Consider the following 288358-nt stretch of genomic DNA (forward strand, 5'->3'; position numbering starts at 1 on the left):
TCTTTTTTGTCTGGATTTTCTGTTGGTGACATAAGCTCTGTATAAATCTGTGGATGAAGTTGTCTGGTCATTGTCTGGTTTTAAGCATCTTCAAGTGTAGAACACTTTTCTAACTGATGGAGACTTATGACACCTTATACTTATATATATCCCTTATGTACCTTTGCAAGTTTTCTTTTTCCAGCTTTCCCATTCACCTGCACAACTTTGCTATCTACATTTACATGCCAACAGAGCATTCCACAAGCATTCTTTAACTGCTCATGCGGGCACTTATCCAGTCAGATCCACGAGTCATTCTTTCTTCTTCTAGAGGTGTTCATCTTGCTCCACAGCTGGTGCTCTGTACAGTCTTTCTTGTATTCCCGCAGGCCAGACTCTCACAGATGACTGCAGGTACAACAGCTAAACTGAGGGTTTGAAAAATATTGGTGTTCACAGATATTTTTCAGAGATAATGGGGAAGTATCCTTTCTAGTAAGGAGAAATATTGTTAGCATTTTGAGATATTTACTTACAGTCATACTCTAACACAGTGAGTGGTGATCATCTCATGCAGAGCTGTGGGGCAGCAGATTTAAGGAGTGCATAGCAGTCCAAAAGTTCAGCTGCATTTCTTATAAAATCAAGACCCAATTGCACAGCCATGATGTAGTGAGATGTCTGTTTGAGTACACATGACTACAAGGGTGCGTGCAGGGACCTGCAGATAACATCTTGCCTGAGTGTCCATCATTCCTTCCACAGTCCCTCCTTCTAAGGAAAGGATTGTTACATAAACATACCCTTGATTAGAAACATAAGTACAGCATGTTACAGGAAAGAAATGGTCAGAATTCCTAAATATGAGAAAAGGTTCACCTGGGGCTCTGCTTACGAGCAGCAAAACGCATGCAAGACCAAGTGTGCTTCTTGTTGCCTTTACTCTCTGTAGTGAATGTGGAGTTACTACTTTACTTCATTCCTTCCTCCATAAACGATGGAAATCTGTGCATGAATTATCTGAGAAAGCAGCAGTTTCACAGAAGCTTTAAAAGTGTGTCTAATCCTCATCAGAATATGAAACATTCAAAATGAGACCTTCAAAATAAAACTTTCATTAATTAACTAGTAATTGATTAATTGAGTTAATTTACAAATAATATCCCAGTGAATGTGATAAAAGAACATGAACCAGACTGGTATACTGGAGGTGAAAGTAGTGAAGGGTGTAGCAGCCATGTTCATCCAATATTTCAGCACGGAATCTTGAATCTGACTCAAAAAGCATTGAGAAATGCTTCATTTACATTCAGCAGTAGTATTTTGTTTCTTAGAACTGTAACTATTAAATGAAACAGTGATTTGCCAAACTGCAGCAGACTTTCAAGAAAACAATTAGTATTCTACATAGTACTTCAAAAATATGTATGTTGCTATCCACATTTAAACTAGAATGATGTTCAAGAAAATACACTCAGTAAATTCATGGTGTTTGCAAGTAATATAGTACCTAAGAATCATATGCTGTGCTGGAATTCAACACTGCAAGGTTGACGTTTGCATTCTGTATTAAATTAGGTCTGATAGACAGTAAACCTTAAGCTTCCCCTGCACTGGAAAAGTGTGAAATTACATCCACAGATCTCAAGAAAAAGTTAACCATCTGCATTTGTTTTATACACTGGACAGATTATGGGTTGTACTACCCAGGCATTTTGGGTATTATGACATTCTTCATCTTATGACGAGAAGTTGGAATTGTCTTTTGAACCCTGCTCTTCCCATGGTCTTTATAAATGTCTAATATTAAAGTCTGTTCCTCCAAGATCACCATGCCATTTGCCCTTTCCCTGAGAGGACCCTCAGGTTCATCTACACTTCCAGATAACTGAGTGCGTTAGGAGTGGAACTGAACTAAGGCAGAAATACGTGTTTGGTATGATAATCCTACTATAGTTTTTACAGACAAAGAGGCATGTGTAACAAATGACTCTCTTGCAGTTTTAAGTTTCATTCACTGAATTTGAACTTACAGTTCAACATGTGCCCTCCTGCAAGTTGTAATAATGAGTTGTGTTGTGCCTGCAAAACATACAGGTCAGGGAATGATCAGCAGTTGGGAACTCTTACTAATATAAATTCAAAATAGCTGCAGCTAGGCCAGATCCTGAGAGATGCACTGTAACCAACTCCAGCCAAATCCAGTGCTCATAAAATATGTGATCAATCTTCTCAAGCTTTTTTAAAAAATACAGTCTGTGCCTCCCTCCCACACTCAGTCTTTTTTTAAGTCTGTGTATGTTGCTGTAAACTTTTCTTTTCTGGCAGGACAAGTAGAAGTGAACCTTTAATTCTCACATTATAATCTAGAACTTAAAGAAATATGTATGTAACGTAATATGTAACAAATTATTAAATATACAGATCACTGTGATGACTTTACTGTCATCAGAGATAAATTCCATGAGTTCTGTGATCAAAGCATGATGCAGGATTGTCATCATGTGCATTTGGCAGGTAATTGTGGCTCAAGAATGTTCTTTAAAGAAAGAAATGTCATTTTTCATTCTGAAATAACGTTAGAGCACTGGGATAATATATATATTAATTTCATTACATCTGTTAAAGAAAAATAACATTCATTATGTTCTTTTTGGAATTCTAAATGTTTTTGTTAAGTATGGAAAATAGGATCTTGGTTAATGATTGTCCAAAGACACTGCTTTACTATCAAAACAAACAAACAAACAAACAAACAAACAAAACCAACTCTTGTCACCCTCTTAAAGTTGTATTTTCAAGCTAGGTTTTCATTTTTTAAATTGTTAATGGATAATAGTGTTCTAAAATCTAGTATTCTTCTATGATAGTTTTCAAGCTTTTCATCTCATCCAAGTTTTTGATCTATCATGCTCTTTTGAGCTTATATCTTCAAAGACTTGGAAGCCATGCCCTAAATTATCACATCTGTCTTAGACCAAATTGGTACTTAAAATATCTGGACATGTTCTCCATAACTTGTGTTCTGGGGTAGCTTTATCTGCAGGGCTACAGAAGATTCCAATTCAAAACACAGACATGACAATTCACTGAAGAACTGACATTGGCTTAAATTAGCTTTGGATAAGTACCAAACAGAAATTAGAGTTGTTCTGTGAGAACTGCATATTCTGTTCCCTTGGGAGCTGAGCAGTAAGTGGAAACAAGATAACTATAATTTTTATTTCTTTCACAATATGAACACAAATCAACAAGTTGGCATTCATATCACTGCTTTTCTAGGACTGTCTAGCCATGTAGGGACATCATTCGTGCTTCCTTACCTTGTCCAGAAATATTTCGGGAGACTGACTTCAATTATCGCATGATTTCAAAGCACCTGCTTCAGTGGTACAGGGTATCTAGCTTGTAACTCTGCCTTTATAAAAATTCAAGTTTAAACCAAGCAATAGAGTCACCCCAAGTCACCTAAAAAGTCCTAAGACCCCCAGAGAATCCCAGAAAAATTAGTCATCTTTTGTCTATGACTAACATTATGACTAATTTGGTATAATACTGGCAGTGATTCCAGCCCCATATATTGAATAGTATTCTAACAAGTGAAGCATCCATTATACAGGATGGAAAAAATCAAGTTTGCAGTTTTGTTCTCTTCCAGAGGCTGAGCCCACAGATCTCAAGACAGCATCCTAGTCCTGAGGTAACGGGGTGCTGTCAGTGAAAGCAGTCAGCGTGTCAGGCCAGTCACTGAAGCTGAAACATTGTTCATCTAGGCGCATGATGTGTTGGGGTGGATGCAGAGAAAGTAAGAGAGAAATTCATTTTTGCATAGGAGTTAGAGAACTTTATGTACAAAGTAAAATTTGAAGCCCTGAAATGTATATATATTTCATTTATGACTAGCATTGGCATTTTATTTTATTTTATTTTATTTTATTTTATTTTATTTTATTTTATTTTATTTTATTTTATTTTATTTTATTTTATTTTAATTAATTTTGGACCAGACTGGGCTTTGAATTAGTCTCCAACGAAGCTGTATGTGTACAAGTGCCAATGCTCAGGCAGAACATAAAGACGAGGACAGTCTCTTTAGCAGCAGGGTGCTTTTAAGCCACGTGAAAGACTGCAACCACAGTCTACATTTCCTTTGTTTATTCACTCGTATTTGGATTTTATGCAGTTATTATTTCCCTCTGCACTCTCACATCATCCATCCCTTTAGGGACATCTCCTAATTTTGGCCACACATCTTCTAAACTAGCTGGACTGCAATCACCAATTACCTTTCTGAGCTTAAATACAATGACAGCTGCAATGAGTTTTTGCTGTGGCACAGACCTCTGAAGCCCACTGTCTCTGAACAACCTTTTTTTCTGAAAGTGTAGTGTTATGTGGCTCAAATTTTCTGACTTAAAATGTTCTAAGGTGTGGCATAACATATAAGGCATGTACATCATGGCTTTCTATGAATCTTATGTTTATTTTTATATGTCTTGTGTAATCCTTTAGCTCTCTGTGTCCTCTAGTGTCTACCAATCAGCACTGCATATTAAACAAATAATACTTATCTCCATTTTCTTATCTCAAAAAGTAAGTTTAAAAACCCTGGTTATACAGTAGATTTTATACTCTGTTCTTTCCAAGACTTCTTAGTAAATTCTGTACTAATAATGATGTTTCTACAATTACTCCTGTTATTACCAGCAGCATGTATGGCAGTACAGCCAATCTTAGATATTAATTTCATACATATGTCTATTTATTTACCTATCTGCTTGATTCAGCAACATTTTATGGTGAATGTTCATGAGAGGTCTTGATATGTATTGTTCAAGAAAACACACACACTAAAGTACATTATCCTCTGACTTGTGTGTGCCAAGTTGTCACTGAGAACAACAGAAGCTGCTTCTATTCATACTTCAATAATCTTTGCATTAGGACAACAGTTACAGAATTTGGATTGTAGCTTATGGTGGACAGACAGTATGAGATCACATTATTAACAACTATTCTGTTACAAAGATACATTAGGAAGAATTTTAGATTCCACAGCTGACATTGCTCTCTGAATTCTTGACTATATAGTATTAAAGTGAGACCAATTAATCAAGTTTAAATCATTTCAAGTTGTAGAAAATATAAACAAGTGAAACCAGGCCTACACTCAAACCAGAAAAATACAATTAAATGAAATCCTTCTAGAGGATGGTCATAATAAAATATCTGCCTAGAAAAGGCAGGATGAATAAACTCTATGAGAACACCTTACTTTCCACATATTCGTCCAGTCTTTACTGGCTGCACTTACCCAGATAATCCTGTTCCTTACATCTTTTTAAAAGGAGAGGTTGAAGGGAAGTTTGCACCAGTAAATTTTTTAAGTATAATCAACCAGAGAAGCAAGAATAGGTGTTTATTTGATTTGGATATAATTTACTGCACTAGTGAAGGAACATCCAACGTTAACAGAATATGAGTACTTGTATGTCTGCAGAAGCCACTTCACACTTGCCAAAGTATTCTTTATTTCTGAAAATGTAGTTCTTGGAGGGAAGGCTGTATCCCCCTGCCAACTTGACTTGATATCTTGGGAAGAATGCACAGAAATTTACCAATCAAAATGTTACAATTAAGGAGTAGAGGGCATACTAACAAATCTTAAGTTTTATTAACCATATAGTAAAAGGTATAGTACTTAACACTTTAAAACACAGAGTTTTGAAGCATATCTGTAACTGTGATCAAAAATCAAACACATTGAAGTCCAAACGCTAATATACTGATGATTATAACACATACAGTGCAACTACTGTTACAGGAAAGGAATAGATCTTCTTGTGCAATAGCAACATCCAGAGGAATTCATCATTCATTTCGCTAAATACTGTTCCTTCTGAAGTTCAAAAACAGCTTCACAGTTAATATGATTACAGATACCTGAGAAAGGATGAATAAAATAACACAGAAAGCATTGATACTTGCTCATGACTGAATCGATCTGACTGCTGATATATGAGTGACAGTGCAAAAGGATATACAGGAGAATGACTGGGAAATGTTCCTGAAGACACAAGCTTCTCAGGCTTAGACTCACTACCTCGAACAAGTCACTTAGGTTTACACTACAGAAGAATCTTGAAACCTATTTTAAGTGATGATAACTTAGTTAAGAGTTTCAATGTCCTGTGAATCTTGGTGGTGTCCTTTTGGAATAGTTCTTCTCTACCTGACAAGAAAGTGCTGTAGGCTATATTACACTGAAGATCATGACATACTCATATCCTGTGGTAACGAGAGTACTGTAGTCCATAGAGTGTTTTTAGTATCTACTTTTGGGAGATGGTATTACATATAGAAGAGACAAATTAGGTATAATTTTAATTCTTTTGATAAAAATAAACTAATCAAATTATCAGCTCCATGATTTAGATACTATCAAAATTTCCTTCTACCTGCTTGATAGTATCAGGCCTTCAGGGTGTCAGTGGAACGAATGAATTCTTGTTGACATTATTTTCTTTTACCCAATAAAATTTTCTCATACACACATGGGAAGAGGATTTTTATGATTATGTGGTGTTTGTTTTAGCACATTTATAGACTAGGTTCTGTATAAATACAGAAAAAGGAGGTCATCTGCTCCACAGAATGTACATTTTCATAACAGTTTCCTGGCCTTGTAAAGCAGTTTGTTTTCACAAATCAGGTCAAACATTTCCTTTGACAAATTTTGAACATCAGCATCCGTGAGGATGCTTGACTATATGGAGGGCAGTTAACAAACAGGCTAGATTTTATTTCTAATGAAAATTGATGGCTGTCAGCGGTTGACTTTATAACATTTCTGAGAGCATGCCAAAGCCAAAAGGCACTGAATTGATTTTTACACCCAGCAGAATGTCAAAATTTCTGTAATTTTTTAAACTTAAAAGTCTTACCTGTGTAATTAGCAGGCTTATACTAATTCCATTTAAGATCAAAACATTACTTTCAAACCACATATCTATATATTCTTCAGAACCCTAAAAAAGTACAGATGAATATATTTCAAGAAAAATCATTTTGACTACTCAATTCACATTGCATATTTATAACATGCTGTTAGAATATGTAGAATACAATTTTCTGCATTTTAAGATGGGATACTCACACACCAGAAATCAAATAGTGATGTGTACTGCACATCTAATGATCTAAACCAAGCATACTGTAATTCTGATAATTTGGAATGGAAATATATGTCTGTAACCTAGTCAAGATGATACTGACTTTTGTATAACTGAGAGATCACTTTACCAGTAAATGAAATATTTTTAAGATTTCAGTGATTCTCACACATTATGCATCCTGGTGTATATTTTTCAGATTACAGTCTACGCTTATTATATTGCTGATTTAAAGAATTTGTTAATTACAGCTTAAAGCTTAATTTAAGCTTTAAGTAAAGCTTAAAATAGCTATAAAAATAATAAAACATACAAATAAATGCTTTCTATACTTTGAAGTGATCATTAAATGACAACAGATAAAAATTCCAAACTAAAAAAAGGAAGAGAATACCAGATATCATTTGACAACTTCTTTTCTATTTACAGTCTTGAATTGCCTACTGAGTTATTATTAGTAGTAATAGTATTTGCATTAGACAGTGCTCTTAATACTGGATAGTTGTCAGAAGAAAATATTACGTATCTTTTTGCTTCAGATATCTTTTATCAGGTGATGAGTTGGTCCCCTTATATTAAGATATGGAGATGTTAAAATGAACTGCCCTTGAGCAACAAATCTCATATTCCAATACCTTACTCTATGCTAAAGATGCTTTGGAAATGAGTAACTTAAACAGGTGAAGTAATTGCTGTCATTCTATAAATAAGGAATACTAATTACAAGCAGAAGAGGTACACATACTTTTCATATACTGACACTACCCATTATCATTATTGATATGCACTGCGTAGATTACTGAATGCCAAGATGCTTAATGCATCATAAATCATTATTAAATATCCCTGTGATGTTGATTCTCTGAGATAAATACTTTTGTTTTCAAGTATTTGCCTGTATGACTGACACCTAAAGAGTAAAAAACAAGGCTGCAGGGTGACAAGTGACAAACTAATAATAATTATTAATATTTTCATATTTGCAAGGCAAGTCTTAATGGAAAACATGCTTTGAATATTTTCTCCAAAGTCCATTTAGTAGCAAAATTTATATCCTGCAAGGTATTTTTTAATTTCTTACTATACTGTATGTTAAATTCTCTGGGATATCACAAAAACATTTCTTCAGATTAGATTTTGTGCATGACCATGGGATCTGACTGTGTGACATTGTATCTTCCACAGCATTCCATCTAAAATAAAAGTGCTATAAATTGCAACTCCAATAATTAGAAAAGTCTGTCTTGCAGCTGAATTTTACCTTAACTAGTGCCTATGATTTGATTTAGACAATTAAATTAGACAGTTTCCCTCTATATTCATAAAAGAGGAGTTCTGCGGAGCATAATTCAACCTTTTGTACTTATAACTTACAAGGACATGCACTGGATATTTGGAGGCTTAAAAAATATAGTTTTGGAAGGAACATTCTTTTAAGTTTGAAATGATTTTAGAGTAAAAACAAATAGAAAAAAAATATTGCGAATATTAAAATTTAACAATTACCGTTAACCTTTGTAAGCACAGCAATTTGTGATGCTAATGACTTATTCAGCATAGAAATTGTGTGCAAGCAGTTAGTTAGGATGTGCACAACATGAATTTCAACAAAGGAAAACACTGTGAATGCTTGTCCCTAATGAATGCAGTAAATGCAGACATATTTTATAAAACACTTAAAAAAATATATACAAACACTGCTTTCCTCCAACTGAGGAACTAAAAAAAAAAAAAAAAAAAAAAAAGATTTTGAAAAGATTTTTTTTTTTCATTTGCCAATTCTAGAGTCATACCTGCAAAACTTCTTTTTCTTAGCAAGAGATCTTTAGAACATCTCCCTGTTTCAACCTGTATTTTTACAGAACTCATCTTGTCATTTAGGAAATTCCAGAAATTTTTCTTTCTGAATTATGCTGAAATATCAACCATGTCTATGCTTTCACTTTGATTTTGTTTGTTTGTTGTGGAACTGCCATATTTTTTTCTAGAGACTGCTAAACACAAATATCTAATTTTAGCATTTTGAACAGTTAGTCCAGAATATGTTGCTCATGGCTCAGCCAGAAACTTTGGTAACAACTTCCAAAATAACTGATCTCATATAAAGTCTCTAAAAGACTTCTCCAAAAAGGAAACAAATTACATATTTGTAGACAACAAAAGTGATTAACAATTAAATTTGAGATTTTAAGCTTATTTCTGAGAAAGGCTTGTTGCAGTATTTATTCAGATGCCTTCACAGTAGGAGCTCTGATTTGACCTGATAACCTTGCTACTTGCCAATTGTTCATGTTAGCATTCAGACATATGCTGACCAAGTGTCCTATGATATCACACACTGTTGAATACATTAGGGAACTCATATTTTCTTTAGCTACAATAAACTTCAGTAACAGGAACAACATTCATTCCTAAATACATCGACAAGTGTGCCAAATAGCTAATCTAAACCATGCTCCTGTAAATTAAGGAATCTTCACATACACACACCCTCACACCATTAAGTATGAGTAGCTGACCCTGAAAAGGTAATCATTTATTAAATGAGACATTTTGTTTTTAATTAAGCTCTGATTCGTGTTTTCCTTACATTCTGCTGCACAGCATCCAGAATATTCCACACAGGTTCCTTCTCAGCTGGATTCTTATTCTATATTCAGAAACAACTTCATTAATTCTGTTGTTCCACTAATGGTAGGCCTGTCAATGAATGTTTGTAGCACTTGGTACATGCATATATAGATAATAGTGTGGATGGATTGTATAATCCTCAACCTTTTATTGATATTCATATTTTGACAAGGGTCACTTGCAAGCAATCAGTTTGCTAAATATGATCCAAACCATGTCACAGCTATCAGTCTCATAATAAAGTTGAAAGCAGAAGGAGAAGATAAATGGGGAGACCAAAATACAAATGTAGCATAGGCAGGCAGAAGTTGCTTATCCCAGGTGATGTCAGATGAGCCATAGAACATAGTTTAGATTCACCTTAGCTGTCCTGAAATAGAAAATCCTACCTGTTATTCTTGTTAGTAAGCACAGTGCCTTACAATAATAACACTAAACAAACAAACAAACAAACAAACAAAAACAACAAATGGGATGCAAACATGCATAAACACCACACACTTTGGCTAGGGAATGCATTGCTTTGGGCTAGAGTTGTTAGCATCTTCTGCTGAACCTAGATCAGGGGTCTTTGCACAACTTGTTAAAATATACCTTCAGCAGTAATTGAAGCAGACAAGCTGATCACAGAGTATAGCAGGGTATACTTGCACATGAGAACTCCTAGCCCACTGAAAGTTTTGATTAAAAAACAAAGCAAAAGAAAACAACAACAAAAGGCTTCTCCCACTTAATTCAGTTGCTACTGCTGTTCGAACAACAAAGTTCAAAAGCTTGCACAGTGAATGATGAAGTACTATAATTGACTATACTCCAGTGGTATTTTAATTAAGGTTGAGATCAAGTGAAATTACAAGTGAAATTTAACTGCAGTCTTTCAACCAACTTTTTCAGAACAAATAATCAACTCCAGAATGCATCATTCCTGACAGTTCAAATCTTGCAGTATATAGAACCACAATATAAAACAGGGAGTATTCTAGCATTTTAAATTAACATTTATTGAATAAATCTTGGTGATACAAATTAACTTTGGTGGAGTAAAATTAATTTATTTGTGTTATGCTAGTAGGTTTTGAAGAACCTTTCAATGTTTATAAGACAAGCATTGTGGGAGTTTTCTCAAATAGATTTTGGAATTGCAAAATAGGGAAGAAGCAGAATCTTTATGAATTTGGTACATATTGCCTTCCACACAGTACTCTGAGGAATGTTCAAGCTATTGGAATTGATATTAGTAGAGAAATAAATGACTTAATAAAGTTTCAAGGCAGAACAGTAACTAGTGGTAACAACTGTTTGTATTTGTTATTGCTTCTTCTTTTTAAAAGCAAGGACATTCCATGCAGTCGATCTCTACTTGGATCTAAACTACAGGTTCAAATAGCAAAGCTGTTAATTCATTAGAAAATTTAAATGCCACGATACAAATGACTCCTTCTATCAATGGCACAGTAGACTGCAATTATTACCCCAAATCAAAGACTGTCATCTAATGTTTTCTTTTGTGTCTGCTGAAGTCCCTGAAAAATGAGACTTTCAAAATAATTAAAAGAATATAATAAAAATAAGCTGTCCCTGTGTCACTGTTGATTCTACATGTCTGAACAGGAGGAGTATGTTTTGCTGAAATGCAGAAGATAAACTGAAATTTCTCTTAATAATCATTTAACCATGCTAAGTCTTCAAATTCATATCTTCTGTTGTGCCTGGTCAATCTGTAGAATACTCAAGTCCAAATAAATAGTGATACATCTGCGGTGATAACTATTAGGGGTTTTTTGGTTTTTTTTGTTTTAATTAATTGCAAAAAAGTATTTTGCAATTAACAGCAGTCCTATGTAATTATTTACTTTCAACTTCTTTCTTCAGAAATATCAGTGCTGATAGGGCAATCTGAGTGAAAAGCATCAGGACATGAAAACACACATGCTGAAAAAAATATTACAGATTATGAATAAGCATAATACTGAATAAGCAAGTGTCAGTTTCAGCTGGGATGGAACTGTTTTCTTCAGTATCTGGTATGATGATGTGTTTTGGTTCTATGAGAAAAACAATGCTGATAATACATTTGTATGTTTATAGTTATGTTTACAGTTGATGCTAAGCAGAGTTGTACAAGACAAGGCTATTCTCAGTTAAAGGCACAAAGAGCTGAGAGGGAAGAGAATTAGGACAGCTGACTTGAACTAGCCAAAGGCATATTCTGCACCGTATGACACAGTGCGTAAGGAGTTTTGAAGGGAGTGGGAGCTCATCTCTCAACGCTGTTCGGAGGCTAGCAGGGCATTAGTTACAGAGTGGTGAACAATCGTTTGTGTATGACTTATTATATATATTTTTATATATTCATAATTATTATCCTTCTCTCTACCTTAGTAAATATTTTTATCTCAAGCTACAAATTCTACTTTTATTTTTTTTTTATTCTCTCCCTCATCCCACTGGGAAGGGGGGAGTGAGCAAACAACTGTGTGGTGCTTATTCACCTGCCACATTAAACCACAACACCAAGAAATATAATAAATTATTCTAGAAGCTCCTACATGGACCTTCATGATTATTATTTATTTTTCTTTGTAATAAAAATTATTCTTTTCCCGGAGGCACTAAGAAAATGACATTATAGTCACTTTTAACATTAGATAGCATTTGTAACTAAGAACTGGGCTTCAAGCAGAGCACAAAGCACAATTCACTGTTCAGAGCTAGTGATAAAGCCACAAACTCCAGGGAAGTGTAAAATAAAAGCTGACCACAAACAGCTGTGCTCCACTGAAGTAAACTCATTTCATTATTCCCACATTCAGTTCTTACTGTGAGACCTGGAAGTCTCACACTTAGGAAACAACTCTTTTGACTAGAAGATGCAGAAAGAAGATAACAAAGATAGTTCATGAATTTTGTTCATTTGTACTGAGACAAAATTTTCATCCACATTGCCTAATTTTCATACAACTTCCTGAAAGCTAGAAATGAGACAATTCTTTATTATAATCTAATAAGCTGTCAAGCAAACACCAAATAAGTAGGGTAATAGCCAGAAACTAGTAGAAAGAAGATTCCTGGACTCCTCAAATCTCTCTGCCTATTGATAAATTCATACAGAAGTTTCGAGTTTGGCTCGCATTTCATTGGAGCTCGGACTTCATCTAACAAGACTTTTCTATTGGCATGCTATTTAAATACAACATCAAGTCAGGATCATTCTGGTTTCACCCACATTTTCAAATAGTCTAGTAAAAGTTGGAGACTGATTTACACGTACTTTAACTAGTAGGCACCTGATTTCCTGAACAATTCCAAGGAATCCCACAACCAATGTAAAAAATAAAAAGAAATCAAACTCCAAGTAATGTAAAAGAAACACATGCCACCAGTTGGTTCTCACCTGAAGAAACTGTAATACAATGCGTTACTTCTTTTTATTCAAGACTTCCACTAACAAAATTATCAAGGAAAAAAATATTAAAAACAAATCAAACCAACAAAAAAGATGGAAACAGTAGAATGAAAAAAGGACATCCTTACTGCAATCAGTCATGGAAGCCAAAAGATGTATTTCATAAATTCAGTTCATGGCAATATATGAGACATGAGCAGAACAGACTCAGCTAAACAGTGTGAACAACAATCTTTGTGATTAGCAACTGTACTCTTTCCCTTTTAATCACTTTTGCATAGGCATAAAACCTAGCAGGGGGTTGTCATTTCTGTCGCAAATGCTCTAAGGAGTTCCTTACCGGATGGGTGAACTGGTGCTCCTCAGCAGAGATGAGAAAAACTATTCCTTAAGAGCATTGCTCTTGTCATGTGACTCAAAGAAAGCACAAGTGCCAACAGGAATTTATTCCATCGGTGCAATATACCCATTTAAATGATCTATAATCTTGCCAAATGTGGGCCAAATGTGTTCTGATAAATTATAGAGTATCAATAGATCTGGATTATATTTCAATAATTCTTCTACAGGCCATACACCAAGTTAAATAAATAAACTGTATAAATTGTAATAACAAATTAGTTTTACATGGACTGATATGTGCTGTATTTTATTCTCTTTTGAAAATCATATTGATGGAAAACATACCCAAAAGAAAAATAACCTACGCATTTCAATTCAATACTGCCACCTTGTGAAAAAGTAGCTGTTTTTGTTCATTTATCTTACAAAAATTTCAATCAAACAAGTGAAAATCTATTTATATTCACATAACACACCAAATAAATTGTTTCTGTCAAATAAAAGCCACAAACCAAATGTCAAAACCGTAACACCCAGAGCCTGGAAAGAAAACAAGGATTATTGTTCTCACTTAAACTATTTTTAATAATTAATTTTAAGTTGATAAATAAGAAAGAAAGAAAAACAAAACATTTATTTTATTTTATTTTTTAGTCAAGAACATTCCATTGAAGACAGTTATGGTTATTTTCCATGTTATTAATTTATCATCAATATTATCATTCTAACAGTGATCCAATTTCTTTTTAATCACTTATCAGGAAAATACTGTCTTTATGAAACAATATTCACTTTAAATTTAATGTTTGCAAGAAAATCTTTAGTAACTCTGAATATTTCTGCCTAACCTGAGAGAATATAATCTTACAATGATTTATTTTTTCCTTATGTGCATCTTAACCACATGTTTACACTTCTGTTGACCACCCCTTACTTCCTGGTTACAGAAGGCATGACAGACACCTCTTTTTTACTGGCAACGCTGTTTGCCGAATAAAGGACATGTGTCTTGTGATTCCGTCACCATGACGACAGTTTATTTCACAATAAAAAATGAGCACCAAGCCTGCATTCAACTCAGTGCTTGAACATATTTTCTTAACACAACCATGCTGAGATGTTTACTGATTGCACGACCCTGCGAAAAGTTAGACTGGATTTCAAATGGGCATGTGTTCATAGTATTAAGATTTGAGTATCTTATCGATTGGTAACATCTGCAAGAAAACGTTAAGCAGCTGCTCTTGAGTACGGTATCTTAAGTTTAACCAGTATATGTCTTACAGTCTATTTTAAAGATACTGGAAAGCAAGTAAACAAACAACAACAGAAAAATAAGTAAATCAATAAAACCACCCTTCTGTGCCTCCTGTGAATGGCAGATCCTCCCCAATACCCACAACGGGACCCACTTTGCACAAAAACCCTGCCTGTCTCCACTTGCCAGCTCCTGCTGGAGGTATTCCTGCACTCCTAGGCAGGCCTTCAGAGACAAAGTTGCTGCCGGCAAACAGCACCTCACGCTAAACCTAAACCGTCTGCATTCACCCTGCCCCCTTAATTACTTCTGCATGACTCCATAGTAGGACGGGCCATTTTCCAGCCCTTCCCATTACCCTTCCAATGGGCACCACCCCACAACCCCGAGAGCAAATCGCCAACTCCCGCCCGCCGCCTGAGCGTCCCGTTGCCGTGGTGACGAGCTCAGCGCTTGGAAGCTCACCCTTCGTTCCCGGCGACTGCCCGACAGCGGTTAGTGGCTGAGGGGGTTTCAAGGCGGAGGGGTTGTCCGTCTTCCTCCGTGGTCAGTAGGAGAGGTGGGTAGGTGCTCGGAGATAGGTAACCAGGTAGGGTACACTTCCTTGGTGCCCGCTGGAAGGAGTGTTTTATATCAACATGTCCCGTGCCCTGCTCCGAAAGGAGAGCCGGGAGGGAACGAGGGTGCTCTCTCCCTGCGAGGGAGTGGCTGTTGGCTGCTTCCCCTGTTCCCAGATTGGGTGAGGAGAAGGAAAATATGCTTTTCCTTATCTTTTGCTTGTTTCTTCTGTGGTCTGAAGTGTTTAGAGCAAAATTCTGCTGTTCCTTCTGAAATTTAAAGGCAGTTGTTCGGTATTTACATCTGTATAAGCTCACAGGTCATACATGCTCTGTATTTTGGCTGATGTGGCAGTGATAGTTAATATTTTCTTTGTGTGGTTTTGAAAGCAGATACAACGCTATGGAAAGTAGAGTGACAGAAGATACTGAAGGAATTGAAAAAGAAATAGAAAGTGAATTAAGTAGAATCAGTGTTTCTTCCTTTGAAGCAGATGATCCTGACACAGATGTATCAGAGGAATCTGTGAGTGACACCGAGTCAGTAAGTGTTCAGACAGCTTACACTGCTTTTACTTGTGCTTAAAAGTTGTACAAGATCTATAGGATATTCAAGGAGATGATCTAATATCTAAAGGATAGTAGCGTAGTCATATGAGACCACTAATCATATAAATTTGATACAAATAATGGTTGACCAAGGCATCAGTGATGATTGTTTATGAGCTCATGTGTTAAAATGCCAGCAGTATTTACAACAACTTACTCATCTAGAGAAGGTAGTTCATTTTCCCTAAGCTTTGAGAAGATGATATTTTGAGTAGGAAATGTCTACGTCTTTATCTGTGACAGTTACAAAGGAAATGTTAATTGGAACTTATTTCTGAAGTTTTCAAAAAGATAAGCTACTAGAATGTGTTCTAATTAGAATTTAATTAAAGTACAAGAATGAGAATTATTAATTGTTCAGTAGATTATATGACAGTGGGAACAGTGAGAATTTCCAGCACTGAAACTGTGAATAATTTTGGTAGCTACTAAATTTCCATTGGTGTTTTATAGATGAATCCTAATTGAATCAGTATTCTTGCATATTAAGTATTTACCTTTAGCTGGAGCAGTGAGATTAAAATGAATAATTTACATTAACTGTCTAATTTTTCTAGATTTCAGATGATCTGCCAGATTCAGTTCTGTCCTATTTAAATTTTATAAAGAGCAGGAATCAAGATGCTGAAAAGGTTATACTGCAAGACTCTGAAGATGAAGAAACTACAAGTAAGCAGGGATCACAGCATATTTATGCAACACATATTGTGACTAACAATCATGAATATAATAGTGCAAACTTTTAAGTACAGTAAGCAGTAAAACCTATTGCATCAGCTTCTGAAAGCATACTGAATATCTGAGAATAAAATTATATAATGCTTTTCCTAAAAGTTCATCTTGTGCTAAACTATAGAACAACGCAAGTTGCAGAATCGTTTTCTGAAACAGAACCTAGTCCAGTTTCTTCATGAGAGTATGAGATGAGATGAGGTCACTACTAGCTAAAGTTAAGAGTGCAGATACAATTGAGACCCATAGGGTGTTTAAAGTCTGCAGAGTTATCCAAGCTAGCATTCAGTGAAATGGCCTTGTCATTGGGAGCAGCTGTTCTGTGCAAGTGGTCTGAAGCCAGGCTTATAGTTTTTATATTAGACATCTGGAATTCTCTGTTCCATTTTTTGATAGTTGGACTGGGATGATCTTGTAGGTCTTTTCCAACCTTAGTGATTCTGTGATTCTAGTTATTCACAGAATCATGGTCTTCACATACGTTTGATGTAGTGTTTTGGGAACAAAAGTTAGATATTGTCTTTACATTCTGATATATTTGGGAAGGTTACTTTACATCTTCCTATTTGTAATAAGCAGTCATTCATTTTTGTTATTTTTTATAGTTCTTTGTCAGGTTTTGGCCTACTTGTCACAAGTTCTACTAAATGTTTCTATGCCACGCATGTGTGACTATTTTATACTGTGGAATTCTTTCACAAATGCAGTTTGATCTCACTGGGCTCTTATAGCATCATTGTGTGTGTTCCAGTTACAAATATTTGCTGTTTTTAATTTAGAAGAATGACTCCCATATACGTTTGACTATAGTTTGGTTTTTTGGTTGTTGTTGTTGTTTGTTTTTTGTTTGTGTTTTGAATTATTTTTTGAGGAAAAAGAAAAGAGAAATGCTTGGTTTTTGTTTGTTTTTGGTTTTTGGTTTTTGGTTTTTTTTTGTTATGTAAAAAAGTATAGTAGTTAGGTAGCATAGAACAGAACTGGGTACTGCTAGTAGATTTTCTTTCTGTGTACTAAATTATATATTTCTTTCTTCTTCAGGTAATATTCATGAAGTAATTCCGTGCTATGCTTCAGATAAATTGGCAGAATTGGCTTCTGAGTGTAATGAAGATTCAGAACAATTTAAAAAAAGGGTATTCACTATTTAAAACATATATATAGCGAACACAATTCTACTCAATATACTAAATAATTTATGCTTGTTTTGATAGCTTCCTAATGAGACACATAGATATATTCAGTTTTATTTCTGTTAGACTATCCGTTTGGCATTAAGTTTATTTGTTGATGCTGTTCTTTGGAAATGGGATTCAAATGCAGTATACCATGCCTATAAGTTAAAATTTGGATTTAGTTCTCTTAATCAGGCCTTGAAATGATGAGCACAGCAATTAACAAAAACAAAATTGAATAATCATTTCTTATTTATTCCCAGAATAATATCTCAGTAGTATTGTAACACTTCTGTCACTTTAATCTTACTCTTTTTATGGTGATTAGAAGGATGTTAATGCCTGTAGCTCTCAAGGACAAATGAAGAGTTAGGAACCTCAGTTCTTTTCTATTTTAATGAGATTTGAGAGAGTAGTTTGCTGAAAATTTTATAAAAACACAAACCTGTACTGAATTTTATAATGTTTGTCACCTTTTTTTTTTATTAGTGAGCACTTTTGCAAACATTAAGTATTATTATCTGAAGACCATTGATTAGAAAAGCAAAATTACTTTCTGTGAGTTTAGATGTATTACCTAACTTAATCTGTATCCCAAGCATGTGATGAGCAGGTAGTAAATAAGCAGTGATAGATTACTTCTTGACACTGAAAAAAATGATTGAAATACAGCAAATCTTGCTGTCCATAGCATTGTTTCCAAATAGACTGCTTAAAAATGTACAAGTAGCTAGTTCTTTGACCATCTCCATAACAGTTTGGTTGCATAAATACAGTGTTTGCATAGAAAGTAGAACAAAAGCAACCCCCAAGTATAAACAGTTTATTTTTCCAAGTTAAAAATGCAAAATACTCTTAAGTAAATAAATAGCACAGAAATACTGTGGTTTTTAAGGGGAATTATGATAATATTTCTTATTCTAGTAAACATCTTTTGACTGGCCCATTTGCATTATTCAGTGTTCTAACGATAGCAGTCAGCAGTGAGTTTCATACGCTATTAAGATAAAAAATATTATGCTTATTCTGGGAGATTTTTGTTTCTTAATGACAATTTAAACTATATTAGGTACTATTTGAAATTGAAACTGAGGACTTGAAAGTTCCTACAACTCCTAGTTATAATAATCAGTCCTGCAGTGAAGTAGTCACCGATGACTTCTTTCTTACAGGTAAGCAAATATGTTATTCATTTGCTTGTCTTGATCTTTAGCATCATGTTACTACTTCCTCCTTTTCTGTCTTCATAAGAATCATAATCCTCTTTGTAAAAAATACACATTACAATATGCAATAGCATGGACTCCTTGTGGTTTATCTGATTTTGGAATCACAGAATTATCAGTGCCTTCAGTGTCTTAATAGAAATTTATTTCAGAAAATATTACCCTAGAATGACTTAAGTAATTATAAAAAGGAAAGAAAAAACAAAAACAAACAACAACAAAACAAAAACAAAAACAAAAAAAACCCCACAAAACAACAACCCACAAGTGGCAGCCAGATTTGAGTCATTAAAATGATGCTTGTTCTTTAGCTACAACTTGCATTATCACATTGGTTTGGATTGAGTTCATTTGCCCCAACCTTTGCATGTTTTTGAGTGGAATACATCAGATACTAAAAAGCCCTGCTAACAGCCAGAAAAGGCAGTTATCTTAAACACAAAATGTAGTCCTGGCACACACAGTGGTAGGATAGATATGGCTGTGGCAGTGTCAGAGGTTGCAATAGTAAGTGTTCATAGTAGTTTATATGGTACAGTATAAATCACTCAAAGAAAGTGCTCATTGTAGGTCTGATTTCCTTGAGGATATGTATTTCTGGCTAAATCAGGGCAAGATCCTTTAGGTTGCATTTGCTTGTCAATGCATTAAGACCATTTAATGTTTTCCAAAGCTTATTATTAAATCAAATAAAAGGTTTGCTTGCTTGATTACAAATTTGTAGCTGATGTTGAAATGAACATAAGCCTTACTTATCATGAAGTAGAAGAAAAATGTAGACAAAAATTTGAGCAGTGGGAAAAAACACAAAGTGAGATTGAAGATGACAAGAGGAAAAAGTGGAAAGCTGAGAGAGAAGCACAGGAAAAACAGAATGAAGAAGAACATGCCAGAAGGGTGCAACATCTGGAGAAATTTGAGGCTGAAAGAATGGAGTTGGAGCTTCTTCACAAGGTGATTAATGACACTTACATAATGGTTTTGCCACCTAGATTTATTGAATTCAAGATCTAATGTGAAAAAGAGTGCTGTCTGAGGTTGCGTGGTTGTCTTGAACTCTACCTACTCTTTCTGATACTAAATGGACATGTAAGACATATTTAAGTACTGTCTGTTGAGATATCTTTTTAGCTGCGCTGATTGACAGTGAATCTATGTTAAATAGTAAGTTATTCTTTTGACTTTGCCTGTACAGAATTTTAACAATTCTTTACCAGCCAAAGCACTGGGGACCAGGGTTGTGCTAAATTATTCACAAAAACTGGCCACTGTGTGCTAATAGAAGGTACTTTGGATCTCCCACTCCAAATAAATATTTAGATGAAAAATTATTCTGTTCATAAATGCTTATGTTTGGCTTCGTATGGGTGGAAGCTACAATACTTCCTTTTCTTATCTGGAGGAGTTGAAGGAGAGGTTATTTTGAACAATGGGTTTTGTACAGTAATATTTAAGTTGATTTATTCTGCAGGAACAACAAACTCTGATGGAAGACGAGTTACAGAAGAAAAAGAAAGCTTGGAGGGACAAAATGATACAACATGAGGTAAAGCTGTACAATGAGCTTTTATCAAAAGACTATGAGGTTGCTGTTATATTAGAGAATAATGTTATTCTGTAATAGTTAATACACCAATTGCTTTCTATTAATAGTAAACTTGTGCTAACACCTACCCTTTTTACAAGTGGTTGAAATCTATCATAATTATTATTTTGGTCTAGGAAATAATCACGAAGCTACAGCTGCAAATGGAACAGGAGAAAAGGGCATTTGAAGAACAGAAAGCAAATGAAAGTAAACACCTGATGGAACAACGGAATACAGCAGCTGTGAAAATCCAATCTAGATTTAGAGCCTACTTAGTCCATAAGGAGTATGCTCCCATCTTAAAACAGTGGAAAGATGAAATAAAAAAGAAAAAGAAAATACAAGAAGAAATTGAGAGAGAAATGAAAGTAAAAGAGGAAAAAATGAGGAGGCGAATGGAAGAAAGGATGCAAAATAAAAAAGAAGAGAAAAAGAGACAAGAAGAGCTAGAAAGACAAAAGTATTTGGAACAGGCAGGGAGACGTAAGGAATATGAGGAAAAGAAAGCAATCCTGAGACTTGAAAGAGAAAAACAGCTGCAAATAAGGGAAGAACAGAAAAAATTAAGAGTAAAAATGGCTAAAGCTATAATAACTGAAAATGGAGAAAATAACAGAGAAAACATAGAAGAAAAGAAATTGGCAGAAAATGTGAATGTAATAAGAGATGAGAAAAAGGAACTGAATGAGCATTTTGAGGAACTAAAAGAAGAGCAGGCTGAAATGATGGGTGAAACAAACAGTGGTATGATTTCAATGGAAAGAAAATTGACACCGACACCAGCACTGACTTTGCTAACCTCTGAGAAGGAAGACTCTTCTCAAGTGAATAATGAAAACATATGTATTAATGTGGTAAAATATGTAGAAGAAAATTACTTACAAACAAAAGAAGACAATAAAGAAGCTTCAGGTATCCACACTTTGAAGGATGAATCTGTTGATTTTGGAGGAAATTACGTGGTAGAAAATACGTCAAATGATACATGCAGCAGTCAATCAAATGTCCAGTCAAATGCTACTAACACAGATGACCAAGATCAATTTTCTCAGTCTGAAACAGTAAAGAAAACTGAATTTCTAATGGAAGATGCTAATGAGAAAGACATAAAGAGCTGGGACACAGTTCAAGAGGTATCTAAGTGTTCCAGTAGATTAGTTCTTCCCAGTGATATTGAAAAAAAGAGAACAAATTGGATAAGCAAGTGTAAATCTTGGTCTAAAATATATGAAGAAAACCAAAGAAAGATACCAAACAGCAAGAAACGATCAAGAAAGACTTCATTTAGCAAGATGCCTCCATTAAGTAGACAGAAGATAATTGATAGTGGTTCCTGGAGTACTCTGCAGCAGGTAACTATAGAGAGTTCGAATAGGAAATTCTAAAATTGGAAGCTAAACCATCACTGTTTTTTTGCTTTGTGTGGTGTGGTTTTTTTGTTTGTTTGTTTTGTTGGTTTGATATTTTTTTGTTGTTGTTTGCTTTTTTACATCACTGGTTGTGTTTTTTTCTTTTGTTTCTTTGTTTTTCTTTTTTTTTTTAAAGCAGAATGCTATTTTGTAAAAGTGCTATTTTGCAGGAGGAAATTATCATTGGGAAGATAAAGATTTCAATGGAAATTGTTCCTCTGAATAAATGATAAATAAGGCCAATGAGAATGATGTTCGAATTCTTGTTGATCACTTTGGAGCAGAGTGATGTGTCTTCAGATATAGTATCTTAAGATCATTATAGTGTGCCCCGGTGGCGCAAGTGGTAGGAATGCCGCATTGCAACACCGGGGCCCGGGTGTTCAAATCCTCCTGTGGCGCAAGTGGTAGAAGTGCCGCTCTGCAGCACAGAGGCTCAAATCCCGGAGGTTGGACTCGATGATCTCTAAGGTCCCTTCCAACCCGCTATCACGGAAGGCAGGAGGTGTTAGCTTCTATTTTCATCTAAATTAAAATGGCTTTGCTTTTGTATATAGCTCTGCGTTTAAGCTCCTTCCACATCTGTATTCTTCAGAATTTTGAGAAAAACTAGTCTATTCCAGAATCAAGACATAATTGATGGTCAACTTATAGATAGTGTTTTGCCATGAAGAACACCTTGTTTCTCAACAGTTATGGAGTATCGGTGCATGCTTTCTCTGTGCTTTCATCTTCATATCCACTCTGAGGTGACATACTGGACTACATACTCCTACAATATGAGTTATTTCCATCTGTTCACATGCACTCATGATAGAAAGATGGGAAATAAACAATACTATTAATATATTTTCTTAGTTTTAATCTTCCATTCAGATTCAGTATCATTAGTACATCAGGTTTCTTTATTTTAAAGTGCATATTAAAATCAAACCGTCTTTTTATATTTTTTCCCATTTAATAGATTAGGCCTATCAATGTGAGTGGATTAACATATTTGTTGTTTACATTCTCTAATGTGTCAATAAAATGTAGTTTTGTCTCTATTTCAGAAAATAACCAGGATGTGACATTCTATAATAAATGTTCAATATAGTAACAGTTAATCTTGTTTATCATGTTAATTATCTTGTAGATCACAACACTTACACTTGAAGATTTGCCAGCTTGTAGCCTCTCAACACTGTCAGAGTGTTTGAATCTACAGGTTTTGACTCTGAGACGCTGTGGATTAGTTGCACTGGAAGGGCTAAGTAGCTGCAAAGACCTGAAGTACATCAATGTGGAGGTATAAAGCATATTTGATTCTTTATTATAACTGGGTGAAAACTGGCAGTGTTGTTGTCCAGGTGGTTGTGCAGTTGCATCCAAATGAATAGAATCATAGACTCATAATCATCTAGATTGGAAAAGATCTTTGAGAGGGTCAGAGTTTGTAGTTTGTTCTGACTGCCACCCTGAACAGCATGTAGATTTTAGTGCTTTGAAAAAAAGCATATCAATAAAGTACTCCCCAGAATAAACTGAGTTACAGAAGCAGATTTGCATTGAACATAGCAATTTGCATTGCACTAAAACAGCATCCCACAAATGATACCTATGCTAAGAAAAGTGATAATATCAGCCTAGTATTATATACTAGTATTTATAGTAATTAATATTGCTATGACTTGATTGATAACATATTAATTGCCTCACTATAACTGAGGTCATGAATGCATAGGTAGGTAATGTTCACCACAGCTGGTGTTCAGCTTAGGCAGGAGTAGGTCCTTTGAAATGCAAACCCTGGATATTAGTGAAAATTACTCACATAAATGCTCTAGGAATTACATGGCATGTTACACTAGCGACATGATCTCTGGGTACTTGTTACTGCACATTATCCAACAAGATCTTCTAAAATTAACTTTTAATGATGATACAAACCATTTTTTCTGTATGGTGCATCTTAGTTCTGGAATTTAATTTACATGAAAGAGCTCTTCATTTTTTATTTTTATTTTTTTTCATGTTTAACATCACTCATTCAAAAGAAAGTTAGTGTGCCCTCATTATTCATGGTAGACTTGTGAGTAAGCAACATCTGTTCTTTCCAATGTACTTTTTTCTTTACTTTTCTCAGTTGACTTATCTATTGAGAATGTAATTTCTGTGATTCATTCATTTTTGGTATGTTGATCTACGAAAGCACAATAGTAATATGAGAGCTTAAAATGCATGTCTAAGCTGGCAGTCTTTCTAAGGCTGGTATTTACATGCAAAAACATCTAGATCAAATAACATCATGTATAGAACTGTTTAATTCTTTTTGTTGTTGCTTTTGTTTTGTTTCATTTCTTGTTTCATTTCAAATTTTATACTCTAAATAATATGCAGGATTGTCTCACTGGAATACAGCAGAATACTTTGATGAAGGAGGAAACTGTGTCCTCAGATTCTCCTTACACTTTTTGTTTCAGCTTCTGGGTGTTTTCATAGCCAGAATGCAGTGTGAGATACATCTTTGTTCTATACCAGCTGAACACAAAAATGCAGGTTCTGATTCATTAAATTATTTTCTTAATGGAGAAAGAGATGCCCTTACTCCTAGCTAGAAGTTTAACATAAAAAATAAGTGATGGTGATAATATACTATATTTTTACATTTAATTCTGCAGATTCACTGCAGATGCTACTTAATATTCTTGTTTTTCTTTACTACAGGAAAACAACATTCAGGTAATTGACTGTGAAAATCTGGAAAATCTCTGTATACTGATTCTGAATAACAACCACCTTTCTTCAGTTTGTGGCTTGGATGGTTGCATAAATCTCCAGAGTCTTAAACTTTCTTACAATAGAATCACTCGAATTGGTAAGAAAATTAATGAAAAGTCATTTCAATTTGAATAACTGAATATTTGTGGTGTTTATATGCAAGGTTATATTTTCCTTAGATTCAGAACCAGCCAACAGCTAAGCCCAAAGAGAATGAAGAAATGGATTTAGGACATATCTGTATTTTAAATTGTACTCAACTTCACATTTAGTTGTAGCATGGCTTAGCTGCAGCATGTGTAAATAATTGTCTGAGTGCGCTAACCATACTAACACTAGACCACAACCTTTCTTTCTGTTAACATGCTGCCCATTCTGGTTCTAAACTATTGTTCCATACTTAATTCCCTTTCTTGCTCTTCATTGTTGCTGGAAAGCTGGAATAAAAAATGATTTTAACATGCAGTCATGCAACCCATTTAGGCATATCTAGTATGCCTAACTACAACACCTGTTAGAACAAACTGCATTTGTAAATAATATTTGTTAGGTCTGGCAGATTGTGGATCATTTAGCATGCAGTCAAACAGGTAGTATTCACATACCCACCGACAACAGATGCATCAGCACATAAAAAACTTGGGACCAAGAGATACCAGTTGGCCAGCTGGGAATTTTTCATGTGGTGAACAAGGACTTGCTTTAACCCCTGTTGCACTGTCTCTCTGCCTGTGTAGTGCCTCAGGGGCAGGTATTGTGTCTCAGCTCCTGGCAAGCCATAAAGAATTGAAATGTGAGCCTTGTGCTGTGCAGATTTTGTATAGTGTATTAGTAATGAGGATCCAGAGCTTTTTCAACTGACAAAAGATCAGACAGTAGCACTGTCATCCCTGCTATACTTAAGCGGAGAAGCTGATTTTTGTTGTTTTGTTTTGTTTTGTTTTAAATTCAAATACAGAGGGAAGACCATTAGTGGTCCCTCATAAGCAGCATTAACAGTTGAGAAAAGTTAGTTGAAAACTGCCAGATTGTTACATGAAAAGAAGCTCTCCAGGAAGAAAGGAACAAATTTTACCCAGCTAAGTACTGAAGCAGGTTGAACAGACCTAGATTTAACAGCTTCCCTATGGCTCTATTGGCTTGGGTTTTGGTAGATTGTATACTGTGGTATTTGTAAATGCCACTAAAATAGAAATCACTCTTTCACTTGAGGTTTGCAATATTAACATATCAATTAATCTTTGGAAATTTGTCCATTACAATAATGCCTTCTTATTATCAAGAAGAAATTCCGTGTGCCAAAGTATTAAGTTTTGTGTATAACTTGCGAAATGTTTGAAGGAAGACTTAAAAAGGCAAATTTCTAGCTGTATTCTTGCTCTGTGCTGAATCTGAAAGTAGTATTTGAAAAGACGTCTGAATAGGGAGTAGAAAAACATTAAGGAGATTCTGATTATTTTTATTTCATTTGCCCCGATTCATACTATTAATACTTTTTAAAGTATGTGTAGTGGATAGTTTGTTGTACAGCTGAAAAGCAATTCAAAATGATTTTTAAGCTGTTGAATGAAACAATCAGTTGAGAGATTTTTATTAAAAATGGTTTCTGTTGTATAAGAAACAGCCATAAAACACAAAATTGCAACAGTGTGAAGACGGATAGTGAAATTCTGTAATAGCAAGTGTATTGCAAATAGAAATTGGAAATCTAAGAAAAAAAAAATGTTGACACATAGAAACAAAGTCTATAAATTTAGGGTTCAAACTGATATTTTGTGGTTTTGTTGTGTTTTTGGGTTTTTTTTCCTACCATATGCAATATTGACATAGTCATATTTATGAACAGTTTATATTATCTACAAATAATGATACTGGGGTATCAGTGTTTACTATAAAACCATATCAGTATCCTAATGGGAAATTATGAAAGAAAAGGTTATAAAATGCTTTGCCTTGTGATCGTTGTGATGTCTGCAAAATTACTTTAAGAAAGAACCTTAGGATTGAAGCAACTGTGTAGAACTTTCTATGGAACATGTAGAGTAAAATACTGTTGTACTTTCTGTTTTGTTCAATGTGGTGTTACATTTACTAAGTTTCTCATGAATTTGACTGGGTAAATATTCACTAAAATTGGCTTGGAACCAGTATTTCACAGCTGCAACACAATGCATTGTGCTCTGTTCATGCATCTTTAACAAAGGGCATATGGTGTTGGTTGCTACACTTATTTATATTTATAACACTTGTGCTTTAATAACATATGGTTGGATACATCAGGCATGCTCATTTTTTCTCATTTTCTTTCCTCTTGTTAAAATATATCATCAGTTGGATGAAAAATGAGAGTTAACAGAAGACCCTTAAAATAACAATAAAAATATGAGAAATACATCTGTTACGCTTTTTCACTTAAGGATGTATTCTCACAAACCAGGAGATTGAATCAGTAGTATATTGAACTTCAGTGTTTATGTATTTGGAAGGTGATTTACACAAGAAGTTAGAGAAAAAGTAATATTTTTACTTGATTCACAAAAATATGCTTTCTTAATTTGCCTTGCATGAGTAGGTTGGCTAAAATCCCCACAATGCAAAGAATAAAATGCATAACTAGCTACTCTAAAATTTTTCCTCGGACCTAATATTTTTGAGAAAGCACATTAAGGATTTTTATCAAACACATTTCAATTTTATTTTTGTTTGTGTGTATGTTTTTCATCTTCACGTTCACAGTCACGTTTTAGTCCTCCTGCATCATTCACCTTTGTCATGCTTAGAAGTTACTTCAGAACTGCATTGATATTGAAGACAGTTAACAGTTTGAAGTTAACAGGTTGAAGCTCTACTTAGCCAACTGCTGTGTTACTTAAGTAAGAGTTCTCTACAATTTTTTTCTGATACCATATGCTTTTTTTTGTTTTGTTTTTGTTTTTTTGTTTTTTTTTAACAGAATGGCTTTTTCCATTGTTGTATCATGTGAAAAACAGACAGTATCTTCTGAAAATGTGCACAAGGCTTTCATGCTTATTTTTTATTTTGTGTGTGCACAGAAATACTAAAATACCAGGCATTTTTATTATATTATTCTCTCTTTTGTATTTTATTCTTGGACTGTACTAGATAGTTCAGAATAGATGGTGGTTCCATTTGTATTATAATGTTGATGTGTCTGTTCTGGGTGATGTTCATTCTAAGACAGGTGATGAGAAGGAAATGTAAGAAAAAAAAAATAAAAAAATCCAGATCCTGTATTAACTCTTTGATTTTTCTTACTCTGTCTAGTCTGTCCTCTTTGTTCTATTTATGTTAATTCGGTGCTTTTAAATATACCAATACTGCTATGCTATAAAAGTTTCACTACTGCTCTTGTAAGGAAATCTTGGAAGACTTTAATTTTTATGCTCTCTGAAATGAAATTGTTTTGAGGCCACTAGATGGTGCTGATTCCCTTTTTATTCTTAACTGAACATGGGAAAAAAAAAAAATCAGAGCTGGATCTTGCAGTCAGGATAGAATGTGATAAGAATGCATTGGTTTCTTTTGGAGTAATTAAAAATGAGTATATTTATTACCTGAAACACTGTTTTTAAGTTATAACACATCGCATTAGTTTTACATACAGGATGTTGTCTGTTTAATATTCAGCGTGTTATGTAATTGTGTTATTTCAACTGAATGCTTGCCATTTTTAAAATTACTGTGACTTAAAGGCCCATATTTCTTGTTTTCAACTGCACTATTAGCCTTGTTATTTACTTCTTTTTTGTCCTTATTTTTTTCTTTTACTTATTTTAAATCACTGATAGTTCAAGATGGTCTTCAATCTCATAATCTAGTTTATTCCCAGAAGTTTATTGAGTTTTGCAAAGCTTGCCCTGCTTTCTTATAGAGACTTTTTGTAGGGTAAAATGAGACAAAGTATTACATTAAACCAGTGAAGATTATTTGAAAGAAAAGTACATTCAGAACATAGTTCAGAACATACTTCTGAATGACAGTTATTAATTGCTCAAATATAGTAAGTGAAGTTTGTCAGTTACAAAAAATGTTCTGTTCCAAAGGGATTGTGAACTGGGCTATTACTTAGTTTATAGGATCCGAAATTTATGATCTCTACACATAGTTCATAGTTTGATAGAGTCAAATGCAGTTAATTTTTTAAAACTTGTATGCAACTGAAACTAATTGTTACAATACATAATATGAGTATATTGAAACCTCTTTCCTTGGTAAGCAGAAACTAGCTTTTTTTAAAAAAAAAATTATTTTAGGATGGCTTAATTCAGGTCATATCTTTTAATTTTCAGGTGGTTTGGAATCACTGAAAAACCTTCAGCAATTAACTGTGGATCATAATCAGTTAATTAGCACAAAAGGTCTTTGTGAAGTACCTACTCTCATACATCTGGACTGTTCTTTCAATCATCTCACACAAGTTGAAGGCATTGAAAACTGTGGACTGCTTCAAATTCTGAAGTTACAAGGCAATAACCTCCAGGAGGTAAAATCCTTGAGTTAAGTGGTTCTTTTCGGTACCTTCATTTTTCTTAACAGTAATATGGTTCAGACTGTTGATCATGCCTGAGATACTAGTTGTTTGCTGATTGTTTTTTGTTTACCTTTTGGAGATTTTTTCTAACAGAAGAATTGCCATCAGTGGTAGCTAAGTATTTTCTTGCTCCTAAGTCCTTGGAAAACTGGATGCTCAATAATTAAATTTCATATCCCTCAAGAATTATACTCCCTTTCTTGGTTTATCACAACTAGTCTTCAATGCAATGCTGATTGTTTAAAATGTCATAAAATACTATTGTCATTCCAGATGTCATACCAGTGTAGAATACTTTCAGGAATGGCTAAATAGAAAGGTAGCTTTCTAAATGGACAATTATCTTTACTGCTAATGATTCCCTTACACATCTGGGAGCAGAAAACTATTGTTGATAACCAGCAGAAATAAGAGTATGGCTCTTGACTCCGTTTTTTGGATTTTTTTTTTTTTACTCTTCAAACTATGTGGAGAACATTGAGAAGTATTTACCACCTGATTTGTAGCAATTGTTTGACAATTAGTGAGTACATAATAAGAAACTGATATATATATATATTCAAAGTGTGTTTTTTGCTTCTATTTAACAACGATTGGTGAAAAGCATGTGGTAAAAATACTACTGTTTCTCTAACTTACATAAATTTTAAATAATATTCTCTTCTCTACTTAGCTTCCAAAGCTGGAAAATCATGTTCTCCTAAGAGAGCTATATTTGGATGACAATAGCATTTCTTCTGTGAGAATGCTTTCTTTGTACTGGATGCCCCTGCTGCAGATTCTTCTGCTGTCTCAGAATAGGTAAAAAAGAAAGATTCTTCCATTTACGTAGTTGAAACAGAACAATTTACTAACATAACACTTAGTAGATAATTGTAATTCTCAGTACGCTTAGAATATCGCCATCTTTTTCAGATATTCTTGGAAAGTGTGTTGTTGACTAGTAAAGGCACTTGGTTACCTTTAGTTATGACAATTCGAAACAGCAGTAACTATGAAAAGTATTTTCCTGTGTTAAATGTTATATTGCAATAATTTTTTAGCATCACAACTTTGTAAAAGCCATAGTGTTTCTTTTTTTTTCTTTTCTTTAACAATTGTTTCTAGAGTATGTCTGTCAACCCTTACATTTCTCAGCTAGTTTACTCAAAACAGACTTTAAATGTTATTTTGAATATAACTACTAGAGCTAAAATGTCCAAGTTTGAATGTTCATTGGGCTGTTTCATATACATGATGTATGAATACACCCCAAACCAAGTTTTAATACTGCATACCTTCTCTCATTTATCAGCATAAGGGTTTGGTTTGAAGGCATAGATTAGTAAGAGGGACCAAAACAAGCATCGTAAAACCAGAGGATGCTCTGAAGTATGAGAAAGAACTGTCTTTCTATTCCATTTCACAGGCTCATTTGTGGAAGTAGAATGACCAGATTTTCAAATAGATTTTGCAAGCAAGTAAATTTGTAAAAAATGTATTTTCTTCTTGTGATATGTTTACTCTGAATGGAATTTGTGTCACCTAAAAACATAGAACATACTGTTACACACAATAAACAGAATGTGTTCTCTGAACTAATGGGGGTTTTTTGGGTTGATTTTTTTTTTTTTTTTTTTTTTTGACATTTAGTGATGGCTATGTCTGCAATGAAAAATTTTCAAAACTTCATGAAGACAAAATCTTAAGAGTGAGCCCATGTAGATCTACTTTATGTCACATGATATTATAATTTTTATTTACTATCCAAACACTGCTTTGTTTGTCCAGTGGCCAGTATTTCTAATCTACCAAAGTTCTGCTAAACTGAGATAAAGCACGTGTTTACAGATGAGCAAACTGCAAATTAGCAAAACAGAGGAAAAAAAAAAAAAACCCACACAATTACCTTTCTTTTCTTAAAGTATCTGTACTTTATATCAAATCTTTGAGACAAACAAGACAAGATAAATGCACATTAAGGGCCTCCAGATTCCTGGCATTTCAGTAGCCTGATCTTTACACTCACTTTTCGTGTGCTTATAAGCAGCTCCATATGTATGTGGTACAGCATAAGTAGCTAGATGTTCTGTATAGCAGCAGTGAATGGAATGGAGTAATCTGTTGAAAGAAAATGTTTCTTCTACTTTCATCCTGTAGCTAAATAAATAAATAGTACTATTTATTAAATAGTAATTTAATTAATAGTAAATAGCTAAATAAATAAAATAGTACTATTTTATGATTTTTTACTGGTTGCAGGAAGCCCATATAGTTGTAATGCTGCAAATCTGTATATATTTTTTAAAATGAATAAAATAAAATAAAATTAAATTAAAAAATTACACTAATTCACAAGTCTTTTTTTTTTTTTTTTTTAATTTTTGTTATTGATTTCTGAGGTGTTTTGTATCATGAACCAAAAACTGCTAAAGCTAAAACTCCAAAACTATGTCTTTTTTTTTTAAACCTACAGTGTAGCAATAGGGAATTACAGGATGTAGTGATGAACGACATGTGCATCAAATATAAAAGTGCCAACAATTTTTCCACCTCTGCTTTTATTGAGTACTTTGCTGTGGCTTTTGCTCGTGAAGCATGTGCTTAGTTGATGCATAGCTGACCAAAGTCAGTAGGGAATGCCTACTTGTCCTAGTTACTGTACCACTATGTTTATGAAGATCTGCACTTTCTTTTACAGCAGCTGGAAATCTACACATTGTTAGTTTTAAAAAGGAACGTTTTCTTTTTTCTTACATTGTAGACAAAGATTTAAATATGCATGAGAAAAAAAAACAACATAATTAAAACACAATACGATTTCATGTGATATTTCTATTTACATGTAATGTCACTTAATTCCATCGCTTACTGGTTAGTGTATTTTTTTATCAAAAAAACAAGTTCTACAAAGAGACACTGAATCTGTTCCTCAGTTGGTCTCTACATTTTTTTTCTTCAACATCACAATAGACAAATATATCCCTCTGAATTTCTGTTTTTACATGCCTAAATTCCTTTTGCTCTGTTGTTTTCATTATGATAACTTGTGTGGTAGATAAATAATTAATATTAAAATAATGCAGTCAGCTGCAAAAGTACCATGACATCTGGGAAACTGATTTGACAGGGATCAAATTCTGTCTGAACTTTTTGCTCATGTGCTATTGGAACTAAATACATACTAATTAATATTTATTTATTTATTTTAATAAAAATGGTTAAAAACAAAAACAAAAAAACAGATTAATTCTTTCTTCATGCATGTTGTTTACCCTTCATAAATGTACGTGGTATGTGTTTTTTCACCTATTTTCTCACTGTCATTGTAAGGCATTCTGTTTTGGGAATTTAACAAATTAGCCAGAGTCAGTATAATATGTTTAAGTGTCATGGGATATTGAATCCAGTCAATCCTGAAAAAATTATAGTGTTGTGTCCTGTACATCCCCAGTCTCTTCCTCTTCTTAATCTGCACTATGATTTTAATTTTCAGTAATTTTTTGCTGATCATGCGTCTATTTCTAACAATGTAGCACCACATGCAGTACTGATGAAGGATGCTTCTTACTAGGCTCTTCATGAAAAATGTAAATAACTGATAGATTGCCTACATTGCATTTAATTATTAATTAAAATATGATGAATACTGCTAATTAAAGTTTTCTTACTCTAAAACTATGGAAAAGAAGTAAACATTACATAAATATCTGGATTAACATAAGGCTGTTTGTTTGTTTGTTTGTTTGTTTTTTATTATTATCTTTCCCTTTCTATTAATATTGGTGATTTTTTTTTTTTTTTTCCTGTGGAAAAGCTGATTGACGGTGTGATTTGCACCATCATAGAGTTACTGCCATCTGCATTAAGAAAGAAGTTTTCATTTTCTATTGCATACTTGCTACTATTTTTTTCTATTTTTTTTCTGATTTTGTGTGTGTTTGTGTGTGATTGTCTATGTCCTGTCCTGCTACAACCCTAAATGGGAGCGGAAAGAGGAAGCTATTGCTTGCTTTTTTTTCAAATATATTTTACTTTTGTGTCTTCTTTGTAATTTATATCTCTCATATGCCCTGGGCTAATGTGACAAGGTCAAGTAGTATTAAGTTTTCGGTAATGTCCTTTGTCTTTCTGGTTTGAATTTTCTTGGGGAAAAAAATTAACAAAGAACGTCAGTAAATGGAAAGCTAGAGGATGGCAGGAAAATGTTTTAACTCTCATTATGCTAACAGGCATTATGGCAAGGATAGTCCAGAAGGCAAATAGAATTCCTCATTCACCACGGTATATACTTAGAGAGATCCATGAGTCCAACTCACCGTAAATAAAATTTTGAAGTATTATTTGTAGAAAGAAGAGTATTGTAAAAGTAGTGTTTCAGTTGCTCATAGCAAGTATGACATTTATTTTCTTAGATATTCTTGAATGCATGAATCTACAAGTACAATCTGTATCATGGATTTTTAGTTTTTTAGCCATACTAAAATTATATTTGATACATGTATTCAATATTGTGTACATATTGTGTAATTGACTGGTCATGAGAACCTAAAATGCAGTTATTTCCTGTACTGAGTGCATGACTTCGTATGAGGCTTCATGATTTTTTTAAATTAATGCTTCTTCATATTTTATTTGATTCCGTGGAAAACCAGTAAGGAGGTGATAGAACTGAATAGAATTAGAGCCAGGCCAACTGTAAAATATGATTTGAGAAAAGAATTGATGTGTAATGACACATACTCAATTGATTTTCTCTCTGTTTCTGAATTTACTATTAATGTATTGTCATATAAAAATACATTTTTGCCAATGAGGAAGTTTAGTTTTGCTTTGTTTGCATCTATAGCAACTGTCAACAAGAATAAAGAATTTGGAACCTGTGCTTTGTCAAGAATTTAACCAGAATCAAGTCCAGCACTGTATTTCAGTTCTAATGCCCATACAGGAGAGCAAGATATAGTCACACATTTAAGCAACAAACAAGCATTTTTGGCTCTGAACAATTGTAAATTTTAATTAGGTTATAGCTTTTGAATGGTCGTGTTTCTGACCATAGGAATTATGAATTAGAGCTTTCAAAATATTGCTATGAAAAACTGCTGCTTTCCATAACGATTAACTATTAGAAGTGACCACACCCAGTGCCATTTGTCATGCCATTCTCCTACTGTTCTTAAACATTGTCTTTGCAGGAATAAGTTACCTAAAAGTATGTTTTTTAAAAATATAGATGATTTTATGTGTATTTATATGTAAACATTCTAGTTTTATTTGAAGTTTTTTTACATATTGATTTTTATTTTTTCCTTCCCTATCTGTATTTAACATAAACCAGAAGTAACTTTTTAAATCTGAAAGATAATATTTGGAAACAGCCTTGCAAGCTGACTGAATGGTTTAACATTAATTCTTATTCACAAACTTCATTGGTGTAATTAAACAAACCTTTAATAATATTTGTTAATAACAATATCAATAGTTATAATATGCTAATACCCAGTCCTTGATTCTTTGTACAGATGAAAGTCAGCTCAGTTTCCTTGAATTTGTTCTTCATCACTATAAATGGGAATTTTTATCATGGTCTTGGTGCTGCTTTGTTGTGCAAGAAAGGCTCCAACTGCAAGAAGAACAGTAGTTTTGTAGCCGTCCTTAGAACTGGCACTTCAATAGACACTGCCTCAGTACTCAAAGAGAGGGAGTGCTAAAAAACTGTTACAAGAGAGTGCAAACTTGACCATTTAGGAAATACAACTTTGAAAAAAAAAAAAAATAGGATCTAAGAAGCGATGAGTGAAAAAGGGAAACAAATTGGTGATAAATGAAGGAAATGGTCTGGGGAAAAGTAGATTTTATTTCCTCTCCCAAGTCCAAGTCTTCCATGTTATTCTAGCCATCATGCTTAAAGAAAAGTGAATTGAACTTTTTAAATTTTACAAGACTTCAGATCCTCAGAACTAAAGAAAAGAAATAGAATGAATTATGTACTAGAAAGGAAAAAAAAAAAAAAAAAAAAAAAAAAAAAAAAAAAAAGGAAAGGAAAAGAAAAGAAAAGAAAAGAAAAGAAAAGAAAAGAAAAGAAAAGAAAAGAAAAGAAAAGAAAAGAAAAGAAAAAAAAAAAACAAAAAACACAAAAAACAAAACCAATAGCAATTAAGTAGCAAAACATGACCTGCTGTGAAGGCTAAGAAGTGCTTTTAAGGTAAAGGAGTTTGGGTAATTAATTCTAGCGCCTAGCATAGCTGAATGAGTTAGTTTTAATAAATATAAAATGTGCCTGTGTATTTATGAAATGCTATTTTATTGAAAAAAATATATATTTCTTTTTTGTTCTTAGCTTAAGTGAGCTTGTACCTTTAAATTCATTTGTATCTTTGGAAAAGCTGGATATCAAAAATAACTGCTTATCAGGTGAGTTTATGGAATCATAGAGTAGTTTGGGTTGGAAGGGACCTTTAAGATCATCTAGTTCCAGCCCCTGCTATAGACACTTCCCTGCAGACCAGCTTACTTAGAGCTCCAGCCAGCCAGGTCTTGACTCCAGGGAGTGGACATCCACAGTCTCTCTTGCAACCTGTTCCTGTGTCTCACAGTAGAAAATTTCCTTCTAATATCTTCTCTAAATCTACCGTCTTTCAGTTTAAAGCCATTTTCCCTCATCCTGTTGCTACCTGCTTTTATAAAGTCCCTCCCCAGCTTTCTTGTAGCTCACCTTCAGGTACCAGAGGGTCGCTATGAGGTCCTCCTGAGCTTTCTCCAGGCTGAAAAGCCGCAACTCTCTCAACCTGTCCCTGTATGGGGGTTTTCCAGCATTCTGATCATAATCCTAGCCCTCCTCTTGACCTACTCCAACACTGTTGTATAGGAAACATTAAGAGACACATAAAAAAAGCATTTTTAAAAGCCATTCAAACAAGAAGTTCTAAACTATATTATAAAATTATTTGAATATTAATTGTACAAAATATATATAGTTCCAATATTATTTATGAAACATACAGAAAATATATATTTTTTCAAACAGATGTTCTAGATAATGCTAGTAATTGTACTGTATTCATAACAAAATTGTTTGCAGTGCTTCTTGGTTTTGGTGTTGTTTGTGATTTTCCATAGAAAGTCCTGTTACACATTCAAACTGATATATTATTTTCTTTCCTACTTGATCACAGACCTTAAAAGTGTCATTTCATGCTTAAATGGATGCAGTAATCTAAGGGAGTTGTCACTCAGTGGAAATCCTCTTCTTCAAGAAAGGAACTGGAGGTAAAAAAAGAAAAAAAAAAAAAAAGGATTTACTAAATTTATAATAATAATAATAAAACAGCAAAAAAATGTTAACAAATGTTTTTGGTCAAAATACATTAAATTTGACTCTCCAAATAGATTAGATTACTCTTCACCCAGTTTCATGCAGCATGCATTTACTTCTAGAAAACACTTTTATATATATGCACTTATATATATATATGCACTAACACTTTTATGTTAGGAAAAACATAATTTTGATCAAAAGGTTTAAAAGTTTTAATGATTTTTCATGTGGAAAAAAAAATGTCAGGGCAATGTTAGCCATTTAGAGATTTTTGTTTGGGCTGGAGTTCTTTAAATGTAAATATGCATCATTTCATCAGTCTCCTTAAAAACAGAAACGCCCATATAAATATGTGGCCAAGAGAATACTGAGATGTCATGTGGCATAACATCTTGGAGAAATACATATTATTTCAACTATTAATCATTCTACACTGGTAATTAATTTTAGAGGTGGCTGGTAGTTAGTCAACCTTTTTCTGATTAGTGACCAGAGATTCTTCTGAAATTGTGGAAAAATATGCCCACTATGGGACTAATAATGGTAATTCCCATTCTGTAGTAGGAAAGAGATAATAGAAGACAGTGTAAGTAGCAAAGGAATTCAGTCTGTATCTTCAGTTGCAAACTGATATTCTCCTAAAACTGTTCTCTGTCATCTACTTGCTTATTTTCTCCTGAGTTCAAATAGCTTTTAAGACAATATCATTTTTTATAGATTTATAATATATATATATATATATATATATATATATATATATATATTTAGTAGAAGTCTCCTGGTTTGTTGATAATTTTGTTATCTGAAATCCAAAATACAAGCCAATCCATGAACACTTAAAAGTTGCTGAGAGAATTGTTCAATGAAAGTACAGTAGCACTCAATGTACAGTGTGCTCAAATTACTGCTTTGTTGGTTACAGGCCATTGAAAGCAGAAAGTCAAGTTGGAAATGCAATTTTAGACTTGTGGGGGATGTTTCAGGTGTATGTTGTAGAAGTAGAGTATCTGTAAACTCAGTGTGATTCCATTAAATGTACAATGACATTTTTTAACTTCTCCACTTAGTATATAAGATCACTTCCACAAACATTTACTACACTGTTTATGGAATTTTTTATAATTAAAACTAGTCCTGTAATTGCAGGGCAGTTAAATATGAGATTTTACACTGCAGTATTACATAAGAATTTGTTTAAATTATGTATGTATTTGATACTTCAGATTACCTACGTATAATATTAGTGTTCAGGGTATTTGTTTGTTGGCTGTACAAATAAATTCCTATGAGTTTTTGGTTGTTGAGTTTTTGTTTTTTTTTTCCCCTTTAATGAACAGACTTATTTACATTTCCATGATTCATGCAGGTAATTTTGTGAATAAAGTTCAGTGACTGTGACAGTATGTTACGTTCTCATTTACATTGCTTTAATGTCTATTTTTTGAGAGAACTAGCTGTTATTTCCTCTGTAATCTTGAGGGGAAAAGCTTTCTGAATTCCCATTTAACTATATGAACAGACACTTCGGCTTACTTTACCCAATGCACTTTTTATAATTAAACAAGAGTTTAATTTGTCTCGAGGATTTAAAATATGAGATATGGTAAAATATGGATTTGCCAAATACAGCATTGACTATAACTTCAGGCAGCGTGTTCCCTTGAACTTTACATAACCTCCTGATACCAACAAAGGAATTAATTGTAAATTTTCCCAAGTGGTTTAGTACTTTCATGTCCAGCCAGTGATAACACCAACAGAAGTGAAGTAGTAAGAAGTTGCTTTTTAAAAATTAAACCTTTGGATCAGTATGAGCACTCCTATGGGAATGTGTTTCAATGCTGTGATGATTAATAGAGACTCTTAAGTGACAGAATATTCACCAGGAAGTTTTCACTAGGTGAAATATTGGCTCAGCCCTTCACCAAGAAAGGCCCAGCTGGAAAAACTAGCATGGAGATCCCATAGCTCTAAGAGACAATAATTCCAGCATCAATCAACTTTGATATGGCATTTTTTTAAAGTTCCACTATTCAGTATCTGCTTTGGTAATTGCCCCTATGTGTGCAAGGATTGTCTGTCGAAAGTTATAATTTTATTTCAAATCTTTTTCTGGCAGTATTGTTCTTATGTTAAGAAACACTGTTAAGAAAGTTAACTCTTTTGTCATTTCTTTCATTGACCCAAGTTCAAGGGTGGATTTTTTCCTATTGGTCCTACTGAATATCATATTGCTTTATGTAAATTAGTATGCAAATCATTGTGGTATTAAAATTGGCAATGTTTTGTATTCAGGGCAGTTTTTAAATCTAGGTCTATACATGTCAGCAAAATCAGTACCGTACAAACCTATGACACAGTTTGCTGTGTTGCCTACTAATCAAATAGTGTGCAGGTGCTTACGCTCAGGAGTGTTAGATTTTCCTGTTGTTCAGGCAGGTGAAGTACTAGACATAATGAATTAAACATATGTTTGACCTTCCTATGTTTAGTATTTCAGCAGTGTATGCCAACAATGCATTGCTAAGAAACTGATTCTTCATATCATCTCCAAGGTTTATTAATGATTTTTTTTTGTTAGTATATTTACATGTGAAATAACACATATGAATACTTTGATAACTGTCATCATGTTCTGCCTTGTTATATGTTTTTATCACTAAGGTGTAATTTTTAACTTCTTCTAAATTGAAACTAATAATGACTTTTTCTTTTTCAAGGCCTTCACTATGTAAGGTCCTTCCAAGGTTACAGTTTCTTGATGGTGAAAACTTGCATTATAATACTTTACCCACAGCTGAAGGAATCAAAGCATCAGAATCAACAGCTTTTCTGGAATTTTGTAAAGTTCAAATTGAAGAAAATGTTTTACTGAAAAAAAAGGTTGTTGAAGAGGGGTATGTATTTATATGAATATAAATTGCTAGAAGAAATATATCTCAATGTACTCTTAGTATAATTCTCTATGTTCTTGTTATGAATTTTATTTAACTTTTTGCCTGGAACTATGTATTTGTATTAAAAAAGAGATTAAGATTGTTGGCTTCAATGCAAGGAATATTTCAGACATTTATATATCTGTTGGTCTTGATTTTTGTTGTTTTAAGTATGAGAGAACAGGTTACTCAACTCAAAGGATTCTTGAGGTGATAGCAGTTGGATGAGTTCTTACACAACATAGTACAGTGAATAACTAATACAGTATCTTGGAAGTGATATAATTATATTAGCATGACTTCCAGTTTCAGCCTAACCAAACCTAGTTTGGATAAAAGTGCTCTGATTATTTTTTTCCTGCTTTTTAGAATATTACTCATTTTCTAAAAGACTGGAAACCTGAAAAAGTTGCTTTCTGCTTGCTCTTAAGGAGATGGGTCATATATGTTTGCTCATAGGTCCTTGATTTTATCAAATTTGCTACTTCATTATTACCACAATTAGTTGTCCTGCAGTAACTTGTAATTTATACCTCTTATCTTTTCATTCCTTTGCAATATATAGATACTGCAAACTGCATATTTTCACTTTTGGGTATATTGCCCATTTTCCTCTTTCTTAGTTCTTTTACATTTTCTACCGGATTTTACAATAGCCTTGTAGTTCTTTTAATATCATAGTATCATAGTCTCGTGCGGGTTGGAAGGGACCTTAGAGATCATCGAGTCCAGCCCCCGGGATTCGAGCCTCTGTGTAGCAGAGCGGCACTTCTACCACTTGCGCCACAGGGGGATTCGAACTCCGGGCCCCAGTGTTGCAAGGCGGTGTCCTTAACCACTGCGCCACTGGGGCACATATCTGACTTCTCTGATGATGTTTGGAAATATAATTTCCTGTATCATGCCAGGTACTGAATATTCAACCAGAGGAGGTGGAGCTTGTGACACCAGGCAATACTTTCATCTAAATTTCTGCTTGTGTAATTTCTTAGGCCAGGAAAATTACCCCCACTTTTTCAGCATCTAGCTATTACCTAGTGTGTCTTGTTAATATTTAAAGGGACATTATCTTGAGTTATCTTGAAAAGATAGTCGTATTAAGAATTAGATTCAAATTATTTTCGGAGAAATTACGAAGTCTTCATTGATGGATAAAGTGTTTAGATGGCTCTTGGAACTCATATATTTCTCCTTGGAACCCCTCAAGAACACTTCTCAACTGTAATTTTTTGTTTCTGGTTTATAAATAGGTAACTGACACTTACTAATCCATTTATCATTTGAAATGGTACTCCTTGAAAGGAAAATGATGGGGGGGGGGGGGGGGGGGAATTGTTTCTCTTCCTTTACTGTAGAGAAAAATTTCTTACACTCAGCATTCATACCTGTTTCACTGATAACCTTTGCAGAAAAAAAGCCTGTCGTACTGTAGAATATGAATGTGATTTATCTGGAGTAGAATCTCATACTGCTACATATGTTTTTGCAAGATTATAAAATGCATGAAGGAAAGGTAATATTCACAAAATAGAATTGTTTATTTAACCTAGGTCTGCAAGAATGGACAGCTTAACAGGTAAAAAATTGTTGGATACTAGAATGAGACTATCTATTATTGTGGTTAATGGTTCATGCTATTCTCTTGAGACTGAGATTCATCCTTCAAACACTGTTATTAATAAACTGGAGCAGAAGATGGAGTGCACAGTTACAGTGCTCCCAGATGACCCCAATTCGGGGGGAAATTGTTTATATGCTTGAGTACAGAGCTGCCATACAGATGGACCTAGCCACATTGGAGATGCAGACAAGCAGGAATCTTGTGAATTCAGTAAGAACAAGTATAAAGTTCTTTACCTAAGGGATGACTCCTGCCATCAATAAAGGTTCAGAATGGCTTACTGGAAGCATCTCTGCTGAAAAAGAACTTTTGAGTGTGGAATTCAGTCCATACTGGCATGCTATCAGCAGTTTTAGTCACAAATGTAAACCACTGTACTATATAAGATGCTATAAATAGAATTAATTCTATCCTAGCCAGTTCCCATATAACTGAACATAAGGAAAAGCCTTTTCATCATTAGGATAGTGATGCATTGCAACATGCTGCCCAGAGAGGCTGTGCAGTATCCATTCTTGAAGTCTTTTTACTAAAAATATATTTTCTGCATCACCTGAAAAACAGTGAAAACTGGAGTTTGTGAAAGAAACTTTAAACAACTTGCTTATGTATAAGCCTTAATAGCATAGCTGCTATATGTGCATACTGGAATACTTTCCCTAAAATAACTGAATGAATATGACATTGCTAAAGAACAAGCCAAAAATTGAGCAAACTTCTCTCTGTTTCACATCTTGCTAAGTTATGAGCCCCTGTAGGTGCGACCTTTAGTATGTAATCTGCCAAATCTAATCACTGCTAACTTCCCTAATCCATGTTTCACAAACTGCTGCTGCCCGGTTCAATTGTCTGTGCTGTTTCTGCCTGCAAGTTCACTACTCTTACCATGCTTAAAATTGCATTTATTTTTAAACTAAATTTTTCTAATAAATGTTTTATATCCCTTAACTTTTATATGTTTTGTAGTGAGTAATGGTATCAAAAACTAATATGAAGACTGCATTTTATTTTATCACGTTGTCCCACAACATCAGAGGCAGATGTTGTTGGTATGGCAGAGATTGAACCTTCCCACCAATATTCCTTAAGTTTTGTTGCTGTGTGACAGATGGCAGCAAAAGGGCAGTCTGACAAAATGGCATTTTGATAAGGAAGTGCATGTGAAGCAAAGGTGTGACACTGAATTCCTTCATGTGGAAAAAATGGCTGATTCAATGATGCTTGCTGAGAGTTTGTGGAGACCAGACAGCGTATGTGAACACAGTGAGGTGCTGAGTGGTACATTTTAAATTATGGCAACAGTGGTGAGAAAGACAAACCACATTCTGGACAGCTATTCACAGCAGTCACACCACAAAATGAAGAGCGTCTTGATCAGCTCACTCATGAATCAGCTAAAGGTGGTGATTTGTTGAAAAAAATAGTGTTTTGTAGTTAAGAATCCCCTCTATCAAATAGTGTTATTGTGTTCTTTGTATCTGTTGCAGTTTCTATGGAAATAAGAAGACAGCATTACTTTCAGAGCAACTTACACAAATCACGGTGGCTGCATTTGCTTTCAGTAATGAGATATGCAGATGTCTGGCTAAAAAAACTTAAAGTACTGTTTGTATAATATAGTGAAAATTACTAGAATTTCTTAAGCTGGATCACAGAACAGAACATATAAATCACAGGCTCTTTCATGTGTTTGTTAGATTTGTTAGATAACTTTGTAACCTGCAGCTGAGCATCTGAAATAATGCTAGACAATATTACAAAAAAAAAAAAAGCTCAGTTAAAATTGGAGTGTACTATTTGAACGTGCCGTATATCAAAATGTGCATGTTCCTCTTAAAAACAGGAAAGAATAACAATTTGTATATAAAACTTCTGAATAACTTCTCAACTAATTAACTTATGAAAATTACAGTAGAGTTGCAATATTAAAAATATGACATTAAGCTAGCACACAGTTAGGAGTAGAATTATATCTGTGTTTTAGTTGCAGTGGCCAGGAGAAAACTGCTATTAGTAGGCACATCTGGCTTTTTTGTTATCTGTCTTTTTTGCCTCTGTGAGATTTTTTATGCCAAATTTTAAGTCAATGCATGGTTCCCCATGATTAATAATCTGTTTCTAGTGCTTTTATCTTTTCTTGAAGTCCCAGGAAGAACCCTTATATACATCTTTTGTTAAGAAATCTTTCGGTTACTAGAATTTGTTTGTGAAAGTAACATCTTGGTATACTAGTACTAGCAAGGCTGCTATACCAGCACAGTCAAACTCTGTGACTGAAGATTGATATTTTCCTCTTCTGGTTTGTTCTCTCATTCTCCTTCCACAAAAAGCAGTGCATCCTTTGTGACTGTGCTAAAATTTATGTGGAGCATAACATACTTTCAGTTGTTAAGGTCAAGTCAAGGTGGTGGGTGGCAATTAAACATAAGATAATGTGCTCATCAAAGCTGAGAGCCATAAAACTTGCTGTAGCAAGGCTGCTACATTATATGACATATTAAGGAACCAGATAGTATGAATTCTGGTGTGTCCATCAGGATAATCACATTTCTTGTTTTGTCTAGATGCTAACGTAGAACCTTGCTTATCATAGAATCATAGAATGTTCTATCTTAACAAAGTTATGTAAGTTATATCTTAACAAAGAACCATTTCCAAACAAGTTAGTATAAACAGATCCCTTTACCTATAACACCAAAAAAGGTCTTAAAGGCAAACAACGAATTTACACTAATTGAAAAGGAGAAAAGGAGATCTTTTGGTGTCAGAAGTCTTAATGCTTACATTTCTTACTTTTTTTTTGGTTGTTGTTCCCAATAAGAAGGTAAATCAGTTGTGCATGTTTTTTTGTTTTTTTTTGTGATTGCTGCTTCCTTTTTGTGGTTCAAGTAAATGATCTTTCGGATCAAATCTCTCATATCAGGAATGCAGTCACTGAGGCTCTGAGAAAGCAGCAGCTTTGACAGGGTGGACATACTCCAAGCCTCTTATTTCCCTCTCAACAGCTGAATAAAATCCCTGTTGGCCTGAGACACTGACCTAACTGCCACCTAATGCACAAACCCCATTTTAATAGCTTTTGTCCTTTTGACCTTCACTTCTGCAAGAGAATCCCAAATACAGTTATAATAAGCTAGCAACTCCCCAAAAAGCTGCTTCTGTTAAAAAAAAAAATAAAAAAATAAAAAATAAAAAAGACCTTTGGTGACCATATAATTATTTTCCACCTACATTTTCATTTGCTTTCAGTTTTCTCTACTGTTTCTAGCTCTCACATGCATAGCCACTGAAAACAAGTGAAACAGCTGTTCAAGATGCCACTGGAATTGACAAAGGAAAGGATACAGAAGCATCCTACTCCATTCAGTTTTTTGTTTGTTTTTTTTCCTTTGCTTGTTTCTGTTTGTTAAGAATGAAGAGTACTCAGAATAATAGTTTTAAGAGATGTTTTTCATTTAAAAACTTATTTTGCCCAGTATGTAAAAGTCTGTTCTTTTCCCCAAAGTTTTAATCCTAAGCCTCAGCAAAGATAAACAAGCAATCAAACAAACAGAAGAATGTAAAGCCAAAGTTAGAAAAAACAAAAGAATGGGAAATAACTTTGGGAAGGTTTTCTACTAAATTTGTCTTCCTAAATACTGTATCAGTATTTCTTGATGAAGAAATTACTTTTCTTACTGTGTAGTGTCCTAGACAGTTAGAACTTGTTAGATCCTCAAGCAAATACATATGTTGATTTAAATCTTTTTAGGAATTACTACCATATTTGTTAAATTAACAGTAAAAATGTAATGTGTAGTAGGCAGTCAAATGTAGAGCTAATGCATAATGAGTTGTATAATTGGACTGTGTGAATTTGGCTTCATATTTAGCCACTCATATTTTGGATGATGGCATTGAATATATACTAGCAGAGAAAGTGTGTCTTTCTTCCTCTAATTTAAGATCTGATCCTAAGTGTTCTTAACAATTGAAGAATTTCTTAGACTTTGCTAGAGTAAGTGGTTATTAAGGCAACAGTTCTTTTCAAAAGAAAGTGTTATAAAAGCTTTGCCTTTCAAGAGTGGTAAACAGGAAATTCTGTTACTCAGACTGTTATCTTAGAACTTACTTTTTCAAGACCCCTGAGAGAACTGATTTTATTTCAACTTTTTATCTTGCATTGCTGACCTAGAATTGACTTTTTGCTCTTCTGAAAATAGCTCCACATTACAAATCTCTGCATCTATCTCTGCTATCAAAGGAAAATGTTTTTCTGGTTCCAAAAGTACCTGCTACATATTATAATAGATAAACACTGTCTAAATACAGACAGCCTTCTGTATCTGCAACAATTAGTTCATATTTGCTCTTACTTGCCCTGGTCCTAGATGGTGTGGCACAACTAATCAGAGCCAGATTTCATAGGTTAATATTCCTGGACTCTTTCTAACAATCAGATGGGAAATCAGATGCCTTGAATGATTCTTTTACTCAGTTTTATTGGTATACTAGGCTAATACTCACAGCTTAGTATAAAACTCCAAGTCAAAACTAAGCAAAGATAAGCAGGAACTAAGCAGGAAGTCCACTAGTATTCAACCAGGGGAAAAAAAAAAAAAAAGAAAAAAAAGAAAAAAAAAAAAAGCAGAGAAATGTAATTTTTCATGAACTTCATGAACTTTAGTCTAGCACCATCCCATACATTATAAAAGTATTTACATTTAAAAGTTTCTGTTTTCCTATATTCTCTCTACTGTTGTGGTTTGTTGGTTGGAATTTAAGTTTGACTTTTCCTGCTGTAGTTCTAATCAAATTTTTAAAATACTGTTGTTTTTATATTATGTTTCATAGGTCATAAATGAAAAATGGATGATGAAGACTGTTATAGATTTTGTAATAAGTTTACATCAAGTCTTCTAATATTTTTGGCTTTGTATGACCCTAATCATACAGAAAAAGAACAGTGACATATATATCATAGTGCCTATTTCAGACTGAAACCATTAAAAAAGTTACAAAAGCATGAAGTAAAATAAGCAGTCTAATATATATTAGTGTATTTTAGATACTACTAAAAAAATGAAAATATATTTAAGGTTTGTAAATATTGTAGCTGATTTTCAAACTAGTTAATGTTCACTGTAAGTGTATGGAAATGTAGGGGTATTTCAGAATATAGAGTGGTTTGTAAAGATAACATATTTTTTAGATCGTTCACAGTTCGAAATATATGGAATAACATTTTTATCTTTCTTTTCAGAATTGTTTCTTCCATTGATGCTGTGCAGAGGCAATGCTGGTATTTTAATCAGTTGATGAAACTTAGCATTGACCATCGATGTGCACATGAGTATGGTGAACTAAGCACTACTGACAGAGGTAGACCAGAAGCACTGCAAAATCATTTAAAGCAAGCATCCACTGGCTGCGTACAGGAAAATAACCTCTTTATCATGGGTGTGACAGAAAATAAACAGGTCTTGTTGGATCCTTCTGAAAGATGGATTACTGATGGCCATTTTCAGGCCACATTCATTAACTCCTCCATATCTGTGCACCAAAAGGAAAATAAAGAAGATCACAGAATGAAGCAGAAGAGCACTGAATCTTGTATTAATTACAATGGGGAGAGCAATGGCAACAAGAACATATCTGCTCAGCTCACATTGCAACATTCAGTTATAGAAAGTAATATGGGAAGAGGTTTTGAGAATAATACAGAAAGGTAAGACAGACATTGGTTTGCTTTCAAATAGGTCAAATGGATAGGCAATAAGAGTGAGGATTTCCTGTTTAAAACGTACACATTGAGCAGATAGTATGTAAGTAATATTTTGAGGTTGATTAGAAAATAATTATTTTAGGGTGATACATATGATATCTCCATATGATTCCATATGATATTTTATCAGATAATATATTAGTGTATAGAGAAGTATACGCTTTAATTTTAAAATACTGTCTAATGAGAAATTTTTAAAACTTCCTCTTTATCTCCTTTTCCTTTTTTGCAATGCATTTATGACACCAACCCATAAAAACACAAATAACATTTGAGGTGAAAATGGTTGTTTGTTGGAATTTTGACAGAACTTAAACTACAAACTAGTGAAACATTTTTTACTGTATTGTTCACAATACATTCAAGGTTCATCTATGTAAAGTTTACAGTCAGTATCATTTAAAAGGCAAGATGTAAAAGTTACTTAAATCTACCATCATATTCCCTTGACCTTAGGCCAGTCTCCTGCTGTTGTGATGACTGAGGAGCTAACAGTCTGCCCTGCCCTTGATACTCCTCCAACATGCCTCAACCCACTTCTTACAAGTAGAGGCAGAGGTGAAGGGGCAGTTCAACTTGTTCTGTGCCCCCAAATATTCTCTTGCATAAAACAAATTGGTTTATTACCTCTTGGGAATGTATTTGGTGTTGGTGTATGGTTCTTGTTGTACAGTCATTGAAAACAAAAGCTGAAGTTTTTTCCATAAGGACCCCAAAATTCAGTTATGAATTCATAACAATTTGTTCAAAAATACACACTCATGGGTAAACTTAATAAACATATTGTAAGGAGAAATACTTTAATACTTTTTGCACTGCTTTCTTCAGGTTTAAACTCTGAAGTATGCTGTGACTTGTACTGCAACATCTTTCTGCTCAAAGTCTTTCATTATTTAAATAAATGCACTATACAAAGAAAGAAGATATGTAAATAGTGGGAGAAATTTACATATATTTTCTTATACACACTGGTGAACTGTAATGTGAATTTTGTGGAGGATTCCAAGATAGTAATGTGCTAATGCAGAACTGCATTAAACTATTTCTCTTTCAAAAAAATTGACTGCATATTTAGAAAGCTTAGGCACTGAACAAGCTTTTGAAGAAGCTGGAGGCAAAAAGTAGGCACAAGATTGAATGGTGCTTTGTCAGGTTTTTGTTTCTGCTCCATTGGGGATATTTGCATAATGCAGTTTTCAGTATTCAACTTAGCCACCTCTAATATTTTTAAATACGGAAGATAAATGCCTCCATTCCCATCCCCTCCCCCCCCCCCCCCCCCTTTGACAGATTACTTAGTTACTATTAAACTATTTCTGCTACTAATCTTTGATGTGAGGAGACTCTTCCTCTCAGTAAATGTAGAGTCTAATTAATGTTGTGAATGAAAGTCCTTCCAAAGCTATGGATTGAATATGCTCCTATGTTTCTGAACATTTATACTGCATCTAGGTTGTAATTTATAGTTTGATGTCATAGCCTTGTAATACATAGTGCTGTTCTTTCAGTGGTTTTATGGTCGAATGGCTGTGATAACCCATGTTTGCTGGTGAGGTTATGGCAATCATGAAGGTACTTATTTTCATTATATTAGGTCACATTTGGCAGCATCAGTGATCCAGTCTCATTGGAGGAAGTACCGTACCAGGAGGAAGACTGACTGTGCCAAAACAAGAAATTGTCATTTTGGAGAGGCTTCAAGACAGAAACATGAAGCTGCCACAGTAATCCAGGTTTGTTTGCAGCATTCTCTTTGCCAATTTTCAGATTTAATAAGGAAAATAACTTACTAATTTTGTGTACTTTATATCTCATTTCTATTTTTACTTATGATCTTATCGATAGATCTGTTGTTAATGTTTTTTTATTCAAACATTTTAAACTTAATATTTCTAATAGAGAGTCTTCTTTACAAGATGTTTTGTAAAAGCATAAAAATATTTTCGCTTTATTCACTGTTTCCCTGAACTAACTATTTTTTTTTAGTTTTAGTATTATGTTTATGACACATTGTGCCCATGCTCTTGCTGGGGTGTATATCGATGCTATTAAACTGGCAAATGCTGCATAAGTGATAGAATATGTTTCATATCTATACAACTAAGCATTCATCATTCCCATTCTACTTACCTGCCTTACACTGTTTCCTCATCTTCCAAAATAAAGGTTTCCCTCATTTATACTGCCATTGGCAGCTCACCATGGCTTAAGATGTTCTATGCTAGGTATTGGGCTAGAAGTTTTGTGTGTGTGTGAATTCAAGTCCATGCCTGTCTCTGTTTAGTTTTCTAAAGAGATATTGAATCTATGTGCCATGTTGCCAGGGTCTTCGGTTTTTTCACATTTTTAGGCAAATTTTTCCAGTATTGCTCAATTTGTTTCTTGAGTATAATGTGTAGATAGTATGCTAAGTATTACCTGCATAAATTTATCTAATCCATTTTAATTTGTTCCAAACCTGATGATTTTCAAAGTTAATGTGGATAAAAATAGACTTATCTCTGCATTTTATATATTTGTAGGTCTTTCATATCCAGTCTTATATTCACTCTTTCCTTAATGAGTTCAGTCCACTTAGTTTCTTCACACTACACTGTACTTATCTTTTTCTCTCTCCGAACCTTTATTCTATTCTATCCTTTTTTGAAGGAGTAACTAGAACTGCATTCCAGAGGTAGGTTTATCAGGAATTTATATCGTAAGGCAGTTTACTGTCCCATTTCTTTAAGACTGCTATAATTTGTATTTTTTTATCTCAATTGAGTGCTGATCTGCATTCACAGATCTGTGTTAACAGATGTCTTCAAGTTTATCCTTCTGTACATACTATTAAGAATGTTTTGTTGTTTTTTTTTTTCTCCATTGCATTTGTTAAAACTAATGTATTTGTTCAATTAAATATATTTTTCACTTGATCCCTCAGTAATGCGCTATCTGGGTGTTTATGAAGATCTGTAGGAAAAAAAATACACTAATGAAAAGATAAGAAAGCAGATCTAATATATTTAATCGTTTTTATAACAGTGAAGAACTGTGTGTCTTAAACCAGCAATATTTTTAGTGATTTATGCAGTTAGACAATTATTTAAGAAAAATGAACAAGCTAAATGCTAAACTAGAGTATAAGATTTATCCTTCATGTTTTTGTGCCTTCATTGCAAAGCTGTTAAATGCTGACAACACTTCATTTTTCAAGAGAGGTAGTTTTTTGGTTTTTTTGTTTTGTTTTGGTTTGGTTTGTTTTTGTTTTTTTTTTTGCATAGTATTTTAAAAGTTTATGGCATCTTCGATTCTAATTATATCAAACAGTGATTTGGGAATGAGTTGCTGTCTTGAAATTAGTTTTGCTGTTTCCATCTAATCCACTATGATCTCTGAAGTGTTTTCCTGGATCTGATTCTGTAGGTTGGCATGTGTTCATAATTCCTTGCTTTTTCTAGCATCTAATTTCTAAAGTGCCTCTTTATTGTAATATTCTTACTGGTATTTTTTGTTTTTAAATAAAGATCTTAGACAGTTAAGAGAGAGTAACTGACCTAGGTCAATTGTATGAGAAGTCTCCAAGAATTGCTACTTGTAAACTAAAAGACATTTAGTACAAGTGTATTTTTATTCTCAGTGATTTGGAAGTTAACACACAGCATTTTCTTATGTAGTCTTTCCCTTCAATTTATAATAGTCCCTCAAGGAATTGTCAAATAATTAATTAGTTGACCCAGGTTTGTAGTTGAGGGAGTTGCAGGATTCCTTTCTGCTTACTTGTGGAGAGCCTCTTGAGTACTCTAAGCTTTAGACATATGCTGGCATTTAATTTGTCTTGTAGTTTTAAATGTCACATAAAGTTCAAAAAACAGATCATTGAGCTATTAAACCGGGACCCAAGATGTTTTATCTTCCTAATGGGATAACATAGAGAATCTGGATTTGGGTTTGATCTATGACTTTGTATAACATGCTTTAAATTTTTTGTTTAGGCATCTTGGAAGGGCTTTCTTTTGCGAAGGAAACTGGCCAGTGTGCTTGCAGCTGTTAAAAGTGATGAAGTGGATGATAACTATGAAGAAATAAATGTGGATGATTTCATATCTCATGAAGTAAGCATATCCATTAGCATATAAAAATTTCATGTTAAGTATAAAGTATACTTATTCTAAAACAATAATGTAAGTGTTGAAAATAAAAGAAATTGAAAGGAATATCAGGGCTAGAATTAACGTGTTCAGTGTCCAGAAATAAAGAAGTGTTTGGTATATATAATTCATTTAAATGTATGTGTCATGGATTAATTGCTTCCTGCTCTTTGAGATGTTCTGGTAGTTATTCTGCTATTAATGTCACATCCACCATAGAACTCCATATATTTCTGTAGTCAAAGAGGAAATAAATGAGAATAAGGAAACAACTATTTTTCTTTTAATTTTTTCTTTTTCAGTATTCTACTAACTGATTACAATGTGTATATAAATGTTCATTTTCATGAGGAATTGTTCATATGTAGAAAATAAGGAGAATGCCCTGTTTTGAGTTATTCAGCCTGTAGTCCAGAATCTCATACACTTTAAGTTGGTTGAGCCAGGCTTTCTTCGCTCCCTTGCCCAAGTAATCTTGTTTGGTTTGTTTGTTTTTTGCTTAACTGCAAATTACGTGGACAATTTTGTTCCATTTGACTGTCAGCAAGATAATCACATATGGACAGGTACTCCTGAGCCCAAGGAGAAAAGGAAGGAGTGGAGGAGGCAGGAAAATAAAGGCCAGATCATTTCAGTGAGTCTTGCATTGTATCACTTTCTGGTGTTGCCATCCATCTTTTTCATTTTTTCAGAATCACCAGACTAACATTTTAAATTTATGCATCAGACTCAAAGGCTGAACTGGAGATCAATGGAGATCAAATAAATTACACAATCCCTTAGCTTGTTGTGATGAAAAAAAATAATACCTGTTTTATTCCAGGTTGTATATGTGGTAAAATTTAAATGTTTAAGCCTAGAGAGGATATCAGAGATTAAACATTACAGAGTTGAAGATTGATTGTAAATGGAATTCAAAAATTTCTCATACCCTGTGATGTCTGTCATATTTTTTCCTCCATTTGTTTCAAGCATATCATGTTCACTAGATTGTACAAAATATGTAGCAGTTTTAAGACAGACCTACTGAAAAGTTTGTGTGAAATAGTGATGAATGATACAGTTGTAACATGTTACTATCTGTGTGCAAAATGAAGAAATCACATGGACTTTTTACTTTAGATGAAACAAAAAGCCTGGAGAAATCTTTGCTTCTATGTCCCTTCTTTCTGGACTCAGTGTTTTTATAGCAAAGTGCTGAAGCAGAGCCAAATAATGACATTTTATATTAGTGGCTATCTGATGGGCCTCAAAATGTGTGTAGAGAGGAGTACATATTGCTGGGCTAAGAGATCCCATCTGCTGGAGTGTGAAGGAAGAGCAAAAAAAAAAATCTGGATGCCATTTTGTACTGCAGATTTTACTGTTGGTTAGAGTGAACGTAGTGAGAGAATAACCTTTCCTTATTATGATCTAATACAAAAATACTAAATGATATCTACTAAATCATCGTTCATTGTTTTGTCGTATGATCATTATTTTTATATCCATATTATGTAAGATTTCAGTTACAGTGATTTCATTCTATATTATCTTGCAGTTCACGAAGTCACTAGTGTGCAAGCTTCTATTTAAATAAGTTGCAAACATCATGGTGCAGTAAGTCACCCATTAGGTACCAGTTCATTAAATAACTTTTTAAAATCTTAATTGTAAATTCAGTGCATGTAGTGCTTTGTGGAAGTTGAAGTTTTAAAACATTGTGGGGAAAACTGTAGTCTTTTCCAAAGATCTATTTTATTCACTTAAGCATATTGACTGGTGATATATTATTAGTACAAATCTATGGCTCCGTATCACATGAAAAATTGATTGCATGTTATTGAATTGTAGGAAAAATCTTTATCTTGCTCACAATAACATGAATAGTAATGATTTCACCTTTACAACTACTGCTAACTTCTTGTATTCATCTCTGCTCTAATAAATTGCCACAGGCATTCAGAGGCAATTGATGGCATTACTGTTTTATATATGTTTTTTGTGCAATGTCACACAGGCTATCCCAGATGATATGAAAGATCTGGCCAGCAGATGTCTCTGAGAGTATGAGGCTGGTATTTGGTGATATTTTTATGTCTTTCATGTGGACTTTGGAGAATTCCAGCCTATATGCTCCAGAAGGTTGATCTTAAGACAACCTTTCATCAGCAGTCTATCCATGTAGCAAATGTTGAGATCTACAAGGCAGAGCTCTTTATCTCTGATGGATAATATCTGACAATACATTTGCTCAACACAGCTCTTACTTTCTGTACAATGCAACTATAAGCACTGTTATTTTTGTTATGAAAATATGTTGTGAGTCAATTACAAAATGTCATTGTCAGTAAGTTGAACTAATTGACTATAATCACTTTTAAAGACAATTATCTTCTGAGAACCGTGGTCATTGAGCAAACTACTGTTGTCCTGTACTAGGTCAACAAACAGACAAATATCTTTTCATCAAGTACCAATATTGATGGTTATATGGAACAGAGAGTACTGGTTTTTTTTTGCAAAACTAGGTTTGAGTTTTGTTTAAATTAGGGACATCTAGTAGTATTTTTTAGAAAGAAAATAATGTTTATAAGTTTCAACCAAATTTAAAAAAAAAATAAAAAAATCCATCACAACTTACTTCCTCAAAAGGAATAAATCCACTGCTCTGTGGCAAAGCATTCTGCTTCTGATCTTGCTTGAATAGAATTTTTAAGCAGCACTCTGTTTTGATAGCCTTTAAACTTCTTGATTAGTTTTCTTCACATTTTTACATAACCACAGTCAGCCACACAAACTCTTTCTTTTTTTCTTTTTTTTTTTTTTTTTTTAGCAAATAGATACCTTTATAAGGTATTTGTATAAGGCAATGACTTGTGAGTATATTGCAATTTCTCATTCAGGCTGTCTGACTGATTGGAAATCTTCTAAACAACTTAATCACCTGAGTTTGAAGTGAGTTCAGGTGAATTTCTATAAATTCCCATTATTATAAATAACAAATTAGGGTCCATGAAATCAACCTCTAAAGTACACTGTGATATCCATGAGTTATATTTCTGATTTAGAACTTTGACTAGCTCTGGTTTGTCCTAGGGAGATCATTCTTCTTTTTTATTGTTGTTGGCTTTTTGTTTTTTGTATTGCTTTATTTCCTTTTAATTTTTAAAGTGTAGAAGTAATAAAAGCTAGAGTATATTTGAATTCTTGAAAAGTAAACAGCATGTAGAATAATTTTTTTCTTAGTTTCTACCATCTTTTGCAGACTTACAACTTGTCCACATGCTTGTAATTGTCAGATCAGAATCAAACTTTCATATGTTTTATGCAGCAAAGAACAAAATTCCTTTTTTAAATGAAATTTGTTATGAAGTTATAGTGTAAATGGAAAAGCAAAAGAGTCTATGATGCAAATTTCCTGATTCATCCTTTTCTTTGACAAAAGAGAAAGGTTTGGGAAACATATTGGGAGCTCAGTCTTTTAAATGAATGTATATGAATAATATCTTCATATGATTAATAAATGGCATGTTAGTCTGTGATCAGATACATAGATTTTCTTTTCTACCTTATTTAGCAACTATTCTTATCTAAAATGCTGAAATCTCGTTTTCTTGTTATCTAGTAGATAGATATCCTAGCCCTAGAGGTAGGTCTTTGTGAAATCAATATCTGATAAACACAGGAACTAGAAGTTGTAATCTTCACTGCTTATGTAGAATGTGCTCTGATTGCTTTCTGTCTTTGCATCATGTGATGCAAAGGAATACTTAGGCTTTGACAGGAATGACGTCCAGTGAAAATTAAGTGAAATATTTTGTGCTGGAATAGCATTAGGTTTGAGTGAAATGTACCACAAAATATGTTTGCCAGGAATCAAAAGAGAAAGTTAACAGCTTTTTGCCAGATGAAAGGCAGTTCAGTGTGGCTTGCTCTCGTATGCCCTTTTCTACTGTGAATATCTACAGAGTTAACATTCAGCATATGATGCCTTCTTTCTCACTTTTGTTGCCCCAAATCCCAGAGCATTAATTTAACTTACTTACAGGATGTCTAGGAAAAGTATTTCTTCATGTGGTGTGTGTTGCTCAAAAATGAATTTTGTGATCTTTTTTGAAATAGTCATAGAATGCTATTTAAACTTAGACTTTGGATTAAAGTAGCATTCCATTTGTCATTTTTGTTTCAACTGTTTGATTTATTAGCAATATTCAAATATATTCATCAGAGGATAACAAAGTAGAAAGCAAATACATCTCCACTACAAAGAACTTTATGCTTGTATTCTGTAAAGAAGACTTCATTCTTAGTTTTTCGTGTATCTACTAAATCTTGTTGAGTATTGTCTTGGTCTTCAAAACTATTTGGAACGTAGAGAAGGCAGATCCTTTGCAAAATCTGGTTGGAATAAGGCCATTCTTTACAGATGATGTTAAAGACCAAAAAGAAAATGAATGGCCTGCCTCACCAAGGGAAGCAAAATCCAGAGAAACAGATTAGGCAAAACCAGGCAGGCGATGTGCGGGGTGAATTTTTTATTTTATTTTTTTAATGCAAAGGATTCTGTATTCTATCTACATAAAATAGTAATGTGGAAACATTTTTTAAAATAAAACTATGTTTTTGTTATCCCTCTCATTATTTATTGTCATTTCCATGGAATAGTTGTGATTCAGTTCTGAGTGAGTTTTGTGTATTAATCTCTTCTTTTTGCAAAAATATTCCATTGACTGCATTTTTAATTTTATCTTAAAATGCCATATGAATAAAAACCCAGCTAAATAACAGTGAGACAGTTACACTAGCTAAACTATTACTGTTCTGAAAGCAGTGATTGAGACAATGAGGAAATGAAAGTAAAGAGGTATAAAGAGTAAATTCTCCCTACTTTTGAAAAAAATAGTTTCACAGTTTTGTCAGATCCTTATTAAATTTGTGATTGTTCTGAGGCTTACTACTATTGGAAACATGGGTAGTATCAGCCTCCATATTGACCTTTCAGAGTTAAACTACTTCTTTGACTTCAGAAATAAACATGAATGTTGTAGTAAATACCTGCATACATTGAACATGTAATCAGACAATATCATTTTATTTGTTTTGTAATTCATCTCAAGCCGCATTTTTTTTTTCTGTTAGTCTCACTCGGTAGAAATTGATCTAATTTTAGCCTTAGTTTTTGGCAAATGTGTTATAAACTTTGCATTAGTGATAATTTAGGACAGTGTTTATGGGAAAGATATGGACAGAAGTTTCTTGAACTTAGTGCTATCTCTCTGAGCTTGAACACAGTGAAAGATAACACATCTAAAAATCAATTGTGTGTTTATTTTTGTTGGCCAAAGCAAATGACAGTGTGGTATATTTTTATAATATGCTACATACTTACACTAGTGCCAAAGATGCTTTGTATCAGTGAATGTAATCTTAGTGATAAATCAGTTTGCTTTGTTTTGTTTTTTTATTTTGCTTTGGTCTATTTTTGCATATTTCTACTCTTGCATCTTCTTTTTCTATTTTCATTGATATTTTTTTTCAGTGCTTAGAACACTGAAGGGCATTTTATAGCCTATGTAAGAAACAGAAACACGATGGAGAATATTAAATTATTAACTGTCAAGCACTGGGCTAAGAAAGTATTTGTGAGAAAAGTTTCAACCTGAATTTTAAAAGAATTTTAACTGAATTATTATGCAAGCACATAAAACAAAAATATTTTTTCTGTGTGCTACTTGATTCCTTTTCCCTGAAACTGACTAGAACTGCAGAATATTACTTCTCACGTTACATGACTTTATTGATTTCTAACAGAAACAAATTCATTGCAGAGACAGAAATTCAGATAGCTAGGATATGAGGTCGACCTGAAATCTGGCAGTCAGGCTTGAGTCATATTCACTATTAATGTAAGATATATAAATACCTAAATCATTCTTGGACACATCGTTGTACAGCACAAATTAATTTGATTGATATTTACATGAAATAGGACTCTACCTCTTCTCCATCTTTATCAGTTCTTGGGCAAAGAGAGGAAGATAAAAAATATTTAAGAAAATTGCCATTTCATACACCTTAATGTTCTTAAATGGCATTTAAGAAAATGCCATTTCATACCAGCAAAGATAAGTCCCATTTTCACTGACTGCAGATGCCCAGAGCTGCAGGACAATGACTGTGGTAACAATCAACTCCCAGCCAACCCCAAACTTGTGTGGGATTTGCTGCTTCACCTGAGTACACAGAAGTCCATGGGGCTTAATGGGATCTATCCCAGGGTGCTCAGAGAGCTGGTTGATGTCATTGAGAGACCTCTGTCAATTATTTTTCAACAGTCTTTGTTATCTGGAGAGGTCCCAGTTGATTGGAAGCTGGCAAACATTTTTCCAATTTTCAAGCAGGAAAAGAGAGAAGACCCTGGTAATTACAGGCCTGTCAGTCTCACTTCAGTGCCTGGTAAATTTATGGAAAATATTATACTGTGAGTTTCTGAAAAACACCTGAAGGGCAATGTGGTCATTGGTCACAGTCAACATGGGTTCATCCTTCTGGACAAAATGTTCAGTGTAGTCCTAGACATAAACATAATCTGATGGACATATAAATGAACAGATAAACAATTATATGAAAAGATAGAAGTATGACTTAATGCAATTGAAGAGTACATTCAAAGAGGGCAAAGTGGAAAGAAGGTCTGATTTCACTGAAACATTTTGGCCAGATTTTCTCCCTTTTTCATAGTTATTAATTCTGATTGGTCTGTTCACAGACTGCAGACACCTGTGTAACTCCAATATGTAATAGTTTTGTCTCTGCAGTGATATGAACAGAGATATGATACAGTTTTCTGTACTTTTTATGAGAACATAGAATTATTCTGGATTTTGTAAATAAAATGATAAAAATCCAAATGTACTGTAATCATAGAATAGAGAATTCCAGAACCAAGGAAACAAACACACAGGAATGAATCATCTTTAAAGGTAGAATATAAAAATTAAATTTAAAAACTTTAAATTAAAATCTAAATTGACAAATTGAAAATATATCTAACGAACCAGGGTCGGAATGGAAGAGGAATACTGGTTCACCAGTATTCACTTACATTCTAAATAAGAACTTTGCTTATAGGATGCTTAAATTGTATGACCACTGCCTGAATTTTTTCAAAATAACTGAAATATTATCCTTTTTTTCTCTTAGAATTTCAGGGTAAGCAATAGGCCTTATTATTCACCAGACTTTACATTTTTAACCTCAGATTTCAGTGAACACTATTCATGAATTCCATTCAACTCAGGAAAAATAAGTTTGGCAGGATCAGGCACCTGCATCTAAGTATAAAATACCGAGTTGCTCAAGAATGAGCAATTGACTCCTTGTAGTATTTAGGCCTTTAAGTATCTTATGTCTGTATTTGTTCAGAGTTTGGCAGTCATTTTTAACCAATTATGTTTACCTACAATGTTGAGCTTAAATTACAAGAACTTGAGATATAGGATATGCATTTTAACAACAACAGCAACAATAGCAAAAAAAAAAAAATCTGATTTATTTTAGATCAAGGTGTAAAACATAGAATCTTAAAGGGTGTTTTGAGTGTGATTGCTCTGCAGGTGGCAGTTCTGATATATGACTTGAAAACGCTTGAAATAGTACAGAAGACAGTTGAAAAGAGACTTTGTAAAAGTTATCAAAACTAAACTGATTTTATCAGTGCACTATTTGACTTTACTCATTTGTACAGGCTGCAATAGGGAATGAATGGCTAACTCCAGATTCCACCCATTTCCTTTCAAAAACACTCCTAATCTCGAACCAGCTGCACTGGACAAAGGTAATGTCACGAAACTTCTTACTCTTCAGTCTTTCTTTATTCATTTCTGAGGGACGTGGTCTTCAGTCTTTATTCATTCTTAAGGATATGCTGTTTTGGGGTGATTAACATGACAGTCTATTGACATGAAAAAGTCACATTTACTTTTAGAAGTCTCAGACTTCTTCCTCATCCCCAGATGTGATTTTCTTTCAAATTTTCTTTTGTTTGTTTATTTTTTTCTTTATTTTGGATTTATTTCAATACTTTTCTTTACAGTAGCAGGGGGGAAAAAAAAAAAGTTGATGTTCTTCATCTGTACATTTGGCAGTAGATTAAAAATTGCTAGTTGACACAGTACTTTAGAAATACTAAGATCTACATTATATGTCAACAGCTGAACATTTTCAGAACAGCTGAAGGTCATTGAGCTGCAATGTCTGCTAGTTACTTGATAAACTTTGAAGTTGTGACTTTTTGTTTTCCTATGGCTTTTTTTTTCCTCATTCAAGCATAGTATTATTACTAATGTTTTATTTCCTACAATTAAAATTAAGTCTTACAAATGTATAATTCATTGTATTTCAAGACTTTAAGTATAACTGAAGTCACCTTTTTGCTCTGTTTATTTACTTGAAGGTAAAGTTTCTAATGGTCATTGCACTACTAAGAATCCTTTCTGTTGCAGTAATAGATTGCAAACTCTTTCAGGTTTACCTTCACATTTTGGAGTCCTAGATGTGTATAGTCACAGTCATGCTCAGAAGTCTGTTCACATGGATATTATTTTGTTTCTGTGAATTGTGACAAGTTTGCAGCAATTGCCAACTGCATTTTTTTTAATTTTTCTTACTGAGAAGTATGCTAGGCCTTCAGATTCCAGTGAACATTCAGGTGATTTGCAGTTGTCACCACAAGCACCTTGGCAGTGTATTGATAGACCAAATTCATACTCAACAGAAAATACCCACTATCATAGAAGGTAAGTAAAATAGTTGAAGGTGGGGGAAGGGTCAAGGAAAGGGGAGTATGCTGTTTGGGTTTTTGTTTTACCCTATTCTGTTTAGTTGATTTTGATTTTACAGACGTCATAAGGAAGAGAAATTGAGACTGTTTTCTGATGCTTTTATAAAAAATGATGTTACCTTAAAAACTAGGTATCTAAGGTGTAGTTATAATTTTTCATCAATTAAGAATATGTGGATATACACATACATTTTATGTATATGATGTTTGAATGTAATTCATAAAAATAAATTCACATAATCACATGTAGATGTTGAAATAGATATTTCTAAGACTAGTGAAAGATTAAAAGAGATTTCTTATGCAGCTGTATTCTTTTGGAGAGAATGGACTGAAAAATACTTTGATTAATTGAAATGTAAACATTTCAAATTAATGGCAGACTTTTATTAGTCTCTGAGATAATGCTTTCCTGGAGTATTAAAATAGATTTGTTTTGTATTATTTCCAAGCTTCCAAAGGCACAAACTGCATACAGAATAACAAAAACTGCAAAACAGTCACACAAGACCCTTTCTTATGTTTCAACCTTTAAATATTGCTCCTATTATTTGTTTTCAGTTCAGAGAAGGGAACAATGTCACAGAACTCCGACATAAAAGAAAAAAAGAAATTTTCAATCAGGTCTGATAAAGAAGAGAAAATTTCAGAAGAATGGTATGTTAAAATCCTGTATCTTGTATTTTTTTGTTTTTCTTCCTATTTCCTACTGGTAAGAGGTCTAGTAGGAAATTTGTGCGGTATATACGGTGTATTTGGCTGTTGTACCTTGCTTATTTTATATTCCGCCTTTCAAGAATCTGCTTTCTACCAAAGTAAAAGTTATTGAAGTTTCTTTTAAAAGTGTCTGAGACCAGTTTAATACATTATAATTTTAAGATAAACATTGCAGGAGTCTGTATAATTCTTAATATTTCTTACTATGCATAGGTACTAAAAACTTTTTGAAAAGTGCATTTTAAAATGCTGTGCAGGTGACCTAACACAATACATGTGAAGTGTTCAGTATGCTATTTCCTTCCCATAGGGGTTTTAAAGACATTTCTACTGCACAGCTAATGCTGAAGAGGGCCCATAAAATGAAGCCCAGAAAATACAGTAATAAAAATGTAGGTAAGTCAACACATAAATAATGATTTTAGTAATTAGATGTTTCTATACTTAAATCTCAGAATAGAGCATCTCTTTTAAAAAAATTTTTTGCACAACATTATACATTAATTTGAATTAAGGTGAATGTGGTTTAGTGAAGACAGGTCACATTTTAAATGTCCACAAAGACATCATATTCCTTCAGGGAAAAATGACTCAGTTTTTTTTTTCAAACAAATTGTGGTAAAAATGAGTATTTTACAGCTGTATTAAACAGATTTTATGTCTTTGTTCTCATGTATCTCTTTTCTAGTTCTGAAATTTGTAGTTCTTGTATTTATCTTTTGATAGAATCAAGTTAAAATTACTTACTCAGGTTGATATTGGATTTATTTCCTATGATTAAAATATTGTCCTTAGAATAAAATTTGTGTAGCATTATTCATATCTCCATAACAAGCTTGTTTGATTGTACAAGAACTTTTGCCCAAAAAGCTTGGGCAAAACAGCAGAAATGTTAGAGCCAGATATAACAGATATCATGTTGGAAATATTTCTGCCTATCACGGGTACATAAAATTCTTTAGAAATTCAAATTAAAAATCTAAACAACGCAGGCATTACTGCACCTTTCTGTGTTTCAAAACTGTCAGTGATTTGTAACAGTTCTAGTTTCCTGAAGATGCATTAGTGCAGCAGTACAGAATTTCTTGCTTAACTTTGAATTCCTTTGGTTATGTGGATTTTATATTAGTCTCTGTAAGTGAACTTTTTGTTTGTTTGTTTGTTTTCTTTTGGGATATATGGAAACCTTGTATGGCTTTCAGCTTGTCTGAACTATACTACTGTATTACTTCTTGTTTATCCTTTTCCACTCCAAAGGAAAACTCTCTTACCAGTGACTGACAGCATGAGATAGTAATTCTTGCTACCATAAAGGTATTAAAAAAGGCAAAATCCTAATGGAGAGAACCTTGACTCCTAGAACTAAAGGAATATGATTAAGATATTTCATAGGAGTCAGCAAATAATTTTTACTTTGCGTTTAGAATTTAAGACAACAGAGCAATACAAAACAAGCAAAAAACGCCCAACTAAGACCAGCAACCACAAAAACATAAAATCCAGAACCCCCAAACACATGATCTCACTATACAATATAATGTGTTGAATTAACAGCAGTCAAAATAAAAATGTGGGGGAATATATTATTTCTTATTAAACATTTAGTGAATGGCCATTAAACTATATTTTTCTAGTATCAAAAATGAAAAGTTCCCAGTGTTGTTGCTATGTATTCCATGTAGCAGTACAATCTGGGAATTCAAACCATAGATGAGAATCCCATGGCTCTAATCAGTGTTCAATTATGGAACAAAATGCAGACTTTCTTACAAATGAATTTACAAATTGAATTTTCTCATAGATGCTCATCTGTCACAATGCTATTTTGAATTATCAGCTCTTTAAAGTTGGTAAAGATGCATTATAATATTTTTCTATGTTTTATGGCAAGCTTTGAATTCATTCAGTTTCACATATTCTCATGACATTTAGTAATGATCAGGCAGTAACTATTCTTTCCTTATTGTTTCTATAACATTTCTTGGATTTGTCTAACTAATCTTCTATATTTGGAATCTGCCAGGCAATATGCATTAAATTATGTCTTTGGTTTCTAGATTGCCAGCAGACTGTTGTCTAATAAGCCACATTTAAATGAGCATGTGAGAATCCAGGAAGATGTTCATATGATTTTGAACTATTGGACTCTTCAACAGTTCTCTGTGTGAAATCTAAAATCAAAGCATACATGTCATCAAAGCATACATACAGTTCATTCCCCCATCTCTCTAAGAGACTGAAAAGCACTGGTATTATAAACTAATCTTTGTAATATTGCCTACTTTTGGGACTAGATAAAGAAAAAAGTTCATTTTTAATAACAAAAGAGCTGTAGGCGATGGATGAGGTGATCCAGGTAGGGACAAATTCAGTAGTCTGGCACAGAGTTAAATCCCTAAAGATTCTTTCACAAAGACTCAGAGATAAATCTTCTGATAGAAATTCCCTCATAAAACAATTTCCATCATTTCCCTCTGTTCTCAGTTCATGTATTGCTGATGTCTCTGTACAAGAGTAAATATTTTAAAAAACTAGAATAATTCTAACAACTTCATGTGACTTCAATTGAAATTCCTTGGAACAGATCAATTTTGTACTGGTTGGATTTTTCAGAATTGAATAGTAGGCTAGATTAAGGGAAAGTGACATTTAAAATATGTTTTGGATCAACCTCAGTAAACCCTCATAGGAAAACAGTATGCTGTTGTAGAAACTGCATTGTTATTTGAAAATAGTTTGGGAATGCTCAATTACATTCTGTCTTAAGATATTTTAGTTAATTTTGACACTTGTATTTGGTTGTGTGTTGAAAAGAAGACATTGTCTTTCATTTTATTCCAAGTAGCTTAGTAATTTAGAAGTCATTTTGTCAACTCTGTATAATATCAGCGTCTCCAAACATTTTATACTCTTTAATCCATATGTAGTACTCATGTGGCCATCTATATTACAAGCATGGAAATACTGATTTATACTTCAGTTACAATATTTTTAGAACTTTTGTCATTTAAAGATTAAAAGTTCAAACAGAACTTACAAAATATAGCATATTATTATTTTAATACTTCTTTTTCAAAATCTTACTTTGATCTATAGTCCCAAACATTCACTACTCTGAAGAGCACAAACTTACTATAAATTTATTTTTCATTTAGAGATGACTGCCAAAACAGATGTAATTAGTCATTATATGCAAAATTAATGTATCTACAAAGCTAGTAATCCTATTATAAGTGATTTTAATATTCTCGCCTTCAATTTAATCAAGCTTAACCTTATTTACTGTACTTCTTCATTAATTTAATTGAGTCTACCTTATGCGGTTAGTAAAAGTGTGGTAAAATGACTTCAAATCCAGCATCCTCTGAATTAATTTGAGATCTATAAGCATCACACAACAAGATGAAAAACTTTCTCCTAGACAACTGAGTACAACAAAAAAAGTCTAAGGTGTCACTGATTCTGCCTTAGGAATTAGATAGGGGCTAAATTAATTTCATTGATATTTTCCATGATGCTCTAGTTAGTCTCCTTTGCTGCTTTGTGAGAAGTTAGCATCATCAGAACATGCAGTTAAACAAAAATTGTTTCACTATGGTCAATTTATTTATTTATTTATTTATTTGGACATGGTTTGTCAGTGCATTATTTCCTACAATGCCCATAATCCATTAGAAGTCTTAGGCAGAGTTATAAGGTAAAGTTGCCGTGAGTCTTCATTTTTGTTATCTGTCCAGGGAACAGTTCTCTTAGGAAGAAAGGAGTACTCTTAGGATCTCTTTATGTTACATTGATTTTTAACTGCAATGTCTACTGCAGATACAAAGATCTGTTCAAAACCAACTTTCTGTGTTGCTGCCAAATTCTGTAATAAGTTGCTTTAGTTGCTCTGACTTAACGGAGCATCGTGATACTTTTCTTTTGTCATAAATAGGAAAATAGGAAAAACAACAACAGGCTATTTACTTGACTACAATGTTACGGTTTGTGCCATATATACCTATATATATCCATAGCTCTTATAACCTTTCTTAATAAATATTGATGATCTGCTGCAAGGTCATCCAAGTAATAGGCTCAAAAGGAAGCATCAGAGATAATTACTTTTGTAAATTTATTCTTTCTGAATGCTTTTTCAGTCTTCCCATCTTCTTTGTTATCCTCCCCTCTGTCTTCTGGCAGGCACATATTCACATTTGCTGTGCTTGCATTGGTTATGAACATTTAAATTCCTTCCATTCCATGTATAATTTTTTGCTTAATTCTATTGCCAAACTGTTCCCTCTTTGTTACTAATTCTTTGCCATCACTTCTCTAGACGAACCTCTTCTGCCAAATCGTTTCTCAGTTATTACAGAGTGTATTTGACTGCTTATGATATGATGTTTTAACTGCTTGAAACATTTTATTTGGTTTTTCCTTTGTCTTCCTGTCTCTCATGTCTTCATGCTTACAGAAGCTTACATGCGTTTTCTCCTTTTTTTTTTTTTTTTTCTTTTTTTGGTTAACGTTCCTACTAGCACATGGTTTCATTGAAACTTCTACTTTCTTCTGATGTTGAGCAAACAATTCTTCTAATAAGAAATCCATGAAAATTGCCTTCCCTGATATGTGTGATTTTGCATTAGTTCAGCTTCTGTTAATTAAACATAAAAGTTTTTACATTTTAGGAATGTGTTTATATAGATTTATGCACAGAAATATACGCATCTTTGCTTCTTTGCAAAGTTTTATAACTGAAATGTTTGCAACCAATCAAGATTTTATACTGTAGTATTTGGAAATGCCTATAGACTTTTGATGTCTTCTTTAATTCTGTAAGGACTGGTCGTGCAAGATGGATAGCTTATTGTCTGCATGTTTAGCCTCAAAAAATAAACTAATAAACTACCCCTTGTTAACATTGTTTAGGTGTAAATAACTTAACTTAGACCACTGAATACTTACGAACCAAAGCTTTTAGAAATAGTACTTGTCATATATTTTGTTAATATCTATGAATTTCAATTGAATTTCAAGCTTTAAAAACAGACTTTTGAAATATTTTGTGCAAATTTATACTTCAGAATTTATCTTTAATTTTGAGATAAGCTAGCTAATAAGTCATCAGTAGTGTTAAAATCTGGAAGAATAGTGAGTTGGATTCTCAGTTATGCATGTATTTATGTAACTTTTTTTAGAAAATGTAACCTTCTGTGAATATAAAACCGACGCTTAAAGGTCTTTTCAATTATTAAGTGTCTAAAAGGTGAAAAACTGCTTGAAGGAATGAATGAGCCAAGACTGACCTTTGATTTTAACTTGTTCTCGTCGTCTAGACCCAGCTGTGCGCCTGGCGTTGTTCAAAAAAAATGAAAATAAACATCTCCGTGTGAAACCAGCAAAGATACAGTCTGTAAATGCTGGTTACTTTGAAGGTATGAGCAAGAATTTCACTTTGTCCGTATGCATATAAGCATATATGTCCCCTAATGTCTTTTAAACAAGCCTGCTTGGAATATACAACAATATGAAGAAATTGAAGAAGGCAGGAGTTTAAGGTCCTTATCTGTTCCTCAATGTTTCAAGTTACAGAAGTGAAGAATTTCAATTTCAGTTCATTTGAGGGAGTGTGCTCCTAGACATTAATTCATAATGAACTGGCACACTTTTTATTTATTATTATTACTAATTTACTTTCAAGGACATAAAAGCATGCCACAGAGATAGAAAATAGCTAATTTTGTAAGTGATATACTACTTCACATTTCTCATTTCATAGTCATCTTTTCTCTAGCTATCCATTAATTCCTGACTATTGATAACATTTTTTAAAAGTAGCTACTTTCGCAAATATTTTCTAAAAATCCAACATTTGACAGGAGACAGAAAAAAAAAAAAAAGAAAAAAAAAAAAAAAGAATAACTTGAACATTCAAATGTGTTTGCTCCAACAAGAAAAAATGATTTGCTTTTCAAAATTCCATAAATACTAATTTAGTTCATTAACTGTTGAGATTACCTCTCCTTGGTTTCAATGCAGGTGAAAGTATTAAAACTTAAAATATTCTTCTGTTGAGAATATGAGCATCTTTAGAGCCTTTTTTTTTGTTTGTTTGTTTGTTTTGCTATTTTCATTCCCTGTGCAACTCATTTCTCTATTCAAAAAAGTATCATCTTTGCCATTTTATCATTTTTTTACAACATAACCATACAATAACTTACTTATTCCCAATTCCATAAGGGCAAAGAAAAAGAAGATAATTCACATTTACTGACTAGTAAAAGAAGTTAAACCTGAGACAGGTGTGCAGCTGAGCTGAGTATGTCTTAAACGAACTTCATATGACGGGCCAAATTTGCCTCACATTCATGAGGCCACGCTCAGATTTAGCTGGAAACAGATCTTGTGAAATTCTGAGGAGGAAAAATGTGTTTTCATCACTATTTTCCTTGCATTCAAGCATTAATTTGCATAAAATATGGAGTCTCTATATGTGAGGCCTGATTTACCATTTAATAGAATAAGTCAGAGTCACAGGAGGGCTAGGGTTGGAAGGATGCTTAGAGATTATCTACTTCAGCTCCTCTGCCATGAGCAGGGTTGCCACCTACTAGATCCAGCTGACTAATTTCCACTGTATTTCATGTGCCCCAGTGGCATATGTCTATATGCCACCATTTGTTGAAGTCATCATATGGTGACTATGAACATGCAAACTGTCTCCATGTCCTTTAAACCAGTAGCATGACTGTTCAAAGCCATACCAAAGAGAGAAACCTGATCCCAGATGTGGAAATCCTAAATAGATAGATAGATAGATAGATAGATAGATAGATACTAAATATTGTAGAAATTACTTTTTAAATACTTGGAGAAAAGGCATTGTGGCAGATTAGATATCAAAAGGTAAGTGCTGTGCTGGCAATCTTGAGCTTTGTCTTTCATTTCAAGGATGATTATGCTCCTTTGGATAGTTAATAAGCATGGCTTTTTTCACCAACTTTACATGAGATGCTTACATGCTATCTGGTGAGCTTCAAGAAGACAAGTGGTTCTGTCTGACCAGATTCTGAAATTGTCTTTTTACTTGAGGCACTACTACTACAGATAGCATGGTCAGAAAACACTAGGTTGTTAATCTGAATCTAAAGTGCAGTACAGAGCATTAACTGGCATACCTCTCAGTCAGTATTCAGATCTTCTAAAGTTAGAATTTGGGTAATTTCTGTCCTCTCTCACGGAAAAGTTTGATTCCTATTTCACCTCTCAGTTTTTAACCATTTCTTCCTCTTTTCCCTGGAATAAATTTATTTGGGTCTGTTCTGCAGTGTAAGTTATTTCTGTAACAAGAAGTTGGAATTATTTCTTTCTTCATCCATAAAACTTGTGGATACCATGTTCTGAATCAAGAGAGAATACAGTCCAATTAATTTTGCAGTGGAGATAAACTTCCTGGATGTAACTGTTTAGTCCCTTTTACCTTCACAGAATAGTAGTCAGTGCTCTGGCAGAGAATGTAAACTCCAGTCATAAATTAGTAAATATATCTCAAAAAAAAAAAAAAAAAAAAAGGAAAAAAAAAAAGGAAAAAATTGTGTTTTATACATTCCCCCTTTATTTCTTTAAAGTGGGAAATGAGGGACGAAACTTTAGCATCAATAGTAAGTACACATATGTTATCTGTTAAATAACAGAATCACTACTTTTGAAAGGAGATGCCCTCGGAAGTGAAACAATTAGACCAGTTTTAGATTTTCAAACTGGAACACATCATGGTAATGAATATTTAGGAGGTAATCTAGTTAAAGTGTAGAATGACATTCTTTTGTCTCCACTGTGTCTTGTGTTTGTGTTTAACAATACAAATAGAGAAAAAAGAATGAAAAATAATAGCTATAAAATAAAGTGTGGAAAGGAATGAGCTTAATATCTCTCGCATAAAACATCTTTATGGCTTAATTAAACAGTAGATATCATATTTATTTTTACATATAGTTTGTCTATAGTTTTTATAGTATAGTTTGTTAGAAGGTAAAATGGCAGCTGTAAATAAAAACATTGTTTTATTTGTACAGATATGATTTTCCACTGTTTATTTTTCTGGGGATTATTAAATGGTATACAGTTACTAGACAGTGGATATAATAGCCAGGCTCTACAAGACTTATTTGTTTAAAGTATTATAAAAAGAATGATTTTTATGAAGATCATCTTGTTTCCAAACAAGAGGAAGCGATAGGGAAAATAAATGTTGATATCTGATTTTTAAAACTTGTGGAAGTCTTTGATCCTATAAGACAGTTAATGCATTCCTAATAATATATACACGTTGTAGGAAAATAATGAGATTGAGAAGATATATATGAAATATATCCTAAAATCTGAGGTACATCTTACATTTTTGTTAATATGAGTCGTCATCATTTGTTCAGCAATGTTCTAATAATCTCCAAATAAACTTTTTTCCCCACATCTGTACCATGATAGCACACAAGGTAGTCATAAACAAATTCCTTTGTATTACGTGCATCATTAACACATAATAAAGTATTACTCCTACAAACAGGAGCATACCATTTAAAAATACAAGCAATATATGAAGGCATGGGAGTGCAATTAAATGTGTGTTTGTACTGTATATGCATAGGTGCATACACACCTTCATTTACTCTGACTATAAATTGATAGGAGTCTTTCTATGCTTTCCCATTTGTTTTGTTAAAAAAAAAAAAAAAAAAAAAAAAGTAAATTATGAACAATTACTCCTTAATTTTCTACTATCATTGTACATTTTATAATATGAATGCTGTCTGTTGATCTATTTTAGTTCCTTTAAAATTAGTTTAATGCTTGCAGGTTTGTTAAAAATTAAATTTAAATACGTAGTATTTTTGGGCTGTGGTCGTATATTGTGCCATTAGTTTTTAGGCCACAGAGCTTGCTACTGTGCTCTACTGCTTCTCTTAAGAGGCTGGTTTGGTCAAAAACTGATCTGGAAAGCCTCACTTCTTTTGTTTGGGCAGACATTTCTTGGAATTATACGTATTACACTGCTTCTTCTGGTTTCATTGGGTTTTGGACAAAGTAGATCAGAAATCAAAGGAAAAATCTGTCTTTGACTCCTCTTTTCTTGGGCAGTTCCAAATATTCTTGACTGAATCTGTAAGAGAGCATCTCTACCAGCCGTGGGTCGATATTTACAGCGAGTGTAATTCCATTGGTAACAAGGATGGATGTCTATTTTTGCCAGCCAACAGTGGGACTGCTTTGTCACAGTACAGTAGCACAAAACTACAGGAGGCGCCTTGCTCAGCACATTGTGTTGCCACAGCCTTTGGAACAGTATACAACTTTTAGAGTTCTCTTTAATCTGAGTACCTCAACAGTTTTGTTGGATTATCCAAATAGTTTATGTTCAATTCAGTTGAATGAGAACCTGGATTCCAGTCTGTACAGCTATTTGGAAGAATGCAAATCACATGGAAGTCCAGTCAAGTTATCTAACTGTTTATTCTTTAGATATGATTCACCTAAATGTTTGCTGTGTTTCTTATATATACTAAATTCTTATTAATTTAGTAGATTAAGTAATTTATTAACATGTATGATATATATATTTTTAGTCATATACAAATCCACCAGCAATACATGTACCATACAGTTCAAATAAGTGGAAAGAATATAACTTGATTTTACCCTGGAATGCATATGACAACTTTTGCCAGGATGTTTAGTTATATTAAAAAGGCTTTGGAATGTGTTGTCAGGATACTGCAACTTGGGAAATTGTACTTCCAACTGGTAGTACTATACTTCCTTTCATTTTATGCTCCTCGGTGACTAATCAGTGAAAAGGAAAAAAAAGAGTTATAATATTAAAACGTATTTCACTGATATGATATTGATAATTACCTTTGACATTGTTTTTTTAATTACAGAAACATTTATCCATTTCCCTTCAAATTGCGAGTAGAAATAACACTTCCTACTTGAACAAGAATAAGACATAAAATGGGCTTGTGGATGTGCCATATTACTGAAAGCTAATTAAAAGCTTATTAGAATATTTCAATATAATGATAAAATTTCTTAGATATTCTGTATTAACAGCGCTGGGAAAAAAAAAAAAGTACTGAAATAGAATTTATACTGATTCAGATCAATGGTGCTTTTAAATATCTGTGTGAGAGCTAAGAGAAAGTACTAAGTGATTTTAAACTTTAAATATACTTAAGTAACAAGTTAAGTGAAGTAAGTTTAAACTGCTAGTTATTTAAGGGCAATTAAAAGTATACTGAACTGTAGCTAATAGCTTTTTATTAGCTATTTTCATCTTTCGTAAATTAGCTATTTTCATTGGAAAATAAAAGAACAAAATAGCATCAGCTCCCAGGAAGCTATTTGTAAATTTTACATTATTTGTAACATCCATTTCTAAATTAAATCATCATTAATTTATCTGTGGTCTGAAAGGGATACATAACCACACTCTAAATCTGATGTTCCTGCAGTCCTACTGTCTGAATTATTATGTTTACAGAAAGATGTGCATATTACATATCTCCTGGGCTTCAAATTTGTATGCCAGATTAGGGAAGCAGTTTCCTAAACCATGTGGCACTGACAAAATTGACAGAATTATACATTTTTAAAGAATCGAAGGTCTCTGTGATGAAATGTGATGAAAATGTGTTACAGAAACAAGTAGTGTGGAGAGAATCTATCTTTTAAAATCAGAATTCTCTGGTTTTGTTTCTTATTATTTAGTGTGAGCTCACACAACAGAACTCTCACATTGAAATATTTTCTCATTTTAAGGAATTAATGGCTCTCCACCAGCCCTTTAACATGTAAAATGAGTAGGTTACTTGTGTCCAGTACATCCAAAAAGAGCCAGGATAAAATAAACATAAGGAGTTGGATATCTTGGAAAAAATCTGTCATGGGTTTGGGTTAATCATCTCCAGAAGAAATTCAACTTGATGCCTGAAATGTAAGACTTTTTGGAGAAAGCAGTAAAGCCTGAGGCAGTGTTGATCTGAAGGAGTGCTCTCCATGGGTCAGAGCTGCTCTGCTGGCAGAGTGCAAACCTAGTTCACAACAGCGGTACGCTGAAAAGTTGTAAAGGACTGCAGGGGCCTTACAGTGCACGCACTCAAGCTTCAGTTACATAGTTTCAGTGGTCCAGTTTCTTATTATAAAACAAAACTAAAAAATAAAATCTGGGCCTAATTTTCCAGCCTCCTGTCTATCAATAATAATGTAGGTTTTTTCACTATTTGTGGAATGAAGCAATCCTGAAATTATAGTGCAGGTTTAAAAGTAAGTGCATACAATGTCATTTACATACATTCATGCAATAAATTTCAGCATCTGAATAGTAATAAATTACATAAACATATGATATTTTTATTAATATTTTTACTTTAAGCATTCATTAAAAAGGAGAGAGAGAGATCTCTGCCTGAAGTTCTTCAATAGAATGTTTTGGCCATAAATACTTAATATTATAAACTCTCACTGTGTTTTTAATCTTCAGGGTTCCACTGTTGTAATGTTATGGGTTTCCGATTTCGACCACATATTTCACCTGTTTGTGTGTTATCTCTTTGTTCCTGTTTCTACTGTTTTTCAGAGTTATGATTTATGGTGTTATATATTCTCTGACCTAGAGAAATTATTTGTTCCAACAAACTTATATTTTTATACAATGTATAAGCTCTGTCACCTTTGTTTTCCCACCATACTAGTTTACCAACCTTTAACTAAAAGGGACTTCACATTAAGAGGGAAGAAAAAGTTCTACTGCTATTTTGCTAATGATTACCCAATGATGAGTTCAGAAGAAATAATATTTTGTCATCAGAGGTTGATAAGTAGTTTATGTCATTGTTGAATAAGGTAGCTCAATAGTTTGGATAGTTTTATTTTTATCTTCTGAGGTTTTTGCACTCCTTTTTCTATCTTCCTTCAACTGCGTGTACAAAAGCTAGGTAGTATAGCTATCTGGTCATCCAGTATGCACATAAATAAGTTGACTTCATATTCAGATCCACAGCATTTTATTCTACATAAGGCAATCATTTTGGATGAAAAGACCCCTGAGTACTGAAGCATTTCAAATCCTTTTCCATTTGACCATTCAGTGACCTGATAACTATTTCCTGTCCCTAAGTAAGGTTGCGACCCAGGTCTTAGAGTGCAAAAGACAGATAATTTTAGAAACAAGTTAAATCCAAGTGGATTTGGGTGAAGGGGGTAAGAGAGAGAAAAATTGGCTAAATTCCTCTAAAATAAAGTGTTAAACACTTGGATTTAGTAAGCCTAGTTGAAAACAATTATTGAATTTACTGCCATTTGTTTGCATGTCTGGAGACAGTGATCAATACTGATATCGTTTGTTTGTTTTGCTTTTACTAAAAAATATCCAAATGCAAGTTATTTTTTTACACTGAAAAAAAAAAAATTATTAATGAAGATGTCATTAAAAGAGCATTTTCAGGTATGTCCTAAGCATTTTCTGCAGTAAATTTTACAAGCATTTAATTTATCTTTGTAAATGAATTATATTTTAATGTAGGCCACAAAATGTGTATGGTCTGTGTCTGTAGAAATACCACAACTGTTGCATCACACAAAAGTTCATCTTGCAAAAATACTTCCATTTTGTGTGTAGCTATGAATAAAGAATATAATGTATACTTAGAATTAGTTACAGGTACAAATTTTGTTTCAGTTACACAGCATGATGCTATGTTTAATAGGAAGGTCTCTGTAAACTTTTTAGAAGTGTACTTAGGAATGACTTTGTTCCATAATACTTCATCAATATGTGAATGCATTTTTTCAGTTTTCTTATTTATAATTTCTTATTCTGTAGGAATGCTAAAGTGAACTTGTAATATTTGTAAGGTCAGAGATCTGCTGTATTCCAATAAGGCTACTTAAGGCTACTTCCAATAATGCATTTAATGTTGACTCACATCTTAATATTTTCCTTTTTTCATAAGTAATGATGTTGTGAATCAGACAAACAATTTATTCTGGTAATATGCAACATTTTTCAAGAAAAACATTAAAATTATTTTAAACTTGAAATCCAATTATTAAAAAAATTATGCCATTCAAGGCTAACTCTAAGAGCAAATTCCTATTCCTATAGATAGTATGTATGTTAGATGATTTTTCAAGGAATCATAGGAGTGCTTATAAGTAATTCGAATATTGTTTTTCACAACTATCATTAAAGAAGGAGAATATGATTTACCTTAAGTTTTATAAATGGTTACAAAGAGAAAATTGAGAATCAAGATTACTAAAATTGACTATGGAAAGTCATTACCCTGAAGCACTTTCATGCTTTTTCTTTTTTCATATGAAGTAAGCTCAGTAATTTTTCAAATTTTGAAAATAACAGATATCTTTTTGTTAAAGATAGAGTTTAATTTTTAAAAATTTGAAAGTTAAATTTGCTGAGAATTTGCTTTGGTATCTGATGGTGTATATTTTGTAATTGAGAAATTAGTAAGGAATATAAAAAGAAAAGAATCTATGTGTTACTAAGGCATAAATTTCTAATTTAACCTACCAATGACCTAGCTTTGTTTGTTCAGATGACAGTTCTAAAAGTGTGCAGAGAATATTCCCTTTTAATACAGTTATTTGCCGCAAGCCCTGACCTCACTGCCTGTCAGGGAGCAGGTCTGAATTGGCCCTTTCTCTGATATCGTGACATTGCTTCTGTTGCCTCGATTGTGACCTCTGATTGCATGATACCCCTGAGAGTTCAATTTAATAAGCGTGACTCCTGACTCTTAGCCAGGTCTGCCTTCTTAGGTTTTGTCAGACCCTGTAGACCAGAGTACAAGCATATGCTAAAACATTGCATAGACTGTCATCATAATGTGCAAGTTGTGTGCACTGTATTCAGCATTCTCTTTCAAAGATATTTCATTGATTGCAAATGGAAATATTACTTGGAATAAATTTTAATAATTTATTTATGTATCATTATAACTGCTCTGTATTTATATATTAGTTATAATATGTATAATATATAATATAGTATATATTTATAATATTTATATATATTATTTATATATTTCTTTGCAAATAGCTACTACTATTTCTCTGTTTTACTAAGCGTGCACGTTATGTATGTGTCATGCTAATTCCTTTCTCTGAAATTTATTTCCCCTATCAGAGCGTTGTATGATTCTATGATTTCCAGTCAGTAATGCATTTGTTTATAGAAATGTTTGAGGCGAATTCCCTTTTTTTGTTGCATAATCAATACAGTTGCACAATGAGACAGTACTGACAAGCACTCTGAGCATAATGAGATGTAATTATTCGGGACAAGTCAGGTGAAAACTGGAGAATCAGACTGGAATTTGGGAGAAGGTAAGTAAAATCAAAACTTTCGAAGTATCATTGAAAATTACTAGATTTTTTTTTATTTTTTTTTTTAATATTTTAGTACCTCACTGTATTCTTCTGTTTTCCTCCTCTTCTAACCAGAATCATGAAGGAGACTGTTCAGAGACTCAGCTGCCTTGAGGATGATGATGCTGTTCAGACACAGCTTCAGTTTTAGTATACCTTGATGCGTTCATTGAAGCAGACTGAAGAAGTTCAAAGATTTGCAAGAAAGTTTCAAGAACTGTGTTACAAGTGGTGGAAGTTTATCTGTTTACTTACGTACATTTTTTGTATTCTCATTCCTATTTCATGTACCTTTTTCTAAAGCCTCTATATCAGTATCTCTATGTACTGTTTCTAATGTACTGTATTTAGGTTTCCAGACAAGAGAAGCACAATTATCTTGATGCAGCAAAAGAATATTTGCTCACTTTTGTGGTTACATTAATGGAATTTCTGTAAATCCATTTTTATATTTCTCCATTTCAATTGTTTTAAAGAATTCTATTTACCTTTCTCCTCAGATACTTTTGCTTTACAATTGGTATCATGTATGAAGAATGAAACCTATGTTAGAATCTTTCTTACAAATTATGTTCCCCAGTACGAGGCATTGTCTTTTTACATTCAGACTTCCTAATGAAATGCTTTTCATTCTTCGTAACAGTGAGCATTACAAATCCTACCTACTTTGGTCAGGTAAATCCTTTTTAATTATTTCACTTTGTCTTGCATTTTGTTTTGCTTTGATTTATGTATCTTTTGTAAGAATTGTTGTGTAAGTTAATATAATTGTAATTATTAAAATTAGTTTGCAAAATTGTGAAACCTTTGATCATCTGTTCCATTATTCTGTAGTAAATTTTACAAGGTTAACTACTGAAGTTCTTTAATATCAAGTATAAGCTCACTCACCTAATTGGCTTTCACTCTTCTTTGGACCCTGTGCTAATTTCAGGTGCTTAGGTAAGTGGATGGCAAGCAAGCAAAATTGAATAACTGACAAAACAATTGATACTTTCACATTTATTAGTTATGGTTGTGTTAACAGTTTTATTAAGTATAAACATGAGGGAAATTTAGCCATTCAGAATCATCATGCTGTTTAACTTATTTATAAGTCATTGAGGTGGAGTTTGGTGAGCAATTTATCACTTTGAAATTTAGAAAGAGACTAATTTGAACACCTACTTTATGTGTGAAATATTACCAATCAAGCTTAGGGACAATGAAGTAGTATTGGATTGGTTGCTTGGGTTGCTTGTTTGTTTCCTCATTAAAAATAATTCAAATAAAGGTCAAAACAAAAGTCACTAATGGAACAGAAAGGAATTTTATTCCTTTTTTTTTTTTTTTTTTTTTTTTTAATTCAGTGAGGTGAATCATTCAAACCTCCTTGTAAAATAGAAAATGATGCCATTGTAACAATAACTGATTCAAAATCAATATAATCAAGTTAAATTCCCATAGGGCCAAATATCTGCAGTGTTTTTTATTTAACTGAAATTATATATACTGTGTTTAAGTTATTGCACTTTTCATGTGTTTACAAGCTGAAAATTTCAATCATGTTAGCAGAGAACTCTGTAAAACGGGTAAACAATTTGAGCCACAACAATTAAGAATTAACCTGGGGCAAGTTTCCAGCAAATTAAGTAGGTTTTTTGTTTTTTTGTTTGTTTTACTTTTCTTTTACCCCTCTACCTGTCCTTTTTTTACAAATGAAATTCTCTTTTATGAATAATCCATGAAACAGAGGAATTTCAGATTGTTTATTTTCTTCCATGATGTATCAACCAATGAAATATAACTTATTAAGAACTGGTATTTGATATCTGTATTTATTTTTTTTCCTTTTAAGTTCCTTGTATTTATAGTTATTTTTAAGGTGAAGATAAATATATAAGAATTTTACCCACTTGGGATTTGCCTCACTTTAGATGTAGAGTCTATCTGAGACTTTTTTTTCCATTCAGTTCAATAAGCATTAAATCAAGCCTTGTTTATACAGTGTTTGACATAATGGCAGACCTGATCTTCAGTGGTACCTCTGGGTTTTGCTAGAAAGTAAATTAAACAGCAGTCTTGGACTTAATCTGTGTAGATTTTCTGTATGTATTTGAGAATGTAAAGTTGTTCTACTGTTATGCATTACTGCTCTGACAAAACTATGAATTGTTGTCATGGTACCTTCATCAAATGCCAAGAGGTATTTTCATTCAGCATCAGAATGTAAGACAGAAGTAGTTTCACCCACATGGAATAAAATAGCTTTAAACTGAAAATGATATGTGTACATAGTAAATAGAGTAGATGACCAATTTATAAGTATTCAGAATTGAACTACATATTCATAGTAGTAAAAGAATTTCGTTCAGTTTTATTTTCAATATTAGTCTGCATTGGTAAGTGCCAGTCATGTATGATACTTGTGAATATCACAAGTGTCAAGGAAAATAAGTTCTTAAAAATAATATTCAGATCACTGTCTGGAGAATATATTTATTATCAAGGATAAACATTATTAAGACATTTTAAAATGTACGTTCCCAAGCTGTGACACGACACTACATATTTTAATTTCCTGCTCATAAAAGTTTTGAGATAATACGGAATAAGTCAGCTTTATTAACTTCATATAGCTCCTGATTGATGCTTTATTTATTTATTTATTAATTCTCAGCAGAGATGCCTTCTTGAGACATAGCAGTCTCCATTTTTTAATTTATTTATTTACTTATTTTTGTGTGTGCATGTGTTTGGACTTTTCTGTCCTTCTCTTCTACTTTTATGTTCTTCAATACAAACAAAGCCTACCTTAATGGTTATCACACTCAATAAAGCTTACTCTTTCTTTGTATTTTTTGCATAATTCATAGCGAGCAATACAGTAGTTACAACCTCCTGCAGAATATGTTAAGGAATTTCTTTTATTTTTAAAGAATTTCTGTGGAAGATCTGATGTCTTAATTCATTTTGGTTGGTTTACTGAATGTAAAGAAAAATATTTATCTTACTTGGGCTCACTACAAAGTGATAATCTTTTGTCACTTGGAAATGCTGTCCCATTAATGAGTAACTGATCAAGTTCTTGTCTACTTCTTGATTGCATGTGCTTAAGAACTGGGAATGTATTAAATGATGTCTATCAAAAGATCTGCTAAAAAAAGTTATAGAATTATTCATTTTCTCTTGTACTATTGCTCCATTTCCATTTTTCAAAGGGAGCATCCATGCTTAGGGAGTTAACAATTACCATAGAATATGAGAAGAACTAGACAGATTTTGGTAATGATAAAGAATGTGAGTTTAGATAGTAACGATAAACGTAATAGGCTCAATCTGATTTCACCTACTTTACTCCTTTTCTCCTAGATAACTAAGCATGGGAATGCTGGACATACCATTTTGTAGTAAAGTTTTACTTTTTAATTTCTTTAATTCTTTAAGGGCCTTGACTATCCAAAGATTTTTTAGTATCTCTTAGCTGTACTCTCAGTTTACTCTTCTGGCAGCCGTGTTGATGAAATTTGCTTATGCTGAAGCTGCTGAAGTGGTTAATACATAGACTACAGAACACTCTGTTCTATACACAGGAATAATGTGAAAGGACAATGTAGAGCTGTAAGGCTTAATAAATACTTCCTGTGAAAGACTTGTAGAAACCTGAGTGGATCTTGAAGAGTGCTGCTTGCAGGAGGCAGAATTTTGCATCAGGAATTTGCCTCCTTATGTGTAGATGGTTAGGATATCACCCCAGTAGTTTTCTTTAGAGCTGCTTTATATTCCTAAGCAGGAATGAACCTAGTTTGGCAAACATGAAACTTAATATATCTGTCCACAAGTGGCGGATTGCCACCGGTAAACTACTGCACTACTTCACTATTTTAAATTTCTTCTTCTATAACTTTTAATTGACCCAGATAAGCTATTCTTACATTATTACAGTTATTATTACAGTCTTAAACTATCTAATCTCAATCTTCTTCCCAATTGGATCTTCAAGTTTTTTCACAAGACTCACTGCCTGAATCAGTTCAGAACAGTTATAAATTAGAAAAAAAAAAGATTAAAATTAGTACTTGCATATGAGAAAGCTTCTGGTATATGCCTCAGATTAAATATTTCTTTAGGCCCATAGATAAGACCAGAAAGATGGTGTAGCTCTTAAGGAATGGCATGAAATGAAACTGATGTTGTTAACAGTGAAATTATAGAAGAAACGAGAGTTGTGTTTAACATAAATGAGGGATTGGGCAAAGTACTGACTGCCCATAAAGTCATGAAAGTTGGATAGATTGGAAGAAACAGTTTAAAGCTATCTTGAAGTCAGTGCCAGGTATGTGAAGCTTATGAAAATATATATATATATATATATATATATATATATATATATATATATATATATCGAAGTGAAATATCCTATGTCCACAAAATGAGTAAAAGATCAAAGCAATTTTATGTAGAACAACATTTTGTAGTTTGTGATATATTTGTATTATCAGACAGCTGTGGTGAAAGATATTAAATAACCAGAAAATACCGAATGAAGAATTGGCATTATTGCAATATAAATAGATTTATCTTTCAGTGAAGTGTCTTAAAAGTGTATCATTGAATGTAAAGTAAGACCTGAATTTGTCGGGGAACAGAAAAAATCAGGAATAACCAGTTAACTATGTATCAATACCGATTGCTGTTAACCTACAGTAGTGGTGCTAGAGAGACAGGAACAAGCAGTGAAGTAGAAAAGAATATTTGTGAAGTCCCAAGTATAAAATTTTGTTTTCCTTGAATTAAGAAGCTGAAATTTGTACATTTTCAGTGGCTTAGAAAACTCAGTGAAATGATTCAGTTTTTGCATGATATAATAAGAGTTCAGAAAGATAACACAGATGGGAGTGGCTGAAATATATTAACTATTGACACAGAAAAAACTAAGCAGGTGAAGTTTTATTAGTGATGTGAATCACCCTGAGATAGATCATAATATTGAAGATAAAAAGTAGGGAAGAAAACAGAGAGAATAAGGGCAGCCAGAAAAAAGAGTAAAACAAACTATAGTCTTAAGGCATTTTACTCATGACTAAGAGTGGCAAATACCTGAATTCCAGGAAGGAAGAATGAATTTGAGGTTGAGGTCAGGAACAGTTGCACAGTGAAAAGGAGATAATTGCAATAGCAGACAAAGAATTTAGAGAGAAGAATATTCACAGAAGGCAGAATGATATAGTAGACCTTATTTTTTATTATAAAGAATCTGAAATACCTGATAAAAAGAGAAAGGTTGCAGAAGTTTTAAGAATAAAAACATTGAGAAATAATTGCTTTTGTTTTTTTTTTTTCCTTTCCTTGTTTTTATAATTTTTGAAGCACATATTCCTATGGGTTGATCCGCATTCCTATATTCAAAACTTCTTGTGTTGTAATTGATAATACATTTGAAAGCATAAAAAAATTTTGCAGACCATCACTTGATTTGGCATTCTTTTAAAAAATATCTGTGTCATCATTTATTCATCTGTGCATTCAAATGCTCCTATAAAAATTCCTCTATATTTCATTCATTCTGGCCCCAGATAGGCAAACTGCTTTATTCAAAGTTATTCAAACGAAAAAGTAAAACTAACCAGTCTTTCTGTGTCACAAATAAGTTTATATGTTTTTAAGGTAGAAATGTGTTTCACTATCTGAAAATTCTGAGTTGTAGATGAAGAAAGATGATCTGGGGATATTATAATTTTAAGTGAAGAGAATTTTGCATCAGTTACTGACGCGTGGTACTACAAACTGTCTGGAAATCTTAGGAATATTGTTAACATATACACTGAATACCTGTGAATAGGCTAAAGACCACTCCAAATATAATTCATTTTTTAAAAAAAACAATATTATAGGCTTTATTATACAACATGTCAAACTTGTTCCAACAAACATGTCAAACTTTCTATGGTAGAAGAAATTCTCATTTCTCCCATGCTGCAGCATATGTTTTGTTATTTGGTCTTTTATTTTTATTTTTTTTTTCTGGTTTGTTAACAATTTTTTCAGGGTTTTCTTTTCCTTGATATCAATATTATCACTTATGTTGTTCTTGCTTTGTGTTCTGAAGCTGTTATACAGACTGTAACAAAAATAATGTTATTTTTGGTTGATCTTAAGTATCAAAACAATGAAATGTTAGATTTTAGGTTCAGTATTTTTAGATTTTTTTAGTAGTGTTTATTAAAAAATAACTTCATGGAAGGCGTGGATTATAAAAATCCTTGGGAAGTGGATGTACAATTTTAATTTTTATTCAGATTAATCTTTTTATAGATTTGGTACACTTTCACACAAATTCATACACATAAGCTCTCAGGATATATATTGCTGAATGGTAATCTGTACCAGAATACTGACTGATAAGAAAAATGTCAATTTCTTAATAGCGCTGACATGAATTTTATACCTAGCTAAGCTACTTAATTCCCTTATTAAGAGAACTATTTCCAGATTGCATATTGAGAAAATTAACTTTGGTCACAGGCTTTTTATATTAAGGGAGGAAAACTTAGAATGCTGAATAAATTCTGAGCCCTTCTTTCACATTGTAGATCTTAGTTTTCTTAGTCTGTAACTTTATTTGCATTGTACTCTGTATGAAACAAGTAAACCCTCTAAACTAAAAGTTTAACCATATATGTTTGAACACAGAGCAGACTTCACACAGTTCTGTTTCAATAAATGTTTATTAATTAAGGCTAGATACTGCATAATCATCTATCTTCTTTTGTATACTGGCTTTCTCTTAACACATTCCTGCAGCAGGGAACATGAGTATGCGTATTCTAAGGCTGTGGAAAACATGCATTTGGAGTACTCGTTAGCTTGATTTGAGTCTCAGACTTCTACTTCCTAACTCATAATTTTGGGGTATGTTTCAGCCTCCTTTTTAAAGCTGATTGCTGCAGCACAAGGTGTCTCAATCTTGAAGACTTGGAAGAAAAAAGTATTAGCTTGAACTTAGGACACTTCACTGGAAATAGTTCATAGATTCTTAGGCCTTCTCCTATAACTAACAAGAGGTTATCCAGATACAGTCTAATTTTAAATATATAAAAAACACACATATTTTAAACTGGACAAGAGTTATGCTGTCTCAGAGTACACTTGGAAAACAAAAAGCATGTCAGACTGAAAGTTACATTTTTCTGGATCCTAAACTTACAGGGTTTTTTTGAGTTAGCATGCTGATTTGGAGACCTAGAAAGCAATCTGTTCTTTTCCCATATGGTTCAGTTCCATGGACATTGTATTTGCCCAGATTATCCTGAGTAAATGCTCTCTACTCAGATGCTCAAATACTTCAGAAAAATGGCAGAAAGTGCCTCTGATTAAGACCTGAGCGTGTAGAATGTGTATAGATTATTAATTGGTAACACCTAAAAATCATTACTGTACTAATGCCAACTGTAAGTCTATTCCAGTGGTAAATTATTACCGTGTGTGTTGTAAAAAAAATCCAAAAGATTGAAAGCTTAGAAATGATAATCTAATGAGTGTACAATACTTTAAATACTTCTGAGATGAATTTGTTTTTTGACAGAGTTTTGCCTTCTTTGATGTGTTCCTTTTTTCTTTGATATTCTAAGAGTTGTCTGGCTTTAACAATTAAAGATTATAGATCTGATCCATTTCAAAGTTGCAGAGTGCTTACAGCTCTTATGAACTTCTGTGGAATTTGTGAGTGTTAGTACTTCTACAAAATCAGGTCCAGGTTTTAAAAAACCCAGAGCCCTAATTTAAGAAAGCTATCAGGCAAATGCATGTTAATGATAATGATACATGAGATTCTCAAACACATGGTGTTCATAAGTGGAATAGGAAAGTGATAATGCTGTGTTTTAGTTCATAGCATAGTATTTTCATAAGAATTATATATAGAGAGGCTGATATTTGACTATGACTGGATACGTTCCAAATTAAAATATATAACAATGTTGTCTGCACTTATTGGGTACTTTTATTTTGATCGCTCTCCCATTTCAACAATATTTCCATAATTCTAGTATGACTGTAAATGTGACCCAATTTTAGTAAGTAAAACTGTGTTTCAAACAGAAGTCAGAAATTCAAACTGAAACTGAGGTGTATTATTAACAATCATTTTTTGGGGGAAAAAAAATGCTAACTCAAAAATACACTTCTTATAAGTTTTGTCACAGCTTATTGTAAGTGCACTGTCTTAACTATCGCTAACTCTCAAACTCAGGCATGAATTTGTAATACCGGTTTTAAATCCCTACATAGATTTCCCTTGTAAAGGAGGAGAAGGATACAAAGGCTTTAGCAAATGCATAATTTATATGCATTAATTATACTAGGAAGACGTAACTCTCCTGAGAAAGGCAGGTAATACTGAACCAAACATTTCTGTAAATTTAGATAAGGAACCTAGACTTAATTACTGTTTAAGCTTATTATTCCTCACTGGAGAATGTGTGCCAGTTTAACAGGAGACTATCTCCAAGACTGCCCTTATGAAGTCACATAAAATGTTTCTTAGTCCTGTTAGAAATCATATTTTTTTTATTATTATTATTTTTGTCTGAAAAGATATAAGCGTACCAGTGTAGGTGCAAACCTGGAATTTACAAGTATTCAAAATGTAAAGGTCAGAAAGCTGTACTCCAGAACTAGGAACACAGAAAATGGATATTGTGAACTTCGGAAAGAAGAAGTGGCTTCTGCTTTATTCAAGGAAGATGACAAAGTCTGTTATTAGAACTATTTTGTATTTTAATACTTGGACACTGTTTGATCTTTTTAGAAAGATGTCATATATTCATTTTTGTAGATTCCGTGACACTCCATCCAAGATTTTAATTTTGTCTTCCTGAGAGAGTATGCAATATCAAGGACATACATTCTTTGTAACAACTAAAGTTTTTTTGTGTTGTTTTTTTTTTCCACCTAATTACGAGGCGATCAATCATTATCAAGACATGACTTCATATTATGAGTAAGGCAGTTCAACAGGTTCAGCCTCAGGAATGGATTGGTTTGAATAAACATTTCCTATACTGATATAAATGGAGAACGCAACCAAATGACAATTTTATTTCAAACTGTGATATAAGAAGTTACAATACTTTGACAATATTTCCTTAAAACTAAAAGATGAAAGCAGTGGCCCCACTGCAGCACCAGATAAAATGGAATTGAGAAACTACAATTTTGTACTCATGCAAAGAAAATTATAATTTTTATTGCTGGAAAAGGATAAAAAATGCTACACATAATGTAGCAACTCTCTCACAAAGGTGTACTTGTGAACAGCCTGTAATTGCAGTTTATATTGTCAAAACATGAATGCCATTTAAGGCTTAAAATAAAGAGTATGAGAAAACCATTCACCTCAGAGGCCGTACTGATCTCCCTCTGCAGGTTCTTCGAACTCTGTCATCTTCTCCCTTTTCATTATGCTTCAAAACATATCTAGTATCTACCAGAATGTTCCCCAGAATGAAAGGGTCATACAGTTTTTTGTTGTAATGTTGCTATATTATTCTCTTTCTCGCATCAAACTATATATATTAATAATGTATGCAGTTTGCTTTGAAATCCAATATCAGAAGATTACATTGAAGTATCACTGAAAGATCAGACATAAAGGGTTGTCATGTCTCAACTCTTAAATTTAACTGTGATATTTAATCTTATGAATTGGTAAAATAGAATTGTAAATAAAAATGAATGTGTATTTTTGAACATAGAGATAGCACATTAAGCAGTGTTCACAGACACTTTGACAAGCAATTTATCTGTAATGTGTTTTTCTATATACCTTTTAGAGTAAAGGAGAATTTTATTTCCCAGTGAAAACAAATTAATTCAGAAGGTGTCTGTTTAATTCTAAAGGAGAACATCAACCAGTTAAATCAAGACTAATTAAAAAAAAATAAATTATTACATATATCTAAACAAATATCTAGTTGAATTCTGCAGTAAAATGTAACATGCCTTTTTTTCTTCGTTAAAGTGCAATATGCTCGTGGTTTTTCTGGAGAATCCTTTACAAGCTCATATTTAAAAATAATAGTGAGAGACAAGAGTGTCTTTTTTTCCTCCCTAGGCAAAAAAGAAGAATTTTATCATCTGGGTACTAGTTTAGATGAGAAACTTCAGAGGAGAAAAGACTTCACATACCAATGGCTTCATACACAGCATTCGGATTATGAAACAGCAAGTTCAGAAAATATGAGGGGGTGAGATCATTGCCTTTAAATTAAATTTTTTATAATTGTAAAATTATTTTATTAAGTGGAACCTAAGTTAACAGTAATGAAACTAACGTGACTATGTAGTTAGCAGAACCCTATTTTTGGGTTCCAACCATGGTACTTTTTAGAAATATTTTAGTCATGGAGTCGATACTTCTTCCACAGTGATGATAAAATGATACACAGAGCCTCATGATAAACTATAAATGTAGGTTTCCTTCTGCAGTGCAGTCAGTCTTGTATTGTAAGTATTATAGGAAGGAGAACGTCATATACCTTGCAACTTTAATGGTATCTATTATGTTTTTACATAATTAGATCAACTGTAACATTACCTATATTGACTGATTCAATTAAGGAAGTAAAACATCCACTTTTTAACCAGATACTGTCTATTAATATTTTGTCATCAAACATAAAACCTTCCTTTACATATTCATGCTGTATATTAATAAACATACTCTGTACTTAGTTTTTGTTATTAAAAAGGTATAATATCGATACAGTTAAAGAAAAGGTTATTTTTTTTCCTATCATTAAGACATAGTAAGTATATGCTGGTCCTAAATATGATATAAGCCACTGATATCTCAGTGAAGTCATTAGTGGACACACTGCATCTCTAATAGAACTAAACAAGATTGTCAGTAGGTAAGCATTTTAACTTTATTTTCATTAAAAAAGGTATTTGATGCTTAATGAAACTGACTATATATTATTATGTTTTATATGGAAAAATATTCCCCTTTTCTAAACTATTGAAGAGTCAAGGAAATGACTCAAGGAATGGAGTAGATATTCTTCAGAAAATATGTCTGTCGTGTTCCATAGTAGTGAGAGTCCAAGCACTTGTCCAAAATATCTGTCATGAAAACACTGGAGCAGAACATATAATGATGTTTGAAATAAGATGTAGAAAGTTATAAAGGATTTTTGTTTGGTTGGTTGGTTCTTAATGTTATTGTGTTACTTCTGCAAATGTGTGCTATACAGTAATCTTTGTGGCATCATTTTTAATATTATGGTTTTCTGCATGTAGCAGAACACTTTAGTGGAACTTCACTGTTAGACTGTTTATAACAGGTGATATATTTGTGCAAGTGAAAACTATTTTATTCTTATAGAAGATGAAAACTGATATAGTTACCATTTATGTCAGTGATGTCAGTGCATGTACATACAGTCATATGTTCTATGTATTGACATCCACATTTTTAAAATTAGTATTTTATGATTGAATAAATAGCAAATTCTTAATTTTAAGACTTGGCATTATTAATTATAATGTTAATTTCTCTGATATTTTAATATGTATTTTAACCATGAAATTACTTTACATGCCATCTTTGCTAATTTGCTAGATCTGATCAGGAATGCTTTTGTGAAAAGATTCTACATAGGTATTTTAATGAACCCATTACAGTGACATTTATTAAAATCTCCATTCTACATTTTTCCTAGCTGTTGTTTTTTCCCTGAGTTGAATCATGGGATCTACAACAATGGACAAATACAACTTGTGGTAAGAACTTGTTTCCATGTGGAATTTTGCTGAATTCAGTTTGGCTTTTGATGGCATTTTCAAATGCATATTTGGTATAAAAACAAACAAGAGCTTTTTTTTTGGTTGAGTATAATTTAATGTTGTCTCAGTTTCACAATCAAGTTAACCATTGATGGAGACCAGAGGAAAAGCTTCAGGCATGGAAACATGTGTGTGTACATAGAATTCTGGTTTCTGGTGAGGTACTGGAACAGTCTGTCTAGAGAATTAATGGATGCCCCATCCCCCGAGGCACTAGAGACCAGGTTGGATGAGACCCCAGAGCAGCCTGACCTAGTGGGTGGCACCTCTACATTCTGCGATTCTTTGATTCTATGATTTAAAGTTTCTAAATCAACACTTAGAATGCTGAATGAAAAATAACGCTGAAAAAAAAATATGGTTCAGCACCAATTATTGACAGAAAACATGTATTTTTGTCAATCAGACAAGCTTAAGTGTTCTTAAATTTTTTTAAGTCTCATATCTTAATCAGTCTAGAGTTACTGCACTGTATGATTTACTGATAGAAAGTTAGAGTTGTATATTAATATAATATAATTAATTAATTAATATATAATTAATGTAATATTAAAAACAGTGTAAAAAGATATTTATTTCTACCATTTCTTTAATTTTATTTTATTTTTTTTTCCCCATACAATGGCCTCTGTCTTTTTGTGATCAACTCTTTTCTTTGCAGCACTTTAAAAACTTCTGTATTTCTGAAATGGGTAATTTTGTAGGCTGGCATGAAAGGAAATACAAATGATTTAACAATCTGCAGATCTACTAGATAAAAAAATGTAGTGTCAGAAATATCTAGAATTTGTTTTGGTAGTAAGCAGAGCAATTTATTCTGTATGACTCATTCCCAAATTGGCAGTATTCTTTTTAATATAATTATGGGGAGATTAGAAGGAAAAAAAAAAAAAAAAGAGAGAGCGAGAGAGAGAGAAAATTTTTGAACAATGTAGAATTTTGCTTTATAAAGAATATTGGTAATAATTTTAATTTTGATTTGGCTGTACTTTCATTTGAATATGTTGATTCCAAGTGTCTATTGATACATTTCTTCTGCCTATTTCTATCTGAGGAACGGTGAAAATCTGGATTTTGTAGTATTTAGACAGTGCTTACAACTTTGATTTCAATTGATGCTGAGTATGAGAACACATTTCTTGTGTATAAAGTGTGACAACATGTTTATAAATTATGATTGTTTATAAAGAATATGTTTTAAAAGTATGACATGTTTTTGTTTATGTATTTCTTTATACTGCTTGTATTGAGCTGCTGTTCATGTAGAACTGTACTTTGCCATTTCCAAATTAATTCAGTGTTAATTTTTCAAGAACTGTGTTATATCCACATACGTAGGTCACTCCAAAAGTAATGCCTCCTATATTTCTATTTTTTAATGGAAAATACAGTAGCTACAAAGATCACAAAAACACCATTTGAAAGAGCAAGTTCTCAGCCACAAAACATTATTTTTCAACTTAATCACCAACATCATTGTTTATGCATTTTCGCCAGCAGTAAGCAAGAGTCTGCATGCCATACTTTTAAAAATCTGCAGCAGCAGAAGTGACCCACTGCTTCACAGCTCCTGTGATGGTAATGTTGCTGAAATGCACCACCCACCACCTCACTGTTTGTTCTCCATGAACATTCAGTAAGAATCAGTGAATGTCAATGAGTGCAATGTTTTCCACATACTTCATACGTACCTCCATGTCAGACACCATTTTTCCAGACTGCCTCTCTGCTGCCATCTATAACATGGGAACAAAATAGAACATTTGCAGGAAGAGTCAGCCTCCACTGCCAAACCACCACCATCTGCCTCTGACATTGTGGGCCAAAGTAATAAAATGGAAGGCATTACTTTCAGAGCAGACCTCATGTAAAATGGAAGATGTTACATAAAAGTTTTCACAAGTCACACTGTGCATGGTATGCTGCTAAGATTATGTACCTCATTCTGTATTTTGGACAATCTTGACCTTTTCCAACATCTGTGATCCAGTTTCAGCACCTTTGCAATGCTGTGTTTTAGACATGCTTCTATAAATTCTTCTAAAATTCATGGTTGAAAAAATGCATTTCTTAGGTTCTTGTGAAAGCTCAGTGGCTTAAGTCATGATCTGGATGACTTGTGATGGATTTTAGGTGCAGGACCACTAATAGTTGTTTTCTAGGCAAAGTCTAAAGCAGTAAGTACTATAATTTGAAGAAACCTTAATCTAATAATGTTATCTAAATTACACATTAGATAATTATCAGTAAGCATATGTGCATATAGGTAGACTGTTTCCTGTTTGCAGTAAACATTTCTGTCCACGAAAGTCTACAGCAATCCCACAACAATATTATGTGGTATACCCACATAACAAGAAATGTTATGGGATTGTCACATCCTGAGCCATATTACACAGCTGTTATACATGAATGAAATGTCGAGAAGAATGTAATAGGTCAAAAAACAGAAAAAGGACTAAAATGTATATCTAATATAGAAAGCAGCATTATATAGGCATTGAAGTAATCATATGTTTTGTTCGCTTCGAATTTTGCTGTAATATATATGTATACATTTTGTTAACCTTTAAAAGTTCATCTTGATAATTTTGCATAATAAAACCATGGAATGTGCATAGGAAGGTATACTTACTTATACTTTATACTAGGCACTTTAACACAGTTTTCCCAGATTACAGTAGAATAGTCTTTTCTACTAATTTATGTTACATATTTAAGCTACCTACATGATTAAACTATTCAACATCTCAAAATGATTGATATAGCTTGAATTTAAACAGTACTTTTTTATATCAGAAGATTAAAGAACATTTAAATGATTTAACATAGGAGTAGGGAAATATTCAGAACTGCTATAAAAGCAAATATTCCTCCTGACAAAAATTAATTTCCATCTAATTGAGAAAATATCTAAAGAGTTAAATATGGTGACCAATACAGACTGAAGTCCAATACAGTACTTTGTGGAAAAGTGTACCAGTATCTTAAATTTCTTCTAAATTTTGGCTTTAAGCTATAGAAGTAAATGGCAAGGTTTTAATTATCTTCAGAGGATTTTTAATGAGATTCTTTACAAACCTGAAATTAAGTTTGCTTCAGAGATTAATGCAGCTTTAAAAATTACTTTGATTGTACTTGCATAAAAACACTTGACTTTATTTGAAAGAATGTAGCATATATTTTTCATGAGAGACAACCCTATTGAAATCTTGCATATGACCCTGAATAACATTGTCTACAAGCTGATGACGCCTCAGCTTCTATGGTAGTATAAACTGGATAATAATTCCATGGAAAGATTACTTGCCTACAGTTCTGCAGACTTCGGGGTCTTTGGAAACAGGGACATGAGAATTTCTGCTATGGGTTGAAACAGGCTAGATGGAAATAAGAATGATCAGTTGCATTGTTTTGAATCTGAGAATCACATTAATTGCGTTATTTCAATTTAAGAGGAAGTAAAAGCTTTCTAAAGAATTTGAACATACGGAGGTTACAAACTTGTGAGGACTGTAAATAGGAAAGCCAAAACTGCAGAGTTGCCAGGATTCTTTTGAAAGATTCTTAGTACTGTTCTTGAAAATAAAATAGTGATGTTAACAACAACAATTCAGCCTGCTACCTGCACAAAACAAAACTTTTTAAAGTCATGATCATTAAACATATAACAGGCGGACATCAGGAAGCAAGGGATAAACTTTCTGTGGCATCAAGTGTATGCAGTCACAAAGGAAGAGCAAAATATATCTGTATCTTTAGAGTTGCTGGTTTGAAAATTGCATGAATTGCAATGAATTTTACATTAAACAGTGCCTGGATAAAGACAAAGAAATAAAACAGGTCTCTATTTCATCTGAGTTCTCTAAGTTAGACTGGACTACAAAGCTTGTCTACGTTGGAGAAATGCTTCTTTTGGTACAGTGGGCTGGTTTGAACAGGAAGTCTGGAGATTGTCTCCTCCAGAATAACCTAAGTTTACAGTTGTGGCATTTTTCCTCAGAGCAAGGAACTGCAGGACTCAGCCGCCTGAGGAAGGAACTGAGACGCAGTCTCTCAAGGCCTGATCCAGCAGTCTGGAAGATAGTAGTATATTGTGCAAAAGTTTGGTAACAATACCACCAGCAGTTTCTTTCTGAAAGGATTCTAAAGGCATTTGGGTCTTTTCAGCCTAGACAGGGAGAGGACTTAATTTGAATCCTGGGCTCCACTTCTGAAGTGCCAGAAACTAGAAAATTTAAATGTACCCCTATGGTCAGTAATTTCATCCAACTAGGTCTGTGCTGGGGATTCTGTAGCTCAATCTTCTCCAATGTCTGATTTTTCCAAGTCAGTGTTACTGGACCTCAAAATCTAGTTACTAGTATTGTTAGCTAACTGCTTTTGACATTGAATAGCTTTACATTTCAATGATAGCTATTATTGAATAAATATGAATTAATTTCTAGGACAAAAAAAAAAAAACAAAAAAACAACTATCTACCAGTTTCAGAGTGTGGTATCTTCCATGTCAGTATTTTTAACCTTTATCCTGCATGTTGCCATAACAAGGATCTCTGACTAAGTGGATAGATTATTTTCATTTCTATTTTGCCATACTGAGGTGCAGGTAGCATGCCTCATTTCAAAAAGTAGAAGTTTATAATTAATAAAACACTCTTACCTAAAGTATAATTTAAATGCTATCTGGTGGATATGATTAAGTATCAAAAAACTACAAGATTAGATTACTTACTGGGTCTTTGGTTGACTGAAGTGATACATGCCCTGGATAAAACATAAATATTGCAGAAAATAATCCAATATGACATCCCTGACATTCAGCTATAACTTAAATTATAGACTGGTCAGTAAATGATCTTAAGCTGTTTAAGGTTTCATCAGCCATCTGCAAGATTGATTTTCTTCAAAATTACTGTACTAAAATGTTTTCTTTTGTTGCCGCACTGACTCAGATCACAAACCACAATTTTAAAATCGGCTCCTATTTACAAAAATGCTTTGACATAGTGCATTTGTTCAGCCTGGGCAACAATAAAGGATTGTGGTATCATTTTGAAGAAGGTTGTTTGACAGACCCTGTTTGTTTATTTGGGGTAATGTGAGCTGCATTCAGAAAATGTTACATTTTATTTCATGATTGTGTACATTCTCTCCCACTGCTTCCAGGCAAGCCCTGTAAGCAGAGAAGACACAGAGTTAGACCTTGTTTCCCTGGCCAGTGGAAGTGCTTTGACTGTGAACAGAGAAAAAAATAAGCAGCCACACAGGCAGTCAGCAAGATCTTCAAGTAAGTTATAGATTTTTTCATTAACAGTTTTAAATATCACTTTAACACGCTCTGGGGGAGCTGAGTGTGCTGATTGTCTTTCTGTTACTTTCATACTGAAATCTCATATATTTTCTACAGTTTTGTTTAAAAACTGTATCATTAATATCAATGGACTTTCTTCTTGTAATTTTAACCCACAGTCACCTGTGACGTATGCTAGGTCTATTCCTGACCAAGTTGTTATTATTTTTGCTTTATATTACACAGCAGAAAAATATTTTATCCTAAAAGTAATAAGTAATAATTTTCTATATTCTCCTTTTCTTTCTCCTTTCTCTCTCTCTCTCTCTCTCTCTTTTTTTTTTCTTTTTTTTTTTTTAATTTTTATTTTTTTATTTTCCACAGGATGGAAAATACAGCTTCTGTTAATTAGACAAAACACCTATCCTAGTCAAGCCGTAGATTTCTTTCATGTTGATTACCAACTGTGCTGTAATATATGAATACTATAGAACTTACTGTAGGTCAATGACAGAGAATCCCCTTATTTTTTAATTACTCTTAAATATGGTACAAATTACCAGAAGAATCAGAACTTGAAAGAAAGAGAAAACAATGTAAAATGCTAGCATTTTCAGATTTGTGTTTTATTTTGTATAAAGCAACAGAAGAAAATTTCTAATGTGAAATACTGTTTTGTCATTTGTGCATAATGTGACATTTCAAATTAAGTAAAACTTCAAAGCCCAAAAATATTATGTTATAGAAAATATAAGCAGAATTAAGTAACTGTAGCAAAATTATTGACATTTCTAAAACTGTCTAAGTAATGAGGTTCCTTGATATCTTTTATCATAATATAAATCAGATTGCTTCATAAATTATATATAATAACCAATTATTATTATTATTATTAATTTAAGCTGACATTTTCACTTTAAAAGGAAAATAAAATAAAATTCAAGAAAAAATGTGTAAAATTAGATTTTATATAAGTTAGCGTCCTAGGCTTGATTAAGTGCAGCCATTGAGAAAGAATAAAATTCTTCGTCTGCCTACCATCTTAGAAAAGCTCTAATTGCATCCTAAATTTTCCTGTTTCTCTACACTGGCTGCTGGTGAAGCACCACCTTTTAAATTAGAAACAATTCCTCACTACTCTAACTCTGAATTTAATGGCTGAGCTGCAAATGTTAGTGGTAAAATTATCATAATATTCATATGTTCAGAATATAATGTTTGCTTATCTGGAATAATTGAGTTAAATATTATGCGCTATATTCATCTTAATGTATAACTGCTGTCTAGATTGTAACCTACACTATATTGCCATCTAGAAAAGAAAGTAAGAAAGAATCAACACAGAACTGCCATGTAGCACTTGTCTTCAGAGCTTTGGTAGAGTGAAGACAAAGATGCCGTTCCCTTTGAAAAGAAGAGACTTAGAGGAGCAGGGAAAAACAATCCAACTGACAGAATCATAAGCATGAGAGGGACAGTTCACTCTGACTAGGAATATATGTGTATTTTCACCAAAAACACAGATACTATGGCGTGTTCATTCTCTTTTCCATATTCATTCTCCTTTCCATAGTCAAGGAACTAAGGAAAAAGGAGCCCAGATCTTAATACTTTCTATGTGTGTTTCTTCATGTGTATCTATATATTTTTTTCATCACAGATTTGAGAAAACTAAACAGTGATGATACATTACACTGAAATGCATATTATTTATTAAACCAGACAATACTTTTATCTTTATATGATTCATCTGCTGTGAGTAAACATTTATTATATTAGTTCATTTTGTGAAAGATTATTGCTCTTTAATTTAAATCTAAAATCTAATTAATTTACAATTAATTATTAGTTCTGTAGTAACCTTCATCTGCAAACAGTAGATATTTGCCTATCTTTTTATATGAGAAACATATTCATTATAACATATTTTCTTGTGTACTCTCCTTTGTCGTAATTTGACATTCTGAAATATTTAATTAAGAAGCTTGGAAAGTATTCTAGTGATTTATGAAATGTATTCCTTTCAATTAGCACTGAATTAACCAAAGTGATTTTAAAAAATCCTGTGACCATGAAGGTACTTCCATTTGAATTAATAGTCAAATCAAGTCCTCACACAGTTTTCTTTTTCAGGAGAATTTGGCCTCAGTAATCTGGGAAGTCTTAATCAATAAAATGGCCCTAAATTTGTCTTACAACTCCCATAATATTTGTTGGTGCTCAGAGTTATTTTTAATTATTGATAGGAAGTCTTGAGATGTAGATGTTGTATGGCAGAGAGATGTTCATATACATCAGAGATATTAGGGATATTATGTATGTTTCACATATAGAATTTGTAATTCAGTAACTGCATCAATAAACTGTTCAGATCTTTCAGATTCTAAAGGGAGGTCTAAAAATGCAGAAGTTATTTTTACTTGCTTTTACTCAAATAAAAAATAAAAACTCAAATATGTGTAGTACTGGAAAAAAAAAAATAAAAAATTGCATTTTATATAACACGGCAACATGACCGGTCATGTTTTTATAAAGATACAACATGCAGTACTTGCATGTTTTAATTTGGAAGTTTTTTTTTTTTTTGGAAACTACTCCCCTTCAATGTACTTTTTGTAGACTTTTGGGGGTGGATTCACATCGTTTCTGAAGATAGACATGGCAAAGAATTTTAACATTGCTCCATCCAAAATTAATAGGTGTTTCTGAAAGTCTTTGATGGAATTAATTAATTCTAAACTATCTTTATTCTGTTCCTTAACACAAAAATAATTTAAGAAATAAATAATTCTGTGGACATAGTGAATATCGGTTTAAGAAAGGCATCTATGTATAGCATATATTTCTGTGCAGTATCTTCAAAGGAAAAATTTTCTTTTATATGTTAAATATATATTATTAAAAAGAATGGGAAAAAATGGTTTTAGGGGAGGTTGTTTTGTTCTGTTTAGGTTTGGTTATTTGTTTTTTGTATTTTGGGGTTTTTTGGGGGGTTTTTTAGGGGGTCCATTCTTGTCTCTCCACTGATCTTGATCTTCATGATACCTTGTGCCAACGAGTAACAAAAGGCAGTATGTTAAAATAACCCTTTGATGTATTTTCTACATTTTCTGTATTTTCTACCTTTCAATTTTACATAAACTCACCTTGCTTTTGTAAAAGCAAGAAGAATAGCAGGAAAGACTTTCCTGATGTGTACCTTGTCAATATTTTCAATATTGTCATGAATTTCTGGTTGTAAAATTTGTTAGTGAATACTTTCCTAAACACTGGTAATATAGTTATCACTAACTTATAAGATAGACACAGAAATTAAGTAATTAATTTTTATAACTACCTAGATAGGAGTTTTTATTCTAATAAACAGTTTTTGAGTGGGTTATGACAATCATCAGTTCTATTCTGTCAGTCCCTCCTGCATCTATACAAACAATGTTGCACATATAGCCTCCTGCATATCTGCACTGTCCTGAAAGAAAATCATCACTATTTTCTTTGCTCTAAAACAATATTAATTTTCTTTTCCATCTTGTCCTGTAAGATTCAATCATAATTTGGAAGCAGTATGCAATTGGAGATTCTAATTGTTATTTAAAATATTACCTGGTATTCTTAATTCTTCTCCCTCCTGGATTTTAGTCTTTCTGACTTCAGTGAAACAAAGTTTTTCAGGAAACAAAACAAAACCACAAAAAGAAGAAGAAACAAAATTTGGGGCCCAATTCTGTCAGTCCTTAAATGATTAAATTCTTAATCACCCCTATCTCTAAAACCGGCCTTTAAATACATTGTCCACTGCAAAACATTTATCATTTCTCAGATAAATTCTAACTCTATCACTTTGTTTGTCTGTGAAATTAAATTAATGAAATTTATTAATAATGTTCTTACAGTGGAAAGACCAACTCAGTGAAAAACAAAAACAGACAAGCTCCCTTGGTATCTTTTATTTGACATCCCTTTTTACATATTCCACTTCTTATTCTTCCTTTTCAAAGAACCCTCAACCTGATTTTTTTATTGCCTTCTTTTCTTTTGATGAACCAGAATCCCTGAGAAAGTGTGTAGCTTTGTCTTACGCTTTTTCAGAAGCTTTACTTCTTAAAAAAAAAGACTGCTTTCCTACTCCTTTCCTATTAGTCTTGTCTGTATATCCCAGTTCTATAAATACTGTCTGTCATTTAGGATTTGTAAACTCCTTGTCTACAGTAAACATATCATTTTTAAGTTTCTCTTCATTCCTTTGTTCCTGTTTTACTGAATGTCGCCAGATGGCTTTTTTGTTGTTGTTGTTGTTCTTAGTCTCCTTTGGTTGTTAGAAGTTTGTCATAGAAGTTATAGAAACTAAGAAACATTTTAGAATCACGGGATCAAATATAGAGATACTTATTTAGCAGTCCTTTCAATTTTTTTGCCGTTAACCTACTTAGTAGAATTCCTTGAAGACAACAATAGAAATACATAGAAATGCTGTAAACATATGAAGATACTTATAGTGCTAATTACTTTTCCACAGTAAAATTCTGCACCCAATTTACCAAAAACCACAGCTGCTATCACTATATTAGGAATAAAGCCATCTCTTCTGTAAGCCACATCTGGTATTATGATCACATAAATGTTAGGATATGCATTTTGTCTAGTACAATATTCAATATTCTGAATATTTTTCTGCTCAGAAAAGGAATAAATAAAATGGATGAAAAAGGGTCACACAGTTCTGTAGTAGTTAAAATTTACAAGGTTTTGTTGTTTATTGTTTTGAACATAGTTTCAATGTAATAGAAATTTAAAAAGAGAAAATTCATACAGTGACACTGATATCCATGTAGTTTAGATATTCACTTGAAACCTTGGATCTGTTAGACCTACCAGTAGGATTTCTGCCATGTCATATTCTTATAAATAATAATATAAAAATAATAGCAGTTTTAGGTTCTCTTTGATGTTGAAGATTTGTTATATAACTTCAAAAATATTTCTCAAATCGGTGCCTGGGAAGACATGCTATTCTATAAGGCTGTTGCAGTAGATGGCAGCTTTTTTTTTTTTTTTCTGTAGTTTTTTCCCCATTAGAATCATTATTTTCTCCCCTTATTCTCCTTTTCATTGCTAACTGTACCTTCACTTTCTAACCCTTCCTTCAAATATGAGCAGTTCTTATTTCTGCCTTGTTCTAGCATAAGCATTCTCTCTGATTCGTTCTTAAGATTTCTTTTCCATCAGTGAGTTTGGTCTGTTTCCACAGATACTTGTCTGATTACTTTTTTTCTCCTTCTCTAATCCCTGTAGTACCTTACTTGCCAATATTCCTAAAATTCAGTATCACTGAGTTTAAATCTTCTCCAAGTTTATTTAGTCTTAGCATACTCTTTAGGCACACCAGACTCTTAATCTACCTATTCTCTACATCTTTTATTATCACTGCCTATACATTTCCACTAATTTTGATAAATTGTGTTAGGGCCAATCTAGTGCCTCTAGTCCCTTCTTTATTATTTCTTAATCTCCCCTTGCCAGTTCACAGCACCCTTCTTCCCAATAATTCATCTCTTTTCTCAGTGTTGGTCTATTCCTTCTGCCAGCTATGTCAAGGTATTGTTTCAATGCACTTCCAAACTAGCCTTGATCTCGTTTCAAGTTTTAACCTCAACTCTCATTCTTTCAGTTTTCTTCCTAGAAGAGCTTCTTATCCTCATCTTCACAGTTACTGTAGCTTCAATCTGAGAGCATATAATAAAGAGGGTATAACAAGCAGGCTGTTTAGTTCCCTGACCTAGCATGACTTTCAACATTATTTTTAAGAATAGCCTTGATTAGCTCCATGTAGCATCACAGTAAAGCATGTTTCCTTGTTGACTGATGTTTTAGGGAAGATAGCCAAAAAATCAAGAACATTGCCTCCAGTCACACAGAAAGTTTAATTTGTATATACTTGATCAAATTTGGACAGATTCTAAAAGCAGTGCTCTGCTAGTTGGCAGATTTCAAGTCATTTCTACAAAGGACAATATAAATATCTCACATATTTTTGCCTTAGAAGTGACCAGTCTTTCAGAAAACTTCAGACAAAGGCAGTTACTCAGTCTGCAATTTTTGTCCTAAATTATCAAAATTTGGAAACAGTTAAGGAGCTGGAGTGCAAAGGATATATTGAGCTTTAATAGCCAGTGGTGCTAAAAGTCCTGTTTATGTCAAGGCCACTCTGAAAGTAATGCCTCCTATTTTATTATCTTGGCCCGTGACGTCAGAGGCAGATATTGGTAGATGGCAGTAAAGGTTGAACCTTCACCAAAATTCCATTAAATTTTGTTGCTTTACAGATAACAGCAGCAAGGCAGTCTGTCAAAATGGAATCTGACACAGAAATGCTTATGGATCAAAGGTGTGTCATTGAAATCAAAGGTGTGTCATTGAAATGATCCTGGTGGAAGAAATGGGGCCCATAGATGTTCACTGACACTTGCTGAATGTTTATGGAGACCAAACAGTGGATCTAAGTGCAGTGAGGTGTTGCTTTTGGTTTCAGCAGTGCTAGCAGCAGCAATGGGTCACCTCCAGTAGTTCAGATTGTTGCAAGTGCAACATGTAGGCTCTTGTTCATTGCTGGCAAAGATGCTTAGTTGGTGGTGATGACTATGTTGAAAAATAACATTTTGTAGTTATGAATTTGCTCTATCAAGTAGTGTTATTGAACTCTTTGTATCTGTTGTGATTTTAATGGAAATAAACAGGAGGTGTTACTTCTGGAGTAACCAGTGTAGTTAGGAGTACGTTGTATTTTGCAGGAACACGTTTGGATTATTATAATTTTTGTGTTATGTTGTTTCTATATGTAGAAAATGATTAAATGTTTGTAGCTTATGCCAGTATTTTTGTAAATTCTTTCTTGTAGGAATTCCTTTATGTGTCTGAGTTTCATGTTAAGAGTTGAAATTATTCAAGTACATAATTTCCAGTATGATCTGGTTAGAACAATATCAATGTATGAGTGAACAAAAAATCATTATTACTATAAAATATTAAGATTTGTCTCAAGTCTACAAACTTGAAGTCAGAGACACCTAGAAACAAAATTAATATATTTCTCTTCACCTCCTTCTCCCCCCATGCCCTCCTTCAAAAGAGGTTATGTTTTATATTAGAATCTCCACAGGGAAGGGCAATGCATCTTTACATATTATGTGGGATTTCATGTAAGATGCTCTTAAATCTTCTTGATTCTATTTAAATATGTGTGAAATATAAAAATATTATGTAAATTTAAAATGCAATAAATCCATGCTTTTTGTTTTAAGGTCAACAAGGCAACTAAAGAAAATAAATAAAAGGGGGAACAAATATTTTGTGATCTGACTTCAACACAGCCATAAATAACAATGTTAAAAAAGTAACTCTTCAAAGATTTTAACATTCACTGTTTTCACAGACCTGCTGAACCTAACTTCTTTCCAGAGCTCAAATTGATGTAAATGCTTTGCTGCTGAAGATTCGTTCTGGTCACTTTCATTATGATGTTGAATTTTTCTTCCATGCATTCTTATGCTATATTTGCTGTTAAGTAATACAATATGGTAAGGACTTTGAAATTATCTCTCCAGACACACAATGTTAGGTGGATCGATAAATACCCTATGACGTATACTATGCATCATAAATTTCTATCATAACCTGTTTAACCAAGCTTTTCTTCTTGGACACCAAGAATTTTATTCAAAGCATTTTACATATTGCATTACTTATCAAAACAGAGGATATGTAAACCTTGACATTTGTTAAAAGACCCAGGCTTTAACCAAAAAAGACCAGAACAAATCAATAGCAGAAAACAGATTAAACAACAGAAAAGTGACTGCTTCGAAATAGAAGCATGTTAACCAAGCCCATGACAAGCTTTCAGCACGTAGTCAAAGGAAATGGTTATTTGATATATACAGGCATCTGAATGTATCTCAGAATATACTAGAGACTCCTACAATTGAAAGTTACAATTAATTGAAAGTATAGTAAATTACTGTTTCAGCATCAATCTTCTGAAGCCTATTTTGGCATAGGAAAATTTAAATTGCTTTTTTTGGCTATGATTTTGTTCCCACATGAGGGGTTATTAGAATAACTATATATCAAGTTCAATTACACTTAATAAATTTATCTGGTCCTATTTAACTCCAGTAAACCTAAATGGTAAGTATTGTTGCCATTGTTGTTGTTATATCAGTATAATAATAATAATTATTATTATGGATGTCAAAAGTACTGATATTTTACAGTCTAAAACCAATGTATTACCTCTAGTTTCTATTTAGTAAAGATATTTATGGGCTTCAAAGTATGTGAAACTTTCTGTTGCCTTTTATCAGTCCTGTTACAAATGCACTCATGAAAGATAACATGGAAAAAATATTATTGTCATGATTAAAATTATTAATAAATCAGAAACATGGATGTGCATACTTGTGCACAATTGAAAGCTGTGCCTTATAGATTGCTATACAGAAAAAATAAATCTGTACATTTTATTTTTTCAATAAAAAAATTCTGATAATATTAATTTCATTTATTCATTCATGCTAATACCTGGAGCACTTATTTGCAAGACACACACTGTAGTCTAGGGAAAAACTGAGGTACTGTAAATATACATTTTCTGTAAAAGCTGTCCATCTGTATTGCTATTAGTGACACTGCAAGACAGAGTTAAAAGCTCTCTGGGGAAAAAAAAATAGTACTGAGATGTAAAGTAAAATTTTCAAATAGAGCACATTCTGAAAAAACATGTGAGGTATCTCACTATTTTTAGATATTTTAATAATGCCTGAATATCTGACCTTAGAGTATTTTAGATATATGGTATAATAAAATGTTTTCATTTGCAATTGTTTTTCAGTGAATCCTTTCTTTATTCTTCCATACACTGAACCAAGCATCCTCCCCACTTTTTGCTATTTTCTCACCTTTTCTTAAAATTAATTAAATAAATAAATAAATAAAATCTCCTAAATCAATAAAATTGAAAAACTTCCCCTGAGGAGGTATAAGTAAAAATACTTATCTCCAAGGAGATAAATAAAAAAGTACAAATAAACACAATAAATATAAATACATTTAAAAATATAATAAGATTTCTGTTATTTATTAATTTTTATATGATTTTTTAAAAGTATGTTAAAAAAAGAAAAGAAAAGAAAAAAAAAGAAAAGGAAAAGGAAAAGGAAAGAAAAACAAGGCTATATTTGTGAGAATCATTTATACAGGCAATCTCTTAATTCAAAATAGTATCATTGTCTCTTACCTTCTTTCTGTCAGTCTAGACAAAGTTATAACCATCTGATGTGGACCGGTCTTTATCAAATATTTCTGAAGGAAAAAAGTTGCCTTTTTTAATAATGTAGAATTAGAAGACCTTTTGTCAACACTGAATATAACTGAGCTAAGTTAATTTTAATTTATACAAGATGTTTTATTTCTCACAAGACTCTTCCTATATGCTTGCGTTAAACTTGCATACAGATGTTGCTCTTCGGTTTACCACAGAAGTGTCCCTGCCTGGATTCTTGATGAAACTGCAAAGGACATGAATTAAAAATAAGCACCTTAGAGACACACATATGATAAATCAGTTAAGTCCTATATTTGCAGTGAATTCCATTTGAATATTTTCAATGTTCTTTTTTCCATTAAACTCTAGTAGAAGGAAATGCAAGAAAATCCTTTCTCATAGTTGGCTAATACCTTCAACATAAATGAACTGTTTCTTTGCCTTACAACTTTCAGTCATAACTAATATCTAATCCACCAGAAGTTCTGTGAATATAATGTCTGAGAATTGATTATAACATGAACATGATTAAGCAAACTTTGTAATGCTTCTACATCAATTCTACATGCATATCTCTGAGGATTCTTCTGTGGGGTACTGTCTCTTGGTTCTCCGTGACAGTTCTGTTTTTCCTCACTCTAGCTAGACCAATATCTAGAACAGCGGTGCTGATAATAATACCCATCTATTAATATTATTGAGTTCATATCATAAATATGTTCTCAGAAGAGAAGCATGGTTTATATTCGCTTCAAAGTCAGGAAGGCGGAACATAGAAAGGAGGTGGATGAGAGAACTGGGGCTGTTTAGTCTATAGAAAAGGATGCTGAGGGGAGAGACCTCATTGCTTTCTATAACTACCTGAAAAGAGCTTGCAATGAGGAAGGCGTTAGTCTCTTTTCTCAAATGACAAGTGGTAGAATGCAAAGCAGTGATGTCCTCACATTGCACCACGGGAGGCTTAAATTGAATCTCGGGAAGAATGTCTTCTCAGGAGGGGTGGTTAGGTACTGAAACAAGCTTCCTGTGGTTGAATCCCAGTCTCTACATAGATGTGGTGTCTATGGAAATAATTTAACAGTAGACTTGTACTGTTAGGTGAATGGATGAACTTGATGATCCAAAAGGTCTTCTACAACCTAAATGATTCCATAGTTCTGTAATTTGCAGGGTGTGTATTTTTCCATCCTATTTTCAAGGAATATTTTCATTCTAAATTATTTGATCATTCCATATGATTATTTTGTTTTATTTGGCTGAAAGTGCTAAGCATGTGAAGGGTGAAAAGGATACAGAGTAGTCTGTGCTTTGATAAACATTGTCTAGATCACTACTGTAGGTAACGTGTAAAGCAGACCTTAGGAAGTCTAACCAGCGCTTCAGGCTGCATAAAGGAAAAGAGAGCCATGACAACCAGACTTTGAGATATCCTGTGGCTTGTTAAACCTGGATTCAGGGAAGCGTAGAGTATTTGAGATTTTGAAAAAATACCTTCAGGCTGAGAAGTTATCCTGCCCTATTACTGAGACCACAAGGTCGACAAATTCTGAGCTATGATTCTCACATAGAAAGTTATTTTGTCAGATTATATGCACTCAAAATTAATAAGATGTTACATTATACTTACAAAATATTTTACAACAATACCCTCTAAGCAATGTATCAATCAGTTACAATTAAAAATTTAAAAAAATAAATAAATTGTAAACTATTGACCCTGTAGTTTAGACAAGCATATTTCATGCTATGACAGACACAGCTGTATTTATGCCAAAATAAAAGCATATATTACTAACTTGTAAAGACTTTTCACAAATATCTTGTAGCAAACTACAGCAAGTCCTTAGGGATTTTTTAATGGAGTAATAATATTCCTTTCATAGTAATGGTAAGACTATATATCACTTCCAAAGAATTGAGTACCATATTAAGTGGAAAGCCAAGAGATCTACATTTACAGATTTCTGAAGTCCATCATGAAAATAATACTTAGAAGTATAGATAGGTTCATAAAAAAGTGAGATTGTTAGTGCAGAAATAATCCAGGTTAGACAAGTAGAATGTGGTCAACTTCCTGTTTTCTTATGTTGGATTTTATCACTTTTAAACTAATTTACTAATTTATCACTTTTAAACTAATTATTATTGTTGGGCTTGTTCTGACATTTCTGTTTACTCAACTTTCAGAATTAAATAACAAAAATATTTGTTTCATCAAAATACATAGGTAAATGGTATGTCTAATTTATCTTCATCACTGATGTAATCTTAAAGATGAGTGCATAGTAAAGAGTAGATCTTGATCATATACTTGCCCAAAGCATTTTTCCAGTCTAAACATGTAATAGATGCTTCCTTTTATTTCCCTTTTATTTTTTTTTATTTTTTTTATTTTTTTGGGGGGGGGCGGAGGGGAGGAGGGGAAGAGGGCATTGAACAAAGGTTATATCATACCAACTTTTTGTTGTTTGAAAACTTTTCCAACTTCAGGAAAAAAAAAAAATCTTTAAGCAGAAGACACAATATTTTAATAGTATTTTTTAATTATTATTATTTTCAAGTTTCTTTAAGCAGTTTATTTACTAATTTGAAGATCTCGGCTTTAAATTAATATGTTATGTCTTCCAGTCAAAAGGATTTATAGAATGTATACTGTTTGATTAAACAGATAGATACTTTTTTGTTTTTTGTTTGTTTTTTTTAATAAAAGCCTTTCTGTACAAGAGATATCTGCTACTGTTTGAGGTGTTAAATGAAAGATCTAAAAATAAGGAAATTAAGAATACTGCAAAGGCATGACTCTAGCATTTTCATCCTTTTGCAAATAGACTTAGGGACTACTTGAGTATATCTGAAAAAAAATATATATATTACATTTATAGAGAGAGAAAAAAAAATGCACATATGGTAATTAGTGTAGTAATTTTACTGTTTGCTTTCATATGGTGTTTCAGTTTGCTTGTTTGTTTTTCAAAAACTATTGCCTTATGAAAAGTACCTGTATGACTTTTAAATCAGGAAGGAATATGTAATTATAAAAAGTGTGCTATCAGATTGGACATATTGATATGTTTTATTATATTGAAAGCAATGTGGTACAGTGAAATTTATGCTTATTTGTTTGTTAGTTTTAATGTCATTTATCTGTTTGTTTCTTAGAAAAGAATATATCTACTCCAGAAAGATCACATTTGGGTCCATCCCGTAGAGAACGGATATCATTTCGAGACCATCCATTGCAGTTCAGTGGAGGATGGGGTACAGGCAAGAAGAGGCAAAAGGTTAAAAATATTAGCTGAATATTGGAGATTATTTAACTAAGTCATTCAATCAAAGTTTGGTTCCCAAAACATATGGAAAACTGTTTTATTTTAAGACTGTGAATATATATATGTATATATTTTTGTTTATAAGCAGTTTCAGTTAACTACATATGACTTATTTTATTATACATGGTTACAGTGGTTTGGGTGTTTTTCTGGTCAGATTGTTTTGTAGCTGTCAGTAGATTATCTTAGTTTGTCTTTTCAATTGCTTGTATGTTTATGTGGTGTAGGGTGCAGAATCAATTAGCTCTAGAAGAATGGTTGTTCAATGAATAAGTTTAGGTTTGCTTATAAAAACTGTTTTAGGATGTGGAGATGCATCAATATTTCATGCTCATATGATGTATGCCATATATGTAAACTGTAATTTTTCATCTTCTCACAAATAAAGTACATACTTGTAAACCGTGTTTTAGATGTAACATCTGATGCCATTCTTTAAAAAGTCTGTTTAAAATGTTTTTTCTGAGTCAGCAAAAATTCACAGCATATTAGAAATGTGCAAGTAGTGGGAATGTGTTTACATTTTTTTCTTTTTTTTTTTTTCTTTTTTCACAGCACTATGAGAAATCCTCTTGAATTTCACCCTAGAATACTGTAATAATATGATAAAGCAACATTAAAATTCCATAATTTCAAATATTTCTAACGTTTTCCTAGATTATTAAATAAGTATGTAAATAAATAAATACATTTACTAACCTCTTGTTTTGTGCTGGACTAGCATAAAAATTCATCTACAAGATAGGGTTAACCCTGCTCTGCTTTTTCATGCGACCAGACTCCTTCAGACCCATGTAAAAAAAAATGGTATCTATAGAAAGAGACAAGACATATTATACTTAAACTATTCGTACTACTGCAAGGTAGAAACTCTGAAGTGGATATGTAACTCATTTCTTCTAATGAATTCTTTTCTCATTGACAAACTAGGCAGAAGAGGTTCTTTGGTTTCAAAGCCTAACATTATTTTAATGTTTTCCACTCTGGCAGTTGAAAATGCTAATTGGATCTAGAGGAGTCTGCTTTTGGATTTTCTCATCTGTTTTTGTCCAAGGCCTCAATCCCTTACAGAGTGAGAGAGGTGGAGAGGGTAATGGGGCTTGAAAATTCAGTCAGTAAAGAAGAGAAATTCATATATTGTGTCTGTTTTTAAAATGTACTTAAATTTCATATGGCATTCTTTTAGGAGGAGCTTTTATATGCTAACATGGGTATGTGACTGTGGACTGAAAGTAGTTACCTCCATTTTTGTGAATGCTCATACACTTGGCAGGAAGTATCTGTCTGTCTGGAGGTAAGAAGCAATGCTACAGGCTTGAGGAAAAGTGGCTGGAAGACTGTGTAAAGGAAATGGACCCAGGGTATTTGTTGATGCTTGGCTGAACATGAGCCAACAGTGTGCCCAGGTGGCAAAAAAGGCCAATGGCATCCTGGCTTGTATCAAAAACAGTGTTGCCAGCAGGAGCAGGGAAGTGATCATCCCTCTATACTCAGCACTGGTGATGCCACACCTCAAGTACTGAACTGTGGTCTGTTTTGGGCCCCTCACTGCAGTAAAGACACTGAGGCCCCAGAGCATGTTCAGAGAAGGACAACAAAGCTGTTGAGGGATCTGGAGCACAGGCCTTATGAGGAGCAGCTGAGGAAGCTGAAATTGTTTAGTCTAGAGAAGAGGAGTCTTGGGAGAGACCTTATCAATCTCTACAGATATCTGAAGGGATGTTGTGGTGAGGTGGGGATTGGCCTCTCCTTGCATGTAACTAGCAGTAGTACTAAAGGGAATGGCCTCAAGCTGTGACAGGGGAGATTCAGGCTGTGTGTGTGAGGAAAAATGAATTCGCCTGAGGAGCAATCAGGTGCTGTAATGTGCTGCCCAGGGAGGTGACTGAGTCACTGACCTTGTTGATATTCAAGAAACATTTAGATGTTGTACTGAGGGACATGGTTTAGTGGGAAATATTGGTGATACATGGTCAGCTTGACTGGATGACCTTAGAAGTCTTTTTCAATCTGAGTGATTCTATGATTCTATGATTTTCACATTGGCTAATAGCTAATACAGTGGAGAACCTCCAGTTTGAAGTTAATGTCTTTCAGTAGACTTGCTCATTTGAATCAGTGTAAGTCATAGACTCATAGAACGTTTTGAGCAGGAAGGGGCCTATCAAGACCATTGAGTCCAACTCCTAATTCTACATGTGGCAATATAAGGATTAAACCTTATTTCTGAGAGCGTTGTCCAAATGCTTCTTGAACTCTTGCAGTCTTGGTGCTCTGACAATTTCCCTGTTCCAGGAGCAAGTTTCTTGTTTACATTAACAAAGTTTTTCTTGATATCCAATCTAAACCTCCCATAATGTATCTTTCAGCCATTTCCTTGCATCCTACTGCTGGTCATCTGAGACAAGAGATTGTCACTTTCCATTCCCCTTTACGATCAGGTCAACTCCCACATCTCCACGAAGCTGAAGAAATCATGAATCAGTGGCTCCTCATCAGTCATACGCTCTAGTCTTATGTTGCCCTCCATCTTAAAATTCTATCAACATGCTGTTACTAATACCACTTTACTACTGAAAGGTCAATGGGATAACAGTTTTGAAGGAAAGACTTCATTACTTTGAAATGTTTGTCATTTTATGTGCCAGTGTGGTAAGTAAATTGACCACTATAAGACATGTTAACTGGAGATCAAAATGCAAAATCAAACAATTCATAGTTCAGCATTCTTGTGGACTGTTCCCATTTATTTATCTAGTCTGTGTGTAATATACTGCATATTACTGCAATTGTAAATAAAAGTTGTTTTAAATTCACATTTCATGAATGGGTGGGAGGGGGGGAGGTGGCGATGATGAAGGCTTTATGTCAAAAGCACTTTAAGAAAATATCTTCCTGGATTTTATGAAGCTCAAACTTTGGAAATGTAGAAAATAATTCATTCAAATCAAGAACTGAGAGAACCAAAGTGTGCTTAACCATTTAACCTCTAATGGGCATCATTCACCACATCAAATTGGAAAGGTTTTTGTAAGCTTTCCTCAGTACTGATCACTGAAGTGGATTACCCTACGTGATTTACGTGAACTTCTGTACATGAGTTCTGACCAAGAGTCTATCTTCTTTAAGTACTTAGGCATTTGAAGCGTGCAAAACAAAAAATAAAAACAAAAAGTAAAAACTAAAAGTTCCCAAAAGCCTGAATCAGAATGAGGTGTTAATGGCTCTCAGGGGTGGCCCACATCTGAATGAGAAAACAGCATGATGAAATGTTTCTCAATGAATAACAGGATGGTTTCCTCACTCACATCTTCAGAGACTTTTTTAAAACAGCTGTCCTTACTCAAATAACTATTGATCAAATTGATTTCTGGTTTTAAGAGATCTGTAAAAAGTGGGGACCCAATATGCCTATAGGATATACATTGCTTTGGTGCAGGATGAGTTGGCGTTAAATTTTGACTTAGCAAATCATCATAATTAAGTGCTAATAATCTATGCATTTGATCATGCATTCATCAAATGGGGATCTGCTTCTAGAATGTTTACATCATTCCAAAAACATGCCACAGTTGCCATCCAGTTGTTATCTCAGACACATGGTGCAAAACAACGACTTTATTTCTCACCACAACAATTATACCCACAATAAGGAATTCATAAGAATAACATCCACATTATTTTAGTGTCAGAAAGATAACAGAAATTTATTTTTCTGTAGACACAGCCTATCCCTAATATACAGTGAAGTTAATCCAGTTAGCATTGATGAAAGCTGGGCTAACAGTCTGGGACACTGTGATATCTTAATATGCTATTCTGTATGAGAAAAACACACTTGAAAAACAGTTATTACTGAATGGCTCCAAAAAGTCATGTAAAAGACTTCAGGATATGAAATCAGTTTCATATCCGAGATTGTAGCTTTTTATACTTAACTGTAGAAGCTGAGGGGATGGGACGGGATGGGTGGGGGTGAAAGGAAAAAAAAAAAAAAAAAAAAAAGTATAATTTTATTTTTTAGGATTTGTAGAAAATATTACCCCATCATAGAAGCTTTGAAGATTTCACTGTTCGTTTGTACAAAGAAGACAAATTACCATCATTCCTGATTTCATTGCTGTATGAGAAAGGTATTAGGAAAAGCAAATCTTGATCCATGTTTTTATCTGTATCCCTTCTAAGAGCTTATATGAGATGTGTGAAAGTGAGGTGCCTGTGGTTCAGAAGGAACAGGGTACCACTTTTTCTTAAAGAGAGGCAGAAAAATGTGCAAAGGAAAGAAATATAGGTATGGCCTTCAAGTAACAATATAGTCTAAATGAATTGCTTAAAAGTAGCTACTGGGTGTTATGGTCAGGTAGTGGTTGGACTTGATTATCTGTAAGGTCTTTTCCAACCTGAGCAATTCTATCATTCTAGTGTCTCCACAGAGTAACTTGTTCTCAAGATAGATGATGGATGGAAAAGTGCTAGCAACATCTTGAATCCATCCTCAAGATGCTTTCAGAGTGCCAAGCTGAGCTGAAAGTTGATTGGTTTATACAGTTCCATCATGGCCTTTGGGCAAAGATCAGATTTGGGTAAAGATTTTAGAAGAAATATTGTGTAATTGCCTCAAACTGATCATCCTTTTGAGGACTGGAAGTTGAAATGAATGACATTGTGAACTATATTGCTATTTGGAGAGTAGATGGACAAATTAATTGCTCTTGAGCACTGATGAACTCAGTCGATTATTTTGATGACGTCAATGATGATGCAGTGGGTTAGCATGCACCTACCTCCAAAGGACTAGGATTTGTTCCTTTCCTAATCTTCACTTGAATGGCTGATAGACTTGAGTAGGAAGCTTTTCTTCATTTCTTAATTGATTCATTGTTGTTTATGTAGCTTGTTATTTTTATAATCCAAATACTAAAGAAGCCCAAATACTCAGGTAGATATGAAACAAACTCTGGCTGAAATGCAATTGCTATCTCTTTAATAAAAGATACAGACAAAAGTATTTATATAGATTACTACCAATGATGATTTAACAAATTTAAGATATGATCAGAAATGTTTGTTAATGGCTGAAGATCAGATTTTCTTTATTCCTAATTCATTCATTTGATAAATTACTCTTAGCAAAGAAATCAGAGGTTGGGGGGGGAGGGAGTGGGGGAGTTTGGTTGATTGTTATTATTTAGTTATTTATCTGTGACACTTCTTCAGACTTGAACACATACAAGTACTTCCAATTAGCCAAGCCATAGGCAATATGCCCGACCTTCTTGTCCTGAGGTGTCTGTGCAAAACCAGGAGAGACTGCTATAGCTATTTAAGTAAATTTCTAATAAAGAATAAATTCTTCCATTTCAAATCAGCGCAAAATTGCTGCTCTTGTGAGACACGTTCTGAAAAGCACAATGTTTAAAATAATGATAATAGTAATCTTTCCTGTCCTGCTAAGTTCCTGTCATTAAGTGAGTGCTGTCCATTCAAAATCGTACGTTTGCTGCCACCATTACCACGTGCAAGGGATTCCAGAGGTTATTCTTTGCAAGAACCCAAGTAAGCTGTGAATCTGACTCTGATTTGGCCAATACGTTGTCATCCACGAGATTTAATTCAGTTCTCCAGCTGTTCTCCTTTGAACAGCCATCTTCTTCATGTGAGAAAAGAAGGCTTGCCACAGAAAGCATGAGGGTTTTTTTTTCGGGCGACGGGAAATGCAAATACTTAGACCGTGAAGTCTCAGCTAAGCGGTATTTGCTGGTGACTTTTTCCTTCTACTGCGGCTTATTCTTAATTTGCAGATCCTCTGACAATCACCTTTCTGCTAGCGCCTGTTGCTACTGATTGCAGTGTTGGTCCCCCGAAGCCTTAGAGCTGTGCACCAGCCCCAGAGAGAGCACAGAGGAATCTGTGTTTGTGCACTGACTTCCTTCAATAAATCCTTTTTCCATTTTACTAGCAGCGGGTTCATTCTTCGTTGCGAGCTCGGTCCCGTTGATTTCTGCTCAGCTTTTGCTTGAATAAAAGCCAATAGCGGAGAGCTGCCTTTTCAGCAGCCTCTGCACGCTCGTGTCCTTTTCGTTCTCCTTTAACTGCAGGTAGCACCTCGGGGGCCGCTGAGTGCTTGAGGCGAGCGCCGGGGCGAGTGGCCGTGCCGGTGCGGGAGGATGCGCTGCCCGCTGGGCTCTCCGAGGCGCTGGGCTTCATCCTGGCGGGCAACCTAGGCTCTGCTAGCAGAGGAAGTGAGGCACCACGCCGCCTCATCACTTGATGAGCACCCCCCTACGCCCGTTGCTCTTTGGTACCCCCTGGAAACAAGCACCGCACAGACGTGGAAAAGGTTTCTGGCGGTGACATATCCCAGGTACAGGTTTTGTCAGGAAAAGTGAAATACACCGCAGCAATTTGTAATACAGTGGATTAATTTTGATTGCTCGGGTGGAAACAAAAAGAAGACTGTCTCTAAGCATAGACTGGGGGCCGACCTTATTTGCCAATACCAATATTTATGTGGAAAGCTTAAAATATGTTGTTTTTCCAAGAGCTGGAGCTATAAGAGGGGAGGAGGGGGAGGCCCGTGGATGAAATATTAGCAGCATATCGGTTAACCACTAAGTCCTTTTTTGTATTCATCTGGACGTTTCTGGTGAGAAGGGCGGAGGGTTGAAGGCTCGGGGATAGATGTTCCTTAATGCAAACGAACGTTCCCAAAGATACAGGCGGCTCTCAGCAAAGGACAAAATAAGGCAGAGACTGTACAGAGCCCACTGCTGAAAGACGGGAACAAAATTGCTCTGCGGCTTTCAGCATCGCTGAATTACACGTTCTTTAATCGGATCTAGCACACATCGCATTGAAAAAAAATAAAAAAAATAAAATAGCAACTGTTCTTTCAAGCGAACTAGTCTTAAAAACTAGCAGTCCCTGTCAAAGCAGCTCAATGCATCCGTTTGTTGGTGCCTCTGACCTGAACAGGGTTCTATTTCTTAACCCCTGTCCCTTCTGTCTCACACCTTCCTTCAACTTCGTGCTTGGAAACCAGAATGTCGATCCATATTTCATGCCCTAAAAGAAATCAATTCATCCGGGATGACAGGGAGCCCCCACGCACTCTTCAGGCCCCTCTATACAGTCGGAGCCTCGGGGTCTCTGCGGCAATCCTGCCCGTATATTTTCGGAACTGTCTCAATATTAATCAAGCTGCCAGCGGGGATCCAACAGGGAACACCGCGCTGCTCGCAGGGGAGCACTCTGCTTCTGCTTTGCTCGTTTGCAAAGGTGCGGCAGTGCTCGGTGCTTGGCTGTCGGAGCTGAGCGGGTGCGCTGTGGGAGATCGAATGAAATAGAAAGAAAAAAAATCAGCTGTAGTTCTTTAAATGTCTCCTACACTTAAAAATTACAATGAGTTCATTTGGGTGAAGCAAGTAAACGTGCAAAAGAAATAAATCACATAAGAACTCATTTCCCAGGAGGGGGAGGATGCTAAGATCAGTAATTTTCTGCTTTAACGTACTGTTGAGTTTCTTTTCCACGTATGAATTTTGTTGCTAAACCTCCTGCGTCTTTGATGCGATGCATTTCACACCGCGCGTATCTCTTATGATGTGCAAGAGATGGAGGGGGCGGGCGGAGGGACGGGCTCTGGGTCTTGTGGGGCACCTCCAGTGCTACAGAACGGGCTGCAGCCGGCAGCGGTGCCCCGCGAAGGCAGTGTGACAGCCGCCTCCCCCGGCCCCGTCTGGGCTGAGGGCAGGGAGAGACTGCGTCTTTTTTCTGTGAGAAGCGGGGTGCTCCCTTTACTTAAGAGTGTTGAGCAAGAGTTAGATCCGAGGTCTCTTCCTCCCGCTTAGTGCCAGGTTGCCGAGAGTCCCACGGCCAACGTTCAAATCCTTCCCCTTGATAAAGAGCTGTAACGGCAGCCACACAAACAGAGATAAAACTCCTGTCGGATTTGTTTTCATAGCACATATGTAAGTAGGCTTCATTATAATTTGAACTAGATCAAGATAAGAGGTTGATCTGCTTTTAAAGAGCATCTCTGCTGAGATTTCCTGTGGCGCTGACATTAAACCCACACACACAGCATTATCTCGTTCAATTTTTTTATTGAAAGAAACGTCAGATGGCTTAAGGAGTGTCGCTACGTATTGAAAGAAGCGTCGAAGTTGCACCAACTTCGACACTTCGAAGCTTCCCTCATCCGTCGGGACCGGGACTGGGGAAGTTTCCTGTGCACCAGTTGCATCTGTTTCCCCTGAAATCTTCCTTTTTATCTGTGCAAGTGTGTTATGGGGAACACCCCTAGCAGCTGAGAGATTGTCAAAGCGCCAAGCTACAAGAACTGTGAAAGGTCTGCTGTCACTGCGTTTGGGCTGGGTTGTGGGCAATAACTGGGAGAGTCTAAACCTCCAGGCTGGGAAATGCACCAGGCTCCGGCCCGGCGGAACGAGGAGCGGCCTTTCTCTGTCTCTGCACTGTCCCTGAGCACTGCCGGGAGTGAGCGGTACCCCTCTGCTCAATCAGCACCGGCATCGACTTGCCCGACGAACGAGAAACCCATTTGCTCCTGCGCTCTCAGTGATGTGTGAAGCTCCAGGTCGCAGGCTTTAGGTAAAGCCTCTCTAAACGAAGTCAATGAAACACTTCCCCTCTGTGCAGAAAAACTGTAAAACAGCCCTCCTGAACTAGAACGGAGTTTTGTTTTCTTCGGTGTACAGAAAGAGCCCTTAAGAAAGAAAGTTCGTTAAACGGGAACTGGATTTGGACCTTTTTGTAACTTGGCTGCCGAGGTACGAAGGACAAACTTTGCTTTTAAACATTGGAACGACGATGTTCGCATTCAAAAATAAAATAAAATAAATAAATAATAAATAAATAAATAAAAAACCTAACAGCTCTCCAAACCCAACTTGTATCAGTGTGCACTGAAATATATTGCCCCTTTTTTATTCTCTGTAATAAGTAATACTTCACGTGGTTCCTTCACACAAGCAGGATGTCTGGAGTATTCGGACTCAGCCGAGGTTATGAATCTGCTACTTGGGGTTGCCGCAAGTATATCCGCAAGGGATATTCGGGAGGTTCGGGAGGAGCCCCGAGGGGACCTTTTGAGCCTTCTCTCTGCCCTGGTGGGGAGGAGGGGTGGACACTGCCGGGACTGAACGATGGGCATGGGGATTCACGGGGATTCGCATTTCTCGATGGATTTTGCTTTAGCCTTGACCCGAGCTGGTCTAACGCGAAAAAAAAAAAAGGGGGGGGGGGGAGGGGGGGGTTGGAGGGAGAGGGAAAGAGATGAAAATAAATAAATAAATAAATAAAAGGACTCCCTGCGTGACTTTGCCTTGGCATAGGTGTGGCTGCTGCTGGAAACTCCGCACCACACGGGCACCTGTCTTCATTTCACTTCCTATTTCACGGACCCTATTCCCCCTGCAGCTGTTGGCATTTTCGGTCCCGTTCGACGAAATCATCTCTCTCCTTTTCCCAGAATAGCTCCCATGAAGCACCTTCACAGCCTCTCTTTCCCAATTTTCTGCATAACCGAAGAGTGTGTGTGCGTAGGGAAGAGAATGATAACCCCAGATTCGTTTAGTTCACTCTCAGGCAATGTTGATTTCTTCCAATTTCCCCATGAACACTACGTGTTTTAACTCTCTTGGGCGGAAGAGAACAGAATAGATTCAAAACTAAAATGTATATTTTCTATGTCCAGACATCCATAGCTAAATAAAGGTGCTAGAAATGGGGGGCGGGGGGGATTTGGGGATGAGAGCTCCTGGGCCGTTTGGAAAGGGAACCCCCTGCCGTGTTCGTGCTGTCACTTATTCACTTTATTTAAACGAATGAAGAACTGGAAGGGAACCGTGGCGGAGATCCCCGCAACGAGTGGTAATGCTGTCCCGGCTGGGAGCGGCAAGCGCTGAGCCGGAGCTGAGCGTCCTATGAGGGGAGATGGATCCCGTCCCGTCCCCGCGCTCACATTTCTTTCCCGAACTCGTTCTTTCCTTCCAGCAGCGAGACGCCTGCAGTCGGTGCGATTTATGCGGGATCCTAATTCTTCCGTTAGGGTCAATAAGTGCTGAGCTCAGGAAGGGCAGAGGAATGCGAGGGCGGAGGAGGCGGCAGCCGCGCTCCCCGCAGGGAGCCCCGGGGTGCTGAGCGGTAACACCCCCGCCGTGCTCTGCCCCCCACTCCCCGGCTCACCCCAGGGGACGGAGTGCCTCCAGGAGCCCAGAGCACGGCGGGGGCGCGCTCCTTCACACCACCTCTGGCCACGAAACGTCTCTCCATCACACCTCACACCCTTTCACAGAAGGTTTAGGAGATACTTCATCTCTGGAAACACAGCGGCACATCTGCGCGCAGCCCTTAATAACCGGGCTGCCTGCCGGAGGGGAGCGCTCCCTGAAGAAAGATGCTTTTCAAAGCTGTCTCTCCTCAGCGCAAAATTTAAAAAAAAAAAAAAAAAAAAAAAAAAAAAAAAAAAAAGAAAAGAAAAAAAAAAATTCTTTGCCGCCTTCTCCCCCAGGACCCGTCCAAACTCTTTTAAAATGGTTTTGGTTTGCTGAAGTCAGCTTTCTGCTCGCAAGCTTTTAAGGAGAACGAATGCCACGCTCGGAGCCAGTTCTCCCTTCGGCTTGCATCCCTTTTACCCTTTGAAGCCAGCTGGGGTGCGCAGAGGTAAACGAGAGCAGAATTTGGGTGCCGGAGGTAACCACGCTGAGAAGCGGCTCCGTGGTTTGTTTATTTGTATGTTTGTTTATTTGCTTGTTTGTGCCAAGAGTGGTTGTGTGAGGGCGGCTGTACCTCGCGTAGCTCCCTGTCTTCAGCCCTTGGTGCGACACCTTTGTGTGAACTACGACTCTGAGAGCGCAGACGGGGCGAGGAGGGAGCGGAGCCGTCCCCGGGGTGAAGACGCTGCGGGAGGGTTTTGCTCTCAGTCCAGCGCGGAAGACGCTGCAGTGGCTCCGAGTCAGGGGTTGCCCCCGCCGCTGCGAGCTCTGCCGTCGGTGCGCGGCCGCTCCGGGCCACCGGGAGGGAGCGAACGGCGCCGCCGTCGAGGCTGTTCTCGGGACTCGCGTGTCACCCGGGCGGGCATCCGCGCTCCTACGGTCTCACTGCATAAAGCCCCGCTGCTGTGCTGCTGCCGCTGGGAGCTGGGGTTTACGGTTTTACGGGCACATGAGATGCTCCTTGTCCTCAGCACCCCTAGGGTTTACTAGCAGCCTTTAAAGAGGGACGTTTATTGGGATAAAAGTGGATTGCAAGCTGCAAGAGCGTTGCATGTGTCTTTCATTTAAAAGACACCGAGAGCTCAGTTTTGTTTTTTTTTTTACTTTTTTTTTTTTACTTTTTTTTTCTTTCTTTTTCCCTCCCCCAAGGCATTTAGTGCTTTTAAGGCACAGTTATAAACAAGCTGCCGGAACGCCGGCACACGGAGATGCGGGCGGTGGGACCGAGGAGGGGGGATGGGGAAGGGGAGAGCATCTGCTTCTTCGGATCTGCAGCAGGCTTTGCTCCTAAAAGTGCAAGGCGGAAAATGCCGCTTCTTCAAGAAAATCCAGAGAGCAGGGAGGGGACCCAGGCACCGGGCCGGCTCCTCGCTGGGACCCCTTTGCACGAATCCGCTCCCCATCCATTTGTCCGCGAGAGCTCATTTACAGAGGGCCAAAGCAGACTCCAACCCCAAACATACGCGTCATCCCCGATTCCCCCCCGCCACCTCCGCGCTCACCCGGTTGCGGTGTCCGAGGCAGCGCCGGGAACGGGGCGGGCGGGGTGAGGGGTGCTGCAGCCTGCGGTACAGCTCTGCGGCTGTCGGGGAGGGCACGGTGCGCCCGTTTGGGTGCTGGTGGGGCAAGTGGGGTGATGAAGGCAGCTGTATACTGCGTCGACGAGGGGAAAGCTCGTTCAGTTATCCCCATTTATTTATTCTTTTATATATATATATATGGGTATATATATATATATATATATACATATATATATATATATATATATATGGAAAATATCTACCTAGAGATCAGCAGAAGGAGGAGTGGAGCTGCTTGCTGAGAAGTGTACCGGACCCGAAGTGGCCTTCTTATCACCTCTGGCTGGGTTCACAGGAAAGGTCTCAGTAGCCCTGGCTGACCATCACCGCACCTACATCTCTGTTGCTCATTAAGGCTGCTCATCTCCCCCCACCATGGGGGAAGGGTTCTCCTAACTCATTTCTAAAAGAGCCTCAGTGAGACAGATGCACTCGGGTCCACAGTCTTGCAGCACTGCTCTGTACAGATTGCAGACCTGATTTGTGTTACTCTTATGAGTAACTTCCTTTCTCTGGGAGCAGGGAGCAATGTGTGTCTTGCCTAACAGTTTTGTGCAATGTGGGTCTTGTCAAACAGTTCCCTAGCTCTGCCTAATCTGTGCCTTAAATCCTGCCTATGTGCCAGTGAACCAAGGAACGAGACACTTTGCTCATACTTTGGGTGAAATCTCTGCATATTCAGTATTCACAGGAATGCATGCATGCAAAATCGTGTCTTCTTTTTACTACTTTAGGTTCTGCTTCGCCATTCTCTGTTTAACCAGCTCACACTAACACACAGAAGTGGACTGCAAGTCTGCTGCATGGAAGTCAATTTCCCTTTCAGGACAGCTTCTCAGCAACTTTTGCTTTTCTATTTCTCTGCTTCCCATCCCCACTGCACGGACATTTTTTTCTCTCTTCAGCTTTAGGACCAAACTGACGAGCTATTAAGGGAAGAAAGAGCACCGGTTCTTCGCTGCCGCTTCAGAGAGCAGGACTACAGCTACTGAGCGTCAGTCGGATTGATTACAGGAGATCCTTTACTCGAGGGTATGTGCTCCTGCAGTCCCCGAGCTGCGCCTCTCGGGGAGTTGAGAAAGAGGGAGGGAAGCGAGAGATTCCTCTCATTTCGGGATCCCCAGAGGAATGAGATTGGGTCGTAGAAGGGAAATGTCCTTCTCACGTTCCTCCCTCTCTCCCTCCCTCCCGTCTCCCCTCACCCTCCCTGCACGCTCGTGTGTGTATGTGTGTGTGTGTGTCTGAAACACATCTGTCTGTCTAAAACGGGCCTGGAACTCCCTCCTGTGTTGGGATTAGGTCTTGGGGGACCCGGGGTGGAGTTACGGCACTCGCCGATTTTCATATTCATTAGAAATGGGAGGTTGCGTAAGGAGTCCCGCTGAGCTTCAAGATATAAAGCAACTTCAGGTTCCCCCTCTCAAGACAAGACAAATCAAAGGCTCGGAGGGAAAGCAGCTCCCTGAGCTCCGAACGCCTCTCCCTCCCTTCTTCCCTCCCATCCACTCCCCCTTTCCCTTCTCACAGTCCGGCCTCTGTCTAGGGAAGAGGCTCTACGGCAGCCTTAGATGATTATGGATTTTCTGAGCGAGAAGTTTGCCCTGAAGAGCCAGCCGAGCAAGAACAGTGACTTTTATATGGGAGCAGGAGGCACTTTGGAGCACGTTATGGAAACTTTGGACAATGAGTCCTTTTACAGCAAAACGTCAGGCAACAAATGCGTGCAGGCCTTCAACCCTCTGCAAAGGGCTGAGCATCATGTGAGGCTGGACAGGACTTCGCCCTGCCAGGACAACAACGGTAAGACAGCAGTCCAGCTGTGTTCTGCTTCCCTGCTGTGTCTCTGCTCCTGCCCTGGAGAGTGGGGGCAGCTCCACAACCTTTGGGTGCTGGCATACGAGGTGCAGCTTGCTAAATAATAATTATAACAACACTATCAGTAACGTCAGTTAGAATAATGGTGATAACAGAGACGCAAAAAAAAAAAACGAGAAAAGGCGACTTCTGGGTTGGAAGTGCTATTATCTGCTGCCCTCTCCGCTGGCACCGAGCAAAGCCACTGGGCTTGCTGGGCTTCACCCCCTCCGCTGGACGGGCAGCCCGGCCAGTGGAACTGACGGCACGGAGGGTGGAAGGACCCGGGCAACTCTGCCGGGGAAGGGCCGCGGCGGAGCAGCGGGGCCTGGCGGAGCGGAAGAGCTCGGCCGTAGCCCCGGCGGAGGTTGCAGGGAGCCCGCGGGCGCTGCCTCCAGTTCGCCCCGCGCCTCTCCGCTCCGCGCTTGACTAAGCTCGGGGTTTCCATTCCACCGCTTTAGGAGGAGCGGCCAGAGGCTGCGGGCTCGAAACCCGCCGGATCAAAGAGGCACCGCCGCGGGTTGGAAACGGAAGGTCACTTGGTCGTGTTCTGCTCTTTAAATAACTCTCAGAGATTATAGTATTTATCTTTATTATTATTCGTTATTATTTTTACTAAGCCACTGAATAACGTGCAGTCGACATGGTGTGTGATTCTTTGTACGGACTGAAAACGATTTAGGTCACTCACACGACGCTGTTAAATATTAGTTCTTTGGGTATTTATTTGTGCTTTCTTTATTATTATCATTATTTTTATATTATTTTTCCTAGCTGTTCGGCAGCTGTGTTTTATTTATAAACAACCCAGAATTTTTGCCCTGTATTTCCCCCAGGTAGAATTCACTTTTAGGGAAAAAAAATAAAATTAAATTAAAAGCCTGTTCTAAAGCAGTATCGGAAATGGTTAAAATCAGCTGCCTTAATGAGACTTACCATATCCCACATTTTTGGCTTCATATGGATATTGAGGTTTTATTGTTGTTGTTTATTTTTTTTTCTTTTTTTTTTTCTTTTTCTTTGAGATCATCCCTTTTGTACCAAACAGTCCGTAAGAAATAATGACAGAGTTCTGCAAGTGCAACTTAGAAAACCTGTGGAAAATTGATTTACACATTGAAAACTTTCTAAATTAGCTCGTTTAATGTGTGCCCTAAGGGCGTTGGGGGTATTTCCTATCTATGTACGTATTGATGGTAAGTATCTCAAAATTCTGTTTGGTTCAAATCACTCCTGACTGAAAGAAAACAAATTACTGAGAAGGCAAGAAAACTCCAAAGCAGGCTCCTTATTCTATGTGACGTGACAGCCGTCTAAATTCTAATTTCAACAATTTCAAACTTATTTTTTTTTTCTTTCTTCTTTGCCTGTTTCTGAGAGTAAAGAGAAGTCCTTTTGAATCCTGTAACACATTGCAAGTCTTTGTTTTCATGTGAGGTGTGCAAAAGCAGAAATATAGAAAATGCTTTGATTTCTTGTTAAGACGCTACACAGTTGTTTTTCTTGTCTCTACCACTCAGATTTTACCTAAAGACAAATAGCTCCAGCAATCCTTACACAAAGTATTTGCAACAGTCTCTTTTAACATGTTAACATTTTGCAGAAACTCTCTACATTTTCTAACCATAACAAACTTAATTGGAAACAATTCCACTTTACAAATCCAAGGGCATGTATGTGGAATCTATTGAGTTTGTAAAGAGAAGTTGATTTTCAGTTTCATTTACGTCTTTATTTGTCAGTTTGCAACTATTTCCTTTACACTAAAATTATTCTTTTTTCATATAAACAAATGGACTTTTGCCTATCTGCTTCCAAGTCTAAAGGAGCATTTGCCAATAGCTTTATATATATCTATAGGTAACATTGTTTTGCACTAAGATTTCTTATCTGTGCAACTCCAGTTGAAGCCAATTTCATGGATTATTACCCACTTTAGTGGAAGCATAAAAACACTCAAGTGCTGTCTTTACACTGAAATATTTTAGATGATATTTTAAAATACAATGTTCAGTTTAAATACTGTGATTTAATACTCTTATTCTACTTGTGTTTAACACTGCAGATTCCTTTCACACCATCTCACATAGAAATACACATACACAGAATCTGGTTCCCTATTAAACAGTATTATATGTACCCTTCCCTCTGAAGCTCCTAATTTATCAGTTATTTCCCTCCCCGCTTTGTGTACAGTGAACTATGGGATTACTAAAGTGGAAGGACAGCCTCTTCACACAGAGCTGAATAGGCCCTTGGACAACTGCAGCAACTTGAGGATGTCTCCGGTGAAGGGGATGCAGGAGAAGGGGGAACTGGATGAACTAGGTGATAAGTGTGACAGCAATGTCTCCAGCAGTAAGAAGAGGAGACACAGAACAACTTTCACCAGTTTGCAGCTGGAGGAACTGGAGAAAGTCTTCCAGAAAACTCATTACCCTGATGTCTATGTGAGGGAGCAGCTAGCTCTGAGGACAGAGCTCACTGAGGCCAGAGTCCAGGTAGGAACCAAATTTAAGCATTTCCTTGACAATTTATGCATTACAAGAACTGAGAAATGACTCTTTGGGATTGTACAAAAGCCCACAGAACTAACATAAATTGATCACTCTATTTTTTTCTTTCTAGATATAAGCTGTGTTATAACGCTAAAATATGCTGTTATTATTATATATATTTTAAATAGTTTCTGTTACTGCGTTAGCAACTTTCTTAAGGTATGATGGAGCAGTATTAGTATGAAAGCGCTTCTGATATCTGGTAGTTGTGCTTTAATGTCAGAATGCCAGGCTCCAAAGGCATTACGTGTTAATGTGTAAAGATCCCATTAAAGAAATATGCTTTAAGTAGTTCAGACTATTGAGGATACAGAACTTGAGCATAGAGGAATCTGCACGTGTTATATCATAAAAAGCACAAGTCTAAAGAGCACTCAAATTCCTTGCTTATATCCAAAGAGTAAGCGATGGAATTGCTCGTACTTATAAATGTCTGTGTGTGCGAGTTTTTATGTGAGTGTGCATGACATATATGTAATACAAGAACATGGTACGCTCATCTCTGTTGCATGCTTCAAATTAGGAAAGTTGAGAAGTACGTTTGCTTGTTTTAAACTTGCATATCCAATGGGTAATGTTATTCTGATTTTTGGAACAAAATGTATTTTGGCAACAGTGCAGTATCTGAATATTCTAACTGCATATGAAACTGATTCATTCAGTATGTGCACGTACACTAATCCAAATAATATTTGTGACTTTGGATGTATAATGCTGAGAAAAGAAGTGAAATGTCCAGGAAATACATCCCTTCCTCCACTAAGAGATCTTCCTTTAGAAAAGCGTGTGAATTGCATTTTGCAAGCTTACACAGTTCTTAGAGATCTTTCCTGTTCAGGTAATACTCAACATCTCAATTTAGGGAATAGCAGTACTGTAGATTCTTGCAGACTGGAATTGATTTTTTCAATTTAATGGCTTGAATATGATAACAACTTAACAACTTGTAATGAAACACATACTGTCACATACATATAGAGAAATAGACGTCAACACACATGCATACAACTGAAATTAAATCAGGATCACTTTCAGAAATGAACTCTGCTAATTAATTTTATAAAGAAGTGCTCTTTTCATGTGTGCTCAACCAGATGGCATCCTCACTGTTGTCATCTGAAAGCAGTCTAAAATCATCTGTCAGTTACACCAATACAATATCAGTGATGCCAATAGAACTCAGTTTGGTGGTTTTCAACTCTTTAGATTCCGCACAATCCCTCCCCTCTGAATCTGGGATGGTATTCCAAGTGTGACTTGTATTCATTAGGATTTAATTATGTCTTAAAATAAAATAAAATAAAATAAGAAAAGGTTGTTACAGTGTTAAATTGCTGTTCTTACAATTGCATAATTCTGGAATAATGAGAACTAGTCCAAAAATAAATTAACAGACGAAACAGGGAGGGGAGAATGGAGTAAAATTTGTCAATTTGTTTTTTCTCTCACGTTGTTCCTTAAGACTTAGAATCTTCATATGGTGAAAGTATTAGAAATAAGAGAGTAAATATGAAAACATATGTGTCTGCACCAGACTTTCACAGACTATCTGTTTCCTTTATAAACATTTTCCCCTTAAAAGATAAGTGATCTTCGCATTTCTTATATGCTAAATATGAAAGGAAATGGTGATCATTTTTATTCAGAGTAGCAACAGTATTCCATCACAAGATTAAGCAATTTACAAAGCCTTACATCATTAGAGGCAAGCATCTGGCAATTCGAGGATAACAAGCAGCAGATTTTTACATTGCTTTGTGGAGGCAAATGGTTACTTTATCTCTGCCAAGAGTCAGTTTCTAGTAAAGCGATGTAAACAGAAACATTTTGGGGGATTGTCAAAGGAATTTTTTATTTTTTTTCTTCTCCTTTAGCAACTATAAATTCAAGCAAATTGTTTGATTTAGTTTAGCAGAATGATCAGCTGGATACCTTGCCCACATTTCCCTTCACCGCCATTTCATCAAGATCCAGTTTAATATTTGTCCCGCATACATGCAGAGAGAGCCAACCTGAACTTAATTTATCTAAGTTGTTCTCTTTCCTGCTGCATGTCAGTGAAGTAATTGGCACCCATTTTAAGGAGATTGTCAAGGTCTTTTTTCAATGAAAGAGCCTCATTACTAAATTCCCTTAGTGTGTTCTTGGTGCCTCCTGTGGAGACAGGAGAATTCTTTTTTCCTTTACTTTTCTTTTTGCTGAGCCTCAGGCATAATAAATAATACAGATTTACCAGTAAAGCTCTTAAGAATATGCACTCAGCAGTTACATGCATGGGCCTTGCTTTGATTGCTGGCTGCATTTTATGATTGTACATACTAAATTTCCAACAAATCCTTGAGAATGAAAATGAGAAAAATTACGATCTGGTTGCATCAAAGGAAAGTTGAGTTCTCCAAAAATTGAAGTAAAAAAAAAGAAATTACAAAACATGTATTGCTACCATCAAGGAGCAGAAAACAGCCCTCAAAATGGGATTCCCAGTCACTGTTTACAGAAGTATTAATGTATGTACCTACTCAGATAGGTTCAACCATTCTCCTAAATAGGAGGAAGGCTAGCCAATGCCATTGTTTCTATTATAAAACCCCCACAACTTTCTGTTAATAGCATGACTCCTTAAAAAGAACAACAATTAATTTGCTGAGCAATAAAGACTTAGATAATTTTACTTTTATGAAGGAACAATTACTTTCCTTAGCAGTCTCTTTAATAAAACAAGATGAGTCTTACCCAACCCAAAGCAAACTGTCTTAAAGGAAAAAATCCGAATGTCAAATAACAGTGAAAACATATAAATAATAGATTTGAGACAACAAGTGACACTCAAAATATCATATAACTGTTCAAAGGTTATTTTAGTATAAATAAAGCAGCCTTAAGCTGATAAGTAGGCACTGTTTCACAAATAAATTATTTTGTAATCAAAGTGTTTTATTATTTTATTTTATTTTATTTTATTTTATTTTATTTTATTTTATTTTATTTTATTTTAGTCTTCTATTGTCAAAAACATAGAACTTCCTAACACAAGAAGGAAAATATCATAATATAAACTATGGTCTGATGATTTTTATTTTTTTTTGTTATCTTCCTTCACTGACAGCTATGAACGTTCCTTATAGAAACTATATGGATAGTCTTGGTGCGAACTTTTCCTTTCTTTTCATTAATGCAATTAATGAAGACTATATATACCACCAAGAGACAGCATGGGTAGACATATCAAGTGAGTGGTCACTTGAAGTTAAGATAAAGTCTCTTTATGGTGTGACTTGCTGCTACTTGGAAATGTTCTACTGACTGTCCAAAATAGCATTGCCTGACCAGCTGACCATTCCTCTATATTGGTTGTCTTTGTGGTTTTGTTTGCTTTTTTGTTTGTTTGAGACATAAGAAAGGAAGTGATATATACTTTGCAATTATCCAGAAGTAACAACATTTGTAACTGAGTATATGAGTATAACTTGACTGTTTTTTTTTGTAGGTTTGGTTCCAGAATAGAAGAGCAAAATGGAGGAAAAGAGAACGCTATGGGCAGATCCAGCAAGCTAAGAGCCATTTTGCTGCCACTTATGATATATCTGTTCTTCCAAGGACTGAGAGCTATCCTCAGGTATGTTGAAGACCAAATGGTACTTTGGTTTTTTGCTTGTTATAAGCATATATCTTCATGGAAGATGCATGAAGACTTTCAATTTATCTTTTTATTTTCTTTAGACAAGTTGCCAAGTGTGGCCATTGTGAACAACAGTTCCAACTTCTAGTATGAGTTGGAAAATAACTCCTAAAATACATGTACTTTTAAATGAATGATCTTAGGAGCTGCATTTTCACACAAGCTATGTACTAAAAATGATTGGCTGTATGATTGTAGAGCTAATTACATTCTGCACATAAAGTTATGTGGGGATCTGAATAACCTCCAGGTCCATACACACATTCTAGATAAATTATAGACTAGAACTTCAATTCTGAGTTTTTTATATTCTCAGGTATAACTGTCTTAAAAACTCTGCTTGTGTATGCTTTGGTAAGATGAAACATAAAGCATATGATCATTAGGCAACTTCTTTCTGATGCATTAAACATGCATAATTTCTTTATGGACCTCAAGAGGCAGTTCAATCCAATAAGGCTTCTGCTGGCATGAAACATTTTTATGGCCATCAATGGTCAGAACAGAATCCATACAGCTTCAAGATGGAGACAGGAAGACAATAAAGCTCTCTTGAGCAATAGTAGTTTATTTCATTTCTTCATCCTATTTCTTTTCTTGCCTTGCCTCACTCATGTCATTGTTTTCCTGCTTTTTTTGTTTCATAACATTGAATACTTTTGTACTGAAACCATTACTTGTCATGTCTTTTGCTTCTCACATTGTTTTAAAAAAGAAAAGGCTCCAAACAAAGTGTGCCTCTGGTAAAGTCCTTTTCTACTGGTATTTTGGTACTCTTCTTGTTCATCAGGTAACATAGTCTCTGCTAGACATAGGAATATATTCATATTCAAAAACATTATTGGCTACATCTACATAGGTTTGCTTTTGTTATGATCTGCCTTTGCTAAATCTGATTAGTTTAGGACTAGAGACCTCATGTTCCTGTCTCATCTATCTGACTTAACTGCTTTATCTTTCAGAAGGCTGATACTAAGTTCAGTGTTAGGGAGAGAGCTAGCTTGTGTTCCAGCAACTCAGAATATAGGCACCACCATTTCAAACTTTCTGATACCCATCACTCTGTGCATTAGCATATTATGAGGTAACAGTGTATTTGTCTAAATTACATCAGAAACCATTGCATGATACTTGGGATTGTTCAGCCTGGGGAAGATGAGGCTTGGAGTAGATCTTATCGATACTTTTAAGAATTGGAAGGGAGGATGCAAATAAGATGGAGCCAGGCTCTTTTCAGTGGTTCTCAGTGCCAGGACAAGAGGTCCTGGCAAAAATGAACACAGAAGGTTCCCTCTATAAATCAGGAAACATGCAGTGTGGGTGACAGAGCACTGCTGCCCAGAGATCTCCTCTTTGGAGATCTTCAGAAGCTGCCTGGATATTTTATTGGTGCCTGATATTGTATTGGTGCAAATGACAGATGATTTTAGACTGCTTTGTGTATTCTTCCTTGGGCACGGGTTGGACCAGGTGATCTCCACCCTTCCCACCTTGACCATTCTTGTGTTTTTTCGATTGATGCTGTGATTCTATGATATACTGTGTGTCAAAATAGGAGGACTCAATACTTGCCTGAGAACTACCTGAGTTTCAGGTAAGTGAGTCCAAAAAATAAAACAAACAAAAACAAAAATCCCAAACATTCAGTAACGTGAACCACACCTAGGCAGATGCACATGCATTAATTGATGTCAGTGTGTTCAAGTATTTTTTGAAGGACTTTCTAGATACTCTTCACAACAGGTAAACTGTGACACAAGGAGTAGTACTTAAGCTTTGGGCTTTCTACCAGTGACTCATTTTTCTAGACTTAATTGGTTCTACTTAGACTTATCTAGTACTTCTAGGGGGACATCATATATAAATTTTCACAACAGGCAGAAGTATTTTTTAGTATAACCTAATGGAATAACTAAGTCATTTGCAAGTACTTGAAACTGTTGTCCTAATAATATAAATAAACAAATAAATAAATATTTTAAAAAAGAAACACTTTTAAATTACAGGAAACTGTAATTTAATTTTTTGTTAATTACCATTAACAAAAATCTAAGCCCTATGAAAAGCTGATTTTGTATTTTCACATTGTAAAAAGATGAGAATAGGAAACAGATATGCAGGAAATTATCACATAATAGACAATGTAAGTTCACATTCTTGCTAGTCTGGTAGTGATTCTTCAGTTTCATATTCTTAAATCATCATGGTCAGTAAAACCATACATGAATCATGTATACAGAGTGTTCTCATTTCCAGTGAGAACACTTTCAAAAATGAAAATCCATGTTAAAAACACAATGAGCCCTAATAGTCTTACATTCAAATGTTTAGAACTAGGTATTCATTTATAAATGTCTCATTCACAGAAAATAGATGTTTGATATATGATTTGCCTTTAAACTCATTAATCTATTTTACAGTTCAGGGAGAAAGGGATATTTAAAATTGTGATCTGTATGTTTGATCTTAGTATTGTATCATAGAATCATAGAATGGCTTGGATTGGAAGGGACCTTAAAGATCATTCATCTCCAGTCCCCCTACCATGGTCAAAGTTGCACACCCACTAGATCAGGTTGCCCAGGGCCCCACCCAACCTGGCCTTGAATGTCTCTAGGGATGGGGCATCCACAGCTTCTCTGGGCAGCCTGTGCCACTGCCTCACCATCCTTTGAGTAAAGAATTTCTTCCAAACTTTCAATCTAAATTTGCCCTATCACTATCAGAATATGTAAGAAGTCATTCCCCTCCTGCTTATTATTCCCTCAGGTACTGGAAAGCTGCAATGAGGTCTCCCTGTGCCTTCTTTTCTCTAAGCTAACGGTGTGTATCTCCCTCAATTTTTCCTCCCTAAAGCGAGATATTCCAAGTGGTTTGGTCGTCTTCATGGCTATACTCTGGACCCACTTCAACAGCTCTGTCTTTCTCGTGCTGGTGACCCCAGCTCTGGACACAGTACTCCAGATGGAGCTTTACAAAAGCAGAGCAGAATCACAGAATTGTAGGGGTTGGAAGGGACCACTAGAGATCATCGAGTCCAACCCCCCTGCCAAAGCAGGTTCCCTACACCACATCACACAGGTAGGCGTCCAGGCAGGTCTTGAATATCTCCAGAGAAGGAGACTCCACCACCTCTACAGAGGAGGACAATAACGTTCCTCTCCCAGTTGGCCAGAGCAGCTAGCTGTTTGAGGCAGCTTAGGATACAGTTGGACTTTGGGGTTGCAAGAGCAGACTGTTGGCTCATGTTCAGCTTTTTGTCCATCAGGACTTTAAGGTCTTCTCCACCTAGTTGCTCTCAATGAGTTCTTTTTCAAGTCTGTACTCATATCTGGAATTGCCCTGTCTTAAGTGCAGCACCTTGCTCTTGGCCTTATTGAACCTCATTAGGTTTGTGTGGGCCCGCTTTTAAAGGCTGTCTTGGTCCCTCTGGATGGCAGTCCTTCCTTCTATTGCATCAGCTGCACCATGCACCTTAATCATCATATTAGACACTGATTTTCTAGGAAATTCAATTAATTTAGTACTTGGAAAAATCTCATATGTGTAAAAACTAATGCAAGAAGCTAAATCAATTTTTTGTTGTTGATACTTTGTTTTCCCTGTGCACAAGAACTCTTACAGTGACACTGACATCCATAAAGATTAGGCAGGTTTTGCTATACTTTCAGGTAACTATATTTTCCTGGAGACTGTGGAACACAAATCACTTTAGCTTGACTATGAAGCTCCCACTTACATGGGGGAAAGCAGCCTCTTTTGCTGTTGAAAAATACAGAGAGTTGTTGAAAATGGATAAAATAAACCTAGGATATTTATTGATGTGTGTCAGAAGAAACAGAAACAAATGTGAATGTCTGGTGTGTATTATATGAATTCGAAGTCTGAAGATTTTTGCTTTAAGTCCCATCATGGATATATTCCCAAGGACACACCACTTGTGTTCCATCAGAAACATTATCCTGTATTGTGGACAACAGTGTGTGTGGACATCCCTGCTTAATCTCTTCACTAATTATCTTATTCACATACAAATTAAGAACATGATGCTGCTATGCACTGTGTGACTATGTTAACCTGAAAAGCTTTCCAATGAGGAAAAAGACTTTTCAATTTATTTCAGAGATTAGTGTTTTTTTAACTTTGCTGATTCAAATGACCTTTTTCTAGTATGTGGAATTTAGCTGCTGTTTATTGTGCAAAGTGTGTGGCTTAGTTAGCTGTCAAGAAGTTAAATAATTCCTAACCTGTCCAAATTCTGCATACATATATAATCTCTAGGAGGCAACATCCTAATAAAGGGGGAATGAGTGCAGTATTTCTCCAGAAATTCATTGGCTTCTGTCATGGTTTAATAATTTTATAATTTTGCTATCAGTATTCCACATCATAACATCATTTAAGGCATGAATAATTTTACTGAATCTGCAACTTACAGAAGAAGACTACATCTCCCAGAGAACAACACGAGCAAAGAGATAGGTCACGGGACCTGGACTCTATATTAACTCTGTCGCAGGCTAGACTGACGTTCTTTTGAGTTCTGGCATTCAGGGGAGTGTGTGGGAGCCGTCACCGTTTTGCATAGATTCACAGTAGGCCTCTCGGTTTTGGGACTCATTCTCTCTCCTATTTTGCTTGATTTGTTAGCTCAATTTTCAATTATATTGTATCATATTGTGTTATCTTGTATTTTGATATAGTAATTTAGTAAATAAGTGTTTTGCACTAAGTGGGGCCCATGGCCCCTGTCACGGACGCAGGTGGATTTTTAGTTTAAATTGTGACAGCTTCATTAACAAGTGGTACTTGGTTCAGTGGTCCAGTCAGCTAAATACAGTGCCTAGTGTTATTTAAAATCTCTTGGGATGTCTTTGACACTATTGTGGTGCTGACAAACAAGGCTTATGAGAGGCACAGAGAAAGCAGTTGGTGGTGAGATAACTCTATCCATGCTTAGGAAACTTAATCATAAGGACTTTTATGACAGAGATGGTTCCTTTTAAAGTTGATAAAAATCTTGTCAGTGAAACTGTCTCTTCCTAAGGTAGATAGAAAATAAGTAAGATGATCTCTAAGAGTGTGTTTTTCTCTCTGTTGCCTAGCTCAGTTGCAGACAATAAATAGTTGAATTGAATTGTGTCATTGAAAAGCAGTCACATTTTCCACTCCATCTAGTCTATTCCCACACTGTGCATCTTTTCTTTTTGCTAGTTCTATGAGTCCAGTTCACTTCTCATTATTCTTCTAAGCCCTTCTGATTTTTTTTTAAATTTTTTATTATTTTTTTTCCTGTCACACTGTTGTACTTTTCTTCCTACTATAAAGTGCAGAATTTGCTTGTCATTTTTCCTTGAAAATGCAGGCAAGATTTGGACAGGACTTAGCTTATGGAAAATCCAGCGTGGTGCAGGGGGGAATCACAAGAGAAGGCAAAAGTATTTTTAAGATATGAGAACTGAAGAGATACAGGAAAGAGGGTATAGGAAGAGGGACAATATTGAAATCTCAAAAATAGAAGATGTTAAAGTTTATATTCCATCCATGAAACTGATAAATCACTTAAGAATGCCGAAGGGCATGGCGTCACATGATTTGTTTAGGCAATAGAAGAGCATAGAAGTGGTATCAATATACATATGTTATCTGCTAAGCCCTTGGATCACCATTACAGTTCTTCTCTAGCCTTAGTACATATGGTTAATTCTCATTAACAGTAATCAAAATTACATGCTCCAATTAAATTTTTCATATGGCAAGTATTAGACACCACATGTTTAATGACTTAAAAATTCTTTTAACTGTAGTAGACATACAAATGACAGTTAATCACAATAGTTCATTAAAGTTTTGGGTACACCAATTAAGTAGGAGTATATGTGGAAGACATATCTGAGCTAGCTTCAAAGAAGCTTTATCGTATACTTATGCTATCTAGCTATGACAGCATGGAACTCAGGCTGGGCCACCACCTGGGCAGTAAGTTGCTTGCTACAGATGTGCTGACTGTTGCATTGCTGTGGCTGATCTTCCAACAAGAGTAGCACTTCTCATCTTTATGGGTGGTGTCTATTCCACTCAGTGCAGTTTGCTCATTCATTTTTTACTTTATTCTTGATTCTAAAATATCACTGTTTGTGGTGAGACTTCTTGGAGTCTCAGTATTTTCTTACATTATTTCTATAAACATGCATTACTGTAACTCAGTGAATGGCTTCAGGGGGTTAATTACAAGACAAAATCTTATTTTTAATGATATTTTTCAGGCATGAGGTATTGTCTTTAACTATATTATAGATGTGAAATGTAATTAATTCTTACTTTATCTGGCCCTGAGACTGCAGGGGAAGAAGTTTTGGTTTATCTACAAAACTTGATGTGTTTTCAAATCCTGCACTATTTTGCATCTTGGCAAACTGACTAATCATGGAATAAAATGAATTTTATACAAAAATTTTATTAAGTTCACAGTATGTAAGATCTACATGTGAGCTGAATAGGCCCATCTTGTATTTTAGAGATGAAACACTAAGCTTCTGAGACAATTTGCATTTTATGTACATATTTGAAAATCAAGTGTTGCAGTTGTCATATGTGCCTATACCTAATAGAGTGTAGCTGATCTTCACAAACATACCAGAACCAATGTCTGCTATAGTATAGAAGGAATAACAGACTACAACAAGAAGTATTCTGTCTAAAGAAAAAGTACAATGAGAGTGGTGAAACCTTGGAACTAGTTGGCCATAGTAGTTGCTGAATTTGAATATCCAGAGGTATTCAAAACTTGATTCAATAGGGTGTGAGTGACCTGATCTAAATTCAAAGTTAGCTGCTGTCAGGTATTTGGAGAAATAGTTCTAGAAATCATTTTCTGCTTCGTTTATTCTATGAATCAATGATTCTGCAAACTTAGCAAGTATAGGCATTTCTACCCATACTTTTGATGTTCCTGAGAGGACCCCAGGAAAAAAATAATTTGGTGGTAAGTGAAAGGTGGCCAAATTATTTGTGCTGATGGACAAGGAACAGCCTACAGATTATAAACTGTAAACTAGTAATTTTGAGCAGTTTAACAGCACTTGTATTTTAATCTGTCTTATCTGCTTAAAGCAGCCACTTGTGCAAGCCCAGGTTTCACATTTTCTGGCAGTGCAAGGATTGTTGTTTCACATAGAGAAAGGAGTGAAATATTGCTTGCCATTCAGTCTTTCAACAATTGTATGATTTTACAGTTAGATTAGTCCTTAACTGCTCAGTTAGGGTCACTGTTGTCCCTCTTTCAATGTAAAGAAACATCGTAAAAATAAAAAGAATTTGTCTCACTACTCCAATAATAATATTAACAACTATAAATTATATTTATTATAATAGAATAACTTAATGTATATTGCATAATGTAATGTTTATATCTAAATATCTTAAGGGAGGTCTGCCTTTATTTTTTATTATTATTATTTGTGTGGAGCACTAAAATACGTATCTATTCCAACAGAAGATGCATGTGCTTGTTGTATGTGTGTGTCTCCAGTCTGGACAGGCAGCTGGCTCCAATAGCATGAGAAAAAAAAACCCAAACTTTAAAATGCAATACATTTGGTGATGGGAGAACCAAAGCTGTGTAAAAGATAGCAAACCTTGGAAAATTTGGAAAAATGAGTTTTAGCAGTTTCTCCAGGTCTGATGAAAGAAGACCGAAGCCCTAGGAATCTGGTACTTTTACTGAAAAAGAAAGCAAAAAGACCAAGAGGGATGACCTATTACCTCAGCTTATTTTCTTCTACAGTGTCAAGTAGAAGGTCATAGGCTTAGGAAGTAACATCATAATCATGTTAACAACCATAACTCTCCAGTTATATTCTTGTCACAGCTATGCAATTCCACATATTTTCCCCCTATTGGGAGGGTGTGTGTGCGTGCGCGTGTGTATAAAATATACAGTAGGTAAATATATTGAAGGGCTCTGGTAATTTCATGGTAACCACACAAGAGCAAAGCTCAAGCTATTTGTGATGTTAACAGAAACCAGAGATGTACTGCATGTATAGGCTCATTCACAGACTCTGAATTGCCTTTTATATAGTTCATGGATCACACAAGAGCTTAAGAGGAAAAATATTTTCTTTAAATTCATGTACATAATGTCCCTTTTCCTTCCAACATACCAGAAGAAGGCCTGATAATTTTGACTTATTGTAAAATATTACTGTATTTATTTTTAATACAGGAATATCTTATGCACCTAGATTTCCCTGTAAGTAATTTATGTTGTAAACCCTTGCTGAGAAATTAACATCTAATATCAAAAGGGAAATCATTCAACAAACTAAAATGAGTAGAAATTTGAAATGAATAAAGTTTACTTCTCAAAGACATAAGTGTCTCTTGAAGGAAGATGTAAAGATCTTCTAGCATCTTAAAGTAATTCTGAGGTTATGTTAACTAATTTGAATTCCTTCCTCTAATGAAGAAACCTAGGGTGACACTTTGAAAATTTTAGCAATGAATAGCTTCTTCATGTACTTCTTTAACAAAACATTGATATATTCTAGGATTAGTGGCTGAATACTTTTCTCATTTACACCTGTGCAATCACACTGAAGTTAAATTGAAAGAGATTTTTCTAGGATAAAAATATCAGAAAAATGAGTGGTGCTAAACAGAGTTTGCTGAAAACCAAACTAATAGAAAGAGTGATTTTTTGATACCTCCAGACCACATAGGTTATTGGGCACTTTCAAACTGAGCCACTGAATCTTTTGAAGTCTTCCCATCATGACCTTGTTAAAGGCAAATTCATATATGCTATATATATATATATATATATATATATATATATATTGGAAAACTATTCCCATAATCACATCTGTGTAGTCTGACCAACTGAAGCATTTAGTATGGGGTTTCTTAAAAAGAAATCTGTGTAGGTCAGATAAATAAGACTTTGTCCTACACACTGGAGATGAACTTCCTCAGAATTAGCTCCCATATTAGAAACTACATGGATGCATTGGTCTATCTCTAGGCAAATTTATCGTGTTGAGAATGTTTTGAGATTAACCATATTGCCTGGAAACACCATCAAAAAGAATGGTGTTATGTTTGCATCTGCATGAAATATTAGTTTTTTTTTTTCCTGGATTTTTTTAACAGTCTTGACTGTTTTCCAAACCAGTAGAGACATAGCAGCAAAACCAACTGGAATGAATCAGCATGGATATGGGAATGGGTAACTTGTTCTCCAGGAAGAAAGGGAAAGAATCATAATTTGTCACTGCTGCTGCAATTAATGCACATGTAGTCATGAAAAACAAACAAACAAACAAAAAACAATTAAAAGATTTTACTGTTCCTGTACAAAAGAAAAGCAAGACTTTTGTAGAGATAGAAGAGTTTCTGATTTTCTCAATTCATGATAGAATGTGTGCAGTTTGGACTTTCAAGAGAAGGGAAAGATATTCTCTGGATCTTATAGGCTGTCATCTGCTATCTTCTTTACTTCTCTTCTTTATATGCTCATCACGTGCCATGTGGATCCAAAATCATTCCTTCACATTTTGCAAGCAACAATAAGCAGTAAGTCTTGAATGACTTTTCAGTTGCCATACACTTAAAAACCATACTTACCAACTCTTTCATGGTCTTTTATTTCCTTATTGTCTGGATAAAAATTCTCGGATTCTGCAAAGGATCTGAATAACTTTCCAGGAAAAAGTATACTCATTAATTTCTGAATCCTGAGCCATAAGAGAGACACTGATGTCTTCAAGAATATTTTGTGTGATTGAGTACAACAAACATTCTTAATCAAGGCAATGCTTCAAATGGGTCTTGATATGTACCTTAACCCCCCTGATAAAACACTAGTTCTATTAGGACTACTTTTTTTTTTTTTTTTTTTTTTTTCTTTTCTTTTTTCCCCTAATTATAAGTTAAAACAGACTCAGGGGTAGGGTAATAAGTAAGCTGAAAATCATGTCAAACCGTGGAGGGTCTCTCATAAGCTGATGTTTAAGGGTAATTTAAAAACTGCTGAAAGTTGGTGGTAAGGATGAGAACTGTTTAGTCCAGCCTAGAGCAGAATGAGGTGAGGGGAGGCCTCATGGTGGCCAACAGCTCATGCATGACAGTGACAGGACCTGACACAGTGGCGTGAAACTGCATTAGGGAAGGGTGAGATTGGGTGTTAGGAAAAAGCCTTTCACTGGAGGGTAGTGGGCATGGAACTCAATCCCCAGGGCAGTGGTCACAGCCCCAAACTGGAACATTTGGACAATGCTCTGAGACATAGGGTTTGGTTTTTGGTGGTTCTGTGTGGAGCCAGGAGTTGAACTCGATGATCCTTGTGGATCCATCCAACTTGAGATATTCTGTGATTCTATGAAGAGCTCTGAAACTCTCACTGGAGTCTCTTTCCTCCTGTAGATCACAAGAAGTCCACAGGAAGGAGAAAAAATCCTTGATCAGCTCCCTCAGGCACCTTATTCACTTCATTACCTCTCAGCAGATCACCTAAGATATGCAGGAGAAGATGCCTGAGGTGTGCCCGAATTGTTGTGTGTATGTGTCTGTGTGGAAAGGTAATCTGCATTCATGTGAGGGGCTGTGTCAATGTACATATGCCTGTATGTGTAAACAGGGAGTCTGGGAAGATGAAGAATTTGGGAACCAAGAATTTGCTACTGTGTCTTTTCTTCACTCTTCTGCAGGAAAGCAAGCTAGAGAAGTTATCAATTTGTTTCTACTGCCAGAATTACAAGAGTCCAAATTGTTTTGTCAGCTTCTAAGGCCTCTGCAAATACAACTGTTCAAAATATTAATTATAAAATAAGGCAGTAATTATCTAATCCTTTCTTTCTGCACTATATCTCAACTAGATGAGTTCAGTGAACCATAATTTATTTTTTAACCTGTTCATGGTATGGGGGATATGTGCTGTTGTAAAGGAAAATGGGAAAAAGAGCTCTGAGAGTCAGAAAAATTTTTTTCCGTGTGTGTGTGTGACTCTCATTATTCTTTAATTCTACTGATCTCAAATCTGACAGTAAAAAAATCAGCTGCAAGGATAACCCACATTTATTAAAGTCCCGATTCCTTTGTCTATGTATTTGCAACACGAAAACAAAATTAAGTGTGAAGGGGGAATTCACTTTATAGTGCTAACCAAGGAGTAATTGCAATTACTCCAACATAAAGCAGAGAATAAATATTTGGGTTCAATCTCAGTACATTAGAGAAATGGCATTCTGAATAGGCAATGGGTTTTTAGAATGAAGAAAAATTCAGAAAAGTTAAAAAATAACAACAACAACAACCAACCCTAAGGTATACAGCTCTTGAGTAGGAGCTTCTGTATTATGAATGATACTTACAAATGCCTTGTATTGTGATATATTCTGGTGTACCACAGTTTGTATATTTTTAAAAAATCAACATTCAGGAAGGATATACAAGTAAAAGTGGAAAATAAATAAAAAACTATATAAGACAACAGTAAGCGGAAGAAAAAAATGATGAAGGAAGTCACAGTATGACAGAAAGCATATCCAGACAGTTGTGACAGAGAAATATAGACAGCAGAGAGTTTAAAAAGATAGGACAGCTGCTGAGTATGAAGTTTGTTTGATTGAAGCAAAGTGAATAGAGGATGGATGAAAGAATGCATGGTCTTATAATGATGTGCTGAACCTCAAAAATCTTTCTGTATGTTGATCTAGTAATAAATATGTGAAAAAATACCTATTTATAGTGTCTATTCATAGATTATATAAGAAGGCCTGAAGCTCAGAATGAAGTTTTAAGTGCCTGCCAAGTATAGAAAACATTACACATCAAAGCTTAAATATATGGTTATTCCAAATCTTCAGCAGACATCACTGGTAACCACAAAGTTTGTCTCCTAGTCTGTCATGCAATGTTTTCCAGCAATGTACAACACAGCTTGTTCGGGCTGCAAGCTGAAAAGGAAACACCCTCAAGTGTATTTCTTATTAAAAATAAGTAAGCACAAAAAGGCTTTTTGGTCTTAAAACCATCTTTGAAACAACTTCAGGAAAAAACTCTTGGATGTATTGGCAAATGTTAATATTTTATGGATTCATTTGTAGGTTTCTCAGGATTTAATCTGGTAAATACTTCAGAGGAGAACCTAGTTATGGATGTATTAAGTGAAATCAAGTAGTGAAGAAAACAAAAGATGAAATATCTATATTTAATCTTATTCATTTTATATGTTCCAGATTCAGAACAATCTGTGGGCGGGGAACACGGCTAGTGGTTCTGTGGTTACTTCCTGCATGATACCACGAGATACTTCCTCCTGTATGACACCCTATTCCCATTCACCTCGGACAGATTCTGGCTACACAGGCTTTTCAAACCACCAGAATCAGTTCAGCCACGTGCCCCTCAATAATTTTTTCACTGACTCTTTACTTTCTGGGGCAACCAATGGACATGCTTTTGAAACCAAGCCGGAATTTGAAAGGAGATCTTCCAGCATTGCAGTTCTACGGATGAAAGCCAAAGAGCATGCTGCCAATATTTCCTGGGCTATGTAATATAGCTGTACCCTTTCTTCATATCCTTTTTAAAAATAGTAATCTGAAAGCATTTTTGTTTTCCATATTTAAAGGACACAACAGTAAGCTGCCCTGTGTGGAATGCTAGAAATCACAATATACGTGACGTCTGCTTACAAAAATGCAATATCATATTTAACAATAAAAGTTAAGAATAAACCATATGGATTTACCATGCATCAAGTTCAATAATCCCTCTTTGTTTTGATTTTTATATAGAAACATGTTTTGTTGTACAATTTCATTAAATATGATTATAGAACCTGCAAAAAAGAATAAACCAAAAAAGAATAAAGCAAATATGTCTACACCATTGGTTTTTAGCAATTCTGTATACAAAATTAATATTTTTCAATTTAATACTTAATAATGGAAGAACTCTGTAAAGGAAAATACATTTCTTATATTAGAACCACGATGTAAATCTCCAAGCACACCATGCAGAGAAGGAAATATACGATCACTTGTGCTGCAGACGGAATTTGTAGATCTAATTTTCTCAGAACTGTGCTGCAGCTCTGAGCCAGCTTGCTGCTTTTTTAAATGCATGTAGAGCTAGCTCACTAGACTTGTAGCAATGCACAACTAACATAATGAGAATAGAAGGTAGTCCCTTCATTTTATGAACTCAAGTGTATTCCTATACAGATCATGAGATTTTTGATAAAGACATCACTTAAAGCAGAATCAGTGTTTAACAGAGTTTCAAAGAAATGCACAGATTGCATAAATCAACTAGGCTTTAAATGAAATATTTAAGGTTTCAGATAGAATAACTTGAAACTTACAAAACAGCAAAAACAAAATCCTACTTCCTCTCCAGTCTTACCATTTTTTGCTATGCTGTGGTCAAATTGAAAAGGAAAAAGTCCAACAAATCTTTCCAATTTCAGTTTGTGGCTGATCTCAAGATATTATAAGAGCACATTTCAGTTAGTTTTACAAACATTTTGTTGATATTTTGCTTTTTTTTTTTTTTTTTTTTTTTTTTTTTTTTTTTTTTCAGTGTGTAAGGCTGTTTTTCCCCCTTTAAAGTCCATAGGAAAAATGTTTTCAACTGCAGTGGCATCAGGATTTGGCTCTCAGCTCCCAGCCTATCACAAAGGAATTAAAATGTCAGCAGACTTTCTGACATTTCTGGTGGAAAAAAAAATAGAGGAGAAGAAAAATACTTTACATCTGGAGAACTGCTATCTACTTTGATTTACTTCTCCTCCCTTTCCCCTGTCACATTCCAGGCTCCTTCAGATGAGTGAAATGTCAGCCTCTTTGAGAGCAACAGTCAGTCTCTCAGGTTCATAAAGGCAAAGTAAATTAATTGAAATAAAGAAGGGCTCACACAGCTGTGATTAAACAGGATATACATCTCCAAGTTCCCCCTGCTTCTTCTTGCTTTTCTCTCTGGACATTAGTTAGAAAAGGAGCGTGGTGAGGGGAGAAAGGAAGATCAGGGAAGCACATTTTATCATAGCAACTGCAAAACTATCAGTACTCATAAAAACACACTCTCACAAACTCTCAGCTTGCCTCTGCTTCTACTCATGAGGCTAAACTTGAAAACAAAAATAGGAGAAGGGTCTGTTCTGTAATCTTTCAGTGGAACAATTAAACTTAAATTTGATTTAACCATTAGGATCAGTTGGAAGTGGGCATCTTACAGTAAATTCTTAGAAAAACTGTTGAAAGAGACATAAATATGCTTGAATTTGTGGTTTCTGGATTCTGTTCTTCTTCTGAAAATGAACTTCAACTTTGGCCTGAATAACTGTAAAAGAGTATTCAGTCTAAAACTTATCATTTCCTTTTTTATGGTCTGCTTAGACAGAAGTAAAATTTGCCTTATGGTGTAAATAAAAAAGAATTTTATTAGTACAGGTAAAGATACTAGTTTTATACAGACACTTGTGCCAAGTAGTGGAAATGCAAGTTTTTCCTTTCCTTTCCTTTTCTTTTCTTTCTTTTTTTTTTTTTTTTTTTCCTTCTTCCTCAGTTTTCTTGTAATCCTTTTTTTAAGGTACAATATACAGAACATGTCAAACTGATTTTCAGATAATCTTGATTAGGTTATCATTACTGGACCAAGAAGCAAAAGTTGGCAAAATTAGCCATTGTTTTTTTTGCTGCCTGTCTTTTAGTTTATTTATTTATTTTGAAAGCAGAATTTGTAATTATTTTCTTGTGATGTCCAGTAAGTTCATTTTTGCAGGGCATTTTATGTCAATAAAATTGAATAATTTCTAGGAATTTATTACAGTAACAGAATGCTTGGGGAAAATAAACATCATTTTTCAAAACACTGAAACATCTTTAGATGCTTGAAGCCTCCAAAATTAAAGGGGAAAATAAAAGACTATGTCATCTTCCTGCTGATTTTAATTAAATGAGAGGGATACAGTTCTAATTAAATTTTCTTCCTCAGTTTTAGCATTGGAAATTATTTGTTACATGTTGCTAGCATAACTTTATGCATTCAGCAAACAAGAATTAAACCCTTCATTAAACCTGAGGTGTGATAAGTTGCAGACCTGCATTAAGCTTGTCATGCTCTTGCATCAGCCTTGTCTCAAAGAATGAATAATATTCTGTCGGCTGCAGCATTTCATTTAGCTAATGAAAAAGTGTCTTCACGTTAGATGTCAAGTACTACAACAGGGTCACATTCTGCCACTTTTATTTAGTATTGCTTTACTCCATGTGTAGATGCATTGATGTGAGTGAGACTACTCACATAGACCAAATTGTGAATCACTTGTGAAGGTTTATTCACAATGGCCCTATTCATGCAAAGAGTTGCTCACCACAACATGAGTAATCGATTCATAATCGGCCCCAGCTTAAGGTACTATTCAGCTCTGGTAAGGATGGCAGAATCTGGCCCACACTGGCTTAGGGCCAGATTCAGACTTTTTAACCAAGATGAGTAGCTCCTTATTCCATAAGCAATGCAAATAAAGCCAAAGGGTCTATTTGTAAGGTTCTCTTTTTATTAAAAAAATCTTGAAAAGAGGCATTTCTGTGTATGCAAATAATTAGAATAAATTTCTATTCAAGGTAAATGATTTTAGTTTTCACTGGACTATACTACTACATCTGTTGGGACTTGTGTTTGAGTTTTTTGATTGTATCCATTTAACGATTACTCAGCGTGAGCAACTAATCTTTTCAGTGCTTCTTCAACATGTGGCAGATGCACTAAAAACAAAAGGAGGTGATTTACATAGCCTTCCTGCCAAGTTCTTTAATTAATGTTTGAGATATGTGGTCATCATGCAAGGCTGGGCAGTAAATTTCTAGGACTTCTTTGCAAAGAGTCCCTGTTCTGTTAAAAGAGAAAGTGAAATATTGTTGTAATTATTACTGTGAAGAATTTGTGATGACATAGTGCAGGGCTGTATTTTTTTCTCCCATGATTGATTCATTAACAATTTGAAAATGTTAAGCCTGTGTTTGAAGTCAAATTTTCGAACAGATGTAAATTCATCCACGAAAATTAAAAGTGCTTTCTATGATTTGTACAGACTCATGTGAATGATGGACAACACTGCATTTAGCAGCTAAGGACCATCCGCTTACCATAAAGGTGGTCAGAAGAGTTTGACACAACTGATGATTTCTACCTACAGTTTAATTGGCAGTGTTACACACCACAGAAATGTATCAATGAAGGCAACTTTTGTTGCTGAGAAAGAGTTGAAATGAACTATATTTCTTACTTCACTTCTTTAACGTCATAATATTTTACTCTGTCAAGTACTGAAAAATTCCAGTTCAATATGTTAAAAGCATTTCGTTTTGACTGTAAACTTTGTAGCAAAGCTGTGAAGTATGCGATTAACAAATGCCAACAAAATACAGTATTGTACATTTAATACTGAGATATTCTAAAATGATAGACATAAATACTTATGGTTGCAAAGGATGAAATATTTCAGTGTTTTCAAAATGACACAGATTAACTAATGTTTTCACAATAAATTTCCAGATATTTGCCTGTCTGATCAGAGATAAAACTGATCTTAGAGCACATAAACTGCTAAAATTCAGAATTATTCTGGGAGAAAAAGTTGTCTTTGGCAAAAGATGGTCTTGTGTTTTTTCTTTCTTTTTTTTTTTTTTTTCCCCTCCAGAACTTTCATAACTATGTAACAAGTGGTTCACCCATCGAATCTTCAGAATACATTCTTCTTATCCCTCTACAATGATCATTCAGGTTTACCTGGAATGTGAAGTATAGTGAGGAGTTACCCAAAGCTTACTGTCATAGCTACTTCTTTATCCCATTTATTTAACGTCAATTCTGAGCAGCCTAAAGAAGCTGAAGTATTTATCTGGTTAAACTTGGTTTACAGCTGCTTTGTATTGCCAGTGCAACACAAAACAGCTGTGGTACACTGGTGGATTATCACTTGAAATATTGGCAGCATAAGTAAACTTACTAAATATTCAGAATGTAATGCTGCAGTAGTTTGAGAGAAAATATTTTAGATTTAAATTGTGTAAAATAAGCTGCAGACTGGGCAAGTGCTGAATGTGAGGTGTGTGTATGAGGGAGGCAGTATACAGCGAGTATGGAGGTATGATAACTGGGAACAGAAGAATAATTTTCTGGGAGGGGAGGAGACTCAGGGTGTTCAAATGCAGTCCACTTTGGGTGTCACTGATTTTTCAAAATAGGAAAAAAAACCACAGTGAAGCTTTCAAAATCCATCATCTTCTATAGAAATAGGGTAGTTGTGAGTCATCACATGAAACAGACCAAAACTTCCACATAGCTCGTGTTGCTCACTTTCATAATGTTGATTATCCCCACAGTAATAAGCAGTAGAATAGACTAAGAAATCCATCAGTGCATAGGCAATTATATTGATCAAAACCAAGGAGAACAAATAAATACCATTAATACGACTTCACTTTAAGGGATCAGAACAGTATTTATACTTTCTGCATGGCTAAAAAGATGATGTGACATGAGTGCTTTTCCTTGCTCATTTTCTAACTTCAGTAACACTTCATATTCCAACAGCTGCCAACTGCTTCATCTCTCAGAAGCTGGGGAGAACAGTGATGATCTCTGTGTCCTTTAAGTAATAAAAATAATAGAAGCAGGCTTAATCCTGCCTGCCTCGTTCCCCTGTGAGAATATCCATATGTGAACAAAATGCATGTTTGTCCCACAGTCATTACAGCAGTGCAAAGTCTTCTACTATAATTCAGCAGTTACAAAGGATTTGACTCTCATCTCCCAAACTGCTTTGTGAATGAGCAATTTATTGATGTGAAGAAGGATTACAAAGAGGTCTAAATCCCTTTCTTGTTAAAAACACAGGAAAATCCAGTCTGACAATGATTAATAAACTACTTGTAGGTGAAGTGAGGTCCTGGTTAACACTTTCATGTTTTTGCCCATTTGAGAAAGAATTCAGTTAAAATGAAAGTTTTGTTAAGCAGTGTCCTTTAAAAACAACAAAAACAACAACAAAATCAACAAAACAACAAATCAAATCAACAACAACAAAAAAGACAAGTATCTGAATCAGTATGACTATATTTACTCAGATGTATTTAGTCAAATGAATTTTTTTTTAATCATTAAAAATGGAAAACAGATGAGATCTTGAACTGTGAAAAAGGCAAGATGAAACATGTTAATTGCATATGTCCTTCTGGACTACTAAAAATATATATTTTTCACTAATCTTTATAAAAATTAACATATAATGGAATATGGAAAAACTTCAGCTGTCACTTGAGCACATAAGATAAAATACAGAATCATTTTGGGAGCCTTTTAGAAGAAAAGTGGTTTGAAGTAGAGATCTGAATTAGTGAGTACTATTTAACAAATGCTTAGGTAATATATGCAATAAGAAAGGAGGAAAATTCATTCATTTTTTTGGGAGTTTATTGAATATATGGTGCCAGAAAATTCAGTGTTGACAAAGAGGGATGAAATTTCCTTTACTCAAAAATCTCCCTACAATCAAATCCTAACTGAAGTTAGAGGAAGTCTTATCAGAGACTTGACTTGGGACCAGAATATGATTCCTAATAAACAGTTAATAGATTTACAATACTAAATCAAATTGTTCTGGAACAACATCACTTGGTTTTCATGAATGATTTTTTTGTTAGGTAGTCTGTTCTGCTATTTTTAAAACACTGAACTTTAATAAATGACTGTTTTATATCTAATTGATTGCAGTAATAATCATGCAGGTTTTTCTGGTGAGTATAAGAGGGAAGAGTATGGACTGTATAGCTTTTGTTTCTCCCTCTTTAGAGAAGCCTGTTCTAAAGGGGATTGTTATTTTTATTTGAAAACAATTCCACAAATATGCTAAACTGGTAGCCCAGAGGCAGAATATTAACTCTTTATATAAAGTAATTCTTCTAATTCTCCTCAGGAATTTAAGCAAATAATGTAACTGAGATAAATAGAGAATCCTTTAAAAGTGCACATTTATCTACACTTCCTACTTATGCTGCTAAATGCTTAAAACAACACTAGGTCATAAATTTGCCTTTTCGTTCTCATTCTTTTGGCAGTGTTTCCTACACGCTGCACTTTTAAGAGTGCAGCTTGGTCTCCTCTCAAATAAATAAGAGCCATGGAAAGAAAAAACTGCAGCTACAAAGTAGTTCTAACCCATTAAATGCAGATGGCCCACAGGGGGTTTAATCATAAGAGAGAGAACACACATCATGCTGAAATATAGAGCTGTTTTCTATCACTTGTTACCATTTGAATGTCTATCCCAGGAAAGTGAATTCAATATATCTTCCTGGCCATCAGTTGCCCTCTGAGTACTCCCTCTCTCTCTGATGTAGCTAGATTTCCCTTTAGAACGTATAGAGATGAATGAGCTCTTACCACACGTAGAAGTGAAAGAAAACATTTCTTTCTGCACCAGAACAGATGAGATTCATCATTAAGAGAATGGATTTGACCTTGTCAAGTGGACCAAAGCAATTTATAAACAAACTCCTACAGGGGAGGCTACTTTTGGCCAAGTACTATATTAGCAGTGTTTTACTTATGCCCACTGCTACCTTACAATAACTTCACAAACATGCTGACTTCCTGAAATATAGGGTGCTGAGAGATACTGCAGATGTACCTAGAAACACTGGGATAGAACAGGGTTACTTTTCTCCCTAGAGGCTGTACAGAAATATATCCATCCACCTTGTTATCTTGTTCTTGCTTAAAGTTGCTGATCAGTTGTTGACTACTCAATTGAGTAATTTAAAAGAGTTTATTTATCAGAATATTATTGGGATAGGAAATACAAGCTCAGTGTGTTTTCTGCATTCAGGCTTAGAAAAGGGGAGTCAATGTCTTTCTACAAAATTCAAATGAGACCAAACTCTCATTTGTACTGTTTTTGTTTTTTTTTTTGTTTGTTTGTTTGTTTGCTTGTTTGTTTTTTCTTCACTAGGATTCATGAATTTCAGATAGAAATTTTAACTTTCCTTCTTCCAAATCTGAATCACATATTCTTTTTAAGTGGGAACAACATTTCACTGGCTACGAAAGTACAGTGGTCAGCATTATGTCCTGCCCAACAATAATAAGCAAGGCAAGGCAGAAAAGAAAGGACATGAAGTGGCTCAGAGGCAGCCCTTTTGTATAGGAAAAGAAGACTGTGCCAATCCAAGGGGGTGGCAGCAAGGTAAAGTGGAGGAAAGTCTCACTCAATGTATAAGCTACATATCACTGATAAGAAAGATTTAGCTATGGCTTCTTAGACATGCCTACAATAACCTTAGTAATGTCAGCAGAGCCAGATAATGTAATAATCTTCCCTAGCCTCCAAAAAAGGAATCAGGGAAAATTTATAGAAAGTGATTAACTAACATATTCACTTAGACCTACTCTACCTATGGGATTTATCTTCTGCATTAAAAAAAGTGCAGTTACTACTTACCTCAAAGTTTACAGTAATTTATACCCATGTTGCTTCATTAAATTTCTCAGATCTTTCATAAAGTATGGAGACTCCATCGTTTATGAGTAGTCTTATGCAAATAGCCAAGATTTTCATACATATTTTTGTGAGGGAGAAATACATTCTGTTCAAGGCTTAACTACTTCATCTTAGATGCTCTTTAATGTTCAAAAAGCACAAGGCAATGGTCTCAACCATGTTTCATTGCCCGGAGATAAAAATACTGACCTTCTTGAGGTCAGAACAACGAAAAGAATTTCCCAAGTCCTTAGGAGCCACTACACTGCATATATCCATAGTTGCATAGCAGATTTATGCCTTACTCATCAATGGGTCAAGTTCTCAAGGCATTCTGATATTAGTCTGAGAAAAAATCCCCCCTATCTACTGCTTACAGTTATTATTCTGTTATTTATTAATGCACTCTCCCTTTCAATGTGTGCTATGTGTTTCTGAGTCACATACAGACATGATGGACCCAGTTACAATATTAATTTCTTCAGTATTATTACCACACTTCAACTCTGATTTCCAAAAGTTTAAGGAAGAATGGAGTCAAGACCTTGGGCCTTGGATCCACTATACTTAGAATGAAAATATGTGAGATATATAAATACGAAAAAAAAACACAGCAAAGAAGTGATTATAACTGTGTAACATAATTACCTTGAATTTTTTTATTTATTTATTGTTTTTTTATAAGTATGCATCTGTTTAGTCTCTTTAAGAGGAATATCAGAGCTCACTGGAAAGTTTATTACCCTGGGAAGAAATGTATTAATTTTGGCAAAGAACAAAAATACGCTTTATTGTTTGCCCTAAATGAAACAAACCCAAATCTGTCTCTCCACTTTTACACCATGCAGCAAACATTAAAGATGGGTGATATTTAATGAAAGTTATTTTCTTAAAGAACTAATACATCCTGAAATCAACCCTCATGTATCTAATCTGCCTGAAAATTCATCAGTGCATTAGTAAAGAGAAGATATTTTCCTGTAGTCAGTTTGGTCCTGTCAATATCTGGAACAATCACATTTCTTCATTTTTACTCATTCAGTTGTAACCTATAATATATATATAATATATATATACCGTGTGCCCCAGTGGCGCAGAGGTAGGAATGCCACACTGCAACACTGGTAGGCCTGGGTTCGAATCCCCCCTGTGGCACGAAGTGGTAGAAGTGCCGCTCTGCTACACAGGGGGTCGAATCGCAGGGGTTGGACTCGATGATCTCTAAGGTCCCTTCCAACCCGCACAAGACTGTGGTATTGTGATACTGTGATAATCTAAGATAAAAAGTGCTATTTTCTATTTACTCTGCATTCCTGTATTTAACTGGAGACCTTCAAAAGTGTTCAGAGGCAAGAATTCTAAAAACTGCAATAGCTACATAAGACATTTTATTTATTTTAACTTCTCCACCTCCATTCCTCTTTGGCATCCAAAATGCATACATAAAGTGTTGCCGTTACTTACCAGTTTGAGCTTAGAGTACTTTGTTTTTATATAAAATATCTGAGTTAGATCTCCAGTTTGTCAAAGCAAAATAAAATTTTGTTTAAGTCTTCAAGATTTTACATGTTTTTGTCTTTCTTTAGTTAATTTGCAGGCTGGTTGCGACCCATTGCATTGAGACTATTTGTAAAGCTGTGCGGCAATTCATATACTTTCTTTTATGGAGCCCTGATAGGTTCTTAGAGTCCTCCCATGAAATGATTTGATTGATCCAAAACTGGTTCTTTTGAATTGTCTTCTCTATTTTGTAGGATGTTATGAAGTTCTACAAGAATGATCTTGTATCATTCATTTTCCCAAATGTTCAGGCTGGGAAACCTAAAAGCAAGAACTGCCCATAATTATATACACAATGCTTGGCACAAGTAACTTAGTAAAATAATTCTTGTATGTCACCAAACTTAACTTCTCAGTTTCTTAATTTTTAGTTTTCACTCCCAAAAATCTTTATTTACTGCTGTATGATTGTCTTCCATTTATTCAGCTTCTTGATACTCATGAACTAATTCTCTTAGTCATTATACAGCTTCTTTTTATTTCTTAACTGCATCTTTCTCTTCCTTAGTCCAGAATCTTCTTTTGCTTGGAGTCTTTATAAAGATTTTTATTTATGGGCCAATGTATTTTTCTGAATAAGTGTGTGCAATCTTTGTTTCTGCCGATGCTGTTTCATATGTGTTCCCAACTGAAAGGCTTCCTCCATTTAGTGTTTACTATGTGGGTGCAGTTTTTTTTTATCAACATCATACACTGACTGTAAATAGTAGTGAGAAAATCATGATAAATTTGAATTAAACAGAAGTTAAGTGTTTTTTTCACGAGAATTCTGGAGGAAAGAGAAGCAATTAACATTGCCTTGGATCTGACTTCACCTTCACGTGCTGCCCTTCTGCAAATTTCAAGGTCAGTGAAGGAACAGTACTTGATTTTTTTTCACTACAGTAGTATTTCACGAGGAGATACTTTAAATGTAGCTTTGTTTTTCTCAGAATGAGCAACAGTGTAAAAAAATCTTATATTGAATGTGGGGAGGCAATTAGTGGAAAAAGAAGAACATGCATGAACTACATGCTGTCAGGGGAGTTATTTGTTTTTTTTAAATACATTATTCATATTGAACAAATGAACTTTGCTTATGTCACAGAATACAAAGGATTTCCTGCTAGTTTAATAGCCATGATCTATCATCTCCCTTTTTGTCTTTTAGGAATTTTAAGTAAAGATCCTAGCTATCACATTTCTCTTGCCTTATCTTACCTGAAGATATATTTAGCTGTATTGTACTTCCACCTTTTAATGAGATATAGGTAAGGTTTTTCAAGGCAGAATTAGAAGTCTATTTATATTTGACTCACTTTTGTACCTTCTTCCCTGAGAATTCTCCCAATAAGTTTTCTTCTGCCCAGATAATAGGAGGTGAGAAGAAGTTTCTCAGCTCCTGGTCTAAGACTTAACTAATATCTAAGGCAAAGGAACCTTTCTTTAACACTGCAAAGCATAATTACAACAAGTGACAAAGCTATCATTCATCACAAGGTTATAAAAGGGAATTTTACCACATGAAGAATTTAGAGGTACAAATTTAATTTCTGTTCCCATGAGTATGAAATCTAGTGAACATTTCTGGAAGAGAATAGAAACTTTTACTGATAATAATCGGTGTATGTTTGGTGGCCCTGCCAGGCTGGGGGGTTGGAACTACATGATCCTTGAGGTCCCTTCCAACCCGGGTCAGTCTGAATCTACTTATTTATTGATAGAAGCCGCACTTACTCATGCCTTTTTTATTTTCTTTGCAAAAATGATTTTCTAAAATTCTGTCTTCAACAGATGGAAGCAGAAGGGCATTTCTCCTCAAAATACCTTAGTCTTGCTGCAAGGATAGCACTGAGATTAAAAATGATGACTGGAATTTTTTGGGAAGATGAAGGTGCTGAGCTTGGTTGCAGAAAATGTAGATCCCAATAATAATCCCACTTGTGTGATGGTTTTATATAGTAAGAAAATTAAAATCCACATTAAGATAGGTGAAAAGTGTTCAGTTTAAAAAAAAAAAAAAGCAGTTAAAGGGCACAGAATATGCAATTTCTGCAAAGTAGGATCTGTAATCCATTTTCTGAGTTTGATTAAAAATATATATTCTTTTTCAGATTTAGTAAAGTTTACAGATAAATTGTATAGGCAATTAAATATGCTAGGTGGAAAAAATGACTGTGCTTTCTGTGATGAAAGTACTGTAACTTTAATGGATTTTATGAACAGAAGCAAATATTAACAACCAATAACAACAATTTAATGTCTTCGCATCAGTTCTGAAACTTTATAGTAACAGCCACTGGTTTTATCCCCTTTCCTTGTGACAACTGTCCAAGTACCCTGGGGCTTTCAGGGGGGCTGCAGAGGGACTAGGTCACAGTTGTCCCATTCCAGACACAGCTGGTTCCAGATGGCTACAGGGCAGGCTAAGTCTAGCATCTGAGCTGGCTGTGAAACACTTTTATGTTGTTTCTTAATGCATTTCTCCATAATTGCAGTTATGGCTCTTTGATTTGATGGAGACATATGGGAAGACAGAGATGGAAAGTAAGGAAGGAGATGAAGAAACATATTTAAAAAAATGGTATGCACAGGTCTGAGCAGATCTATCTCTCAAAAATTTTGGGGATAGGTAGTTACAGTGTCTTCAAGACTTTATTTTTGGTGATGTGAAAGTTTTCTATACTCTATCCGTTAATAGGAGGGGAAATCCCTCTGAGGAGGTCATCTGTGATGTTCATTATCTCTGAAATGTGACTATTTTATAAATCAGGTTCAAACAATGTGTAGTACACAAATGTATGCAAACCTCTGAGGGCAAGTATGTGGAAAGGTTCCTCCCTCTTCCTATTTCCTTCTCCCTCCCCACAAGCAAGGCTTGCAGATGTTTTCTTCTGCTCTTTATTCTTTTGTTCCTGTTTGGCTATGACCCTTACTCCCAACTGATTTTTTCTTTTTTCTTTTTTTGTCATACTTTGTTTTTTCCTGAGCCTTTGATCCTGTGCTTTGACTCTTGAAGCAATGAACATGACACTTACTTTGCTAGATTCATTTTACAGTTGTTTATCTCTCAAAGTTCCCATGAGCAATCATTTACACATAATTTAACAATGTCTTTCAAAAACCCAGGTCTAAGGACAGGTGACAATATAAGCTTGTATATGTGGATTAGTACGTAGGATTACATTTGACTACCTGTCCAATCTTCCTTTGTTTTTGTTTTATTTTGTTTTGCTTTCAGTTTTCCATCTGTCAAAGGTTAAAAAAGATGCTAAGTTACAGAACCAAGCTTAGAAGACACCAAGCAAACTAGAGGCTAGGGATCCAGCATTAAGTCAGGACCAAACAGTACATTGTTCTCAAAAAGTTATATTGTCTTGCAAAAAAAAAAAAAAAAAAAAAAAAGTGAAAAGTTATAGCTCTGAAGCTTTTCCTTCCCCTAGTTTCTGTGCCAGTCATTTCATATCATATCATCATATCATATCATATATCATATCATATCATATCATATCATATCATATCATATCATATCATAATTTCATTTCATTTTTCACTGAGAAAATTTGGAGAAAGGAATACTACCTCAAGGAAAATATATGTGCCTACACAGAAAACAATGCAGTTGCTGCAAATGAGCATCAGGCACAGCATGTTGTGAAGATATCACACATATTCAATTTAGATTAACAGCTACAGGACTAGAAAGACTTTATTTCATGAAAGTCTGATTCAGATGCATATACAGAGTGGCATACATGCATAACAATGAAAGGACAGCTTGAGAGAAACAAGACTTTTCATACCCTTCCTTTCAACTGCTCCACTGATTTACCAGAATCTTAATGTTGGTGTCTCTCCTTTGAAGTAAGGTGACTCTCTAGTCAACACAAAGCTGATCAAGGAGGATGTTTCTCCTTTGCAACAACAGTGGAGGAAGTTATTTAAGGTTACTATTGTAAGCTGCACACAGACCATCAGACTAATTTATTCCATAGGCAGGCAGGCCTTAAGCTGTGCTCAGATGATCAGAAGCAGCAGCAATAACTTGGAAACAATTTTTTTTTCTTAAGTCTATTTGCTAATTGCTACTCAGGTAGAACAGAGGTAATCGAATGCAACTGTCGTAAACTTATTGGGTGAAATGAGCTATCTATGAGAAGAGAGATAAGTGAGAAAATGGCTTGGACCATAAATCACTGATCACCGATTTATTTTCCTACCTTTTCTTCTTAAATTTTTTTTTTTTTTTCAAAAAACAAAAATATAATTACAAACTATTACACAGGGTCAAAACAAGTAAGTGTGGATAGGTGATGAATATTAAAAAAAAAGGAGTTAGAAAAGACAGGATAATTGAGTTCATGATTCTTTCCAGTTTTAAAAAATATCTTCACTTAAGAAAAAATCCAAGCAAACAAAACCTGGAAGCTATACCAAAATGAAAACTAAAATGCTCTATTGGATCAAGTCTATATGAAGAAAAATTGCTTTGGCTGTCAGTAACCAAAACTGCTTAAGCTGATTTTGCCTGCGACTTGCAGCAAAGTTGCCTGGAATCAATGGAAATGCTCATGAGATCTCCTTTTTTTCAGAGTTCACACTGTTTGCATCCCAGTACTTGGTTGTGATAATTATGATGACAAGTGCCATCTCCAACTAGCGCTGCTAGGAAAGGCTTCTAGTGCTTCATATTCTAATGGTTATCTTGTAATTTTGAATTTGTGTCAACTAGAAAAATGCAACAGAAAGTAAAATCTTCTTGTAGCAGATCTGCTGCCAGAAAACATTAAATTATTAACAATATAAATATAAATTCCAGGCTGCTGGTAGATTGGCTAAAATGTGGTAATCCTAGGTAGGTTTTATCGAAAGTTTTTGTTAGGTAATCAACTCAAGACATACATATTCTTCATGAAGTTGAACAGTCTCCATGCTATAGGACAAAATACACATTTCTGTTACATTTTAAGATCTAGAGCAGCCAAAATCAGGATCAAGTTCTGAGAAACATAGAGAAACAGACATGTTTATAAGTATAGAAGAATAAAAGCAATTAATACTTCAAATTCATAAGTAAGCTTAAACAAAATGCTTGCATGTTTTGGTATAGGATTACTTCTTTTCTATAGAATTATTTTTTTTTAAAGTGCTTATATATATTAGTGCTAGATTATAAGTAGCTCCTGGATTTATGTTCTCTATTGCACCTCTAAAAATAATAATAAGAAATCTCAAATACAAAAATTTGGAATAGAATATATTTGGATTTTTCAGTAGTTAGTGGATACGTTATCACAAGATGTACACAAAAACAGGGACAGTTAAATCCTGACACAAGGAGAAGTTCCTAATCTTTTTTTTTCTGTCTTGCCTACACTGTCCTTGTTTCCACTGTTTCCCATTGGCCAAAAGTAAAAGACTTTGTGTTTCGCCTCTACCAAGGGCGCTTTGCTTTGTAGGCCACAAATTCCTGCAAACTTATAACTCAGGTAGCTTTATAGTAGACTTGTCTTATGGATGGGCTTTCCCTGGACACAGTGAAATATATACTCCATTTTTTCTCTTTGGGTGGAACATTTTCTTTTCTTTTCTTTTTCTTTCTTTTTTTTTTTTTTTTTTTTTTTTTTAAATCCCATTAATTTTGACTGAAGATCTTCAAAACATGGATTGTACAACACTGCAGAACTTTGATTATGTGCAAACCATTTGCTATGCTCCAATGAGACTATTTGAAAAGTTCTTCAGTATATGGTTATGAATTTGTTTCTCAGCAGTCAAAAAGCTAATGAATAGCATTAGAACTGCTAGAGTCTAGAAGTGGCACCTTGCTTTGAGGAACCACGAAGTCTCAAATTTCACACGTTTCTCTTTTCATAGGTTTCTCTTCATTCACTATGACTCTCAGTTTCTTTCTGCACAATCAGTTTTCTTCAAACTTTTCCACATTTCTGAGTGCCTCTCAGGCGTCTTAAGAGAATTAAGAATACTGGTCTAGGGCTTAATCTTTTACCTCAGTGCTAGACAGATTAGGTCAGAGTTATAAATTTGTTGTTTAGAATATATTTAGCAAGGACGTGGGTACCTGATAATGTTACAATGTGATGTGTCATTCACACTAGCAGCATGAAGAATCTCCTGCTGCATGCAGACTCTTCCTCTCATAACATTCCCTTATTTAGTCTGAAGTAAAATCAAAATAGAGTAAATGATACAACATAATTACAACTAGTTTAGGTGAACATGGCATAAATGTTAAATTTTCATTTTTAATAATTATTCTTATATACACATACAACTTTTTCTGCAGAGATGTCCTGTGTGTCACCAGGCATATCAATTGGTTTCCTACATGGAAGCAGGGGAGCTTATATGTAGAAATTCAAGCTCCTTAGATTGTGCTATAACAGTCATTGACTATTTGGGAGAGGCAAAACAATCTTTTAACGCTTGTTCATTTCTAATTTACACTTATCTGTTCTGAGTGTTTAAAAACAACTTTTGTATTCATCCATTTTAAATTCTGATCCATTATTTTTCTTTTTGGAAAGAGCTCTTGGGTCTCAGAGTAAGCAGTAAGCAAGTTTAAAGTTCAAAAATTACAGGTGATCTAACTTATAAATGGTGTGCTTATAAAATTGTCACCTTTGAGAGCAGAGGTAAAGCAAAACAGATCCATTATGGGTCCTAACTAGAAATCCCATGCCTAGAAAAAGATGTTGGAACTTGCACTTCCTTAACTTGTGTCTTATACACCCATTACACTTCCCACTAGTTATTTGATAGTAGATTGTCTATGTAGTGCTATATAATATTATATATCTTTATGTTTACTACTGATTTTTTAATTACATTATTGTTAGCAAATGTCTAAAATTAACATTGAAAATTTATATATTTTAATTATGTATTCTTAGAAAAAAATCAGGCTATTTAGCTACAGTTGTTTTTTGTTTGTTTGTTTTTCCTCAGCACTAATGTAAATTTATGTTATAAAGGGTAAAATTCCATCTTTTTCGTGGTGTGAGGCACTCGGGGTTAGACATAATGTTCATTTTGGGCTGCTACAAGGCTCATTTTTATATCCAATATCTTAAGGGTACAGAATTTTCCTCTGTCTTCTCCCAGTGTTTGTTTGTTAAAATTCAGTATCTCCTGTAAACACACATTTAAAACTTCACACAGCTGAAGGAGTGTTTTTGCAAACTGCCGTTTCAAATATAAATTAAACCTATATCTCTTAATCAGTATAGTGTAAGACGTACTAAAAGTAAAGCAAGCATAAATATCATGATGTCTGGACTTGGCTGGCCTAGTCAAGTAGCAGATATGAACACCTCTAACTTGAGTTGGTCAAACTCTAAGGAACCAGAGCAATGTCTGAAGTTGATATTTATGTTTTTATTATGAAACTAGTATTTAACCAGAGAAATACTTTTACATATGGATGAAAAACAGACTATTTGTTGGCAGAATAAAGTGAAGTTGTAGTTAAGAGAGAGAAGCTGGAGCCAAGGAAAATTTCTTACACCAAGGATGACACCGAAAAAGATTTGTAGTGAGTATCAACTGGTATTACTGCAGCGTATGAATCTCTGGTTCCATTACAGCATATGCAAACATGAGTCTTTCTGTTCTTTGTCATATTCTGAAACACTGGAAGGACAACTACATTCACATCAGGAATGTACTCCTGGTGACACACTATGATGCTCCAGGTTCATCTAAACCACTTCATGAAAGGCAAATTGCTGTGCTACTCTCAGGCTACATTCTGAATGCTTGCTGTATCTGAGCAGAGTGATGGATGAGCTGTGGGCAAGAAATGGTGTAAACACCTCTTAAAAAACCACAGCTGCACTTACATCAGTCCTAAAAGGCAAACCGAGGGGGAAAAAATCACTAAAAACTGGAGAAAGAAGAAAAATGGGGCCATTTATATTTACAAAGGAAGTACTTAATTTTAAAGTACATAGAGAATGCTATGCTAAAACACAAATTAGTTGGAGTGCACTTTCAGCTTTTGCAATACTTCTGAAAGCTTTCCATGTCTTTTTCTGGTTTTGACATTGCTCTTGTTGTGTATCCTTTTCTTTCTTAGATTTCCATGGAACTGTGAAACAGATATGGCAAGTGGAAACACTCGCCTTTCCTTGTAGTGGGGTAAGGAGTAGGGAGGGAGTAAAGTTCTAAAGCTTTTACAATTAAAGAGCTCCATCTTGCAAGTTGTAATGCACAAACAAAATGATGTAACAATCTATGATAGTATCAGAATGTCAAATATCACACTTGTTTATCTGACACCCATAAAATGTAATTGCTTCAAACACATTTGTAAGTGCAGCCATCACTAATTCACACATTCTCTTTCACTAGCTGGAAATATAAATGTTTTTAACAGAAGAGAAATAGCAACTGGAATAATTTGCTTAGAGATGTGATCAATTTGAATGTAGTCCTAAAATCTGGTGCGACTCAGCAAGAAGTTATGGGTTTAGAATAAGATAGTAGATGAGGTTCCATTCTCAGTCTTGTGACTGTTCTAATCAGTATAGGTTATGCCTGACCTTAAGATAGGCACATTTGATTATGAAATGAAAAAAGGTATTTCTAATGTATTATTCATTAATAATTTTATATGTGTGTCTAGAAACATAACTTTCAAAGCTATAAGAAATTCATCGATATTTTAAATTTATGCCTGTGATTGAGTTGATTCAATGAATAAAAACACATGTATTTTTATATTTTTTCTAATTGCTTGAAGTACCCAACCAGTCAAAAACCCACAAATCTCCAGGTAATTTTCCTCACTGAATTCTTAATGTTTTGGTCCTTTGGTGAAGATTAGAATGTATTAAAATACTGTAGAGCAGCTGTCTTTTTGCTTTCCAGGAACTCAGAAACTTAGAATAATATCAGAAAAAACATTCCTGTCTTTAAAACAAAAATTATAGCTACTCAATTAGTTCATTCTGTGGAAATTTTGTTAACTTAGTTTAGATTCACTGCCTTTTAACCCACTTGTTTTTGTAACAAGAATTTAGGCACACCCATCCACCCATGCTCAGATGTACATATGCTATGCAAAGATAGAAACTTTCATTCCATGTGTGCAAAAAATATCCATCCTGGTAGTAGTGGGAAGCAAATCAAAGGATGAAATGAGATCCCAGGAGCTCTCTCTAAATGCAATGCCAAGTTTACAATAAACAGAATAATTGCATTGTTTACAGGATTTATTTTGTTACTATCTTTGTGATTACTTAAATTGTAAATAAATGTGCTGCTTGCCACAAATTTATTTTGTTTTCCAGAAAGCAGGACAGATTTCCTTCCTTTCCCTGCAATTAGAATAATGGTCAATGTATGTTTGTTTTTAGGTTTCTATAGCCAATGTAAGCCAGACAGCCAGGCAGCTGTTGATCTTGCAGGATTATCATGAAACAAGCTCACTCAGCTTTAGATTGTAATTTGTCATTCAAATCAAAATCCTGACTGTGTTTTAAAACAATTGCATTTTAAAAATTGCAACTACAAAGTACATACAAGGTATGAAAAATGATGTACACTTCCATGGGAAGTGGTATTAGTTCATGGTGATCACATCTGAGTACTATCAAGATAAAACTATATCAGCCATGCAGCCACTGGATATAAAAGACCAAAATGTGCTGACAAGGGAACAAATTTCCTTATGAAACCTAGGGTTTCTTTGACGCAGCCAAATTATTTTTGTACCACTTCTTTTCTAAAAGCTGGAGGGCGGATTAGGGTCATGTAATAATTGAAGGAACCCTTCAGGGCTTAGGTAGCTTTTGAACATGAGCAACATGATTGTAATTTTTCTGACTATTATTCAAGTCTGAATTGAAATATATATTGATGTACCATTAATGTAAATAGACATGTTTTCTTATTAATGAACTGATAATGTTTGTTTTTTTGTTGGTGTTGTTTTGTCAGTTTTTCACTCAGTAGTTTCTCAGATGATATTTATCTTATAAATATTTATCATATTTATTCATACTACTTCTGCAGACCCTATGCAAGTACTATAAAATCATCTCAGTTCAGATCTGCACTGTGCCTGAGTATGGAATGAAACAGAGAGAGAAAAGGAAAGGAAGAAAGAAAAGAAGAAAGAAGGAAAAAAAGAAAAGAAGGAAATAAAAGGAAAAGAAGAAGGGGTAAAAGAAAGAAAGAAAGAAAGAAAGAAAGAAAGAAAGAAAGAAAGAAAGAAAGAAAGAAAGAAAGAAAGAAAGAAAGAAAGAAAGAAAGAAAAGAAAGAAAGAAAGAAAGAAAGAAAGAAAGAAAGAAAGAAAGAAAGAAAGAAAGAAAGAAAGAAAGAAAGAAAGAAAGAAAGAAAGAAAGAAAGAAAGAAAGAAAGAAAGAAAGAAAGAAAGAAAGAAAGAAAGAAAGAAAGAAAGAAAGAAAGAAAGAAAGAAAGAAAGAAAGAAAGAAAGAAAGAAAGAAAGAAAGAAAGAAAGAAAGAAAGAAAGAAAGAAAGAAAGAAAGAAAGAAAGAAAGAAAGAAAGAAAGAAAGAAAGAAAGAAAGAAAGAAAGAAAGAAAGAAAGAAAGAAAGAAAGAAAGAAAGAAAGAAAGAAAGAAAGAAAGAAAGAAAGAAAGAAAGAAAGAAAGAAAGAAAGAAAGAAAGAAAGAAAGAAAGAAAGAAAGAAAGAAAGAAAGAAAGAAAGAAAGAAAGAAAGAAAGAAAGAAAGAAAGAAAGAAAGAAAGAAAGAAAGAAAGAAAGAAAGAAAGAAAGAAAGAAAGAAAGAAAGAAAGAAAGAAAGAAAGAAAGAAAGAAAGAAAGAAAGAAAGAAAGAAAGAAAGAAAGAAAGAAAGAAAGAAAGAAAGAAAGAAAGAAAGAAAGAAAGAAAGAAAGAAAGAAAGAAAGAAAGAAAGAAAGAAAGAAAGAAAGAAAGAAAGAAAGAAAGAAAGAAAGAAAGAAAGAAAGAAAGAAAGAAAGAAAGAAAGAAAGAAAGAAAGAAAGAAAGAAAGAAAGAAAGAAAGAAAGAAAGAAAGAAAGAAAGAAAGAAAGAAAGAAAGAAAGAAAGAAAGAAAGAAAGAAAGAAAGAAAGAAAGAAAGAAAGAAAGAAAGAAAGAAAGAAAGAAAGAAAGGGGAAAAAAGGAAAGAAAGCTGCATGCTGCTAATCTCTTTCCTTCTGCTTTAATAGAATGATTTAAAAGAAATATTCCCACCTTCTATCAGAGCAACTACACTTTCAAATTCCTGATCCATTTAGTAATTGTTGTGGTCTGGACCAGCATAAGGGTGTTTGAAGCACTGAACAAGGACAAAAGCCTTGGCTGAAGCATATAAATAGATCTTAATACTGTCTTGTCCTGTTGCAGAGATTTTACTTAAAAATCAGGAATATTTTCATGTAATTAGTTTCCTATTGAAAAACTGAGATAAGTATTAGCAGAACCGGCAAACTACATCTGATTTCAGTAATAATAGAAAATAAACCTGAAGAAAAACTGAGAAGACTATTTTTTTTTCTTTTATTTATTTTAAAATAAACACTTAAATATGTTGGTTAGGAAACATTCTTAGGTTGAGCCAAAAATGTACATATTTCTGTATTTGCATTCCTTTATTCAAGAAAAATGTAAACTTTTGCTCAAATGTACTCTGACATAATTTTTATCTTTTTTTAACATAAATCTTTTATCATAAAGTGAAAATGGGTGAATAAAAAAGAAGAAGTACTTCAAAAAGGATAGCTGTTTTTTTAAAAAAAATTGAAATTAAGTGTTCATTATATCAAGCATTTTGTTTTCAATGATTAATCTCTCTGCGGTATAGAAAATTCTGCTTTTATTTCTACTGCTTCTATATATCCATCAATCCTCATAACTCAAACATTTATAAGTATCTGTCAACACTTTTCTCTGAAAAACCTTTACGAATAAACTATTGGATATTTTGTTATTTGCGAATGGGTAAATCCTTTAGTATTATATACAACATCATTAGCAGAGAAAGGGAGTCAGCAATAAAATGAATTGGAGATTAAACTCATTCACAAATGTTCTGTCCCCACCTAGTATAGTGTTAAACATGTGTAACTACTTCATTCAATAGTACAGCTAATGATTGAGTCCCAAAACCCTAGTTTAGTTTTATAAGGCTTTTTGCTAGAGAATGTAGTTGCTATTCTCCCATACCCAGATTCAGTTTTCAGGGATTACTCTAAGTGTGAATTCTCAGGTATTTCTTCCAGCTGACTCCTGTCAACCCCTAATCCCATATGCTGAGCTCTTTCCCTGCAGGGTAGGCACTTGATCCTAGGTCAAAGGTCCTTTAGCTCTTGACTAATGCACCTCATTAGAAGAGGAAAGCAGAATGTCTCTAACAATTTGAATGTCATGAGAAGTAATGGAACTATATATTTTTAATCATGTTAAACAGGTTTGTTTTGTTGTAGACACCAGAGAAAAACAAAAAGGGTGGAGGTAATTTCATTTATAACCAATGAAAGCAGTTTATTTGTGCATCCAAGAGTAAAGCATGAATGTGGACCTAAACAGAGAGGAAATAATAAAATACTAATATTATACTATTATACATCATTATTATTTTTTGTTATTATGGTAGAAAATGAACTATAAATTAATGGTTATTATTATGCAGTCATTTGAGCTAAAACAATCATATTAATTAAGACAATGGCAAGGTTCCTTAGTACTTTGTTTTAATGTCATGTGGTGGTTTTACCCCACACTGAAAAAGTAATCACCTTACAAAACATCAACTTTTGATTGAACACTTACACTAGAATTTAAGGACAATTGGATCCTTACGCTACTGTATTTTCTACAATAGGCATTTTATTTGTTCATTCTAAAAAAAATCTCTTTGCTTTATAAATTGAACATATTTACATTCTGAAAATGCAGTAATTTGAATGCTTTTTTCTTTTTTTCTTTAAACTGGCATCAGCAAGTCTAGCTATTTGTCATCTTTTATAAAGAAGCTTTACAAAGTAATTACATAAGTTAATGTTTGTCAGATCTGAACTGTAATAATTGAGTTGTTGAGTCTCATTTATTGCTGTTAATCATTTTACACACTGGCATCCAAGTAGCTTAAAGGAAAGACAAACTAAAGTTGTAGAACACGCATTTAAGCAAACAAACTGTTCATCTACTCACTGAATGGAGACGCAGCAAATGAAATCTCTGTGGTACTAAAGCCACTCTCCCACTGATCTCAAAGTGGGATGAAGTATCCCTAAAATCTGTTCCACCAGGCTTCTTCTTGACAAGCATTCTGGGACTGTATGTCAGATTTTCTGCAATACAGGCAAGCTCTAAACATGCTGCATTATCATTAGAGGGAACAAAAACACAGAGGTAGATGTGATGTCATGATCCAAGTTTTTATATAATTACCAGAATTACTATGATAATATTTAATGTCAGAAAAATTATATCATATTTTCTATATATCATATCTTCTAATGAAAATACAAAACATAAGTCACTTTTATTAGATTATCTGATATGTTTGGGAATGTTGGACACTTTAGGCACACAATTCCTTTTTTACCTTGAGACTAATAGTTATAACAGAAATACTTCTACTCTCATTCTGAATAAAACATGATTCGACACATAGAGATTTATTGGTGTTTTTAATATCAACTACTGTTGACTAAATATTGAAGATGTTCACAGTACACTGATTTTGCTACAATTATGTATAATGCATAACACATTATTTTAAATTTTGAGTTAAACTGACATAGAAACTGAGGTTTTATTCCAGTTGGAAATAGATGAATTATGCTTTGAGGTATCTTTGATTTTGTTCTGTTCATTAATGTGAGAGGTATTAATTACAGTTTTCTTTAAAAATGTGAAAGACATATAATCAGGTTTCCCTACACAGGTATTTCAGCCAGCACTCCAATCCATAAGGATGGCTTCTCAAGCCAAACACCAGCTGTTTAAGGTATGCAACACTTTTCCCTCTGTCTTTATTTTAGAGCATATAGCTATGACTTTCTGAGTTCACAACTTAGCTCATAAACAGTGTGTACACAATTCTCTGCTGAACATTTGGCTCAGACCACTTGCTTCTCTGAGTAAACTTCCACTTGTGTTTTTGTCTCAGAAACTATTATAAATGAAAAACAGTGAAACTGAAAAAAGAGACTCAAACATCCTGTATAAATAACACATTTCAATTTGGTCTGCAGTAGTGAGAACAGAATTACAGGACAACCTCATGTTTGTCTCAAAAGTACTTATTATTTCAAAATGTCATTTACTACTACTGTAAACTTTAGCCTTCTGGTTTGTAAAAGTTGTATTAAACCCATCCTGCTCATTGAAAAAAAAGCAGTTGCATTGGAGGTAGTTCTCACTACCAATATTCTTCTGTACATTTATTTTCCTGCTAGACATTACTGGCAGTTATAATTCTCTTTATAGCAGACTAAAACAGCTTTGCTGGTCCTCAGCCCTTTATTTAATGTCCTATCCATTCTATCCTTGTCTTTGGTTTTACAAACCAGTCTACACAAAACACTCAAAATTGCCAGAAGAGGATCTTCTCTCTGTTTTAATGCTGGCTTTTAGTTAAAGCTAGAGGTGCAACATACTATGACAATTCAGTTATGTGTAATTAACAGGTATATTTGCAAAGAACCAATGGAACTTCTTGCTTCATCTGGACTTAGTCACATTATGTCTTGTATGGTACCTGATGACAACAGCAGTTTTACTCATCATTTCACTAGAACTATGAAAGTGATATAACTATTCCAAAACAGGCACTTGAGAATTTGACAGGTAACCATGTAGGAAAAAGGTAAACTGCTTCAGAACTGAGCGTGTTTTTCTGTGTCTCTCATAACGCCAGGAGATTAACTGTATTTATGATACATGTTTCCTTCAACTTTTCATCAAGAAACACCAGACACTGTATAGCAATGATATTCTGATCTACTGACATTGCTTACAAAGGAAGAAGAAGGTATCTTCCTATGCAGGCTACAGATGCAAAAGCAAAGAGGACTTTGGCAGAAGTAGAATTGGAAACATATCTGGATTTATAGAATACTTTCCTTCAAAGGTGCTGAAAGGCACATATCTCTACTCTATTTCCATGTTTGTAGTGAGAAAAGGCTTCCATAGACAGTTGTTTAGAAGCTATATCAACATTAATGTGAATGCCATGTATTTCATATTGCTACTGCTCTGCATCTGCAGGCTGTTCTTTCTTATGAACAATATGTATGCTTTTGATTTAGGAACCAATAACATTTTAAGTCCTAACATTAAAAGGAAAAGAAAAAAAAAAGCAAGAAGTGGGGAAATGATTGAATTACATAGAACATATTTTTCTTTTAAAATGCAGTAAAAGATTCAACAGTTCAAATTGCTCAGGGGTGATCACATTTCTTTCAAAAGGTGCTCTATATCTTGGGGGCAGTGTGTGTATCAAATCCTGCTGATAGTTCAGCAGATGCTTTTTTATTGAAAGTCACAGAAAAGAGTTGCAATAAAACTTGCATTAACAGCCAGAGCTCAAACTGAGGCTGCCTCTTGATTTATGCACTCTCCTTTGGTTTTGATCTTTTAATGAATGTGACTTGTCACATTATATATTCTCCTGGGATTTTCTCCCTTACCAGTCTTGTTACTATACTCTCATTGCTGATCTGATCATGCAGTTTCTTATGACCCAGGAAAAAGAAAATCAAACACCAGCAGTCAACTGTGCATTATTTTGTCCTGTTTTCTTTTCTTTTTTTTTATTTAAATTTTTTATATTTCATTTATTTATTTATTTATTTAGTAGCTAAGTCTCCAATGCAAAATACAGTCAGTCAGATGAGTGACAAGGTTTAACATGCTTTTTCAGGGTGCATCTAATTGTTCATTACTTCACCTCTATCTAAGCTGGTCACAGCAAAGAAAATTAACCCATAGTGTCTCTATTGTTCGTAACAGTCAAACTTGATGTTTATCTAGATTTTAAAGAATAAAATTATTCAGGTCCAGAGACAGCAACAGATAGAGAGTTCTTCAAGTGCTGTACACAGCTCTTGTTAAATTTGAGACAGTATAAGATTTTACCTTGTACTTGACTCAGGAAAATAACTTGAGAGGAAGCATCATTTTTCAAATGTTATTAATAGATAAAAAGTAATCCAATGATTAATGCTTCCAGACTACAACTACTGTGTGTATCTAGGCTAGACATATATATCTCGGTGTTTTGTTTTTTTAAGTCTGACTAATTGTCTTTGTCTTTAATGAGTCTCTTTTAAAAGTCTGTTTTATGTTTCTTGAATACTTAATCATTGCTTTGCTTCATCTATAAATTGATAGAGTTTAAACATGTACATATGTACCAAAGTGACATTACTCAAGGAAATGCTGGGCAGAAATCTAATTATTTGCCATCATTCAGATCAAATATTTTCTCCTCAGTAATAAAAACTATCCTTTCTTGCTGTACATAAGGAAGGAAAGGGCTGTGGAAATGGAAATTATTTCAGTATACGTAAAATACACCTAAAAGAGGACCACTGGAGAAAATATCCCTACTCAGGATCTCATCCTGGCTCGGATTATACCAAGAAGATTAGTAAGCCTACTCATGCCCATAAACGTTACACACATGTTAAAGCGTAGGAAAATGGTGCCTCCTGGATGGAAGCTCTTACAGTGTAATGAAACACCTTTGTGTATGATGTTATGTCAGTAGAACAGCATGTAGCTTCAGTACATACAAAAGCAATTATGAAAGTAATATTGGAGTCTGACTTAACTTTTCAGTTAGTTTCAAAGTTTCAAGCTCTCTAATAGCTTTAACCAAAGTCAGAATGATAACACTTTCCCTCTTCTCAGCATCTCACAATATAACTTTCTAGTCCTTTCATGGACCCCAAGCCCTTCAGATATGTCATTGGTATTTATCTTAGAAACAATTCCACTAGCCAAAATTTTGAAGTTTGCCTTGGATTTAATTAATTATTTCAAAAGAAACTGCAGATATTTTAGATCATTTTAAAATACTAGTGATTTGGTTTCTGATTGTTTGTTGATTTTTGGATCGATTGCGTCTTGAAACTATGGTAAGTCGCATGTCCAGATTTCAGTGAAACTCAAAAATGCAGTTTCAGATGATGTAGCTACAAAGGGTGTGTGACAGCACTAGCTTATCTGTATTGGCCACTGATAACCTGCACCATCTGTCTTGCCTCTGACATGTTAGCTGGAAAAGGAGAGATGGGGCAGTCTCTAAAAACAGGAGTCATTATGAGAAGAAACAGCAGCCCAGCAGAAATCACATATTTCTTGAAAAGTTCAAGAGATCGTGTTTCGTTGTTGTCTTTCTTTTTCTCCTTTTTCTTCTTTTACCTACTTTAATGTCCAGTATCACAGCAAGCATGGCATTTTGTTAGTGATTTAGAGAATGACTCAAATCATTCTACCCATAATCAGTACACTATTAGGTTTCTTGGAACTCACTTAGCCAGCCAAATATCAGCACTGACACAGTTGCACTGCTTCAACACTTTCTACCTATCTCATGCTTCCTCGCTCTCTCTCTCTCTCTCTTTTTTTTTTTTTTTTTTTTACTTCTAAACAGCCTTGAAAATGTCAAATAATAGTATGATTTTGTTCTGTATATTATTATTGTATTATACTGCATACACACTATACTTTCACATACATTCAGTCAGTTAAGAAGGATTACTTTGTGTATGCATTCAGAAGAGGTACTAATTTTTGTGTGCTTTGTGATCTATATTTTGTATAGGTCTTCGTGCACGGGAACCCTCCCTTCCTAGGGAAATGTTAGCTTCTCTGACACAAAGTTGTATGAAAATGTAACCTCTAATGCAATGAGAGCTGGGAAATCAGTCCAAAGTCATTGTTTTATTGGAAATATTCATATGAGCAGTTCATGTCATGCTTGTGAACTTTGCAGAATGTTTCTGGCTACTGACTAGATGAAGTGGGTATTTGAAACAGCAGAGTAACTGCCTCAGCATTTCAGAGCTTAGTATAAAAACCCAGAGGGTGCAGGAGGCGCGAGGGAAAGTACATGAAAAAGGAGAAATGCTAGTAGAAAACTGAATATGATATACACATCCACTACTGACAGCTCATACATATCATTAGGTGTTTTAAAGTGGTTCTCTATTTCAGTTAGACAACAAAATCAATCTGTGTGTAAAAGGAGTGCAGCCTTCCCTTTCATGGGTAAAACTCCTTTACGAATAATATCTTTTACCTCTTCCCTTATATAATTTTAGTTTTTTCCTTTCTTCCTCAAGTGATTCTGATCTGAAATATTATTGCTGGGAGCCTGTGGCACTCATACTGAGTTAAATACAATTCCAACTGTGCCATTTTGACTTAGCTTCTTTGGCTCCTCCTGAGAACAGAGTTTGAAGCTTGGGGGTAGTGGTTTCTGCTTCTTCAGATGTATTCAGTTTTGTTTCTTATCCCTCTAGTTTGAAAACTAACACTGGCACAGTAGATGGAAGTGTTCTGGAAACCAACTCTAATCTTCTGAAAGCCATAACAATAGCCTTACAATATCACTTGCTGTAGCAAATACAAGACACCGCTACTATGGCACATCAACAATGATGTTAATTTCTTTATCAGAATCATGGGAATTTGTAAGCTACATAGTACTGATCCTAGAAAAGGTCCCTGTTCTAGCATCTCCCAAAAGTCCTTAAATATCCAGAGGGTCCTCAAAAGCTAAATGTAAGAAATTCAAGAAGAGAAGAAAATGGTCCTTCAACTTCCAGTGTACAATTTTCCTGCCTTCACAAAGACCTCAATAAGGTCATGATAATGCTGCAAGCACTGTGTAACAGCTTTTACTGCCCCATTCTGTTGCATCTTTTTTCTTAATATGAACTCTGTTTTCTTGAGGAGTATCTACCCTTGAACATTAACCTTCTGTGATCATACAGCACCCACCCATAAAATATGTGTCTAAAATTAAACTACAGATGATGTTCAGAACGGTTAGCCTTAGACTAAGGTGCAAAATCCCCCTGGAATCCCTCAATGTGAAAAGGAAATGTCTCCTTTAATGCAGTATTCCTCAGTCTGTGCTCTGGAAACAAGTAGCGGTCTGGAAGACATCTGATGGTAGTTCATGAAAATGCTGAAAACATTTAACCTTCCCATGCAGAAAACACCTCAAAACTATATACAGAAATTCCTCCACATGAACACAGGCAAACAATCAATCTGAGGGTATTTAAAAGTAATAAACAAACACTGAAAGGGAATTTGGTCATAAATGAAAATAATTATGACAACATTTCATAACAGAGTACTTAGTGCTTTTTAATTTTATTTTTTTTTAAGATTTGTTAGACCATCAATTAGAAACAATAAAGGAACTAAAGCTTAATTTTGAGTCTTTCTCTTCCATGTGAATTCACAAAGGTATGAAGGTATGAATGAGATAAAATTACCTTGCATAAAACTTAGTTGAAATGGCAAAATAGGAAAACTAATATTTATGAGGTTGTACATTCAGGGCATTAAACTCGATGTTCAGATGTTCATTACTTGATGGCTTTGGATAGCTATGATTACATCACATATTTCAAAAAAATAATTTGAAGAAAGTGTTGTGGGTTTTTTTTGTTTTTTTTTTTGTTTTGTTGTTGTTTGGAGTCTATTTTTTTTTTTCCCCAATAAATCTGATTATATTAGTTTTCAGTGCAAAGGATTAATATCAGAAACATATGTCAAAAAGACCTATGCCACATCATATAAAATATTCTGAATTGCAGACTGTAAAAATTTAATAAGAGAACTTTGTCATTTGTTATTTTTTCAGAAAATTTTGCTAATTACAGCAGCTATATAGTTATTGATATCAAGTGAATCTCAGCCCCATGTGGAAGGCACTATAAGGATTTCTGTCTAGCAGATGGGCTTCTCATGCTTTTAATTCCATTTAGAAGTTTCAGCTTTGTTGTGTATGAAACAAAGATCAAGAAAGTCTTAAGAAGGTCTTTCTGTCCAGTCCAGATCTATAGTGTGCTACACCAGGAAGTGAAACTGATACTGCGTGCAGTAAAGGAGTTATATCTTTCAATCTGTCCCTTTGAGTGTTCAGTATAATATTTTCTAATTTTAGAGTGTTTTTTGCTTTTTTTTTTTTTCCTCCTATTATCACTCTAGATCCACTTATGATAAATAATAACAATCTATTTTGTGATCATAAATTATATCCTAGTTAAGAGTTTTGTTTCCAAAAACACTGTGGCTGGCTTCTGATTCCATTCTCTAAGTTACTCTTCAAGACATTTGTTTCTCTTAATTTAAACTGTGAAGTATATTTCACATATATATGAATATATTTCCCACCATAAGCACTCTGAATATTCACTGTTCCTTTTTTTTTTTTTTTTTTTTTGCATTATAGTTATAAGGAGCTGTCTGACCAGAACATTAAGTTGAAAGCAAATATTAACAATTTGGCTTATAAATCAAATGCTTAGATGCCTGATCATCAAGATCAGTCAAATTTTGGAGTGCACTGTGACTGTCTACTAAACACCAAGTCCAGAAAAGGCATTCCAGGGTAAATAAGGAATAAGTGAGGGCAGCTGCTTCACATCTGGAGCTTGCCCCAGTATAGTATCTGGCTATGGTTGAGGACTGCAGCAGGATGAAGGAACTGTAAACGCTTTTCCACTGCATGCATATAACTGCAGAAAAATAGACTCAAAATGTAGATATTTGAATTCTTGTTATATTCTTGAGGTGTTTAAATTTATTATTTCCAATGACATTTCTAATCATGAAGTTTCTCACATTCCTGTATGCATCCAAAACTTGATACTGTTGGGGGTGATAAAAAGGTAACTTCATAGTGTATCCCACTCTGAAATGGGATTACAGAAAAGATTATGAAAAGCAAAAAGTTGAAACCAGAGAAATATATTTCAAAGGACTGACCTGAACTCAGTGATTTCTTTATGTAATTTTCTTATATGATTAATTATAGTTACAAGCTGAACAATAATTTGAATGAACTTGTGTTCAAGTTGTGACAGAAAAGTCAAATATAGCTTCATGTGGCATTTATTAATAATTTTCAAAATTTTAAAATTTTGAAAAAACATCATATGCATATGATTGGATAAATTTTAGGCTACATATAATTGAAGTTCCATAATATTTTGTTTATATGAACATTTGTAAAACAATTTGGAGGACTTGAACAAATATTTTTTGGAATCTACCAGATCTGGGAGGAGAATGAAAATATCATCTGGCAGATTAGCTTTTGAGACTGTTCTAAGAAGAGTTTCAGTATTTCTGTGTTCTCTATAAAAACAAAATGAAGGAGGTAAGTTTTCCTTTTGTTCAGTTAAAATATTTTGTTTGAATGTGTACTCTGTGTTTCATCACAATGTGAAGATTACTAAAAAATAAATATTCACCTTTCTGAAGTAGCAGAAAAGGAAATTCAGACAAAACTTTTTTTTTTATTATTTTGATCTACATTTGCTGCAGAACTAACACAATTCTGTGAAGAATTATATTTCCAAAGGTGCAACTTTATGTAAGAAGGCTTTGTTTTAAAAATAAACACCGAACTTATGTGTGTCCTGTATGAAATAGTCTTTTTCCTCAAAGATATTACAATTTATAGTTGCAGAATAATCTTCATCTTGACCACAAGTTGCCACCTAATGAAGAATTTGCTTCTAAACACACAGAATATAACTACTACAAAAGTGGACTATTGTGGAAAAAGGGTTAATTTTCATTTAAATTAGAGATATCATAGATGTACTGTATGATACAGTTCAGTGCTGCATAGAAATACATGAGTTAGTTCTCAGTGAGAAACAGGTAAATGAATAAACAATCCTTTGAAAAATTCCTGACTGTTTCTATAACAAAGTCCAAACATTTCACTTATCATGCTATTTTAGTACCTCCTTCCAAATGAAGATTAATAACAACAAGATGCATTTGTTCCTAAATCTGAAGATTTTCTTTTAATAAGCTTACCATGAGTTATAATCTCAGTGCAACCATTTTCCTCATCTCTTGTGAAAATATCCCTCTTTATCAGCTTCTAGTTGTAAAGCGGAGCAATATCTCTCTTGTAGACCATGTGCATTTTTCAAAAACACGTCAACAAACACTCCTTGAGGAGAACATTGCTTACTTTGGATAAATGTGCCTTATGAAGGATAAGACTGTTCTTTGTGAATGCTTATGAAGGACAAGAGTGAGTGTGCTGCTTATGAAATATTTCGTTATGCAGTACATGGTCCCCATTATATAAATAATTCCCTCTCATTTACTTCTCTGTGGGAATATCGAACAAATAATTAAAGGGGAAAAAAATAAAAGAGTAGGAAAAAATGAGTATAAACAACTTGAAAGATGATTCATAAGTTGAGTTACACAAGTTACATTTCCTACTGAGACATCAAAGCACATTTGGAAATATGAAATACATGTTCCTTTCCAAGATTTGTATTTTGGCTCTCTTTAGGATGCTGATAATCATACACTGCAAATTCATGGAAAATATCCCTAAAAGATTTTTTACTGTTTATTTTCACAGAGCAAGACACCACTTACAATCTTTCTATCTTTTTTTAAAGTTAGCTCTTTGCTCTTTCTTATGGCAGTTTAATGAGAGTCTTTACTGAGTTCATAGTCAGAATACATATATGTTTACCACAGTTAAGTAGGGCTTTTCTGTTTGATGCCTTCAGCAAGCTTGCCAGACATAAGGAAAAACACAACAAGACAAAAACTTGTGAACAAACTATAAACCTCATGAATGACAAAGCACTAATAAAAATGATACAGTTTTGGTTATTTCTCTTTCAGAATTATTATATGTCAAAATCATTGGTTTGTAATTAGATTACATTTTCTTCAGGACCTGATTCAGTGTATTGTATTTTTCAGTAAGAAAATCTTGCTACAGTATTTCTAGTAGCAGCTAGATTCATAAAAAAGGAGGGTGACAAGTTCATGTTAGGGGCTTAAGTCAAAATTTCTGCTACTAGTGTAGAAGTTTTGTTATCCCTGAAGATCTCAGTTGGATGTGTATCTGTGGCTGGATGTTTACAGAATTTCACTACACTTTCTAAGACAAAGGCAATGATGTACATATCAGTACACCAGAAGTCATGACATGTATATTCTACCAACTGTGTGTCTGGTTGGGGCTAATCTAGCAGCCTTATCAAATAAAAAAATACTGGCTTATAGGAATTTTTCTCTTATCTACAGGGCTACTGGCTATTTTGAGATTTCACTCATACTTACTGGCTTCCACATAAAATTACAAGTGACATTTCTGAGAAACTTGTTATAAGCCATGGCTTCTCTTAAGAAAACTTTGCTGGCCACACTGTGCAATTCTTAGTTGCTGAGAATCAGAGTTGGCAACGGTGTTATTTTAAAGACTGAAGAATTTCTTTTACCAGGAATTCAGACATATATCATCACGACTGATTTTAAGCGTACACACACACACACACACACAACATTCAATCCTCTCATAGCTGAAAATAATAAATTTAAAAATAGCTGTGCAAATCTCAATATGCTTTCAGTTTCACCATGTTTTGGGATATATTTGATTTTTAATTTTTTTATTTTTATTTTTATTTTTATTTTTTTTTCCCCACTGATAATGTTTAAAAGGTGGTTTCTTAAAATGAGCAGCCTGAATAAGGCAATTTGAAATCAAACCACAAGTAATAGATTGTTTTGTCCAAATGAAGTATGTGTTTTACCTGCTTGATCTTCTCTTTTTTTACATATCATCAGCAGGATACTTATAGAGATGCCACACACTATACACAGTTGGGTAGATTGCTGTGGAGAGAATATAAGCTCAGTGCTGCATAAAACCCTTCTTAGTATTTGCTGACTGCAGTACTACAGCCATAAAACAATGGCAGCAACAAGGAAATTAGGAGCTGATTAGCAACACAAAGTTATTAAAGCCTGCTATGGGATCTTGATATATTCACTTATTGTATTTCATAAAAGACATCAGATCTTTTTTTGTCAGATTTTCTCATTTTTATCTTTTAGATTTTCCACTAATTACGGTTTATTTTGGTTATACTGAATTCTATTATTAAAACAAGATATATTATAAAAACATTGTGGTTTTCTAAAACTGTTTTCTTAACTTTGAATTGCTTTTCTTACTTAGCTCAAGTAAAATCTTTAATGGAACACTGTAGATGTGTACAGTACAGAAAAATTCATGTGCTTGCCTGGAGAGGTTACTTTTTGTTTGACAGACTTGAACTTCAGAAGCCAAACACTCATTTTTCCTGAGTGCTTTGTATCAGTCTTGTACTCACATTCAAAAGACAAGGATACACCAGAAATGCTTGATAATAAATACAGTTCTGATCTCTAGATATATTCCAGTTGCCAATCTCCTTCTCCTCTTGTGTGATAGACAATTTCCTAGTTTCTTCACAAAATGATGAATGTGATGAACTTGAGTTTCCCTCCTAGACTCAGTTGTCCTAGTGTTTCATACTTTGGATGAAAGAATTTCCATTTTTTTCCTTCTTTTAATTTCAGATTTGGTGTTTGTCTTTCATGAATGAAAAACAGGAGATCCATGAAGAGCAATTAACAGGCTTCTGAAATACTTTACAACAGTGATCAAATAAATATACATGATTAATGTATATCTGTATCTCTCTCAAGAAACTGGTCTTTATATACTGAATTTATCCTGAATTTGCAAGCACTACAAAGAGGAAGAAATAGATAAGACAAGAAATGGAAACGTGCTAAAGATATTTAGCAGACATTAACAGAAGACCCAATTTCTCACATCTTAATGTTGAATGATAAATGAATTCTTCAGTTTTTATTATGGACAGTGATCTTTCCAAGTAGTTAATGAAATTACTTAATTAAAGAAATTAATTACCTTATGAAAGTTATGCTGTACCTATACCTGTAAAAGACATATGTATTAAGCTTGAGTTAACTACTAGTAACAGGAAAGCTGTAACTTGAGAGACTAAGCCTTACCGAGCATCCAGTAGTGATTAGACGGTCAGATTTGATTTAAAAAAAACACCACCACCACCATCACGAAGGCCTTGTAATCTCTTTTCTATTGATTTTTCTCACATTATCTATTGTTAATGAAATGTCATTCGCTATCAGTAATATAACAGTACAGAAAAATTACACTTTATCAAATATATCCATGTTTCCTTTCTTTTCCCTTCCTTTTCCCCCTCCCCTTCTCCCTACCTCTCCTTTTTTTTTTTTTTTCTTTTCTTTCTTTTTCTCAATGTGTAATGGCTGCCAAAATCATCAAAGAAAATGAATGTGCCAAATACAGTGGATCAGCAGAAGTTTTAGATGGAAAGAAGCCAAAATGTATTTTCAAGAAAAACAGTGGAGCTGCAGGTTTGGGATGAAATCATAAAGATCAGTCCTTCTGGCAGCCTAGAAGTCAATGTTATTTAAATTCCTCCTGCTCTTAATGTCAATTCTTGACTAAATTCCCCGTCAGATAAAGGGACCATGACTTCAAAACACAGTAAACTATTTATTTTACCTGATAACATGCCTCATTTGACTCCCCTATCCCCACCCACACCAGGAGGAATAGCACATAACTTTATGGAGAGACAAGCTGAATTATTCTGGCAGCCCTTCTAAAAGACATAAAGTTTGATCAGAAAATGCATGTAGGGAAATGATTTGGTTATGCCTTCTGATTGCGGAACTACTGTATTTCATTTTATTTTATTTGTTTTCTATTGCCTCTGGGAAAGTATTTTCCACCCATGAAAAACTAATTTCTAATTTCTGGTGTTCTTCATGCACATAATTGTGTTTTCCCACAGCATTTAAAGAATGACAGTTACTTTGCAACTTACTGTACATTTTACCTTACATTCTTCCGCTCCTCAAAGAATCAGCTTGGGACATTTGTGGCTTGTCGCATTCCTGACGGTAAGTACATCATGCACAAAGGGTAGAACATGCAGTCTGAGCATCCCAAATAGGATGAAAAGTGAACTAGAGAAGAAGAGGTACAGAGTTAGATTACACACCTGGAGTGTGGCTACCAATGGCTCCAAGAAGGAACAGACATGGAAGGAGAAGAGGAAGTGTTACACTTTACATCAAGAAAAGAATAGAATGTGAAGAATCATCCCTGATGAGTGGCCTTAAGCAAGTCAGCTCATAGTTCCTCCATTTTAATCACTCTTTTATTTGGCTTCTATTGCCCTGCTGACATTGTAGTCCCATTGGTATGCTTCCTATTTGTCCACCCAGGGCAGAATCAATCCAGGATAGGGAAGGCAAATGACTTGTATCATCTTAGTTTTTCAAAGCAATCATTTGGTTGCACACACGGAGTCCACTGTGGATCCACGAGTGCTGAGGCTAACATTCTGATAGACAGTGCTTTTTAGTAAAAATCTAGAACAAGGATTTTGAATCTTAATGAGGCAAGGGTGAGAGTTCCATACCAAAATTAGGATTAAATACCACTCATGTTGAATCGTTAAATCTAAAGAAATAACTACTTACTAAAGCTAAAGTCCTAGGCAATAGCTGACCTTATTACTTTTTGATAAAGATGTATCTGAACTCAGTCTCAAAGACAGAACTCAGAAAAGACTTCACAGAATGTCTGAGTTCATAGACATAAAATACTTAAACACTTTTGGAAACGGACAGAAATTTCAGTTTCTGGAAAGCTAGACTGGAATATTTTGATGTGTCAAAGGAATGTAAGTTACTAAAAGCATTTGCTAATGAGTGAATATGCCATTCCTTGAGTGTTAGGTGCATATTTTTTTAAGGAATTTTCACAAGAAAGTGAGGTAGGGGTTCAGACAACAACAGGGTTAACATTGGATTTCCAATCACACAACTTCAAATACCACTTAAGTATAATTTAAACCAAGAAATAAAGGGTGAATAGCTTTAAAAGCATAATTAGTTCATGTCTCCCCTTAAAATAGCTTAGAATAATGCAGTGAAAGTTTGTTTGTGTATAATCTGGAAATTATATTAGTCATATGACTAATTTCTTTTCTCAGTTTTCAAAGGCAAATCACCTATGTAAGTATATGGGAAAATTTCAAGACCACAGAGACCATGATGTTGCTATTATCATAAAATATCTTCTGGATTTTTTTCAAGCAGAAACCAGGATTTATTTAAAAAAAAAGAAAAAAGTGCTGTTATTTGTGGTATCAAAGGCACAGCAGTTGGGTTAAAGATGTTTCAAATAAAGACCTATCTCCAGCCTGCTGGAGGATGCTCAAGCTGTCTCCCACTGGGAACTTGTACATGGACCTAAAATGCCTCTGGGGAAACTTACACCTTTGCCTGAAGCTAATTAGAATTCATGTTTTCTTAGTGAATTGAGAGAAGTGATAGTCACTCACTCCCTAATTGCACTTAAGCTTAATGGACAGCCATTACTCAAAGTATCCATCCAGCAAATATTTTGATGCTTTCCTCCATTTCAGGTTTACCACTGAGCACTCAGCAGGTGCTCCCTTTTTAGAAAGGAAGTGCTAATGCCTCAGGTTCATCCTTTTATTCTGGTTAGTATGCACTTAATTGATAGCTCACCTCTGGGAAAACAAAGACAACAAATTTAGGGTAATGATCCTGCAGATCGAGCAGCATGACTAAGTGTATTAACTCAGTCAAGATCAATACACTGGCACCTACAATAATATGAGGATAAATTGCAAGATTCCTTAGAAATACCACTGCACATTACAAGTACTCTCCAATAGACATAAAAAAAGGAACTAAGAATAATGGTTGCAGTGTCTTTCCTCATGCTCAAAGGGTAATCAGTTTAAAAAATAAAAATGAAAGTATTTAGTACAAGTCTGAGCAAGGAAGCAAATATTAATGCCAGAGGACTGAGCTTAAGATAAATGCTATCATTTCTCTAGCTTGCTCCACTGAAACACTGCACATCTGTTTGAACACTGAGCTGAGGGCATTGAATTCTCAATACTCTGAAAAATTCTCTAACTGTAGGTGCCCACTTTTCAATCTCTGGGATAGATTTGAGCTAATTGAATTTCTCTTTTACCATCAGATGAGTGAAAAGATTTATATATATCCTTTAGGACAAGATGCTGCTCATCTTGGATGTGATTGTTCTCCTCTACTGCTAGAAGATTCTGGAAGAAAAAAATCAGTGGTATAGATTTTAAAAATACACTTCACTGTAGTTGCTGCAGCCTTTAGAATTTACACTAGCTAAGAAATTGTTTTAGGATGATGTGCAGCACAAATCAGACCCTCGAATATTAGTGGTACTCATGAGAAATCAAAACCTTAATACTTCTGTAAAGTACAAGGCTATCGCTCGGAAACCTTTTCTTTTGCACTTAGCATATTCTCTTACAGTGGATTTCAGAAGTTTCTAATTCATTGTATTTCAGAACCTAGAACCAGCTGGAAAGTAAAAAGCATGAAATCATACTTATTAGCTATGCTGAATTTCTTCTGTATAAAATAAATTTACAGTTTTTCTAAAGACAGATGTTCATCATTGCATTACTAAATGGTTCTGCTCCTGGGAAGGATTTACCGATTTATGCAGTTCAAGATTAAAGAAATCATGAAGCAGTAGTCAGGCTTTTATAGAAAAAAGTAACAGTCTTAGGTTGACATTTTACCATGTGTTAAAAAAACAACAACTCTGTCACAGATAAATTCAGTAAACATACACAAAAGTTGTTTAGAATCTTCCTTTTATTTATTTATTTTTTAATATATGTGAAAAAGAAAAGCACAGTTAACCTCAAAATAAGATATATATATCTGATACTTCAGAAACATTCATTCTCCTGACTTCATCTTGCTCTAAATAAAGTTTGGTATTTAAACTTTTGAACATTTTTTTTATTATTATTATTATTTCTGGGAAAGATTATGGAATATTGAAATACACTGGTAATAATCAGAATCTCAGTTACTTTTAGCTTTCTGGAAGTGGACAAAGAAAAATAAAGACACTCTAGATTCTGTGATGTATTTGCTCTATTCCTCTATGTGTAGAATCCATGTATAGAATGTAGATATTGAAAAGAAAACACTCCTTATTTCAAATTTTTCATTAGAGAGACATCACATACTCCCAGGTGAGGCATTTTTTGTTTGTTTGTTTGCTTTTGTGGTTTTTAGATTTTTTAAAATTTTTACTTTTTATGTTTGTATTAAACTAATGCCACTGTTTACACTCAGAATAAAAAGAGTTCTCACATACGATATAGCACAGCTAAAAATTTAATTATTTAAACCATCTAAGCAAGTGTAGTACATTTATTCAGTATTCATGAATAGTACTTAACAATATGACAAAAAAGTGGTGGCAGAAGATCTCCCATCTTCACTCTGATAGTTGATTTTGATATTCACAGAATCACAGAATGAATCACAGAATCACAGAATGACTCAGGTTGGAAGGGACCTCAAGGATCATGTAGTTCCAACCCCCCTGCCTAGCAGGGCCACCAAACATACACCTTTACTAGATCAGGCTGCCCAGGGCCCTGTCCAACCTGGTCTTGAACACCTCTTGAACAACATGGGGCATCCACAACCTCCCTGGGCAGCCTGTTCCAGGGCTTAACCAGTCTCCTAGTGAAGAATTCCTTAGGCTAAGAATATTCCTTAGCCTTGAATGAGTGATTCCGAATACATTTTAAAATGTCATAAACCTACTGTTAGTGGAAAGAGCATTCCAGTCTTCTTCCCACACCTTCTCAATCAGAGGTGAACCATAGCTTTTAAAAGATTCATCAAGTACAAAAGATGAATTCAAAATGGAAATCTTTAATTTACGAGAAATTATTAGTGGTTTCTTCCAAATATTACTCTGTATATCTTACAAACATAGCAACAAATCTATTACAGTAATTTACTTATTATACCTTCAGAGAATATGATTATACAAATTGACTCAACAAAAGATCATAAATTGCACAGGCTACTTTAACACTTGAAGACAATACTAAGAATTATGGTTAAAATTTTAAAATTTTTATTCCCGTTATTTTTAAGTCAATATGTATTTTGTTAGATAGTTTCTTAGAATAAGTAGAAAATGAATATGAAAACCCTATCCAAATGTTTATGACTTTCGATGATAGCTGTAGAAGATCTTTGCCATGTTTAGAAAAGTTGTTGTAAATGTAGAGAAGCTCATTCAGCCAAATTGTACATATACTGAATCCTAAATACACTCAGTTTCTTTTCTATTGACTCTTTGGAGGGAATAAGTAGAATCTTCACACTTAACCTCTATACTTCTGGTCTGCACTCCTGACTTGTATCAGTGAATAAGTGTTCTTCAGACTAAAAAGAATATTTTCCATTCCCTGCCAATTTCTTGGTCTGGATCAAGATAGTATTATGGATGGTCAGCCAACACCTTACACAGTGTAATGCAAGGTTTTCATTTTCACCTTCCCCTTGAAGAGATGTGAGTAGGATGTTGTAGTCTAAATGATCTGTCTCTGCTAGGCACATTTCTGCTGTAAAGGCACGAAGGCAGATCAGGTTGTCTGTGAAAGCCACTAGAGAATAAACTGAGAGAAGGTGCATGCGGTGCTAGTGTCTGTGGATACTGAAAGGAGCTAGGTTGAAACTGTTGAGGTATTGACTTCTGGATGATGGGGAAGGAGAATATCATTTGTGCAAATACTTCTGAAGCATTTGCTTACTTCCTGCTCAAAATTGTAATTAATCTTCCAACTTTTTGTTAAGTACTCCTCACTCCCTACCTCTCACTAAGTGTCACCATAAATTCAGTTCTGTAGACCACAGCGCTGAGAAACTCTTTATTGTATCAATCCTATTGCCCCTGAAATCTTGGTTGTCTTGAAATCAGTTGTCAATCTTCCAAGACCTTCACAGAAGCTGAATATCCTCCAAAGACTAGAGTGATTGCTCCTTTTGTATGTGACCACATAAACTGCAACTCTAGGCAGGATACAGTCTTTCTTGCTTCTCATGCACATTTAAGTATACAATAAATATTTCAGTTTTAATTACTAGTTTACATTCGAGAACGTAGCCCCAACATAATTGTATTTTAAGCACATTTAAACTTAAGCCAGAATGAAGCCATTTCTCAAAGGTTTTGCTGAACACAGACAAATATCTTTAAACACAACACTGCATTTTTTTCTTCTGTTGGATCCAAATTGGCATGTACTTAGCTTGAGAGGGCCAAATTTCAACTGTACCATTATATTTCTCTCCTTTTAGAGTATCATAATTTTCCCAGAGTCTTAATGCACAAATGAACTGAGAGTGTGTTTCAGGGTAAAATTTTATTTAAAATTGAAAGTAATTAGATTTGGCAGTATTTGGCTTGATATGAAAATCTGGACAGTTGGATAAGTGATTAATATTTAAAGGAATTTGTAGTCTGACTTATCTTCTGCCATTCATCTAAAACTCATACAACTCAGACTTGTCCACAAGTGGAAGTATTTGTGAAGGAAGTAAGAACGTGAATATTGCAAAAGTGTGATTGTTATCAGTTTTATTTCTTGTATGAACACATAAATTTTTGTTTCTAGGTGTCGTTTAACTGAATCCATCTCAAAGGGATCATAGGAAAATCTATGAAAGGACATAATCTTTTGTGAAACTAAAATGCTTTTTTTTCACATTTCCTTTACTGATTGAACTTTCTGTGCAGAATTGTAGGATGTTATCTGTGTGAATCTACAACACTGAAATGTTCAAGGCTTCAGGAAAGTTTTGGACTAGGAAATCTGTGTGTCTTTTATCCTCTGAATATGATTAATGATGCTTTGTGTTTTGCAAGACATTATTAAAAACAGAAGCCTATGACTTCATTGTCTCTGACAATGACTTTGAACATGGGGTCAGTTATTCCACTTTTACATTTCTTTGCAAGATTAAAAGAAAGTAAAAACAATTGCATTGGGAGGGGGGAAACTTTACACAGATGTGACAAAGCAGGATGCACACACGTTTTCAATATGCTTCTTCCAGTGAAAATTCACTTCATTCATACGATACTGCTGGTAAGCAAACACTTGTGACAGGCAAATCTAGCCATCAGGAAAACATACTGGATTCAGGATTATCTCAAGTACCACATGCTAGAATTGTTGAAAACGTTAAGCAAAGAGTTCAGAGTTTGATTGGGGAAATTACAAGTAACAGATGCAATTTCTTATTTCCATTCCTGGACAGTGATTGACAAGAAAGTTGTCATTGCCTAGAACTGAAACAAAATGTGGAATATCAAGAATGTGTATGAAAACACTGTTGACCTATTAAATATAAGTACTTATTGTTTTCACATAAAATGCACTTCTTTCACAAGTAAAATATTCTTTATGTTTATATGCTTTATAGGCAGCATTTTTTAAAGTGCTGGAAATCCTAGATCTTCCTTCAATATCTAAACAGGAAATTATTTGCTCTTTTTGAGCTATTCTACTCAGCTGTGATGCATTATTTTATTGAATTTATGCAACATAAGGGTTTTTTTTTTTTACTGATATCTTCACCTTTTGTGAATGTCAACAGGATTCCCATTGTACAAAGAAGCCCAAAGGGGAAAACTTAAGTCCCCAAAGAAATTAATGGGAAAATTCAAAATGCTTTCAGAAAAGCTGAGGTTTGATAAGTAAATTAAAAATATGTTTGTAATAAAACAACCATCACTTTGCCCATTGACAGAGGAAAGAATATTATATAACACTAGCAAGTTTCTGCCATCAGAATGCTAGGAAGTCATGGTACTTCATTAGCCAAATGGGTTTTCACTGTTTTCAATTAACTTCATTGCAAAAATTGGTCCATCCAAAAACCTTGCCTGTAACTGGATAGGATAAATAGAGACACAGTTAAAAATTAATCTTATAAGTTATCAAGGTCCTTATTTCTGAATGCTTTTTCTCTGGTATTTTATTATTTTGTTGGCCTTAAATCAATAGGTCAGTAGGAAGTGGAAGAATCAGTTAATGCAGCATGTTGAGGGTCTTCATTTTGGATATGCATGAAATACCTTTGATGCATACCTCAATTCTTTCCTGCCACTTGATCAGCTTTTTCAGTTTCTTCTCATCAGAAGATTTCAAAAAGGAATTAATGCCTACCTCCTTTCATAGCTGAAAGATCAGATATTAATTATTGTTACACAGTTCACTGAAGTTTAAACAAGGTGACCTATAGAGTTAAATCTCAAAAAGGAAGAAAACAGTGTAGAATAGTAAGAATCAGTTTGTTTCCATGAAATTAAATAACATAGATCTGATTGCTTTTTGCAACAAGATTTTCACTTTCTGGATTCTTGGGTTGCAGTTCAGTGAAAATTCGGAAATATTCAGAATTTTTGGCTTGTTTGATACAAGGATAAAAGCCCAAAACTAAAAAACAAAAACAAAAGCTCAACCAAACAAATAATGAAAAGCTATTAAAAAAAAAATAAAATTGTAATCTTCAGCATTTTGTCATCTGCCATCTGCATGCATCCTTTGCTGGCATCTGAACTTGTTAGATTGGCATTAGCTCCCTGAGACTTGCACATGTCAAATTCCTAGTTGCTCACCACTGACTGACAAGCAGGCATTATTATAAGATTTTTTGTTTGTTTGTTTTTAAGAGTATTACATTCATTTCTCACAAGGAAATATCTGACAAAATATATATAAATGATGCCACACCTCTGTGGCAGTCTTCTGGTACCGGATTACAGATCCAGGGTACATGGAAATCCAAAAATATCAAGGCCCCCTATAGTCAGAGACTAGAGGGTTGCTGGGATCTCTTGTATGAAACTACTGGTTCTTCTTAATTACCAGGTGAGTTCCATCTTCATGCATCAAAAGGGAGGAAGCTTAATAAGCTACTACACATGGCTCTTTACATTACTACACAAGTCTGCTTGAGGAAACCTGCACAGATGATAGAGGCACATAAGAGAAGGCAGGTGAGGAAGTAGAAAATTAGAACAATTTTGAAGATTCCTTAAGTTCTCTCAGGAATTTGTCAATGCAGAAATATTTAAAATTATGACATAAACAACTTTCTTTTTTTCATTGACTTTACAGGAAATTCAGTTCATTGAAAATTTAAGATAAACTTCAGCACTGTATATGCAAATATTTCTGATCAAGGTTACCTACCAGCCTCTGGACATCCCAACAACTCAGTCTCAGCCCTGATTTATTGTACTGTTGCAGTAAGTACAGACATAATAATTAAAAATATTACATTTTTAAAACAGATGGAAATAAAACTAGAGAAAAAATTAACAACAAAACCCCTCAAGAATACTTAGCCCTCATGTGTATATGTAACCTGTAAGCATGTGAACAAAGAACAAACATGGTCAAGGCTTGTATTTAGCAAATAAAAATAAATAAAATTATAGTTTAACGTCTTTAATGTTTCTTTACTGATGCTTTCACTTTTTTTTTGTGAAAATAGCCTTTCTGTTATAAAAAATAATTGTATTATCTAGTCTGAAATATGTTGTATCATGTGTCATACTGTCATGTTTTTTATGTGTAGCTATGTCTTTTATGCACTAAAGCACATATATTTGCATGTAAAATATATAAAACTTGTGTACATGTACATAAAAATTGCTTTCTTGAAAGTAAAACAGAACTGTGTCATAATTATTCAATCATGGATTCTGCACTTACTTAGCAGTTATATAAATCTGAAGGAATCTGTTACTCCACACAGTAATGGAGCTCATCTAGTTTTAGCTTAACCAAGATCAGCCTCTTGTCCATTCTATCTGGTTTCTCTTTATAATCAGTTTCAGAGAATTATTGTTCTAATGTTACATACACCTCAATGGTTACCAGGCCACAGCGTGACCTTAAATTTGTATGAAAAATTAAGTGGAAGGCAGATGATTGAGCTATGGTTTCTTTCAGATTCATATCATTGCCCTTGCATCTGGCTGGGGGGAAGAAAAGCAGTTGCCTGATACCTTAATGTCACTTTTAAGTATTACACTGAAAAAGCATTGAGCAGGGCTTACTCAGAATCATTTTTCAGGCAATTCTTCTTCCTGGAAATGTGATGATGTGAAGACAGACAGAACTGAGGGAAGAAACAGTCCAAAAACCATCTCCCTCACTCTATTATTGCGAATCACTCCCATTATAGAAGAAAAACTACACATACTCAGCATGCTTCAAAGAAGGAAAATGATGTGACAAAGCCATAAAGTTAAATTAAACAGCTCTGATCTACACACCAATTTCATGTCTGCATATTTTTCCTTTTAATTAAAATGTAGTTTGAGTCTGTACTTATGTGATATTGAGTCAATAATAAACTAAATCAGATTGCATCTAAGTGTCGTATCTACATAAAAGAACATCATTAAGTGTGGCTGATCAAGTCAATTTAAATTAGGGATTTGGATTGTAATAACTAAGGTAAAACTAATTTCTAAAAAAACACATACTTCGAATTGAAGTTTGCACTACATTTTGAATACTACATTGTATTGTGTTTGTACCAAATTTCATTTTAGGATTTGAAACCCTTTCACATTTCAGCTAATCATACTAGCTTGCATATGTTTCAGAATTAGACAGAAGGTGAGTTTAAAAATGAAACTTCTGATTCTCAGTTCATATTTTTCCTTCTCTTTTATAATAGGCAAATCTTACACACCAGAAATGCAGCAAAGTCATTTGATAACATATTTGCTCTGTGCCCTCACTGATGATCTATCAAATAAATCATGTGTTAGCTGCAAAAATGTGAACAACTAATAGGGGACAAAATATCCAGTGCATGCATTGGTAATAAATTAAAACGGTCTGTTCTATTCATAGAGGATCATGGCAGAACACTACTTACTTCAGCCCGTAGTCAATTTAAAGGACTGATAGAGTTGTTCTAAGACCATCTGAGCAAAATAACCAGTGGAACAAATGTACAGCAAAGTGGTAGGTATGTAGGAAGTTGTCAGCTGATTTGGTGATACAATCTACCTAGAAACTACTCAGAAAAAAGAATAGTTTTCCATTCCAGGAAACCTATTACCATTTGTGTCTCTGAACTCAGAGAAAGCTCCTGTTATTGTTTCCTTTGTCACTAACTATAGACTAATGAGAAAAAAAGAAGGCAGAATTATTTCCTTACACAGCAAAAAATTAGCCCGTAAGTATTGCTACTTCCTAGAAAACAATATGCTGTGATGCTTAGTTGATGTCTAGGAGTAAGATCTACCAAGCTTTAGGCACTACTAGAAATTTTTAACTCTCCAGTAGTTGTAAGATTAAAACTAGAACTTCTCAGATATGTTCCTTTCTGGCATGCTTTGATTCTATCTGTACTTTATGATTGATTGAATTTGGCCTAGATGTTCCTGCATTTCTCCACTAATTTACATGCCTAACATACATCCAGATATCAGGATTAAATAAATTATGTTTCTAAAGATATGGCTTGACATGGAAGAAAGTAGATAATATCAGTACCTCTCTTCATATTTTTGGAATTGACACTGCTGCACAAATTACAGACAAACTTCGGAAAATCTGAAGAAAAAAATGCTTTTGCAAGCCTTATTCATGGTTTTCTACCATACTAATGAATTAACTTCAGTAGAGTTATCTTAGTCATCACTGAGTGTAAATGCAATTAGGTAAATTGTTTCTGCTGAATCTTATCCAGATTCTACAGACTCTTTGAACAAAAAATAACTGTGCTATGAGTTCAGCACTTTTTTCTATTCAACTATGACACAAGAGTTTACAACAAACTTTTTTGATCTTTTTTTATCTCAATCCCTCAAGCAAAACACAATACATCTACACAACGGATAATTATTTAGTTCCAAAAGAAGTGAGTTGAGGTGTATCTGTAAAGATACAGCATCATTTGCATCTTCTCAATACATTAAATGCAGTAAGAAATTATTATATTTAAGTATTTTAAATGACAAAAGATTACCTAAAATTAGTATGACGCCACAGCCAAATTCAGATTGAGGGTGAGGTCAAGTATGTAGCAGAAGCTTTAACTTGACCGAAACTAGCTTTATTATTTACTGTCTCAGTCTGTGCTCTTGGTTTACAGTCTGAGGCTGTCAAAGGTCTCTCTCCAGACATTTCTGGAAAAAAGTTAACTAAATTTTCATAGATATTATGTACTTCACTGATTTCAAAAACAGTGCTGATCTTCAGACTTTCTGGAAAAAATATAAATGTTGTCCTGTATGGATTCATGGGCCAGATGAACACTGAGATGGACCTTTGAGCTTGTACCATAGATCCCAGTGAAAAAACAGTGATTTACATCTTTCTGTTCTAATTTTTATTTATTTATCTTTTTCACTAGGGCGATAAACAATTTGTCTGATACTGTACTTTCTCCATTAACACTCTGATTACTTAAGTGAAAACACTAAAGAAGCTGAAATCCTTTTTTTCAATAACAATCCACATTCCTTTTCGATCTATGGTGTTACAGAAATCTGAAGAAGAGAAAAGTAGATAAAACATGTCTTGGATTAAAACAATATTTGTTGTTTTTTATAGTTTGGGTGTGAAAAGGCATACATGATCAACAAGTTCCAGGAGAGCGTTAAGTTATTAATGTCATTCAGATGTAGAAAAAAATGGGAATATTAATCAACACTAGGCAACAGATCTTATGCAATTTTTAACATTATGGTTTTGGTTTACGCTAAAGAGCAAATAAAATTAATTTCAGTTGATGCCAGGAAAATAGCATGTTTGCCATTGTTAGGTATTAAACATGTGTGGAAAACCATTACCGTTTCATTAGACTATGAAATTACAGCTCATTCTCATTGACTAATAATAAATAAATAAATAAATTAATAATTAATAATAATAATAATAATAATAATAATAATAATAATAATAATAATAATAATAATAATAATATGGATAAGGCCTTTATGTAATTCCTAGCTATAAACAATATATACAATCATTTATATTACAAATGTCAACTTCATTCTTTAGTTTTATTACACTTAGAGGTAGGACAAAGCATGCTACTGTTGTTGAACTTTTACATTAATGCAGAAAGCTGAAACTTTAGAATCATAGTATTATAGAGTGGCCTGGGTGGAAAAGGACCTCAAAGATTGTCTGGTTTTAACCCCCCTGCTATGTGCAGTGTTGCCAACCACTGGACCAGGCTACCCAGAGCCACATCCATCCTGGTCTAGAATGTCTTCAGGAATGGGGCATCCACAACTTCCTTGGGCAACCTGTTTCAGTGTGTCACCACCCTCTGTGTGAAAAACTTCCTCCTAATATCATACCTAAACCTCCCCTGTCTTAGTTTAAAACCATTCCCCCTTGTCCTATCACTATCCACCCTCATAAAGAGCTCACACCAAAAGAGTTTTAATGTTGTTATGTAAAATTTCAAGTTTTTAATAAGATTTTATGGAGGAAAAGAACCTACTAGATTATATAAATCTGGAAATTCAAGATCATCATCATTATATAATATCTAATTATATAATATCTAATGTCCTTTTCTACCTACATCAAATGTCACAGATAATGTAATTTTTCCAAACACAGCAATCTTCCCATTATGCAATGAATCCCGGAATAGAAAAGGAAAGACTCACTCAGCATAAAATATAGTTTAACAGCTCTGAATAGATGGGACAGATTCTTTTGCAGGGTTTGTTGTAATAGGACAGGATGAAATGGTTTCAAATTATAAAAGGAAGATTTAGATGGGTTATAAGGAAGAAGTTTCCTACCATAAGGATGGTGAGGCAGTGGAACATGTTGCCCAGAGAGGTGTTGAATGATCTGTCCATGGAGACACTCTAGGTCAGACTGGATGGGGCTCTGCGCAACGTGACCTAGCTGTAGCTGTCCCTGTTTATTGCAGGAGAGTTGGACAAGATGACCTTTGAGGAACCCTTCCAATTCAAACAATTCTGTGATTCTGAGTCTATGATATAAAATGTGCAATATTGAAGTTGGTCTGGACTTTTTGTTTTCTGACATTTACTTAGCTATAATGTCTGAAACATTTTGACTTACTGTTATCATTCAGTTAGATTTAGGCTTGATTTTGTTTGTGAGCTTAGAGTAAGAAATAGATCCAAACTTTCCACAAAACAAACAAACAAACAAACAAAGAACCCAAAACATAGAGTAATCCAGTAATCTCTTTAAGAGACCTGAAACACTGAGAGCTAGAACACCAGATAATTAATAAAATAATGAAGATTAAATAACCAAAGTATGATTGTCTTAGTTTCATCTGGGATGGAACTGTTCTCCTCAGTGTATCTGGGAGAAAAAAACAGTTCTGATAATATACCAATGAATACAGCTGCTGCAAAGCAATGTTGTAGAGTGCTGAGCCCAAGAAGCTGGGAGGGAACAGAATTAGGATACCTGACTTCAATTTTCGAAAAGGGTATTCCATATCATATGACATCATGTGGAAGAAGTTTTGGAGGGGGTAGGATTTCATCTCACTCTTCCCTTGCTCAGTGGGCTAGCTGGGCATTGGCCTGGGTGGTGGTGAGCAATTGCTACTGCATCACTTGTTATATACAATCATATGTGTATATATAAATATTGTCATAATTACAATCCTTTTATCTGTCTATCTAAGTAAATAGCTTGATCTCAACACATGAGTTCTACTTGTTTATTTTTCCCGATTCTCTCCCTCATCCCACTGGGAGGGGGGGAAGTGAACAAATGACTATGTGTTGCTCAGACACCTGACTGATTAAACCATAGTAATGTTTTAAATCACAATGGAAAATAGATGAAAGAGCACACAAAAAAACTTACACCTTACAATATGTAGCAATATTTTTCCTTTTTTCTTTTTCTTTTTTTTCCAACCATAGGTAGTAGTGTTTGTCTCTCATTCTGTGTTCTTCCGTTCTTCCACAAGAAGACACATACCTTTTCACATACTTTCCACATGCCTTTTTTTTTTTTTTCCCCCCCAGAGATTGACACATTAAAGTTAAATCAAACCAAAACTTGTGTATCTGTCTGTGTTTGTGAATTAACACTTGGTTAGAAAATATTGAGTGATCTACTCCAACTTAAATTTGAGGCCTAGCTCAGTGGAATGAAATGCTTATTTAAAGACACTAATTTAAAATATTATTAAAAAATATTTCCCACAATAAAGATTAAACCATGTATCAGAATAGTCTGAGTGTTCTATTAGGGAAACTTGTGACCTAGTTAAAGGTGACTGACAGGGCTACCCAATGTGCCTGTGTGTCTCTTGTTTAGGTTTATCAGATAAGTGGTGAAATGTAACACTGATGGTGTTAGTTTCCAATCTGCATTACTGTTGAGTAAACAAAAACTGTGTAGGATTGTTTGGGACTTTTCACCCATTTCAGTTCTTAATTTGCCTTTTCTTGTAATGTTCCTGTTTCTAATTAACTGCATTTGGGAGAGAATTAACTCTCTTTTTGCCTTCACCAAGTCGATCATGGCCAGTTTTACACTCAGAATGAGGCTTTCTACTGCAATTACAGTTTATGTCACAGAAAATTAAAAAACAACACATAATAATAGTTTTATTTTTTTTTCCCAAACTGAAGTTGGCTCCTCAATTGAGGATATTGAAGCGAATTGTATATGAAAACAATTTTATACATAGTGAAATTAATTTTTTACTAGAGGAGATAGATACAATTTAAAAACCTCCTCTTGATAGTTTGAATAGCTATACTGGTAGAAAATGCCCATATATGCCAAGGATGAGAATACTCAGTTTTGATTCTACAAAACTGAGAGGGTTTTCAATTAGTGGTACTAAAAGGTAATCTGCCTTTTGTGTATTTCATTTTCTTCATGGCAGCTGGTATGGCTTTGTATTTCAAGTTTGTGAACTAAATAAGGTTGATAGCAAAACCAATGTTTTAACAGTGGCTGATCAGTGTTTGAACAGCATCAAGGCTTTCTCTTTCTCTCTTGCCCCCTCCAGTGAATAGATTGGGTGATGCATAAGAAGTTGGGTGGAGAATGCAGGGCACATACTCCAAACAAACAAAACTTAAATTAGTTACTCTTGTTTTCCTCTCTTGGTAGAGAGTAAGAAACATGAATCCTTGTGAGAACTGAGGAAGTTCTCCTTAGAGAATTTCCATCTCATCCTTAAACTGCTCCTCTACATATGTAGATTAATAAAATGTCTTTTTGGGCCCAATAATTTAGGCAAAAGCTTGTGACATTTTCTTTGCTGTTTTCCATTGATGACGTCACTGTTAAAACCTGTTATTTAGTATTTTGTTGATCCATGATATTGCTAAACTTATACTTCCATCACTGAAGAATAAAAAATTATCCTCCAAACTTCCTCATCCACGGATTTCTTACCTTCAGATACTTTATATGAATCCAGTTTACTGAGATAGATATGGTTCTAGACTATTAAAATTATGATACTAATATTCTGGTGTTATCAAAACTATCTCCTTTGTTTTGTTAGTTCTTCAATTTCCGTTATGCTGTATGAGAAATAATAAGAAATGTCTTAACTGAAAAAGATATGAAATCTGAAAGATATAACACCCTCTATGAATTCCTGAAAATCTGCTTTCATGCATTTAAGGCAGAATCACAGAATCATAGAATTACCCAGGTTGGAAAAGACCTTGAAGATCATCAAGACCAACCACAGCCTAACTATAGTACCCTAACAACCCTCTGCTAAATCATATCCCTGAGCACCACATCCAAACAGCACTTAAACACACCCAGAGACAGCGATTCAACCACCTCCCTGGGGAGCCTGTTCCAGTACTTAACTACCCTTACTGTAAAGAAGTGTAGGCTCAATAAAGGATAAACCATCTGATACTACAAAATACATTTATCAGTAATAATAAAATATCTGGAGATAATAAAAAGGTGAAGTGCTTAGTATCCATTTCTTCTCAAATCAACAATTTTTTTACTTTAAAACAAAATCATGATATTTCCATCCATTTGCATTATTTTCTCTTGATGTCACATAAGTCTGTATGCAATTACAGTATGAATCTTGTATGCAATGCAGAGTGACAGGATGTTAAAAGCACTCCTTTTGAGTTGTAAATACTACATGTTACATGGGTAACATGGTGATGGAACTAAATAAGTAAGAGTACTGCTTCTGACTTGTTGTAGGCAGCCCACTGTGTGATCAGGGTTAGCTATCCAAATGACTTACTAATTTCACAGTTAATCTTTCTGATAGTTTAGATCACTGACCAGCATTGCATGGAACTTTGTACATCCCAAAACTGCCATGAGATATTCCCACTACTTTAGAAATGTAGGAACAATAAATTGATACCTTTATTAAAATATGTAGATGCCTTACATTAAAAATCTTAGAGTATCCTGTTCAGTAGTTTCTTGGCAAGACAAACATCATTCCTCCAAACAACCCCCTTCTTCTTCCTTCCCCCAGCTTTTATTGCTGAGCTTGATGCCATACGTATGTGTCTTTGGCCATCTGTTGCTGGATGCCTTGACTGTGTCACTCCCAGCTGTTTGGCACCCTCTCGCCCTTCTTGCTGGCATGGCAGCAGAAAAAGCCTTGACACTATACAAGCATCAAAGCTAAAAAAAATCAGTGTGTTATCAACTGTTCTGGGCACAAATCCAAAAAAACAAATCCAAAAACGATGGCAAATAGGCATTTCTGGATATGGGCAGAAGAAATTAAAAAAGAAAAAAAGAGAAGAAGAAAAAAGAAAAACAAACAAACAAACAAAAAGTTTGTTTTGAAAAGTTAAGATAAAAAAAACCTTCCAAGGACCTGTGGACAGTTCTCCAAAATACATCAAACTAAATCTTAGTCCACATCAGACAGAACCTGAGAAAGGTGACAAAAGAAGTTAATGTGCTGCTCATGTAACATACATCGAGGAGCTTAATCCAAAGATTGAAGTGTTTTAAGCTTCCCTCTATTCAATTTTAGGAGTTAGAAAAGAAAATAAAAGCTAATAAAGCATGACTTCAAAAGAGATGTTGATGTACAGATAATGGAAGAGACATCTTTCTGAAGATGTGGGAAGGAAATTTTGGGTACATCATGTTGATCATTCTCCTCTACCAACTTATATAAATAAATTTTATTTTCTCTTTCTTTACATGAGTTACCTAAATAAACTCATTGGCAAACAGATGAGATGAAAAACATGAAGTGCTCAAAAATGTGGATATTTTTCTAAACTGCCTGACCAGGGCAGAAATATTAGTTAAGGTGAAAAGTGAGAAGTAAGATCACACTGGTAATATTGTCAATATTTTTGTGGATTAACCAAACTAGAAGAAAGGAGAAATATAAAATGTTGCCTCACAAATAAAAAAACACAGTAAAACCTCCATAAGAAAATATAGGTCAAATAGACTTGATTTCTGGAAATGCTCTTCTGGCTGGCATGAGTGATGATGGCAATATGAGAATATGATAACTATTCTTTTCACACTGAAAACTTTAAACTGGTTGCCCTGATTTTGTCTTTTATTTTCAAGAATTTGTTTTACTTTTCAAACTTTATTTCTCTGATATTTCATGTAATACCTAAAATAAAATTATGATAAGAAAGCTATAAAAAAGATATAAGAATACTAAGTGGATGTATTTCTGTATAATTCTGGAGTCACATCTGCAGTATTTCATTATTGTTTTCTTTTGACAAGATAAGTATCCCAAATGCCCAGGAATTTGAATGTCTAGGAAGTTTGAAAACAGGTGGGAGACTCTATTATATACCTGTTTGAAACTAAGTTGCTTTCCAGTGAAACTCATTATTTCATGCTTCCCATAAGACATAAGGGTTATAACAAAACTGTTTTGCTTTTATAGTCAAGAAAAGTTGTGTGTACTATGGAAAATTGTGCTCAAGGGAATAATTCAGTACCTCATAAAAGTGTAAGTTACTAGTAACACTTTACAGCCTATTTCCTTCTCAAGCTGCCCATCAACCTCAGTATATGTCTTTTCACACTGCAGGAACTGCCTTTTACAATCCCCTCTGCACATCAAATAACAATAATTTAACTGTCAGAAAGCAAAGGGACTCAGTGGCAATTTTACAATGCTTTCTGAAAAAGTGTTGTAAAGTCTTAGTCCTTCTGATTTTATTTAGCTTCTGACAAGCAACCAAGATACATATTAAATAACAAGCTTAGAAGACAGATGTTAAGAATACTTCAGACATTTAGGATTCAGAATTTATTTAATATTGCATAATTTTTCTTTGCTATGCAGTCATGGAACTAAATTTAATTTAATGACCAGATGGTGCTAATCAGTATAACACTGCTAATGCAAATTTTAATTAATCTGAAGATATATATGCCTTCCCAGTTTGGAATCAGATATTGTCTGCAGTGAATCTGAATCTTATTGGCTCTGGGAGTCAGAGATGTGAAGCAAGAGCAGTTTCTTAAGATTTGAAGGGCTGCTGGTGTTAAGACTGATGAGATGCTATTCTTCCAGTGAAATTGCACATTTACTTCAATTAGAAAAAAAACAAGATCAGGCTCCAGATTTTCTTTCACTTTTAACTGTTAATTGCCATATCAAACCAACAGACTGCATATATGGACATTAGGATTAATAGCTGTGAACACTTCAAGGCACTCAAGATAATTTTTAATGGCTGAAAGGCTCCTCACTTCTGCCTTCTATCCACTAAATTCTGCAATAAGAAAAAAGGTCCTGATCTCTGAAAATCGTGCCTTGTTAAATTTCCTTAGCAGAAAAGATGATACAGTGTAGCATTACATGTGGTTACTGTTAAGTCACATCCTTGCTGTAACTTACCATAGTGTAGTTAAGGTAATCAGATGTGACAAATGGCAGCATGGCAAGTCTGGGTCGTTTCCCTTGCAATATAGAAAATACAGCAGAAGAGGTTTATACTACTTTTCATTAGCCAATGAGAAGCCATTAACTTTGAGCTGCACATACAAAAGAAAAAGAAAAATCGTAGGCAACTAAAGAAAATCTGATGGGGAAAAATAGTAATGAAAAGCATAGAAAACCAAATGGAAGGAGCTTCTATTTTGGAAGGAAATGGTCCTCAAAGAGGCAGAATACAAAGTAGAAGCACTTTTCAGATGCTTTCTATTCCTTCACTTCATTAATTTTGAATTATTTGCTGAAGTGGTTGCTGAGTACCATCATTTGTTAAATATTTGTTTATGTAAAAGAATCCCCAAAAATAAAAGTCAAATAGATTTACTCATGTCTGTGAGCCAGAAGAAATGGTAGAAATGGAAACAGGTCAACGTAAAACTTCACTCAATAGGTTTTTTTTTAATTTTTTATAGCTTTTCCAGAATCACCTGTGATGGTAAATACCTGGTGATAGCATACAAATTCTTCAGTGCTTTTAGTATCAAAGAATACTTAAAAGGCTACAAAATTCAAGCTCCTAATCTAAGCATTTATTTTAATTTTACTCTTTCATTACAGAGTAGCGCTGTATGTATACAGAATTGTTCTTCACTTCAGATGTAGACATAAATAAACTATTTAGAAACATTACAAACTGTTAAATCCCTAAGCTATAACATACTTTTCTGCTGACAAACTTCTATTTTAACCTCGTTTGTAATGTAGATTGCTATCTGTCTGTCTGTCTGCCTCTTCAAGTAACATCTTGAATACCAAAAATATCAATAACTCATGGATCTTTTTCAGTGTCACTGTCCAGCTCTCCAGGGCTTTTAACTTAGCAGAGTGCATGTTTACTAGCTTCTTCTCCAGGTAATTCTCACTCTCAAACTTATTGTAGTTACAGAATTACAAGCAACTTAAGTGATTATCTCTTTATTGGCTTAATGTTCTGTATTTGCCTTGCCAACCAGATGTCATGCTAGAAAATCATAAAATAGGATTGTATTTTACGGGTTGCATAATGAAAAACAAGTAACATCACACCATTAAAATACATGTCACTGCTAGTATGGTAATGTAATGTGTATAAACCTTGGAGAATTCTACTTTAAAATGTCAATAGCTTTAAAGTGGTCATAATAACACAAAATTCAAATATTAACAGAAAAAAGTAAGAAAATTTAGAGTTTGCAAATTTGTCTCCTTTTCCCTTTTTTAAACAATGATAAAATCAGCTTCTGTTTGTATTTATGTTCTTCTCTTGTATGTTTATTTCTGTGCTTGTTTCTTACACACATACAGCTATTTTGGAAAAAAAAAAACCAGAGAGGTCATTTCCATTCAGGACTCCAAGGGCTCCCTGAAGTCAGAAAAGGTTTTAAAAATTACCATCTGTGAAAAATAAAAAAAAGACTCAGGCCTCCCAAACAGATATAAAATATGGCACTTTAATAATGAACCAGTTAAAAAATATACTACAGACCATGTTAGCTCAGATTGTGGTTCTTTGTTATTCAATGGAGACTGAAGTTTTCACAGACTGTACTCTGATTGTGAATTACTTGTCCTTACCAACAGCACACATGTACTTTTAACAGTGTTTACCCTAGGCCTGAGATGTCCTCTGGGCTATGCACTGAGGCTGGGCACAGATCTGCAGCTCCTGCCAAAGAGGTTACTATCCCTGACCATTCATTCCCTTACTTATGCTTCCTGCAAATGTTTTTTGTCATCTTGACCAATTCTGCCAAGATTTGGGCAGAAAAATCTATTTGATAAACCATTCAGGCTAGCCATGCTGACTGGGGAATTGGAATCAGATTAGGGACAAAAACTTTTTACATAGATCAGTAAGAACCAGAACAGTATGTCTGACTGTCCTTAATGTTTAGAACCGATACTGCATGTTTCCATTCAAGCCTCAGACTTTTGCCATCTGAGTACCGATGTATTCTTTTCATAGAAAGATTTCCAGCATATGGTTATTGCATTTTCTTTCTATATACATATAAATATATTTTAATCTGTTGATTTTCTCAGTTGCCAGGATAGCTCTGAACATCAATGACTCATGGAATGCTTCACCTCTCACTCCTCTCAGGGACTGCTCTGTGATTACAGGTGGATTACATTGTCTGGAGCACACATGAGTCTTCAGAATGTGAATCAAATATTGCAGTAAGGAGCACAACACAACAGAAAAGTCTGAATGTCCACTCTCCAAGTTAATGGGTACTATTTGCTATAGGTAGTGCATCATACGCATGAAGGAATTTAGAACCACATTTCTGGAGACAGCCGAGAAATACATAGCCATACATAGTCTGAAGAGAATCTAGGTGGAGGAAACTGCTCTTTTTCAGACCTTTTTGAAAAGTGACAACTAGGAAGTCAGCTAATCTATTTTTATCTTTCTTTATCTGAGTTAGAAGAATAGTACTTCTGTGGTGATATTAAATATACTAAGCATTCTGAGTACAGTTCTCCTGAGTATCTGAATTTGATTTGTTAATCAAATAGTGCTCTTGTATTAGAACTGACTTAGTTTAAGTGAATTAGATAGTTAATTTCAAATAAGGAATAAAGAGTATCAACTATTCTGATTCTTCAGTACTACCCAGTTGTGTTTTTTATATTCTGAATACTCAATTCTGATAATAATTCAGTAAATGCTATTTTACAGAGAAAGAAAATTTCCACAGTTTGGACTAAACCACAGACAATTTAATTCTGTGTTGAATTTATCTCAATTAAAAATAGCTTAAAATAATCACCAAATGTAATGGATCAATTTGTGCATGCACCCAATTAATATTCATAGGGCATACCTATGTAAAATCCACTAGATGCTATAAGTCAAACAAACAGAGATAAAAAATTGAAACTATCAAAATATATTAGTTGTTATCATTCCATAAAACATACCTATGTAGTAGAAGTATGCATATCTAATTTTAGTTATTACATTGAAATGTGTTTTCTGGGGAATTATTTCCAGTCTAAGTAACCATATGGAAGCTGAAAACCTTTTTAAAAAAATGAAAATAAGATGGCTTATATCACCTGCATAACTTATTTTGTTCTTTGCCTTCAGGCTTCAAAACCCGCTTCCCATATTTTTTCCTTTCTTTAGAAATAGTGTACATCAGTTTAATTTATCCCAGGTCCCAACAGAAGGATCAGATTTTAAGCATTTAATGCTGTGGTTTCAAATCCAATTTTACAGTGCTCATCATTTCAGAAGTGACAGAATCCAAAGTGAGCATTTATTTAAAAAAAAAAAAAAAAAAAAGAAAGAAAAAAGAATGAAAGAAAGAAAGAAAGAAAGAAAAAAAAAGAAAGAAAAAATAAAAAAGAAGAAGAAGAAGCAAAAAGAAACATAACTGCTGAACTGCTCAGTGTGCGTGTGGTTTTGTTTTCTTAAGATAGAACCTTCCTATGAAGATGTAACAATGATATTTTCTGAAAATATTGCCTAGGTTTAATTTTCAGTACAAGAACTGTTTTTTTTTGTTGTTGTTGTTGCTGTTTGTTTGTTTGTTTGTTTAATTCAAAATAAGAAAATCTTTAAAGTAAAACATTGCAATTATGACCATATTTTTATGTATGTTCTTCTACTAACCCTACTGAAACTGGTGTACAGAAACTCAGAGTGTAGAATAATCACTTTCCTGTTTCATGTGTGCAGTAGCTTGTATGTTATTCTAACTTCTTCCTCTTCTTTGGATCGGTTTTGTCTAACTTGACATCAAGTTGAAATATACAGTAATATTCTGAGTGTGTGACTAGAGGAACAATAAAAGATTCAGATAATCTCTTCTGCCTCTATGATACACACCATTGAACAACCTCTGCCATTTTTTGTCAATATGTATAGATGTGTTCACTGTCCTACTGATCAAGTCTACCACCCTTATTAGGTTAGTATCTGTATTTTCACTGCATGTGTGGTCTGTATTCCCCACAGCAAAGATCATAAATACAGTATAATATAATATCTAGGGCTCATTAAGAGTTTTCTATGATATTTCCAGCATCTAAGATCTGTTTTTATAAGTTCTTCCCTGCTCCTCAGTGAACAAGCAGCATTCACAGGTTCAATGTTAACTTCAAAAGTTTTGAGTCAAAAACAAAACAGAGGATTGGAGTGAGTAAATGCCTTTTTTTGGCTCAAGGCATAAGTCAAAACTGACAGAGAACAGAAGGGTTTCCTCCTTTACTTGCAGAGGAAAACAAGACCTGACAGAGGGCTTGCGCAGGTGTAATAAATAACTACTGGATACAGGACTGAGATTGTCACATATCTGTTTGGCAGTAACAGAAAATATGAATGCTAACCTTAGCTACCCTTCTGCTCTCCCAGAAAATCCAACTCCCCTTGGGATACATTCTAATGGAAAATCTGTGTCTAATTTAACAAGTGAAGTAGTGATTGTGAACTGAAAATCTATGATGCTATAAAATTCTTTTTTTTCCTGCACCAAGCTGACTGCTGAAGAAAATCATAGAATCATAGGATCACAAGGTTGGAAAGGACCTAAAAGATCATCTAGTCCAACCATCCTCCTATCACCATTACTACCACTATGCTAATAAACCTTATCTTTTAGCACCTCATACAGATGTGTGTTGAACACTGCCAGGAATGATGACTTCACCACCTCGCTGGGCAGACCACTCCAGTGTCTGACCACTCTTTGAGAGAACGTGTTTTTCTTTATATCTAATCTAACTTGTGGCCATTTCCTTGGGTTTCCTATTTGTTTCTTGGGAGAAGAGGCCAAACCCCTCCTCATCACAACCTCCCTTCAGGAAGTTGTAGAGTGTGATGAGGTCTCCCGTGAGCCTCCTCTTCTCCAGACCAAACAATCTCAGCTCCTTCAGCCATTCCTCATAAGATTTGTGCTCCAGACCCCTCACCAGTTTTGTTGCCCTTCTCTGGACACATTCCAGGGCCTCAATGTCTCTCTCATACTGCGGGGCCCAAAACAGAACGCAGTACTTGAGGTGTGGCTTCACCAGAGCTGAGTTCAGAGGGATGATTAACTCCTTGCTCCTGCTGGCCACACTATTTCTAATGCAGGCCAGAATGCCATTGGCCCTCTTGGCCAACTGGGCATGCTGTTGGCTCATTTTCCTCTGAGTGTCAGCCAACACTCCCAGGTCCCTTTCTTCTTCCAGCCACTCAGCTGCATGGGGTTACTGTAGCCAAAATGAAGGACCTGGCACTTGGACTTATTGAATCTCATCCCATTCACTTCAACCCAGCGACCCAGATTATCCAGATCCTCTAAAGGGCCTCCCTACCCTCAAGCAGATCAACACCACCTCCCAACTTGATGTCATCTACAAACTTACTGAGGGTACACTCAAAACCCTTGTCTAGGTCATCAATAAAGATACTCAACAAGATGGGCCCTAGTACTGACCTCTGGGGGACACCACTTGTAACGGGTCACCAGCTGGACTTAACTCCATTAACCACTACCCGCTGGGCACAGCCATCTAACCAGTTCCTTACCCAAAGAAGGGTATACCAGTCCAGGCCACTGGCAGCCAGTTCCCCCAGGACTGGTTACAGTATCTTAACAGAGTGTGCATCACTAGTGGTAGTACCACTGAGGTTACAGGTCTAACAACAAATCAGAATCTTCTTTGTGATCACAATATAATTAACTGAAATGACCATCCATTTCTCAGAGTCTGTGACAGAAGACTACATGGGTAACCATTATACAATACTGGAAAAAGCCAAAAGTTTAATGTACACAAAAGTGAAAGACTTTCTTCATTATGAAAGGGCTCCAGGAGTTTAGGGTTCAGACACATTAATCAGATGATGTCCCAGTTTACACTTATACTACTTCTAGTGATGGTTGGAGGATGTTTGGCTGATTGTCTGATTCCACAGCAGAGGGTGGAGAAACCATATATGATCAATTTTTGACACAGCAATCTGTTCTAAAATATTTTAAACTACTACACAGCTCTCTACACTTTATTATTATTATTATTATTATTTGTAGTAGTCTATTCCTCTTATGTAGCTTCCCTGTCCCTTGCTTTGGAAGGTATGTGAAATGTTAAAATTTTACTCCCTTAAACAAAGTGCAGCCAAAAATAGCCAGGACACTTGATACTGAAGCAGCTCTTGTGCTACCCATTTAAGTTATGTATCAAGTCTAAATCTAATCAAGGCCACATTTTATTTATACATTTCATGCATTAAACTCGTTTAAACTTTTAGTCAGATTTCATTAGGGGAAACACTACCGTGCACATCATACAGTAGTAAAGCTAATGTGCTTCAAGAATTTGAAAGGATTTGGAGATTGGAGTGTCTGATTTCCAAATTTCTTTTTCTTTTTCTGCCTACTTCTTGGAGCAGCTCTGTATGCTGCACACAGTTTGTTTCCTAGGACACTAATACAGTCAGCATGCTCAGTAGAAATGTGTAAACACAGACATTCCCTGTAATCAGTGCTTTTGGTGTCTTAAGGCCAGATTGTGTTTTTTTTAGGAAATGCAATTTATGGTCAGGATTAAATTTCTCCTTCAGACTGATAATGTCTTGAGGTTGAATGAGATCATAATTATTGTGTCTTTTTGTCCTCCATCTTAGTTCTTCATTCCCCGGGTTAGTGCTTCAGGAACAGGAAACTGAAAGAAATGTATCTGAAATGACTTAGTTTTAATAGAATGAAAATCTTAGTAATATATGAATGAGCATATTTAAAATTGTGAACAGCAATAATATTCCTAATTATCATTATTGTTTCATATTGATCTATTCTGAGATCAAACAAACACATAATAAAACAATAACAGAGCCCTAATTATGAGGACTGCTCTGAAAGTAATGTCTCCTATTTTATTATGTTGGCCCATAACATCAAAGGCAGATGTTGATGGTGGTACAGTAGAGGATAAGGCTTTCCAACAGTATTTCCTTACATTTTGTTGCTGTGATACAGATGGCAGCAGAGGAGCAGTGTGACAGAAATATGTGTCATGGAAATGCCAGTGAAGAAAAGGTGAGGAATTGAATTCCTCCATGCAGAAAAAAATTGTAACCAGTGACATTCATCAATGCTTGCTGAACATTTATGCAGACCAGATATTGGAGATGAGCACAATGAGGTGCTGAGTGGTGTGTTTCAGTAGTGGGGACAGTGGTTTGATAGTCATGTTCTGAATGGCCATACATAGCTGTCATACTGAAGAGCATCTCATCCAGCTTGCATGCATGAATTGGCATATTAATACCAGGGAACTGTGTATGTTGCTCAATATGTGTTGGAAACAATGGTGGCAATGTTGGAATATCACAAAGTTTGTGCCAGGTGGGTCCCATGAGAGCTCACACAGGGACAGAAAGAACTGTCAGGACCTGCTTAACTAATACAAGGCTGAAGCTGACAGTTTCCTGGATCACATCATTACCAGTGGTGAGATTTGTTGTCAAAGTCAAAACAGCAGTGCATGGAACGGTATCATGTGACTTCTCCATTAAAGAAAATGTTCAAGACTCAGCCCTCAGCAGGTAAAATGATGTACAGTGTCATTTTGGGATAGGAAATAATAGGTGAATATTCTGGATTTCCTGTAAACCAGATAGGTTATCAACTTTGACTTCTACATCATGACACTGACTAGATTAAAGGCTCAAACTTCCATAGTCAGGCCAGAGAAGAAAACCTTTCTCTTGTTAAACAATAATACCAGGGCCAATCTGAGTTTGAAAACCATGGAGCCCATCACTGGTCTTAGCTGGACTGTCCTACCACACCTATAACATAGTATGAATTTGGTGCCTCAAGACTTCCATTTGTTTGGGCTGATGAAATATAGGTTGCATGGGCAACATTTTCCTTGCAATGGCATTGTCATAGAAGCTGCAAAACAGCGCAGGTTTTTATGAGTATGGTATGCAGGCTCTTGTTTATCACTTGTGAAAATGCATAGTTAATGGTAGTGACAATGTCAAAAAAAAAAATAGTGTTTAGTAGATGAGAATTTGCTATATCAAGTACAGTGATTGTATTCTTTGTATATGTTGCAACTTCCATGAAAATAAATAGGAGGCATTACATTTGTAATGACCTACATAGATTTCACTCTTTTTGGTCAGGTCTCTTCTTGTCTGATACTCCCTTGAACTGTCAGTCCACCTGTCTATAAAGTTGGAGAATCTCACACTATGACTTCTATTTTGAATCAAATATATATAGCAGACACACAACACAGATTTATTTCTCTACAAAAACAAAAACAAAAACAAAATCAATTGTAGTGTGTGGCTTTTTTTTTTTTTTTCCCTCCTGCTGCAACTGCACCACAGTCCCTAGGAACTGATTTTTTCCATTTTCATATGCATTCTGTCATACAGTACTGAAAAGTCAGTACATAGCAAAGTTTTTGTGACCCTGGGCATATTTGAACTTGTGATCTGCAGATGAAAGGCTCCATATTCAATTCCCAATCCCATGACTCATGCAGTCCCCTAGCACAATTTTTGTTTGAGAAAGAAGTTTTTGAATTACGAGTGTGTAAAAAGCTTTCTGACAGAGTTGCAATTTTAAAACAGGATGGCCTGATTTACAGACATGTTGAACCCTCAGGGTCCTGCTGAATTAAGAGTAAGCAACAGTTGGAAAAGCAGACCTTACTTAGCACCTGTCTTCAAAACACTGCAAAAAAGGTAAACATATTGCTGTAGCATCTAGAGATCATGACCTCAGATGCAGATACGCAGCTCAGCTTGAAAAGAACTGGCTTCGATAGCATCATTCCTTCTCTCCTCAGCTTGTGAGGAAACCACTACAAAGGACCTTTTGAAGATGCTGGGCATGTGGTGTATCCTGAAGGGCTAACAAGACTAGGAGCTATGCTTTCTGACAACAGAGTATGAATAGATCTCTGATCTCTGATTGTATCCCTTTGTCTAACTTTCTGCCTGCATGTCTTTTGGGAAATAAAAAATAAATAAAAATTTTTTTTAAAATCTCTCCTTCTAGAAGTAAATTGCATTGTGAAAATCTACTTCTCTCCAAGCATATGTAGGATATATCAATTGTGGTCTGAAGCCAAACACCTCAACAATACGAAAATCATGGAAATCAGCTAATCTTCAGAGTAATCCAAATATCAAAGTGGATGATTTCAGGTAATCATACTCATTCTCAGATATGTTTTATGTTATTTAACATTCTCAGCTTCTATCTACCTCAGCAGCATGAATGCAGCTTGTGCAAACTGTATGCTGTGCTTAGCTTAAACCCATGTGCACTCAGCCAACAAAAGCAATGTAATTGTTTTTGTAGGTCTTAGATAACCTCTTAGTGATTGAACTCCCTTGAGACTACAAAGTCATATCAACCATTATTCCTCACAGAAGAATTGTTGGAATGTGGTAGCTAAGTTAAAAATAATTTTAAAAACAGTATCCAGGAGAGATGTTGCCAAAACAAAGAAATAAGGAGACCAGGAAGGAGGCAAACTATCTTGGTTAAGGCACCTTGGTTAAGCAGAATCCTTACGAACTCCTCTCCTTTTGCATGATTAGCATCTTGAGTGTCTTTAAAACAAGTTAAAGTGTTTGTCTGAAACAGAAAAAGATTTTCTTGCTAAACTAAAACCACTTCTGGCTTGAGCTAGGTAAAATATATTTCATCATAAAATGGTTTAACAAATAAAGGCATTATAACTATCATAGAAAGCTACACTGAAATTTTTTTACTGCTGTTACTGGGCCTGTTTGGTGGAAATATATGTGTGATTAAATTTTATTTTAGCCTAAGAGGTAAATACAAACAGCGAAGAATACAATCAGAAAATGGAGCTGTACTAGTTCTAGATTTGAAAAATTCTGTAGCTTGTTTCAGCTGCTGAGGAATTGCATCTTTCAGGCAAATTACCAGAGAAGGTGGAAAGAACTATTTTTTGATCCTGTTTTGGTGCAGGAGGTTTAAAGTTTTGCAGTTGTTTTTCTCAGGCAGACTAGTGAATGCTAGCATTAAGTTTGTCTTTTTTCAGGTAGAAAACCAATATAAATGCTAGGTTTACTGTGGATTTAGACAAGACTATTATTCCCATAAACAGTCTTTGTAAAAGAAAACAGTTCACTTTTAGTTTGACCTGTGTACAAATACTTCTAGGAACAAAAATGTGAACTATAAAAAAAACTTGGGATGAAATCGGACCATGTGTTTTTCTTTTGACCAAAATCCGAACTGACAAGAGTTTCCTGTAGTCCTGTATTTTGTACTAAATTGTTTACACAACTGAAATGCTCTTTGCATTCCAGTAAAAAATTTTGAAAACTCTGGTGTTTTGTTTTACCACTAGGTGTCACCATAAGGCAGGGACTTTGGATTTGGTAAAGTAAGAAAAATGTTAGGATAAAGGCTTGTATTCAGTCCTGTAGGCTGAAGTGGGATAATTGTACTTGGTTACTACTAAAGAAAGCCCAGACTAGCTCTGAGAAAGAGAAAGGCAACTACACCATAGTCAGTATGAGAGAAAGTTTGGTGCTTACAAAAAAAAAAAAAAAAAAAAAAAGCTCCAAATCAACAAATGAAAAATAAACAACTAAATAACAAAACAACCCATGCCCCCCACCCAGTTAACCAACCAACCCAAACAAAAATAGGATGTTTCTATGAAATATCTTAAGTTTTCTTATTGGTGTTCACGAAAAATTGAGTGTTTCATTACAAAAATTCATTTAGAAACCAGGCTAGGGAGGATATTTTGCCTGACTTCTGAAAGAATTTATCATAGTTTCATCTATAATAGTCAGTCATTTGTCATGGAATAGCAACTTTGTGGAATCCCAGTTAGAAAATCATAGGCAAAATCACAGCATTACCTGCTTTACCTGCAACAGTTACTTCCAGAACTGTTTTTCATCTGAATAAGCTCTGGCTACATCGTTAATGAGGGGAGAAAAAGGGGAAGGGTGAGGGGGGGCGAGGAGGGCAAGGGGAGGGGGAGTTCTTTTTTTCATTAATTATTCACTATTATGTTTTATTTTTCCTTATTTATTCTCTTTCACATAATAAAATTTGATAGCACAGTAAATGATTTAGACACTAATTGTATCTATTGATAAAAATTTCTATTATTATAGATGCTTTTTAGCAAATTATCCAGTCTATTTTATAATACTGAGACACCTTGTGAGACTTTCTCTGTATTTGAAGTCAGGCCAGATCGCAATTACAAAAAGCATGGCTAACTTCCATGGCCTGCTTCTTTACTGCACAATTTTGGTCAAATTACAAAATTCAAGTATAGAAAAGTCAGGAAAACATGGACTTGAAGGCATAATTGAAGGCCAGTCCATCCATCCCACATTATTATGGTACTTGCTTTTCTGACTGTTCATGTCCTCAAAACCAAAATGTATCTGAACACATTTGAACAAACATAGGCGGACTCTAAAGTAGACTGTTCCTTTGTTATTTAGCACAATACTGAAATTTAACACTTTCTGTGTATGCTTAGATTTTCTTCAGTTCTACAGACTTTTTGAGGTTTTGTACATATACAAAAATATACCTGAATTTTTGGGAGATCAGTGAATATATATATATTAAGGAATGGCAAGGAGTGCTGATTGCGAGCATGGGTAAGGTGGTGCAGAGAGTATTCTGCATTCCAGGTGAGCTCTGTAGCTTTAGACTGGCAGTTTTATTTTCATGAGTCAACTGAAGAAATAAATACCATTTGTATTATTCTAATAAATACTATGAGTTAGGTTTGGTTTTTTTTTTTCTTCTTTTTTTTTTTTTTTCCTTTTGTACAGAAGAAGAAACAGTTTAGTCAGCTTAGGAGATGAGGTAATAAATATATTTTTTGAAAAGATCCCAATGCACTGCATGAACTACAGTGTTAGAAGGCTATCAAACTACTCTGCTAACAGATCTTTCATGATTAGAGTAGAGAAAAATCAAGGAAACTTTATAACCTGCCCAAACCCAACTCAAACAGTTCGTGTGGAAATATCATTCTGACTGGATATTTAGGCTAAAATATTTTACTGTAAATGTTCTGTCAAGAGTATCATCCACAAGACTTTAGGCTTAGAAGACAGATCATTGCTGGATGTTTGTAAACATTGTGATATACACAGCCACAAGACTGATGTTTTCAGTTATTTGAAAATCCAACAAAAATACCACATGATCCATGCAAACAAGAAGGAAATAAGATAGTGATGTAACACAAATCTCCAAGTAACTGTGGGTGCCATGGGAATTTCTTTTAGTTAACATGAAGTCCGAACATATGCAAAATTGTTCCAGGAAATGGAAAAATTGGAGAAAATTTAGGCTGAAATAGAGAATCAGTGGATTAAATTGCTGGTACCAGGATACTGGCTCAAAGAATAAAATAATATTTCTTTTGTTTCCAGGACACTACCTGGTATCACAACAAATCTGAATTGTGTGTTTTTGGTAGAAATCAGTGGAGCATGTATCAGTAATTTTGTCTGATGATGTGTGCTCAGGAAAATTTAGAGAGTAATGAGATATTTTCTATTAGTGAAGTAAATGAGAAGCTTTTCTATGAAACCATTTAATGAGCAATATTGGCCTTCTTTCTAGTGTAGAGTTCTGCAGGGTTCTACCCTTGTTCTTCAAGGCACCAAATACTGTAAATCTAATCTGAAAGATGTTCATGAAACAGATCCCACCAGACTGAGTCAGGCTGATTGTTGGTTTCTAGCTACTCCAGACTACATTTTTTTTTCTCACTGAGAACAATGATGTGAGTTATCAATATTCAAATTTTGGCAGCTAACATTTGTTATATGAACTGTGAGTCTGTAGGTGTTAGTGAAATAGGAAACATTATACTTGAAAACTTTTTATTTGAAGATGGGATATGAGTACGGAAATTTCCTTCTTTCAAGGTTGAAGCATTCTTCTCAATAGCCCACCATTATAGTTAATGGATATGCTTACTGTTGTTATTGCTTCTAAGGATGTCTTTCATCAGATCTGAACCTCCACATTGCTCTCAGTGTTGTAGAAAGAGGTAATTGCAAGGATATATTGATGTGAGTAGACAAAAGGAGGTATGTATGGAATCACACCATCCTGGGAAGCAGTGGCATAATGGAATTAGCTATTTTACAATAGGATTTAGCTAGAAGTCATTTTCAAGAGTCAAGAAAGCTAACATTCTTTATGTAAGTACCATTTACTGATGTATTTTCTAGTAAGTGCAACAATCTACCTAGTCATTTTCACTCCTTCGGACATTCTTCAAGGAGGCTGAAATAATTTCAGGACCATTTACAACATTAGGAGATTTGTATTGCCTAGATAAGTGATAACCAAGACCATCTGGCTCTCTACTTTCAGTATGAGTGGATTATATGAAGAAAACACAGCACCCTCTGTAAACTGGATGTCATATTATGCATGGACAAAGTGGATAGCTGCGCTCTTCTCTGAAAAAAAAATAAAAATTAAAAAAAAAAAAAACATTTCAGAAAAGAAGGGAGAAACAGCTCCTTCTTCATCATCTACTTTGTGAGAAATTATAATGTTCAAGAGCTCATGGCCCACTGCTTCAGGTAGAAAATGTCTGCCTACAGCTCACATCTGCTTTCTCACCATAAGGTCATCTGTTGCTGAGATGGCTACCAGATAAGCAATGAAAGTGGCTAGGTGAATCCCCTCTGAAGCTGGAACTTCACTATTGCTACTAAACTATGTTGTAACCCTAGAGTACTGACTTTGATTAGTGAATCAGCCACTGTTGGGTGACATGACCCAGTGGCAGGAAGTTTTTTTCTTGCTCTTCATACACCACTGAACAGTGCCAGCTGTTACATTGCTGCACTTATTTCCTCTCTCTCTTCCTTATTAGCAATGGCTTCCCCATGGTCACCCACAGTCATATGCTATACAGTAGCTTCTTTGCTGATGACCACGTGCAGTATTTTATTTTTCACCCTCAAAGACTTTGTATTCAGTTTCATGAAAGCTGTTGTTTCTACCTGGCTTTAAGCACATATGTACTTTATCTTTTTCACAATAATATTTCACTGGTCCCCCAGGCTAAGCAGATGGATGAGATACTGGATATTTTGAGCAACAAACACTGTAGAAAGATGGCTGCCATGCTTTGGAGCCAAGCAGCCCAAAGATTTTGTCTTCAATGTAACAGCTGCCAAAATTTAGATGGTGTGGATAGCTGGGAAATTAGTATCAGATGTTTGGGGCCTTAAAACAGAAAAGTGTAGATGTGGCCTTCATAGTCCTGCCAAGCCACATATCTTGCCAGCAAGTTTGATTCATTTGAACCATGTCAAAAATACTTTCAGATAAAAAGTAATGAAAGTAGTTGACTACGATATAAAAGGCTCTAAGAGAAGTAATATCTCAAGTATTTGTATCACGCTGCTAGACTGAAAGTAGACTAGCCAGAGAATTTTCAGTCAGAAAATGAAAACATTGTTTAGCTATAAATTTCACAGTAGTCATTTGCCACATGACTGGAAGGGCATAAAAGCACACTCAATGAGGGGTAACAGAACACCTTGTTCTGATGTTCACTTGCTCATCTTTTTCTTCAGTGTTTTTCATTTACCAAGACTTTCAGTTCCGTGGGTCAATGGTCTGCAGAACTGAAACCTATATTTCTGTTAATCACAACACACTGCACAGATAGATTCCCTGAAAAATAAAGTAATTGTATGTGCTCCTGGGTTTCTGGCACTGCAGGTATCTCCACACTTTCTCAGCAACTTCAATACTTATTAAAGCATTCACATTCACTGGATCACAAGAACAGGAGAAAAATAACAGCTGTGAATACACATAGCACATATTAAACTCAAAATGCTCAGACAGCTTCTGCAACAAAGTGAAATCTCAGACCTCCACTGACTAAACAGGAGGGCCTCTTCTGCTGATTTCTTAACCTTGGGTTACTGTTTGTAAAATGTAAATTCTAGATCTAGGCTACTGTTTATTTTTACTTGCTTGTTTTAAATAGACATCTAAATACAGATGCCTAAATGATTTGATCACCTCTTAAGAGCAAAACATGCTGACCAATTCCAGCTAGCAGCCCTCAGTGGGTGACAGGATTTTGTCACATTGCTGAGCCCCTCTCCAGCACATTGGAATGCAGCACCATCTAGTGAGCTGCAAGTGCCAGACACACATGAACTATGATCAAAAATATATTCATATCAATTAAAAAATCTAAAATAAATCAAAGTAAAGCTCCCTTTCTTCACAAAATGAAAGTTTGCTGATTCTTGTTTTCCAGTACAAAGCTCCCCATATCTTATTAAGTGTAATGATAATCAACACTTAGTTAAATTGCAAAAAGACCTCAGCAAACTATTATTACTCATTTAGTTATGCACTATTAAAATTAAAAGTGCTTAGTAGATAAGTAATAAGATTGTTCTGATAAGTATAAAATTTTTTACCTTTTAAAGAGAACAAGAAGAATTGTTTTGTCTCAAGAAAGCCACCAGCGCTGTACCTGATCTAGTCTAGTGATTTATTTATATGAATGTAACAAAATATTAAGATCATGTGCTGTATGTTCAATATACTATATCACTTTGATCACTCACTATAGCAACATAAGCTCACATTTTCTTGTGCAGAGTGCTTTGCTATACTGGAAGCTATCTGCAAGATTGTATCTAATTCCATCTCTGTTCTTGTTTCTCCTCTACTGTTATCTGTGTTGCTCCTATGACATTTCCCTTAATAAGCTCTTTGTATCTTTCTTTCACTCTTGTGTATATGCCTTTTTCCATGTCACCTTTGTCAGTCCTTGAAAACCTATACAGGCAAAGCACTTTCTCTTGGCTTAAATAACTTAATACAATATCCCCTTGGGAACTTTCTCAACAAGGAATCAGTTATTTGAAACAAAACAATACCAGTCAGAGATCATCCAATCACAATTAGCAATATATTCAATATTGTTTTACAATAGCCAGACAGCTAATACTTTCAAATAGTCTTCAGAAAAGGGGGAAAAAAGAGTGTCAGAGAAACTATATCCTCAGGTTCTGACTCTTCCATATTTATTTTTGTTGAGAAACTGATTAAGGAAACCCTATTTAAAAACAAAACAAAACAAACAAACAAACAAACAAAAACCCCACATATCTAGGATGTGCTTTTGTTAGAAATACTGCATTTGAAACCTTACAAACAAAAAGTTTAGAGGCAATATTTCATGACGTGAAACCAGGAGCACATGGCAAACAAACTTATAACAAGATGTGAATGAAGACTTCCAGGATAATTTGTAAGTTTCTCTATTAGTAGAAATGATAAAATACAGTAGCATTTATTGCAGGAGGCTTTGATTTAAAACAAAGGAACCTGAGGAATCAACACATTTGTACTGAAATCTTTAGTTTCAGAATTATTCTTTGTGTTTGTTTGCTTGTTTTGGAAATAACCTCTCTACCAAAAATAGACATTGGTCTTCTCAGGAATCTAACAGTACCTTATCAGAGTCTCAGTTAGTCTGGATGCACAACAGAGGAAGGAAGGCAGGAATTTGGAATCAGCCCAGCTCTTGACATTCCTGTTTTTATTACCACCAAACTCCAGAACACTTCTACAGCTTTACAGAAAAAAATTGGATGCAAGCGCATATGGTGCACACAAACATTACTATCTTTTGCTAGAAAGTGTGATTATATCTTTTTCTCAAAGCCTATATGTTGATATAAAGACTTTTCTAACTTTTAATGTGTCTAGTTTCAAACAACAGAATTTTGTGCATGTTCTTCATAGAATAGAATCACAGAATGGCCTGGGTTGAAAAGGACCACAATGATCATACAGTTTCAACTTTCCTGTTATGTGCAGGGTTACCAACCACAAGACCAGGCTGTCAAGGGCCACATCAAGCCTGGCCTTGAATACTTCCAGGGATGGGGCATCTACAACCTCCTTGGGCATCCTGTTTCAGTGTGTTTAACCTAGTTAACCTAAACCTCCCCTGTCTCAGTGTCTCCATTTAAAACCATTTTCCCCCAGCAAGGCAGGAGCTGATGGAGGGGGAGGAGGGGGGAATCAACCCATCTTCATCACAATATAACTTATATTTGAGTTAAATATGATCATTATATTCCTGTTTACATTTATTATTATTATTATTAATTATTAATTAATTTATTTATTTTATTTCATTTTATTTTTTTTCCCCTACATTCTTTTTCACCTGTAAAAAAATTTAGCTTTTTGGCATTTCCGAACATCTGGAGACCTTGTTAGACTCCTGGACATATCAGGTTTGCACCAGCTGTGTAGCTGATGGATGCTCCTGTGTTGATTTCCAGAGTGTTTTGGTCACAAACGTCTGGTCCCCCAAAAAAATCTTTTCTACAATACCAAAAATTATTTATCTCACAAGTTAATTACTAATCAAATAAATAAAATTATAGATGATTTAGATCAATTTATTTTTGTTGGCTTTTTTAAAAAATATATATCTTTGAAAGTGGACAAATAAATGTAATGTTATCAAAGTTTTGTAACAGTAGTGACTTCAATAATAACAATACCAGGTCATACAATCAAAAATACTCCATGAGACAAAGTGAGCTTCTGGGCAAACAAAGAATGATTTGTACTTTGATCCAATTTAGTAGCTTTGATGCTCATGGAATCACACAGAGTGAAGTAAAAGTACTGCTGCACTCCTGATGTACTTCCTCCAGGTCTTGACTCATTCCCTCCCATATTCTTCTAACGTAGCTAGCCATTGATTCAGTGATTCACTAATATGTATTGTCCTCTTATTACTAAGCTTGCTTATGAGTGTACTGTGGGTTTTTTGTTTGTTTGTTTGTTTTTTGTTTTGTTTTTATTTTTGTTTTACCATTTATTTTTCTTCTTCTTTTTGTTTTGTTTTGTTTTTAGATCCTCTGGTCACATTTTATACCTACCTAGTAGTTCTCAGCCTTGTTCGTTTTCAAATCTTCTATATGTTACTACAAAAATAAAAGAATGGTAAAACATCCTGTTATTAAATCCAGATACAAATGTAGCTGTGATGAGAGAAGGCAGGTTAGTAAATAAATTTTAAATTGTATTTCTAGATCTAGATCCTGAGATTGAATTCTCCATACTGATGGCTGAAATCAATTTACAAACAAAACTGAAGATTAACAGTAATATCAGTGTTCTGGACAATTTCTGCATGGCTTGATTCACTTTTCTATCAATATCTCCTGTCCAGGTTGATGGTTACAGTAAAATAAATTGATTCACTTCGTCCCTGACCATTACAAAGTCAACATTTACTCATGTTTTGCATGCAACATTAAACTGGTGCTGTTTACTGTCTACTTTAGCAATCAATACAACACAGTAGGTGGGGATCTTTAGTGAGACAGCTGATCCTGATACCCACAGGATTTCAGGTGTAGTTGTTTCAGATTAGCTAGTCTAACCAGCTTATGCTTGTCTACTGTTGGAGCACATTATATGCAGTGCTGAAGGATATCTTCTTTAATTTAATATGAAAGGTATCCACTAATCACACTGAAGACCCTCCAGGATGTAAGCTTAAGGCACAGGGGGCAGCAAGAGCTGGGAGAACCATTTTAGAAACACGTCAATCTGAATCAGAATGTTCATATCCTTAGAAATATCCTGAGATATTTTGGTTCATTCCTATTCCTATAAACACTGAAATATGTAGTCAGGAGATGCACAGAAAAGATGCAATAAAGTAGATCCAAGGATCATATTTTCAAGAAAATGCTCTGAATCCACTCAAATTTCAACTCCATTGTATTATAAATGTTGAATTTAAATTTGGAAAGAAGTTTAGATAGAAAAACTAGGTATCAGCATAATTTATACCTTCAGTTTTGTAGAAGTTGAGTTTCTGGTTTTCAGTTTTTGGAGGTGTAAATATCAGTAGAAATGAGCGCTGTTTTTCTTTTTTCCTTTTTCCTTTTCAAATATACGTTTTGGTAACCTTCCCTTCAAATCTGCAGGTGTCAGCTCTATATTCTATATCACAGCACATAAAACACAGTGCTTTAAAGTATCCATTTCAGAGCAGTGTTTTTATCAGAGGATTAGACTCTTTAGGGGAAAAGTTAGAAGTAACCTTTATGCTTTGTATCTTTATGTAATCGTCAAAATATATGAGACAGAATGATCCACCTGCTGTCTTGAAAGCAGACAGCTTTCCCAGTGGTATATCCCAGCAATGAATTGAGAAAATATTATATTGACAAAACTTGAGTGAAGAATAAAATGAGCACTGTTCTTCAACAGCTCCCATATTCATCTTTGGCAGCCAAGTAAGCAATCTAATGAGGGCATCTTGTGCAAGTAAATTTACAAGGTGACAAGTTTTTATGGATCATTCGGCTTTTATAAAACACATATGGCAAGTGAGTATTTTTAGAAGCAAAATTATGATTAGTTTTATTTATACTTCTTATGGTCTCTCTGACAAAATAATTTTCATTAACTGTTCTCCATGAAAGGACTTGTTCAAAACTCTTGTCCTAACCACTTTTTTGAAAGGAGTGGAATGAGAATATTTCCCAAAAAAGTTCTAAGAAAATAGTCATTTCAAAAACATGTCAAATGGAAAAATAGCTTCTCCATCTCTCTTTTATTTATTTCTTTAGTTTTGTCCCTAGGTAAGTAACATTCATCATACTTAGTGCTGAACAATTCTAAAAAAGTTTGGTTCTGGAAACTGCATTAGTTCCTAGCCAGACAGTACAGAACATTTTTACCTGTGGGCCTTGTCATCATGGCAGTTTATACAGAGTGTGAATGGACTGCTGCATGTTCTACAACTTATTAAGAGTTATTGTTAGTTTTAAAATGGTAAATTTGTGAAAATTAATATAAAAGATGTTTTCATTTATCCGAGTTTTTATAATAAAACAGTTTTAAAATGCAGTATATTGGATTCAACATTGATACCTAGTTTTCTGTGTTAAAAGAGGATGTAAAAGCAGGGTAGTTCATGAATCCATTTCTTTACCTTTTTTTCTAGTCCACAGCTAGGAACAGAAGTTACATAAATTAATGAAGGAAATTCTGGGAGCTTTCACCTTGTTTTGTTGCTAAGGAAACCATTTCATTGGCATCAAGGCATCCAGCAGGTCTGTCTCAATTTCCTCTGAGCTCTAACACAGGCAGTATTGTGGAAAGGTGCTGGGAAAAAAAGAAAAAGCAAAGATAAACAAGGAGGAAAAGATCAACAAAAGTAGCTGAAAGTTAATACAAGGATATCACCTAAATGAATTGAATTAACTCTTGTTTCTGTGTGAGTCAGCTGGAGACCTATGCATAGGATTTAAGGCTCTAGCAGGACTAGAGCTAAGAGCCAAAGAGGAACAGAAGCCTTCACAAGAGAAATATTCATCTCCCCCTCTAATCTCACCCCTTGCCAAGAAAAGAAAAAAAAAAAAAAAAAAAAAAAAGAGAGAGAGAGATGGAAGGGGGAAAGTAGAAGTAGAATGGCAAAATCTGAACATAAAATCAGAAGTCAGAGAACATGGGTTTCTGCTCTTCTACCAATCTTAAAATTGTGACTTTATTCTAAATAGAACCCTTTCATTTTCAGATCGTATAGTTTACCTGATGCTATGTCAGATGAGTCCTTTGTGAAAACGTAGCTATTAAATTGTATTTAATATCATAAATAATCTTTTTGTTGGTATTTCTGCGTCTGTAATCTAATTTTTATTTCACTTATGCACACTGTGTCACAAGTCTAAGAATGGAGTATGGAGAGACAGATGAATGAGTCCACAAACCTCTCTTCCTGGCTGATTGTACAATGCCACAGTTGTTTCCTTTTCCAGAAGTATTCCTTGCAAATAACTTAAACTCTGCTAAAAATGAAGTAAGCAACAAGCAGGATATACCAAACACCACACTTGGCAGAAAGCTGAGTGTCATTTGAAAATGTGTCAAATATTGCATTAGTAAAACCAAAAGAGACCTCAAGTGACAAAATGATTGGCTCTGGGACTATGTAGTGATACACAGTCTCTTAAACAATCAAACAAACAAATCACCCCAAACTGCCAACAAAGCTACAAATTTTACACTAAATTTAAAATGTAAAAATGCATTATTGCTCTGGAAGAATGAAGATACTGAAGCTGGTACGTTCTACAAGTGATACAGAAAGAGAATCCTGATTACCATGCTATTTTTGTATTTTAATAAGTAACATGTATTTTCCTGCATATTTCAAAGTTATTTTTATGACTATGAACATGTACTCGTAGACACTGTCAAGAGATGGACATATTCTTCTGGAACCTTTAGGGAATTGTAAGAGCGAGGCTGCTTCACCGAGTAGGTGAACTGAGAACCAGTGTTGCCCCCTGCACAACTGGACAGTGATCTCCCATACCAGGGTGAAGAGGAGTAGAGCAAGACAGTGACAGCAACAGCTATCACTGACAGGCCAGTGCAAGCAGATTAAGTCATGCTAAGCTCAAAAAAGGTCCAAGGCCTATTCAGAAAAGTGACACAAATTTGACATTGTTTGGCAGCACTGGAACTTATATCTATATCCCACAGTATTCTCCTGCAGAAGCTAACAGCCCGTGGCTTGGACAGGTACACTTTTGACTGGGTAAGGAGCTGGCTGGAGGGCCGGGCCCAGACAGTGGTGGTGAATGGAGTTAAATCCAGCAGGTGACCGGTCACGAGTGGTGTTCCCCAGGGATCAATGTTGAGGCCTATTCTCTTCAATATCTTTACTGATGATCTGGATGAGGGCATCGAGTGCACCCTTAAAAAGTTTGCAGATGATACCAAATTGGCTGGAAATGTCGATCTGCCTGGGGGTAGCAAGGCCCTGCAGAGGGATCTGGACAGGCTGGAGAGCTGGGATGAAGCCAATGGGATGAGGTTCATCAAGACCAAATGCCGCGTCCTACACTTCGGCTACAACAACCCCAGGTGATGCTACAGGCTTGGGGTGGAGTGGCTGGAAATTGACCTAGGGGTATTGATTGATGCTCGGCTGAACATGAGCCACCAGTGTGCCCAGGTGGCCAAGAAGGCCAATGACATCCTGGCTTGCATCAGAAACAGTGCTGCCAGCAGGAGCAGAGAGGTGATTGTACCCTTGTACTCAGCTCTGGTGAGGCCACATCTTGAGTACTGTATCCAGTTTTGGGCCCCTCACTGCAAGAAAGACATCAAGGCCCTGGAACGTGTTCAGAGGAGGACAACAAAGCTGGTGAGGGGTCTGGAGCACAGATCTTATGAGGAATGGCTGAAGGAGCTGAGATTGTTTGGTCTGGAGAATAGGAGGCTCAGGGGAGACCTCTATAACTTCCTGAAGGGAAGTTGTAGTGAGCTGTGGGTTGGCCTCTTCTCTCGTGTCATTAGTGATAGGACCAGAGGGAATGGTTTCAAGCTGCGGCAGGGGAGATTCAGGATGCACATTAGGAAATATTACTTTTTGGAAAGGGTGGTCAGGCACTGGAATGGACTGCCCAGGGAGGTGGTGGAGTCACTGACCCTGGAGGTATTCAAGGAAAGATTGGACGTTGTGTTGAGGGACATGGTTTAGTGGGAGCTATTGGTAATAGGTGAGTGGTTGGACTGGATGATCTTTTGGGACTTTTCCAACCTTGGTGATTCTATGATTCTATGATTTGTGATGTAGCTCAGGTCTGCTGGACCAAGGAGCACATGGGAGGGTTAAGTTAGTCTAGAGAGATGATTCTGTGGGTTCATAAGGGGCTCTGACAGGGACTTGTTCTAGAATCATTTGGAATGTTTATATTTACTCTGTTATTATGGATAACAAAAAACACATTTATCCCCGCAAAAATTTTAGTTTGTTTTGTTCTCACTGAGGGGGAATACAGAGTGGGGGGACTTCTGATGCATATGTGAATTTAAGAGAAACAATGAAGGCATTGCTGTGACTTCAGAAGAAGAGCAACAAGAGAGCACTGAACATCCTCCTACAAACCCACATGCTCAGGAGTGCTGCACCATATAAGAATGAGGTCCTTTATACTACAAAGCTTGTAGTATATGGATGAGTATTGCTATGAAAAGAACTAACAGCATTTCAAGATTTGTATGTATATAGAAAATTTCCTCACAGTCTTTCTATATTTTATTTTTTATTTTTTAATCTTTGTATGTTTTCATTTGTAACTAAAAATGCCAGAAATGAGCTAATTCATCTCACATGCATCCTTGTCATGCAATCAATTGAAAGAACTGGGAAATGTCAGAGAACAAAATAAGTTATTGCTATGCAGCTCTGAGACAAGAAAGGACAGCTGGGCTAGCAAGAGTGGTTTCTGGTTTCTTTAAGATCAGTTATCTTTAGGGGATACACGCTACAGATGGATAACTTTTGAGTGTATGATGAGTTTAAATAAGCAGTTGAAATCTAAGTGGATCATATCACCTCAAACACTGAACTGAGTCCATTTGTAGTTTGCAAAGTATGAAGAAAATTAATATTAGTGTACTGGACTTAGTCTGTCTCTGAGTACAATAAGATATATTTTTATAAATAAATAGGACCTCCATAACATACACTGAGAATACTATAAAATTTTCCAAGCATCTACAGTGAAGGAAAATCTCACAGTTTTTTTTTTTTTTTTTTTGTTTTTTTTTTTAGGACTACATCCAATGACTGAATAATGTTTGCTGAACAATTAGAGAGTCTGAAACCCTTACTGAATTGCAGAGAAATGATTACTCACCATTTTGGGGAGAAGCATTTGTACTTCTGAAAAATGCTACTTCAATTCAATCACTTACCACATCATCCTTATATTTACAGCCAAGTTAACAAAATTTGGCTTTGCAGCATAGTTTACAATGATCATATTTAGAAGCAACTTTCAGTTCAGGGGCAAATTCAATTCACTTCTGCCTTTAAAGTATTACTTTACCTAATTATGCCCTGTATCTTCTTGAATGAAATATATATATATTAAAAAATAGAATGTTTCAGTTTGAAGAATTCTACAAATAACATTAAGTCCAATTGGTTACTGGACCACTTAACAACCAACTAATACATACAATAAAGTAAAAGGTATTATACAAAAGTGTCTTTGACAGACATAGGGGGAAAAGAAAAAATCAGCTGTTGAAAATTAAAGGATCTAATAAGAGCAAATTGTCCACATAAATGGATTTATGTCATTTTAATAGATGATTAGTATTCAGATGACACTGAATGTGCATATAAAGTTATGTACTTTGGGTACATACATTTAGGTACCTTCTTTATTTGCTCTTTAGAGAATAGTACAGTCAGTAGAAGCTGGAAAACTTTTAGAAAACAGTTAATGCAACCCAACAACAGACAGCTGTTTTAATTGGCACTGTCCTTGAAACTATAGGCTAGGTCTCATTTGATGACAGTGAGATCTCGAACACCTAGCTCATTTTAAAAACCTAGGTAACTATGCTGAAATGTCTAAGCAGAAAGTCCCAATTTTTGAGTCAAGTAAATTTAAAAGTTATCATTTTATCCATAGGAGACAAAGAGTAGGACTTATTTTTGCACAGTCTTTTGCCTGGATGCATTCTGTTCAGCAACTGAACTTGAAATAGACACAAAGCATAATTTTAAAGTAGTGTTTTTTGCCAGATTACACTTTTGTCCTTTGTTCTGCTAAGGTAATTAACTATCTATATTAACTACCTGAGGAATGTACGTTTGAGAAATTAGAACCTATTTCTGTTTTCTTTTACCAGTGGGTATTAATCAGAACAAGCTTACATCAACTGTTTTTGTTCCAGATTTGTATGAAGGGTTAATAAAACTGTTTTCTCACATCTTGCATAAAACCACATTGAGTTCTAGGACTGCTGTAGGACTTTTGCTCTGCAGCCTTAAGGAAAGTGAACTCTTGTAAGTAAACAAAAAATCTTAGCTTGAAAAATATCTATGGGGAAAAAAGCCCTCTTAAGATGATTTGTTACAGATTATGAAAAATGAAGAAAAAATATCTAAAAATAAGAAACATCAACTGCAAAAAAAAAATAAAAATCAATACATTTCATATTTCTGCAGTTCTATAACAGTTGAGGTAAGTGAATTTTCATTCATCCCATTGTCCTCTGTTTATCAGAAGTCATTCTCTATTTGTGGTGGTTGATGTAGTTAATAGTGCTAGTGTGTCCTTCATCTTTATGTCATGAGTATCTATGACAATGTAGAACTTATTTTCAGAAAACAATTTTTACAGGAAAATAAAAAATGTGGGAGGCAGTCAGTCATTTCTTCACCTGTCACATGAGAATAGAAACAGGTTTAGTGAGAAACAAAAGGCTCGTTTTTGAAGACACTGTATTCTGTTTTTTTTTCCAACAAGAACAACAACAAAAAGCCCTGGTATATCTTTCATGCCACAAACTCCCAGTAATCAAAGTGAGTTTCTAGAGGCACAGAACAGAGATCTTCTTTCATAGAGCAGGATTTGCTTAGAAGATTTTTGCTGTATATTCCAGAGCACTCCACTAAGCTTTGAAAATCCACAGGATTTAGATGAGGGGCTCGGGTAATTTAAAGAGAATGGACTTCATTCGAAAGAAATGAAGAAAATATGAAATTAGTAAGAATTTGGTCTTTAATTGCTGGTTCTCTTCAGCTTCTTAAAAATTCACTAGAGTGAATTCATAAAGAGAAATGTGAAATTTTGTAGTAAAAATGTAAAAATATCATCATCACTGACATGTCCATTCCCACACAGTTTTCAATCAAAAAATGTATGACCATTTGTCTTGGAAAATATGTGGCGCTTACAAAAATAATAAGAAAGCTTTTTGCTGTGTTCCTTCAATGTTTATATACAATATGGTATCCTGTCTAGGCTAGAGTTATTTATTAGAGATGTTTGAGTTTTACAGAGAAAATCACAGAAAAGCTGGGGTAAATAATTTAAAGATGACTCTTGAACTGTTTTTCAGTTTTTTGGGGGTAATGACTCTTCCTTTTCCACTTTCTTTTATTTAGAGTAACTGAATAGTAAAGATAGAGAAAGATAATATTTTACAAATAAATCTGAGAAGTGTTAAATTGTGGCTAATCAACTGATAAGTAAAATTAATGGTCTATTGCAGATAATATGCATCTAAAAACAAAACAAAACAAAACAAAACAAAACAAAAACCACAACCACATAATGGCCTCTCATTTAAAAAAAAAAAAAAGATTCTTTAAAAACAAATAGAATATTTTTGCAATTGACAAGAAGGAATCTATATTTTGGCATGTATTTCTATCAATGTCAAAACCACCTTAATACACCTGCAAATCAGCTTCAGGTCATGACATAGTCCAAAAAAAATCTTACAATCACCAAACTATATTAAATCTCTAGATACATATCTTTTCCTTCTTCATGCTGCCAGGAAGCAGAAGAAATAGAATATTCTGAGTTGGAAGAGGTCGACAACAATCATTAAGCTGCCATACATGGCAGTGTAAGAGTTATAAGAGCATTTTCTCCAAAGTCTTCCTGAAAAAGGACAGGCATGGACCTGTGATCACTAGCCACAGGGAGTTCACCATCCTATCACTGAAGAATTTTTTTCCTGCTGTCTATTCTAAACTTTCCTGATGAATCTTTAAACCAATCCCTGACATCCTACCTGTGAGATAGACTGGTGAAGTAGTTGTGATGAGAACCAACTGAACAAAATCTATTTCTTTTCATTTGAGTTTCCTCCATCATTCTGCCTGATGAAAAGCAGACATCAGGCTCATAATAACACAGAGAAAAGCCATATGATTACCCAGGGTAATTTGTAAAATCACTGTTTCTAAAGATGGACACAAGACTGGAGGACTTCAGTAAGAGCTATGAAGTAACGTTTTGAAAAGGGAGATTTTTATATTCTTTCTAAAGTAGTCACTGCTGGAGATGACACTGAACAAGATATGCAATAGGCTTTAAATAGACTTGATATCTTCTATGCCTAAAAATATAATATTCATCACTCATCACTGGATCACTGGCTCTTCTGAATATTTCAAAAATGTTAACAAAGAATTATATGGGTAGAGTATAATTTCTTTTCCCTAAAAGCATGCTTTGTTTATAAAGCATAACTTTGTTAAATCTCTTACCTACATAAAGAGAAAACCATATTGCAACTGCAGCTGAAGTAGTGTATGACCTCAAACAGCTACTTAAGTTTGTCTGTTTCTCTGTGCACTGTATTGAAGTAGTATCATGGTTTTATGATATTTGGTTACTGCTATTCCACATTATATCATCAAGTAGTGCACTGGGAGTTAAAGTGTTAATTCTCCAGTTCCAGGTACCTGTCCGGAAGAGAAGAACTGCATTCCCCAGGGGGCTTTGCTGTCAGAGAGGAGATACAACTCCTGGCAAAGTTGAGCTCTTAGGTTCTTCTTCACTCTCTTCTCCTTCGCCATTCCTGGCTGCTGCCCGTCCCGACTGCGCCCATCACTTCAGTATTACTTAAGGCCTACATTATCTTTGATTCAGTATTACTTAAGGCCTACATTATCTTTGATTCAGTAGCTTCAGTTCTAATTACATTGTATTATAGTATATATAAGTATATATATATATATATACTTATATATATATATATATACTTATATATACTATATATATATATATATATATAAGATATATATATATATCTTACATTCCAATACCATATTTAGTAAAATAGTTTGTTTCTCCTCAGATCGTTGCTACTGTTTTTAATTATTTTGGGATCCCCTATTTCCCTTTTCTGGAGGTGTGGATTTTGAGAAATCCCTCCACCTCACTACTCATGGAACCAAGCTGAAGCAGCCCATAAAACGTTGATTATTTTAAGGAATGATTAAGAAGTAAAGGTTATTGTTCTCTTCTAATGTTGAAAAAGTTTGGTAAATTATCTTTCAAGGATTGTTCACCAGTTACAGCTTTACTACAACAACTGGGAGATTGAAGAAAAAAAAGGTGGAAAAATGTAGAAAACAGCTGCTTTTAAGAATGCAGTAGTCACTTGACTGAACTGTGAAACAAATTATATGAAGGGAGAATGTGTTTGAATACAAAGAAGTCTTACAATGAATTTTTCCACTTTTCACAACAGGGTGGTCCCAGTGGGATGAAAAATTAGTAATCTAAACTACAGCTTACTATAAAAACATCTAGAGCTTTAAAGAAGCTGCTGTCTTAGTCATCAAATCATAAAACCACTAAGTAAACTAATTAATGTCTTTGTCAAAAGGGAATTTAATTATAAAGCTTTCATCTTGGCAATGCCACTTGAAAGGAAACCAAACTGTGACCAAAAGTGTGTATGCACTTATCCTTTCCTTACTAATAACACTTCCTATAGTCATGGGTATTCTTTTCATAAATAATTTGCACATTTGACCTTTTGTATGGCCTTGAGAAGAAAATGCACTTATATGACCTTGAATAGGGAAGCCTTTTTTTTTTTTTTTTTTTTTTTTTTTCCCCTTTGTTTATTACTAGCTTAGTAAGAAGCTTTAAGTAAAATTCTAGATTACTGGATTTCTAACAAGATACAAAATAAAAAAAATAATAAATATTCTTTGTGGATCATGTAGGCTTAAATTTCTTTTCTGATAATTTTCTCTCAATCATAGAAATTTGAAATAAATATATAAGGCATGAGGAATATCATGTCTGTGATACTGTGTGTCATCCTTCTTGTCATGGTTTTGTAATGTTGCTGTTAATATTCCACATCATAACATCATGTGCAGTATGGATCACTAAAGGGTTCGTGCTCCGGTTCTGTGGAATAACAATGTCCTGAATACTCTGCTCTCAGAAGAAAACTACATATCACCAGAAGATTTCGTGGCCAGAGATAAGTCACGGGAGGAGGACATATATAATCTTGCTCCCAGGCTGGAGCTCTCTCTCTCTCAGACTCTCAGAGAGTGGGAAGCATTCCAGCTGTGTCACCTAGAGTTCACAGTAGGCCTCTTGGTTTTCGGGGACTCTCTCTCTCTCTGTTTTGTTGGATTTGTAAGCCTCAATCAAATTGTATTATATTGTATTATCTTGTATTCTGATATCATATTTAGTAAAATAAGTTTTCCTCCTGAGATTGCCACTGCTGTTCTCTTTCCCCATTCCCATTTTTCCCTTCCATTTCGGGCCGGGGGCCCTACAGGGTGGTTGCCTCTGTCATGGGCATAGGCAAATCTAGGTAACCTGTGACACTTCTGCACCACATTTTTAATCTTTTGCTCTTTAAAATGTATATATGTGAGATTTTATTTTATTAATTAATTATTTTATTAAAACATGGACAATATCTTGCCATGTATTACCATGTGTACTAAAAATATATCGATTGCTAATAATTAAAACTGTGATGTATTAATATTTGTCTTATACTACATAATTTTGAACTTCAAAATTTGATTTGCATTTAGTAGTTTTAGCTCTGTATAAAAGAGTAGAGTTGCTAGGAAGGATAAGTTCCACACTGATTGTGCTTGTATTGAAATAATGTAGGAAAGTCTGGCTATGTCAAAATCCCAGCATTCCCACACTACTACAGTACTAAATAGAGCTATGTGAATATTTCACACTTCTAGATCAATATCAAAATTGAAAAAAATAAATCAACAAAAACAAGAGCCCAAATCAAATCAGATGCAAGTCATAGCTGAAATTTTCCATATAGATATCCTGTCAAAAAACTTTAATTTCAAAAAGCTTGTAGAACTTTGGAAGACGTGGTTATTTAGATCTGAAGAACTGAAATAATTTTGCATTTGCTCCCCAGTGATTTGGAATTCAGTTCTCTTGGAGCTGTATACTTCTGTTAAATAAAAATGTCTGATTCACTAAACATCCTTGCTGTGCTGTAGTCTTGAAACAAAATCCTTTTATGGCTTGAGCAACAAAAAAGGGAGATTCTATGCTATGGAGCATAGAGTGTGCTGAATGTGAGTTTGTGTCCTGTTCAATTTACACCATTTGAGGTTTCTAGCCTCTAACATGGCATAAGATTAACCATGTTATTCACTTGTTTTACTCTTATATCTAATAAATAGCACCTTACACTTTACCTTTCAAGTACAGGCTTAGAAAGCTCTAGGCTACTACAAACAACTTTGGTTGTAGAGAAGTGTTCAGAAGACCTTGCAAATGCCTTGGAGGCCTGACGAGAAAGAAAGAAAGAAAGAAAGATAAATAAAAATAATTATCAAGTTGTTCCATACAAAACTGAAAAAGCAAGCTGGGGCTGATGGAACTCCAGCCTGCATCATGACTCTGGATGCAATAAAGACTTTGAAAGGAGTTAGGCAGCTTTCTTGCACTGGGAAATGTTCATTATTATGATCAAAATGCAAGGCAAAATAGGTAAAGTTTAAGATGCAATTTACTAGATTTGAGAGTAGAAGAAGAGAATAGCATCGTTAATTTTATGTCCTGTTAGAGGCTGGAAAATCCAAGTAGTTTAAATTGAACAGGACACAAATTCATGGCAGAACACCTGTGCTGACCCTGTCTATAACATGGAATCTCCACTTTTGTTCACACATGCCATTAGAGGATTTTTTTTACAAGGAAACAAACTTATTGCTTATACTCTCAAAACATGTTCTTATGTGAATACAGCAGTGTCATACAAAGACAAGGAGGCCATGCTTTTTACATTACTGTCTCAAAGTTTGCTGAAATTGACAAGTTCAGGCAAGTCCTGGCCAAGGTTCCAGGACTCCCTTTGTCTGAGACACACAGGAACCAAGGTTCAAGAAATCCCTTTGTTTAGGAGATGGACAAGTCCGGGCCATCTCTGAGGATTAATGGCCCTTAAGTGGTCTTTCATGTTGGCTTATCTCAAGGAAAACTGCCATCTCTGAGGAAATCACAGGACTCTGACCTGAGCCTTCCCAAAATGTCTCGAAGGCTGGAAAGAAGTATAAAAAGGGCACGGACAAACCACAGGTTAGGTTTCTAGGTATCTGACCTCAGATTCCTCCACCGTTGTCCTACTGCTGCCTACTGTCTCTTCTGGGATCGCTGCTCGAGACTCTGATCCATGAGACCTCGCTGCCCGACACTCCGCTTCTTGAGACCTCGCTGCTCTGACCGCCTTCTCTGCGTTTCACCGACCTGATGCCTGCGGCCTGCTACTCTGCTGCTGCTCTCCCCTATGCTTATTTTGCCCCAGACCAACGTAACAATGTGCTACGGAACACTGCTGCATCCAGGAGGTGACTATTCCCCGCTTTAACGTAATTCTTGCTCTTTTCTACCTTGTCTATTGCCTACTTTCCAGTCCCCATCACCCTAATTTTGATATTCGTCGCTCTCCCTTCCTCATCCCCTCAATTGTCTATAATTTCTAATAAACTGGTCGGATCAACATTTGAATGCTTTTCTTCTTAATCTCACGCCGGGCATAACATATCAAAAGAACCTTGCCTCACTCCTAAATTGAAGCGAGACAGTGCTGCAGTCACTGTCACCAAGTAGGAGGTACTTGAAGTTTCTCTGTGACAAGGAGACAGCTGAACTTGTCTTGAGGCCTCTAGATTTCTGTGCCACAATGCAGGCCTGAATACCACACTGCCCATCCCATTCAGATCAGCTGTGCTATGAAACACTCCTGCATGATCAGGGGTCACTACAGCAGCTCCCATAGCATTCATAGTGCTGTGCTGACTTGACAAATCATGCCAAGTCACTACAGATTTGTGTTTGAGTGATGTTACCTCTGGGCAGGGGTTAGTCCTAAAGACTCATTGAACATCCATGCTTAGATCTTTCTCAGTCATCCATTACTAAGAGAAATATGAGAAAGCGAGGTAGAATTTTAAATTCACTAAGATAATATGCTACACATATTATGCATGAAACAGCAGTCTGTAGAGCTGAATAGTTTTAATAAATATCTCTTTTCCATTGTATAACTTACATTAGAAGCCACCTGATTGATGTTTGACAGCCTGTAAAAACTTGTTTTTCATCTTCTGATGTTTTTTAACAGCCATATTAAAATGACAAATTATAGAAAGCCTTTAGAAACATGCAAATATGGTTGGAAAGCTATGCTGATATTTCCATTGGCCTCAGATCAGTCCCAGAAATCCTCTAGGGCAGTCCGCAATACAAAGCTTCAAAGCATGGGCATGTACCATGATTCCCACAATGCAAGTCAAATTCCAATTTTTCACCATCTTTCCTAGCCAGAAATTGATTTATCTATTGACTTCTCTGAAGCTTTAGAAGAGCTCTAGGCCTCACTGTCTTAGGTGTTTGATATTCAGTTAATTAAAAATGCTATTCCTGTTCAAAAACTCATCTCTTCAAAACTCTCAATTTGAGAACAGTTTTGGCTGAAAAAAATGCTATGATAACAGAGTGATTTTAGCTTTTTCTGAAAATTACAATACCCACCCAATATCCTAGAAGCACGCATCAATTATTATTATTATTCATGCATCAATAAAAATATTCTGCCTCTATTGTGAACTATGCCCCATTTCCTTTAAATAGAGACTGAAGACTAGAATCTATATGTTTCATTAACTTAGCAAATGGATACTTTAAAACCAAAATACATTTCTTCTACTTTTGTCCACAATTATTAATTTGAATAAAATTTAAACTTCCCTGGGACAATTCAGGAGAGTTTTATTTCTATAGTGAGTAACAAGGAAAATGGTCAGTTATCACTGTATGACAAAATATACAGCTAAAAATTCTTCAGAAAGTAGAAGGAAAGTTTATTCCATGTATTTATAAATATATATATATTATTATTCTTTCTTTCCTCCTTTGTTTTCTTCCTTCAATCTTACTTTCCATCTCACATTCCATTTCAGATTAAATCAAATAATCAAATATTCAAATCAAAGCAGAAAAATTAGTTTTGATTATTGAACAGAAGTAATAACTGAAAAATCAGTTTTCACATCTTTATATGTTACTTAAATGATCAAGATAAAAAACCCATTTATTAAGCATAAATAGATGCTACACTTTTCTAAAATTATGTAGTCTGAGACTTTTCAGGTGAACTTGGATGAAATACTTAAAATGAGATCTTTCCTGCATATAAATTTACCTTCATAAAATGAGAAATTAAAATATGTTTGTGGTTACCTTATGCAGAATACATACCACACACCCACACCTTTTTTTCTAAACTGACTGGCTTGTTTAGGAAAATCAGAGGGTAGAGTAAAACCAGAACAGCTTCCCCAACATCCTCATCCTCAAAGCAGTGACTCCCTGAGATTCAAAAGAATGGAGGCCTCAAAAACTTCTTTGATATTGCCATGCCTTTGAAATTTGGGGCAGTGACAGGGTGGCCATTGTATATCAATGAATAATGTCCTTGATCTGACTTAGACTTCTGATGGGCATCTTCTGTGGTAGAGTTTTCTGAAAATATACACTGTTCAATGTTTTATGTATCATCCATAGCTTTAGATGTTGGAAGTCTGTCACAGAACTTTTTTTATTTGAGATCTGAATACTTTTTCTACAGTAAATCACTTATTCAACAAGACTTGCAATCCAAATTTCCTGTTTCCTCCTTCAGTTGTGTATTTTGTTTATTTATTAGCTATTCACCACATTTCTGCTTGTACTTTGTACTAACAATCTCATTCTGGATCCTGATTTACTTAAGATCTACTGATGTTACGTGCTTTTCCTTTCCTTTCCTTTCAATATGTCTGATGTACATGGTTAAATACTTCACAGAATTTTGTATTTAACTGCAATATTCCCAGGACAAACCCTATCTTCTAATTTGACTCTAATGTACAACCACATAATTTGTCAGAACTGAATTTACCTCATCTGTTGTTTTTTTATTGTTGTATCTTTGTTTCTTAATCTTTATTTATTTATTTCCTTATTAACTTCCTACTACTTTGGCTTACAAAGGAATTTTGCTAGCACATATAAGACTTTTTCATAAAGAACAAAGATTTTGGCTTTTTAAAATATCATTGTGCATGATTTTGTTCAGACAGGTATCTGAAAGGAAGAAGAAAGGAAAGTTATGAAATACCATTTGGAATTGTGTAAAAAGTGGGTGCACTCTGAAATTAAATATCTAGTTTTTAGGCTTATGTTTAGAAGAATAATTAGATTACTTCCGATCATTTATCATACTTTGGAAGTCCTTTGGTTTAGCAATACTGGACTATTTTTAATAGAAAGCTTGCAAATTTGAATCAAATGGATTTTCAGGTGAGAACACTAACTACAGTGAATGCTGTATGTATAACATAACTTTTCATAATTCTATCATCATATGAAATCATTTATTTCTACTTTATTATTATTATTACTCTGAAATCACATTAAAAACACAGAACTAGCTTTTTTTCCATTGTCCTGTGGTGATCACAATTACTAAATATTAGGATCCATCTAGAATTTTTTACAAAATCCTTTCACAGCTCATTAAAATTAATTCTTATACATTTGACATAAATAAGCAGTTCACAAGTAGACAAGCAGAGAGATATTCTTTTGATAGTTCTACCAAAATTTCTTTTGCTAGCTCATGAACCAAGATAAGAAACTTAGATTTCACTTTAGAGACTACATTACCACATTGCAAGTTACTGTAAATTTTCCCAGAAGAGAAAACAACAGATGTTTCCAGAAGTACATTTTTGCAAATACATTAGTACATGGTTGCATTCACACGGCACACATTGAATCAATTTCTTTTTCAGTTTTTTATTTGCAATTCATTTTTTCCATCTGAACTATGAAAAAAAGTCAACAAAATTTTTAACAAAACATCTAAAAATGAATGGAGTACTACATCTATACAAATTATTTGAGGAAAAAATAAAACAAAAACAATGACAAAATCAAAATGGAGCTGCAAACCTTAGAGAGCTTAGGAAATAAATACTAGGAAATATGTATTTATATACATATATTTGTTGATTTGGCCTTACTGTACTGGGAAACATGGTTATCAGAAGAAAATGTCAATATAAAAAATATATTCATCTAATTGAGAGAAAACTCAATCACTGTCTGAGACCTGAAAGTATAGAAATGCAATTAAAAAATGCATATATGTATGTACAGATGTGTCATGGATGTGGCAACCGCAGAAAAGGAAGATGTTGATTCTATAGTTCTGTGTCCTCAACTTGAAATTGGGTAATACTCTGAAAGAAAGATATATTCTACTCATTGAATTTGAATGGCTGAAATTACATTGCTAGAAAAACACTGTGAAACACACAAATTTTCAGTTTCCCAATTATCTGGTGTATACATTTTCCTGTTTTTCAGTTCAGTCTTTCATTTAGATTTGTTTAAACCATGAATTTTAAAACTGGGTTACAAGGATGATTAGAGAACTGAAGAATCTCTCCTATGAAGAAAGATTGAGGGAGAGAGGTTTATTCAGGTTGGGGAAGAGAAGGGTCTGGAAAGAGCTCATTGCAGTATTTCAGTATTTAAAGAGAACTTATAAACAAAGAGATTGACTTTTTACATGGTCTGATAGTGGTAGGAAAAGGGAAAATGATTTTAAACCAAAAGAGGGAAGATTTTGGTTAGATGTTAGAAGGAAATTCTTTACACAGAAAGTAGTGAGGAATTGAACAGGTTGTCCAGAGAAGCTATGGATGTTGCATCCAGGGAGGTGTTCAAGGCCAGGTTGAATGAGGTTTTGAACAACCCAATCACTTCCAACCCATGTCATTCCATGGTTCTAGGATTCCTCTGTAAATGAAAAAATTCTTGCCACTATTTTTTGTTCATGTGATTCTCATCTACATGCCAGTAATCTCCCTATTTACGTAAACGTAGTCATTTATGTAACTAAAACATTTAGACATGTTGTATGTATGTAAACTTCTATATTTAATATGTAAATACAAAGGTTTCTCTTGGTGGTTGATGTTAAATATATAATATTTTTAAAAAACATAGTAAAATCATCTCCAGAATGCTCCTTTTCAACTCTAATGTGTCTCTAGACATTGGAAACACTGGAAACACAGATATTGGAAACATATATGCTATGTTATCTGACATGAGTACAATTTTATAATTTACACATTAAAAAAGGAATAGTGAACATGGGGGAAAGAAGAATTTGTCACAGAGCTTACATTCTCTAATCTGAATATGATGTTCAAGCTCAGTGCTGCTTTGTGGAAGGACATAAGCTGGTTTTCAGTAAATGACTCAGTACTTTCCTTTGTTTTTAAGCCTAGACCTAACACAGGAATTGTGTTAAGTGACATACAGTAGTGTTTGTTTGTAAACATAACAGGAAACAACAAACCCTGTCTGTAGTGTAACCTGCAGTTAATACTATCTCTAAACCTACCAACAATTTTGTTTGCTAGTTATCATAAAATTATTTTCCAAAATTTTAAGTATTTACTTGACATTTTGAGTAATATTTTATTACTTTAGGTACTTTTTTTTTAGTCATTCATGTTGCTTAATCCTTTCGCATTAGTTCTCTTTTCCCATTTCTGTTCCTCATCCCCTTTAGTTTAATGTTTGCAAATGTAATTAAAAGTGCTGTCTATCTCTTGCCCCAGAGGGTTAATGAATGTATTAAATAATACCATTTTTGCTGCAGTTTCCTGTGATGCTTCTAATAGTTCAGAAAGTATATGTAATGCAGGTATGATTTCTCTCCTTCAGGTGCTTTGCCTTTCACATAACTGCTTTTATACCCACACAATTCATTATACTGATAAAAGTTTTTTGTATACTATCTTAAAATCTAGCAAAATCTAGAGTAAGTAAAATTATTCTACCATTAGTTAATTTTTAATCAAGGTCTTCAAAATCAGTGACTGGGAAATAATAATCCCTGGAATGTCTTTGTTTAATAATTCCACCTCCTAGGTTTCCTACGTCTTTGTTCTTTTACAGGCTCCTCATTGAACACATGAGAACAAGTTCCTTACCCTAGAGAAGTACTCCCAAGCTAAATAGTGGATGAGGCCTTAGGGAACTGATGACTGTCTTGCTCCAACAGATTATTTCATGCAACAGTTCATAACAAGAGCATTTGGATTTAGAGAATCCCAAAAGTTGCCGACAAAATATCACATGATCCAAATTCTGATCACTAAGAATGTGCAAGTGGAAGTATGCTTTCTACAATTGATTTTGCATTATATTTCAGATGTCCTATTTACTCACTACACTTTTCATTCTTCCAGTAGAAGAAAGTACTTTAAGTCTTAACTGTTTTAGTTAAAATATGTGATGTGAGCTTTTTCTGTGCAAAGATGTGATATAGTTTTGGAAAGGTGTCTGATGGTGACACTAGATGGAGCTATCTCTTTGAAATGAGTCAATCATTGAAATTCAACTTTTATTCCATTTATATCATCCTCCAGTTTATGACATTTGAGAAGAAAAAATTAAAGGGGGAAAAGGATAGGAAAAAAAAATCATAAGAAGAAATGATACAGGCAATGTTATCACAGAATTGCAGGGGCTGGAAGGGACCTCAATAGATCATGCAGTCCAATCCTTGTGCTAAAGCAGATTCCCTAACATGAATGAAACAAAGCCCACAGTAATTTCAAGTTAATGTACACGGAAGCTGACTTTTTTATATACAGAAAGCTTAACAGTGTTAACTTTTAATCAAAGCAGTATTGAGAATTTACAATCTATAGAAACTTTTGTCGATTTTAAGTAACATGAAATTACATTGCTTACAGCTAGTTTCATAGCTATAAGTGATGCAGTAACACTAGATAGAGCTACTTTTCTGTTACTCCCCTGCTTATCACAGACACTTCAAAAAGGAATGTTGAACAATTTTAAAAAAATAGATTTTTTATTGTAGTTCATACTATGGTTCATTGTAGTCCATACCAATACAGTGTGCTTCTGCCCTACAGCTGCTGCTCCATGAAAGTTAACAACTTGACATATATATTCTTTATGAAAGGAATGGTAATAATTTGATTTGCAAGTGATAAAATGGTGTGGAACCACATAAACTAAAAACAGTTCCAATTAGAACCAAAAGCTATGAGTAAATACTTTGGAAGTAGAAGGAACTTTACTTGTAGGGGGTTACTAAAGTTTGTTAATTCAACATAATTAATGATGCTTCTTTGTATTAAGGCTCAAAAAGAGTTCTATGGATTTATGGAGACTGGGAAGGAGTGACTTCTGGTGAGTCTCATGTAAATTTTCTGTAGGATTCTTGAACTTCACAAGATCTTGTCAGAAGCAAAAGAATAGAAATAGGAAAACTGGCTGCGAAACAATAAATAAGTCCATTTAAATTAACATTCCCACCAATTACACAGACTTTTTTTTTTGTTTCTGAGGTTTTCAAGAAATGTTTCCACAAGCTCTGCTAGATGTCTTTCTCCAGTGCCACATCAACACTCTCTGAGTTCACTGAACAGCAAGATCACTCTTGACAATCACTAAGAGTGTTAAGACATTTTAAAAATCAAACAGAAAAGTTAAAAACAAACAAAAAACCAAAAAACCTTAGCTAATTTTTTACATTTTTTTTTCATTTTAGAAAAAGACAAACTTCCAAAGCAACAAGTTTGTAGATAGACTGATGATCTGATTTTCACAAAGAATATTTTTTTCCTTTCTGAAACATTTAAATATGTCTCCGCTACACCCTTCCTGCAGATTGCTATTTTCAAATATGCCCATATTCCCCAATTTTCAAATTCATTTTGCATTGGAAAAGGTTTTATTGACAAATTCTGTATTTCATTACCCATTCATGTGGTGCTACATGGTCCACAAGAAAAAATTGTGCAAAGACAGCTTTTCTTTAGGAAAGCTCATTTCGAGAGCTTTGTGAATGTACCTCAAAAGTCTATGTAATCCATTTTAGTCTGTTTACATAGTATGGAATATTTCTATGTGGAAAAAAACACATAAAAGAAAAACAACAAGTAGATACCTTCCACCCCACCACCAACTTATCTGAAATGAGTAGATTTCAGCTGCAGACTTATGTCAACAGATTAACAATGGATTTTGCTTTCTTATATTAACTATACTGTAAAATACATGTTCAAACTTTAATATCACTGTTATTCTATTAACAGAGAAGAGTTATTACTATAATGGCAATCATAATAATAATGTCAACAAATGATGAAATTAGTTCTCTGTTTAACAAATATGCGACATATTTATATGGTCTAAAAAGAATGATTTATAAAATCTGCATTTTAAATAAGCAGTGTACTGTAAAATTTGTAGTGAAGCTATTCATGGTGATCTGGAAAAATGAGATTTCTTTGTTTCAGAGTAAACAAAATATACCAAAATATTTATGAAATAAAAAAGTCCACAGAGTTTGGTGAAAGCTGTCTTGAAGAATGTATTACTTCATTGCTATGGAAATCACAAAGTTATTCTTATATTACAGTATTGCTTCTTCTGCCATACATGTGACACAGAGAAAGGCTTTCCATCTTGCTTTGAATGAATTTTCGTTAGCCAAATTTACTCGGAAATGTAAGGACAAGCTATGTAAATGTTGAAGCTCATGAATAATGTGCAGCGAGAGAAGATTTTAAAACCTGAAGAATAGATTTAGATCTCTAAATTAACTTCAAGGTTAGTGCCTCATATGTCTTTTTCACTGATTAGAATACTCTTAAATAGAAATTATCAAACAACATTGTAAACTTTACACCAGATTAAAAATTGTCCACATTGCTGACACAAACTGAAACTGAAAGCTTAATACATGCTACTTCTGCATATCTAAATATATTACATTTATTTGCATTAGTATTTGCCACTAAAGATGATTTGAAGTTACAACAGAAATTGATTTTAGGGATTGTTCCATGTGCTTCGGTTTCAATAAAGCTCTAAATTTTGGTTTGCACTTGTTAGCAGATACTTGGAAGATAGCCTATTGAAAGTTGAAAGGCAAAAAAGAAAGGAGTAGGGAAAGCTTAGATGTACTGGAAACATACAAATGAAAGCAGTCTTCTGATTTGCAAACACACTGTATTTTCTGAGAGTGATTTATAGCTTTCCCTAAGGAATAAAACTTTTGTAAGAGGAAAAAAAGAGTTGTTTTTTTTTTCTTTTTTTTTCTTTTTTCTCTGTCATTAACATAACAAGCTTAAAACACGGGAAGTAGGTTAAGAGGATTAATGTTTAGTTTTAGACGATTAACAGACTACTTGCAGGGAAGTCTTATTCCTGGTATGTGAGGAAAAAAAATGAAAGTATAATAAAGTCTTGCATGAAACTGAGTTCCTCCTTGAGAAATTGAATTAATTAACCATTTAAATAGTAAGTGATGATTAAAATGCAGAGCAATTCATTCAAAATACTCATTGATTCAGTTCCATAAGATTTATACCCAAAGATTAAATTGTTTGCAGAGATCAGAGTAGCTATCTCAGTGACAGGCACCAGATAAAAATCTAAGAGTACCAGTGATTTTTTTTTTTTTTTTTAATTTTTGGTTTACATTAAAATATGACACGAGTGTGCATTTCTCGCCAAATTTCTTTTACAAGTACTGTAAATCAGGTTTTGTGATAAAGTCTGTTCTGAGTATTTGCTGGGGATTTCATGTACTCAACACAGAATCACATGTGTGTAACGTAAAGTTTTACATTCAAGTAGAGTACAAAGCATGAGGACTAAACAGAGGAACATAACCAGCTTTATTTTCAGTTGGCTTAGCACATATGGTACAGCACATATTGAAGGTGGAAAAAGAGAAAAATAATGTGCATGATTTAAAAATATTTTTTTCTTTACACATTTCTATGAATTTCCTCCCCTGAAGTGACTGTATTTCTCATTTCCTCACAAATTTCTTACAATGCATGCTGTAGCTGTATAAAAGTATTCTCAGTGTTGCACTGAAGCTTTTCTTTTAGTTTTGTACTTTTCAAATCAATTTAAATTAAACAAAATTCTCACTTTTTCTCATCCCACTCCTAACATGAAAGTTTTAGATTATTTTGCCATAATTGTCTCAAGATTGCCCACAACTTCTATAGCCTAGTGTATCAGTGATTCATTTGATTAAAAAAAGAGTTAATCTGCTATCTATATCCCAACTAATAATCTATAAGTTCTTTCAAGGATTACATTACAATTATAATTCTTAATACCTATGGTATTCTGTATCTATAAATGAAACATAGCCACACAGAAATTTTAGATATCCACTGTTCCAGTGCTATGAAAGTGCTGGTTAAAGAAATCTTTATTTTGACTTGTTACCCAACTTTTCTTAAAGCTATTCCACTACAAATTGACAGGCCACTTGTGGTCTTTTCTTCTCATAATTGAGGATATTATTTAGTTTCCACACACAAATCTGGCTTTACAAATAGAAAAACTTACTGAAACAGATTGAAATGACTAAAATAAATGATTGCTGACTGAAGTTAGTCAACATTTTACTTTTCATGAACAGTAGAGCAGGATAAGAGAAGGCTGGCGACTACTTCAGTAACTAGAATAATTTCAGATACTGACCTAGACGAGTTCATTTTAGGCTAATTAAGGGACCTACTGGTACAAGTTTCAGAGTTGCTATTAGTTATTTTTAAGAACTTATTAACAATGTGCTGTCTCCGAAGAGTAGAAAAAGAAAACAAAGGATGAAATGACTGTTCCAAATTTCAGTAGCTCTCCTAGGTAAATGGATATCATGCAAGAAATATTTACAATGAGTACCAAAACAATTTAACCAATCCACCTTTTCCACTTACCATAGAATGACAGACATAAGGTCAAAACAGTTCTTGTGTAACTCCTTGCACTACCAGGAACACATTAGTAAGTTTAATAAGAGACTCTAGTAACTAAGATTCAAATACTATGTTTCCAGTCATTTCACATTTTCATAGGCTCCTTACAGTAAGTCCATATTTTTTGACAGCTTATGAATATGTAATATATGGCAGTGTTTAAATCTTTACAGGGGCAACAATATATTTTGCAGACCTTGGGACTTATTACCTTGTCAAAGAAGGAAGTCAGGTGTGACTTACTTTTTAAAATCCATGTTGACTGTTTCTTGTCACACAATTACACTCTAAAATGCCTGTAGCATTTTCATTATTTGCTTTTTATTGTTATAGAAACCAAATTTAGGTTTTTCATTCAATAGCTGTTCACTCTCTAACTTTCAAAGGCTGAAGAGAATAATTCTAAATTGTACCTAAGTTATACACTGAAATCTGCTCCTTCAGAAGAGGCTTCATCCAAAGGAGATACTCTCACTACTTGGAGATCTGCAATGGAAATTGTACCTTGAAGAAAAAGAGTGTATAAAAAATTGAAAAACTGCTAGACTGGAAGATCAAAGATTGGCCAGAAAATACAAAACCTTGATTAGAAGTATCTCTTTGGAGACATTTGAACCTGACCTAACTCCCAGTTTGTTGGTAACCTGGATATACAGATTTATAGGCAGTCAGATATTCTATGGTCTCTATCCAAAGTTCTGAATGTATCTGACGTTTTGTGTATCTTTTCTCTATGAACAAGAAGACAATTAATGGCGCTTGTCTGCCATTCTCTATCTGCACATACAAAGGCATTCTGGGAGAAAGAGTACCTTGGAGGACATTGATCATTATTTGGGAGCAATGAGACATCTGTCTCTCAGTAAAAGTCTCTACAATAAATTTAGATGTTTATTTATGTGGGATAGCTGGCAGCTGTGGCATTAAACTTAAAATGGAGTTCTCACAGCACTTATATTCTTTGTGGAAAGGAGGGCTAAAATTCTGCTAATGTATCTTACTTTACTATGCTTTACCTCACAACCTTATCTTTTATTATAGGAGACCTTTTTTTTTTTTTTTCCCCCAGGTATAATCAAATAATAATTATAAAAAAATTGGTAATCACATATTTAGCCAAATTCAATTAGAGTTTAAAAAATAAAAATAAAAATAAATTGATCACCATCAATAAAATCCCAAACTATAATCAAATTAAAATCAACAGAAAGTATTTTCCTTAAGCTTTAGGATACCATTAGTCTAAAATATGAATTAAATTCAGAAATGAAACTTACCTGAGAAACAATTAGACATTAGAAATTAGAAATTAGTAATTAGAAAATAGACATCTGTTCTAAGTCAGGACTAAAGGATGTTTGTGTTCATTTGAATATTTATTACAATAAGACATATTACATGACATTTCCTAATTGTAAAGAGCTTAATTATTCAAGATATGGTCCATAGAATCATAGGAAATAGAAGAGACCCCTGGTGATCACCTAGATTACTTCCCCCGAGTCCTCTCCTGCTAAAGTGAGGTATCTGCTGTATAAGTTGCACAGGAAAGTGTCCAGATGGATTTTGAATATTTCCAGAGAAAGCGATTCCACAAACTGAGCTGTTTGTTCCTGTGCTCTGTCACCCTCACAGTAAAGTTGCATTTCTCATGTTTGTATGAGACTTCTTGTGTTTCAGTGCACCTTGTCCTTTCTCTGGACACCAATGAAAAAATCCTGGCCCCTCACTCTTGACACGTGTCCTTTAGATACTTGTAAGTAGTGATAGGATTCCCTCCCAGTCTTGTCGGAGCTTAACAGTTTCAGCCTCTCAGCCTGTTTTGCTGTACTGATCAGGTGCACCTAATCTTCTCTGAGGCCCTCTGCTGGACTTCTAGGGGATTTCTGTCTATTCTAAAGCAGAGCGTTAAAGCGCTCAGAACTGGGCTGTACTCCATCTGTGGCCTCACCAAGACAGAGTAGAGGGGGGAGCATCACCTTCCTCGATCTGCTGATCATTCTCTTTTTAATGTTACCCCAGAATACCAATTGGCATTTTTGGCCATGATAGCACACTGCTGAATCATGGACAACCTGTTGTCCACCAGGACTTCCAGGCCATTCTTTTCAGAGATCCTCTCCAACACCTCATCCCCTAACCTGTATTGATTCATCTCCAGAAGTAGAACCTTGCCCTTGTTGAAACTCATAATGTTCTTCTCCACCCAGCTTTCTGGATCTTGATGAATGGCAGCATAGCCTTTTGTAGTGTCAGCCATTTCTCCCAGCCTTCTACTCTATTGAAGATTCTCAATAACTATCATTATAGCACTTCTCAGCAGAGATGAGCAGTAAGATATGTACTGTTGATGAATCACAACTGCTGTATGACACAAGCTTCTCTCAGTCACTGTCATTAAATATGACTTCAGAATTAGTGAATGTGAAGTGTGAAGGGTCTTCCTTGAATGAAGTCCACAGGTTGCTAATCATTTGAATGAACAAAAAGAATAATGAAAAATCTCAATAAAAGCCTAAGTGTGTGTAATTTAATTCAGTAAGTACTGATGCTGACTGGTATTATATTCTCTTACTTTATGATAACAACTCAATACGGAAGAAAATTCTCCTATGTTTTCCTTGTCATTGTTTGGTAGTGAATTTTCCCCAGTGTCAGAAGTCTTATCATATAGTATTGAAGTACCATTTAGCAAAAACTATAAGAAAAGTATTTGCGGGCAATTCATAAAATCATACCTGCTTTCCATGATTCTGTCTTAACATTGTATCACTGGCTATCTTGACCTTCACCAGGGGCCCGTCTCTAATCAAAATAATCAGAGTATCCTCTCTTCTCACTGGGTCACTTTCTGTCTTCACACTTTTAAAATCTAATTTTAGCCTCATGTATACAACCAAAGTGTTTAACAGTCTCATAATATATATCTCATTTTGATATGATATGACTTAGCAGAGGATTTTTAGAGTTTGGGTACTATGGTTAGGCTGCAGTTGGACTTGATGATCTTCAAGGTCTTTTCCAACCTGGGTAATTCTATGATTCTGTGACTCTGAGTACACTTATTTTTGAACAAATTGCTCATCTGCTATAATACTCAGAAGTGCCTGGGAAATCTTGCTTAAAGGGAGAATCTGAGTGAGCAAAAGTGTTCATTTAATAGCTCACAGTGGGAGAAAAATGTGAATGTGGATAAAAGCAAATGAGTTAGGTCCTTGTTGATAAGGATGAAGGGAGTAAGTCTCGAAAATGTGTGGACAATAGAAATTGCATTTGGTGACATCTCTGTAGCTATTTAAAAAGTCCTTCCAACTTCACTTTGGCTAATTGGGAAAGTAAGTGGATGGAAATCGTGGCCTTCCATTTCTCAGAAATAAGTTTATTTTTTTTTTATTATTTTTTTTTCTTTTTCTTTTTTTTTTTTTTTTCTACAGCACAGTAAGCCCCATTTCCCCTGACTTTTGGTCTATGCTGTTTATGCCCATGGAGAAGTATGTGAATGCCCTGAGTAGGAAGCACTGTTCTGTTGCTGACTAGGAAAAAAAAAAAAAAAAAAAAAAAGTCAGAAGAAGCTGTGTTCTTTGGATCTTTGCAGATAGTGATCATTCCAGTCCTACATAGCATGTGAAATCTGGCAAGGTCATACTTCTTAAGTTGTCTGTTGATTTTGACTACAACACACAAAACTACTTCTGATGGTAACACTGGCACTGAGGATAAAATAACAATAGAAGCCTAGAGGAATTTGGTGACTGACATCCCTAGTGAAGAGGAGAAATAAATAGAACAATTTATTCAGCTTTTAAACATTGATTGTTCCAGGGACAGAAATTTACTAATGTTACATTTTCCCCCACCTCTCCACTCCCATATATTTGAAAAGACTTGCCCTCTGGAACAAAGTTGTTACCATTCTCAAATACTTGAAAGCAACACAATTAGAACTTCTTATATTAAACATCAAAAATCAACTCTCTATCTTTTCTAAAAACTGAACAGGAAGTTTAAAAATGAAATAAATTGACCTCATGACAGTAATATATGGAATTTGTTACTGAAGTAAACTTAAGTAAGGGTGAAATTTAGAAGTTAATGTTTATTTACCAGACATTTGAATTTGAGACTTCTGACATGCCTTATGAATAAATGATGTAGTCACTAAGGTTTAGTGATATGATTCCTTCCTCAGGGACTGCCTCCTATTATTTGTTCTATATTTGTCACTGATCAAGTCTCTTGATGCAACTGAAATACAAAGAGAAGAGAGCACAAATGTGTTTGTCAAACATCAGATCTTGAACGACATGGAATATTTGACCCACGCAAGATGTTAACTTCAGCTTTACAGCAGACTAAATTTATTTTCTAATTATCATCCAATTTTAATTTTACAGTACATTGACAAATATTGATACCGTTTTCCTGCATAATAATTCTTAATAGTGATTTATATAAATACTATACAGTGTTTTATGTTGATACTATGCATATGTACATACATATATTAAACTTAAATTTAAATTAAATATAATTTATTTATTTTGAGGCCTTTTGTGACGACATCATCTTTCCAATCTTATTGTCTCCATCTACCAACATAAGTGAGAGTGAAACCATAAATCAAGAGAAAGCATGCACACTAATTGAGATGGTCCAAGAAGATCCCTCAATTTTCTGCTGTCAAAGTAGATGACAGCATCATAGGACACCAATATTGATATGTGGGTAACTATGAAATAGAGAGCAGAAGTGGCAATAATATAACTACAAAGGAATTATATGTGCATGTACATGATCTACAAGTCACACAGAATAAATTACCCATGGAAGAATAGGGATATTAATTCTTTTTTTTTTTCTTTTTCTTTTTTTTTTCCCCACATTGTTGGCGTATTGGCATGTGTTGATTCAATATCTGATTATCCATTTTGTGTTAAAGATTATAGAAATGTGCCTATTGCAAGTATAAAAAAGCACTATAAGAATTCATGTTTATCTATTACATAACACTGGCTACAGAAGTTTTAATCTAAGATTTTTTTTTAATTTTTTTTTTTTAATAAGATGAAGAATGCACCATTTCAAGTAAAACACAATATGGGAGATTCTAGACAGAATGTAATAAATTGCTTTAAAGCCAAATTATCCTCATAATTAAAAACTGATATTTTGTTTAATGTTTGAATGTATGAGAGCTGATCTGAAAATAATGTTTCCTATTTTATTATTTTGGCCCATGACATCAGATGTGGGTGTTGGTGGTACGGCAATAAAGGCTGAAACTTCTGGCCATCATTCTATTATATTTAGTTGCTGCAGAGAGGCAGTCTGACAAAAAAATGGCATTAGACATGGTAGTATATAGGAAGCAAAGACATTTTACTGAATTCCTCCACATATAAAAAATGTCATTCACTGAGACTGATGACGAACTTTTATGGATAACAGTGATGTCGTGGTGATGCTTTCAGTATTGGTGAGAGTGATGTGAAAAACAAGCCAAGTTCCAGAAGACCATGCAGATTTTAACAGGTGTGGCATGTAGGCTCTTGCTCACTGCTGGTGAAAATGCATAGCTAATGGTGATGACTATGTTGAAAAACAGTGTTTTGTTACTGTGAACTTGATCTGTCCAATAGTGTTGTTATATTCTATGCATTTTTTGTAGTATCATGGAAATAAATAGGAGGCATTACTTTTACGGGGATCTATGGACCTAGCTTCAGTTTCCTGCTGCTGGATACTACAAAGATGACACAATTTCTGGAAAATGCTAAGTGAATAGTAAGGAAAAATATAGTTTTGTGAGCACAATTTCAGGCTTATTAAAATGAAATCATAATATCATTATTTTTTCAGTATCTATTTTATTCTGTAAAACATAAGCTACATACTTAAATTTATTTTTTTATTAAATTATACAGAGGCTTCAGAAAAAAAAAATCTTTTGTAAAATGTCTTTCAGCACAACGTAGAAAGTTTTCAGATAGATCTTTCTTAGGATGAGATATTACAAAGGAAATTTATTATTCTTTTTATTAGCATCTTCAGGTATTCTCAGTCTAAGCATCTAGGTTTTCTCAAATAGAAGTTACTGACTAAAAATAATTTTAAAAATCCAGAGTCCTCATAATGCTGAAGAGTAGGAAAGTTTGAATCACAACATGATGTTGTGACTGAGAATCTTTACTGATTCTGAAGTTAGTTTAGTGTTTAGTAAATGTTCCATGTAATACTATGGTTTTAATTGTATTGAACCTCTGATTTATCTTGCTGAACAGACTTAGTTTTACTAATGTTCTTATATTAACTGATAATCTGATTTAATTCCAATCGTTTTTACTATGTCTTTACTATGTCTTTACTATGTACTTTATGCCCAGATCTAAAAGTCTGGGATGGAACGCAGAACACACCACCAGTGATTCAGGTGGAGACAGTTAAAGAGCTCCTCCTCCACCTGGACTTCCACAAGTACATGGGACCGGATGGGCTCCACCCTCGGGTGCTGAGGGAGCTGGCGGGGGCCGGATGGGGGCCCCACCATCTACCAGCACTCCGGGTTAACTGGAGAGGTCCCAGAGGATTGGAGGCTTGCCGATGTGATTCCCATCTACAAGAAGGGTCATAGTTATGGAGCAAAGTTATGGAGCAAATAATCTTGGGTGAGATCACACAGCATGTGCGTGGCATCCAGGGGATCAGGCCTAGCCAGCATGGATTCATGAAAGGCAGGTCGTATTCAACCAACCTTGTCTCCTTTTATGACTGGGTGACCAGGCTGGTAGATGAGAGTAAGGCAGTTAATGTAGTCTACCTGGATTTCAGCAAAGCCTTTGACACAGTCTCTCACAGTATTCTCCTGAGGAAACTGGCTGCCCGTGGCCTAGACAGGTATACCCTTCTTTGGGTAAGGAACTGGCTAGAGGGTTGTACCCTCTAGTAGTGGTAGTGGTTAATGGAGTTTTATCTGGCTGGTGACCTGTCACAGGTGGTGTCCCCCAGGGGTTGGTTCTACGGCCCATGTCGTTTACCATCTTCACTGATGACCTGGATGAGGGAATTGGGTGTACCCTCAGTAAGTTTGTAGATGACACCAAGCTGGGAGGTGGTGTTAATCTGCCTGAGGGTAGGGAGGGCCTCCAAAGGGATCTGGATAGGCTGAATCGCTGGGCTGAGGTTAATGGGTTCAACAAGGCCAAGTGCTGGGTCCTGCACTTTGGCCACAATAACCCCATGCAGTGCTATAGGCTTGGGGCTGAATGGTTGGATGACTGTCGAGAGGAAAGGGACCTGGGGGTGTTGGTTGATGCTCGGCTGAATGTGAGCCGACAGTGTGCCCAGGTGGCCAAGAGGGCCAACAGCATCCTGGCCTGTATAAGAAATAGTGTGGCTAGCAGAAGCAGAGAGGTAATCATCCCTCTCAGCTCTGGTGAGGCTGCATCTTGAGTACTGTGTTCATTTTTGGGCTCCTCACTACAAGAAAGACATTGATGCACTGGAACACGTCCCAAGAAGGGCAACAAAACTTGTGAGGGGTCTGGAGCACAAGTCGTATGAGGAGTGGCTCAGGAAGCTGGGATTGTTTAGCCTAGAGAAGAGGAGGCTCAGGGGAGACCTCATTGCACTCTACAACTTCCTGAAGCGAGGTTGTGATGAGGAGGGGCTTGGCCTCTTCTCCAAGGCAACAAACAGGACCCGAGGAAATGGACACAAGTTGTATCAGATGAGGCTTAGACTGGATATAAGAAGGAACTTTTTCTCTCAGAGAGTGGTCAGGCACTGGAATGGCCTGCCCAGGAGGTGGTGGAGTCGCCATCCCTGGCAGTGTTCAACAGACGTCTGGTTAGGGAGCTAGGAGGTATTAATTAATGGTTTTTCTGTAGGTATGGTGAAGGGAGGACGGTTGGACTAGATGATCATGTAGGTCCTTTCCAACCTTGTGATTCTATGATTCTATTTATGTTTATGATTTATGTTAGATTTACATGATATAGTAAATGTTTTATAATAGTGTTTTTGTTGTTGTTGTTTGTTTCTTTTTAAAGGAAGGAAACATTCAGATTTGAGGACAGTATTCACATTATTTTAATCACTGTTTAATGAATCACTACTTTCATTAGAAATTATAATAGGACACTTACAGAAAACTTGTGCAATACATTAGAAATTAAATTCTGACTATTAAGATCTCAGGAAAATAGTATTAACTTAAATTCCTTACAGACATTCTGAATGCTTGTTCAAATCCCAGAACACCAAAGATAATTAGAGTTTTGACAGCAGTTTTAATGTAGAAGGTTCTTTAGCTGTCATTTCATGATTCACCCCCAAAAAGTATCAGCACAGTATTAATTTTTTTTTTTTTTTTAAATATTACTGTTAAATAGGAGAGACCACAAAGGTATAGAATGAGAAAGGGAAAATCACACTTCTCTCCAGTGTCCTTGTACTGACAGAATACAAATGAACTCACAACAGCAGACGTAGACAATACCACCAAAGGCAGTAATAGCAGAATTACTGTCTCCAAAGGAGTCAATAAAAGAATATTTCTGCTAATCTAATAAAGAGAAAACATCACTTAATAACTAAAAATCTAGTGACTAACTGAATCGAAGTATAGGAGGAAAACACACCAGCAGTGCTATTGAGAACCCAGTGCCATTGAAAGCATCAGCTTAACTAATCTAGTATCTCTCACCTGGTAGTAATCAGTCTAAAATGCTTCAGAGAAAAGCATGAAAGGGAGAAACCAGGAGGTTCTAATTAATTATCAGCAGAATAAAAAAGTCAAATTAAACAGTGAATAAGTTTCCTTCTCAACCATCTGCTGATTTCATTTTAAAACAGTAAATGAGTTCAAGAATTAAATACTTACAAAAGGAAACCAAAAATCATCCTGCAGAGGTAGCAGTGAATATTGCTAGTACACTGAAGTAAGTGCTGCTGGTCAGGATGTGCTGCACATTAAATCTTGTTTTACTTAGAGTTTTTCCTTTTGTTTAAAAAGTAGTGAAGAAAAGAAATCAGTTAACTTTTCAGAGACCAGGTGTATGATGTTTTTTAAAACAGGAGAAAAAGAGCAATGGTATATTGCAATGGTTCCACATAGTATAAGACAAACAGCACGCATGCTCAAGACTGATGTTTAAAACTGAAGGCTGCTAGATATCAGTACAATGAAAATCTGATATCCTATTGCACAGGCAATAGGCAACACTTTACTTCAGTGATTTTGTTTTCCTATCATAAACGTTATTGAAGCTTGAATATGAAGTTAAAATTAATGTGGATTCAAAATCTGAAAAAAAAAAAGATATCAGTATGCAACACACATTTGCTATTATTACTTGATAACTAAGGATAATTCTGTCTGGAACAGCTTTTAACTCCTGCTTTTATATTGTTTTTCAGTACTCAGGATACAGGTTCTGTTTAATTTGTGTCCTACTCTGAAATTTCTTCTATGGAAATTTTACAAAATTGCAAGAAGTTTCTTCAACCATCAAAGATGAGTTGGAAACAAAGTTAAAAAGCTCAAATTCTCTTGTTCTTAGCAGGAAAAAACACTGAGTTGAGATGAAATATGATTCAGAATGACCCAGTGAATACTAGAGATCATTCATTCAATTTACTGGCTTTACAAAACTTTTATAGCTCTCCTACCCACCAATCACCTCTCCCTTTTATTTCTGAGATGTATAAATGAGTATATCTAATTACTTCATCATGATTAATCATCAAATTTTATTTAAACTGTTCACTCAATTTTTACTTCTTGTTCTGTTTCATGGATAATGGAACAGACATTAGCATATCAGCAGAGCCTTAATATGGATTTGAAATGTTTACAGTAATGTGGTACTATGTGCACAACATATATGGAAGGGTTTTCTAAATTCTGCTATAATTATAGTAATAAAAAACTTTAAAACATTACAGTTAGATTGAACAGCTTTGTTTCTTCCATGTCCTATTAAGCAGAAGGATTACGTTTTCAGATCCTGCATTCTTCCCAGATTGGCCTCCTTCCTGACTCCAAGATTGTAATAATAGATAAAAAAGAAAGATGTGCTAGTGTTTCATTCCATGCACCTTTATATCTTCTTATGAGCTATGGCACATGGACTGATACCAAGAGTCTAGCCTTTTAGATGTTATATTTTAGTTGTGTTTCTTCTTTTTATTTTTCAAAGATAATTTTATTTATTTAAGAGTTTTCAAGTCAACATGACTAAATAAGTCATAAAAATGCAGAAAGGTGAAAACATGGGCTAACTCATTAGATTATAGAGAAGGCCTGGAAAAGAGGTTGTATTCAATTAGATAAGTGGCAAACTTACTATATAGACAAATAACAAGTGATGCTGTCAGAAATGAGACGACACCAGTCTTATGGTACTAAATTTCTTCTCAATAAATAAATAATCTATTTCATGCTTCTTTTTAGGTCACCTGGAGTTTAAGGAGAGAAAATAACTTCCCAACTGTTAGTGAAGTAAACTCACTGATTATAAACTGAATAAGCTTCAATCCACTTAAAAGACTAATTCCACTATATTTTCTATGAGTTCTTACTTTACTCAAATATAACTAAAAAGTTCATGGAAAATTAAGCTTTTATAGACTAAATATTAATTCAGGGACAGTATATTAACAAGCTTTGCCTTTTCATTGCCGCGGAGGAGCTACAGAACACTCCCACTTGGTGATGGTGATTAAAACAATAGCATAGCATTGCCTTTATCAAAGAGTGCTGCAAGAAGTTCTCAGGAGAGCACTGTTTCTGTTTAGCTGTAGACATGTTGAATAGTTGTTTCCTTGTAAGAAAATCCTATAGTGACATGAGTGATCAAAGTGGATGAATGGATGGACGGGATCTACACATCACTCCACATGTGGGTTTGGAGTCCTGTTGATGCCACTTCACTGAGGTATCCCAGTATCATAAGGGACATACTAATCTCTACTTATTGTCATAAATCTAATAAATAACATTTTAAATGATGACTAAGCGCCTTTCTAACTGACATCACAATGAACCAGAATCTCCTGGAGCAAAACATGAGACTACCTATGGGGACATTTTCCATCTGTATCAAAATGTGATTGCTTGTGGACTGTCTATGTTGTTTTTCATGAAAACATTTTGAAAGCCTTGGGTCAAAGTAAGTCATTCTGATTCAGTCTATGTGAACTATTCAGGTGGTTTTTTGTTTGTTTGTTTGGTTGTTTTTTTTTTGCTATCTACTGGCTTACAGGCAAAAATTGGCTATTCTTCTACCAACAGTAAAGATGACATCATTCTGTGAACACTTCTACTTCATAGAAGCCAAAGATGAACTTATGATCAATTTAAATTATAAATTAATTTCTTATTGGTACGGATTATGTTCCCTTGACAATGCACACAGTAAGATTTATATATGTATATAATACATATATATTTATGTATATTTATTTGTTTATATATGTCTATATATATGTTGTGTACTTTATATATTGAAACTGTATTTCAGAATCTTTTCAAGATAGATAAAGCATGCTACTTTAAAATTTCTAGGGGGTTGAATCACAGGTTTATTCAGCAAAGATTTTGGAAAATACAGAACATGTGTTCACCTAAGAGATGGTAGGTTGCATGTCCAAAGTCAAATAAAGAATCCAAACTGGGAAAAAAATGTCATTCATTCTCGACGATATTCATCTGCATTAATTAATTCAGAGTCTCCAGAATAGAATAGCAAGGGATAGAGACACAGTTATTCTGAGGAATCATCCTTGAGTTTAGGTTACATGCAGTTTCTCTGTTTTACACAGAACAGGCTTTCTTTAAACATTTTCTTATTCCCAGAAGAATTTCAAAACTACTCTCTCCCAGCTGAGTGAAAACAGTGCCTCAGCTGTTACATCTGCAGGGAACAACAGATGAGTAACTATGCATCCTGAACATAATGCCTTGCACACCACTGATTTTAGTCATATCTTTTCATTTAATGCTTTCTTTCCATATATATAAGTGATAATTTGACTTTTCAGGCTATTTTCCAGATAGCAACATTTATTTATTTATTTGTTTTTCTGTGGAAATTTTGGTGAATAAATGGTGCTATTATTTTTACTGCAGTTGATTATACAGTGAATAATACTCACCAGGAGAAAAAAAAAGAAATAAAAAAAAAGTAAAAAAAAGAAAAAAAGAAATAAAAAAACCAACCAAACAAAACCCTTTTTTTGCTTTTGACCTTCCCAGATTATAAATAGTAGGAAGATGGGGCACAAGAAGACAATAGAACAAACATGACTACACATTGACTACACATTCTGTTCACAAACCACACAGCAAATGTTCCTAAATTAGACACACATGCTGAAGTCAGTGGTGTTCAAACCATTCATGAACAGGAAAAAGCTAATTATTTTATCTGAAATGTTAATCCAGCTGCCAATGTAATATAATTTTCAGGTTACTATTTAATTACTGTTGAAAGCAATGAAGAAAATTTGTCTGAAGGATACCATGTGGAAGCCTACAATAGTTTACAATAAGCACCACATACATTCCTGTATTTACAAAGGTGTTGGAACTAGAAGTTTTACAAAGCATGTGGCAGACTCTGAATTCAATTCAGCTGTAGTCTGTGAACAGTTAAGCAACTTTTATGTAGCTGTAGATTCAGTTTAATATCTCCTTCTTTCAAGATCAGTTATCTAGTCCAGTGTCAAAGTCCTGCTATTTTTTTAATTTAATTTTGATGTAGAAATTTTTGCAGAAGAGAACAGCTGTAAATTTGTTGTCTAATAATGTTGCTTTATTTCTTTGAACATGTAAGGAAATACCTGAAAATTTATTTGAGAATTTTAATAAAAAGCATTAATCGCAAAAAATTGCACACTTCCTCCTGCATATGTTTCTGCTAATGTGATTATTTTGCTGATAATTAAGCAGGACATTTTAATATTCAGTAATCCCTCCTTCAATACATACCCAATATTTTACCAGACTTTTGTTTTGTGGCTTGGATAGCAGGACAAGAATTTGCAGATAATAGCACTATATATTTTATCAGTTTGCAGAGTGTTGTCATTTCAGACCTGTTTTTTGTAGGCATACTCAGATATAAATAATCAGATAAGCAATTTTTCAGAGCATTCTGAGGTTATATAAAGAAAAAAAAAATAGCAATTTAAGCATACAGGAGAAACAACTGCCCTTAGAAATCATTTCTAGCAAGGAAGAGGCTTTCTAGCCTGTCAGATGCTTAGTTAAAATTATCTTTTAATGGAACAGGCGGATTTTCTTTCTTAAGGTGTGCCAAAAAAAGAATGTTGTTTTCTGTGCACCTCAAAGGATAAGGACACATTCCATCAGAAAAACCGAATTGTAGCTGATGTTATTGACACTTTGGCATGCAGTGCTATTAAGTGTCTTATTACAACTGCTGAAGAAGCTGATCTTGTGCAGCCAGAACTGAGTTCTGCATTTTATTCTGACATTTTGTATAATGCCATGTATATATGAAATGAGTTGCTTATACAAATACAGCACTGCATTTATTTTTTTTCTTAATAATATTGTCTTATTAATAATATTCTTGATTCCTATGCATCCTGGGTCATCTATGTTTATATGTTTGGCCACCATGGTATTTCTGTGAACAGCCAAAGAGAGTTCAATTGAAGAGTCATTTTTTGTACTTTGGTCCTCTCTCTTTACCTATGCTCTGAAAATAACTTTTAACTGTACCACTGAGCTGTTCTTCCTACCAGGTGAACTGAGAGTACTTACTTAAAGTAGACAATTAAATCAACTGTCTTTTTTTTGCATCTCTTTGAGTATGTTACTCACACTTATGTAAGGGTAGATCAGTAGTAACTTACTGGGAGGGAGAAAGAAAAAGGAAAAAATATTTTCTGGATTTTTATAAAAATACCTGATATCAAAGCAATGCTGAGTTTCTGATTTTTGTGCAAATGTCTATAAATTGATAAATATCATGTAAGCAAGTGTACCAAGCAGTTGCATTTCATGCTACATCATAAATCATTAATTTAAAACTTTAACTAGAACTTCTGGATTAAAGTTCTGGATTAAAACATTAAAATTAGACTATTTGGAATTAGAACATCTTAATCACCACTGAAAAGCCACTCTATCATTAAAAAAAAAAAAAAAAAGAAAGAAAGAAAGAAAAAAGAAAAAAAGACACCTTTGCAATGCATAAAGGCAGATCACATCTTTGAGTGACAGACGAAAAAAATGCATGTTAAACAGTACAGATGAAGTTAGGGTCCATTGTAGTTTTATGTGAATAGAAACATTTTTCAGTGTATAAAAAAATTAAACTTAAAAATCTTTTGACAAGAAAACGTACTACTGAAAAGTAGATGCACTTAAGACATTCACTTAAAGGGACTAAAGGGAAAGAAAAATGAAATAAAAAGAGATATATCACCTTCTCATTTTCCTGAAAAATTTTAAATATTATCCTTAGTCTTTACAGACAAACAAACAAAACCACTGAATAATACAGATGTCTTTGTGGCATCCTAGCCTCTATTAAGAGAGTTCTGCATACTTTCTAATACTATGGTTAGTCAGTGTTCAAATGTCTTTGTATGAAAGAGATCTGGAAATCAGAATAACCTTAGTCATGTTCAGACCTGTTGCTCATCCACATCAGAAAACAATAAGTAAGATAACATAAATGCAGCAACTTGATGTCAAACACCTAAGTCTAAAGCCTTATCAGCTTCAAAGGCAGTTCAAATATTCCTTATCTATTGGGTACAGAGAAGGGGAGGTCATGAGGCTTAAGAGCAGAAACTGGAATGCTTTTGCCTTGCAGATTCTCATTGACTCTGCTGAGCCACCAGCAAAATAGGGGATACAAGTATAGTTTGATCCTGAATCAGTTCCTCTTTCAAACTAATTTTCAAAAGAAATCTTCTACATCCCTTAAATGAAGATGACAAAAAAGAAAGCTTATGCAATTCTCTGCTTTCTGAGTGCCTTATCCCCACATTCTGCTCACAGCTTGCTTCTGAGTGTCTTTTTCCATTAAAGACATTTTTGCAAAGCAGAGACTGAAAGATGAACACTTGAGCTGCTGCCTAAAAGCTACAAATGGTTCTTTCAGAAGTTTCTAGCTAGCTCTTAGCCTTACTCAATGTTTCCAGTAGATAGCACACCATTTCCCCATGCAAGATGCCTTTGTCACGGAAGACATGAAACAAAAGACTTGCTTTGACTTCAGATTTGGCTACAATATGTTGATTTATCACTTTCCTCTCTGTCTAAACTCTTCAAAATTTCGTTTGGAGGCATAATTAGAGCAGAAGGTGGTTCTATTTTCCTTACAACTCACTGTCACTAAAGAATTAAAAAAATGTTCTAGTAAATAATTCATAGAGTAAAAATTTCTACCCAAGCTGCTTCAAACCTTTCAGCTCTGGTATACATTGACACATAGACTGGAAACTAAAATTAAAAAGAGTTTAGAAGATATCATTATGGGATTCCTTATCACTATAAGTACAAAAAGTCCTGAAATTAGCTGTTTAAATTGCTCCTTAATCCACGTATAGGGAATACTTGGTAGAAATAACAATGTAGAAAATTGTTTAACTTTGATAACTTTGAAGTAATAATGAGTGTAAACTACTAGTCATAAGCAATCAGAAAGGAGAATAGGCAAAGATTTGTTTCAGGCAAGAAAGACTACTCCATCTGAAGTGACTCCACAGTTGAAAAATAACATTAAGCAAATCTAGGTTTTTTAAGATCAATATATAAATCTTTTAAAACTTGAAGTGGATACTTGGCTACTTTTGCTTTAGTCTTGCCAGTATCACCAACAGTAATGTGAAGGCAAAGTATGGCCAGGTTAACAAGCATTTCCCTTATCCTAATTTTATTTTCTAATTATTTTACTAACTAACTGCCTTCTCACCAATACACATGCGCTACAGCTAGACAGTCTTCCGATTACTTTTCAATCTGGAGACTGGCACATTTATGCTACTTAATTATGCACTTTTGACAAGCAGTTTAAAAGTGCATGTCAATCAAGCAAGGAGATGCTATTTTTCTGTTACTTTCGCTATTGACATATGGCAAGGGAAGAATAAGGGGGGCAGTTGTCACAAGGCTTTCCTTACTGATGCTATTTGCTAAGTAACATAGCGACGGAATATAACTTTCAAAGCAGTTTCAATTTTCTTTATTTCTTTTTTTGTTGTTTGTTTGTTTTGGACTTACTAATCAGACAACTGCCATGCTGTATATTCTACTCAGATTAAAGTTCTTTATTGCATTTTAGTAGTGTCTGAGAACACAATCATATACTGTGCTTCTGCTGACAGCAAAATAAAAAAAAAAAAAAAATTAAAAGATTATCTCCTATAAAGTTTGATATTGAAAGCTATTCATATGAAAGAACTTTTCCAAATGAGGTCAGTTTTAACCAAGAAATAGGGAAGTCATGCTTTAGGAAACTGACAGAGTCAGCAAATTTTGGCAACTCAGTTATCTTCATCAGTGACCAGTGTTGAACGCTTTGGGAAAATACAGAAAAATAGTCATGTACAAAGAGTTTCTTACCCTCTGCTCTTTGAAATCAACAGTTCAGGTACTATCAAAGTTAAATCCACCTATGGTCCACTAACTTGTCCAGACCTATTTTCCTATTTTTATTCCACTTTTTTTTTTTTTTTTTTTTTTTTTTTCTGTGTGTGTGTGTGTGTGTCTATTAAACACACTGAAAATATTCCACGTTTGCTTGTTTTATAAATAACTTAGTTCACACTTCTGTTTCTTGCAATAAAGCTACAGAAACATAAAATGAATTGGTCAGGTTCCTTTTCTGAAACTTTTTCAAGTTATTCTCTTCACAAATCTAATGATTAAATAGACTTTCGCCATAACTTTTCCCATTATGTACTTTACAAAGTTGGAAGTCCTATCCTACTTAAAATCTGCTTAGATGGAAATAATTCCTTGCCTGTGGATGTAGTGCATACCCTCTCCAGATACTTCCTATCAGGCAAGCTGATAAGGTAAACCAGTGGATTCAGTACTGCACAGCACCTTGCTGTGATTTTCCCCATCTTTTCATTATTTCCCTTCTGTCTCCTATGAGCCTATAAGCAGTTATAATTGTGAGATACATTCTTGTTCATAAAGATTAGAATTAAGTTAATGATATATGCTCCTGATAGCTTGAAATCAAATGTTTCAAGGTGTCAAAAAAAGTTATGAACAAGATCCACTTATAGCAGTAGTTCTGCATTTATGAAATCAAGAAAGTAACAAAATTCATTGTGAAGAGACAGGTTGGAAATCAACTAAGACTAATAATGGAAAGGAAATTCAGGATGCACCATTCCTATTTTGCCACCCTTTGCAATAAAATAAAATAAAATGAAATAAAAATAAAAAATGAAGTAATTCCCCTGATCTTGTAGAAGAATGAGAAGGGAATATGAAAATTAACAAAGATGTCCAAATTAAAAAAGATGCACATGTAAGCCACATTCTGAATTACATACAGGTGAAAGTGTGAAATCTCTAATACATAGAAGCTCTTCAGTGGTCTTGAGTCTTTTCTGAAAAATAAATAATTGTTAAAGAACACTAAAAAAATCAGTGGTACTAACATGCAGTAGACGTGAAACCCTCTCATGTCAGGGGTATATCTGAATTGATTTAATGAGTAATTTTCATTTCAAGGACATCTTTCATTTCATTTATGACTATTTAAAAGCACCTTTGCCTTCTCAAAAGGGCAGAAGAAAAAAAACCAAAAACAAACAAACAAAAAAACATTGTTTCAGACCTAAAGAATAATTTCTGTGTCTTCGCAACAAATGTGGGGTCTGGAGATACAAATAGTTGACCGTTGCCAAATTTTATTTGACAATTTTTACACTTACATAGATTTCAAAAGCCCTTAACTCCCCAGTACAACTTGTTGTAGTCATAACAGTACATTAATTTTATTGGATATTTGAGAGGACAACAGTCTACCTTGTTGAGGAATCCAAGAAGATATTTTCTTTCCTGTATTTTTCATTCTAGTGCCAAATATGTCTAAATAAGAACAGATACTTCACCTAATTAGATATATTTAAAGAAATGATTTTCTTTATTAAAGGCTTTAGTGCTAAGCACATAATTAGTCTATGCTGAGATTAAGCTGAGAATTATAGATCAGTTGGCCTATAGCTAAAAGTGTTAAGAATAATAATTTATATATTTTTACCCATTTATTTATAGTTTTTGTCTACAACTGGATCCAAATTTTCATGTGCAGGTACTATGATTTGGTCTGAGAAACTGAGGCACTTTTTTGTAGATTTCTTATTTTCATTGGATTTTAATGAAATTTGATTTATCTGTCTCTAGGGCTAGAATTTCTCTTGATCAAAATGAACATGCAGTAAATGAATTTCATTTGACATCTGATAACATGTTTAGTTAGATATCTCAGACCTAAATAATGTTAGTTAAATTTGATGTTTTGTGGGTAATGAACAGTTTCATAATTATTTCCTGATAAAAAGGTACACAAAGAAGGAATCTAATGCATGATCATGAAGTATCAAAAGGGAGTTTAAAAGAGAGGTATAATTAAAACAAAACAAAACAAAACAAAACCCTCCAAAAATTTCATATTAAATACAGAAAATTACCATTTTCTAGTGTGAGCTAGATTGAAAGGCAGTCTGTCCACCAGACTGCAAAGAAGAATTCACTTTGTGCTTCCTCTCTAGTCCAACATAGCCTGAATTTTGTCTACACGGAGAGATTTCAAAAGAGATTCAAATTGTCTCCTCTCACTTTAGGAAGCTAAGTAACTAAGTAACCACGACATATATTTTGAAGATGGAAGATGTAGATGTAGATGACAGTTTTCAGTAAATTATGGAAATGAACATTTCCACATCCAACCTATTTGATGGGTGCACTAAATGATATTCTACTGGGCAACATACAGCATAGAAAATATGGGAAACTCTTATCTCTTCTCCATCTGCGGTTAAAAATTGACCTAATTTAGGTTAGTGTTAGAAGAGATTGGTCCTGCCACGTTTTATGGCCTCTGGGAGTGTTTTTACTGGATTGCACTTTTGGGGTGATTCAAGCTTCACTCCACCTAGTTTCTCAATCTAAACTGAGATCAGACATGATCTAAGTGCTGAACTGTGTAAGTCTGCCAAGTATAGGACAATTCTGGGCACGTGCACTGACTTAATAGGTACCTGAAGAGATTTAACATCAAAAGTTGAGGAGCTTACAGAGATTAGGTGTCTCCAGCTCAGGAGGCGAGTCAGGACTTTACAATCACGTTTTTCCCTCAGCATTCAAAACTTATTTTGTTCTAGTACCTAAATCTTGTATTATAAAACTTGCCTTGAATGTCCTCTATATCTAAAATAGAATGAAAAATAAATAAATAAATAAAAAGTAAAAAAAATAAAAAATAAAAAAAAATCTATCATTATAAATTAGTAGGATTACTTTTTTTCTAGTAGTTACCTGTGGAAACATCTTTAATTATAACACAGATCCTAGCAGTACATGAAATGCTTATCAGTACAGCAACAACTCATCAGCCATATTTCTGCACCAATGATCCTTATGATACAGTTTTTGTAATACTTACATGCCGTGCATTTGAATAGAGAAACAACAAAAATGCTTAGGGCACATGACACTATGAACTGCATTGCCAATATTCAACCCCAAGTTAACTCACTTCAATGCCAGTATTTTCTGAAAGAATTGTGACATGCAGTATTGTAGAAGTATGTTAGGAGATGCCTGAAATTGGATGAAATGAGTTCTGATCATCATCAATGAATATGTCAAGGGCTTAGCTAAAGAAATTTGAATTTTTAGGATTCTGAATAGTGGTCAGAGACAATTCTTATAGCAAGTTAGGTTACACTAACTTTAAAGCTTATTTATGAAAATTCCGTTTTTAAATCAAGTCACCTCAAGCACAATTGAATATAAGTTCATATGATGCAGCAGCCACAAACATGATAATCTTTATTGCTACATGTGGTTACATATCAAAGAAGAAACAATCAACCAAATAACAACAACAAAAGATCATGTGTTCCTAAATTGCATAATTGTTTTTGAGTATCTCTTCTCCCTTTAAAAAAAACAAAAAAAACCAAAGAAACAACAGAGTAATTCTCAGTTTTTCAGAGTGCTTGCCAATGCCACTGGCTTCAGTAATCTTTTCTGTGAAGATAATTACATCAACATTGAAATCCACATATCTATTTAAATGCTTATTTTGAGGTTGTTCATGTTTGGAATTGCAGGTCAATCTCTGTGTTGTGACAAATATCAAAGCGAACCCTCACAACTAAACTACTAAAAGAGTCCTTAAATCTTCCTGAATATTTTTTTAGGAATTGTTTTATTAGAGACTAAAAGATGTTGCACAAGAAGAGGAGGTTCCTCAAAAACCGAATTTAAGAGTCAAAAGACTCAGATGAAATCACTACATAGGTGCTTTTGGATATATGAATTTTCTGTCCTTAAACAAAAGCTCAGATAGAATAAAAAAATGGGTTGGAAGAGACCTCAGGGATCATAAAATTCCAATTCCCCTGCCATGGGCAGGATTGCCCGCTGCTGGGTCAAGTACCAGATCAAATTGCCCAGGACCACATCTCACCTGGCCTTGAAAAATTCCAGGGGCTGAGCATCCACAACCTCTCTTGGCAACTTATGTCTGTGACTCAACCCTCTCTGTGAAAAACTTCCTCACCATCTAATCTAAATCTCTCTTCCTTTAGTTTAGTTTGTTGCAGAATTTTTTTCACTGTCTGCTTCTGTCATATGCTTTCTCTTACTTTATTTCAAATCTTTCAGTTTTCTCTGAAAGAATGGTGTCTCTGAAAGAATGGTGTACTTGCTTCAGGATCTTTGCAACATTTTTATGTTCATATATAGAAATATCTACACACTTCTTATTTATTACACCTAAAAACTGTTGCAATTGTGAAGTTATGTTTACTTGTGTGCAAAGATGACAATAGATAATGTTGATTGGCACTGCACATTCTTAATGTTTGCTTATCATACTAATACAAAATAACAAAAAACATAACAAGAAAAGCATGAAATTTTAACATATAACTGTATTAAGTAAATAATTCCACATTTCCTCTCTTTAACAAATGCTCCCTGCTCTACAGAACTGGTTAATTAGTTGTAGAAACGTATCCTAGTAGAGACATTACGTATACTACTCACTTCACTTTCTCTGCAGCAATATAAAATGACCAAAAGGAAGGAAGGCTTAGCTAGGGTTTCCAGAAGTATGGCATATATAATAGACAATTGTTAGAAAATATGATCTAAGATGATTTTTGCTTAGGAAAAAAAAAAAAAAAAAAAAAAAAAAGGAGAACAATAAAATAATAAAAGAAGGAAGAAAGCGTTAAGCAAAAATACATATTTTAAATATTATTCATTTGAACAATTTTCATCTCACAGCTTCATTCACTCCATCCTCTTATCTTCTTTCTTTCCTTCCATTTAACCATACATTTTTTTAATGGTAGTTTTTTTTTTGTTTTTTTTTTTTTTTTCCCTATAATTCTTAAACTGTGACCTTAATTACTTATTTGTTATTCCAAATCAAATAATTTGATATTTATAATTCCAAAATACAAGAAGTAGCTTTTCTGCATGTCCCTGGGCAGCCCATTCTAGCACCTGACTACTCTCTAAGAGAATAAATTTTTCCTTATATTCAACTTGAATCTCTCCTGAAGCAACTAGTCATTCCCTACTGTCCTAATTCTAGTTATGCAGGTGAAGAGGCCAATCTCCACCTTTCCACAATTCCCCTACAGGTAGCTGTAGAGAGCAATAAGGTCTCCTGTGAACCTTCTCTTCTCCAGACTAAACAATCTGAGTTCCTCCAGCCACTCCCCAGTAGACTTGAGCTCCAGATCCCTCAACAGCTTTGTTGCCCTTCTCTGGACACACACCAGGGCTTCAATGTTTTTCTTGAAATGGGGGGTCCAACACTGAACACAGTACTTGGGGTGTAGTGTTACTAAAGCTGAGTACAGGAGGACTGGCTATCCTATTTCTGACACAAGCCAGCATGCCATTGGCCTTCTTGGCCACCTGGCTCATGTTTAACTGAGCACTGACAAATACCTCAGGTTCATTTCTTCTGTAATGTAAATATCTGCTCTGCCCCAAGCCTGTAGAATTGCCTGGGTTTTGTGGCCACAGTGGAGACCCAGCAGTTCATCCTATTTTTCATTACCATGAGAACTCTTCAAACCAACTAATGCACTTTTTTTTTTTTTCTTTTCTTTTTTTTTTTTTTTTTTTTTTTTTTAATATTATATAACATGTCTGTGCAGGCAGGATCACTTAACATATTTGATTACTAAATAGTACCTTGCAACTCTTGCAATTCATACAATTGTAAACCTGTCACTCTGCTAACACAAATATAGCAGAATAGCATTTTTGAAGTAAGGTAATAAACAGTGCCCATCTTCATTGTTTATACTACAGAATTCAGTACTTATTATTGTTCTGTGCAAAATACTAAGAAAACAATCATTTCCAGGCTACATAAAAGCAATGTAAATATCAGCAGGTGTATTTAGTGCTATTAAGCCGACTGTAAAGAGCTTATTTGCACAGAATGTTCAGGAAGAATCTCTTACTATTTGGCAATGTTACTGGACTATAATCTGTAAACAAATCCCAAAATCACTAAAACCTAACTGTGCTGAAATGGAAACAAGTACACATACACAAGTGTGCTTAAAAGCCTGGTAAAACAGTCTGAACAGAAGCAGACATCTTTCTCCTCACCAGTTGTAATAAAAACAACAAACTTCCATTTTGCAGAGTGGTTTTCCTTTGGTGAAAGCTGAACTACCAAAAGTTACTTTGAGACATAAATATATAGGCATTTCTGGAAAAAACTCAGTTTCACAATCAGATATTTCATAACCTGAAACATATCTCAAAATGGAGTCAGTGAAGTCAAATTTATTAGTTCACTATCACTACCACTCTCTGTTATTGATTGTCAGACATCTTTCTATCAATAGCAAGTGGTATGCAGATAAGATATTCACTGTCCTTATTTATACAGTTGGAGCTGTTGAGTCACTCAGTCTTGTATAATTCCACTGTTGCTGCATAAGAAGATCAGAAAGAACCAACAGTGAATACAGATAAAGAACAAACAAGTATTTAAAAATAAAAAAAAAAAAAAAAAGTTTGGTTTAATTTGGCTTGGTTTTGCTGTTTTTCTGTTTTTGTTTTTCATGCATATATGAAATCTTCTGTTAAAATGTATTCTACTCAGATAAGAAGTCATAACACCCCTACTGAACTTCAAGGAAATTTATGGGAGTTTGAAAACAATATTAAAACAGATTAGGTAGAAGACATTTAAAATCAACTTAAATTATAATCCATATCGTTTGAACACTGAGGCTAATCCTTGAGTCAAATCTTCAGTGTTACTGGGCCTATGAAAAAGGAAATCAGAAGGCAAAAAATTGGTGCTGGTTAGAAAGGTTTATATCTAACTTCTGGAAACTGGAAAAAACAAACAAACAAACAACAAAAAAAAAACAGCTCTAGGGAAAGGAAGGCAGAATGCTTCAAAATGAAATCTGAACAGAAGAGAAAGAAAGCAAAACCAACTCCTCCAAAACCAAAACTGGGAGTAAAGAATACTCAAGCCCAAAAAACACGCCATTCTTGCAATCTAAATGCAAATTTGTAAACATTTGATTTATTTCATATTTTTAATAAATAATGATTAAAATTTCTGTTAGTTCTTTTGCTCACACAGCAGGATAGTTACTGTTTTTTGTTGGTTTTTTGGGGAGGGGGTTGTTTTTTTCTTTTCTTTTTTTTTCTTATTTTGAAGTTCTTGTTAGCTATAAGTTAAGTACGTGACACGTAAATAGTGGAAAACCTGGAAAATGTTGTATGATGACTCTTATAAATAGTAACAACTGTTAGTTACTTGATAAATTAAAACGAATTAATTATTTATAATTTAAAAATAAAAACAATTTAGTAAACTTGATCATGAATTTTATAAAACAAGTACTTTTTTAACCTCTGAGGCAACAGATTATTATAGCCTAGATCTTCTGAGTAATTGATTTTGAAGTAGTTAAAGGAGGTTAGATGATTTTCTGTCATTAAAGCATTCGTGCTTCTGATTTCAAGATGTATTTGGAAAACAAGATCTCAGCAAAATGATGGAATATTTTGAAATCTTGGTCAAATATTTCCTTGAACTTAGTTTATGGGGAGCCAACACTTATACAAATTAGTTTCATCTGTCATTAAACCTTTCCTACAGTGTAGTGTGCTTCCTTCCCTACTATCCTTTCTCTTCACTGACAAACCATTACCTTCCAATGCCTTATGCAGTGCTATTAAATCAGAAATGAGAAAAAGATAATACACATTGCCTGAAAATGAAAGAACTGAAGAACTGAAGAGCTGAATCTTTTCTGAAACATAAAAAGGTAAAGATTTGTGGGTGTGTGGGTGTTTTTTTGTTTTTTTCTTTGTTTGTTTGTTTCATTTTTTGTTTTGTTTTTTGTTGCTTGTTTGTTTTTTCGTTTTTTTTCCATTTTGTTGTTGTTTTCACTGGACAGGACCTTTTGTATCATAGCCTTTTGACTTAGTCAGGATCATACTACATCCCCTCAATATTCAGAAGCTGAAAATACGTATTATAGGTAGGAAAGATACATATAGAAGAAAATGAGGGAGATTATCATCTCATTTCCTGTACCTGTGGTAAATAAACTGTTCTGAACTTCTCTTCTTAAAGTTTCAGGGATATTCTTAGCAACATGCAAAACTCTATTTCCAGTCAGTCATATGTAGCATCTGTACTCACTGTAGAAAGATTTGTTAATATTCTAAGAACCATGAAAGAATTAATTTCCATTTAAACATTTCTTCTAGTTGATTAATTTTTGGCATGTTTGGAATTTTTATTAATTGAGGGTTTTGTTGTTGTTGTTATTTTTTTGTTTGTTTTAACCAAATAAATCCTTTGTTAAGCTAGAAAGGATTTCCTTCTAAAAAATGTCATGTTGTCTCTGAGTGGTAACTAAGATGAATTCACATGAATTAATTCATCAAACCTTTGTGACAACAAAGCAATTAATTTTACCCCTAACCATATTTAAGCTCATGACTACACAAAAAGTTAAAGATTTTTTCAGTTGTTATGATGTAAGAAAACCCTTTTGATAAAGATGACACAGCTTTGGATACATTAGCATACATATTTTGTTTCAGAAAATATTAATTTCTTGTTTCATAGAAAGGAGAATAAAATAATCTTAGGACAGCTTGGCTTGGAAGGGACCATGAAGATTATCTAGTTTCAGCCTCTCTGCCATATGCAGGATCAGGTTGCTCAAAGTCCCCTTGTGAAAGACAGAACTGGTTTTCTTTTATTGTCTCAAAGTTTGCTTTCATGAGGCCTTTCTGATGCTAAGACTCTGACTGGCGACTACTATCTAGGAGGGTGAATGGTGGGTGTTGTTGTGCCACAGTACCTCTGCTTATGATTGCAAAGATAAGCAGAAGCAGAATGAGCAGTCTTTTTCAGGGGTGCTGCTCGAAGGAGCTGACCACTGCAGAAGGCGATAATGCTTGTGTCTGGCAACAGAGCCCCCCCCCCTCCTTGCTGGCTTATCTGTGGGCTAGGAATGTCACAAAAGCTGGTTTTAAACCCTATTACAAAGTGTGTTTACCTGCTTGTTTGGAAGTTCAGTGTTTGCTCGAGATACGTTCCTGAAAATGCTGAGTCAAACTTCAAGGAAGAAGAAGAACCCCCACCGAAATGGGGGATAAAAGGCCCTCGCTAAACTGGGGACTTTGGAGACAAAACTCCCAAAGACACCTTTGACGGAGAATTCCCTGAGGGGAAAACTTTGTCGGAAGAACCCCCGGGACTGGCTTGCTGCGGAGCTCCCTGGCTGTCTCCCATCCCCCGCGGCGATCAGACGAGTTCCTGAGATCAACGGACCTACTGTGTACCTCGCTGGACCCACGGTGGTGACTATCTCTCTTGCTCTCTGCAAAGACTCCTTGCTTATATTTCCTACTTTCCCTATCGCCTACCTTCCCTTCCCCGTCTCCCTAAAAACGCCTAGGACTTTAATAAACTGGTTGGACCAACATTTGAACCGTTGCTTCTTAATCTCACGCCGGGTATATACACAAAAGAACCTTGCCTCCTTCCTACAAATTGGAGCGAGACATTTTTTATTGGCGTAGTCGGCAGGATGCCCGCCGTGAGAGTGTTGCCCTCCCAGACATAGTCTAAAACTTTTCTATGTGCATCTCCTGGAGTTGCAAGGAGCGACAATTTTGGTAACTTAGATGTGAGCACCTCTCCAGGAAGACCGCTCCATATTCTGAAACTTTACTGCTTATGTGTTTACCTCTCGGGGACGTATGAATTAATTCTGACTGTTTGCTTTTGTTTTATACGTGTGTGCCTCCTCGGGAAGACTATTTTGCATTTTTGTGGTTTAAGTATCTAGTAATGTATTTTGGAATTTGAAAGTTTTGTGTGTGCACCTCTTGGGGATGTGAGGAAGTAATTTTTTGACGTTTGTGCCTCTCCAAGAAGTTTATTCCTTTCTGAGAAACCTAGAAGTGTTTGGTAACTTGTGTGGTTTTAAGCTTGAAGTTTTTCTGGCCTGACAAGGTAGCCAGGAGCGATTTAGGTGTTTACACTTTCTTTGTGTTGATTGGGCTTCTTTGTCTGTTGTGAAAAGGAGGAATGATTGTAGCATTTGCATTTGTTTGATAGGTGCGTGTCTCCCTTGGGAGGGGTAAGGAGTTAAGTGTGCCTTCTCTTCCCTTAGTGTAGACCTTTTAGGATACTGAGAAATGAGTGGAAGTATTGCCACTATGAATAGTGAAAATGTGCTATTTGACCTTTTAGAAAAGCATGGTGCTCGGCCTTCTTTATCAGGGGTGGATTGGGCACGACAAAACTGGCATAACTTGCAGAGTGTTTCTGACCGCATTCGCGTTTTACAATATGAGGCTCATACTCGAGCCGGGAAAGGAAAATCGTTTATTTGTGCGGTACTCGGTGCTGCTTTAAAAGCTGCCGTGGAGTTCCGGAATGAAAAGCATTCGGCAGAAACCCAAACCATACAAGCATTACAGGAATCAGTTAAAGTAATGCAAGAATTGGTAAAAACTCTGCAGAATCAAATAGTGAACCTTGAGGAACAATTACAAAGAGAGCAACATAATACAGTTTTGTTGCAAATGGCTTTTAAGGAACTATTAACATATAAGAATACTAGCAATACTGTTGTCCATAATTTGCCTCAAGAAAAAACTTTTCCTCAGAAGGAACTACAAGGAATAAAGGAAGGGCTTGGCAAATTAGAGGACTCGCCAACCCAATTGCGTCCTTTGATAAAAACCGAATGTACGTTTGATAACGGTGAGGATCTGAACCCTCAAATGAATGTTAAAGAAATTCCTTTTTCTGCCACTGAATTAGCAAAACTGAAAAAAGATTTTAGCCGCTCTCCAAAGGAATCGGAAACAGAATATGTATGGAGAGTCAGCTTAACTGGTGGAGACCAAATTATGTTAACCGAAAAGGAGGCTGAGGGTTATTGGGGGCCAGGTGTATTTTTGACTACTGGTAATAACCGTGCTCCCTGGTCCCTAACACAAAGGGCTGCCTATTGGGCAGGTGGTCTTAACCCTTTAGAAAGGGGAGACCCTCTTGCTATTAATGGGACAGCTGATCAATTAGTGGAAAGTGTTCAAAAAGCTGCTTCTCTGCAAATGATGTATGATAGAAAGCTGCAGACACATCATGGATCACCTATGATGATGCCTGTTGATCCTGAACGGATGACTCCTTTAATCAGGGGGCTTCCAGAATCACTGAAACCTATAGGTATACAACTACAAGGAAAGATACAAGCTATGCCTCAGGGAGAAAGAACCCTGGCAGCATTAGAAGGAACTGGCACCTCAGGCCATTTGCAGTCAGGATATAAAGTATGGACATGGGGGGAGGTTGCCCAAGAGTTGATTAATTATGAAAGGAAATATGGGCCTGTGGCTTCTTCCAGTATATCTGAGCCAGAGGAAGTAAGGCTTGCAGCAACCATCCTTGCTCCTAGGCCACCTAGCCCAAAACTCTGTGGAACTGGAAGGGTCTCATTGCCAGTAAGAACAGGTAGGCGAAATATTGATCATAAACGGAATTGTCTCTGGACACTGGGCTGGCAAAAGGGTGTTCCACGAGACTTGATGAATGGATTACCCACAGTCAGGTTAGAGAAATTAGTTAACTTGTGGCCAGAACAAAAGCTCAAGGAAAGCTGATGCTTTCGCCCCCTCCCCCAGATGAGTGGGAGGTGGGGGGGGGGAAGGCAGTGAAGGGTGGATGTTTATTAGAAAGCTCACAACAAAAGGAGATCCTCGATTTAACACCTTCTGTCCCAAGGCCTCCCCACTCCTGCCAATTGCCCCTGTGAGTCACGATCCAGTTGCTGATAAGCTAGGGAAACACTTATCTCTCTGGCCAGCTTGTGTGGACTGACTCAGCTAACATGAGGCGTTTCCCTAACCTTAATGAAATCCCTTAACAAATATCCTTAGAAGGCTAAGGACACCCCGAAAAAGGAATGTAAAATATACTCCTCGATGGATTGTTCTCTCATTTTTAATTGTATTAACAAAGCCCCAAAAGGGCAAGTTGTTGTCTTGTTTTATTTTTCAGAAGATCCCCGTGGGACCTTTACTGAACACAGAATGACTGATAGCTGACTTTAACCATTTGTGCTTTGTGACAGAAAAATTGAAGATGTGATCGTGCTAGAATTCTGAATATAACTCGTTGTTACATATTTTGGTTGCAATAGTATTATGTTTTTGTTTGTTGTTGTGGATTGTGATCGATATCAGTCCTTGGATCTGTTAAAACTTCACAATTTGGTTCAGAGTTTTTTCAGGTTATCCTGGCTTTCTGGTACTTTCTGCACAGTGATAACCATTCCTTCTGATCCCTTCTTTTACCCCTTTTTGTCAAACTGATTGTGGTTTGCATGTAACTCCTCCATAGTGTTTCCAAATTCCTAACAAATTGGGAAATGAGCCAAGGAACCCATCTAATATCTGTTAGATGTGGTCACAAATGAAATCTAACATAAAACCTTTGCACTGATATTTTGCAGTGTCACATAAGTTCAGGAGTTCCATACAAAACATAGTTGTTGAAAAATGTCTAAGTTTTGATAAGAGATGTGTATGTTTCTGGGATTATCCCTCTTATGGTTTATACTGTGGGGTATCCCACACACTGTCCTGTGAAAAGTTCAGTAGACTATAACAGTACTTTAACTTCCCAAACTAGCATTTATATCTCTCAGCAATTGAACTGCTTTGGAAATGCTCAAGTGGAAAGCAGCTGACACAAATACCCCTATTTATTTGTTTTACTTGTTTATTTGATACTATTAGTTATTGTCACTGTCACTGTCTTTGTGATTGTTAAATGTTTATGGTATATATAAGCATGGATTGCTAAAGGAAACTTATATGGTATTAAGGGTGTTAATTTCTATTTTAAAGAGATCTGATATAGTGGTTTCTTTGGTGGTTTGCTAAAATACATGCCTGTATACTGAAAGTAATTATGACCTTACGAGTAACCTTATGTTTAACATTTAATTCCCCCATATCACCCATCCCTCTTTTCCCTTGTGCTTACTTTTTTTTTCCCCCTTTCCTCACCACCGTGAATGGTCATTTGTGCATCAATTTCAAGCAACCTTTGAGCCACGGGGTGGTGTGAAAGACAGAACTGGTTTTCTTTTATTGTCTCAAAGTTTGCTTTCATGAGGCCTTTCTGATGCTAAGACTCTGACTGGCGACTACTATCTAGGAGGGTGAATGGTGGGTGTTGTTGTGCCACAGTACCTCTGCTTATGATTGCAAAGATAAGCAGAAGCAGAATGAGCAGTCTTTTTCAGGGGTGCTGCTCGAAGGAGCTGACCACTGCAGAAGGCGATAATGCTTGTGTCTGGCAACAGAGCCCCCCCCCCTCCTTGCTGGCTTATCTGTGGGCTAGGAATGTCACAAAAGCTGGTTTTAAACCCTATTACAAAGTGTGTTTACCTGCTTGTTTGGAAGTTCAGTGTTTGCTCGAGATACGTTCCTGAAAATGCTGAGTCAAACTTCAAGGAAGAAGAAGAACCCCCACCGAAATGGGGGATAAAAGGCCCTCGCTAAACTGGGGACTTTGGAGACAAAACTCCCAAAGACACCTTTGACGGAGAATTCCCTGAGGGGAAAACTTTGTCGGAAGAACCCCCGGGACTGGCTTGCTGCGGAGCTCCCTGGCTGTCTCCCATCCCCCGCGGCGATCAGACGAGTTCCTGAGATCAACGGACCTACTGTGTACCTCGCTGGACCCACGGTGGTGACTATCTCTCTTGCTCTCTGCAAAGACTCCTTGCTTATATTTCCTACTTTCCCTATCGCCTACCTTCCCTTCCCCGTCTCCCTAAAAACGCCTAGGACTTTAATAAACTGGTTGGACCAACATTTGAACCGTTGCTTCTTAATCTCACGCCGGGTATATACACAAAAGAACCTTGCCTCCTTCCTACAAATTGGAGCGAGACACCCCTCCAACATTTAACACTTCTAGGGATGGGAACATCCTCTGCTTCGCTAGGCAACTTGTTCCAATGATTCATCATACCTCTGAATAAAGAATTACCTCCTAATATATAAACTAAATCTTTCCTCTTCTAATTTAAAATCATCCCCCCTTGTTCATTCTGGCCATGCAAAAAGTCACTGTCCTGTAAAGGTAGACAACAAACAGTCTACATTTCCAGGTTTTGTTTATGCTGGAACTGGAAATAAGATTTTCAGTGCACTAGCTCAGAATGAGACTTTTTCTTTCTCTGTGACTTTAAACCAGTGCTCAAAGGTATGATCATAAATAATAACACCAGAAGTCTGTTATTTTCCTCAGGTTGAGTGAAATCTTTATGTTTAACTGAATGCACGGAGGTGCAGTGGTAGGAATGCTGCCTTGCAACACTGGGGCCCGGGTTCGAATCCCCCCTGTGGCACAAGTGGTAGAGTGCCACTCTGCTACACAGTGGCTCGAATCCCGGGGGTTGGACTCGATGATCTCTAAGGTCCCTTCCAACCCACACGAGACTATGAGACTATGAGACTGGACAGAAAGGGGCCAATATGTTACCAAGTTCTCACAGTAAGGAAGCAAAAGAAACAATAGTACCTGAAAATAAATTAAGGCTCTGTTTAACTCAAGCAGTTAAAAAAACAACCAAACAGAATAACAACAATAACAACATTATTAAAACTTAGTTTGGATAAATTAGTGAAACTTTAAAAAGTTCTGAATAAAAGTTTCTCCTCAGATAGGTATGCAGAATTTAATCTCTAGTGGCCAGAGGAAATGATATAACTCATATAGTTTTGGCTTGCAATGAGCACAAACTAGGTCAAAGCAATTTCATTTATTTCCTTTCTGAGAGAAAGAAAATCTTTGATGAAAGATGGAAGACATATACCATATATGCATTCATAAACTTTTGGCCATCTTTTATATGACAAGACTGAAAGACATGGTATAGATGAGATAACATTAAGCTAGATGAAAAATTTATTTGGAAAAGACTAGTTTGATATATGTTAAAAGAATGGTTTGTGATGGCTACAAAGATTTTTCGCAGACCAATGCCTTCATAGTCATTTAACCTACTGTGACAAACAGATTTTCATTGTCAGTACAGAAATATTTACAAGTAGATCCATTAACAAAACTTGACAGATTAGGAACACTGTCTGAGCCTAAAAATATTTAATAAAATGAGGAATGAGAATGATGAAATTTCAAGTAAAAAATAACCAATGGGCAGAAATCCAAAAGCAAGGGAAAGGACAATGAAAAGGTTTAGAGAAAACAGAGGAGTGATACTAAAATAATCTGTTCTTTGTCCACTGGTCTCTTTAACTTACCATTCTGGTACCAGCTGGTAAGAACTGCTTAGAGAAGATGTTATGAAAGAGAATAAGATGGACTATCCTCTTCCTAGTATTATTCCTGACAGTTTTTGCATTAAAAAAAGGGTTCTACTGTGCAATAGATAGCTTCATAAATAAAGATAGTGTTCTCAGCATTGACTATGGTTACCACCATAAACCATGTGACAGAAGCCTCAAGTTAAAAATTTGGCTTTGACACCAAAAAATATATTTTGGTAATAAGCAGAGGTCAGGGAAGTTTCAAATTGCTGTCAGGAGATATTTTTCTAAGAGTAGGTTAGACAAATATTTATGAGAGGTGTTAGCTGATCATGGAATGAATCAGAGAATTAATCAAATAAGTTCTTAAGATCTTTTTCAGGTAAACTTTCTATGATTCTATATCCTCTATGTCATCTTCTGACCATCTTCCAGGTGCTTCTTGCTTCTTAGGTAGAAAAAGTGTATCATGTGTTTCATGAATAAATCATGTGCAGTGTTTGGCAGAGGAAGATGAAGTGAGGAGGTCACAGCTCTTCTCAGATGGAAGATGATTCATAAGCACAAAAAAAGAAGTAGACTGAAAACAAAAATATCTGTTGAGAAAACCAGATGAACTTTAATATCTGTACTGGAGATGTCACTTAATTTGGAAAAGAAAAAAAATAATGAGTGAGGCCATGACAAAAATTAGATGAGAATTCATGCTTCATATGAAAACACATCATAGTAGCATCTCAGAGCAGGAAGAAAAACACTGTTTTCATAGAATAAATGAGTATTTTCTTCTCACACAACTCCATGCTGAATGCATTTTTCTTTTATTCTTCTTTCACCTACTTAATAAAATGATAAAATCTATTCCTTTTCTTGACTAGGTTGGCATTCCATATTCTCACAGGTATGATCAGACACTGTATATCATACTTAATCTTGCCAATTAAAGAATATTTAGCTACTAAGTTTAAATTAAATTTTGTGCTGAATGTTACCAAATAACAATTGTTTTTCATTATGTTAGGGTTTTATCTTAAGCATTTGTGTGCCTCATGTGGCACAGTGGTTAAGGACGCCACTTTGCAACACTGGAGACCCAAGATCGAATCCCCCCTGTGGCGCAAGTAGTAGAAGTGCCACTCTGCTACACAGGAGGCTCGAATCCTGGGGGTTGGACTTGATGATCTCTAAGGTCCCTTCCAACTCACAGAAGACTGTGATACTGTGACACCGTGATACTGTGATTACCTAGAACACTAGAAGTGTGAAATAATATTTAAGCTGAAACTACTCAAGGCTTCACCCACTCAGACAATGTGCTTACATTCTTCTCAACCATCTTGCAGTGAAGAAAATCCAAAGAAAACTATCACCACCACCACAAAACCTGTAAGAGATTTGTCCTTTTATTAGGGAAAATTCACCATTGTAAATAAAAAAAAAATAATAATAATTAAAGAAAAAGAGGAATAGTAGCTTTTTTTTGGTCTCATGTTCCATTTATAAAATATTTTTCTCTCTCTCATAATTATGGAAAATCTTATGGCAGAATCAGCAAAGTAAGCCCCACCTTGACATTTGTACATTGATGGTAATCAAGGTTAATCAGAGTTGTCCCTGTAGCACATAGCAACATGGTAGTTTTTCTAAACATAATTACACCCTTAGGCCTTGATTCATTCTTTTGGAGGCACTGGGATTTCCCTTGACATTTTGAAGTTCAACTTGTCACACCTTCAGTTTGATTTCTACCAAATGAAATTTTCAAACTGAATAAAACTCACGTTTATTGATTTTATCTATTTTTTTGCATTGCTTTCCCTATGATAATGAGTGTTTTGTGTGATCACATCACTCAATAATTTTTTGAACACTGTTTCTAGATGTAATTTTTCTCCTCCATGTCTGTAATCTACTTTATTTGTCCCACAGTCCTTAACTAGTGTATAAGTAATAGAGGATTAGACCTGTCAGATGTCTTATGAAAGTAACTTGTTGCATATCAGGAAAATTTCTGCAAACTAGCATTATCTGTTACAAGAATTTCAGTATAAATCTTACAGTGACATGTATTAGGCACAGGCTTATACTTGTTATTTAAATAATGACTTAAATCCTGTGTTATTCTTCCTTTTATGGACACAGGCAATACTTCAAATACAAGGAACATAGATAGCAAGTAACATTATGGAATTTCCATTACATTTCTAAGTATTGTCTACCAAAAGATTCTATCATATAATTTCTCACATGTTAAATAATGATTTTATTTTATTTTATTTTATTTGAAAATGTATTCATTTAATTGTAAAGAGCAGTTACTTTGCTTTGAAGTAGTTACAACCTCTTTTTTTTTAAATTATTATTCATAACAAGTTCATATATTTATCTTCATTCACTATGGTGGTTTTGAGCTCTGTTATCTTTATTTTATAAATATTGTTTCACTGACGTTATTGCAGTTCCACCAAGTGAAACATCCTCTGTTGGTTTCAGGAAAGTCTAGAAAGGCTCACACTAAGCTCTGCACCAAAAGCTCAGATGTCACTTTCCATGGAACTTATGACAAGGTGGTGGAAAACCGTGGCCATATTTTGGCTTTAAAATCAAGGGAAAAGATTGTCATTGCCAAAAAACAACTCCCTCTGTGATTCTTTGCCTCTGTTATCTGCAGCATTCTGGCTGTTATATGTTTTCACTGTTCATTGTTCTGATTGGCAAAGGAAGTGCAGGTCACTCTGCAGTGGCACCTGAACACAGCTGCACAGGCTGTTCCTTGTAATGAAGAGCTTGTTACACAATAGTGAAAAATCAAAGAGCACATTTCCTGGTGAGTTGAAAGGTATCACTTTCAACAGAAGGATAACTAATGCAAAGGGGAGAAAGTATCCTTTGCATTCATAGCTCGTTGTAAAAGGAACTATTGCATAAGTTTTGTATGCCCTAAAATGTGTTGAGGTCTGATTAATAAGGAAGTCTACACAATGAGAGGAAAAATGTTGTAGTGGATACAAAAAGTATTCTGATGAAATGAAATACAAGTCCTATCAATAAAGGCTTTAAAGAGACTGTCTTATTTCCTGCAACAAATGTACCTGTCTGTCATTTGGATGAATGCTTAGCTAAAAGAGAATTACACTGTTCATGAATTTAGTAATATAATTTTCTATACGTCACACAGTAGAAATTACAGCAGATTGAAGGCACAATAATAAGGATCTGAAATTTTCTGTCTAGATAAAATGAATTTATTTCCAAGCAGTTGATTTCTATGCAATAAAGAGGCAAAGTTATTCTGCAAGTAATATTCTGCAAGTAACTACTGGTTAAATTACATGTTCAAATAATTAAGGTGAATTATTTACTTACCTTCCCCCCCCCCCCCCCCTCCATTTTTATGTATACTTTACAGACAGAGTGACATACTTCACTCTTGAGGATTTCTACTGATTCTTCTTAATTGAGCTGTCAAATGTTTGAAGTAATGCACCAAATGTTTTCTAAGGAATATTCAAAGACTAGAAAATTCAAGTGAAAGTTTAGATTTCAGAAAGCAAACTGAGTTTTAGGAAGCAATTTAGCAAATTTAGCATATTTAGATAGTTTTAAGTGGAAGGAAGTCTTCCTGTGACATTGTTTAAAACTTCCTTTTGACTATCTCATAGAATAAAATACAGATTTGTCTGAGGCCCCTCATGTCTTTCATAACTATCATTGTTAAAGATATGTAGAAGCATATACTTATCTTCTGTTCTTTACTAAGTCTTCATTAATATTTAAAGATCATCTCACAGTAACACTTTCTTGACACTTGTTTCAAATCGAGTCTCAGATTCTTACAATGATGTACCATTAACTGAGAGTAATTTAACTTTATCGTCTTGCAGAGATGATTTCCACTAGGTTCAAATTGGAGATAAAATAGATTTAAGAAGTATCTTGAACAGACAGTAGTAGATCATTGTGGTAAATGGAAGTGATGAAGCTATTATATGTGATAGAAAAACTAATCAAGATTTATTAACCTCAGGTAACAAACCAGTTTGAGAAGGCTCTGGAAAAGGAGGATAATCTGATTTTATCATCTCTTGGACAGGAAGACAATCATTCAGAACAAATATCCCGCTCACAGTTCTCATTTGTGCTTCACATTACATTTGCTGCAGGTTTGCAGAAGTTCTGTAATATGTCAAGCTCCACTCCATCTGGACAATGTAATTCTCAAATAAACAAACATCCAATGAACAGTTTTAATCTAACTCTATCATTAGAGAACAAGCACATTAGGCTACTCATATTTATCAAACTTCTCATATCCTCTTGTCACTGTTAATGAAGTATAACATTGTAGTTGCTCACGCATACAGGATTAGTGAAAAACCATTTGTAAAAACTGTTCCAGAGACAATAAAAACACTGCCCCTTTCCAAGCCATTTTTCAAAATGTACCCGATACAACTAACTTCAGCTGATGAACTCCTTCTCCTTCCATCTGAATAGAACATTTGTTTTTTAATAGTGTAAACTGCTGTTTAAATATTACAAGGACATTAAAAGAAATTAAAACAAACAAACAAAAAAAAAAAGCAACAAAAAGCTGCTGAACTCTGTTCTGTTCTCCAACTTTTATATTTCTATTTTTCAAGTGTTTTTTTCCCTCAATTGCATTAGATAACTTCTGAAAGTATTTGTCTTCAAGCAGTTTATTTTTGTTTGCTTTTGCTACTGGAAAATGCTTATAACTACTAGCTAACCTTCCAGTCCCCCTTTAAAACCACAGATATTTGAGTAGTTGTATAGCTCTTAAAGCAGAATATTCAGGAAAAGCATCAGAGAATAGATTGAAGGGTACTAATTTGGTACTAATTAAGTCAGTGAAGAGTTGCACAGCGGTATCATAATACATTTCTACATAATAGTCATTTTTATCCCAAAGTTTTCAGTATCTAAAATTATTTAAATTAGTATTTTCTGTATAATCAAATCTCTTGAGTAATTATCTGAAATGCTAGTTATGAAAAAAGAAATTAACTTTGATACTTCCACAATGCACAGACTGATTTTCAGACTGAGAAGACAATCTTTTCAGTGAGATTCTCAAGTTCTATGATTATTTTATATCTACACAAGAAGGGTGAAATAAGTTTTATAGAGCTTTAGATTGTTATGGGTTGACTTTCTTGATTTAGTTTAAATCTAAGTGTGATTATTATTACTGCTATGATTTCAGTCATTCTTGCAAAGACATTATTACTCTACTGAGCAGGAAGTGTGTTCACACAGGGTGAGACTGGGCTCAATACAAAAACTGAGTAACCTATAACTTTATCAACTTTTCCATGAGTTGTTTGCCAACTCTAAAATTTGAAATTCTCTTGTGTCTTATGAGATTGACTTGCAAGCTGTGAATAAGACTGCTAGGCTCTTATATAGATGTTCTTGGCAGCTCCTAGCAAAGGCACTTCATGTGAATGTTTATCTTCTTGGAAATGATATGCACAAGCCAAAAATAACAGTATGATTTTTATTTTTCACACAGAATCCTGTGGAGATTTTTGCATTTCCTCCTTTCTTTCTTTCTTTCTTTCTTTCTTTCTTTCTTTCTTTCTTTCTTTCTTTCTTTCTTTCTTTCTTTCTTTCTTTCTTTCTTTCTTTCTTTCTTTCTTTCTTTCTTTCTTTCTTTCTTTCTTTCTTTCTTTCTTTCTTTCTTTCTTTCTTTCTTTCTTTCTTTCTTTCTTTCTTTCTTTCTTTCTTTCTTTCTTTCTTTCTTTCTTTCTTTCTTTCTTTCTTTCTTTCTTTCTTTCTTTCTTTCTTTCTTTCTTTCTTTCTTTCTTTCTTTCTTTCTTTCTTTCTTTCTTTCTTTCTTTCTTTCTTTCTTTCTTTCTTTCTTTCTTTCTTTCTTTCTTTCTTTCTTTCTCCCTTCCCTTCCCTTCCCTTCCCTTCCCTTCCCTTCCCTTCCCTTCCCTTCCCTTCCCTTCCCTTCCCTTCCCTTCCCTTCCCTTCCCTTCCCTTCCCTTCCCTTCCCTTCCCTTCCCTTCCCTTCCCTTCCCTTCCCTTCCCTTCCCTTCCCTTCCCTTCCCTTCCCTTCCCGCAGTGCACACACACAAACACACACATACAAATAGTTAAATTAAATAAATAATGTACAGAAAGGGCAGACATTACTGTTCATCAAAAATGAAAAGTAAAAAGATTGAAGTTACATCAGAGCAGAGCTATCTTGATATTTAATTAAAACTTTATATTCATCTTTAAGTAATAAGACCTTCATCTAAAATATATGTTTGACCTCTAGTTCTCATAGACTGTCAGATGGCTCAAGGTAGATCAGTAGTACAAGTATTTTGAACAGTAACAGAGAAACATAAATGCCTATATTGTATATTGCTTTCTTCAAATGTAGTACATAGGGATATTTAAATTCTGGGATTATTTATTTATTTATTTACTTACTTATTGGTGTGTTTTTCACACTTGCTGCATTAAAAAAAAAATCTTCAGTAGCTAGAATCTGTAAAAGCAAGACTCAGGGTAAAGCAAGTCCAGGGAAAAAACAAAGATGAAAAATTACATGTAAAGTGATACATTGAGGGAGAAGTGAAATTAGCAAATTAGCTTAACATGATAAAGACAGAAAGAGTTGCCAAAAACATCCAACAAGTGAAAACAAGACTTAAGGAATTAGCCCACGATGAAAGATAAGTGGATGGTCACAATTATTTTTGTTAGAATTTTTAATAAGGGATTTCTTCTGTGTTATGAAATATATTGTAATTTGTCTAAGTTTAAATTAATCTAATATTTTTTCTCATATGAAGAACTGTTGAAAAATACAGCAACAAAAAGCAGAATTGATAAATTAAAGTAGTGGCTTTTTATGACAGGCTATTCACCACATCCTTGGGGTTTGTCCTCAATTTGAAGTTATAGAAATCAGATTATAAACTTTTGAATTCTGGGAGGATACTGGCTGTCCAAGGTGATCAAGATAGTTGAGCACTTCTCCTATGAGAGAGAGAAATGGGACTATTCAGCCTGCAAGGAGAGGAGGCTTGAGGGAGCTCTTATCAGTGTCTGCCAATACTCACAGAGAGGAAGACATAGCCAGGCTCATTTTGTTAGTAACAAGTTCCCTTACAAGAGGCAACAGGCATAAACTGCAATACGGGAGGTTCCCTCTGAAGGGGACGGGGGTTCCATGGGCCTACTGCCTACTGCCCCCCTGTCACAGACATAGATTGATCTAGATAACTCTGTGACAGCTTCCCAGATGGACTTTGAAGTCTCCTCCTTGGAGAACCAAAGCCATCTGGATATGGGCCTGGGCAAACTGCTCTGGGTTTCCCTGCTTGAGAAGTGTTTGGACTAGAAGTCATCCAGATGGCCCTTCTTACCCCATTCTGTAATTCTGTGATTCCATAACCTCTGCTGATTCCAAATCTTTCTTAATATACATCATAGAATCACCTATAATTTAAAATCTATGAGTTTGGATAATGTACATTTTTCAGTATTAGAAATAAAATTTAATAGCAACTAATCAGAGATAACCATATAAATCAAATATTAAAGAGAGATGAAAGCCTAATAAATAACATCACTTTATTGTAAATGAAGTTATGAGCAATTGCTTACACAAATTTAATTACTATGCATTTTGAAAAGATGAATTTACAGCTTCAAAATTATAGCTTCTCTTTCCAAAATTCAGACTGTGGTGATCTCTTTCATTATGCTATAAGTACATATATTATATATGGAGCTTCTGAATAATAGCATTTTGGTCTGGAGCATAAATGTTTAGCAAACTTATTTAAATGTGATTTGAAGGAATTACCTGAAATAATAAAAAATAAATGTGGTATAAAACAACTGATTATTATGGTAACTAAAATGGCTCACTGATATCTGATTATGAACCCAAATAATGATCTCATTTGCCTCAGTATTAAATAAAAATAAATTTTTACATAAAAAGACCCTTTCAGCTGCTGAAAGTTTTGATTATAGCTGTAATAATTACTGTAACCATTCTGTTATACAATCTGTTTCTGGCCGTACATAAACCAAGAATTACTTGATTAAATATCCCTAAAAAATATTTGGATTAAATTTGAGTTTTTAAGAATAAAATGTTTAAACATATTTTGGAAATAGAATTTGTAATAGAATGCCTAAATGCAAACAGGTATTTCATGGTGAAAAGATAAAAAATGGCTGAAGAGGAAAGGAACAGTAACACATTATCACAAGCTCAAGTATTTGATTATTGTGCTTTTATTATTTATTTTTTTTAAAGCTGGAATAAATATTATTTATTTATGCATTAAAAAAAAAAAAGAGCATTCAGTCATATCTGAAAGTCTGCTCCATTTTTTTAGAAGATTATAATTCTCTTTTACGTAAATTCATCTGTGTTCAAAATGAATTTTCTTATAAAACATCAATTCAAACAATCAAAAATAGAAGCACCAGAATACTGGCAAAAAAAAAAAGAAGCCCCAAACCAAACCAAACCAACCAACAAACAAAAAAACAAAAAAACCCATATTGTACTGGATTTCACAGCTTAGTAAGACGCTGTATGCACAGTGAAATTACCATGTCCATTGTAAGTTCAATTGGTCATATCCCACCTGTCTGCTTCCAGTAAACTATATTACAGAAAGGAAACACCTGTTAGGAAATGCCTTTCCCTTTTTCAGGCCTTTGAGATCCCTAGTAACAGACATATGGGAAAGGCTGTATATCTGTTAGGTTTATCTAATTTACCCAGGAGTGACTTTTAAATAAATGACAGATGCATTCATTTGTTTAAAAATAGAAGGAAAAGAATCTGAAGATTTCCATGCACATGATAACAACCTTAAATTTGCAGCTTTGGAGGTCACAACAATTATATTTAAAATTTTTTGAGCATCTACAATGTATAGTTTTGATTTTACAGTCTTTTCTTAAACTGTTAGACTTTACTTTTTTTTTTCTGCTTCCAGAAAACACTAGAGTTGTACAGACATGATAAGCATTTATTCCACAGCCTTAAAATGTAAGGGCGTAAGGTGATAATGTAAGTGAAACTGCACAGAATCATTAGGTGAGAGGAAATAATCTCAGCTGATAATTGAATTCATACATAAAAGCCAATAAACTCCTTTATTAAACAGAATAACTCACTTCAATGCTGAAAATTGCCTGCAATTATAGTTTTTCTGTCCTCTGTGCTATACTCTGCTCTTTCTTATATGAGAAATTTATTTTGGAATTACAAAAGCTTTTTGTGTAGATTAGTCTATTTCTGATAAATTCAAGTTTTAGACAATCTTAAGAAAAGCAGTGCCCAGCAAATTAGCTTCTATGAACTTTGATGATATTGGTACCATCATCTATTTTCTCATCTTATTTTCTAAATGTTAAGGAAGTACTCAAATGTAATAGCCCAGCGATAAGTTTTTTGGGTACCCACTCCTCAATATCATGAACTGAAAACGTAATACCCTTAGACACTAAAATTAGTAGCACTGCAGTGTCAGTGGAAAACTGTGCATAAGTTTCTATCTCTTTGACAAACTGCAGATGTTCAGTAGAACATTTGAGGTTGAATGATTTTAGAGCCAAGAAATGTGATGCTGGACTGTACCACCATGTATGTATCCAAAATGAGGTGGCTGCGCTTTGGGGTATCCAAAGTCTGATGATGGTTACTTCACAAATACATTAGAAAAAGCAAGAATTGACTATGCAGTGAGGAGTAGTTATAATGCACTTCCGGGAGAACATAACTAGTTTACTGCAAAAATTAATTGTCATCATCATCATTTTTTTAATGCTTTTGAGCAACTGAAGTCATACTTTACTCAGTAGATCTCTTCCAATTAGCTAGTGGCTGAGGCTATTCTTGAAAAATATTTAGGGTACCCAAAAAGATGTTGAAAGCTAAAAGTAACTCACACAGCTGCTTAATACAAGGCATACCTCTGAGAAGGAAACCAAACTGTGAAGTAACTCTGATTGACACTATGTTCATAGTCAGAGAAGAACTGCACATAAAGGAAATGTCTCTTAAGCTAAATTCTCATTAGAGTGTGAATAGGAATGAGAACACAGCTGTGATTCAAAATCACGTTACTTGTCAAGCATATTAGAATTACATTTTCTTTCCTTCATTGACACCAGAAAATTAGAAAATGAAGCAGCTGTCAAAGCATCAAGTATTTCAACTTTGAGTATTCATATGAAAATTCACTAATTTCACTCAGACATGGAGCATGCAATATGTGTAGTACTTAACAATGAACTAATAACGTGTTTATTTAAAAATTTTTACTTTATTGTATATGAAAGCTCACCTTTCCAGGAACCACAGCCACTGCCATTTGTCCTTATCAGCGAGATGTGCAACTGCTCTGGGAAAATATACTAGAATAGTTAGTCGCTATAAGAAATCAAAGGGCCTCATCTGAGCCATCGAGTATCACTGGCTTGCTACTGTGTAGGGACAGAATATGGTTACCATCAGCATGATTTTTCTTATTTTAATCTGGTAAAATTATATAAATCTGTAAAATTATATTAAATCTTCAGGTGTTATAAAAAGCTGTAAGCACCAGAAGCACAGCAAGCATCGGAGTGTGCCAGGTCTACAAGCTATCATGATTGGAAGCTTTTTATTACGGACAACAGCTTAGTCAGATTATAATGCAACACATGAGTTTTGTTTAAGAAATGCAACCTGAAGTTACGACATTTTATTTCTTAACATTTGAGTGCTGTTCTCTAATACATGAAGTAACTGCACACAGTGCTTTCAGGTTTGTGCATGTTGGTTTGCCTCTTTGTTGGCATTACCATGCATGAGTTCTGTAGGCAAACAGAACATCATTACAGGAATAAGCAAGGAAAAAAAAAATGAGTAAATTTTCTGCAGAAACAAACAAAAAATCTAATGTGGAAGAACATTGTCATTTACCAGGTAGTGCCATGTTTACTCACCTTTAGGAACAAGGCCACTGACTAGTGAACACACTATTTACTGGTTGTCAAATGGATTTTTTTTAAAAGTTCTACTTCCCTCTAATGTTAATTGTCAAGGCACTTGCAGCACATTGTCTGTAATTACTTCTCTGATACTACCTTTCTGTTACCTAGTGCTACCTTTCTGATCAGCTTGTTAGGTTTCACAAAATGGTAGAGAGCAGAAGCCTAATATACAAAAAGCAAAAGCACTTCCTGTAAACTGTTCCAATGAGAATATATAAATATACAAAATAATTTTAAAAATAAATTAAAAAATAAATCAAGGGACCTCAAAATCAAAAAATATTTTATTATCTAGCCACAAAAGTGAATTATAGCCTTCTACTTAAAAAACCAACACTGCAACTACAAGAAAAGCAACCAACCAAATAAGGACAATGCAAAGACTGTCAGACATTCTGTATTTCTGGCTTTAAATCAAAATTCAGTTGAAAAGTATTCATGCAATGTTTGAACAGTGCATCAAGTTAGTACTAAAATTGACTTAAATAAAATCTTTAATTCCTATTTCTTGTCTTACTGTAATTTCTGCATTAGAAAAGAAAATAAATTTGAAGGACGTTTACTAAAACATGCACTATTACTTAGTATCAAAAATGGCAAAGTCATTTTTGACCATTATGTCTTTTGTTCACATCACATGATCTGATGATCATTTATTAATGTCAGTGACAATGAACTTTCAGTAGGTGAAAGTCTTATGCCTTCTACATTTCAGTAGTACATATGGTTTGGTAGAAGACATATGATGATACATTTTATTTTTACAATCCCAATAGCAACCCAAAAAGAAAATAAGAATGTTCAAGGACTTCTTAAAGTTGTCCTCAATGTCTTCATGTCCAATCTTATTACTTTAGCAAAAGCCATTGATAAGATGAAAGTCATTTGACAGAAGGTGTTAAAAATCAACGAAAGAAAATGACTTTAAAATATCAGAAATAAGATTTCAAATTATACTATTTCTTTTGTTAAGTGAGTTTACTTTCAGATCAGTACATCTGGTGATAATTTTTCAAATTTCATGGGCTCAAAGTCTTAATGAAAATGTAGACAGAGACAGTTTGAGATACACACAGAAATTTTATGAAGGAATAAAGTAGAATCCATCACATATTATACAAGATCATATGCAAAATCCTGTTTTATGATCTCTGTCCTAGGACAGATGAAAAATTTTTGTCCAAAAATTAGGTTTGAAGCTTAATACTAAAAACCTATGTGAGATGTTGACCATTTTTGGGGCCAAGCATCTCTGCATCTTTTTGCTCTCAAAGTAATCATTTGATGCCTTTCATGGCATCTCAAAAACTTAATGGAGTCAAGTAAAATTTCCTTGTGGATGTGAAGCTAAAAATCCTTATTAAATATATGAGAACGCCTATTCTATTGGTATGTTATGTTTCTAAAATCTTTTCATTGCTTAGTAATACAGATATCAATATTTCAGAACAGGATCAAACACAAGTTTAAATTTGGAAGGAATAGTTAAAATTATTAACAGAATTTTTAATCAAAAGCTATTAGAATAAAAAGTAAACATCTGTAAAACACTGAGCAGTGCTTAAATGTAAAGTATATATTTCTATCATCAACTAGTTGTAAAATTTAAGTGATTTACCTACAAGTCAAAAAACTAACTTCATATAAATAAAGAAAATACAGAAAATACATTTTACTTTGTTCAGTGTATTTAAACTACAGGGTTACATAAATAAAAGAGCAATGAGTCAGAGCAAAGTATGTGGTAAATGCTTAAAAAATTCTCTGGTTCTAAAAAATTCCCTCTAGTTTATAGTTAAAGTTTTCAATGTTACGATATATTGAAAAAGAATAAGAAGAAAATCATGACATTATATTTGAAACAGCTTTTTTTTTTTTTTTTTTCTTTTTTTTTCCCCCTTAGGAAAATGGAGGAACAGAGATTTGTTCATTTGTCTGCCTTTTTATGAGAAAAAAGTTTAAAACAAAGATTTTGAGGATATAAATCAAGCAACAAGGTTTAAAACACTTATCTGTCAACTTTCTGAAATGAAACAGATGGACAAGATCAGCAGTGGAAACGCATACTGAAATAACCTTTTAAATGTAACATTCAGATAATGTTTTTCCTTAATCCTTTTAGACATTTATCCCTAAAACAAGTATGTATTTTATAATTCTGCATAATTTGCTATACAGCACTTTCTTGAGTACAAATGCTTTCAGGCAGTATGCGTGCAAAAGTGTAATAAATACCTGAAACTGAATTAGAACAAATGAATCAGAACACTTTGAGAAGGAAAGGCAATTTTCTGAGAGGATTTTAGAGGGTTATGGTGATACAAAAAGGTATTAAATTACCCGTAAGAAAATACAGGTAAGTCAAATGCACCATCAGTGAAATAAAAATGATCTGATTGTCTAGGTAAGAATGAGAAGAGAGAAAGAATCTAAAATATCTAAATAAATATCTAAAGGGAAGTGGGAGGCAAGTGGATGAGGCCAGGTTCTCTGTGGGGCTCAGCAATAGGACAAACTGTAATGACCTAAAATTTGAACATAGGAAGTTCCATACTAACATGTGGAAGAGTCTCTTCACAGTAAGAGTGAAGGAGCACTGGAACAGGTTGCCCAGAGAGGTTGTGAAGTCACCTTCTATGGAGATACAGAAGACCCATCTGGGTGCCTGTGTGACCCGCTATCACTTGTTAACAGGGAGATTGGACTAATGTTCCCTTCCAACCCCTGTGATCCTATGATTGGGTGATTCTATGATTCTGTGAAGCTATAATCTCAGTTTCAAAAAAAGCCCCAGCTGCTAGCTCTACTTCTATCACTTTTTCTCACTCCAATGGCTTTTTGTTTTTCTAAGGGTAGTCTTAGCTTGAATCTTCATCTCTCAATTAAAAACAAAACAAAACAAAGAAACAAAAACAAAAATGAACAACAACAACAAAAAGCTCACAAACAAGCCTATGTGCCAAACCAAGTAACCCAAAGCATTTTAATTCCTTTATCATTAGACTGTTAAGTTTTCAGTGGCAGTATTCTGGTAAGATCAATAATTCTCAAGTAGAATGAAATATGATTTAAAAACAGACCTGGAAAATATGTGATTTTAGTTAAGATTTTTATAAGCATTAGAGCTTGCCTCAGGTCAAGTAGAAACGTGCTTAATCCCTGACTCCAACACTCATTACAGCAGACAGATTTTTGACAGAATAATTTATTAAGAGAACCTTGTATCTAATCCAGCCTTATGTTCAGCCTCCAAGAATATTACTGATGTCCCTCAGTAGATCAAGAGAACAGTATACTACCCACTTTGCTCTCATTTCTACACTATTGCAAATCAGAAGACCTTGTTCTTCTCCCTTAAATCGAATATTCATTTTTTTTTTCTCAATAATATTCTTTCCAGTAAACTTTTATGATCAGTTTATCATTGTTTTTACCCAGTACAAAGTAACTGGCAAGTGCTTTTACTTCATTTTGTTTGCTATATATGTTACATATTTATGTATGTTATATATATTGTATACATTCAATACACAAACAAATTAAAACCAAGTGAATATAGATAGGGTTTAAAAAGTAATTTTTGTACGTACCCTGATAACTGAAAGTAAACTCAGCATAATCCATTTCTAAACTCAATTCAGAAAAGAATGAAAGTATTGGAATGAAATACTGTAGAAAAACAATAGTCAGAGCTTTGCACTTGAGGAAAGTGGCTTACCATAAGAACAACAGTTCAGACTGATATAGATCTTTAGTAAAAGACACTCTAATCAAATTTAATGTTGTTTATAGATACTATAAGAAGAAAGGTGATTACATGGTTCATTGAGATATCTCATCAAAGTATTTAAATAGGATTTTAAAGCTACTAAATAATAGACATTCAATGTGCATAAAATCCAGACCATAATAAGTTCTATCTTATTCAGGTTATTTTATCATTGCAAATGTTTCAAAAGAAAAACCCAATTAGTTTTTCAAAATCCCAGCACTCAAAACATTCTGTAATTTTTGTGTCTTTATCTGAGATTTGGATTTGTGTCTAATAAACAGCTGTGAAATTTTGATCACCAACTCTCTATCCCAAATGTACTTTATTTCCTGAAGAGCCTTCTAAAAGGGCTGCTCTGAAATTAATGGTCCTACTTAATTATGCTGGTCCATGGTATCAGTGGTGGCGGTTGGTGTTGTTCATCTGTGGCTAATAATGGTGATCAAGATGAGAAGTAGTATTTTGTAGCTGAGAATTCACTCTATCTAATCATGTTTTTGTGCTCTTCATATCTGTTGTAGTTTCCATGGAAATAAAGAGAAGGCATTATTTTTTGGAGTGTCCTGCAGATGTAAGGAATCCTGCTACCAATCACAGCAATTTAGGACAAAGAGATTTCATAAATTACTCTCAAAACTTTCACACTTATCAAACCCATCATGAGATCATGTTCTAATGTTTAGAATATTTACCCAACCCTCCTTTTCCTGTTTCATCTACATCTACAAAGGTAACTAAAGAATAGGTTGTTTCTTCAAGTTAGAAACACAATCACATGGTTTTTCTACATGGTTCTTTGTTGCTTTAAAAAAATCAAGAATTTAGATTATCATCTGACTGTGGAAACTGATCTTTGAGGAGTTATTGTCAAAGAGAGTTAAAAAACATTCACTCTAATACTAGCTTCAGTCAGAGAAGACTTATCTGTCTATGACTGTAATATAAATCTATATGCCATGAAGTCTTCTCTTTTTCAGATGAAAGTCATGTGAATCAAAGCTATATCTATAAGAATCTATTCAGAAAACCCCAATGGTTACCTAATTCAAACCTCAAAATAAACCAGCTTTTCTATTTCCAGAAGTTTACTTACTTTTCTTTACTTACTTCTTTACTTACTTTACTGTTTTCTTATTTCAACCTTAGGGGTTTTTTTTGTTGTTGTTGTTTTGTTTTATTTTTTGACAAGTCTTTTCTTCTCCTTTGTGTGTTGTTCAAAGAAGACCTTAAAAAATAGAAAAACATTTTCTAGTTTTAAAACTGTATTCAAAATACAGTCCCATAAAGCCTCTGATGACAAACAGAATCATCATCTTTCACCACATCACAGAGTGACCAGGGAAACCTGCAGTTTCATGCATGTTAAAGCACTTACTGAAATTAAAATATTATCCAGGAGATAAACCTTAGAGAATGAAATATGGGAAAAGATCTAAGATGTTACCAGCTGTAATGGGAATGGATACAGTTAGGTAAGCATCTTCAGAAAGTTTTCACAGTTGTCTGAAACAGTCCAGTCAAAAATTACAGAGTATAATAAATTTGTAAATCTTTATTCTGCTTCTTAGAAGAGGAACTGTTTGTTGACTGATGCTTACTAATTGTTCACAGCGATGAAGTCACCTGCCACATAACTGCATTAAATGACACATTACCTGTCCCTGAAGAAAGAGATGGCTGTGACTACACTACACATATTTCATTAACGTAGCAACTCAAAATTTAAAATATAATGCAACTTGCATAAAATGTATATTTATTTATTTACTTTGTAGCAAAAGAGTCATATTAAAAGGAACATCTTATGGTGTTTCTATGGCCTTCTTAAATCTGTTATAGATTTAATTATGAATTATTTGCTCCAGTAAAACCAAATTGCTTTCAGCGGAAAATTTTCTATACCATATCTCTGAAAAGGAGAACTCTGTACCTCATCATGCAACAGTGTTGATTATATCTGACTAAAATATTTAGCTTACTGTATTATATATTTGAATATTTCATATGCAGAATTTTTAAAAAGAATGATAGAATCATAGAATGTCTTGGGTTGGAAGGGACCTTAAAGATCATCTATTTTGACTCACTCACCCCACCTCACCATTGGCATGGGTACCTTCTACTAGATCCAATTGCTCATCCAACCAGGACTTGAACACCTCCAGGGATGGGATATCCATAACTCCTCTGGGCAGCCTGTTCTACTGCCTCACCACACTCATGGTGAAAAATGTCTTCCAATCCTCTTTTAGATTCAAACCACTACCCCCTGTGTCTACACTGAAACCTTCTTCCTCATATTTTCTGAAGTACTGAAAAACTATAAAGCTTTCTCTTTTCTAGACAGCCAGATAACGTTACATGAAAGAGTTATTCAAGCTAAAACATTCTGGTAGATTAGTTAAAAAAGTTTGAGCTACTCAGAGAAACATTCTTTAAAGCAGATCTTATCAAGACTGAATCTTTTACTTAACACTATTTTTTTTTTCTGCTGATGAATATGCTGAAAATTTTTAGCTTATACACAATTAAGAAAATTAATGTCATGTTTATGATCTGATAGCTCAGAAGAAGCAACGTAAGGGATTAGCATGAGTAATGAAAGGGCATGCAGTAATAATCTAATGATAACATTTATTATCTATACCAGGATCCCAGCAAAATTTCAAAAGCCATTTTGCTGACAGATTTGCCTTAGCCTATTCTTTTGCTGCCCTGGTGGAAGCTGCATGTTAATGGGAGTGACTAGGTTTGGTTAACGCAGAGAGATCTGAGAGCAGATGTATGAAAAGACTTTGGCACTGATGATGCCAGAACACTTCACTTTTTACCAGTAAAAATGTTACTATTGGAAAATTTATAGCCCCAGGTTAGCACAGTACTTTTAAGAGCGAAGATATCCCTGTATAATCACTCATAAGAATTTTTTCCTTGGAAATGGATTCAATATCTCCAAACACACATATTATTCCACCTCCACTCTTATTTAAAGAAAGCATCCAAGTCTGAACTGGAGATTGTCATGGTCATCTCAAAGATACCCGATTTTTAAAATTTTATTTATTTTCTTTTTTTAAGCTTTAAATGGTCAAAAATACACAACAGACCTACATCTGTTGAAAATAAATCAGTTTTGTTAAGCAAACAATTGAGGCAAAAGTCCTTTCTCTATGGTGGACTACTGAAGCATATAAAAATTTTAAAAGCACTATCCATTTTCATGTGGTTGTTTTCTTTTGTAAAACACGGGGACTTTTGGACCAGCATCTTCATGTTACTAGTAAAAACATTCAAGTTTTCGGGAAGAAAATGGAAGGGTGTTATTGATTGTGTATTTTCTGAAAATAAATTCACAAATATGTTTACATACTTTTACATAGGACTATTTGTAAAATTTAAATTTTTCAATTTTAAAGGTTTTTTTTAATTTGTTTTTCCCCAACAGATTTTAGTTTTGGAGGAAAGAAAAAAAGAAAAAATTGAACATTTCCATAGAGTTGCGGGTTCTGCAATTATGATAAACATTTTTATAAATATAATTATAAAAACAGATCCATAAGTGAGAAAATGAAAATTCAGAACTCAAGTGAAAAGAAGTAACTTTCATTAGGAGACTTAAATATAAAAGCAGACCTATTAAAATAGTACCTTTGAAGGTTCTTAGTTTTTAAACAACAAAAGTAATTTAACCATTCTTACTGAGAAAAATAAGTGAAATTTATTATATTGGTGTTATCCACATAATTAGAAAAGTTTAATCACTTTTAATACACAGTAAGACAAATAAAACAAGATGTTTGTGGGAAAGTAGGTTTTCATAACTTCAGAAAGTCTACCTAATAGAGAAACATAAAGGTCTTAATTTTATAAGATTAATCATTAATAATATTATTTTCTGGATTTTTTTGGATCCTCCTCTCACTCTTTCCCCCATGAAGACTAGTTCTCCTTGTCTATTCTACCAGGATTCTAATGGTCACTGCAGGATTGCCACCCATTGGATCAAGCTGCCCAGGGCCCCATCCAGCTTGTCTCTGAACGTCTCCAGGGATAGAGCATCTACAACATCTGCAACAATGTTTCAGTGCCTCACTGTTCTCTGAGTAAAAAGTTTCCTCCTAATATCCAGTCTAAATCTCCTTTTTTTTTTTTTTTTTATTTTATTTTAAAATTGTTCTTCTTTGTCTTATCTCTATCGGACTGCATAAAAAGTCAGTCTCAGTCAGTCTCCTTGCAGCTTATAAGTTTCATTTAAGTACTGGAAGGTCTCTATGGGCTCCTCCTGGAGCTTTCTCTCTCCTGAAGAAGCCCAGGTTCCTCAGCCTATCTTCATGTGAGAGATGCTCCAGCCCTCTGATCATTTTTGTTGCCCTCCTTTGGACCTGCTTCAACAGCTCCACATCTTTCTTGGGCAGGGAGCCCCGTGCCTGGATGCAGTACTCCAGGTGGGACTTCATGTGGGCAGAGTAGATGAAGACAGTCATCTCTAGTCATCTCTCTTGCCCTATTGGCCACACTTTTGATGTAGCTGAGGATATAGCTGGCCTACTGGACTTAAAGTGCATGCTGTCGGCTTGTGTGAAGCTTTTCATCCACCATAACTCCCAAATTACTCTCTACAGGGATGCTCTCAGTGAGTTGTTCTCCCACTGTATACACATACCTGCAACTGTCCTGACCCAAGCACAAGATCTTGCACTTGTTCTTGTCTATCTTCATTAGCGTCACATAGGCCTACTTTTCAAGCTTGTCCAGGTTCCTTTGGACAGCATCTCTTCCTTCTACTTTATCAACTGCACCATTCAGCTTAGTGCCATCAGCAAATAGTTAAGTAATTCAAGGCTTACTTGAATTTCCCATAAAACTGTGCAGTTTATATAGATATAATTGTGGGATAGACAGCTTGCAGTTTTGTAGAAATCTCCTATTAAAATGGTTCTTGTTTTCCTCTTCTGTAAGGACCTTGAGTACTGTTTCACCTTATTCTGACTGCAGGAATTTGCAAATCTGGTCACCCCTTCCTCCCTTCATGGGGAGGAAATGATACACTTTGTCTTGCTGAATCTCATTTGATTCAGATGGGCCCATTTCTTAATCTAGGGTCCCTTTGGATGACATCCCTTCATTCTGTGGTATCAACTGTACCTCTCAGCGCAGGGTCATCACCAAACTTGATGAGGATGTACTCAGTCCCACTATCCAATTCACTGGTAAAGATGATCCAGCTCAAAAATGAAGATGGACCCCTGGAAGACATCACCCGTCACCAGAATACACCTGGACATAAATCCATTGAACACAGTCCTCTGTCTGAGAACATTCAACCCTTATCCACTGAAAATTCCACACTTCCAGTCAGTATCTTACCAACTTAGAAATAAGGATATGATATGGGACCACGTCAAAGGCCTTGCAGAAATCTAAGTAGATGACATCAGTTGCTTGGCCTTTGTCTGCTGATGTCATCACTCTAATGTGGAAGGTCATCTGACAGCTCACACACAGTCTGCCCTTGGTGAAGCTGTTCTGTCTGTCTTGGATCACCTCCTTCTTTTGCATGTGTGCTAACGGCATTCAGGAGGATCTGTTGGTGTTGAAGATAAATAAGACCATGAAAAAAACACTTTATTTATTTATTTAGTTTTTAAAATAAGAAATAACCTCAATTATAAAATAGGAATTAAAAACCCCAAAACAAAACAAAATAAAAGTAATAATAATAATAATAATAATAATAATAATAATAATAATAATAATAATAATAATAAAACTACAATGGGTTTTGTTTCATTTTTATATATGAAATAATACAACCCGACGAACTTCAGTTGTAATTTTTACCTACCAATCAAATATGGAAATGATTGCTAAGTAGAAATTAACATAGATTCAATGTTACAAATCAGTTACACAATTTATTGTATGTATGTGGTATGCAAAACTTCAATTGTAATCTGAAAATTTTCAATTTTACATTCTACAGAGCAAAGAAACAAATTTGAAGATTTTATTTCCAGGAGCCACAAGTCACAACTAGTGTTTTGTAAAGTTTGACTGAGAAAACTGGTGAACAGATCTCATTTAGAAAGAATCTTAATTCTTGCTTCTCTAGTCCTTCTAATTACATTTACAGCATGTCTCCACAATCATTTATTAATAATAATTATTAGTAATGTCATATTTAATTTTAATTTGTCATATTAATGTTTAGTATAGAATTGACCTAAGCTGGCTATATTGTGTATTTTATCATAGAAAGTATTTACAGTACAGTTTTCTTAACTTGTTTAAGTTACCATACTGTTGTATTTGTGTGGTGGAAAAAAAAAAAAAAAAAGTATGAAAAAGGAATGGTTAATTAAAAGCAACACCTTTTTTGTTGTTATTTAAACAGACAAATTAACAGCTGTCCATAACATCTGCCAGCATTCTAATTGTTGGACAGATGTATTATCCATGTAATTTTACATTTGCAAAACCAGCTGCTTCCCATGTTGCTGTAACCAGTTTCTCCCTGTTCAGTATTCTGTGATTTGGGTTGAACTGAGGCTTTTGTTCTCCTGACTATCCCATTATTTGTATTTACAAAATTGTCAGGCAAAGTAACAGATATTAGGATTAGAATTAGAATTCAACTACACACCACTTCTTTGAAGTATTTTCCTCTTAGACTCAAAGATAAAAATATTACAAGTGGCATTGTCTTTATGTCTGTATGTTTGCATAATTGCAAGGAATTAAAGCTACAAAAATCATAATTTCTTGTATTCTCTTGTTCAAATTTAGAAATAACTTTGCTTTAGAAATTAAAGAAATTTTATGTTCATTTTGAGGTAAATTTGAGTATATCTGTTTTGTTCTTTGAAGGATGGACTGCTTTCTGGAATTGTATAGGAAAACTGGAAAAGAAAACAAACTGCAGTGTTGAATTCTGAAATTTTCTTGGCCAAATCCTACAAAATGCTGAGCACGCTGTTACTGATCCAACCAAATAATTAGGCCCAGAAATTACAACTGTTTAGCCTCAAGGGTGAAGGAGATGTCTCACTGGATTCAACTGGACAGTTCCAGTGTTTGAGTCCAAAAGTACTTGCTCTGCTGGAATGAGTCTGTACTGGATTGTTAGATAGACACTTAAATAAGCCATAGATTGATAATGTCCTCAGTTTTAGGGTTGTAAAACTCATTTTTTAACACAGGTTGAAGCAATAACAGATGACAGAGAAGTGAAGTCTCTATATTTTGTGTATGACGAGACACATGGAAGAGCAAGGTTCCCAAAGCCTGTTGCCAGAGATCTAGTATAGAGGTAGTTAAATCTGAAAATGTCAGACCACACCCTTCCCTGTGAGAACAGCACATCCAAACAAAGTTATTTTAGCTGCGCTGAAAGAAGAATTAAGTAGTCTTCTGCTTGCATAGCAAAAAAAGAAAAGACTAAACAATTTATTTCTTATGATTATGTGTGTTTTTTACTCAGTTACTCATCTCCAAGAAGATGTATCATGCATATCCTCAGCAGTTGATATTTTATCTGTTCAGGGAATAATCAAAATAGCTCAGAATTTAAACATTAAATGGTCATAACAGTGATGAGATATACCTTATTCAGAATGCAAGAATTTAAAAAGAGATGTATTTGCACACTAAAATAAAGGAGGAATCTGCTTACATAATCCTGCCAGGAAAAAATATGAAAAACAACTTTTCCCCAGGCTGCTGTTGGTATCTTCATTTACACTCAGTTGTTAAAGTTTCACATGGACTTCAGTGCATACACCTAACTTGTATGTCTGTGACCTTGACATTTCAAATTTCCTTTTATCTCCTAATGGTGAC

At 34.7% G+C, this 288358-nt stretch overlaps 2 protein-coding genes across 23 annotated transcripts; both read left to right on the plus strand.

The window, feature by feature from the left end:
- Positions 1 to 15219: 15219 nt before the first annotated feature.
- LRRIQ1 (leucine rich repeats and IQ motif containing 1) lies at positions 15220 to 105286 on the plus strand. 15 transcript variants are annotated; one of them, XM_085538002.1, is made up of 30 exons: positions 15220 to 15285; positions 15742 to 15892; positions 16515 to 16626; positions 17728 to 17822; positions 18931 to 19033; positions 19812 to 20041; positions 20559 to 20633; positions 20810 to 22027; positions 23220 to 23372; positions 24791 to 24941; positions 29155 to 29348; positions 30070 to 30197; positions 35716 to 35789; positions 36551 to 36644; positions 39414 to 39590; positions 46493 to 46957; positions 48609 to 48747; positions 50989 to 51108; positions 58874 to 58963; positions 59803 to 59924; positions 60530 to 60625; positions 60996 to 61081; positions 66004 to 66102; positions 72657 to 72660; positions 75188 to 75256; positions 77029 to 77030; positions 85206 to 85338; positions 86815 to 86875; positions 92108 to 92228; positions 104710 to 105286. In XM_085538002.1, exons 2-30 carry the CDS (start codon positions 15752 to 15754, stop codon positions 104847 to 104849), a joined length of 4692 nt encoding a protein of 1563 aa, XP_085394128.1. In that variant the 5' UTR covers positions 15220 to 15285; positions 15742 to 15751; the 3' UTR covers positions 104850 to 105286. The 15 variants fall into 15 exon arrangements, 14 of the variants coding, with proteins under 14 accessions (XP_085394128.1, XP_085394045.1, XP_085394058.1 ...); XM_085537919.1 differs by lacking the exons at positions 72657 to 72660; positions 75188 to 75256; positions 77029 to 77030 and having other exon boundaries at positions 15220 to 15350; positions 15739 to 15892; XM_085537932.1 differs by lacking the exons at positions 72657 to 72660; positions 75188 to 75256; positions 77029 to 77030 and having other exon boundaries at positions 15220 to 15350.
- Positions 105287 to 116901: 11615 nt separating this feature from the next.
- ALX1 (ALX homeobox 1) lies at positions 116902 to 181308 on the plus strand. 8 transcript variants are annotated; one of them, XM_085538038.1, is made up of 7 exons: positions 116902 to 116994; positions 117600 to 117726; positions 118222 to 118494; positions 120745 to 121049; positions 124594 to 124722; positions 135211 to 135365; positions 137025 to 137555. In XM_085538038.1, exons 3-6 carry the CDS (start codon positions 118263 to 118265, stop codon positions 135322 to 135324), a joined length of 780 nt encoding a protein of 259 aa, XP_085394164.1. In that variant the 5' UTR covers positions 116902 to 116994; positions 117600 to 117726; positions 118222 to 118262; the 3' UTR covers positions 135325 to 135365; positions 137025 to 137555. The 8 variants fall into 8 exon arrangements, with proteins under 8 accessions (XP_085394164.1, XP_085394148.1, XP_032299686.2 ...); XM_085538022.1 differs by lacking the exon at positions 135211 to 135365; XM_032443795.2 differs by lacking the exons at positions 116902 to 116994; positions 117600 to 117726 and having other exon boundaries at positions 118117 to 118494.
- Positions 181309 to 288358: the final 107050 nt, after the last annotated feature.

The sequence above is a fragment of the Coturnix japonica genome, chromosome 1 (assembly GCF_054131305.1).
Source record: "Coturnix japonica strain WE chromosome 1, WE-NBRP24, whole genome shotgun sequence".
Taxonomy (NCBI): Eukaryota; Metazoa; Chordata; class Aves; order Galliformes; family Phasianidae; genus Coturnix; species Coturnix japonica.

Bases quoted from the DNA above. Each gene is read 5' to 3' on its own strand.
- LRRIQ1 (XM_085538002.1), top strand. From the start codon at position 15,752: ATGGAAAGTAGAGTGACAGAAGATACTGAAGGAATTGAAAAAGAAATA. The intron at 24,942-29,154 runs GTAAGAAAATTA...TTTAATTTTCAG, and splicing joins CAATAGAATCACTCGAATTG to GTGGTTTGGAATCACTGAAA. The intron at 92,229-104,709 runs GTAAGTTATAGA...TTTGTTTCTTAG, and splicing joins GCAGTCAGCAAGATCTTCAA to AAAAGAATATATCTACTCCA.
- ALX1 (XM_085538022.1), top strand. From the start codon at position 118,263: ATGATTATGGATTTTCTGAGCGAGAAGTTTGCCCTGAAGAGCCAGCCG. The intron at 118,495-120,744 runs GTAAGACAGCAG...CTTTGTGTACAG, and splicing joins GCCCTGCCAGGACAACAACG to TGAACTATGGGATTACTAAA. The intron at 124,723-137,024 runs GTATGTTGAAGA...TATATGTTCCAG, and splicing joins GGACTGAGAGCTATCCTCAG to ATTCAGAACAATCTGTGGGC.